Raw genomic sequence first — 211839 nt, 5'->3', positions numbered from 1 at the left:
AGGAAAGAATCCTCATGGTTTGTGACCCAATGAAATCTGGCAAATGGAGGTAACCCATTATAAATCTTTTGGTTGTCTGTCTTTTATCCATGTGGTGGTAGATACCTTTTCAAGATTCACTTTTGTAGTGCCAACAGCAAAAGAGACAGCCCGAGTGGTCACTGAATTCCTTATCCAAGCATTTGCAATTATGGGTGTGCCACAAGAAATAAAAACATAATGGATCTGCATATACGTCTAAACATTTTATGCACTTTTGTGCACAATATAAAATTTTACATACCACGGGCATACCCTTTAATCCTCAAGGGCAGGCTATAGTAGAGAGAAGAAACAAAGACATTAAGACACTCCTCCAAAAACAAAAGAAAGGGGGAGCCACAGGTAACCCTAGAGAACTTCTAAATTTAGTTCTCTATACCATTAATTTTCTAATTTTTAACAAAGATGCACTGGCTCCAGCAGACAGGTTTTATAACCCACCAGAAGGGCAGTGTCCAGTCTGAGCAGCTCCACTGTCCTTAGATAATCACCAGGTGATGTGGAGAGATCCAGAAAGTGGTGAATGGAAGGGATCAGATAGGTTAACTGCCTGGGGGAGAGGGTTTGCTTGTATTTCTTCAGATGGAGAAGGAATCAGATGGTGCCAACGAGTCATATTTGCTTTGTCCATCAGAGAGAGACAGAAAAAGAGAAAGACCTCAAAACAAAGGAGAAAATCTAAGAAACATCGGACACTGAAAGAGCATGGCTAATAAGAAGACTGTTATAGAACTTTAAAACCAGCAGGAATCATTGGATTTCCTAACACAAGATGAGACTAATGGACAATGGACTTAAGGACATTTATAAATTCTCAATTTATGATTATTTGATCATGTTATTTGTACATACTTCTACATTGTATTATGTTACTATGTGTTTATGTAATCTATATAATTATGTGTAATACCTCCCATATTTATGGATTTATGTTTCAAGGTCATGACCCCTATGTTCTAAATCAAAAGAGAGGGGGAGATGTTAGGTTCTTACTAAGTGCTAATGAGATAATGAGATGTTAGGTTCTTACTAAGTGCTAATGAAATAATGAGATGTTAGGTTCTTACTAAGTGCTAAGTCAGTACTTAACAATTCTCTAGTCCACACCTTTTGGTTCCCGCCTTTAAGGGGAGTTTTACCCCTTTGAACTTCTAGGGAGGAGCTTACATGTTTAAGTGGAGCAAGTTCATTGGTTGAAGTATTTTTCCCACAAGCTCCTGAGTTATTCCATGCCCATTCTCTGGGAGGATAAAAGAAGCAATATTGAGCAAGGAAGAGGAGTCTACTCTAGGTCAGAGTTGGGACAGCTCTCTACAGGAAGAATAGTCTGGCCAGGAGATTGAGTTGTGACAGCAGATCTCCTCCCAGAGAACTATAGGCAGTTTCTGGAGACAACAGAATTTGACAATTTGGTGCCCACAACGTGGGGCAAGGACTTTGACTTATTCTGAGCCCTTCAGAGGAGCTAGCCCGGACCTTCGCATTTTGGCACCTGAACAGGGACCGACAGGAAATCACTGCAGTTTAATTAGAGAAGTGACATATGTAGATCTTCACTCAGTCACTGTTGGCTGTGTGAAGAATGACATGGAGGGAAGTGGAGATTTGAGGCAGGTAGACCAACAGAGCCAAAAGCACCTTAGTGATCACTCAATCCAACCTCCTTATTTTACAGATAAAATTACACAATCCAGTAGGTGTCTGAAGCAAGATTTGAAGTCATGTCTCCCTGACTCCTGAGGCCCTGAACAAGGGTGGTGGTTTTGTGAATTGGAATGGGGAGAGATGTGAGAGATGTAGAGATCAAAATGCTATGGTTTGACAGCTAATTGGATATTGGGAAAGGAGGATGAGGGAAAGTGATGAGTCAAAGATATTATCAGGATTGAGATCCTGGACTAAGAATGGTGATATCCTCAACAAAAATAAGGAAGTTCTGAAGAAGGATGGGTTTTAAGGAAAGGTAATGAATTCTGTTTTGGACATGAGTATCCAATACACATGAGTACACAATAAACAATACATATATGCTTGAGTTTACAAGCATATCCAGTATAAAATGTCTAATAGAACCTTCATGATGTAGAACTAAAGTTCCCACATTAGGAAAGGTTAGGGCTAGATGACCTGGGAGTATTCAGCATAGAGAAGATAATGATTAAACTTATTGAAACTGATGAAGTCACCAGATAAGTGTGTAGAGAGAGAGGAAAAGAGGATGCAGGACAGAGTTACTACTCCTTCGAAGAGATGGGAAATCCACCAATGTACACTGCACATATTTTCAGACTTCTTTGATCATTGGTCACATGATGATTTTTTTCCCCTTTTTTTTTAATGTCCTTAAGAATATTATAGGACATCATGGTAATGTAAAAAAAAAAAAAGCCAAAACATCAATAAAAACTTATTTTAAAAAAAGTAACCATTCCCACTTTCAAGGAACTTAGATTTTATTGTAATACAAATGAGTAAATGAGTGGATGAATCATTTATTAGGTGCTGTTTATGTGTGAAGATTGTGCTAAAAGTAAGACTGTCCTTGTTCTCAAGGATCTTCCATTCTAGTGGAGAGACAGAACATGGAACTTTTTCTCCTGCTAAGTCAGATGGAAAAGATTTCCTAGTTCTTGGGATGTAAGAGCAAAGTAGACAGCCACACTTCTTTAATATCATTTCCATTGATGAAAACACCAATTTCTAACATTGAACTATGTGACAGTGACAAGGTCTTTGGTGACAAGAATATTTTCTGAGTCTCCAATAGATAACTGGCAGTATCCAAAGAAGCAATTATCAGCTGCATCTCCACAGGGTGGTTTCTCAGGATGCTTAACTGTCCTGAGCTAATTATTCCCAAGATTCTTGAGTTTGGGGTACTTCTTTGGCCTCTGTGGGGGAGGTATCAAAATAGTGGTGATGGTTTGATTTGTCAGGTAGGTGCTACTTGTCTCATGCAGCTCTCTCACCTGCCTGCTATGGGAAGTAGGTTGGCAATTTGTGGAAATGTCTGGCCCCCTCTCAACAGGAGTTGCTTCCTCAGATGATGGCTTTGAGGACTGGACTGAAGTCAGGCTCTGTGGCCTGTTAGTGCTGCCGCTCCCTGGGTTTCTATATCTATTCACCTATTGGTGGTTGGTCAACAGTTACTGCTGATGATGATGGAGAAGGTGGATCTCTTTCTTTGCAATAATTCCTCCCCTCAACAATAGTTGTAGAGCTGGAATTGGATATGGTGATTAGAATGGCCCTGCTTTTCCCAAGCTTGGGTCTTGGACTCAGGGTCCTACATTGTCTCCATCAAGGTCTGAGAGGAGACTGGTCAAGAAGGTGTTAGTGGTCTAACTTGCTGGGAATATACTGCCTCCTGTAATTTCCCTCAAACTCCATTTTTTGAATTGTATATACATTTATAGTTACATGTGAGTATATGAAGCAGAATCAAATATGTAATACAGACAATGAATACAATGTAAATTGAGGGAAAAAATGAATATTGAAGAATTGGAATAATTCTGACTACAAAGGAAAGATACATGAAGACTCCCAAACTCCACTCCTTTAGAGAAGTGAAAAAAGTCTGTAGATGTGATTCATTGCACATATTTTCAGACATTTTTGGTGATTTTTTTTAAGTGGTCAGTTTTGATGGGATTTTTTTAAACCTCTTTTCTTTTTAATATATGGGATGCCTTCCTGGGAGAGGAAAGGAAAAGTTTACTGGGAGAAATTTTACTGATGTTAAAAAAAAGTCAAAATTTCATTTTGAAAAACAAGAAATACATAACATATCTAAAATCACTTCAAGAGAGATAAGGTCAGGAAATTTTTTTTTCACTTAACAGAATTTTTTTTTTTCCAATTACATGTAAAAATAGTTTTCAACATCCTTTTTTTGGAAGGTGATGAAATTGGGTTTGAGAGAGTTGCCCAAGGTCACACAGCTAATAACTAAGTGTTAAGTGTCTAAGGCCAAAATTAAACTCAGGTCCTTCTGACTTCAGGGCCAGACAACTATCCACTGCGCCATCAAAATGCCCCAATATTATTTTTGTAAGATTTCTTCCCCCTCCCTAAGACAGTAGCAATCCATATACATGTACAACCATGTTAAATATATTAACATATTAGTCACATTGTGAAAGAAGAATTAGAACAAAAGGGAAAAAAACATGAGAAAGAATTTTTTAAGTGAAAATAATATGCTTCAATTGTTATTCAGATTCCATAGTTCTTTCTCTTCATGTGGAATGGGATTTTCTATAAGTCTTTTGGAATCATCTTGGATCATTGTATTGCTAAGAGCTAAGTCTATCATAGTTGATCATCACACAATGTCACTTAAAATGTTCTAGTTTTGCTCACTTCTTTCAGTATCAGCATATGTAAGCAAAAGGTTTTTCTGAAATCTGCTTGCTCATCTTTTCTTATAGCATAATGGTATTCCATTACATTCATATATCACAACTTGTTTAGCCATTTCCCAATTGATGGGCATCCCCTCAATTTCCAGTTCTTTACTGCCACAAAAACAATTACTATACATGTTTTTGTACACATGGGTCCTTTTCCTTTTTTCATGATCTGTTTGAGATACATATTTAGTAGAGGTATTGTTAGATTTGGGGCATTGTCAGGAAAGTTCTCAACTCCTATTGAGAGAGGGCCAGAGCAGTATTTTAAAGGAAATTAGGACTTCTAAGAGGTGGAGATGAGGAAGGAGTACATGTGGAATGTGGAAGACACATAGCCTGCAGAAAGTCACAGAGGCAGAGATGGAGTGATCTATGAAGGGAGGAATTGACACAAGCCAGCCTGACCAGAGAGAAATTAGGAGGTGGTATTTAAATTTCTGTTATCAATTTGACAGCTATGTGAAGTATGAAAGGGGAAGCTAGAAATAGAAAACCTAAATAGGAGATTAATACAATGAGAGGCTAAACTAGAGAAAGGATGATGTGACTACTAAGAAGATAGGCAGGAGAAAAAGAGACATTGTACCAGGAGAATCAACAAGCCCACATCTGATTGGTTAGAGATGCAGCAGGTTAAGAGGAAGGATTGAAAACTATAAGCTTATTGGCCAAAAATGCCAAAAACACTTGAAATTCCTCCAGTCTCAGCAAATTAAGGATAGGGAATATGTACACACACATTTACATACACACGATTTTTTCCCCCTCAGTATTTTATTTTTCCAAATACATTTTAGAGAGAGTTTTCAACAATTGTTTTTGTAAAAGTTTTGTATTCCAAATTTTTCTCCCCCTCTTTGAGTTCCTCCCCAGCAAACAATCTTATATAGGTTAAATATATCAGTATTTCCATATTTTGTGCAAAAAAAAAAAAAAAAACAGATCAAAAGGGAAAAAAAAAGATGAGAAAGAGTCAAAAAGATGAAGACATTATGTTTCAATCTACATTCCATCTCCATAGTTCTGAATGTGATTGGCAAGTTCCATCCCATGTCTTTTGGAATTGCCTTGAAATTACCAAATAATTGAGAAGTCTATCACACTTGATCATCACATAATCTTGTGATTACTGTATAAAATGTTCTTCTGGTTCTGCTCACATCATCAGTAGGTCTTCATCATCATATAAGTCTTCCCAGGCTTTCTTGAAATTAACCTGCTCATAATTTCTTATAGAACAATAATATTCTATTACCTTCATATACCATAACTTATTCAGCCATTCCCCAACAGATGGACATCCACTCAATTTCCAGTTCCTTTATGCACACAATTTTATTAAAAAAAACAACAAACAAACAAACAAACAAAAAAAAACAGATCTGGGATTTCTTTGCAGTAAGGAACTTCCCAGTGTGTAAACTCCCTCTACAGATGGCCTATCAGCAACTCCTCTCTAGAGAATAGTTTGTGTATGATGATCAGATGTCAGATCTTGCTGATTTCAGGAAAACCCCCCATCTATTTCCTTATACTTTTCTCTCTGATGTTTACATACTTAGAAAATGGCTTGCTTTGCAGAAATTTTCAGAAATAATTGTCCATGTTTAGATGGAGCTTTAATGTTTACATTTTCTCACAATAGCCTTGTGAGGTTTCCTGAAGAGGAAACTAATGCCCTAGTAGGTTGGGGTTTACCACTGCTAGAGAGAGAGGAGGCACCATAGACTCTCTGGTCACTACATGACAAGGGTAAAGTTAACTCACCTTGGAGATTAGATGCTCCTAATGGCCTTTGACACCTGACCCACCTACCACCACCATTATATACAGCCCACTATTATCCTCTGTGAAATCAATACATCGCCATCATCACCAGTGGCCATCATTCCATATCAGGTAAAAAGTTCCATTGGGGTCTCCTCTAATCTTTGTACTTCAGATTTTTTATCTTGCTGAGGCAAAAAAATCCTTCTTCCCCAATACTTCTCCCTGCACTCTCCTTTCTAACTCAGTTCCTTCCATACCTCTCCGACCCTCAAACATCTTTGCCACTTATTGACATTTCCAAGCCTTCCCCCTCTTCCATAATTCAGTAAATTCTCCTGAGGTTCATTCAATCTGTCAAGATCATCCTGTCCAAATCTTGTTGCTATGGCGTAGCTTTCTGGTCAGTCCTATTTTTCAAGTTCAGTACTTAGACTTAAGTAATCCTCTGAATTCAGAAATAAGTTGATAAAATGTTTATAATATAAATAAATGATGACTCTCTTGTATGGTGGGAAGAGAAAAGGGGAGGGAGAAGAAGGGTATATACACAACACTTTAAGGTTTAATCTGAGTAGCTAATATTTTCATGACTTTCTTATCTAGACAACAAAACAGTGAATCAAGTGCCAATTTGTAGCCTTTACTGCTTTCTGAGGGGCAGTTCCCATGATTGCCACAATTCTTTATCTTTGAGTTGGAGAAGGAAATGCCAAATTAGTCCAGTATCTTTGCCTAGAAAATCTTAAATGGGTCATAAAGCACTGGGCACAACTGAAAAAAAAACTGAAGTGAAATGAATTCTGAGGCATAAATGCTCACACTGAAAATTAAGAGCAACCAGAGGGGCCCAAAGCGGCTCCAGCACACCCAGGTCTGCATCCCAACTTTTGTCTTTATGCTTTGAGACTTCATTATCATACCAATGCACTTTTGAACTAATGTCTCCGGTTTCATCAGTCTTCTTCATTTCCAAGATGTCCATCTCCATATCAATGGAAATGTCTCACTGCACTTACCATATTCATCTAAGGCAAAGGTTCTAAATAAGAGTTAGTTATCGGGATTCATGAATTTACAGGATAAAAAAAAATGCATCTTTAATTTCAATATAATTGGCTTTCTTTGTTATCCTATGTATTTTATTTTATTCATTTTAAAACATGATTCAGAGCAGGGGTCCATAGATTTCACCAGGCTATAAAATAGGTTCATGATACATAAGAGGTTAAAAATCCCTGACATATCACCCAAAACTTACTGCCTTCACTCTTTGATTATAATTTCTGATTGTATTCTCTTATCTTTCCAATACTCTTTATTGCTTCAGTCCTCCTTAAAACTATTTTTTGTTCTCACTGCAACCTGGAGACCTGCCATCCAGATCCAGTATCACAAGTCTGGATCTGCTTTCATGAGACCACAGCTTTCAGATTAGAAGGAAACATACAAGTCATTGGGCGTAGTCCTCTCAATTTACAAATGAAGAAACTTAGGATCCCCAAAAATGAAGTGATCTGATCAAAGGTTACAAAGTTGGCACAGCCATGCCCCTTGTTCTGTCACTGACAATATCTTGCCAAATTCTAGCCCTGGATTATTCTTGCCAGCTACTTCTTCCTCCTCTCCTCCCCTCCCCCCTACTTAGGTACTTACAGATAGAATGGAAAAAAATCAATGACACCATTCTGACCATTCGAGATTTATACTAACTAGTATCAATTGGACCTTTCCTGCATCATAGTAATCCTACTTAACTTAATCCTTCCTAACCAAATTCCTCTCTCCTTCACTACTGGGAGGGCTCCAAACCTGGTCTCTCACTCCTCCACATCACCTCCCCATATTTTCTCAGCTGAGGACCTTGCCTTATACTTCACTGGGAAAAAAAGCCTTTTTGTAATGTAATCACACTTAGTCTGTGCATAGTTTGCTATTTCCGAGCTGTACTTTCCCAGGCATTCTGGCCTGCTCAGTCTGCTCTCAGTTTGCAGTAATTCAGGTCATTCAGACCTGGCACAAACCCCACGTCAGTCTGCTCGATGGCAGGCAGGGGTCGGGAAGCTTCGGGAGTAGATATCGTTATGGGAATGGATCTGCAGGAATGAGAAGTTACCTGCCCAGATAGGAGGAGAGACAATTTGTCTCAGAATGTTAGTTTCTCCTTGAACCCAACTTTCCCATAGTCCCTTCATACTCTGATTTATCTACTTTTTTCATTTTGTTTCCTTAGCAACATTGTGGTTAGAAAGCATTTAAGGGCACAGTTAATGATAATAAACTCTCTCTCTTCTTTTTACTACTTCACTTTGGAGGAACACCGCTGTCTTTTTTGTCTTTCTCTCTCTCTCCATTTTCATGATCTCTGAGAAAGCCAGAACAGCAGGTTGTGCATTCTCCTCTTTGAAGATAGTTACCTCTTCTCCTTTCCTTTTCATCTCACATCTCTTTGACGATATTCTCACTATATCCTTCTTTGTTCTAATTTCTAAGGTTTGGCTAGACCTTCTACTTGCAGGACAAAGCCTCTACATACATGGATCATTGATTTTATTCCTTCCTGTTTACTCCAGCAGATTTAAGATCATCCCCATTCAAGCTCTTTAATGTTCAGTCTTTCTCTAGCTGCTGTCCCATTCCATATTCCTTTAGAAACACTAACTCTCCAATGCTTTAAAAATCCCTCACTGTAATTCCACTATATCTGTATCTTTATCTTTCCTTTTCTCAGCTAAAGTTTATGGGAAAAGTCTTTTACAGGGTGGCCAGCCTAGACAGCAGAACAGAAGGAAGAAGAGCAGCTTCTTCGGATACTCTTCAGGAAATTACAAGAGAAATTGTAATTGGTCATCTTTTTGTTCAAGATTGCAAATTTGACCTACTGGAAAGTCATTGATCAGGGTAGAGCTGGGGAAGGGGGTGGGGTGAGCTAGGAACAGGGGTGACACTCAGAGCTCCAAGCTACAGCAGTAATCAGTGTGGCAGGTGCCTGGAACTGACGGTAGGCTTCGGCTTTCCAGGGTTCTCAAACAGATGCGGCCGGCCATATACAGCATCGCAGGGGTCTTCCAGGCAGCAGGTGGTGACCTGGAGCCGAGAAGAATGAGTCTCAGCATCTTAATAGTTGTGAGACCTCGGGCAAGTCATTAAACCTCCGCCTTAAGTTTGCTCTTCTGGAAAATGGGGAAGACGACGCCTACGCGGCCGGATTGTTATGGAGATCTGGGGAGTTTGTAAAAAGTGCTCGGCACCTGGCTCTTGGTAAATGTTTATTCCCCAGCCCCCTCCTTTCCTTTTTCCGAAGGCCCGAGCTGTAGGCCCAGCCCCCAGTCCTCCCAGCTAGGCCACAACTGCTAGCTAGTCATGGAAAAACAAAAAACAAAGCCTTCAGGGCTTCTAAAAGTTATTTTTTGATCATATTTAGCCTATTTGAAGCCAAGGAAGCCCAAGATCCAGACCCAAAAAAGGGAAGTAACTCCAGAGCTCCTACAAGTGAATCCTCCAAGTCCGGGTAGTGATGTGGAGCTTTCCCGCGCGCCGGCCTTCAGCTCCGGTCCGCACTAAGTCCCGGAACTCGGGTCCCGGCCCTGCCCGCCCATTGGACGTTTGGAAGCGAGTGACCCCGAAGCGCTTCAGATTCCGTGGAACACGAGCTTTCCAATCGGCCGGGTTAACCCGCCAACCTTGTCCTGGCTAACACTTCATCGATAGGAATGCAGCAGTTTGATGGGAAAGGAAATTCAAACACTAAGACTTTTTTTTTTTTTAATGTGGAATTTCGAAGGTAAATTTAGGAGGAACAAGTGGATGTTGAGATTGTTGGAGGAATGCTAACGAGTTTTTTCATTGTTTGAGATTCGGGCCATCGCTCCGGCGAATGTCTTCTCCGCCTCCTCAGATCCAGTCTGTCCCCCGTACTTAAGGACCATAAACATTCCTTTAAGTCCGAGGCGGTTTTAGCCGCCTCACTCCCAGTCTGAGACTGCAAACGCAGCTGAGCTGTAAGCCTAGTTCACCTATAGAATTTGTCTCACAGAGTTTATTTCCTTAAAGTTAGCTAAGAGGTGTAGGGAAGATGACTACATCTGTTTGGCTTTAATGACGTTGAAAAAAAGTAAGATCACGAATCTGTCTTCTATTTAACTTTTATGACCCGCAAGAAAGCCTTTCCCCCTGAGGGATAGCGAGGAGGGAGGGGGGAGTCGGGGCTAGCGTGAGACTGGAGCTTTCTCCGGAGTTCGAGAGTCGGACGCAGTCTTTGTTGCCAAGGCGTAGGGGCGGGGACAGAAGGCCCGCGAGCGCCCCTGGAATGGATTGCGGTTGCGCGGGCCGGAAGCGTTGATTGCTTCTGTCTGTTATTTAGACATGGCGGCTTGGGCGGCGGAGGCAGGGATCCAGGTGGGAAGGCAAAGGAGGGGCGGCCGGGCCCGGGGGCCCGGCCGGGGCTCTACCTTGTGCTGACTGACAGCGTGGCCGGGATTAGGTCCGGGACCGGGATCGGGCCTGGGTCTGTGCCGGCCTGACCGGCCATGGGGGATCCCGGCGCCGGCGGCGGCAGCGGCAGCGGCGGCGGCGGCGGCGGCCGGGCCTGGTGCCTGCGGCGAGTGGGAATGAGCGCTGAGTGGCTGCTGCTGGAGGATCGCAGCGAGGTGAGGGCAGCGGGCCGGGCCGGGCCGGGGAGGAAACAGGCGGAGGGTGGAGTGGGAAAGGAGGCCGTCCAGAGCCGCGCTTGTGATGAGCCCAGCGTGCCTGCTTCCAGAGTCCAAGGCCGCCTCTGCGGACCCGGGGGGGTGGGGACCCGTGTCTCGCTGAAAGAGCCGAGGAAAAGCGGGTGGGGAAAACGTGCTAGAGGGAAGAAAGGAGTGCCTTCGGGGAGGAGGAAAGCCCACTGGAGTCCTGAGGTGAATCTCTCCGTCCCCCGTTCGCCCCCGGGCCCCGCCCATTTTAGAACCGAGAGTCCTTAAACACTCGCTAAGAGCTCACGGACTCAAGTACTGACAACAAGCTAACAAACATTTGCTGCAGACTGCGGGATGGAACCGAAATTGACCGACGCTAGAATTAAAGCGTTTGGGGAAGGATTGCAACTAGGAGGAGAATTCTAGGCTTGGGGGAGCGCCGGGGAAACAGCCCTGAGCCCGGAGAGTACGGCATCCCTGCGTGGGGGGAGGGGGAGGTAAGGTGATCGGGCCCGTACTTTAGGAAGACCATGTCCGACCACCGAGTGGAAGGTAGAATGGGAAGGAGAGAGATGGTGGGAAAAAGATGAGTGAGCCAGGCGGGAGATGGTGAGAAACCGTGCCCTGACAGGGCCACAGGAAAGAAGGGAGAAATTTGGGGAAATGTTGCAAAAGTGAAATCTCTATCGGCCCAGATACCTCTGACACTCCTGCTCCCTAAAAAACGTTCCTCTGCTGCTGCTCTGGGTCACTGCTTCTCCCGAGCTCGCCCCCAGCGCTTAAGTTCATTCACCGTGCTAGGTAAATCGTCTCATCCGCTGGCACCTTCCTTACCTCACTAACAGCTCAGTACCTCGCGTCTCAAACTCCTCCTCTTTGGTTCCGGAGAAAAGGACATCATTCAAACTGCTTCACAATAATAGCCTGAAGTTAAATCTGATGGCCTTTTCTAGACTTCTTCCGCCTGGAATGTTCTTCACCCCTTGACACAGCCAACCATCTCTTCCTGGACACTCCTTTATTCTCTTTTTTTCCTTGACTCTGCCCCTTTTTCCTTTTTCTGTCTGAATCCTCTTCTGACTACCCGCTACTCTCCTTGGGGATCTCATAAATATATCTGGGTACCTCAGAATTTTGTTCGGGGATTAAACTATCTTATCTGCGGAAGAAACTCTCCACTAGTGCTAGTGACTGGGCACTAAGAGGTGATTCGTCCTGTTCACACAACCTTCTTTTGGGAGACGGAGAAGGAAACTGAAACAAGATCTTAAGAGATTCCCAAGCCCATTAATTTCTTATCCATTGTTCTAATGAATTCAAACTAATTTTTTGGGGGGAAGGGGTAATCCTCTTATCAGAAGGGAACTTTTGAGCACCCCTGTATTTTTATATTTACAAATTACATGCGCACCATAGTACACATATTATTAAAAATAAGACATCAAAATGAGATAGATGAAATAAATTTTATTTAGCAATACATTCTGTTGAACAGATTGTTAAAGAACATAGGTTCAGTGTATTTTTGATACTTCATTTTTTTAATGGCAAGCATAGTTGTAGGTCCACATGTCAGAAATGCTTCGTTGGTGGTGTTTACTAAATCAGGATACACATTTTCCAAACTCAGCCACCTATTCATAGTTTTTAACGTCCCTCTTCCCTGGTGTCAATTCTTATAAATTATTTAATAGATAGTACTTTTTTTTTTTTTTTTTAAACAAATGTACTGGAAACCTATTGGCATTTTTAATTTGTTAGATTTTTTAAAAATGTTAAAAATTCTATATTGGCAACTTCTAAGTGTACAGATAAGTTTCTATGTCTTTCTAACATAATGGCATCACACTATCATTAACTAATGTCTCAAAGCACACTGTACACTTAGGATGAAGTTCCTCATTAATAAAAGAGCATATAAAGCCAAATTTAAAAATTTTTTTAATCATAAGTTAGTAGATTTAGAACTAAAATGGACAGTTAACAAGTCCAACCCCCTCCTTTTACAGATAAGAAAACTGAGGTTCAGAGAAATTAAGTAGATCATACAACTAGTAATGTCTGTGGAGGAATAACTTTTTGGGGCTATGTTTTATCATCTCACATTAGATTATCTTTTTATTTTGTAAAGTGGTTGATGAAATGTTTATAGCAGAAAAAGCACTCTGCTAGTTTAGTTACTTTTATTTACTAGTGCCTCAAAATCATATATAAAGATTAGTTAAAAGTAGATAACAATATGTAATCCACTTAACCGGAGTCATTAAAATATGTTTTACCTTGTAATATTGCAAAACATGAACAAAAAAAAAAGTTGTGGAGTTCTTTCCTCAGGATATCTGGCATAAAAATTTGTTTTTTAGATAGTCAATGGTCAAATATTTTTTCCCATTCCTCAGTCAATCTCTGTGTATCTACTTTGGAGTCTTCATATGAGACATTCAATCTTAATTTCATGAGAATCATAAAACTATAGTGGATACAGCACCAGTCCTGAAGTCAGGAGGACCCAAGTTCAAATGTGACTCCAGACACAACACTTCCTAGCTGTGTGACCCCAACTGCCTCAGCAAAAAAAAACCCAGACCTATAGATTTGGAGCTGGAAAGGATTTTAGATATCATTCCAAACAGCCTCTTTGTTTTAGAAGAAAACTAAGGCCCAGAAGGGTTAAAAAGCCAGTAGAGAGAGTTGATAATCTGAATATTCAGAACTTTGAGTCTCGACCCCTAATCCAATGCTCTATCCACTCCATCTGGATGTACCATAAGTATCTTGAATTTACTATATTTGAAACAATTCGTCTCCAAGCCCCTCTCCTCTAAACTTCCCTATTTATTTTGAGAGCATGGCCATTCCAGTTATTAAAGTTTATAACATCAAAATCACCTTCATACTTCTTCACTTTACCATATTCAGTCATTTCTCTGGTAATCAGTTTTATCTCTCTACCATCTCAGATTTATTGACTTCTCTCCACTCACAATACCACCATCTTGATTTACACCTACATCAGTGCTTAATATTTGTAAAAATCCCTATTAGGTTCTCTTAGTTTTCTCCTCTTAATTCTTCAAGCACAGCTGACAAAATTAATCTTTTAGGTACAGTTTTTACGATATCACCCCCTACTCTAAAACATTTACTGGTTCTGTATTGTATTTAAGATAAAATACAAGTTCTCATCCTGGCAAGTAAGGCCATCTATGACCCTTATTTCATATTATTTCCATTTTTCTACTCTTATGTTGCAACCAAAATGAACTATTACTGGCTGTTCTTCAAACTGAACATTATCTTCTCATGGCCCACAAGTCCAGAATGTAATTGACTCTTATTTTTTCTTTAGGCCTCTTTCAGGAGCCATTCTCATGAAATCTTATTCTCCTTTCCCAAGTACATATTGTCATTGCTCCTTTACATGTACTTATCTGTATACATGTTCACTCTTAATATATTGTGAACTTTTTAGGCAGGGGTTGTTTCTTCTACTGTCTATGAATCTCTGATACCGGATAAGAGTGTTTTTGCTCTTAGTATTTGAATTGAGACTACTCCTGCTGAACTTTACATGCTAGCCAGTTTATGAGATACAAATATGAATAAGATACAAATCTTTCATTATTATGAAGTTGATTAGTTAAATGTATATTGATAACTATAGTTGAGGGTGGAATGGGGATGAGAAATATGGTTATACTAATTGTAGGTGAGTAAACAATGCTTCATAAAGAAAGAAGTGAGATGTGAAAATGGATGAACAGGAGAAAATATCCCAACTTAGAGATGGTTGGTAACTGAGGATGGAACAAGATGAAACTGGGCCGTCAGGTATTGAGCTAAGTGAGAAATATGGTTTGAAAGAAGAAAAGATGGGAGGGAGAGGTAGCTCAGTTAAGGAATAAATGTTAATACTTTGGAGGAAAATACATAAGACAAGATTCCTATTCTCAGGCAGTTTAAAATCTAGCTGGAAATGCTGTGACATATATAAAAAGACCAGGGAAAGGGAAGAAATAGATAATGCCCTGGAAAAAGGTTAAAAGAGTGAAGAGATGGTAAAAAGGGTTAGTTGATGTGAGGCTGTTAGAACATGATAGTTTCATACTTGTATAAAGTTATGAATGGGGAATTTTTTTACAATGTGGAATATCGCTGATAAAAATCTGAGCAAAATTTATAAGACCAAAAGTCAGGCACCCCCTCAGTACATGAGAATTTGAAGCATATACATTTATTTTCAAAAAATGAAATGCAAATGATTAATAATCACAAATGCGCCACTAATAATAGAAATGCAAATTCAAACAACTGAGGTTTTACTTTGAGCCCACCAAATAGGCAAAGATATCAATGTTAGAAAGGCACTATAATATACTGTTGCTGAAGCTTGTGAATTGGACTAAACATTCTTGAAAACAATTCTGAATTATGTTAGGAAAAATGAATATAATGATGCCAATATTAAGCATATACTTGAAAGTGAAAGATATATGTTGATACTTATCTGGTTTATTACATTTCTTAAATTTAATAAAAAGGGAAAGATCCTAGATATAGTAATATGTTCATAGTGAATTTCTTATGATAGCTCACAAGTAGGGAATGTCTGAACAACAAATGTAATATATGAATGTAGGATAATGTTATAATGCAATAAAAGAGACAAATATGAGGAATTTGGGAAGACTTGAATGGATTGATGCAGAGTGGAGAAAGAATCAGAAAAAATGCACATAATAATGTAAATGAAAACAACTCTAAAGATAGCCAACAGCTAATTATTTGCAAGGTTCCTATCTTGGAACAGATAATATTAACACTCCAAGAAGTTATATATTTCCCTCCTCCTGGTAGTAAAGAACTGTGGGCATGGAATGTTGTCATTGTTGTCAGATTCCACATAATTTTTCAGTTGGTTTTGCTTAACTGCTCTTTTTTTTTTTTTTTTTTAAGTAAGCATTAGGGCATAAAGGATATATTACTAATGTGAAAAACAAAAGGCATCAATTAAACTCGTTTTTTTTTAAATCTACTTTTCTTCCACTTCTCTTTTTTCCTTCATAATTGAGTGGTATTTTGGACACTAAACTATATATATTTGTTGGAAAGCTGGTTATTGTGTTACTTTGATATCTGATAATAAGGAAAGGAATATTAGAATTGGGTTCAGTTTTACTGAAACTGAATTTACATTAATAATAAGCATATTAAGCACTTACTGTGTGACAAGTACTGAGCTAAATCACTACTGACCAGAAAAATGCAAATTAAGACAACTGAGGTATCACTACATACCTCTCAAATTGACTAAGATGACAGAAAAAGATAATGATGTATGTTGTGGGAAAACTGGGACACTGATGCATTGTTGGTGGAATTGTGAACTGCTCCAAATATTCGGTAGAGCATTTTGGAACTATGCTCTAAAAGCTATCACACTGTGCATACCCTTTGATCTAGCAGTTTTTCTACTAGATTTATATCCCAATCTTAAATAAGGGAAAGGGACCTGCATGTGCAAAAATATTTGTGGCAGCCTGTTATGGGCCAGAACTCTGAACTTGAAACAAAGGATTCTCATAAGATACTAAGACAGTGGAATTGATAGAGACAATAGTTACTAATTTAGCATGGTTCAGTATGATTGATTTAATCCTACAAGGAGATGTTATTGGCCAGAACTAAGGTACTAAGTGGAATTGAGGAGACAATGGTTAAATTTAGTTTAGCATTGATTTATTCCTACAACAAATAATGATTTCCTAGTGATATAATGATTGGTTTGTACTCAGTGTGGAGCATATAAGTGAGAAGCCTCAGCCAGGGAGATTCAGAAGCCAGAAAAGGCAGGCAGGAGCTCAAGCTCTCCGAACCAAGGAGAGAGAGAGGCCTCCAGAAAAACTAGTCAAGCCCTAAGTGACTAAATGAAGGGGACAATAAAGGATTGGACCTGGCTGCGCTTGTCATTACTGAACTAAAAGGAAGGCTGCTCCCAGAGACCCTAAGAAAACCTCAACAGAGAATATTACATTTTAGAAAGAACTTTACATTTTGGCACCCAAAGGGGACTGACATAATCCTGATTTCAGTGGAAAAGTCTCCTCAACCCAGAAATTAGGGTGAGTACAAAAATAGACAAGGAAACTTTGTTAAAGGGATAAAGTAGTACTTCAGCTAAAATGAGTTTAGAAAACAGCCTTCTTTTCCAATTCTAGGAAAATGTGTAGAGAACATTGTCAGGCTTATGAAAAACCAAGGTTTGATTGTAACTTGGGAGCATATCACTGAACTTTTAGGAACTGTACGGTACACATCTCCTTGGTTCTCTATGGAAAAAGAATTGGATCTAGAGGAGTGGAAATTAGTAGGAGAGCAACTTTGTGAATACTACAATAATGGACCTGATTCAATTTCCAAAGAAAGACTTTATACATATAATTTAATATAATTGGCCTTAGGAAATTATATAAGTTATAGAATAAGGAAAAAGAAGAAAGAACAGGAGAAAGAGGAGCCAGATAAACTAGATGAAAAGGATGAAGAATTAGACAAGAATGGAGTTAAGTACAAGTCTGAGTTGTAGTACTTAACAGGAGGAGAAATTAGGGCATTCCCCATCCCCTGACCTACTTCTCTCAATTAGCCCTTAGAGGGAAGAGGAGGAGGGGGAGAGGCAGTAACATAATCAGAACCACCTATGAAGCAGCCTATGACAAGATTACAAAAGGCACTGGTTAAGGCCAAAAAAGGACAGAATATATATAACTGATTTTAAAATAAATACATAACCTGTGATTGAAGAGCTTGACTCTTTAGGTCAACAAAGGAGAAGATACACTTCTTTTGATCTGGAAAAAATTAAGGATTTGAAAAAGGGTTGCACTCTTTATGGGGCTACATCGTCTTATGTTAAGATGTTACTAGAGAATTTGGCTTATGAAATCTTAACCCCCAATGATTGAAAATCTATAGGAAGGACATGTTTAAAACCTGGACAAAAATTGTTGTAGCTTTCAGAGTATCAGGAATTAGGATTCAAGCCCAACACAGTAAGCAAACTGGAGTTAATGTACAAATCACCTTTGACCAATTAAACTAGCAAGTGAGCTTAGCTCAACAGTCAATGATGTTGTAATAAAATTTTTGCCTTTAAATCTGGAAAAAGCCTACAAATTCTTTTGAGATACCACATGATACAGATCTGAAACCCCAGTATATTTTTGGAGTTTAACTCCCATATCTCAACATTGGACTCAGCCTGACTTAAGACCAGTCCAGTTCTATCAGGCTTCATATTATTAGAATATGAAATGAGATGCTTGTGTTGTTGAAAGTTATATTGACTCAGTATCCCATTTTCCCCTGTTTATAAAGAGATGCTCTCCTACTATCATAGTTGAGAGACGGTGTCTCCCTCCCAACTAATCAGACAAGGAGAGGCAAGTCACATTAAACAAACAATGATGTAGGGGTCTGGGGTAACAATTCTTATAGGCTGGTCCTTTGCCCTGATTAGTCCGATCAAATAACCTCACATTCTAAGTCATAAATAAAGAAAAACTTCTAACTTCTAAAGATGTGGTTACATCTTTAAAATTACTATTTTATATGGGAGTTTTAATACCAAGTTGACCTTAATTTAGTCTCACAAAGAAAAGGACTTTATGTGATTTCTGGAGAAAAAAACTTGGGCCTGGAACACAGCCAGACCTTCACTCAATTTTTAGAACATTCATTCACAAGCAAATGCTATAACTCATTCAGCCATTCCCCACCTGATGGGCATCCCCTTAATTTCCAATCCTTTACCATTACAAAAATAGCTGCTATAAATATTTTTGTACATCTGGATCTTTTCCTTTTTATAATCCTTTGGGATACAGACCTAGTTGTGATGTTGCTTGATCAAAGATTTTATTTTAGCCCTTTGGGCATAGTTTCAAATTGTTCTCCAGAATGTTTAGATCAGTTCACAACTCGGCCAGCAATGCATTAGTTTCTCTAATCAGCTGACTTAGAACATTTTTTCATATGACTCTGAATGGCTTTGATTTCTCCATTTGAAAATTGTCTATTTATAGCCTTTGACACATCAATTGGGGAATTACTTACATAGTTTAAAATTTGATTCAATCTTCTATATATTTGAGGAATTGTGTCTTTATCAGATATACTCGCTGTAAAAATTGTTTCCCAGATTTCTGCTTTCCTTCGAATCTTGGTTGCATTGATTTTATTTGTATAAAATCTTTTAAATTAAATGTAATCAAAGTTATCTGTTACAAAATGTTTTGGTCATAAATTCATCCTTTCTTTAAAGATCTGATATAAAAATTATTCCTTGCTCTCCTAATTTTTTGTGGTTTTTATGTCTAAGTCATGTACCCATTTTGAATCTTCTCTTAGTATAAAGGGTGTGAAATGTTGATCTATGCCTAGTTTCTGAAATACTAAGTTTTTGTCAGGTAGGAAGTTCTTTTCCCAGAAATTGAAGTCTTTGGATTTATTGAACAGTAGACTGCCAGTCATTTACTATTGTGTCTTATGTAGCTGATCTATCACTGTTACTTAGCCAATACCAAATAGTTTTGATGATTGTTTCTAATAGAGCTTTAGATCTGGTATGACTAACTTACCTTCCTTTGCATTTTTGTTTTCATTAATTCCCTTGATATGAATGACCTTTTATTCTTCCAGATGAATTTTGTCATTTTTTTCTAGATATACAAAATAATTTTTGGTAGTTTCATTGGTATGACAATGAATAAGTAAATTAGTTTAGGTAGAATTGTCACTTTTCAACCTAACTATCAGCAATCTATATTTTTCTAGTTGCTTAGATCTAGTTGTTTAGATCTGATTTTACTTATGTGAAATATGTTTTGTAATTTTGGTAATATAGTTCCTGGGTTTGTCTTGGTAAAGTACACTATTAAATATTTTATATTGTCTACAGTTATTAATGGGATTCTCCTTCTATTCCTTGCCATTGGGCTTTGTTGGTAAAGTATAGTAATGTTGATGATTTATATGGACTTACTTTATATAATTCAGTCTTCCTGTAATGATATAGATTACTTTGAATAAAACTTTGCCCCTTCCCTAGGAAGTGGGTTCAAACCTGCAAATTCTTTTGAGACACCTCAGGATGCTGGTCTGGCACTTTTCTTTTTTTTAACCTTAATAATATGATTTCTTTTTTGTTGTTGATATGGTCAATTATGCTGGTAGTTTTCCTAATGTTGAACCATTCTTGTGTTTCTGGTATAAATCTCACTGGTCATAATGTATCATCTTGATGATTAATTGGTATAATCTTTGCTAATTATTAAATTTTTTTTTGCATCAATATGCATTAGGGAAACTGACCCAATTCATTGATCTCCATTTTATTCATATAAGCATTTAGAGATATAAAATTTTTCTTAAGAACCTATTTGTCTGCATCCCATAAGTTTTGCTATAGTCTCACTTTTGTCATTCTTTTTGATAAAAGTATTATTTCTATGATTTGTTGTTTGACTCGCTCATTCTTTAGAATTAGATTATTTAGTTTCCAATTAATTTTTAGTCTTTCTATGATCCTTATTACAATTTTCGTTGCATCATGATTTGAAAAAAATGCAGTTAATATTTCTGCTTTTGGTTATGCATTTTTTTTATTCCAATGGTCAGTTTTTGTGTAGGTGCAATGTACTAATGAGAAAAGGGTATAGTACTTTCTGAATTATTTCAGTTTTCCCAAAAGGTCTATCATATCTTTTCTAACTTTTTAAAAATTCTGTTCACCTCCTTGACTTCGTTCTTGTTTATTTTGTGGTTAGATTTATCTAGTTCTGAGGAGAGTTTGAAGTCTTCCAGTAATGTAGTTTTGCTGTCTATTTAGCTTCTTAAAGAATTTTGGATGCTGTATTACTTGGTGCATATATATTTAATATTAATATTACTCCATTGTCCTTTTAGCAAGATGTAGTTTCCTTCCTGATCTTTTTTAATTCGATCTATTTTTGTTTTTGCTTTGAGATCAGGATTGCTTAACTTGTTTTTTTTTTGTTTTTGTTTTTGTTTTTAACTTCAGCTGGAGCATATATTCTACTCTAATCTTCTACCTTTATTTACTCTGTGTGTATCTCTGCTTCTAATGTGTTTCTTATAAACAATATATTGTAGGATTCTGATTTTTAATGCACTCTTGCTATCTAATTCCATTTTATGGTAGAGTTCTTCCCAACCACGTTCACAGTTATGATTACTAATTGCATTTCCCTCCACTTTATTTTTCCTGTTTATATTTTTTCCTTTCCTTTCACTCTGTCCCTTCTTATTAGTGTTTACTTTTGACCACCACTTCTCTCAATCTGCTTTCTATCAGCTCTCCCTTTTTTTTTCCCCTTTCCCATCCTGTTTCTGAATAAGGTAAGATAAATTTCACTACATATTGATTCCCTCTTGCAGCCAGAATCAAAGGGTATGTGTATAAGATACCTCTATCTCTGTATACTCCTTCTAACTGCCCTAATAAGGATAGTTTTCAAGATTTACAAGTATCATCTTCCTATGTATGGATGTAAATAGGTTAATCTTATTAAATAACATGTATTTTTCTTTCCTTTTATCTTTTAAAAAAGTTTCTCTTGTATTTGAAGATCAAATTTTCCATTTGTCTCTGGTCTTTTCATCAGGAAAGTTTGATGATCCTGCCTGTTGCATTATGTAGACGATCTTGGTTGTAATTCTAGTTCCTTTGCCTTCTAGAATGTCATGTTCCTCTTCTGATCCTTTAATGTAAAAGTTGAATTGTTTCTTTCTGACTGCCTGCAGTATTTTCTCCTTAACTTGATAGTTCTGGAATTTGGCTGCAATATTCCTTGAAGTTTTCGTTTTTGGATCTCTTTCAGGAGGATATCAGTAGATTTTTTTCAGTGATTATTTTACCTTCTGCTTCTAGTATTACTTATCAGGTATTTTTCTTTGATCATTTCTTGAAAGGTGCTGTCTAGATTCTTCTTTTTCAGGTTCTCCAATAATTCTTAAATTATCTCACTTGAATCTGTTTTCCAGGTCAGTTTTTCAAATGAGATGTTTTATATTTTCTACTTTAATTCTTTTGATTTTATTTGATTGATTCTTTATATCATAAAATCATTAGTTTCCATTTGCTTGATTCTAATTTTTAAGGAATTATTATTTTCTCCAGTTAGCTTTTTCCATTTGGCCAATTCTGTTGATAAGAGTTGCTTTTGTCAGTAGATTTTTCCCTCTCAATTTAACCAGTTCTGTTTTTAAGGAGTTGTTTTCTTCTGTCTTTTTTGTGCTTCCTTTTTCAAGCTATTGATCCCTATTTCATAATTCTCATTTCTTTTCCCAATTTTTCTTCCACCTCTCTTACTTGATTTTTGAGCTCTTTTTTGTTCTTGGTCTTACACACATTTAATTGACAAAGACATTAAAAATGGTAATTTCCAAGTTGCAGAAGCTATGGAAAGACAAGTACACACTTATTAGAGCTGTGAGCTAGTCTAGTTCTTTTTAAGACCAATTTGGAATTGTAGCATACAATTCACTGAGCTGGTCGTATCCTTTGACTTAGCTTTTTTCCTCCTAAACCAAGAACGTTAAAAACATAAATAAAAAAGTTCCACATATGCAAAAATATGTGTTCTGCCATTCTTTTTTCTTTTTTTCCTAAGTTGTATTTTATTTTTCCAAATACATGTCAAGATAGTTTTCGATATTCATTTTTCTTTTTTTTTTTTTAATTTAATTTTTTTTAATTATAATTTTTTATAGACAGTACATATGCATGGGTAATTTTTTACAATATTATCCCTTGCACTCAGTTCTGTTCCGATTTTTCCCTTCCCTCCCTCTACCCCCTTCCTTAGGTGGCAGGCAATCTTATACATGTTAAATATGTTATAGGGTGTCCTAGATATAATATATGTGTACAGAACCAAACAGTTCTCTTGTTGCAAAGGAAGAATTGGATTCAGAAGGTAAAAATAGCCTGGGAAGAAAAACAAAAAATGAAAACAGTTCACTCTCATTTCCCAGTGTTCCTTCTCTGGGTTTAGCTGATTCTGTCCATCATTGATCAGTTGGAACTGAATTAGATCTTTTTGTCGAAGATATCCACTTCCATCAGAATATATCCTCATACAATATTGTTGTTGAAATATATAATGATCTCCTGGTTCTGCTCATTTCACTCAACATCAGTTCATGTAAGTGTCTCCAAATCTCTCAGTATTCATCTTGCTGGTCATTTCTTACAGAAGAATAATATTCCATAACAGTCATATACCACAATTTATCCGACTATTTTCCAGTTGATGGGCATCCCATTCATTTTCCAGTTTTCTTCTTTAGTATATTCTTGGGATATAAACCCAGTAGTATCACTACTGGATCAAAGGATATGCACAGTTTGATAACTTTTTGGACATAATTCCAAATCGCTCTCCAGAATGGCCGGATTCTTTCACAACTCCACCAACAATGCATCAGTGTCCCAGTTTTCCCACATCCCCTCTAACATTCATCATTATTTGTTCCTGTCATCTTAGCCAATCTGACAGGTGTGTAGTGGTATCTCAGAGTTGTCTTAATTTGCATTTCTCTGATCAATAGTGATATGGAACACTTTCATATGAGTGGAAATAGTTTCAATTTCATCATCTGAAAATTGTCTGTTAATATCCTTTGACTATTTATCAATTGGAGAATGGCTTGATTTCTTATAAATTAGAGTCAGTTCTCTATATATTTTGAAAATGAGGCCTTTATCAGAACCTTTAACTGTAAAAATATTTTCCCAGTTTGTTACTTCCCTTCTAATCTTGTTTGCATTAGTTTTGTTTGTACAAAAGCTTTTTAATTTGATATAATCAAAATTTTCTATTTTGTGATCAATAATGATCTCTAGTTCTCCTTTGGTCACAAATTCCTCCTCAAGTCTGAGAGGTAAAGTATCCTATGTTCCTCTAATTTATTTATGATCTCGTTCTTTATGTCTAAATCATGGACCAATTTTGATCTTATTTTGGTATATGGAATGTTCATTTTTCTAATACTTTGTATTCCAAATTTTTCTCCCTTATCTTCTCACTCCCCAAGTTGAACTCTTTCAAGAGGATTTTTTGGGATTTGGACTAATTCATATTTCCCTTTGAGGCTTCATATCTAGACATTTTGACACTTGTCCTCTCCTAAGTTTGTATTTGATCTTCCCTGTTGCTGTAATAGCTTACTATTAACTCTTGCCTGTTTCATGACTTAAAGTTGATTTCTGTTTCTGGGTCAGAGGGGGCACTGTCCCAGGTATCTTAAGGGCCTGATCATTGGCTTTCCACACTAGGGCTTCAAGAGTTTGTGGTTTGCCCACTGTGCTGAATTGGCCCAGACTAGTTCTATCTGTTGTTGGCTGGTTCCAGAGCTCATGATTTGCCTTCTGCAGTGGGATTAGAGGTCTCACAGTTGGTCTGTGGAGCTAGGATCAAGGGATCTAGGTTACTGATCTGTGCTGTAGCTAAGCACCTCCCTCTGGCTTGCCTGGACATGGTGTACACTTCCCTTTTACCTAGTTTAATGTATTTAGTTTAAGAAAGAAAGTGGTGAGTGGCCACTAGGGAGAAAAAAAAAATCTGTATTGTGACTGTAAAGAGGGCTGCTATCCAATGTAGACAAACATCTTTCATTTCCCATTAAATAGTGAAAGCATATAAAAAAGCAGTTCTCAAAACACTTGTAAAACATAACTATTATATGGAAGAATGATCTAAATGATTAATAATAAAAGAATCTATCAAACAACTCTGAGATTTTGCTTCATACTTAGTAATATCCTTTCTGTTCCACTTTATTATAAAGACTAATCCATTTGTTGACAGCTATAAATTGGTACAACCATTTTAGAAAGCAGTTTATAATTGTGCAAATGAAGTGGCTAAAGTATATTTTTTTCTCCCAGAAATTCCACTATTAGTCATTGCCTCAGATAAGTGATAAAAAAGAAAGGCCCCACATCTACCAAAATATTTGTGCCGGTACTTTTTGTGGTAGCAAAGAACTAGAAATAAAATAGATTTAAAATTATGTTATAGAATCTTGCTATGTTATAAGAAACAGTGACTATGAAGATTACAAAGAAAGGTGGAAATACATGACTGGATACAAAGTTAAGTGAGTCAAGAATACAATACATACAATGATCTCAGCAATTTTGCAGTAATCATTTTCAATTGTTATATAGTTGAGTTGTGTTCCTCCACTTACATTGTTGAGGTCATTATGTGTATTGTATTCTTGAACAATCTTGAATTCTCTTGAACAATTATGGACTCAGAGAAGGATAAGAAGATAGCCCATTCACTACTTTACAGAGTATATGTTGATGAGAAGGTTGTCTCAAAGATATGAAACATTGTATGTATTGTCAGGTTTTTTTTTAATATGTTGATTAGTTTTGTTGATAGTCTTTCTTTTTAATTATTTGCTATCTGAATGACTCTGTGAGAAGGGGAAAAGGAGACATGGGAAAATTTAGGTGATGTGAAAACTAGTAAAGGTACCCCAGGAGGAAGGCACATCACATTTATGGCTATATGAACATACTTAGTTAGCCTAAAGATAATTCTGGTCTTCTCTGTAAAATGTTTTAAATATTCCTAATTAATATCACTGCAAACATCTTTTCTTTCATTATTTTATTTAATTTTGCCTTTCATTTTCATTGTCTTTGTAGATTACAATTGGTCGAGGATTTGACGTCACATACCAGCTGCTTTCAAAAATTTGTCCATTGATGATTTCTCGAAACCACTGTGTTTTCAAGCAGAATGCCGAGGGCCAGTGGACAATGATGGACAACAAGGTAGAAGAATTCATAGTTCTCCAATGGTCCTCATCCTATGCTCTTCAAAGTGATACCTGATTTGGGACAGATGCTATTTGAGGAGCTTGCTTATTTACCAAATAATTAATCAGTATCTTCCATGTGGAGATAGAAAGTTTTAAATAAAATAGTCCCTGTCTTCATATAGCTTATAGTCTAGGAGGAAGAGAAGATAGGGACTCAGATTACTATAACATACAGAACTGTATAATAAATGCATTAGAGAATTTCAAAGCAAAGTACTATTGAGTTCCATTGAGTGAAGTCACAGTAGAGATGGGCAGAATCAGGGAAGGCCTAGAAAAAGAGATAGCAGAGAATAAGGAGGGCATTCAACTTGTAGATGATTCGCATGAGCAATGATGAAGGCAAGAGAGTTCATTATGTAGTATAGGAGTAGAGAGTAGTTCTGTTTAGTTAGAGAATAAGAGTATGTAGCAAACTGGAAAAATATTGTACAGAAAACTAGCAGAAAAATACTCTGCTAGTTTATAGAGATCCTTGAATGCCAGACAACAGAATTTGAATTTTATTCAGTTAGTAGTGAACAATTCTCTGGAAGTTTTTGAGAAGAGTGATAATAAATCTTTACATAAAAATGATTACTTTGTTGTCCAGAGAAGATTATTGTGATTGTAAGGTTGGATGGTAATAAGGTCTTGTCCTAGAGTAGGAGCAGAAAAAATAGAATAGAAAAATTCAGCTTTTAAAGGTGTTGCCGGGTTGGAATCAAGATAACCTGATAATTGACCAGATATAAAAGATGAAGAAAGAATCAAAGACAATCACAAGGTTATAGATATGTAAGAGTGGGTGATTGATGTTTCCTTGAGTAGAAATGACAAAAGACCAAAGGTGTAACTGGTTTAGGGGGAAATAATATAGGCCATTTACATAAAGTTGAAAATACTTGCAAATGAAATTGTGTCTCATTTAAACTTCACTCTAGTAAGTTACTTTTATCCTGTTTTCATAAATGAGGAAATTAATGCTTAAACAGGCTAAGTGACTTGCCCAGAATCACGTAGCTACTAAGTGTGGGGAAAGGATCAGAATTTGGGTCACTCCAGATAACAAATAATATGATTTTTCCTCTACATAGTCCTGTATTTCCTCTCTACCACACCTGAGATAAGAGGCTTCGTTTGAGGGTGTTAAGTTTCCAATCCCTTTTAGGGCAGGGGTTCTCAAATTATAGTTTATGCTGCCCACCAGGTTATGGCAAATGGGCTGAAGGGTGGAGACAAGAGTGTAAGTTTTTGTTTTTACTATAGTCCAGCCCTCCAACAGTCTGAGGGATAGTGGCCTCCTATTTAAAAAGTTTGAGGACCACTGCTTTAGGGATTTAGGTAAAGATATCTAATAGGGAGTATGCATTGTAAAAAGTAATCTGAATTAGAGAGCTAGGAATTATTTGTATAGAACTAGGTAGTTTAAAATAATAGAATGAATAAAATTATCAATGGAGTATAGAAAAGAGAAAAGAAGGTAAAAGAACTGAATATGAGTTGGAGAGGCAGCATGATACAGTGGAAAAGGCATGGAATTTTGAAGTCAAAGTCTAGGTTCAAATCTTCCCCTCTTACATTCATCGATTGTGTGCCCTTAGGTGAGGTGGGTTTTTTTTGTTTGTTTGTTTGTTTGTTTGTTTGTTTTGTGTTTTGTTTTTTGTTTTTTTAAACTTATCTGGGCTTCCGTTTTCTCATTTGTAAAATGAAGGAATTCAATTAGATTACCCTCTTAGGCAGGGGTTCTTAACTTGGGGTTCCCAGGACCCCCAAGGTGGTACATAGATAGATTTCAAAGGGCCTATAACCTTAAATAGAGGGGGGGGAAATCTCATTTCATTATCATTGGTTTCCACTAACAATACTGAATTGTTAATTTAACCATGTGAACGAGCCTTTGGTTTCATCAGATGATGAGGGTGGGGGGGATGCATGATGTGGAAATGGTTAAGAATTTCTGCTCCAAGCTTTCTTCCATTTCTGAGTCTGTGAGTTTGTGAAGTCCAGATTTGTTTAAGAGAGCCTAAGCCTCAGGAGGAATCTCTTTACTACTATAAAACTTTAAAACCTTTCCAGATTTTTCCCTTTCCCACTCCCAGTTTGTGCTCTTTGTTCTTTCCTCAAATTACTTGTATTTACTTATCTTTCCCCACCCCCACCCTCTGGAAAATATAAACTTTAGGGTCATAACAATTTCAATTTTTTTGTCTTTCTGTCCTTGCTCTCTTAACAAAGTACTACTTTGTGGTAGGTTCTTTTTTTTTTTTTTTTTTTTTTTTTAAATTGAAGCTTTTTATGATTTGTAGGTTCTTAAAGCTCTATCATATCTAAAATGGTGCGACGGATAGAGCACTAGCCCTGAAATCAGGAGCACCTGAGTTCAAATTTAGCCTCAAACACTTAACACTTATTTCCTAGCTGTGTGACCCTGGGCAAGTCAAGTTGCCTCACCCAAAAACAAACCCACCCCCCAAAAAAGAAGGCTCTGTCATTTTCTCTTTGTTGCTCCTACTTCTCATGATGGTAGGGGCAGTTTTGTGAAGCAGAAGAATCTGGTATGCCATTGGTTATTGAGAATTTTGGTTTTTCTGCTCCTCTAGGTTGCATGTAACCAAATTAAATGGGAGAGACAGTGTGGTCTTTGTCGTTCTGGGCAATACTAGGCAATTACAGTTCTTCTAAAACAAGAGTGCTCATATTATATGAACCTGGGAGAGAAGCAGCCAGGGCAAATGCTTGTAACAAAGTGACATCTTGTTTCCTTGGTCTCATCTTTTCCATGTATGTTAGTGTTTTCTGCTGATACAGACTTTTAGGAAGGCAGCTAGGAAAATTGAGCAATAGGGTGTGTCTTATGCGTCCATAGTTAAAGTTCATCAAAGTCCTTTTCTAGTTAACACAGAATCAGAGCCTTCAGGTATGAGGGTTTATTTGTGTAGTTCTGTGAACTGGCCTCTGTGGACCTGGAGTTAGGAAGACTTAAGTTCAAATGTGACTTCAAGACAATATGGGCCTGTGAAAACTAATTAACTCCTTTTTCTCAGTTTCTTCCACTATAAAATGAAGATAATAGCACCTACCTTTCAGAGTTGTTAGGCTCAAATGGGTTAATATTTGTAAAAGCCCTTAATACAGTGCTTGGCAAATAACAAATAGTGCTATTCAAAGGCTTAACTCTCCCTCCACTATAGTTGAGGTTCAGCTTTGGAACAATATGAGATCATTTAGCTATTGTATCTCCCACCATTTACTTGACACATAGTAGGTACTTAATAAATGTTGATCAGTTTAAGTTCAGGATAATCCATGCTGCAGGTTTGCCTCTGAATTATGGTTTCAGTGGATTGAAAGGAGAAAAAATCTATTCATTAGGATGTAAGGTAAAGATATCATTCTCATATCTTTTCTCAAAACGGCTATAGACATGATGAGAAGTTGGCCAGCTGAAATCTATAGGCTAAGTAGATTTTATGTCCATATCCCTTCCTCAGATCATCAAAGACATCAAGGAAATGTCCTTTACATTTATTCAGCCTCTCTCCAATTAAGACACCTGAATACTTTAGGGTCACTGAAGTAGGTAGCTAGCTATATCCCTGCATTTTATTCACTTTAGTCTCTTTGTTCCCTAGATTTTTCCTTCTTCCCTATCTCTCTGCTAAGCATTTGTCCAAAATTTGAATTTTTTTTTTTTGATGGTGGGAAAGATTAGGGTGGTAGAAAAAGAATATAGGTGTATTTTGAAAAATCGTTTGTTTTTTATTCATTCTTTCCTCTGTATTATATTTGACCTAGCACTCTAGTCTAGGCCTTCTTACCAAATACACTTCTATTATTGCAGTAGCTTTCTGGCCATCTTCTTTATTTTTAATCCTTGATTCTCGAGACTCATCTATGTCCTACTGCCAGAATGATCTTCCTGAAACAGTGCTATTACAACCAAAGCTAATGTGATCTTAAGATATCCACATATATACATATTATATATTGCAAATCTATAAACAGAATTTAATACTGACTTAACAAATATCACTCTGAATTATAAATTTTTCTGTTTTCTTCTTCTCTCCTTATCCCTTCTCTCCTTTACCAAAGTACAAGGAGACAGTAAAGGAATAGAGCAAAGAAAAGGAGAATGGTTTCTCTGAAGTATATATAGAAGTATATTTTTTACACACACACACACACGATATGGGAGTAATAAACAGTATCAAATTCTATAACAAAGTCAATTTTATTTTAGTCATCTTTGGATTTGGAAATGAGAGATTATTTGTGATCTTTAAAAGAAAATTTTCTGTAAAGTGGGTAGAGGTAGAAACCCTTTTGCAAGAGTTGAGAAGAAAATAGAAAAACAAACACCTCTTTCTTTTCGTGTGTTTGTGTGCATGTGAAAACTTGGGTGTAAGTAAAATTATATTATTCCTTGGGGAAACCCTCAAAGAGTATAAAAACTGCTCAAGATTAAATACGTATGTCTTTCTACCCAGGTTACTTTTACCTTCTGAATCCAATTCTTACCATGCAATAAGAAACTTGGTTTTACACACATATATTGCATCTAGGATATACTGTAACACATGTAACATGTATTTTTTTGGATCATGAAGAACTTAGCTTAATATTACCTTGGAAGGTTGGAAGGAGTCATCGGATCTAAGTTAAGTGAGAGAAAAAAGAGCTAGAAGTTTTTTGTCCAAATTGCTTTTTTTCAAAAAAATATTTCTGTAGCCTAGAATTGAACCTTCACATTTATGTATTTAATCTTAATTTTATAATTATAATTTTTTGACAATACATATGGATGGGTAATTTTTTTACAGCATTATTATCCCTTGTACTCACTTCTTTTCCGAATTTTCCGCTCCCTCCCTCTACCCCCTCCTCTAGATGACAGGCAATCCCATACATGTTACATGTGTTACTTATATTTTACTTACACCCAAGTTTTCACATGCACACAAACACATGAAAAGAAAGAGGTGTTTGTTTTTAAAGGAAAAGAGTCTTTACTCATGAAAATAACTCAGGCAATAAAACATCAAATAAAGAAAAAAAATTTATTTAACTAGACAGGAAATGCAAAGGATTTATCATATATGAATACCTAACCAGTAAAACAACTCTTCTGCTCAGTCTCTCCAGGCCTCAGGATCATTGAATTTCATAATGAGAAGGAAAAGCCATTTAATACAACTCAGATCTGACCAAGAATCCCCTTCTCTAAAGTAACTGACACATTAACAAAGGACAAAACAACTACAGTCTAGGAGCTACATGAAAAAGGAATGAACTTAGAAAAAATGAAATTGGATATTGTACACATAAAAACAAACTTCTTAAAGTAAAAAGCAAGCTGACCATGAAAGTGTTTCCAAGGTCAAGGTATAGGAATTAAATATCCAGAGACCAATATCAGTCTAGCCATTGCTTCAGTCCCTTTAATAACTAACAGAAAATCCAAGGTGTAGCCAGTTCTACATTTGGATAAGTTTTCTTTAGAAACATTTTCCATTTATCAAACTTAAAATTTATCTTTTCTTTCTTTTTTTTTTTTTTTTTTTTTTTGGCTGAGGCAATTGGGGTTAAGTGACTTGCCCAGGGTCACACAGCTAGGAAGTATTAAGTGTCTGAGAGCAGATTTGAACTTAGGTCCTCCTGACTTCAGGACTAGTGCTCTATCAGCTGCACCACGTAGCTGCCCCTATCTTTTCAATTTTTACTAATTGTTCCTAGGTTGTTGTTTTTGTTTTGTTTTGTTTTTTCCCCTGAGAATTTGAAAGCTAATTCCTCTTCCAGTAGTTGTAGATAGTTACTATGTGCCTTCTAAGTTTTTTCTAGGCTTTAGCCATCCCTAGTTCTTTCAGCTAGTTTTTATATAGTATGAATTCAAGACCATTCACAATCCTAGGTGTTATTCTTCATGGTAACCTCCAGCTTACCAATTGTTATTATTCATTCATTTCAGTCTTATTCGATTCTGTGTGACCTCATTTGGAGTTTTCTTGGTAGAGATACTTCAATGATTTGCTGCTTCCTTCTCTAGCTCATTTTACAGATGAGGAAATTAAGGCAAAAAAGAGGAAATGATTTGTCTAGTGTCACATTCATTGTCTGAAGCCAGATTTAAACTTGGAGTCTTCCTAACTCAGGGCCCAGTACTTTTATCCACTATTTCATCTAACTGCCCCCCCCTTAGCAGTGGCCTTCTCATCCACTATTTCATCTAACTGCCCCCCCTTAGCAGTGGCCTTCTCAAAATGCGAGGCCCAGAATGATATGTACTATCTGTCTACATCAGGATAGAATTCAGTGAGATCGTCATCTTTTATTGGGTATTTTGTCTCTCTTGCTGGAACCTAAGATCACAGAATTATTCTTGGTCAGCTTATCATACTGTTAACTCATGTTGAACTTAAGGTCCAATAAGTACTGCTTTCCCTAGAGATGTGCCTAGTAAACAGCTATCTCTAGAGTCCATGCCTTCTAAATCTGTCCCTTAATCTAACCTACTGGATGGATCCTTATCTGCTGCTCTTATAGTTTCTTTTTAGGGGGTGATGTACTTTTTTTTCCTCCATCTCTCTATATCTTTTTAAAGACCAGGCTTCAGGGCCACCTCTGATGGATGAACACCTTCAAGAAATTGTTAGCTCAGTAATTCTGTGGCTACTAAAACTTTGTGGTAACAATTTTCATCATCTATGCCAGAACCAAGAACTTACGGAAGAGCATGGTAGATGTAGGAAGAAGAGGGCTCAAAACTCCATGAGACCCAGTAGGCCTTCATTTTGTACAAACATGAATGCAGAATTCATGCTGTTTGAGAAAGCACCTTCCTGCTGTTTTTTGCACTGTGTAGCAGAAGGATTTTGATGTATAAATACCACGTCATTTAACTCAGCAGTCTAAGCAAGGCACTGTTTGAATAAATATTTGAATAAAGGGCATCAGGGCAGTTGGTTTTAGGATTTTGGAGGGAAAATGAAGTTATGCACAATTTTAAGACGAGTTTATTTTTTAAATCAAAGGTCTGCCTGGGAGTGTAAATGTTCTTGATTTTTCTTTTCTTGGGAAGAAAGAAAATACAAACATGGTAGCTTAATCATTTTCTTTAAAGAAAAGGCTCAATGCTGAAGTTTGGAGACCTTTCCCAAGACTTCAGTCTGACACATTTTAAAAGTTGTTGAATAACCACAACAAAGGCAACATTTTTGAAAAGCAAGACCTTATATTACATGTATAGATGATGTTTCAGTATTAACTTTATATTCCGTTATTCCAGGGCTGTCTTTTTTCATACAACTTCTGTTATGTCTGGACTAGCTCTCTGGAGGACCTTGGGATTAGCCTGAGTCCTTGGTTTTAGTGGAGGAATGAAGGAGGCAGAAGAGCTACCAAGTGGAAGTGGCTGGTCAAAGATGAAGTCTGGAATCTGGCGGCTTCTTATGTGAGAGGCCTTTTTGTCCCTCCCTAAGCCCTTAAATACTTCAGTACAATTATGTCACTACACTATACTGAGCAAGTTGTAGAACATTACAGGACACTGAGCAGTGTGCAACCATTACATCACCATCCTAAGCATTAAGCATATACTTAATTATATGTACCTTGCTGACCTAGATTTAAGTACACCTTTTCTGAGTTCTGTCCCTCTATAACCTCTCCTAAAAAAGAGGCAACTTACTGATAAAAGAACTCTTTAAGATAATTATGCACATTTAAAGACAATTAGCATTCATTACTGTTTACTCTATTATCAGGTCCCTTTCAAAAAAGTATGCCTGAGATAGAAAAGGGAAGCAGCCACCAGGAAAAAAATTCCATTTTTGCAAACCAGAATTTTTTTGTGTATGGCTCCCTCCGACTGGTATGCTGTGCACCCTGGCTTTCACCCTTAGTTGATAAATGATCCAGTTTCAGCTACTCAATTTCATTGTTCCATTTTTGTCTGAGGATATATGCTAAGAGGCCTTTAGATGATATACTGTTCTAATAAAAAATAAAAAAGATCTCAGATCAGATTACCATAATCTGTCACACAAGGGCCACTCTTGACTATTGGGATAGTTGGAAAATGAGCACTTAAATATAGAGATAGAAACTAGGTTTTTAATTTTTTTAATGAAATTTTGACTGTTCTGTTTGCTTGTTTGTTTGTTTGTTTTTAACACTTGTGAGGGATATAGAAGACCCTTACCCAAAATGACTACTCAGTAGAAGGCAGAAAAGTTGTTTATTGAAAACCTCTGGAGAACGAGCAGTCCCATGGAGAGATGAGAAAGCTCTCAGTAGCAGGGCTAAAGAAGTGGTAAAGACACATAGCTTTTATACAAGAGATTACAATCACAAGTTAAGAGAACATTGAGAAGGGGAGGGGGAGACATCTAATGCTTGTTGCTATTTGGAGAGATTGGAATGGAAGGTTTCTGTTTCCCCCAAATCTCCTGATTTCTAGGAAACAGAAAATCAGGTCATAAGGCTTAATCAAGCAGATAGTGGTCCAGCTAATAGAATAAATATCAATAAATGTCAAATACTGATAAATGTCATCAGCTCAGGTTAAGTAAATATGGGCCTGCACATATTATATAGGTCATAGGGGAAACACAAATTATGAAAAGAATATACATAAAAAGAATTCACATTTTCTTGTAAGTTCTTCACCTTATCTCACTCTATTCCCCACACACTGAAAGACAAATATGCAAAAATTTGTGATAGAGTGTTCATCCAGAATGAATGTTTCACAGATTTTAATAAATGGTTTAGAAGACTTTGTTATGTTCCATCACATAATATTTTTACCATTATTTTTTTCCTTCAAAACCCCCCACAAAATCTAGGTTAGTGACAACATGAAAGATCATTTTGGAGTTATCGTTCTATACCCTTAAGACATTTCAGACTGATTCTCTCCTTTTCCCCTTGCCTTTCTTAATGACGTTACTTCTGCTCATCTCCAGTTGATCTTTTTGTCCTTTTTTCCTTCCTTAATACTTTTGATCATCTTGTTCTCCTCTTAAATTTTGATGACATATATATTGTATCTAGGATATACTATAACATATTTAATATATATGGGAATGCCTGCCATCTAGGGGAGGGGGAAGGAGGAGAAAAATTTGGAACAGAAGGAGTACAAGGGATAATGTTGCAAAAATTTACCTATGCATATGTACTGCCAAAAAATGTTATAATTATAAAATTAATTAAAAAATTAAAAAAAAATTTTTGATGACACTGCTCTCTAATTTGCCTGTCTCTCTGATCCAATTCTCAGTCTCCTTTACTAGATCCTTAACCACATCCTGTCACTAACCATGGAGGAATCCCAAAGATCACATTTTTTCCCCCTTCTATACCATTTTTGTTGGTGATCTCATCACTGTATGGGTTCAGTTAATCATTTTTATGTGGATGATTCTTAGATACCTTGCCCTAACCTTTCTCCTGAGCTTCAATCTTGAATCACTAATTGTTTCTTGTACCTTTCAAACTGTCTGAATGTGACTGAAACATGTCTAAACATATCTGGGGGGAGTGAAGAACCTCTTCTCCAAATCTTCCTATTCTATAGTTTTTATTATTTTCAAGAGCACCATCTTCCTCCTAATTAGTCAAACTCACTACCTTGGTGTTATTTTCTCCACTCTATTCTTGTTCACCTCCCATATCCATCTTGTTGATTTTGCCCTCATAAATCTTTGTATACATTCCCTTCCCTCTGCTTACCTAAGCACCACCCTGGTCATGTCTTTATCTCATGCCTGGTCTGTTACACTAGACTTGTGTGATTGGTCTTCCTGCCTCAAGTTTTTCTTTATTCTATTCCATCTTCTACTCAGCTGCCAAATAGATTTTTTCAATGTCATTTTGAATTACCTTTCATTTACATAGTATATATATCTTATATATTTGTTTGCATGGCATATTTCCCATTAGAATATGAGTTCTTTGAGCACAGGGACTATGTTTTTACCTTTAATCTTCACTACTTAGCACTATTTTATCTCCATATTTCTGCTACCACAAAAAGTACCTCAGAAAATAATTTGTTATATATTGTAGCATTTCTTCTCCCTCTCCTCCCCCATATAACTTCTTGATAAATGACTAGTAATAATAGCATTGCTGGATTAGATAGTATGAACAATTTAGTGACTTCTTAGATAATCATCCTTATTATTTTCCTTAACAATTAGAACAGTTCACAATTCCACCAACATTGTCCTATTATTTCTCTCTTCCCCAAACACACCTAACATTGACTACTATCATCATTTTTGTCTTTAACATTTTGGAATAGGATGTGGTACTTTCTACCTCTGTGACAAGTCACTTATCTGAAACTTATTTCCTTATCTGTAGAATGAGTAAGTTTAGTTATATGGCTTCTGAAGTCCCAACTCTAAATCCTTTGAAATATGAACAGCATATGGGTGCATTCATTTTTTTTTTCCTGACTGAAAAGCAGACATGTGTAGGAAGATTTATAAATCATGCCACTAGGTGGCACCAAGAGTTAAGGGAGAGAGGGAAATACAGTCAATCAAAGGAAAGATTATATAGTAGAATGAACACTTATTTCTCCAATATGGGAAATTTGAGAAGTCATGCAAACAAAATATTTGGGAGTCAGATTATGTGCTCTCATAGTCTTAGGCTGATCTCTTTAAGTTCTATTGTTGCTTCTTTATCTCTTTAGTCCCCTTTACCTCTCAGTTCATTCCTGTTTCTCATAGCTACTTAAATTGTAGCTACTTTGTCCTTTGTTAATGTGTCACGTATTGTTTAAGTCAGAGGCCATAATAATTCTTAACACTTCTTAACATTTGGTCCTTTTTTGTTGTCTTAAGGATCAAATGAAATGACATTCGTACATGTTGTATTTTGCCAATCTCAAAAGTGTTTAGAATTTTTTTATTACTATTATTACCTGAAATTGAAAGTAATTCCTGCCTATTTTGCAGCTAGTTCTTAATGATGGAGACATGAATATAAAATATATTGGAGATAAACTGAAGCTGAACTTTAAAAATGCTATTTCTAATGCCATCAGTGACAACTGGTGTTTTCCATGCTACTTGAAACAATTTGGGAGAATGGGTTGGTCAAATAATCCATGCTAGGGTACAGAAGCCAAGGGTATATGCTGTCTTTAACCTAGCTCTTCAACAAAACAGTTAGAAAAAGAGACACCAGAGATTATAGTAGGGAAAATCTTGAGTGCAGAATTTCCTACATTTGAGAACTTTGGAAAGAAGTGTATATAGGAAGTCCTATCACATGCTACCTACTTGTTGCTCCTGAGTTATTCTACTATCCTTCCTCTGATTTTTGGATTGAATTAAACTGACAGAAAGATAAAGAGTCAGGACTTCTCTCTGATGTGTATATGCTGACAATATTTTAACTTTATTTCGGTCTTCATCTCTGACCTGCCCCCAAAGTTAAACCTGGGATCTCAAATGCATATGAGTCTTCTTAAGATATCTCCCAGTTACTTTTACTGATCTCAATCCCATGCTGTTTTTCAAGCCTAGCTCAAAACCTACTTTTCCTATGAATTAATTTGACCCCTTTATTTTTTTTCATTCTGAAATACTAAAAGATTTATAGTTTATATTTATGGTTCATAACTTCATATTTGTTTATATATTACATTGTTTTGTTCTCTGGTTTCATGTGTTTACATTTTCTCTCCACAACTAGACTATACATTATTCAAGCATAAGACCTATATTATCTCCTCATTTACATTTTTCCCAATTGTCTCCCATAGCACTGAGCACAACAGGTCATAAGTACTTAGTGAGTGAATCAGCTGGAAGAAAAGCCATGTGTTTGGTGTCATTAATTGTTTCACCTGTGGATGCTCAGTATAAGACATTGGTGTTCCTTTCTTGGTTGTTTTTTTCTTGGGGTTTTTTTTGGTACTTTGTATGTTTTATTATAATAATAACTGTCTACATAGCTCTCTAAAGTTGACAAGAGATTATCTACATTGTCATTTTCATCTTCACAACAAATTTGTGAAGGTAGGTACCCAGAGAATTTTAAAGTGTTACATGATTTGCCCCAAATCACAGAACCCAGAAGTATATGAAGTGTCCTTAAAACCAGGTCTTCTCCATTAAACTACACTTCCCCTAGTGTATGTAGAATTATAAGAAACCAGCAGGAAGCTTGGAGAGCATCTGATCCTTTCACTTGATAAATGAGGACACTGGGGCCCAGAGGAACAATGGAATTTGCTCAAGGGACCCCAGCTAGTAAGCTCTGAGGCATGTTTTGGTTTTGTTGTGTGTGCAGGTGTTTCTGAAACACTCTTCGGTGTGTTCCACTTCACTGACATACCATTAGAAGCTGTCTGTAGTCTTAATTGAATTTTATACATTTCATAACAAGGCATGACTTAAATTCACTTTCCCTTCAATGCTGTAGTATTTATTTTAGTGGTTCTTCAGGAGTCTTAGAATTAGGAAGATGTGTCCAAATACTTCCTCAGACAGTAGCTGTATGTGACCCCTGGATAGTCATTCAACTTTGTTCAACCTTAGTTGCCATAATAATAATTCTTAACACTTCTTAACATTTGGTCCTTTTTTGTTGTCTTAAGGATCAAATGAAATGACATTCATACATGTTGTACTTTGTCAATCTCAAAGTGCTTAGAATTTTTTTATTGCTATTATTACCTGAAATCGAAAGTAATTCCTGCCTAGGAACTGCAGCTAGTTCTTAATGATGGAGACATGAATATAAAATATATTGGAGATAAACTGAAGCTGAACTTTAAAAATGTTATTTCTAATAATAGTTATTTGCTTTTTTTTGAAATTTATTTTCAAGAATTTTTTTTCTGAGGATGCAGAAAAAGAGAGACCCCCATTAAGAAAAGTAAACATTGTGAAGCTTATTCATTTCTATCTCTTCCTCATTCCTTAGAGTCTGAATGGTGTTTGGCTGAACAAAGAACGCCTGGAACCTTTAAAGGCTTATCCTATTCGGGAGGGAGACCAAATCCAGCTTGGAGTTCCACTAGAAAATAAGGAGAATGCAGAATATGAATATGAAGTAGTAGAAGAAGACTGGGACAAGATCCACTTATGTCTTGCCTTGAGGAACAATAGGGCAGTAGTTAAGTGCTCAAGAACCAAAAGGAAATGTAGTTTAGAGGAGTTGGATAGCCCTGGAGCAGAGGGCTCTTCAAACCTCAGAACCAAAGTAAATAAAGTGTCCCATTACTATGAGCAGTCAGGGAAGTCCTGTGGAAAAGCCGAAATGTCCAAACAGGCCCCTAAAAACATGGACCAAAAATTGGCTTCTCCTGGACCAAGTAGGGAGAGAGCAGCAGAGGATGACCTTCAGATTGTTTCAGAAAAAGCAACAGTGCTGCAGAGCAAGGAGCACAAAGACCCCAGCTTGTCACAATCTCAGAGCAGCTTGGACATACTTAAGAAGACAATGGCCAAGATCCTTAAGCTGAAGGTGAAGGTTCAGGAGAAGCAAGTGGCTGTTCTGAGTGTGAAGCAGCAGAGCCACAAGGGAACCCAGAAAGAGATTGTGAAGATGGAAGAGGAGCTTCAGGAGTTACAGGATCAGCTGTTTACGGAGCAGGTCCAGCAACAGCAGAGAGTGGAGCAGCTAGAGAAAAATTTTCAGGAGAAGGAGCAGCATTTAGAGGTACAGAATGTGAGAAAATAAATGACGGTTTATTAGAGGTATATTTTTCATGCCTATCTGTCTCTTTCAGAGACTCAATGTCCTGTTCATGTTGTTAGGATAAAAGCTGAGCACTAGATACAGGAGATGGAAGCTTGGGACAGCAATTAGAGAATCTATGGTTGAGGATTAAAGGGAATTATTGTGTAAGGCAAAAATCAGGAGCAAAATTGGAATACCAAGCCAGATGAGTGGCAGACAAAGTCCGAGAACCCAGAGGCAACTAGGTGGTGCAATGGATAGAGTGGTGGGCCAAAAATCAAAAAGATCTGAATTCAAATTCTCAGGCACTGGCTGACCCCAGGCAAGTCATTTAAACTGTTTGCCTTGGTTTCCCCAACCGTAAAATGGAGGTAATAACAGCATTCAAAGGAATGTTATAAGAAGCAAATGAGATAATATTTCTTTGATAAAGTGCTTAGCACAGTGCCTGGCACATAGTAGTTATTGTATAAATGCTTATTCTCTTCTCCCTTCCCTTCCCCTCATCTAGGATCAGAACCAGTAGGTGAAGAGGGAACCAAACAAGGGTGAATCCAGGAAAAGTGAACCAGTATAAATCAAGATGTTGGAATGCCACAGTAAATTACTTGTTAGACCAGTTAATGTTTTTCTGGCTCATTATTTTTGAAAATGTTTATTGACTTTTGTTTTTTACATTATAGTCATTTTTCCAATATGGCACCACTGACTCCTCTTTATAACAAAGAAAAACACTTAAGGAAAACCAGTTTATAACTTGACTAAAATGGAAAAAATATATAATATTCCATACCTTTTATCCCTCACCTTTCTACTATCTATTTTCTGGGATAGATTGCTCATTACATTAAATTAGAATTGGGTACCTTTAATTGTTATTTTCATTTATGTTATTGTAGTCTTCTGATTCTGTTTTCTTTGCTCTTTATCAGTTTATACATATTTATTTGCATTCTTACAATGCAATGACATTTATATACCAGTTTATGCACCATTCTCTATTCATTGGACATATAATTTGATTCCAATTTTCTGCTATTACAAAATATCAATGCTCCATAATATAGGGAACTTTACCTCTTTTTTTTTTTTTTTTTTGTCCTCTTTAGGGTATATATAAACAATAGTAGAATATGAGCAATTTAACAACTTTTTTTTTTTTTTTTCTAATTCCAAATAGTTTTCCAAAGGAGTTGGACAAATTCACACCACCTCAATAGTGTATTACAGCACCTGCCTTTCTATATTCCTTTTAGCAATGACAATTGCCATTTTTATCCCTTTTTCTACTTTGGTGGATGAAAAATAAAACCTCAGTTATTTTAATATGCATTTCTCATAGAAATGATTTGAAATGGAGTAGTTAGGTAGCACAGTATATTGAGCATCAATTCTGAGTCAAGAGGACCTGAGTTCAAATGTGAACTCAGAGACTTATTTACTAGCTGTGTGACCCTGGACAAGTCATTTAACCCCTAATAGCTCCAAAGAGATAGAAAGAAAAAGAAGTTATTTAGAGTATGTGCCATTGGCTGTTGATAATATTCATATTTTTACAAAAAGCTGATTGATGTTTATCTGGAAGCCAAATTTAGGTTAATAGATTATCTTGCCTTATTAAAACAAACCCTCCAAACTAAATTCTATATGCCACATATAGAACACAACTTAGGTTTTTGGTATGCACTAGTTGTGGTGAATCCCTCTTCTGACAATTTTGATCTTGAAAGACATGCTGAAATGTATGTCATGGCTGGGGTCTAGTCAGAACTATATTTATGTCCCTTTCCCTGAACACCTAATTGAGTTGAGTAAGCAAGAATTTATTAAGCATCAGCAGTGTGCCAAGCACTATGCTAAACTCTGGGGATTATAAAGAAAGGCAAAAACAGTTTCTGTTCTCAAGGACCTCCCAGTCCTTGAGTCCACAAACACCTATTTCCAAAGAGCATATGCATATCAGGATGCCAAGATGAAAGGAGAGAATTGTAGATATGTGGTACAGGCATTGAAAAGGTGCAGAGTTTTTTTTTGGGGGGGGATCATTTCCCAGCAACAGACAAGAGATCATTGTGATATAGGACTGTCGTACATAGAGGGAAGTAAGGTGTAAGATGACCCGAAAGGTAAGAAGGGGTAAGTTTAGAGAGGTCTTCAAAAGCCAGAGAATTTGATATATAAGCTTTGTGGGAATAGTGAGCTGAAGTTTGTTGAATGGAGATGTGGTGGGAGAGAGAGGTAGCTATATAACATTGTGACACTATTTTTTAGGAAGATCACTTTGATAGCTTAGTAGAGGGAGGACTTCAGTGAGGACTTAAGACATGGAGACTATCCAGAAGGGTATTGTATTAATATAGGCATGAAATGATAGAACTTGCACTAGTATAGTGCTGTTTGCTATACTGTCAAAAGAGAAAAGGGGATTTATATTGAAGCTCTATCTATAAAGCTGGCATCTGATTGGAAGTGAGTGAGAATTAGAGGAAGACATAATGTTGTGAACGTGGGAGAAGGAGTATGGATATAGTGGTACCCCACAATAGTAGGGAAGTGAGAAATAAGAGAAAGTTTGGGGAGGGTAAAGAGGTAATACGTTCAGTTTTGCACATGTTGAGTTTAAAAGATCTTGAAACATTCAGTTCTAAATATCTAATAAGCCGTTATAAATATGATATTGGGAGAATGAGAGATTAGGGCTAGAAAAGTAGATCTGAGAATCATCAGCATAAAGATGATAATTAAATAATAAAATCAACATGGAAGAAGATGAGATCACTTAAGTTAAATAGCAGAAGGAGAAGAATAGAGACTAGCCCTAGCAAAGGAAACAGAGAAGTGGTCATACAGGTAAGAGGAGAACCAGAAGAGAATAGTGTCACCAAAACCTAACGAGTATGGCAGAAAGGGCAAAAGGATGAAGAAATGGAAAGTGAGCGGAAATACTGTCTTCAGAAAGGAGAAAAGAAATCAATCTAAACGGTCTTATGGGACAAGTAAAGAGACCTTTAAAGCCTAGAAAGAAGAGACTATCAAGAGGATGATTGACAATGTCAAAGGCTACAGAGAGGTCAAAAAAGATGAAGATTGGGGGAGGGGGGGACACCCATTAGATTTCACAATGAAGATGATATTGTTAATTTTGGATAAAATACTTTCAGCTGAATAATGAAGTCAGAAACCACACTGTAGAGAATTCAGAAGAGAGTAGGATGTGAGAAGTGACTTTCTCAATGAGAAACTTGATAGCTAAATTACCAAATCAAGTGAGGAATTTTTAAGAAATAATGTGTTTATAAGCTGAAGGAAAGTATCTAGTAGAGAGGGAGAAAGTGAAGATTACTGGAAGAATGGGGATTAAGGAAAAATCTGCTGGAAAAGATAGAATAGAATGAGATAATTAGATTAAAGATATAAATAAAAAGGTTAACCCTACAAAGGAGAAAGACCTCTGATAGTGATGAAAAGCATTTTGAGTGATTCAAATGAGAAAAGAGCTCTCAGAAATCAGCTCAATTTTTTCAGTAAAATATGAAGCAAGATTCTTAGATGAACAGATGTGAGGGAGAGAAGCATGAGAGGTCTGAGAAGGGATGAAAAGGTTTTTAAATGCCATTGTGGTGAGTGGAATAGTGAACCAATTATATAGATTGCTTTGCTTTGAGTAGGGATCTACGAGGTTATGTAACAAATTTGTAGTGAATCTCTATCTGTATGATTTTCATCAGCTTCATTAAACACACCATGAGCAGGAGCAAAGAGAATGAATGGCGGGAATAATTCAAGATTTCAAGTTTGTGAAGGAAAATTTAACCAAAAGTTAAGTAAGGAACAAGGGACTCAAAAGAGGATAAGATAGAGTTGAATTGAACAAACCTTTCATGGAGAAGTCAGTTACTGAATAATAGCACTTGAGAGAGAATCTGGAAATGACAGTGGTGAAAAAGGAGTATTCCAGTTCTCTCATCATGACTAGTGAAATGGGGGTATGAATGAGTGAAAATGCAACTGTCAATGGAAAGGATGGCTTCTAGCTAAATTAGATGTTCAGGCATGAGATTAGATAAGTGGATTTTATGACCCATGGGCCAGAATTCTTCAAAACATCAAGTTCCTGAGGACAAGAATCATATACCCATATATCCTGCCTACTTAATATCAAACCGGTCAAGAGCTAAGTAAAATTAGCTCTTTAAAAAAAAAAAAAAAAAAGATTCTGCAAAGACTTAGCTTTCACCTCAAGTGACTAAGGACAAGATAATTTAAAATGTTATCATCTGCTTATTCTTTGATAAGCTCATTCCAGGAGCGTAATTTTCTTATTTCAGAGTAATTGTAAGTTCTGTCCTCTTCATGCCCTTATGATAAGTGATTTGGGGAAGGTAACAAATGGAATAACAACATTTGAGCTGACTGCTTGTTTTGTGAATCTTTGCTGCCTTTATCTTGATACAATTCTGGAAATTAACAGGACATTTCCCTCTAGATTATTCACCTTTTGCCTGATCAAATGACCTTTTACAACTTTAAAACAAGTGGTTTTTTTTTTGTTTTTTTGTTTTTTGTTTTTTTGGTTGGTTTTTTCCTAATGGGGGAGAATGGCATCAGGGAGAAAAAATAAATGCTTATTAATTAAAAAAAAATTTTTTTTAAGTTAATGTAGCAACATAATAGCTGGGTTGAAAAATTCTACTGCCCACTTGCCAAGTATGAGAAGGTCAGTTCTAAGATGGATGTTGAAGGAAGTGAAACATCTTTATAAACAGCTACCTTCTGTGCTCTTAGAGTATCTTATTACCCCTCCCTGACAGAAAAAGCAGGTAAATTTTCTGGTAGAGTTATTAACCTTTGTAAGAGATTGGAAACTGCATTTTAATCCTTTATCCCCCACTTATTTCAGTGATATTTATTAAGCTCTTACTGTGTGCATATGCTAGGTCATCTGGGGATACAGTGAAGCTTACCATCAGTCCTCGCCTTCAAAGAAATTATGATCTTGTTGAGGAAATGAGACTTAACACACATGAAAAAACCAGCGAAAAGTTTTTAAGGTGACATTAATAGCTGCATGATTTGATATAGTCTGTATTAAGAGAACTACTGCAGTTCAAAGGGAAAATTCACATAGAAAGTTCTGGACATAAATTGGTAAAAATGAAGTCAGCAGGTACTTGGCCAGAGGAAGAGATGTGACTGTGCCAGAAAGGATAATGAACAGGATTATGTATGCTGGGATGGATGTCTCCCCAGCTCCCAATCCCACCTGAGAGTAGTAAGTGTGGTACTGTGGAGAGAAGGCTGATTTGGGAGTCAAAGGATCTGGGTTCTGTTCTCAGTTTTGTTACTTATTACTTGTATGAGCTTACTCCTCATCTGCAAAAATAAGAGATGATAGACTTTAGAATTTCCTGCAAGGTGCCTTTCAGCTCTAAAACTATGATCCTGTGAGATTGTGTGGCTTAAGGGGAGGAAGGTAATGTCATAGGATAGGCTGAGATCTTTCCATAAGAGATCTGAAACATTCTGTATATTGTAATTCATTGAGTTTCAATGCAGGAGAACTTTGAGACCAGCCAGTCCAATTCCTCATTTGACTGATGAGAAATTTGAGACATGGGGGTATTAAGTAACCTATCCAAAGTCACATAGCTAGCAGCCTGCAGAGCTAAAAATTAGTCCCAAGTCATTTGATCCAAATCCATGACTCCTCTAACATAAAAGCCCATTCCACAGTCCTGTGAGGTGGGTAGGACAAATATCATTAACCACATTTCATAGGGAAGAAACTGCTTAAGCTTAGAAAGGTCAATTGCTTTTTGACTTCAAGGAACCATTATCTTGTAAAAGATGCTTGGAACAATTTCATTGTATTTCCAGGAAGTCAGGCAACTTTGCTTAAATCCCTTTGTAGGTAACAGCTTGAGAGAAAACAGGAGTTGTTCCCACCTGCTTCCCCCGACCCCTGCTGCTCCCAGATGCTCATGCCATCTATCCTGCTCTGCATGTTGCTGGGTTTTATTCCTCCTCTTGCTTCCCCTCAAGGAAACCTTCCATTTGTTTTTGGCTTTGCAGGGTTTGGAGAAACAGCATGGGGAAAAGAACCTGAAGGAGCAGCTGGCACAAGCCCTGCAGGAGGTAACTTATCTCTTGCCACTGGGCTAGTTTGTTCCATCAGCTGTAGAGCAGGGGGTGCAGCCAAGCCTTGAATGACTGATGGCTGCTTCTCCTACTTCTCTTCCACCTCCATTGCACCTCTAGTCTGTCAGATGGAGCAGATGGCAGCTGCAGACACCATCAGTTCCAAGATGTGGAGTCCCACAGACATGGCAGGCCTCGGCATGAAAGCCTACTACTTCATTTGAGCAGTCCTCTTAATGAAATTAACTAAGAACCTCTGGGGAATTGTGAGGCTCATGGGTTGGGGCAAGCTTTGCAATTAGAAAGGTAAGGAGGGGAAAAAACGTAGCTGTGCCAGGGTTGTAGGACCCATTGTTCCCCCTGCTGACCTCAGTCATTCAGAGCTGTAGCCAGATGGGGATCACAGTTATTTAATAGAAAAAAGGCAATTAAACATTTCAGGCCAATTTGAGAATGTACAGTTTAATGATCACTGAAATAGATTAATTTACTGAACGGACGAGAATTGATAGATTCACATGGTTAAAATACTGATAAAAGTTTCTTCTAATTTAGTTCATTTATCTTAGCTACTTACTGTTTTCCATTCTGGTTTGAATCTTTGAAAACTTGCCTTATCCTTCCTTAATTCATCCTGAATATAGGTCAGATGTAAGTTTATTTTGTGGTCAGAGAGTAGAGTAATAAGAAAATAGATTCAGGCATCATCAACAAAGATGAGCATTAGAATAAGAATTTGTTCTGCAAACAGGACTCCCAGTAGGTTTAACTCCATGGTATTCTGGCTTAGACCTGTGGACTAGTTTCCTTAGAGAAAGTATAACATTATTATTATTAGTACCAGAGGGCACTCAGGGTTTCCCAATAGAACATATAAATGCCATTAGGGAAAACAGTGCTGAGGAAATCAGTGCTGACTTAGTTTCCTTTTCAAAAGATTTTGTCTTCAAAAGTTAATAATATATTCCCTACTGCAGGTTTCTCTAGCCTGATCATATTTACCGAAAATCTTATTAAGGTGTTGAGGTTGATTGGAGTTTAAAAAAAAAAAAAAAAAAAAAAGTCAGCTTCTGATATTTGAAGATATTGTAGGAATATTGAAATCTCTTCATATCTTTCTACACCCTCTTGAGAAATAGACAATTCCATTTATTCCCTTACTATGTTGGAACACAAAATTGCTGTGTGCTCAGGTACTTGGCTCACAGATGCTTCTCACCTTTTTTTTTTGACAGTACATATGCATAGGTACTGTTCTCCCTTCTGTTCTGAATTTTTCCCCTCCTTCCCTCCATCCCCTCCCCTAGAGGGCAGGCATTCCCATACATATTAAATATCTTATAGTATATCCTCGGTACAATATATATGTGCAGAACTGAATTTTTTTGTTGTTGCAAAGGAAGAATTGTATTCAGAAGGTAAAAATAATCTGGGAAGAAAAAAAAATGCTCACAGTTTACACTCATTTCCCAGTGTTCCTTTTCTGGATATAATTGATTCTGTCCATCATTAAACAATTGGAATTGGATTAGCTCTTTTCTATGTTGAAGATATCCACTTCCATCAGAATACTTCCTCATACAGTATCATTGTTAAAGTGTATAATGATCTCCTAGTTCTGCTTGTTTCACTCAGCATCAGTTGATATAAGTCTCTCCAAGCCTCTCTGTATTCCTCCTGTTGGTCATTTCTTAAAGAACAATAATATTCCATAACATTCATATACCATAATTTATCCAACCATTCTCCAATTGATGGACATCCATTCATTTTCCAGTTTCTAGCCTCTACAAAAAAGGCTGCCACAAACATTTTGGCACATACAAGTCCCTTTCCCTTCTTTAGTATTTCCTTAGGATATAAGCCCAGTAGTTCTCACCTTATAATTTAACAGATTGCAGCCACTTTCCAGGCATCAGTGGTGAGAAACAGCCTAAATTATTTACCATTCTTGAGATCAAACTTAAAGGGATCATCATAATCTAAATTTATATAGTGTTGGGGTGTTTTTTTTTTTTTTTTTTTTTTTTTTTTTTTTTTTTTTTTTGGAGAGTAAAACACTTGGAGTACTTTTGTAACTGATCTGACTTCATTTTCACATAAGGACTAAGAGATGTGTCAGGCAGGTTTTTCCCTATTTTACAAATAAGGAAACTGAGGTTTATACACAGGTAGAGTGGCAAAGTAAAGACAAAATTTTAAGTCTCCAAATTCTAGCCAGTATTATTCACTGAATAGTTTATATTTTGCCCTCTAGTTGATGGTCATTACTTTGATCTAACTGTGTTGGATTTGTGAGTGACTTTTTTGCTAATTCAGTTTGCAGTTGCAGATTTGTATCTAGTGCAAGCCATAAGTCACTCTCTCTGATGTATAGCATGGCAAGTTTGAGAAATAAATGAAAACTCTTTGTTGCTCCCTTGTCTTCTAGCAGATACCAGTGATGTTCAGCTTGCTTGGCAACACATGGATTGAGGGAGCAACCAGAATGACAATGACTAAAGTAGTTTATTTAGGATGATTTTCTTTTTCAACCAAAATGCTTGTTTGAATATTCTGGATTCTCAGTTCCCTTTAATGTTTCCCAAAAGCCAAACAGTTGATATCTGACTTCTAGTAATATCGGATATTACTAGTGACAGTTCCTCAAAGTCCAGTGAATCCCTTAGCAGGAATTCTTTCAACAAGAGAAGAGAAAAACAAGAATAAATTGTTTTTTACCCTGTTTTAAGATTACTTATAATGGTGGTATCTACTACCTTGCTATTGAGATAATTTATATTGCCAGGAAGTTTTCCCTCTTGCAGATATACAGCCTGCCTCTTTGTAGTTTGCATCATCTAGTTCTACATTGGATTTGGAGTTATGCTGGCCCTGGCTTCTGCCTCTTACCAACCTACATCCAGACCAAATGATATGAACCTGTTGAATCTCAGTTTCCTCATGTATAAAATACAGATAAAACTACCAATCTGGCTAATCATACAGAAGTGTTGTGTAGATTAAATCAGAATATTAGGTGCTTTGGAAACTCTGAAACAGCATACAAACATAAAGTGAAGTTATTTCTTTTCTGGTTTTGGGATCTCTGATTACTTTCTTTTCTACCCTGTTGCTTGTCCAAAAAAAAAAGGGGGGGGGGGGAAGAGAGTTGTTAGAATCCAAGAAAGGATTTTAATAAAATTGGAAATTTTCAGTTAACTGTAGAAAAAAGAATATGGCTGTAGGAGGGAAAGCTGCTAGTATGTAAATATTTTAGAGAGAGAAGGATACAGTAAAGGCCCATGTTAAATGTATATATTTATTTTTGCAGCATCACATTCTAATGGAAGAGTTAAATCGGAGCAAAAAGGACTTTGAAGCAATCATTCAAGCCAAGAATAAAGAGCTGGAACAGACCAAGGTACTCAAAAGGATATTGTGATTTCAGTATCAGTAAATTAGCATTTATTAAGTTTGTACTGTGTGCTAAACACTGATGATACAAAGAAAGGCAGAAAACAGTTCCTTACCTCAAAGGAGCTCACAGTCTAAAGGAGACAATATATGAACAATTATGTACAGACTATAGAATAAATAGGAAATGATCAATTGTGGGAAAGCACTAGAATTAAGAGGAATTAAGTTATCTCCTGTAGAAGGTAGGATTCTTGTTGGGACTTGAGGGAAACTAGTAAGTGATAAGGGGAGAATATTCTAAGCATGGGGGACAGCCAGAGTCAGGAAATAGAGGGAGCCAGTACAACTGGGTCAAAAAGTACATAAAGAGGTGAAAGTTGTAAGAAAATTGATATGGAGCGGGGGGGGGGGGGTTGGGGGGGAGAGAGAGAGAGAGAGTGTGTGTGTGTATGTGTGTGTGTGTGTAAGAGAAAATCAGACCTGTGCTTTAGGAAAATCATCATGGTAGCGATAGTATCAGGAAAGAAGGTATCATTTTCAAGAAATGTTGCAATGGTGAAATCAACAGGCTTTGGTTATGGGAGGCTGAAGCTTAGGTTTTGAGTCTGACAATAAGGAAGATGATCTCCTTGATAGTAGTAGGGAAGTTTGGAAGGGGTGAGAATTTGGGGTATGGGAAAAAATAGTTAATTCATTTTTGGACATAATGAATTTAAGCTGAATAGGACATCCAGTTTGAGATGCTTTATGGTAGAGATGTGAGACAGAGATTAGTAGAGTTGTTAAGGCTAGAAAAGTAGATTGGAGAATGATAATATAGAGATGATAATTGGATCTACAGAAACTGATAAAATCACCAAGTGAAATATTATAAAGGGAAAAGAGAAAAGGATCCAGAACACAACTCTGTAGGACATACCCACAATTACTGGCTGTTACCTGGGTGAAGATTCAAGAAAGGAAACTGAGAGAAGTGGTGGTCAGATAATCAGGAGCACGAGAGAGGGGGATCCTGTAAACTTGCAGAGGAGAGAGAGTATCAAGGGCAAAAAAGGGGTGATGATGTTCAAAATTTCAAAGCTGTCACAAGAAATGAAGATTGAAAAAAGGTTATTGGGACAATTATGAGATCGTTGATAATTTTGCAGGCAGCAGTTTTGGTGAGATGATAAATTTGGAAGCCAGACTTCAGGAAGTTGACAGTGAGAGGAAGGGAAGTGAAAGCACATATTTGGTTTTTAGCAGCATTATAGTACTCTACAGTGGAATGGTTATTAGAGCAAATACTCTGGCTTCTCAGTGCAGGGGAAATGTCACTTGGATGGATCCTAGGAATATCCTGAACATGAGAAAACATTGATTTTTTTTTTTCCACCAAAAGGCACACTGTCAGAGTGTTGAAGCTTGTACTCCATTCAGTAATTTTATCTCTAGAGGTTAGTTATTCAGCTACATCAGTGAAATTAATTCTGGAAATATGTAGAGATGCTAATTGAAACCTTGGGAATCAAGATAACTGAGAAGAGTAGTAGGAAGAGGAAGCCTAGGACTGAGCTTTAGGCAATACCTCCACCTAATGGATGAGAAATGCATGATAAGGATACACCAGTTCTCAGTGAATACCAGAAGGGATGGGATGCAAAGAACTAGAGTGGTTATTCTAGATCAGTTTGATAAGGTTTAGATTTAGGGAACCAAAATGAGAGTAGGGTTTCTGATGGTCAGGGAGTTAAATGATAAGGTCTAGTGGTTTGGCTCTCCTGCAACCCCTTGGGATTCAGCACAAGGTGTAAAGGAATTTACAGACCCAAAAACCTAGATTGATAAAAGAAGTTTATTATGGGGATTGGAAGTAAGGTTAGAAATCCTGATAGAGAGGCATAGTCCCCTTAGGAAGTAGGTGAGGATAGAGAGGATAGCACTGGAAAGAATATTCCAATGGGCAGAGGCTCTTTGGCATCCCAAGCATGGAGTTGGCATGTTTGGAACCTCTGCAAAGAGGATTTTAGTTTGGCTCTTTTTATAATGAGAATTTAGCTGAAGGGAACTTGTGGATGGAGTCCCAAGTTGGCTCCTTGCTGGGTTTCAGCTTGAGCTGGAATTTGAATTGAATTCATCAAGTTTCTGGACTGAGCCAACCCCACCTAGATAACAAGGATGAAATTGTCCTTGGGGTAGAGTCCCTCACTGAGGCAGAGTTGAAGGAGATTTTCTCCTTTAAGGATTTTTAGAGTTACAGGGTCCCCTCTTCCAATTGTCAACCAATTTTTTGTAAAATTTTATTTAGGCTTTGTGAGCCAAGAGGCAAAATTGAGATTATTACATAGCTACTTATATAATGAGAGAAAACAAATTTCTATGAATTTTTTATTGATGAAATTCAAAATATAATGAGTATAATTTTTTGAAACATTTAATGAGAAGAATGGAATTCTTTTGTGGGGGATAATTTTTTATTTTGTTAAGATTCAAAGTTAGTATTTCCCATCATTTGTAAATGCTGATTGCAATGAAATTTTATTTCATCCTTGAAAAATGTATTTTCACACAGATAGTTATTGCCAAATACTTACGACATGTCCATAAACATGATTTCAATTAAACATTTCATTGCTTGAAAGATGTCTACATAATTCTTTTATATTCTTTTGATTTTTGCCTTTAAGCGTATCATTACATTGTGATTACCTCCAGTTGAAGGTTAGATGGAAGAAACTACTCAACTTCACAGTTTTGAAATAAGGAAATGTCTTTTGCATTTGCCTTAGCATCAGAAACATGCTACAGGAACTGTAGTTTGAGCTGGGAAAATAAATTCCCTACAAATCTATGTGGAAATATAGATCTCATTTCTTGTTTTAACTTTTGACAGCATGGAATGTATATAAAAGAGCTTGACATCACCTGTGTTCAAACAATATAACTTGTTAAGTTGGTTTTATTACAGTGTATTTCACAAATAAGCACTGTTTTGCCCTATAAATTTTAGGTTGGATTCGTTAGGAAAAATTATCTAGTCTGCAGCAAAAGCCATTCAATGTTCAATTTCCAAAGTTATTCAGTTTTTGATAATAATGATTTAGGGTAATTCTTCTCATTCAGAAAAATTCAGTTCTAGTCCTGAGCCCTAAAAAATTATAGAATTATTTTTCCTCTTCTTATTTAACATGATATAAAAATGTCATAGTATGGTGATATGTCTGGCACTTGAAAATTACATCATTGATTCAATGTTTAAAACAGCATTTAAAAGCAACAAGAGCACTACATAAGGGCTCTATCACAACTTCTCAAACCTCCCATTGTAGTGTGAAAGCAGCAGTAGATAATATGTAAATCAGTGAGTGTGGCTGTGTTCTAATAAAACTTAATGGACACTGAAATTTGAATTTCATATAATTTTCAACCTATAGTTAAATATTATTTTTCCCCAACCATTTAAAAATGTAAAAATTATTCTTTGGTCATAGATTTTATGAAGACCAACAGTAGCAGGCCAGATATGGCCTGTGAGTCATGGTTTGCTTAACCCTTATCTAGGCAAGAAGGGCTACCTCTTAGGGACCATAACAAAGAAGAGGAGGAAGTGACATAGACTTCTGAGGTGTAGAATAAGAGAGAAGTTCAACATGAAAGTCCTCTATGCTCCAAGGCAAGGAAAGTTAAATTTGTTGAAAAGGATTTTTGTTGTTATCTTAAAGGTATTGTAAAAATTTGAGAATCAAAGAAATGGATATAACCTCTGCTCAGATGAAATGATCGTAATTGACTGCACTTGGTTAGTAAGCATTTACTTAGTGCCTATAGGCTAGGAATTGTGCTTAATTAGAAGGGAAAAGAATTCCAAAAGCCAGAAGACAGACAAATGTCTTGATTTTCAGAATAAAAAGAAGACAATAGAATCTGTATGTCATAGGCCAATGACTTTAACTTCAATTTCTGGCAGTTACAAAATTGAATTTTTTTTGTTATTAAATTGAATCTGTTTTATTGATAGTTTTGGTTTTTGGTTTTTGGTTTTTCTTTGCTGAGGCAAGTGGGGTTAAGAGGGCGAGTTAAGTGTCTGAGATTAGATTTGAACTCAGGTCCTCCTGACTTCAGAGCTGGTGCTCTATCCACTTCACCACCTAGCTGCCCCATAGGTTTTATTTTTAGACCACATTTGTTTCTGAATGTCTTTCCCTCTCTCCTACCCTGTGAGCCATCCCTGAAGGTATTCTTGATCTCTGCAGTGAAGGGAGGAGATGTAGTTTCTGAAATCTGTGAGGTCAAACTTAGCTATTATCCTAAAATAGATTGTTAAAGGGATAGTTATGTTGAAAATACCTATTTTAAAAGTGTTTTTCATTGTGAAGCAGAGGACTGAGACACATGTCACAACGCTGCTGACTATTGAGTTTCTGAGCCTCAGCTTCAGAAGGCCTGTAAAATTGGGAGGGGGGTGGAGAATCAGGATGGAGGGAAGAGGAGCAGGGCTATGTGGCATGTAGGGTTTGTGGTCGTGTAGAAAAGGAAGCCTGGTAACATAATTGGACTACCTGCCATCTAGGGGAGGGGGTTGGGGGAAGGAGAGGAAAAGTTGAAACAGGTTTTTCAAGAGTCAATGTTGAAAAATTACCTATGTATATGTTTTGTCATTAAAAAGTTATAAAAACAAATAACTTTATTGTTGATAGTTTGGAGGAAGGCAGGGATACTTAATTAGATTTCCAAATGACAAGTTAGAAGTATTCGGGAATTGAGTTTTTAAAAGATCTCAGAACTGGCTGGAACATTGGATTGAATCTAATCGCTTTCAAGGAAGGTGATTGATAGTTAAAGCTGTTTGTCTGGGAAAAAAAAACCAAACAAACATGAAAGCTACAAGAAGCTCATAACTTCCACGAATAAAGTGATAGTTTACTGTACTTCTCCCTTCAAGGCATGTCTGTGTTCTCTTCTGGATACCACAATTTAGGATGATGATAAAATGAAGTTTACAGAGAATAGCTACCAGAAAGGCCTTCATTCCTTAGTACATGAGGATTGATGGGAGAAACTGGGAATGTTTACCCTGGAAAAGAGAATATTTGGGGATGTGGGATGTGGTTGGGGGAGGAGGCTATGATATTTGAAAATAGGGTAGAAGGATTACATTTGTTTTGCTTGTCCTTGAAAGGCAGAAGTAAGAAAAATGGAGGGCAATTACAAAGACATCATTTTAGGTTTGATGTCAGAAAAAACTTGCTTAAAATTAGAATATCTTAGGTGGAATGAACTTCAGGAAGTATTGGATTTTTCTGATTGAAGGTTTGTTTTCAAGCAGAACCAAATGATTACTTTTCATATATGTTGTTATATGGATTCATTTTTAGTTATATATTTTTTTAATTTTTGAATATGCTAAAAAGCCCTTCTAAATCCAAAACTTTATTCTCCTATGGCTTTTTTTAAACACATCTTTTCTCCTGTTAACATTGTTAACCCCTAGAAATCAGGCTTTGTGTCCTCTATCTTGATATCCTTAGTGCCTAAAGGAGTATCTATGTATCCTAGGTTGTTAAAAATTCTTTTACACTTTAGGGGAAAAAAAATTTTTTTTAAGTGTCTTATTGAATCTTTTTTTTTTTTTTCCCATATCGGTTACTTCCCAATAAAACTATCCATTGTAACAAATAAAATGCAGCAATCCATTGGCTTTATATATATCTGAAAACATTGTATTTTAAATAAATTTTTATTGATTTTTTTTTTTTTTTTTTATACCAACATAATTTCCCTTAGTATTTTCTTCCTCTTCCTGGAGTCATCCCATAGAACAAATAATATTTTAACATAAAAAAAAGAGAATAAAATCAGCATAATTGATCAATACATTGAGGAATTATAAATATACTATGCATTATAAAACAATTATGACTTTTATCACCTCCTCAAAGTGTTGGATGTTTTCTTCTATATCTTCTTTTTGAACTGTGTATATCCTTTGTTATTTTGAAGCATTAGTTTTTATAGGTCTTTCCTTATTTTTCTGTATTTGTCACATTCAATATTTCTTAAAGCATTTATTATATTCATAATCCCCAATTTGTTTAGCCATCCCCCAACCAATATGCATATATTGTCACTTTATTTGCATAATTCTTAATTATTTTGCAGAATGTTTGTGTTGATTCATAGCTCCATAAACAATTCACTTATAGGAATCTTTTCCCACAATCCCTCCTACATTGATTATCCCCATTTTTTGTCATCTTTGCTAATTTGCAGGATATGAAGTAAAACCATGTTGTTTTAATTTTGCATTTCTCTTGTTATTAATGATAATGGAGCCTTCTTTCATCTGACTGTCAATAGTTAGCATTTTTTCTTTTGAGAACTGTTAATATCCTTTGATTATTTCCTTTGGTCTTATAAATAAATATCTATATACATATTTGTTTCTATATTTTGGATCTAGAGAAATTTGGTGCAAAAAAAAGTCTTTCCCATCCAACTACTTCCCTTCTTATCCTAGACTTATAAGTTTGTGCAAAAGTTTTTCAGTTTCATATAATCAAAGTTATCTGTTTTATTTTCTTTAATTGTTTCTGTTACTTGCTTAATTAAGAATATAATTTCTGCCCATAACTGTAAGAGGAAGTTTTTTATCCACTAGAATGTTCTTTCCTTCCTAACTTGTTTTTCAGTTTATCAAATACTAGTTTGATTTCTACTATTTCTGATTCTCCTTTGTATACTCTGTTCCAGTGTTTCACCTCTCTTTTTAATTTAATTTAATCAAAACCAGATGGTTTTGAGGAGTGCTACTACATATAATATAGTTTGAGCTCTAGAAGAGCAGTGTTCCTCCATATTGATTTTCTTATTTTATCAGTTCTGCAAAGTAGCCCTTTGAAAGCTTCATTGACTTTGCATTAAAATGGTAAATTAATTTGGGTTGTGTTAATCATTTTTATGATATTGGTATGGTCCAGCCTTGAGTGTTAAATATTCTTCAAGTTATTTCTTTCTTTCTTTCTTTGGTTATTTATTTAATATTTTTCCCAGTTACATCAAGACTAATTTTTTTACATTTGTTTTTAAATTTTTTGAGTTCCAGATTTTCATAATTTCATATTTTTTTTTAAAAATCCTTATCCCTTTTTTTTTTCCTGGTTATATATGTGTATATTAACTTTTAAAATATACATTTCTTCATGAATCATATTGGGAGAGAAAAACCATGAGAGGAGAAAAAAAGTGAAATATAGCATGTCTTGGTTTACATTAAATCTCCATAGTTCTGTTTCTGGATGCAGATGGAATTTTCTTCCAAAGTTTATTGGGATTGCCTTGGATCACTGAAGCACTAAGAAGAGCCAAGTGTTTTTGCACAATTCATTGCACAATTTTGCTCTTGCTGTATACAACACATTCTTAGTTCTACTTGTTTAGCTCAGCATCATGATGTTCATCTTTCTAGGCCTTGCTAAAATCAGCTTGTTCATCATTTTTTATAGAACAATAATATTCCATTTCTTTCATATACCTTAACTTATTCAGCCACTTCCAATTGATGGGCATCTATTCATTTTTCAATTCTTTGCCACCAAAAAAAGAGCCGCCACAAACATTTTTGCACATGTGGGTTTTTTCCCCTCCTTTATGATTTCCTTGGGGTATAGATCCGGTAATGGCACTCAAAGAATATGCATAGTTTTATAGTTCCTAACTTATTATTCTTCAGAATTATTTTAATTTGTAATTGAATCTCTGTGAACATTTTGTGTAGTTTGTTAGATTGATCTCCAGGTATCATAAGAATTTTTAATTTTTTGGAATAGAATTTCCTTTTCCATTATTGCTCCTGTGATTTATTAATTATATAGAAATGCTATTGATTGTGAAGGGTTTATATTGTAGCCTGTAAAACCTTTGTTAAAATTATTCTAAGTAAACCATAGTGTCATCAGCAAACTCTTTACCTATCTTTAATGCCTTTAATTTCCATCTCTTGTCTTATTTTTATTGCTAACATTTCCAGAACTATATCAAATGATCATAGAGTGGGTATCCTTGATTTACTTTTACATTTATTGTGAAAGATTCTAGTGTACTCCCATTGTATATGTATGATGCTTGCTTCTTTATGTAGGTACTTTTTATAATATTTTTTAAAAGATCCTTATGTGCTTAAACTTTAAAGGATTTTTAATGTTAAATGAGTTGTACTTTCTCAAAAACTTCCCCCACATCTTTTGAGAAAACCATATGGTTTTGGATGTTTTTTGTGTTAGTAGAACTAATTATGTTGATTATTTTCCTAATGGTGAACCATTCTTGCATTTATCCAATGTGATATGACCACATCATATCACTGTAATCCATTTTAACAGGAATTTATTTAAAATTTTTCAGTTGGTATTCATTAATGATATTGATCTTTAGTTCCATGTTTTTTCTTTCCCTAGTATAGATATTCGTCATATTTTACATTTGTCTTATTAAGGGAATCTAGTAGCTTACTTATTTTTTGAGAATAGTTTTTATATTATTGACACTAATTGTTCTTTTTTAATTTGCTAGAATTTTCCTTTGAATCTATCAGGACTCCCAATAAATTTTTGTTAAATGCAGTTTGCTCAAATCTTTTCTTTTAGATAAATGTGTATAAGCATTATTTTAAGCTAATGGGTGAGACAACTGTTATGTAGGAATGATGACAAACTCCTAAGTGGTAGAAGTTGGAATAGACCCCAGGCCTTCTATGTTCTAGTGCAGTGTTCTTGGCAAAGTGTACTATCTACCCTGTAGATAGTATCTTTTTAATGACTTATTTCTGATACTGTGTTTCAATATTGTTCTGGAACAAATTTCATAATTTTTTCACAAAAAGTTTTATTTTAAAAGGAGGGGGGGGGAATCAAATAATTTTTTTTAAACATAGAACTCAAGGAACTCCTACATTTGGTTTGACTTGTGAGAAGTAGTAACTCTTAGACATGGGTTGTTCCATTTGAATAATTCTGTTTAATTCCTTCTTGTTTAATTGGTAACCAATCAGTAGTGCTTCTGATAATAAATAGGAATGTATATCTTTGCAGGAAGAGAAAGAGAAAGTGAGAGCACAGAAAGAAGAGGTTCTAAACCAAATGAATGATGTGCTAGAAAATGAGCTTCAATGCATCATTTGCTCTGAACACTTTATTGAGGTAATAACAAGATACAGCAACTCTTCACCCTCCCACCCTATCCACTGGCAAAACCTTATCTGGGATACTACACATTTTGTTTTATGTTTATTTTAATTTGTTAATGTAACAAACACCAAAATAAAGTGAGCATTTATTTATGTATGCAAAGTATAATAAAAGAATGAGACTTTATATGAAATTGCAAAAACATTTACATTTTGCTTTTCCTTCCAAGTATGTAATAATTTTGATATTTGATCTTCAAAATTATCCTGATTTCATTTTTTCGGACATTCCTATTGCTATTTTCTCTTTTCTCTCACCTGCCACCCCTTCATATTAAAAAAATTTGTAACAAATATGTATAGCCAGGCAAAACAAAGCATCACATTGGCCATGTCCAAAAATGTTTGCCTTATTTTGCCCCATGAATCTTCTTTGTTAGGAAGTGGGTAGTATACTTCATCACCTGCCCTATGGGAATCATGGTTGATTTTTGCATTTTTCAAACTTCTTAAGTATTTCAAAGTACTTTGTCTTTTTAAGTATTTTCTTATACCTGCTTAGTTCATATAAATCTTCTCAAGTTTCTCCAAACACCCTCCTTTTGTCATTTCTTATGGTGCAATAGTAACTATTTACTTTCATACACAATAATTGTTCAACCATTCTCCAACTGATGGCCATTCTCTTAACTTTTCACTTCTTTGTTGTAACAACAAAAAAAAAAAAACTGCTTTGTGTGCATTTGGATTTTATTTTCTTTTACATTTTGGGGGTATGCTTCTCCAGTGCAGCATAAGATTGCATTAAATTTTTGGCTTTCACATCACACTGTTGATGCATGAGTTTGTAGCACACTAAAACCACCAAAACCCTCTCATTAGAACAGCCACTGCTCAATTTGCCTCTCATTTTCCAATAAGGAAATTGATTTTCTTATACCGAAGAAGTAAAACTTTACACTTATTCCTATTGAATTTCATCTTATTTATATTCAGCCTAATATTCTAGCCTTTTGATTTCTTTTAACATCCTGTTATTAGTCACTCCCTTTAGTTTTTTGTCATCTGAAAATGTGATGAGCATGCTATTTATGCCTTTAATCAAGTCACTGATTAGTTATATCTGATTCTTTGTAACTCCATTTGGAGATTTTCTTAACAGAGATACTGGAGTGTTTGCCATTTCTTTCTCCTGTTCATTTTACAGATGAAGAAGCTGAGGCAAACCGGGTGAAGTGACTTGCCCAGGTTTATACAATTAGTGAGGGTCTGATGCTAATGAGGTCAGAAAAATCAGTCTTCCTGACTCCAGGCCCAGTGCTTCACTTACTGTACTGCCTCCCTGCCCAGTTGGCTTTTCACTGTCCCTCAAATCCTGAATCCAGAATTAGTCAATAGCTCATTTCTGCCATACTTTTTGCAATTTTCCCAGCAGTTTTTGTCAAATAATGAGTTTTTATCCCGAAAGCTGCAGTCTTTGTGTTTATCAAACACTAGATTACCATGGTCATTGACCATGTATTGTGTCTTGTGTACATAACCTTTTCCACTGCTACTGTATTTCTTAGACAGTACCAAATGGTTTTGGTGATTGTTGCTTTACAAAGTCTATCGCACTAATTGTGAATTTATGATTTTAATCATAATAAATGCTCTGACCAGCTACAGAAAAGAAAAAAGAAAATGGTTCAAGATGGTATTTGAACATAACCCTGGGATTTATTATTAGCTTCCTAGAAAGCCCTGACTGAACTGGCTGGACAGTAGCTATTTAATAGATCATTGTGGATCACATTCTGATTTAATTTAAAAGTTTACTCATCTTTTTGCCAATGAAAAAGCATCCAAGGGTGAGATCCCTGATACATTTCTCCTCGTCTTTTTTAGGCTGTCACCTTGAACTGTGCCCACAGTTTTTGTTCCTATTGCATCAATGAATGGATGAAGCGAAAAGTGGAATGTCCCATCTGTCGACAGGATATTGAATCTAAAACTCGCTCCCTAGTGCTGGACAACTGCATCAACAAGATGGTTGAGAAACTAAGCTCTGAAATGAAAGAGCGACGAGAAATTCTCATTAATGAAAGAAAAGGTAAGGAGAAGGCGGGGAGACTTCTGAATGCTTGAGATATGAGGAACCTGATCCCTCAATACAGCACATTCAGTATTTTTATAGCATGCCAAACATGGGGAAAACTTTTACTAAAGTACTTCTCAGTGTAGGTGTACCATAAATATCAAAGATATAGCCCCCACTTCTAAACTGTATGTAATCTGACTTTTCCCCACAAGAGTTAAAGGCTGGAATAGTTCTATTCTTCTATTGTTGACTGGTTAGATTTAGGATTGAACTTTTCTTAAATGCATGCACACACACAAACTCAGGCACAGATATACTATTTCCTGTCCTTTTTTTGTATTTAGTGACATGTTTCATGTCAAGTTTATACATTGTACAAATTTATTACATACAAATAAATTAATTTATTGATTAGTGACAAATAGATGCATTTATATTTGGGATTCTCTCTCAAATGCAAATGATAAGCATTAATGCAATTTTCATCGATTTTATTCATCAAGATATATGTACATATGTCTATGTGTATATATATATATATGTAGAGGAAAAATTGTCTGGTAAAGCACTTAAAATTATAATTAACATATCATTTGGTTCTCATAACCATTCTCTGAAGTATTGGGGTACCATTTTGTTAATGAGGAAATCCAGATCCAATCTGTTATCAGTTATCAAAAGCTCCCCCTCCCTTTTGAGTTAGGTATTTTGAAGAAAGGAGAATAGGGAGCCAGGGATGCCTTTAAGCAATTTGAAATAAGGGAAGCCTGACTTTAACATCTCCTTATGTTTTCTTTACCTCATTTCCCTCATGTTCTCTGCCTTTACACAAACATTTCCCCTACTCCCAACAATATACCTTGATCTAAAGTTATTTCTTTTTTCTTCCTATTTGCCTTCCTTGTGCTTTAGGCTTTCTTCCCCAATAAAAATACATCTTAGAGCCACGGAAAGATATCAACTAGATATTAAGTAGAAAAAAAAAATTGGATTAAACTTATTCGTACTGATATTCACTAGCTCTCCCAGAAACATTTCTATTTTTTAAGTGATGCTTTTCCTAGAATTTAATTATTTGTACTTAAAGATATTGGAGATGAGATTAGAATGCATTATGTTGTAGGCAAGCTGAGTGATGTGTCCTTTTTTCATAACTTATATTATTCAGTGAACTATCTGTACACATAAACATACACAATACATACACAGAGGTAATTTCTGCCCTGCAGAAACAGCTGGGGAAATTCAAGAAAAGTCTCATGTAGGAGCTGAGCTAAGATTTACAGGAAGCTAGTTGTTCCTAAGGAGGCAGTAGACAGGATGTGTACACAAGGAGGAAACCAAAATGTGTCCAAAGACCTGAAGGCAGGATATGGGCTATCATGTGAAGAGCAGAAAAAATCTAGTTAGGGTGTCTCATAGAGTAAAGGTCGAAAGGGTAGATTGAAACCAGATTGTAAAATGCCAACTAAGTGTTTATATTTGATCTTAGAAGTAATGGATTACTATTACAAGAAAATAACTTGGTCAGGATTGTAATGTAAGAATATTGATTTGTCAGCTATGTGGAGATAGGTTGTAGAGGAGATAGATCTTTAGGCAGGGAAGCCAATGAGGCAGGTATTGCAGTAGTCCAGACAAGGGACGATACAATCCCCAACTAGAGTAGGGGCTTTCTGAGTAGAACAAAAGAAGGTGAAGGTAGAATCAGCCAGACTTGTCAGCTGATTGTGTAGGGTGAAGCAATAAAAAATCCAGAGTTATCCTCTGATAACTTGTCTGCTCATTCCCTACTCTGATTTTCCACATTCTTCCTATCTGTGTATATTATTCCCAGCCCAGACCTAGAACCTACACTGTTTCATCTTTTGATGATAGGACAACTATCAATTTAACTTAATTCAGCAAATACTTAGTAAGTACCTAACCCCTCTCTATCTCAGTTTCCTTATTTGAAAAGTAGTGAAGTTGAACTTGATGACCTTTAAAATCTCTGATAGGATTTAACTCTATAATTTGATCTATGTCTTATATTTTTGTATCTCTCCTGTATCCTTGTATACATAGAAAGATTGTATGAGGGGCAGCTAGGTGGCGCAGTGGATAGAGCACCAGCCCTGAATTCTGGAAGACCCGGGTTCAAATTTGATCTCAGACACTTAACACTTCCTAGCTGTGTGACCCTGGGCAAGTCACTTAATCCCAGCCTCAAAAAAAGAAAAGAAAGATTGTATGTATTGAGTAAGAAGATAAAGAACTTTGGCTTGGGTCTCTTTTAATTTCACAGGCTGTTGTCCAAGGTAAGATTCTGTTGACCATTGTAGGATCCAGTCCAGAAAAAGCCAACTGTGTTCCCAACCATATACATGGATGATCACTTTGCCTTTTGGAGTTAGGGAAGGAATCAAAGGAATTAAAATGTTATTATTATTGATCTCTTCTTCAAACCATTTAGTGAATTATGTTGATGTATTACAGGATCGTAGATTTAGAGCTGGAAGGTCACATAGTCCAGTCTTATCATTTTACATATGAGGAAGGTAATGTCCAGAAAAATTAAGTCACTTGACCAAAGTTGTACAAGTTTTAAGTTGCAGAACTGGAACAGAAAACCAGGTCCCCTTAATTAAAAATTTATGGCTTTACCACTCTACCACTAACCCTATCATAGGTTCTGTTACCTGCTGTCTGTTTAAACCACCAATAGATATATCCCTCTACAATATGGTTGTTCATTTCATTAGTCAGTCTCTCAAGTTTTTGGTCTTAATAAAATAATTATTCTAATATCGATTGTTCTGGTTCTATTCACTTCACTCTGCATCAGTTCATTGAAGTCTTCCCAGTATTCCCTCTTGAGGATCCCCCAAAGTTAGTAACTATATACGTTCATTGACCCAGGAAAGCTACACTATAACTGTAATCCAAAATTCTGTTTGGCATTCAAAGCTCTATATAACTTGGCACCTTCATATTCTTCTAATCTACTTATATCTTGCTCCTCCCCATCTCCTTTCCCATGTACTTTCAGTGATACTAGCCTCCTTGAAGTTCTCACACCAGGCATCCATTTCTTTATTCTGTTCATCTTCACTTGGTGTTCCCCATACCTGGAATTTTCTTCCTCCTGATCTCTTAACTACTGGCTTCTCTGGGTTCAAGTTCCAGGTAAAATCCAACTTTTTTGAAAAAAGTGGTCCCCCTAATGCCTAGTGCCTTCTCTCCAGTGATTACCTCTGGTTTGCCTGTATCTGTCTTGTTTGTACATGTTTTTTTGAGATTAGACAGTTTTCTTTTGTATCCCTAGAGCTTGGCATAGTACTTGACACTTAGACACTTAATAAATGCTTGTTGACTTACTGTTCATATCTTTTGATCATTTATCAATTGGCTTATTCTTAACATTTTGAATCAATGCTCTATAAAGCTTACAAATGAGACCTTTATCAGAGAAACTTCTAACAGATTTTTTTCCCCATTTAATTTTCTCTTCTAATTTTAACTCCATTGGTTTTGTTTCTACAAAAACTTTAAAATTTTATATAATAAAAATTGTCCATTTTACTTTTTATGATCCTCTTTATCCATTGATCAAGAACTCTTCCTCTCTATGTAAGATAATTTCATGTAAAATATTTGGAAAAACATTTAATGCAGAGGTGGAGACAAGAAGCTCTATTATAATTACATCATCATAGCTGTGAATCTTGTAAAATTCTATTAAGTACTGAGTACTTGTACTGAAGTAGAGAACTATTAATCATTATGCTAAACTAGATAACAACTGTCTTATCAATTCCAGAGTTTTAAGAATCTTGTTTTAAGAATCCTTGCCTAAGTATATTTCTCCAGAGTTCTGACCCATTACAAAAAAAAAAAAAAAAAATACTGAAGAAAATAATACCTTAAAAAGTAGACCAGATGGCAAAAGAAATATATAGACATCTAGTGAAGAAAAGAATGCCTTGAAAAGCAAAATTGGGGGCAGAGCCAAGATGGTGGTAAGAAGACACATGTTTTATCTGACTCTCCCTGATGTCCTTTAGATAAGTACCAAATCAAGTCTCTGAACTGGTTTTGAAATGACAGAACCCACAAATATTTGGAGTGTAACAAATTTCCAGCAGAAGATATTTTGGAAGAACTTCAAAAAAGATCTATTTCAATCAAGCAAAGCAGGAGGCGGTACAGTGATCCAGGGCAGTGTGGGATCTGTCACAAGGGAATTCACTTGGAAGAATCTATAGCAATGTTGACTACTCTGTCCTGGTTACAAACTAGTGGATCAGCAAGTTAGCTGTAAGACATCCAACACAAACACAAGAAACAAATAGTGAGCTTCTGAACCCCAGAATAACCAGGATTTGACCACGCCTACCCAGCACCAGAAGTCAAAAGCCCCAACCCAGGGCAGCCAATGTCACCTATAGAGGCCCCTTTGCCCTAAAAGCAGACCTCAACCTTTAAAAAAAAAAAAGGCAAAAATAACTCTGATCATAGCCAGTTTTTATGGAGAAAAAGAACAGATCTCAAACCCCGAGGACAATAAAAGCAAATTATCTATAGATGAAGCCCCAAAGGTTGATATGAGTTGAGAAAGGAAATGAACATTGCAAGAGAATTTAGAAAAGGAAACAGAAATTATTTGGAGAAAAAAAAAAGACTACTTACAAAATAGATTTGACAAAATGAAAAAAGAAAACAACTCCTTGAAAAATAGAATTTGTGAAATGGGGAAAAAAAAACACTAGTGAACAAAATAACTCATTTAAAAATTCAGTTGACCAAATACAAATGCAAAAGAAAAGCAAAATTGGCCAAATGGAAAAAGATATATAAAAACTCACTGAAGTGAAGAACTTAAAAAAAAGTAGAATCGGCCAAATGGAAAAGGAGGTAGACAGAAAAAAAGCTCAACGAAGAAAATAATGGGGGGGGGAGTGTTTTTTGCTGAGGCAATTAATTTAAGTGACTTGCCCAGGGTCACATAGCTAGGAAGTGTTTAAGTGTCTAAAGCAAGATTTGAACTTGGGTCCTCCTGACTTCAGGAATACTATGCCAATATCCACTGTGCCACCTAGCTGCCCCAAAAATGATTTCTTAAAAGTTAGAATCGGGCAAATGGAAGCTAATGACTATGAAATATCAAAAGGGTGAAAAAAATGGGAAATGTGAAATATATCACTGGAAAAACAACTTACTAGAAAATAGATCTAGAAGAAATAATTCAAGAATTATTGCACTACCTGAAAGCCATGATTTTTTAAAAAAAAAAAATTTAGATATCATTCTTTCAAGAAAGTATTCAGAGGGCAGCTAAGTAATACAGTGGATAAAGGACTGGCCCTAAAGTCAAGAGGACCTGAGTTCAAATTGAGCATTAGTCATTTAACACTTATTAGCTGTGTGACTTTGGTCAGGTCACTTAATCCCAATTGCGTCAGCAAAAAAGAAAAGAAAAAAAAATTACTCAAAACTGCTGTGATATTCTAGAACTAGAAGATGAAATAGAAATAGAAAGAATCCACTGATAGCCTCTTGAAAGATATCTGAAAATGAAAACTCCCAGGAATATTAAAGCTAAATTCCAGACCTCCCAAATCAAGGAGAAAATTATGTAAGCAGCCAGGAAAAAAACAATTCAAATATCATGATACCACAATTAAGGTAACATAAGATTTTGCAGTTTCTACAGAAGGCTTGAAATAAGACATTCCGGAGGACAAAAGGATTACAACATAGAATCACCTATCCTTCAGGGGGGATAAATGGACATTCACTGAAATAAGAGCACTTTTCACACATTCCTGATTAAAAGACCAGAGCTGATGGAAAACTTAGTTATCAAATACAAGATGCAAAAGAATCATAAAAAGGCAAACAGGAAAGAGAAAGCAGGGATTCCATGAGGTTAAACTGTTTATATTCCTACATGGAAAAATTGATTGATATTTGTATCTCCTAAAAACTTTCTGATCATTTAGGAGGAATATACATAGAAAGCAGAGGCGTGAATTGAATGTGATAATGTGATTATCTAAAAAAAAAAATAAAGGAATGAGAAAGAAGAATGCTTTAGCAGGAAGGGAAAGAAAGGTAGAATGGAATAAATTATCTGATATAAAAAAGTTATAGTGGAGGGGAAAATGGGAGAAGCAGGGAGAGGAGCACATGAAATTTTATTCATTAAAATTGGCTCATAGAAGGAGTAATATGTATATTTAGTTCTGTGTAGAAATCTAGTTTATCATACAGGGAAGTAGTGAGGGGAAATGGATATCCACTCAATTTCCAGTTTCTTAAAGACCTCATTTCTAAAACATATAGAGAATTGACTCAAATTTGTAAGAATTAAAGCCTTCTCCAATTGATTAAATGGTCAAAGGATATGAATAGACAATTTTAAGATAAAGAAATTGGAACCATTTCTAGTCATATGAAAAGGTGATCTAAATCATTATTGAGCAGAGAAATGTGAAGTACCACTACACATCTCTCAGATTGGCTAAGATGACAGCAAAAAATATGATGAATGTCAGAGTAGATGTGAGAAAACCTTGTTGCTGGAGTTGTGAACTGATCCATTCTGGAGAGCAATTTGGAATTGTGCCCAAAGGACTATCAAATTGTGCATACCCTTTGATCCAGCAGTGTCTCTACTGGGCTTATATCCCAAAAAGATCTTAAAGGAGGGAAAGGGACCTACATGTGCAAAAATGTTTGTGGCAGAAACTGAAAACTGAGTGGATGCCCATCAGTTGGAGAATGGCTGAATAAATTATGGTATATGAATACTATGGAATATTATGTTATGTAAGAAAACGACCAGCAGAATGATTTCAGAGAGACTTGGAGAGACACATATGAACTGATGCTGAGTGAAGTAAGTGGACCCAAGAGAACATTGTTGGCAGCAACAGCAAGATTATACGATGATCAATTCTGATGGACGTGGCTCTTCTCAACAATGAGATGATTCAGACCAGTTCCAATGATCTTGTGATGAAGAAAGTCATCTGCACCCAGAGAGAGGATTGTGGGAACTGAGTGTAGATCACAACATAGCATTTTTACTACTTTTGTTGTTTTTTGTTGAATTTCATTTTTCTCATTTTTTTTCCCTTTTTGGTCTGATTTTTCTTGTGCAGCAAGATAATTGTATAAATATGGATGCATATCAATATATTTAACACATGTTTTTACTATGTTTAACATATATTGAATTACTTGCCATTTGGGAGAAGGAGGGGTGGGGATTGGAACACGAGGTTTTGCAAGAGTTGATGTTGAAAAATTGTCCCTGCATATATTTTGAAAATAAAAAGCTTTTGATTAAAAAAAAAAATGGAAAAGAAATTTAGAAGGAGGTTTCTATTTCTCTCTCTTTTTCTTAGAAGTTAGAATTCTACACCAAATCCTAAAGCTGAATATCTTCCTATTGAGCCAAATGATCTTTTTGCTTTTAGAATCTATTGGGGGCTGTTGAGATCTACTTTCATCTACAATGCTGGATTCCTCACTACTTGCCTAGCATTTAGATATCCTTATACTGTCAGTCTTTGTATCTTGGGACAAAACACTAATGGTTGGAAAGGATTGGTAAGATCATAGTGTACCTCTGAGGGATGATAGACCATACAAAAGCAGGGAGGACTGTAGCTCCCCATAATAATCCAATACAGTACTGCCTTGAGGGGAAACCTTAGAGCCAGATTATTATTTGCTGGGGCAAAGTATGGTAGTTCAAAGGAAAAAACAACAGCTAATTTCGCCTCCAGGTGCTGTCCACCATCTGGCTGTTAGTTAAGCAGTGTACATTTGTGTCTGTAGATATGCCAGAGAAGCAGGGGGCCTAACCACAGCTGGTAAGAATATTCTCTTCAACTAGCTGCCTCCTGGTCCCAAGCACTTTTACTCTGGGACTTTGAGGAATATTTTGACTGTGATGATGAGTAGCAAACAACTGCTTAGTGAACCCATCCTGATTGGACTGCTCTGAACCTGTCTGAGCCACCACAGTAGCTCATGCATCTGGACACTTGGAGACAACCAGTGGGTCACAGAGCCAAGTAAGTTATGCTTGTAAAACCCATGGACATTTCTGACATGTGGAAGGGTGGAGTTGTCCTTAATTAGTCAATGGGAACTAACATATTTGCTAGGTTTTTTTTCTATGGTTATATGTATATTATGTATTTCATATAATTGGATTCTTGCTCTCAACATTGTGCATCCAAAATTGTTTTCCTCCTGACATCCTATTCCCCTCCTCAGTAAACTAATGGCTCCTATATCAAAATTCTTCTCTTTGGTATTTAAAGACCCCTGACTGAGCCTAATTGAACTTTTCAGCCTCAATATAAATTATTCCTTTCCATGTATGTTATGGTCTAGTCAGACTGGCCACATTACATTTCAAATGTATATTAATAAATGTTTGTTCATTGCTATCAATGTTCAACTCATAGTCCCTTCTTGATTCTGTGGACCTTGTGCACCACATATATGAGTGATATTTAAATGGTCACCCTAACACAGTTGGCACATGACTCCCAAACCTGGGTAAAAGACATTTAGGAGTGAGATACCAACTACAAGTAAAATGGAAAATTTGCTTTCATGTTGGATCTCACAAAGATGATTGATAGGCTCTACAGCAGAGGGCGCTATTACATAGCAGAGATCCTTTCTTATCCTTCAGTTCTCTGATGAAGTTTGGTGATATGGCTATTTTTACCTTTGATTCTAATAGGACAAAAATGGATCGATCAATGTGTGTAACTCGCCTTCTGTTATCTTCCTGTTGTGGGCAATATTTTAGGGATGCCATACCAGCCTCTGCTCACATATAGACGCGTACCTTCCTTGCTTTTATATGTAGATAGTGAAATCTACTTTTATATACATGATGACCTTTTTTTAAGTCCACTGTAGAACAGTGTTGCTTTTTAATTCTAATAATTTTTTAAAATCACCCTTCTTCATTCAAGAACTAATGGCATGGTAGGCTAAGCATCAACCATCAAAAAGATTTTTTTTTAAATCTTTTTATATAAAAAGCATATATATGGGCAATTTTTCCAACATTGACCCTTGCAAAACCTTTTGTTCCAAAATTTTCCCCTTATTCTCCCCATCCCCTCCCCTCTCTGACAGGTACTCTAATACATGTTAAATATGTTGAAATACATGTTAGATCCAATAGGTGCATACATGTTAATACAGTTATCTGGTTGCACAAGAAAAATCAGATCAAGGAAGAAAGAGAAAAAAAAACAAAATACAAGCAAATAATAACAGACAGGGAGAATACTATGTTATATTCCACCTTCTCTTCCTATGGTTCTCTTCTCTGAGTGTAGATGGCTCTCTTCATCATTGCACAAGTGGAACTGATTTGAATCATCTCAGTGTTGAAGAGAGCCATGTCTGTCAGAATTGATTAAGATGTCTGTTTCTTTCCCAACTCTGATCAGAGTTATATAGGGTAAGGGTAGCCTTGTCTTGTACTCATTTACAAGGAACGGAGAATTTGCAGTCTCTTTAAGTTAAAACTGAAGTCTAGAGGAAGGGCCCCTCTATATTTTACAATAACTAATCTTGTGAGCAATTTTCTTTTGACCCATGTTGGAGGGTAAATAATTTATTCTTTCATGAGTTAGTATAAAGAAAGAAAAGGAGAAAACTTGTCCATACTTTTCTGCTGTCCTCTGTTAAATAGATTTTATTTAATATAATGGACTGCTTTTTACCCTTTACTTTTTTTTTTTTTTTTTTTTGTAAGTGTATTCTCACTTGATACATTTTTTTTCTTTTTTCTTTAATTAAAGCTTTTTATTTACAAAGCACATGCATGGGTAATTTTTTTTTTTTTTTTTTTTTTTTTTTTTTTTTTGAGGCTGGGGTTAAGTGACTTACCCAGGGTCACACAGCTAGGAAGTGTTAAGTGTCTGAGACCATATTTGAACTCAAGTCCTCCTGAATTAAGGCTGGTGCTCTATCCACTGCGCCACCTAGCTGCCCCTGCATGTGTAATTTTTCAAAATTGACCCTTTCTGTTCCAACTTTTCCCCTCCTTCCCCCCACCTCCTCCCCTATATGGTAGGTAGTCCTATACATGTTAAATATGTTAAAATATATGTTAAATCCAATATATATATACATATTTATATAATAATCTTGCTGCACTAGAAAAATCAGATCAAGAAGAAAAAATACTTAAGAAAACAAAATGCAAGCAAACATCAACAGAAGGAGTGGCAATACTATGTTGTGTTCCACACTCAGTTCCCATGGTTCTCCCTCTGGGTGTAACTGACTCTCTTCATCACTGAACATTTAGAACTGGTTTGAACCATCTCATTATTGAAGAGAGCCACATCCATCAGAATTGATTGTCGTATAATCTTCTTGTTGCTATGTATAATGATCTCCTGGTTCTGTTTATTTCACTTAGCATCAGTTCATGGCTCTCCAGGCCTCTCTGAAATCATCCTGCTGGTCGTTTCATATACCACAACTTATTCAGGCATTCTCCAACTGATAGGCATCCATTCAGTTTCTAGTTTCTAGCCCTATGAAAAGGGCTGCCGCAAACATTTTTGCACATTTTCCCTCCTTTAAGATCTCTTTAAAATATAAGCCCAGTAGAAACACTGCTGGATCAAAGGATATGCACAGTTTGATAACTTTTTGAGCATAGCTCCAAACTGCTCTCCAGAATGGTTGGCTCCATTCACAGTTCCACCAACAATGTATCAGTGTCTATGGTGCATTTCTTTGAGAGGAGCTGAACTTAGACACAACTAGAAGCCTACTCTTATTCTTTTCTTTTTTAAAAGCTGCCCATTTGGCAGCATTAGAACCAACATATTAAACAAAACCAAAAAAAAAAAATCTCTGCTGCACACAAATGGTTGAGAATCAATCTGGCATATTTCTTTGTTTTTATAGTTATTGAAGCAAGTGTAGCATCTGAGAATTTCTCCAGAGCCTGACAAAAGACTGCTGAGCCCTCATTCAGGAGTGATGTATTAGAGAGCCATTACCAGTCTTACTGTTTTACAGTATTGGAGTTAGAGAGCTATCTTTGGTTATGATAACTCTCTTTTGCAAAGAGAAAGCATTGGTTTCACTGCTAGTTGGAAGCTTATATTAACCAAATCCCTAATGCAAAGTAGCTTAAATGACTTGATTTTAGGTCCAGGAATTAGGATTGGCATGGCTATAGTTGTCAACTGTCTAAAGTGCACCAGTGCCATCTCTTTCCTAGTTGATCGTTCCCAGAAGATTGGCTCTCCAAAATCAAGGTTTAACTGAAGACTTAGATCAGGGAGGGAAATCAAATGTATACCTATGGGTAGCACTGAGTTGGGATAATTTCCAAATTATCCTTTAATGTCCAATTTGAATGACACTTCCTTCATGAAGTCTAATCTAGTTCCTTTTTTTTTTTCCCTGAGGCAGTTGGGGACACTCACAGCTAGGAAGTGTTAAGTGTCTGAGGCCATATTAAACTCAGGTCCTCCTGACTCACAAGGCTGGTGCTCTATCCACTGCGCCACCTAGCTGCCTCTCTAGTTCCTCTTAAAGTAAAATGTCTTTCCTTTTTGGGGTTATAGATTTTACTTTTTTAGGCACTTACCTAACCAACTTCTCATGTGTTTTTATTAGAGGTATTTGAGTATCTTATGCCCCTATTAATATCGTAAACTCCTTGAGGGCCGGGAAAGTATCTTAGAGAAGTCTGGATCTTCCCATTCTAAATACAAGCACCTAATTTTTTTCCTTTTAAATAGTATTTTATTTTTTTTAATTGCATGTAAAGACAGTTTTTAACATTCATTTTGAAATAAATTTTTGAGTTCCAGATTTTCCTCCTCTCAATTGTAATATAGGTTATAAGTATGCGATCATGTAAGACATTTTCATATTAGTCATGCTGTGAAAGAAGAAACAGGATAAATGGAAAAAATTAAGTAAAAATAGTATCCTTCAATCTTTATTCAGGCTTGATTATTTCTTTCTCTGGATAGAGCATTTTGCCTCATTAGTCTTTTGGAATTGTCTTAAAAGATTGGTTTACTGAAAAGAGCTAAGGCAATCAGAGTTGATCATCATACAATTGCTGATACTGTGTACAGTGTTTTGGTTTTCCTTACTTCACTCAGCATCCATTCATGTAAATTTTTTCAATTTTTTTTCAAATCTACCAGCTCATCATTTCTTATTGCATAATTATCACTTCATTACATTTATATACTATAATTTGTTATAACTATTTTCTTGATGGACATTCCCTCAATTTCCAATTTTTGCCACCACAAAATGAACTGCTATAGATATTTTTGTACATGTAGGTCCTTTTCCCTTTTTTATGACTTCTTTTGAATACAGCTGAAGGAATGGCAGTGTTCGATAGCCTTTCGGGCATAGTTCTAAGTTGACCTCCAGAATGATTGGATCAGTTCACAACTCCACCTATAGTGTATTAGTGCCCCAATTTTCCCACACCTTCTACATTATTTTTCTTTTCTGTTAAATTCACCAATCTGATAGATCTAAGGTGGTGCATCAGTGGTTTTTTATTTGCATTTCTCTAATCAATGGTGATTTACACCATTTCTCTAAATGACTCTTAAAATAGCTTTGCTTTCTTCATCTGAAAACTGCCTGTTCATATCCATTTATCATTTGGGGAACAGTTTATATTCTTATAAATTTGACTTAGTTCTTTATTTATTTGAGAAATTAGGCCTTTATCTGAGATCTTTGCTGAGATCATTTCCAACTTTCTGCTTTCCTTCTGATAGTGGCTGCCTTGGTTTTGTTTGTGAATATGAGCATTTATTAAATGTTTGATGGAATTAATTTCAGGAGTTTAAAAAGACCTTAGTGCTATAAAATTTGACTTCTTCATTAATTACCATCACGCATACACAATGACTGGTTAGCCTTTCCACAGCTAGTTCTTGCTTCATTTAATTTAATGCCCTGGAAGATAATTTTTAAACTTTATTTGCCATTTACCTCTTAATATTTCTAAGCTTATTTGAGCTCCTTTCCTGATGACAGGTTTGGAAAAAGCCTTATAGCACTGAGTGTCAGAAAAATAAGTGAGGTTGGAAGGAACTCTGGTGCTAAGTAAGTACACATTAGGTGCTCATTAAATGCTTATTGAAGATTGGTTGTGAATATTTGAAATACCGTTCTAAGGCTTTGCTGAAAGAGAATCTTTTGCTAGAGATGTTGTGAGGAGAGGAAAGGACAGAACCATTTGCCCTCTGTTAGTAGGATTAGAGACCAGAATATATTAAATCAAATATGTAATTTTTCTTTGTCTTTCTAAAGTTCACTTTAAATTAGTAGGCTCTCTGTAAACATCATTTGCTTGATCTCTTTGCTTTCTGTAGAAGTCTCTTTGAATCACATTCAAGAAGAAATAAAGCAATTGAAAAACACTGTTATAATGTGTGCTTTGAGGGAATTTGTGAGAGACAGGCCCCTGTTGAAAAACTGGGAAACTGATAAGCCAGTGTTTAAGTGATCCTGAGAGTAGTTACTAGGGTAACTTTAAATACTTGTTATGAAGGTGATTAATGAGAGAATATTCCTAAAGGTAGATGAGCCTATCCATAAGACTCAAAAATATAAGCAGAGTGATTCTTCTTTCCTTACCTCTGAGAATAGGATCTTTGGTTCGATTAAACAAATATTGTGCTTATTTTTTGTAGGGTATACTGTGCTTGGCATGGGGATAAAAAGATGACTAATAGTGCTATTTCTCAAGATGTTTAACAGTGTGATCAGTTAAATGGCAAATACAAAATAAGATTAAATGAAGAATAAAATAGAGTATAATAAAGTATGAGGAGGAAAAATAAGAGTAAAATCACTTTAAGCCAAAGTAGAGTATCAGGGAAGGCTTTATGGAAGAGCTGATATCTTTTTTGGACCTTGAACCGAGAGAGGAAAAAAACAGAGCTGTGGAGTATGTTTTAAGCTTTAGATACAACATAAAAAGAATAGGGGTAGAAAATACTCTAGATTGATGGGAATATGTAGTGCATGAAAAGAACTACTGATTTGATAAATATGTTGGAATCAGATTGTGTAAAGACCTTAAATATGAGATTCAAGACTTATTTATAATTTTTTTGTTTTGGCAATGGAGAACCCCCTCCAGGCTGAGAAGAAATGTGACATAGAGCACTGCATGTGCCCAGGCAGTGGTATGTATTATTGGCTTGAAGGATAGATGGAGGAGACTGGTTAGATTGTTAATACAATTGAAGTGACAAGATGAGTACTTGAATCTGGATGGTTGCAGAGCATGTAAAAAGTAATGACTAGGTACCAGAGAGATTGTAAAGGTTTTAAAAAAAAAAAAAAAAAGTGATCAAACTGGTTGGCAGTGTGGAGTAAGGAAAAGAGAAAGATCAAAGATGAGCTTAAGCTTAAAGGCTAGGGGGCTGGGGTTGTCATTAGCAGAATGAAATAGGAGTTTTTAGAGATGAATCAGATGGTGACAGTTTTAGATGTATTGAAGTTTAAGATGCAGTTGAGACTCCAGGTGGAGATAGGAAAGTATGAACTCCTAGGATAGAGTGCAAAGGACCTTGGGAAATACCTATATGGAACGAGCTAGAGGAAGATGAAAAACCAGACAAAAATCTCAAAAGAGTGTAGTATCTAGTATGTACAAAGTGCCATGTGCCTGGAAAGATAAGGACAGAAAGGGCCATGTTAGGTTTGATGGTAAGGATATCATTAGTGGCCTTGGGAACAAGCTGTTTCAGTGAAATGGTTGAAATGGAAATCTTACTGCAAGAATTGAGTAGTAGTGAATAAGTAGTGAAGGATGCAAAGACATTAAATGTGGACTATTCTACATGTGCGTGTTGGACAGTGAAAGAGAGAAAGGAACACGTCTTCAGAAAATGGCCAAATCTGTGTGCCTTTTCAACAAAGGGCTCGTTGATTTAGGGATGAGGATCTTTAGAAGCCATCTGGCTCAACTTACTCATTTTATAAATTTTACATTCTTACTCATTTGTAAGTGAGGAAAAAATTACACAAGTAACAAATGACAGAGCCAGAATTTGAACTCAGACCATATAACTAATAATAACCGAATGAAACAATTCCTACTCATAAGGAGCTTACATTCTAATGAATACAATGAGGTATATGTAGAATAAACATAGAGAAGATAATTCAACTAAATACAAGGTAGCTAAATTCAAAGTAGTTTGGAAAGGAAGATATTAGCCATATCTTAAAGAAACCCTGGGAATAGTGAGTATTTTTATTTCTCTTTATATGGGTGTTCGGTAGTAATGGGAGAAAAGAGATAATAGCTTAGAAAGATAACAGATTCAGGGAAAAGGTTTTTGGTTGGTTGAGTGCCCTGTGTGATACACAGAAAGATAGGTAACTTGTCTAAATTGTAGATTATGAGAAAAAAGTGGAGGGAAGTAATTTATAATAAGATAGGTTGAAGCCAGTTTATAGTTTTGTTGCTATTTTGTGTTCAATTTTGGTGATTCCTTTAGGGATTTGCTTGGCAGAGATACTGGAGAGGTTCCATTTCCTTTCTAGCTCCAGATGAAGGAGGAACTTAGGTAAATTAAGGAGTTAATTACTTAACTCAGGTTCATACAATTAGCATGACCAGTTCTGAGGCCAGATTTGAACTCAGTAGTAAGAGTCTTACTGATCCCATGTGCAGCATTCAAACCACTGCACCACCTAGCTGCCCCCAAGTTTGTAAAGGGCTTTAAAAACTTTTGAAAGTTTATATTTTAGTTTAGGAACAATAGGAAGCCACTGGACTTTATTGAGGAAGAGAGTGGCATCACATTTGTTCTTCAAGAAAATCACTTTGATTGCTATTTGGAGTAGACTGAAATGGTGAAAAATTTAAGGAGGGACACTGTTTCATTAATATAGGCAAGAAGTGATAAGACCCTGAATAAGAGTGGAGACTATTTTAGTAGAGAAGAGTTATGTTATGGACTCATGTCATGAGATATGATATGGAGGTAGAAATAGCAAAGTTTGATAACTGATTATATATTTGGGGGAGAAAGAGTGAAGAAGTAGGGATGATTCCCAAGGCTATGAATCTGAGAAACTGATGTAATGACAACATCTTTGACAGAAATGGGGAAGTTTGGAGTAAACTAAAGTAAAGCAGTCAAAGTTCACAACACAGCCTCGTTTTTGATCGTAGTCATTGCCTTAGAGCCCTGAACACATCCTTCACTGTCTTCAGAGTAAGGGGAAAGTTGTCAATTCTCCTATACTGTGTGCATGCGCACATACACACACACACACACACACACACTTTACTATCATTGAAAAATGTAAATTCATCTTTAATTTTTGTCTCTTATCCTTCCAAAGCAAAGAGTCTACCCTGAAGACCAGAGCTCCCTGCAATATATGTGACTGAGACACAAGGAGATTTCAATGTGGATCTGGAGAGACATTGTTCAGAAGTAGCTCATTCCTGCTTTTGGGACAGAGACCTGGGCATGATACTCTGAACTCCTGCCTCCATCACTATCTGCATTATCATCTTGTTTACCAGAGCAGCTCTCCAATTTTGGATGTTGTTTTCATTGTTACTTTGTGAGGATGCTCATCACACATCAAAATGGGGTTTTGGGGGGGTGGGGTTTTTTTTCCCCTTTTATCATAAAGCCTCCACATTGACTTTTTGAGGAAGCTGTGAATTGCCCAACTGCCCTGGGATGGCTAAGGTGTCTTGCTGCAGGAGGAAGACAAGTATCACTCTCCTAGGTGGACTTAAATGTCTCTTCACAAACAAGATGTCATTTTCTAGTAATAAAATGTATCAGCTGTTCAGCTAGGCTTTGGTGTGTTTACCTTCCTTCCCTTTTAGCTCCAAGATAGCTTCACAAGCAAACACTGGCAGTTCATTGACTACAACAAAGCGGCTGTATCCAGGAACAGATGATACTGCACTAGTGAACATCAATCAGGGAGGCCAAGTCAGATCTCATTGCCTCAGAGCAGATGTGCTCTGTTAAAGCCTCACACAATCATGTTTTCCTTTCTGCTCCAATATGTGATGACTGGACCAATTGTTCGTTCTGTTGAGGGGTAGTTTTCCTTCAAGCTGTACAGCTGGAGTTGCCAGTACAATATGATCTGTCTTCTTAAGAACTGTGTTTATATGTAAATGTATTTAATTAAAACTTAGTTTTTTATGTGACTCCCTCTTTTTCTATAAAATAAAAAAGTTTTTCTTGATCTAGTGAGAGGTAGCAGCCTCTTTTGACTACTACTGGAATTCTGGTGACAAGATGAGGAAAGACAGATACAAAAATCAGGAAGAGAAATTCTTACTACTGGATGGTCAAGACTCTTTGTTCAATTGTTGTCATTCATGTGATTTATATCTTGATCTGCTCTTGACACATTTAGATGCATTTGGAACTGGCTGAACAACCATATCCAAAAAATATCAATTGAGTTGATGTTAAACTGAATGGAGATTGCTCATAGCATGCCACAATGCCAGTGACTTGGAAAAAGATATTGATGGCAGGTAGCCATAAAAATGGTAATGATAATTATTCTACCTCAGAGGATTGTTGTAAAAAAAAAAAAATGCTTTGTAAACAAGATGCTTTGAAGATGTAAGTTATTATGTCATAGTAACCAAATTCACAAATGCCAGAAACCCGGAAGAGATGGCTGAATGAGAATCAAAAGGAGTGAATGTGATGATAAACCACATTAATAAAAGCCACATTGATAAAAAAAAAATTCCTCGAGCCAGAGCAGTTAACATTCTCTGTGTTGCACTGTTTCATATCTATATTGGGTTCAATGGATTATCTCATATATATGAATACTCCTCCATTGATATAGATCACAGTCTCTTTGTGACCTCATACTGCTTCTTATCCATATCCTCCTATAAATTCTCCAGGTACTACTCAAGATGCCAAAAACTTCAAAGTCTCTGTTTCATTTTCGAAGACATGACAGCAGGGAGGTGATACCATGCCATGCAAATGAGTTGAGTTTAAGTGAAAATGGGCTGTGCAAAATCACCAGCCTTACTTTCTCCTCCAGAGCCATCTGGGTCCAGTGGCAAGATATTATATGGCTACCAGTGCAGTTTGCAGACAATCTGTTTTTCCTTGCTCTTTCCTGACTGATATATTATACATAATTCAGAATTGATAATATACTGTAACCTGTTTCTGTCCACCATATACCCTCCTCGCATTGCCTTTTGGATGACATCTTGAGTCTCTGGAGATTCCATTTCTAAAAGAACAGTATTTTTTTTTTAATTCAAAGGTTGCAGTCATGGAAAGCACTGTCTCACTTCCCAAATTCCCACTGTCTTCTATTTTACTTCACTCAGTAAACATTAGGGGTCTTATATTCCAAGCATTGTAATAAGAATTAGGGATGCAAAAAAAGGCAAAAGATAGTCAATGCTCTAGGACCTCACAGTCTAAAGGACGTGCAAACAAATACACTAAAAATTCAGGATAAGTTTGAGATAATAAAGGCACTAAAATTAAGGAGAATTGGGAGGACCTACCTCTTCAGTGCTTAATATCTAAAATACTGCTTCTGGAGGGGCCTGCTTAATGGCTTTTCATCTGACTGCATATCATAATCTAGACACTTTCTTCCACCTATTTTTTTCCTTGGATTGTTGATTTCTTCTGTGTGACTATGAGGTATCTCATTTAGGTTATACTCCAGTGCTTAAAACAATGCATTCAGTTCATCCACACATCAGAATTCATCATTTATAGGAAAACCCTTTTGTAATTGGGACTCCCATGATGGTAACAAATGACTGCTGAATACACCTATTTATTATCTGCATGGTAATAATCAAAGGGTCAACAAACTTATTGTGATCATTTCTATCAGGGAATTATATATTGATCATAACAAATTCGTGGGAGTTACTTTGTTGGGAGATCCTTTTAAGAATAGGCATTTTGCTCTACTGAATCAAAAGCTATTTTTATAAGCAAAAGTATTTTCAGAATATTGTTTGCAAAAGATTCCCTATTCCATTCCCATTTCAAGGATGAAAATAAAGATAAGAAGTTAGAAGGCTTATTGCTGTTGAATTGATCTTAAACTTAACCTCATTTTTTGAATGGCCGTAGCCTCATGCAAATTGAGACCTGGGAAAGAATTTGTTTTAGAAAGACCAGAGTCATATTTTGACTTTTTGTCTTACCACTGGACTTTGATGCGTGGAAGATACAGTAAGGCTGACAACTTTTTCATTGCTCCTCTTTAAGAACTAAGGACAATCTCCCACCTATTGTCTGCAGAACCTTGAATTTCCAACTAAAATCCCATCTCTTTATGAAGCTATTCCCAGTTCCTTAATTCTAGCACTTTCCTTCTTAGTTCCTATTTATCTTGGCTTTTTTGTACATATTTGTCTCCCTTATAGAGAGTGAGCTCCTTGTGGGTAAGAATTGTCTTTTGCCTCTCTTTGTAGCCGTAGTGTTTGGCACATAATAAATTTACTGTTTACTGATGAATAAAAATAAAGACCTGAATTTGTGTTCAAAGTTTTTTCACAAATACAGAACAGAAGAAATATGACTATACAGTAATTCATGGGAAAACAAATTTGGCTACGGAGTGGGTGAATGTGTGAATGGGATGATAAGAGTATATAGTTACTTAGAAGCTCAGTAACAGATTGGGCCAAAAGTCCTAGCAGAAGTAGATTATTTAAAAGACAAGAATTTGCTTATTTTCTTAACTATAAAATAGGAATAATATCTAACACAAAGGAGGTGCTATATATAACTGCTTTTTCCTTTCTTCCCCCCAAAAAAATCCATCTTTTTTTCAGGGAAACCTCCATTTTGAAGCCAAGTATATTTTCCTCTTGTTAAATTTTTTCTTAAATTTGAGCCAATGCTCTAGTCCATCCATTTTGGAAGCCTGACTTCCTAACAGATTTGTTAACCTCTCACTCCAACTTTGTGCCATTTGCAAAACAGAGCAACTCGGTCTTTATCCAGGATATCCAGGATAAATGTCCAAGACTTAAGATATTCAAATTGGGTTGGGGTTTTTTTTATTTTATTTTTTTAAGAGACATTTGAAATTAAGTGGCTTTGCCCAACCTCACTACACAGCTAGGAAATGTGTCTGAGGGCAGATTTGAACTCTGATCTTCCTAACTCGAGAGATGGTGCTCTATCCACTGTACCATCTAACGGCCTATATCCAAATCATTTTTTTAAAAAAATATATTAAATCACAGATCCCTTTGGGATTCCACTGAAGCTTTCAAAGATGACAGTGAATTATCAGTGAATACTTTTTGTTCTTAGCCACTAAATCATGTCAAAGTTACTTAATTATACTATTTTCTAGTTCCTGTCCCCCATTTTAGTTCTCAAAAAGTTGCATGAAAGAGATGCTTTGCTAAAATCCAGATGAACCATTACATTTATCTGAAATAGCAGTTTAGTAATCTTGTCACAAAAAAAAGTCTAGCAGAACCAGTATTTTTGATGAAGCCATCATTACAATCAGTCTCACAAGACATTCTAAAAGTTTGTATCAAGAGTCAAAAGTTGAGTTCAATGGCCTATGGTTTATAGATTCCATTGTCTTCTCTGTGCTGCACCCTGTGCCCTCCCCCAATCCCCCCCCTTTTTTTTTTTTTTAACAATCTGGACATTGATTTTTCTCAGATCCTATAGTACTTTTCCCATCCTCTATTATCTTTTTTTTTTAAATAATTATAACTTTTTTGACAGTACATATACATGGGTAATTCTTTTACAATATTATCTCTTGTACTCCCTTCTGTTCCAAATTTTCCCCTCCTTCCCTCCATCCCCGCCCCTAGATGGCAGGCAGTGGAATACATCCTCATACAGTATCATTGTTGAAGTGTATAGTGATCTTCTGGTTCTGTTCATTTCACTCAGCATCAGTTGATGTAAGTCTCTCCAAGCCTCTCTGTATTCGTCCTGCTGGTCATTTCTTACAGAACAATAATATTCCATAACATTCATATACCATAATTTACCCAACCATTCTCCAATTAATGGGCATCTATTCATTTTCCCATCCTCTATTTTTTTTTTCAACTAGGATGCACACTAGGCTCTCTTTGAATTTTCTCTCGTTTGTTCTAACATGGAGTGGTCACATTCTCCTCTCCCCAAATTCCCATTGCTTCCACCCCAACAATCATCCTACTTGTCAGCAAGGTAATTATACTCCTACTATGTGTCAGGCACTATAGGGATATTATGATCCAGAACAAAATTTCCTTTTGTTGATTCTTCTACCTATTTTGAAAACTAATTTTTTTCCTGAGGCAATTGGAGTTAATTAAGTGAGTTGCCCAGGGTCACATGGAAGGATTAAATTATTAAGGTAAATCAGGAAATTAACTTGTCCTGATTTTGGCTTTAGGATACCTGCAGATGTCCAGATAATTGAAATCCTTCTTCACTGATAAGTCATGTCAGGCTTGTGACTCTTTCCAGAATTACTTATCTTTGTTATTCTCAGTTGATGGTATCACTTCTGTTTCTGCATCCTTTAATCTTTACTAAAATGTTCCCAATTCCTAACACCTCCTTCATATATTGTGCTACTGACCTACACCCTATTTACCTATCATGTTTCTTTTGACTAGTATGCTCATCAGTGGTATATTCAAGTCAAGTCTCAAGTCTTAGTGATACATATGAGATCAAACTTGTTATCCAATACCTTGTATTTGACCTTTTGCTTCTCATAGCAGTGTCTAATGGGGAAAATGTAGATGCTTCCATCTTTGTTCTAGTAGCTAGAGTATCACCATGAAAGTAAGATTTGATTGATCTCTGCTTGGGAACACTATAATGACTTGGATTTTCCCACATTCAATTTCTGTCTTGGTTTTCTTTTTAAACTGATTGAGCTTCTAGCTCTGAACCTTTGATTTGTGAATCTTTGGTAAGAGTTAAAAATAAAACATTTCTTGACCCTTCCCAACTGTTAGAAGATAATCCCTAAACATCAATCAATGAGACCATCATGCGCAGTATACCCTTTCACTCTTCTTAGGGGTGCTAGGATAGGCATGGAAATCTTGCTTCACCCCCAAAGGCAGCACCATCGTCTTAGAGTATTTAGCCTCAGGTGACTTGGAATCCTATTCAAAATCATCTCCCTCTTTTTCCTGTAGCCCAAATGTGACTGCATTGTTCATGAACAAGAACCTGTATGTCACATTATAAAAATGGAAACAAACAAAACCCCAAACCCCTCATCTCATTCTGTGAGCTGCTGAGTGACTGTTCCCTGGAGGGACATCTGACATTAAACAAATCATCTACATTTTGCTTGCCTTGGAAAATAAAACTTTTTCTGCCTTCAGGCACTGAACTACCCTGGCAGAACCCTACCGATGTGCTGTGCTGTCTGGCCTTAATTAGGAGTATATTCTCTCTGCATTGATGCTTTGAGAGACTGAGCAGGGGAAGTTTGTTTGAGGTTTGGGGTTTATTATTAAAGCAAATGAATTCAACCAGGTCTGGTCTGCTTTGCAGTGACTGGCAGGTATTCTATATTCATCTAATTATGTTAACCCAGAAAGAGATTGCTTTCTATCACTCCTGGCAGTTCATCCCAGCAATCAGATGGAATGAAGACCAGTGTGTGGCTAAATACTCCAATTCTTTGGTATGTGAACATTAAAGTTTCCTCCTTTTAAGATAGGATTGTTTTTGTTCCTTTCCCTAGGTGCTTATGCTCTTACTGGAAGAAGAAAGCCATTGGGTACTGATTTTCCTTCATGTTGTCACCCTAGTATCTGGAGCCAGTGGTCCTCAAACTTTTTAAATAGGGGGCCAGTTCACTGTCCCTCAGACTGTGGGAGGGCTGGACTATAGTAAAAACAAAAACTCACACTCTGTCTCCGCCCCTCAGCCCATTTGCTGAGCCAGCTGCATGTGGCCCACGGGCTGTAGTTTGAGAACCCCTGACCAGGGCAAACCTCACCAAAGGTGCTAAAGATTTTCACATACTGGCTCTATGGGTATATTTCTCCAAGTCAATCTAAAATAGCCAAAAAAGAACTAAAGTTTGAGAGAAGTATCCAATAATAATCTTCCTCCCAAATTGCTGCTGAGCTATGATTGACTCCATTTTGCAAAGAAATTTATATGAGGTAAGGATTTACAAAAACATCCATCCAAGGTTTATCCTGGTTTATGTAGCCAAACTACAGTCTAATTTTGATATTGGTTAGATTCCTGGTTGGGTTAACTTATCTGAAGCTAACGTATTAAGTATTAATGCAATCATGGGCTTCCTGAAATCTTTAACTCCACAAAGTGAAAAGTTTTCACAGCCAAAGACCATATTCTCTCTTTTTTTTCTTTTAAATAGTATTTTCCAGTTACATGCAAAGATAATTTTTAATATTTTTAAATAACATTTTGAGTTCCAAAGATGGAAAGCAATTTGATAAAGATTATATATGTGCAATCATATAAAACATTTCCATATTAATCATGTGTTGAAAAAAGAAACCACAAAAGGGAAAATATATAAGATGGTATGCTTTGATTTGCATTCAGAGTCCATCAGTTCTTTTTCTGTATATAGGTAGCATTTTCTGTCAGTTTTTTGGAATTGTCTTGGATCATTTCTATATCTAAGAAGAGCTAAGTCATCATAACTGATCATTGCACAATGTTGCTGTTACCATGTATGTTCTCCTGGTTCTGCTCACTTTACTTTGCATCAGTCTTTCCAGGTTTTCACAGATCCATATTTTTAATCCAGATAAGTTTTTCTCATGACAAGGGCACCAAAGAGTAGGGATAACAGAATATTGTAACAGAAAAGAATCCAACATGAATTATGGAAGCTGCTACTCTGCCCTTTGATCAGATTAAAGACATGTCTGTCCTAAATTATTTCAAATTTAGGACAGACACGTCTTTAATCTGATCTTGACTATAGCCCTGTTCTAAAGTATTTCACTTTCACTAAGGCACCTTAATAAAATGTGTATTACCAGGTCTTCAGTGATGTCATATTTTTTCTTTGCCCAGTCACACATTCCCTGCTTCCTACTTTCATCTTCCTATATTGACAGAAGCACCTGGCTCTTTCTAAGATTCTGCAGTATACACACATTTACGAAGAAGGATTAGTTCAATATCTGTTACATCAGCAGCCTAATAATCCTTTCAAGCTCTGCATATTTAAATCAGGTTCATATAGGCCACAAGTGTCAGTCAATAAACACCATCTTTTATGGGAATACTAAGAAAAAAAGGCAAAACACAGTCCCTATTCTCCAGGAGCTAGTGGGGGTTCCTGGGTCAAAGAAGCTCAGCAAGTTGCAGAGAGGCTGGTTTCTGTTCTTAATCCTTGGCCCCAAGGCCAATGAATGCCACCAAAAGTGATAGGAGTGGGCCAAAGTTCCAAATTCTGAGGTTTGCACTTAAGTAACCTAGTGTCTCAGTCCAGTTTTACCCATGCCCTGAGATGTTGGACATGTGCAATTTTTATATTTTTACACATTTATTATGTTGCATAAGAAAAATCAGATCAAAAAGGAAAGAAAATTTAAAAAAAAAAAAAAGCAAACAACAAAAAAAGATGGAAATACTGTGTTTTGATCCTCAATCAGTCCCCATGATTCTCTTTCTGGATGCAGATGGTTTTCTCCATCACAAGTCTATTGGAATTGGTCTGAATCATTTCATTATTGAAAAGAGCCGCATCCATCAGAGTTGATCATCATATAATCTTGCTATTGCCATGTACAATGAATTGGTTCTGCTCACTTAATTTAGCATCAGTTTTATGTCTCTCCAGTCCTCTCTGAAATCATCCTTGCTGATAGTTTCTTATAGAATAACATTCATATCCTATAATTTATTCAGCCATTCCCCAATTGATGGGCATCCACTCAGTTTCCACTTGCTTGCCACTGCAAAAAGGGCTGCCACAAACATTTTGGCACATGTGGATCTTTCTCTTTTTTTTTATGATCATTTTGCAATATAATAGAGACGCTGGTGCATCAAAAGATATACACAGTTTGATAGCCTTTTGGGCATAGTTCCAAATTGATCTCTAGAATAGTTAGCCAGACCAGAATGGTCCACCAACAATGTATTGGTGTCCCAGTTTTCCCACATCCCCTCCAATATTTTTCATCTTTCCCTGTCATCTTAGTTAATCTCAAAAGATTTTAATGAGAAGTTACTGAAATATAAAATATTTATAATCCTAGGAGCTCGGGTAATACAATGGTACCTCTAAGATCTTTTTTTTTGGGGGGGGAGAAGATTGTAATTTCATCAGTATTATGGAACTCTTTGGCACCTGCTATGCAACTTGTAGTCTTAAAGTTGTGACTTATAGGTACATATATGTGTCAAAGGTGTGACTTGAATACAGGACTTCCTAAGATTGTCTCTTTTTCCATGAACATTGGCCATGTAAGAAAGATGGAAGGAACAGGGAAAGCTCTTCTTATTGGATTAGGGATGTAAAGGAATATAGTAGAAAGCAATAAATATGGGCAAGCAAGCAAACATCTGGGTGGTATATTCTAATAATGTCCCAATGGAATTGTATCCGAATAATTTGACCACTTCCAAGAGAAACAGCCCTGAGGCAATGCTCTTTGATAAAAAGACAATAAATAAGATTACTCCAGCAATTTAAGGCTTTTCATAGATAAATTTTCTAGCAAGCAATGCAAATTCATTCATAAAGGATATTTGCACCTGCAAAAATCCTAACATTCTTTATATACGATATAAAAAGCAAATGTTATAGAATATATTGATTTGCATAATTTAGTCAATTTAACTGGCCTAATAGAAGATAGGAAGCCAAGGGAAGACTAGTGTAAGATAGTAATGATCCCTGTTCACAAGCCAGTTTTGTGTTTTCATGTAGGCTTGCATTTGAGACCTTTATTTTGATTGTCTCTATTCACCCACCTATGCCAAGCTTGCCTTCAGGCTCTGAAGATCAGACTGAGGATTAAGAGAAGACTTCAGAACTTCTTATCTTTCCACATTTCCAGGAGGCTAGGCTCTGTGACTGAAGCCAAATAAAGCAGGTTAGAGACAGAAGAGTCAAGAATCAAACAGAAGTTTAATTATTTGAAAGTGAGGAAACTTCTTGTGAGCAGAAGTCCTCCTGAAAAAGAAGGCTTAACATGCTAACATAAAGGCAGTGTTTTATATATATACATATATATATATATATATATATATTTAAATCACAAATGGGCTGGGGCTTGACATAATCATTCTTGGGTCATGAGTACCAGTTCTCGTAATAGGTTCATATGTGGACAGTGCAAGTGTTCCTGGTCCTGTGGGAACTGACTGCAAGCTAATTGTTTCACAGCAGAGTTCAGGACCAGAATTAGTTTGGCAGAAACAGGAATGTAATACTTGGTTCAATTCATTTAACTGTTACAAGAAATAAGGATAATGAAGGTGTCAAAAGGTGTGATTAATGGCTCTCAGTTCCTTGGGGAGCACGTAGTGCTGGTCAAAGTAATACTCTTTGCCAGAGGTTGGGATCATCCAGAGTATAAAGGATTGTTGTCAAATTCAGGGTACAGCCTGTTTGCTAGGCCTTAGCTCTAGAAAACAGGGTGCCTTCAAAATATCTGGATACCCTTTTGGAGAAACCAAAACTGAAGGAAGTTCTCAAAGTGAATTCTCTGAATACAAATAACTCATATAAAAGGAAAGAGTGAAATTTGTTCCTGTATAATGGAAAGGTTCAGGCAAAGTATTGAGAGAAATTTGAGAAGCAATAAGAGTTTTATGGAGAAGGTAGCACTTGAATTTTCCTAAAGTAGGGGGAAAGCCTTTAAAATATGGTGATTGGAGCTGGGGATTTCTAGGCATGAAAATACAAATAAAAGCCATAGGGATGTGAGAAGACAGTGTTGAGGGAAAGGGCCAGGAGGTAAGACTCTATTTTAGGTTTTGAGTCTTAACAGTAACTTGGCTCACCAAAATTCCCTTATTGAAACAGAGACTGCTTGTCAATATAATCTAGTGACTGAAGCAAAATGCAAACAGTACTCTTTGGATTAAAAGCTAAACCTTTGAATTTAGGACCGGAAAGAATGTCCACAAGGAGATTAAAGAAAGTTATTTGGGAGAAAGATACCTAAGATAATGGTATAATAAACTTTACTCTGATGTGTATCTCAACTATTTACCTTTCTGTCTAAGTAACCAAGATCCAGAGCTTAAGAGGTTTGATCATTTACATTTTGTTAAACTATAGGAATTTTAAAAGAGTATATTTTGTATCAAACCTTGTATTTGAGGTATATATGTCTCTCTGATCAATAAACTTTGAAGAGTTCATAATCAGGATGACTTCGCCTGGCCCTGCGGGGTATGTTGTTGCATCCTTCACCTCACTGCAGGAGCTGGACTCCAACAAGACAGAATCAGAAGATGAAAATAAGGTTTAGTTATATCTTCAATGTTTTTGAAGAAAACTAGTATAAAATAAGATAGTCTTGAACAAGAGTTTGGAAACCAGGATTAAGAGTTCATTTAGTAGACAATTCGAAGCCACTGAAATGTGTAGGGGATTGAGCTGAAGCTCATTTATAAAGGAGGAACCAGAGAATAGAAATAACTTACATGTTTATAATATAAACACACACACACATATATATAAGGTCAGGACCTTACTGACAATACCAAACCTCCCTAACATCCTCAATTCTCTTTGACCTCCATTTCTAGTCTACCTCAACATGCACAGATGTAATCATACTTAAGGCACTACTCCTTTAGTTGAATTTTTCCTAATTCCAAAATTACTAGTTACAACCCTAAATATGTCTACCAATCATCAGTTTTTAAATTTCATTTTTATTTTTTCAGTTCCAGATTCTTGCTCTCCTGCTTCCCTTCCCCTACCCATTGAGAAAGGAAAATAATAACTCATTGAAAATATATAAAGTCAAGCAAAACAAATTTCTAAATTAGCTGTATATCAAAATAAATATGCTTCAGTCTATACTCTTAGTCCACCACTTCTCTATCTTGAAGCAGGGGAAGGGAGAGTGGGGGAATAAGCATTTATATAGCATCTACTATTTGTCAGTAGCTTTACAAATATCTCATTTGATCCTCAGAATCATCCTGAGAGGTAAATGCTTTTATTATCACAGTTGAGAAAACTGAAGCAAATAGAGGTTAAGTGAGGTTAAGTGACTTGGCTTTGTAAGATACACAGGTAGTGTCTGAAGCCAGATTTGAACTCAAATCTTCCCAACTTCCAGAGCCTAAAGTCCTTCTAAATAGATAACATGTTTCATCATGAGCCTATTTAAGTTTATTTACATATTTATTAAATTCTTGTATATATTTTCCAATTACACATAAAAATAATTTTCACACTTTTAAAATAATTTTGATTTTCAAATTCTCCCTTTTCCTCACTCCCCTTTCATCTCCTTGAGAAAGCAAGCAATTTTATATAGAGTATACAGTAATGCAAAACTTATTTCCATATTAGTCTTGTTCCAAAGGAGAACGCACACCAAAAATGTTTTAAAATGAGAATAACATTTTTAAGAGTATGTTGGCACTTTCATTTAGGATCCTTTGTGTGTATGTGTGTGTGTGTGTGTGTGTGTGTGTGTGTGTGTAAGTGGATAGCATTTTTTCATAAGTCTTTTGGAATTGTCTTGACTTCTGGGCATGGAGCCAAAATGGCAGAGAAAATCCAGGACACTATTTGAGCTTTCCCAGTTTCCCTCAAATACCACATGAAACCAAGTCTCTGAATGCAATCTGATGGAATGAAACCACTCTCCAGTTAAAGATAGATTAGAAAAACTTCAAGAAAGGTCAGTCTCACTGGGGTGAAAGAAGTGTATAGCCCAATTCAGACTCTGGGAAAGCCAGTGAAAGGGTCTTAACCACAGAAAATCAGCAACTGAGACCCTCAGTCCTGGTTCAGTAGTGAAGCAAACCAGTAGGGCTATCTCCAGTCCTAGCTCAAAAGGTGAATTCTGGGAAACCATGGTGTTTCCTGGAAAGAACAGATAAATTTACCCTCTGTAAATACAAGGGTCCCCTGTGTTCAATGCCAAGAGCTATACAGGAAGCTTTGGGACAGTGTCCCCTTTACCCCAGGAGCAAAATTCTACCATAAAAGTTAAAAAAAAAAAAAAGGGGGGGGGAGTGGGCAGAGAACAGCAAAAGAAAAGGAAAAAAATTGAACAAGAAACAAAAGAACCTTGACCATAAACTACTGTGGTGGCAGGAAAGACCAAAATACCAACTCAGAGGACAACAAAATGTCCACAGAGGAAACCTCAAAGAGTGTTATGAATTGGTTTCAAGCCCAAAGAGGCTTTTTGGAAGATCTCATAAAAGACTTTGAAAGGCAAATAGGAAATATAGAAGAAAAAATGGGAAAAGAAATAAAAGGTATGTAAAAGAGAGTCAAGAGCTTGGAAAAGCAAGACAATTCTTTACAAAATACATTTGGCCAAGTGTAAAAAATATCCATTGAAGAAAACACCTTCAAAATTAGAATTAACCAAAAGATTAACCAACAATAGAATTAATTAGCCAAAAAGATGCAAAAGCTAACTGAAGAAAATCACACATTAAAAATTAGAATTGGGCAAATGGAAGCAATGACTATGAGACATCAAGAAACAGTCAAACTAAAAAGAATGAAATAATGGAAGAAAATGTAAAATACCTTATTGGAACAACAGCCAATCTTGGAAAATAGATCCAGAAGACAATTTAAAAATTGTTGGTCTAGCTGAAGGTTATGACCAAATAAAGAGCCTAGATAGCATTCTTCAAGAGATCATCAAAGAAAACTGCCCCAAATTCTATAGATAAGAAGAGGAAATAGTCATTGAAACAATTGGAAAGAGATCCTGCAAGGAACATTATTGTAAAAGTCCGGCACTACAATTTCTTTCTTTCTTTTTCTTTTTTTTTTTTTTTTAATTTTAATAGTTTTTATTTACCAGATATATGCATGGGTAATTTTACAACGTTGACAATTGCCAAACCTTTTGCAGAACTACAATTTCAAGGAAAAATGCTGCAAGTGCCAGACAAAAGCAATTCAAATATCGAGGAGCAGCAGTCATGATTATCTAGGATCTGGCAGCTTCTACAATAAAGGATAAGAAGCCTGGAACACCATATTCAAGAAGGCAAAGAACCTGGGCTTACAACCAAAAATTAACTATCCTGCAAGACTGAGCATCATCTTTCAGGAGAGGCAATTTAATCTTCAATAAAGTAAGAGATTTTCAATGATTTTTATTGAAAAAATCAGAACTAAACAGAAAATTTAATCTATAAACACACAACTCAAGAAAATCATAGAAAAATCCACTTTATTTGATCTTAATACCTGGGAGGCAGGTATTATTATCCCCATTTTACAGTTGTGGAAACTAAGGCAAACAGAAATTAAGTGACTTTCCCAGGATCACATAAATAGTATCTAACTCCAGGTCCAGTATCCTATTGCTATACCAATTAGCTACAGAAAATTTAGTATCATTCTTGTCTATATTCTTCCATATCTCTAGGAGACTGATCCAACTTTCCTGAGTATTTCTTATTGTTCTTTTAACATCTTTGACATTACTAACATACCTAATTACTATATTATAATACTTTATATCTTTTGTATATGAAAAGCTGAGATTGGTCAAAGTTAAATGGGTTGTCCAAAATCACACAATGAACTGTTAGAGCTACAACTCTAGTTCTAGGGATCTAGACCAATTAAGACCAATTCTACTACTTCCAACTGTATCACAGTTTTCCAAATAGAAGACACCATCCCTGCCCTTAAAGAGAAATGAGACAATAATAGATAACAGGAAATTTTGGATGAGTGAGTTACAGATTATATGGTTCAAATAAATTATGTAGGAATCCAGAGAAAGAAGAGCCCAGGGGAGACTGAGATAGCTAGGCAAAAGGACTTAAGAGAATCTGGGACTTGAGTGGAGTTTTGAAGAATGGATAGGATTTAGGTAATATAGGGATTGGGGTGGAGACAAGAAAGGCATGCTAGACTGAGATAGGAAAAGCAGAGGTCAAGGGCCTCGGGATTTGCACTAGGACAAAACCTTAAGCCAGTTTTTGATATTCCCAGAACTCTCTTCCTGAAAGCTCATTTCCCAACAATTAATATCTTTTGTTCTTTGTCAAGCATGATTCAAGCCAGTCTAGTGAAATAGGTTCAGGACTAGAGTGAAATGAGACACTTGCAGAACATCTAACATTTTACAAAAGGAGATTTATTTAATGATTTCATTGATTCCATAGGGTACATCTCTCCTGTTTCTACATTATCTGTAATGGAATGCATGGTTGACAGGATATAGAAAATGAGGAAGTTATGTCAGTGTTTCAAGCTTTAGTTACCAGGACCAAATGAATCTTGAAGATGATTTTCCTTCACTTTTTAGGGAGAGAGTTCTTTACTTAAAGTAGATGCTGCTTTTGCCACAAATTCATTTATTTTTACTAAATGACGTTTAGTCCTTACAGTTAGGAGTTGAGATCATTTAAGAATGAGACTCAATCTATATTATAAAGCAGTAATCATAAAAACAATCTGGTATAGACTAAGAAATAGACCAGTAGATCAGTGGAATAGATTAGGAACATAATACATGGCAGTATATAATTATAGTAATCTAATATTTGATAAACCCCAAAATCTAAGCTTTTGGGACAAAAATTGATTATTTGACAAAAACTGCTGGAAAAAACTGGAAAACAACATGGCAGAAACTAGGGATAGACAACAACTTACACCTTATTCCAAGATAAAAGTCAATATAGGAACATGGTTTAGACATAACAAGTGATACCATAAGTAAATTAGGAAAGCATAGAATAATTTTCCTATTGGTTCTGTGAATAAGGGAAGAATTTAAGACCAAACAAGATATAGAGAACATTATAAAATGTAAAATGGATAATTTTGTTTATATAAAATTTTTTTAAAATTTAGTGTAAACAAAACCAATGTAAGTAAAATTAGAAGGAAAGCAGAAACCTGAGGGAAAAATTTTATATCAAGTATCTCTGATAAAGCTTTCATTTCTCAAATTCACAGAAAACTGAGTTAAAATTCATAAGAACACAAGTCATTCTACAAATGATATGAATAAGCAGTTTTTAGACAAGGAAATCAAAGCTATTTATACTCATATGAAAAAAATGCTCTAAATTACTATTGGAGAAATGAAAATTAAAACAACTCTGAAGTACCACCTCAGACCTATCAGGTTGACTAATATAACAAAAAAAGGAAAATTGTAAATGTCAGAGAGAATTTGGAAAACTGGGACTTTGTAACGTGATCTCCTGGCAGTTACAATTACTAGTCTGTCTTAGACCCACCAGAGCACCTTTGACCACTGTCCTTTGCAGCGTGAGCTCTACCCGGCTCGCCTCCTCTGAGGCCACAATCTCTTGAATCTATAGCTTAGTAACCGGTAGCGCACTCAAGAACAACCACATGTAATCTTAAAAGCCTTTATTATACCTACTCACATAATGCCCTAACTGATGCCCTGACTTGTTGGTTCCCTGGTGAACACCTGGTCAGAAGACCCACGTGTTCACTACCAAAACCCTTACCTCTTTCGGCTACCCATCTTGGCTTGGCCACCCAGGCTAGGAGCCAGGGTGAACAGCAGGAGGTTAAAGAGGGCGGTTGCTGCCTGCAGTGGGCTTATATAGGGCCTGTGAGGTCACACACACAGCCAATCAGCGAGAGAGTCACCCATTACAAAACTATCTCAATATGGCCAGGATCCCGCCCAAGGGCAGTCCTAATATCCACAGAAAGTACTTCTGGGCCTCAATCCCGATGCACTGTGTCCGCCCATTTAAAGGGCCCTTACAATTCCCTTTCTCTTGTTTTGCGGGAACCGCACATCTCACCAAGCTAAACTTTTAGCACCAGCTGTAGTTCACTTGGTCCATGAGATGACAGAGTGTTATGCCCAAGGAGGTACAAAGCAGCAGATCAGTAAACAGAAGTATGACAATGAGAACCAGGCTCAACAGTGGCCCAAGTGTTCAACCCATTCATCAAGGTCATACTCGAGATAATATGCCAAAGAGGTTGGATGCCAATGAGGTAGGATGTCAACACTGAGGTGGGAAGTCAACAAGGTAAAACATCACAATTCTAGTTAACAAATATCAGTGAGGTAGGTTGTCACAATTCTAGTTACATTTATCACAGTTCTAGACCAATTCTAGTTTCTTACAATTTTCTGTTGCACTTTTCACACTCCTAGAACAATTCTAGCTTATCACAATTCTCAATTGCACTTTTCACAATCCTAGAACAATTCTAGTTTCACAGGTGCACATAAGCAGTCATGTCCAGTAACATTGTCTCAATAACAATGGCAGGTGGGTGTGTTGGTTTTTCACCCACTAATTTAAAAGCATAGTCCTTCAATAGAAAGCATAGGGCAAAGCCTCTTCCCAGGCCACCATATGGCAAGTGGCCACGGGAGAAGCAAGCAGGCCCATTGTCCATTTACAGTCTTTATATTGCGTATCACCCATAACAGTCCATTTCAGCTGCAACACTGGAACTGTGTCTGGTGTCTCTGGTGTCATGGTCAGGAGGGACATTGCTGCCATCAGCGTCTGAAGGGCTGCGGACATCTGGCTGGTCTCTCTGGACTGTTGTCTGGTCCTTCTCTTGGATCCCCAGGTTACAAATGTCTCTGGTGGGGATGAACTCTGCTGCTGGATCTGCACCTAGGAAGGAATGTCCCCGGGGCCCAACTTGGGCCTTTCCAAATGCCATCCAGGCCTTTCCACATCACAGTGGAAACAAAGTTGTTGTCAAAAAGATCAAAAGTCAGACAAAAGTTAGTCTGTCACTTAGCTGCACTTTCTCTGTATGCCCGAAGTGCATTGCTAAGGTAAAAGGCAAAGAATTTAAAAATGTAAAACCAAAATAATTTAAAAGTGTAAAACCGAAATAGATTAAAAATATAAAACCAAAATAACTTTAAAATGTAAAATCAAAATACTTTGAAGATGCAAAATCAAAAATGTTTTAAAATGTAAAATCAAAATTTAAAAATTGTAAGCAATCACATATCCCAAAATTCCCTTCTCTTGTTTAGAAGAGAAGATCTTGGGGATAGTCTGTGCAGTAATGACTTTACTAGAACACTCGGCTATATCCCTGAATTCTTTTGCCTAAAAATCAAAGTTTGAATTTCTGATACCGAATTGTACTCCAGGAGTGTGAATCAATAAATCTGATATTTTCCTCCTGGGTCAAAGATCACACACTGTCTATTTATTCTAGTGATTAAAACAGCAATTTTCCAACCCATTCTAAACATAAACACTGTTTTATAAGTACCCGTAGGGGATTGGGAAATCAAGCTCACCTGTGGAAGTGGAAAATCCACGAGGTAAGAAAAGAGGAGTTCCAACTCTCCAAAGACGATCCTAGCAGTTTTACAAGTATAAAACTCCACTCTCTCTAACTGCAAGGTCTTGTCCCTGTAAGGTTTCTTAGAAATTAACTGAACTGTATTTTTAAAACTTTTCTGATTATACTCAATACCCCACAATTCCTTTTTGCCTTGGGGCACAAAGCCTACTCCGGTCCTTTGAAAAGACACAGGAGTTTTGAATGGATTAATGAGCAGTGCTGATGGTATTATAGCCCTTCCTTTTCCTCCTCCCCCTTCTCCCTTGGCCCAAGAAGGTGAGGCAGAGGGAAGAAGAATTGGAAAATCCCCCAAAGACTGATTCAAAATCAAACCTGAGCTTTGCACATAAAAAGAACTAAACTTCTTCTCAATGGAAGAGTAATCAATAAATTCCTTAAAACAACAATGCAGGAGGTAAACCAACAAAATGCTAAGAAGAATTTCTACAACTGAAATCCATGTGGTTCGTTTATTTCCTTCCTTAGTTTCAGCCACTGGTTTGAACTCTTCCTGTTCTATCTGTAGTAACCTAGCTTTTTCTTCTTTCTCTATCTCCATCTGTAGTTTAACCTGCAATTCCAGCAACTCTTGCTGTGGCATTTTATACTCTATACTGTCATACATACACACTAGCTCTAGGTTGCTCCCTCTCCTAGCTCTATTTACTGGGTGTGGGGATAGCCTTCTCGGAGCTTGATTACAAGCTTCCTGCTGTTCTTCAGTGGTGATCTTTGTTAAAAGATCTTCCATCTGGCTCTTTAACCTCTTTATATAATAAGCATTATGTTCAGCTGTGTCCTTGAGTCTGATCCCAGATTTACCTGGGTCCATATTGCTTCTCTGTCTTCCCTCTTAAGTGGCGTTTCTACCGGATCTTTCAGAATCTTAATTCTGAATATTAAATATTTTCAAAACCTGATAATTTCTGATGCGTCCACATTGAGCGCCATTTGTAACGTGATCTCCTGGCAGTTACAATTACTAGTCTGTCTTAGACCCACCAGAGCACCTTTGACCACTGTCCTTTGCAGCGTGAGCTCTACCCGGCTCGCCTCCTCTGAGGCCACAATCTCTTGAATCTATAGCTTAGTAACCGGTAGCGCACTCAAGAACAACCACATGTAATCTTAAAAGCCTTTATTATACCTACTCACATAATGCCCTAACTGATGCCCTGACTTGTTGGTTCCCTGGTGAACACCTGGTCAGAAGACCCACGTGTTCACTACCAAAACCCTTACCTCTTTCGGCTACCCATCTTGGCTTGGCCACCCAGGCTAGGAGCCAGGGTGAACAGCAGGAGGTTAAAGAGGGCGGTTGCTGCCTGCAGTGGGCTTATATAGGGCCTGTGAGGTCACACACACAGCCAATCAGCGAGAGAGTCACCCATTACAAAACTATCTCAATATGGCCAGGATCCCGCCCAAGGGCAGTCCTAATATCCACAGAAAGTACTTCTGGGCCTCAATCCCGATGCACTGTGTCCGCCCATTTAAAGGGCCCTTACAATTCCCTTTCTCTTGTTTTGCGGGAACCGCACAGGACTTGATGCCCTTTTTTTTTTTTTTTTTTTTTTAAGAATTTTTTTTCCACAGTATATATGCATGAGCAATTTTTTTTTATAATATTATCCCTTGTATTCATTTTTCCAAATTATCCCCCCTCTCCCTCCACTCCCTCCCCCCGATGACAGGCAATCCCATACATTTTACATGTGTTACAATATAACCTAGATACAATATATGTGTGTAAATACCATTTTCTTGTTGCACATTAAGTATTAGATTCCGAAGGTATAAGTAACCTGGGTAGATAGACAGTAATGCTAACAATTTACATTCATTTCCCAGTGTTCCTTCTCTGGGTGTAGTTGTTTCTGTCCATCATTGATCAACTGGAAGTGAGTTGGATCTTCTTTATGTTGAAGATTTCCACTTCCATCAGAATACATCCTCATACAGCATTGAAGTATATAGTGATCTCCTGGTTCTGCTCATTTCACTCAGCATCAGTTGATGTAAGTCTCTCCAAGCCTCTCTGTATTCATCCTGCTGGTCATTTCTTACAGAGCAATAATATTCCATAACCTTCATATACCATAATTTACCCAACCATTCTCCAATTGATGGACATCCATTCATCTTCCAGTTTCTAGCTACAACAAAAAGAGCTGCCACAAACATTTTGGCACATACAGGTCCCTTTCCCCTCCTCAGTATTTCTTTGGGATATAAGCCCAATAACAGCAATGCTGGGTCAAAGGGTATGCACAGTTTGACAACTTTTTGGGCATATTTCCAAATTGCTCTCCAGAATGGCTGGATTCTTTCACAACTCCACCAGCAATGTACTTGATGCACTCTTTAGAGCAATTTGGAATGATGCCCAATAAAACTGTATATATCCCTTGATTAAACCGAATATACTCCTTGATTCAACAATACCACTCTTAGGTCTGTATTCCAAAGAGATCATAAAAAAGGAAAAAGAACCTACATGTACAACAATATGCATAGCAGGTCTTTTTGAGGTAGCTAAGAATTGGAAATTGAAGAAATACTTATCAATTGGGGAGTTACTAAATAAGTTGTATAGTTGTATAGGATTGTAATGGAATATTATTGCACTATAAGAAATGACAAGCAGGATGATTTTAGAAAAACTTGGAAACACATGAACTGATGCAGTGTAAGGTGAGCAGAACCAGGAGAATATTGGACATGACAACAGCAATATTATACAATAAAGAATTGTGAATGATTTGGCTATTCTCAGCAACACAATGATCCAAGACAATTATGAAAGATGTAGAATGAAACATGCTATCTGCCTCCGAAGAAAAAACTGATATTGTCTGAATGAGGACTAAAAAATTATTCTTCTTCAAGAAGTCTTGAAAATAACTAATATAGAAATGTTTTATATGATTGCACATGTATAACCTATATCATATTGCTTGCCATTTTAGGGAAGGGCAAGAGGGGAGAAGGAAGAATAGAATTTAAAATTCAAAATGTAATAAAATCCCAAATCAAATGTTAGAAAAAATTTTCCCACTTAAGAGCATTTTATTTTTTCCTCTACATGTATAGTTTTCAATATTCACTTTTGTAAGATTTTTAGTTCCAAATACTTTTTCCTACCTCCCTTCTTTCTGCTCCTTAAGACTTGTGAACAATCTGAGATAGGATTTTTTTTTTCCCCTCTGAGGCTGGGGTTAAGTGACTTGCCCAGGGTCACACAGCTGGGAAGTGTTAAGTGTCTGAGACCATATTTGAACTCGGGTCCTCCTGAATTCAAGGCTGGTGCTCTACCCACTGCGCAACCTAGCTGCCCTGGATATTAGCATTTCGATTCATATTGCTTGCCATTTCAGGGAAGGGCAAGAGGGGAGAAGGAAGAATAGAATTTAGAATTCAAAACGTAATAAAATCCCAAATCAAATGTTAGAAAAATTTTCCCACTTAAGAACATTTTATTTTTTCCTCTACATGTATAGTTTTCAATATTCACTTTTGTAAGATTTTTAGTTCCAAATACTTTTTCCTATCTCCCTTCTTTCTGCTCCTTAAGACTTGTGAACAATCTGAGATAGGATATATATAAAAACAATCATATTAGTCTAGAAATTGTTTTTTTTTTTTTTTTAACATGTAATTGGGGAAAAAATAAAAGATTTTTTTAAAAAATGAGATTAAGAGCACAGAAATTTTCATTTATACTCTGAAATCCTTCCTCTGAACTAGCTTTCAGATCAGCCACATAGTGGCTATGGCCCTACCTAGCCCAAAATAATAAATTTTAGAGTTGGAAGAGATCTTAGTGGCCATTTCTTTTATCCTATGTACAAAAAAGAACTCCAACTATGAATTCAGGGCTGGTGCTCTATCCACTGCGCCACCTAGCTGCCCCCAGAATGCAGGGGTTCTTAACCTTTTTTATGTGTGCCATAGATTCCTGTCTATTGACAGGACATTGACAGTGTGGCAAAACCTATGCACCTCTTGTCAAAGATGTTTTAAAATGTATAAAACAGGCAGAGGACATAATATACCAAGGAACTTCTCTCTTCCTGGCATAGCAGCATCCTCTGCTTGCTGAAATGATATTCTCTTTCAGCATTACTCTCTCTTAACTCTTTCACCTATTTTCCTAACAAGACTTTATACCTCTCTGTTGGGATTTCTCTGCTAGAAACTCTCTATCACTCTGCCAGGACTTCTCCACTAGAATCTTTACTTCTCTGTCAGAACCAATGCCACCAAGGAATTCAGTCTTTCTATTTATGCATAGCAAAGGCTGATTCCCAATGCCAATAATAAACTTCTTTTACCAGTCTAAAAAATGTATAAAATAAAATACATAGGATTATAAAGAAAATCAATTATACAGAAATAGTTATTAAAATATGAAAACAATGAACACATGGATCTCAGGCTAGGAGTCCTGATATTAGAACAAAATTTTTTATTCTTTACTACCTGGGCAGCTAGGTGGCGCAGTAGATAGAGCACCAGCCCTGAAGTCAGGAGGACCTAAGTTCAAATCTTGTCTCAGACACTTAATACTTCCTAGCTGTGTGACCCTGGACAAGTTACTTAACCCCAGCCTCAGGGGGAAAAAATGTAAAAGTATTCTTTACTACCAAATATGTTAAAATTATCAGAAGTGGACATTATGCTATACTACCACCTTTTAACTCTATAGCATAGGTGTGATCTCCAAGCTTTCAGTAACTTATGATTATCTCTACTTATTTCAAAAGCTATTCTGTATATTCTGAAACTGCAAAAGAATACACTATAAATGATGAAAAACTGCACCAGTTTTCCTAAGTTGCTGTTAGAATTCTCCTGGGGGGAAATATTTTAATATTTTTGTGATCCAACTTTATATAAGTAGAAAATTGTCTAACCTGAATCAAAGGGCATACTGATTTTTAAAAATATTTTTTAAATTTTACCTTTTTATTTACAAACATGCATAGATAGTTTTTCAACACTGACCTTTGCAAAACCTATTCCAAATTTTCCCTTTCTTCCCCCTCCACCTCCCCTAGATAGCAGGTTTGTTAGGACTTACAAGGTGCTAAGTCACTGGAATGGATATAATTATCTAATTTAGCATGGTACTTAACAATTCTCTAGTTCAGAGTTCACACCTTTCACACCTTTAAGAGAGCATACTTTTAAGGACCTCCCACAAGCCCAGAAAATACAAACAAGCCCATTCTCAGGGAGGATATAATGAGCCAGGATTCAGGGAGGAGGAGTCAAGATTTCATTCCCACTTTGATGTTCGTGCTGGCTGGTGACATTTGGACAAGAGCTCTCCAGAGCCAAGAAGAGAGTTAGGCCTCTAATAAAGCTAAGCAGGCCCCAGGAAAAATTCAGGATTTTGAAGGACGATAAATCTCCTGGCTGCATCTTGGGATTATTGAACTGAACTGAAGCCAAGGTTGCCTCCAGAAGCTCCCCAAGAAATCTGCTCCAAGAGAAACAGAACATCACACAGGTAGAACAATACATGCTAAATATTTTAAAATATATGCTAAAATATATACATATTTATACAGTTATCTTGCTGCATAAAAAAAAATGGGATCTAGAAAGAAAAAAACCTGAAAAGGAAAATAAAAATGCAAGCAAACAACCATAGAGAGAGTGAGAATGCAATGCTGTGGTTCACACTCTGTTCCCATGGTTTTCTCTCTGGATGTAGATGGCTCTCTTCATCACTGAAGAATTGGAACTGATTTGAATCCTCTTGTTGTTAAAGAGAGCCATGTCCATCAGAATTGATCATCGTATGGTCATCTTGTTGAGATATTAATCTCCTGGTTCTGTTCATTTTGATGAGGTCTAGAATTGGGGTATCTAGATGAAATTAGGGTTTAATTGAGGTCTAGTGGCAGGTTCGGGGTACAGGAAGTCAAACGGAGCTCCCCTGCAACCTCTCTGGATTCAGCGCAAGGATATAGAGTGAAATGAGTTCTAGTGGTGGCGTAAGAGTGCCCTGTAAAGGAATTTACAGGTCCGAAAACTTAGATTGATAAATGTAGCGTGCTGTTGTCTCCAGAAGCTGCCGGATCGCTCTCTGGGAAGAGATCTGCTGTGTCTACTCAAATCTCTCCGACAGATTCTTCTTCCTGTAGTGAACCGTTGTCTCCAGGCAGTTGCTGTTAACTCTTGTCCTTAGAAGTGACTTCCCTTCCTGCAGAGAGCCCCGTCAAGCCTGATGCAATGCAGAGTCCTCTCCTTGAATCTCCTCCAGCTCTTGACCTTCTCCATGTAGACTCACTTTCCAGGCCCACTGTTGCTTTTTATCCTCCCAGAGAATGGGCGTGGGATAATGCAAGGGCTTCTGGGAAGAACCACTTCAGCCAATGGGCTTGCTCCTTCTATCAAGTCAACCTGAGTTCTCACCTTGTAATTGTCCAACCTGAATTCTCACCTTGTCACTATCCAGACAACCTGAGTTCTCACTTAGTAATCCTAACAATAAAAGAGGTTTATTTTGGGGTTTGGAAGTAAAGTTAAAGTCTAGTTAGTAAAAGATGAAGGTACAGACTAGAGGGCACCAGAAATATTATTCCAGTGGGCGGAGAGTCTTTGGTGCCAGCCATGGTGCTAGCATGTTTAGACTCTCTGCCAATAGAGGGCTCCAGCTTGGCTCTTTTGTAATGAGAGATTTAGCTAAAGGGGTCTGTGGGTGGTGTCCCAAATTGGTTCCACGATGATGAGTTTCATCGAGGGCTAGAATTTGCTAGGTGGGGGTTGGAAAACCTGAGCAGATCATTAGAATGGGGGCTGGGACAGCCCAAGTTGACTCAGATCCCATGGGGGCTAGGAGAGCCCTGATATCTTTCATTGGAATTCAAAGGGTGCTTTTGACAGGATTTGTGATTCAAAGATCCTAGCTTCTTTAATTGATCAGCTAGAAGGGACTGATCCCAGTCTGAAAGGACTAGTCTTAAAGGGACCACTGCCTGCATCATTCCCCCCTCAAACAGTTAAAACTTAAATTCATTTAAGAAAAAAAGACTTGGGCCAGAGTCTCCTATTGAGGCAGAATTGAAGATTTTCTCCAAGGATCTTCAGAGTTCCAGGGTCCCCTCTTCATTCCCCCCTCAAGCAGTCACCTCCAAATGTATATGAGAAAAGGGGCAAAGATCTGCTCTTAACTGCTTCGAGCTGACAAGGGTCATAGAGATTTGGGGTTTCGTGCCAGGAGGTGAGGTGTGAGGTGTGGGGAGTGGCAGCAAGGCATGTAAGGGCTGTTTGTCAGTCATCCCATGTTCTCCAGGCTGACGGGCATTGAGAATCCAAAGTTTGAAGCCTAGAGAAAACAGATCTCGGGAGCAGATTAAAACTGGGGTGTCATCCAGGGTGGAGATGGTGACATTTGGGAATGGGGAAATGCATTAGGTCCCCTCTGTGGGCTGCTTGTAGAATGCAGATGGCCCATCTAACTATTAAAGAGAAGTAGGAGAAATGCTGAGAGAAAAGATTATTTGTCTATAGTAAAAGGTGACAAGTAGCCTAGAGTTTAGCCCTTTCACTCTTAATTTCTCCTGGGGTTGGGATTAAAGGGTGTGGACTCGGTAGTCGGGGTAGGGTGGAGGCCTTGATATCTAATCAAGATAATCAAGATAAGAGTGCAGTTTAAGCTCTTGGAAATCTTTGAACTGTGCTGCTTTTCTTTAAAAGAAGAGAATTGGTTCCTCAATAAGCAAAAATCCTGAATCTTCCCTCCTACTTTCCTCACTCTTATGGGGGAGAGGTAGAAGGGGTCAGAGGGAGTGCCAAGCATCAGCATTGCCTACCCAGTTTACCGGTCCCTGAGATGTTCGGACTGTCCTGGGATAAAAGGGGAAACAGGGCCAGACCCCAAATTCCTACCAGGGAGCAGGATGACAGGGGGGCAGTTCAGCCCCTGTGGTGTTTGCTGACGTTGTTTCTCCTGTCAAAGTCAGGATAGAGCCTGGGGTCTCCTCGGACAGTTTCCTACAGGCCTAAGTCTGGGAGAGATTTGTATTAAAAGAAAAGCACATCCGCTCTGAGTGTTTCTTTCAGGAGGCAGAAGTTGCCCTGAGAAGAGAGCTGAGAGTCTCAGGTTAGAGAGTTAAAGGGAAACCAGCAACAGTTAGCAGCAGAATGGAAGAAACATTGAGTTTTTTTAGCTTTGAAAGAGACAAGTGTACTGAGTGTGTTTGACTTGCTGCTTTTTGCCTGAGGGCAGAGGCAAAGTATCAATCCCTGGGTTTGAAAGAGAAAACTGCTTTTAAGAATGGACTAGTCCAGAGTTGGTGGGTGGAGATGGATTGCAATTCAGCTAATCTATTCAGAGTTCAGGTGCTCAAACCCAGTGTGCTTTAAGAGACGGCTTAAAGGAGAATCTCTAGGCATGGAGGAGGGAACTCATCTTTGCCACAAGCCCGAAAACTCCTTTTCTATAGTAACCTTTCTAGACGTCTCTAGGAAGGTGAAACAAACAGGAATTTGTCTGCCCAGGCGTCCCCAGTGCCCAGACAAATCCTAACCCGAGCCTTGCTTCGTGGAAGGGCCAGCAATGATGACCCATGACGAGGGCAAGGGTCTCTGGCACAGTTCCACCACTGTCCCCGGGGAATTTGAACTGTCCTCCACTATAGAAAGGTGATGTGGTGGGCTTGCCTCAGTGAAAAGCTCGGGAGAGACCACTGATGAGGGCAGAATTCAATAGTTCCTCCACTAACTCTAGACAGTATTCCTATTCTATAGCCCCTGGGCTCCTTGAGCTGTAGTGCCCGAGAAACTGAGGTAGAACTGTTGATGAGGGTTGGGTCCCTTTCTAATTGCCCAACCCATGACTGACCTTGACTCACAAATCCTGGTCAAAGGCACCCTTTGAATATCCGGGCCCAGCCCCCCACTCTCAGTTCAGCTTCCCTCGGCCCTCACCTGATCTGAGCTAACTGAAAAGCCCGCTGAGAACTTAGGGGTACCGCCCATCATCTTTTGGGTATAAAAGAGGTGAGCCAGAACGCCCTCATTGCAGGAGCCCTCCCACCAACACATGGTATCCTTCCAGCCATGTAAAGGTTCCTGCCCGCTCAGCGGCCACCTCTGGCCCTGGAGTCTTTCTAACTGAGCTTTACTTCCAAATTCCTACAATAAACCTTTTATTTATCAATCTAGGTTTTCGGGCCTGTAAATTCATTTTACAGGGGACACTGCGCCTCATGGGATTATCTATGCGCCGAGAAATGGGGTTCTCCCTTTCCCTCATTGCTGTGACACGACAGAGCAAGGAGAGTTTGTCAGGGACCAGGTATAGAATGGACAAATCTAGAGAGAGTTTGAGAAAAAGACAACAGGAAAGACAGACTTCTTTCCTAAAGCTGTTCACCGAATTGAAGTTAAGGAGTTTTGAAAATAGGTTCCATCTTTCCCAATTCATTTCCTACTGCAGTCAAGGAATAAGAGAAAAGAAAGAAGCCATCTTTACTCTCTTAACAATTAATTTAATTTGCCTTGATTCGGAATTTTATTCCCCAGCCATCATTCCAAAGGTCTTTCCTGAAGTTGCAACCTAGCTAGGGTTGGAGCCTAGAAAAGAAACCTTTAATTGTTGACCAGTCCAGAGTAATAGGAGAGAATGTGCTAAGAGCAAAAGGCCTTGGGACTGAGAAAATTAGGAGTTAGGAGTAAGGTTAGGTAGAAAAGTGAGAGAGACATAGCCAGGTTTCAGGATACAGCTAGGCTATGTATCTTTCCACCAGCAGGTGAGGAAAACTTAAGTAAGTGCCCTGAGGCCAGGAAAAAAAACAAACCCAAGAGCAGTTTGAAATCTTCGTCTTTGCCGACAGTCTCGTGAGCTTTTAAAAGCATAATTTTGAGGCTTCTACAGTTAAAAGGCTGTGATGGGAGGCATTGCTCTAAGGCAGGATGACCAAATCAGGGATACCAGTCCCGTTTTAAAAAGTGTGGGACAAGCTTGCTTGCTGAGGGCTGGAAGCTGTGCCTCCTTTCTAAGAGTCAGATAAAAGGTGTGGGAGGGGCGTGGCCCGCTTGTCCAGATAGCCCGAAAAGCTTTTCTGGAGATTTGAGAAGATTAAGATTGAGTCCCCAATCTCCCCACTGTATTGTACCCCCGAGGAGGGGACAGGATAGGAGCATTTAAATGGCAGGTTGCCAAGCCATATGGGAGAAGTCTGAAAAAGGCTGAGTTCCCCTGTGTTCCCCACTCCATGGGACAGGGGGAGGAAAGGCCAGAGCGAGGATGGAGGAGAAAGAGATGCCATTTTACCCTGTGCATCCCGAATGTTGAGGGCTCCTCTGTAGATTCACACTGGAACTTGAGGGTGAGGTAGCTCATCCAGCCCCCAAACCTTGCTGGGAGAACAAGACCTTAAGGAGATGGCCCCACCCCTGTCCAGGGAGTAGCAGCCCTGGGTAGAGACTCACTCCAATTCAGTGACCTTTCTCCTCGTGGCTACAGACTGACCATTAGAGACTCCATTGTATTTAACAGTGAAGTGGGAGAAGGGCTCAAACACAGATTCTCTTAAGTTTCGGCGGTTATCTCCCCAGAACAGATCCTTTTTTTTTTTTTTAAATTTTTATTTTATTTTATAATTATAACATTTTTTGACAGTACATATGCATGGGTAATTTTTTACAACATTATCCCTTGCACTTCTATTCAGATTTTTTCCCTTCCTCCCCCAACCCCCTCCCCCAGATGGCAAGCAGTCTTATATATGTTAAATATATTACAGTATATTCTAGATACAATATATGTGTGTAGAACCGAATTTTTTGTTGCACAGGAAGAATTGGATTCAGAAGGTAAAAATAACAGTTTACATTCATTTCCCAGTGTTCCCCAGAACAGATCAAAGAGAGTGCTGGCCTGGGACCCCTGAGACGGGTGGGATCCCCAGAATGGCCAAGTGTCTCCTTGGTCTTGGGGGGTGGTGTTAAAGAGACACTTCCTCTGGTGTCTCAGTTCCTGCCTTAGGGCAGGGCTTTCTAGTGGAACACACACAAAAAAAAAAAAATTAGAAATGCCTTGAGATGCAAAAGAAGGTCCTTTGTCTCTGGAAGGGCTGGTCATCATCTGATTGAAGAAGGATTTTAGAGGCAGAGGTGTGTTTAGATTGTGGACTGGTAAAAACTTTTAGTTTTCCAAATTCTTGCAGCCTCTCTCATATCTCTAGAGACGGAGAGTGAGACAAAAGAAGGCCTTTTGTCAGTCCGCAGCAATTTGTAAAGAATTGTGCCCGAGCATAGAGCTCTAACAATGGATTGGAGATTCAGATTAAATGCTCCTATCCTGTCCCCTTCTTGGGGTACTATACAATGGGGAGACTGGGGAATCAGTCTTAATATTCTCAAATCTCCAGAAAAGCTTTCACCAACTTTTAAAACGGATGTCTGACTGAGAAGAGTGGGTGTCCACTGGAGGATAGGGAAAGAAAAGATCTTTTACCTCATCCAGAGTTCTGGATTTCCTGGTCCTGCTATCCCTAAAAATAGAGTGTGACAAAAAGAGGCCTTTTTGCCTGAAATGCAAGTACTCTCCATGGGAGAATACTGCCTGCAGCCCAGACCTGGTCTGGGTGCCCACTACCTTTAGAGATAGGGTGAGATGAAAGAAGGAACGAAGATATTCTTCCTGGAAGAATACTGCACCAACACCTCAAAACCCAGATTGGTTCTGAGTGCTTTGAAAAGGTTAAGGTTCGGTAGCCAAATTATGTCTAGTTTTTGGGGATTTTTGTCAGGGAACCAAATGATAAGGTCTAGAATTGGGGTATCTAAATGAAATTAGAGTTTAATTGAGGTCTAGTGGCAGTTCGGGGTACAGGAAGTCAAATAGTGCTCCCCTGCAACCTCTCTGGATTCTGCACAAGGATACAAAATTAAATGAGGTCTTGTGGCGGCGCAAGAGTCCCCTGTAAAGGAATTTACAGACCTAAAAACCTAGATTGATAAAAAGAGGTTTATTATGGGGTTTGGAAGTAAGGTTAAAGTCTAGTTAGTAAAAGGTGAAGTACAGACTAGAGGGCACCAGAAACAGTGTTCCAGTGGGCAGAAAGTCCTTGGTGCCTGCCATGGTGCTAGCATATTTAGACCCTCTGCCAAGAGAGAGCTCCAGCTTGGGTCTTTTATAATGAGAGATTTAGCTAAAGGGGCCTGTGGATGGAATCCCAAGTTGGGTCTTCTAAGGGTTTCAGTGTGGATGGGAATTTGCTAGGTGGGGATTGGGAAACCTGAGCAGATCATTAGAATGGGGGCTGGGACAGCCCAAGTTGGTTCAGATCCGATGGGGGCTAGGAGAGCTCTGATATCTTCCATTGGAATTCAAAGGGTGCTTTTGACAGGATTTATGAATCAAAGGTCCTAGCTTCTTAAATTGATCAGCTAGGAGGGGCTGGGAATCAGAAAGGAATAAATCAATCTGAAAGGACTAGTTTCTTAAAGGGACCAACCTGCATCAATTTCACTCAGCATCAGTTGATGTAAGTCTCTCCAGCCTCTCCAAAATCATCCTGTTGGTCATTTCTTAGAGAACAATAGTATTCCATAACATTCATATACTATATTCAGCCATTCTCCAACTGATGGGCATCCATTCAGTTTCCAGTTTCTTGCCACTACAAAAAAGGGCTGCCACAAACATTTTTGCACATGTGGGTCCCTTTCCCTCCTTTAAGATCTCTTTGGGATATAAGCCCAGTAGTAACACTGCTGGGTCAAAGGGGGCATACTGATCTTAAAGACTTTTTAGAGAACCCAAGTCTTTGCTTCTAAATACCTTGTATTTTGGCTTCACCTACATTATATTGCTTACTAGCTGTGTGACTCCAGGCAAGTCACTCTCCCCCCCTCCCCCGGCTGCGGTTAAGTGACTTGCTCAGGGTCACACAGCTAGGAAGTATTAAGTGTCTGAGATCAGATTTGAACTCAGGTCCTCCTGACTTCAAGGCTGGTGCTCTATCCACTGCGCCACCTAGCTGCCCCTAGGCAAGTCAGTTAACTCTGCTTCAGTTTCTTCATCTATAAAATGAACTAGAGGAGAAAATGGCAAACTAATCTTTCCAAAAAGCAAAACAAAACAAAAAACCCAAAAAAGCCAAAAAGGGGTCTTAAAGAGTTAAAAGAATACAAAGACTAAAAATTACTAACCCACCACAAAATTATATTGAATGTCTGTATTTCCTTACTGATATGTATCTCAAGCAACCTTACCCTTCTCTGGAAAATGCTTGTTACCCATCTACTTCTCTTTTCACCCTGGTTTGAACCCTCTGTGTTTAAGTCTTTCTGCAGTGATCCAGGCAATTCCAAGGGACTTTGTGATAGAAAGTGCTGACCACATCCAAAGAAAGAAGTGCTGACCACATCCAAAGAGTCTGAATGTAGATTGAAGCTTACTAGTTTAACTTTTTTGGTTTGTCTTTTCATGGTTTTTCCCTTTTGTCCTGAGTCTGCTTCCACAACATGATTAATGTAGCAATATATTTAACATGATTCTACATGTATCACCTACATTAGATTGCTTGCTGTCTTGGAGAGGGAAGAAAGAAAAGAGGGAAGGGGAAAAATTTGGAGCTTAAAAATCTTACAAGGGTGAAAATTTAAAGTTTGTGAAAGAAAAATCCAGTACTCTTTTGTTTTTGGCACTCTCAGAAAACAAAAGGACTTATTTAAATTCTAAGTTCTTTTGCTTAGTGAATGGGGAATCCATAGGGACAGAGATCCATCATACTTTTGAAAATCTGACCCAACTTTTCTGCTTTCAATTTCTTGTGTTCAAGAATAAAGACAGAATTCTTTTGTCATGAATTAACAAAAGTATAAAGTTTAAGGTAACAAGTTTTTAATTCATGGAACAAAAAAATAATTACTTTTGCTTAAATCGTTTAACTTGGTCAAGAGTTGAGAGCAAAGAGGCACTGTTCATAGTTGAACTAATCATTATTATTCTAATTCCATTACTCCTTGAATACAGAGATTACCTTTTACCCTTTTGTAGCACCAACACTTGGCACAGTGCCAGTATAGTAGGTATTTAGTAAAGAATGTTTAATTGTGTCTAACTCTTCTTGACCTTATTTGTGGTTTTATTAACAAAGAAACTAAGCAGTTTGCCATTTCCTTTTTCAGCTTGTTTTCCAAAGGGTCAGTTAGTGTCTGAGTCCAGATTTAAACTCAGGAACGTGGTTCTAAACTGTGAATAGTTGGAGAGACACAAAGCAGGCTTAGGGAGAGGTTTTTAGAGGTCAAGTAGTGAGTTTTTTAATTAGTTTCAGAGTGAAGGAGGTGGTTTGCAAACTGGAAGCTCTCCTGGGAAGGAGACTTTACCTGTTGCAGTAAAGATAGAGATTTCATACATAAATCATGTGGGAAGGGAGAACATGGATTACAAATACAGTCATTTTCAGGGCCTAAGTATGCTTCAATCTATATTCAGATACCATTACTTCTTTCTTTGGAATGGATAGCATTTTTCATCATAAGTCATTCGGAGTTGTCTCATATTATGTTGCAGAGAATAGCTGTCATTCACAGCTTACGATATTGTTACTACAATATTGTTATCTTACAATATTGTTATTACTTTGTACATGCACATTCCACTTTGCAGCAGCTCGTGGAAGCCTTTCCAGGCTTTTCTGAGAGTATTCATTCCATCATAATCACAGAAGATAATTTGTTCAGCCATCCTTCAATTTCCATTTCTTTTCCCTCAGATAAAACTTGCTAAAAATAGTTTGTTCATATAGGTGCTGTTCCATTTTAGTTGTTTTTTTAAATCACTATGGGGATACATAGTAGCATTGCTAAGTCAAAGGGTATACATCGTTTTATAGTCCCTTAGGCATACACCAAATTGTTCCACAGCATGGTTGAATCAGTTCAAAACATCAACAGTATATTCGTGAATCATTTCCCCCCCACATTCCCTCCGACATTTGTCATTTTCCTCCTCTGTCCTATTAGCCAATCCAATAGGTATAAGCTTGTTTTAATTTACATGTCTCCAATCAATAGTGAATTAGAACATTTTTTATATGGCTATAGAACAGCTTTGATTATTTGAGAGTTGTCAGGGCAGCTAGGTGGCGCAGTGGATAGAGCACCAGTCTTGAATTCAGGAGGACCTAAGTTCAAATCTGGTCTCAGACACTTAACACTTCCTAGCTGTGTGACCCTGGGCAAGTCACTTAACCCCAGCCTGGGGTGGGGGGAAAGTTGTTATATCATTTATCGATTAGGGAATGGCTCTTGTTTTTATAACTTTGGGTTCCCTATAAGTTTGGGAAATGAGACCTTTATCAGAAATTTGTTTGACTGTTTTTCATAATTACTATCACTGACTGCATCTCCCACCCATTTATTCCATTCTGTGGGTACTGTCCGTCTTTTCCTCTTTCTATTCTGTCCTTCTTCAAGAGCGTTTTGCTTTTGCAACAGTTTGGTAAGAGAGACACACACACTACTGAAGAAAATAAAACCATTAAAAAAAGGGCTAAGCCAAGAGGTAAAACGGGTATAAAAAGCTAATAAGGACAAATGCCTTAAAAAAGCTAATTGGCCTCTGTCTGTCTGCCTTTTCCTCCTAATCCAAGCTCGGGTTGGGACCTCATCAATCTGGTCCTTAGAAACAACTCCGGGAGACAGCTTATGATGACGCCATTTAACAACTGAGGAAACTGCGGCAGACAGCTGAGGGACTGGCCCGGCCGCAAGAAGAATATGAGACTGGATCTGAATTCAGATTTTCCTGACTGCAGATTTAGCGGTCCCTCCTAGCTGCTTTGCTGAGGAGGTGAGTGAGGTCTCGGGTTAGGAGCCTGATTCGATGGAACCCATGGAGACTAGCATCATTTATGGAAAAGGAGGGGGCCCCCCCAAAGATTTCCAGTGACGTCATCATGCGGCGCCGTTGCCGCAGCAAGACCGGGTGCGTGACGTCACTCCGCGACGGGGGCGGCTTTTGTGAGGAAACGAAACTGGGGCCGAGCGGCGGCGACGGCGACAGCTACGGCTACGGCTGCAGCGGCAGTGGCGCGATCTGGCGGCCTGACGCCCCTTCCCCCTCTCCCCGCCCCGGCAGCTCGCCCCCACCCCGCAGCGTGAGTGCCGGAGCGCGGGTGCGGCCAGGGCGGGAGGGAGTCGGGGAGGGCTTGGCTTCTCCTTCTGGCTCACAACGGCCCGCCTGAGAGGCCCGGCTCTCCTGACCCGCCTCCGCCGCCCGGGCACGGCGCCCGCCTTCTGCCTTCCTTTCTGGTTCCCGTGCTCCTCCTCCCCCGGCCCTTCCCTCTCTCGGGGGTCTCTCTTTCGGCTCTCCTCCTGGCCCTCCTCCTCTCCTTGCTCCCTCTCTCCTCCCGGCCCTCCTCCTCTCCTTGCTCCCTCTCTCCTCCCGGCCCTCCTCCTCTCCTTGCTCCCTCCTTCCCCTGGCCTCCATCCCCTCTTGCCCCACTCTTCCCTTTCTCTCATGGTCCCCTTTCTCCTCTCTTTACTTCCTTCCATCTCCTCCTGGCCTCCATTCCCCTATCAGTTTCCTTGCCTCCCCTTCCCTCTGTCTGTCTCCTTGCTCCCTCCCTCCCTCCTCCAGGCCCCTTCCTCCCGACCCCCTTCCATTCTCCTCCTCCTTGTCCTTCTTCCGCCGCCCCCCTCTCTCATCTCTCTCCCATCACCTCCGTTTCTCTTCCCCAATGTTTCTCATTTAACTCTGCTTTCCCTTCATGCAGAGGCCCTCCTCTGCTCCTGGAAGCACGCTTCCCCCTCGCTGGCCTTCCCACACCCCTTGCCCTCACTTTGGATGCTCTACTCACACTTTATGTGGACGTGGCAGAGCATCTTTTTTTCCCCCTTACATTATTTTGGGAATAGGAGGTGAGTGGCAAAGGGACTGAGAAATACCGTCCAAATGGAAGCTCGAGATTTTCCAGAGGAGTTGATTGTGAGCATTCCCATAGCTAGCTAGAATTAAAAGCTCCTTTTTTCCACTCACATAGACTGTAACAGAGCCAGCCCCTTCGGGCCTTTTCTGGCTGGGCCTCAGGCGCCTCTTTGTAAGGTGAGAAGATTGGATAAAATCTGCTCCAGAAGTCCCTTCCAGCCCCAACATTCTAGAATTTTAAGATCATTTCTATTGTTCAAACATCCCTCATGCCGCCGAAGCAGTTCTGGTCTGCTTTTCTTCCTCACACCTGGAGCCCTTCAAGGTGCTTGAGGGGAGTTTGGCCCAGTTAACCTTTAACACCTGACATTCTTGGGGGAGGTGGGGAGGGACAGTGCTGCAGGTACCACTGCCAGAATTATTCCCAATTGCCACATTCCTCCCACGTTCCATCCTTTAGAATTTAGGGTGATGTTTGGGTTTCCAGTATTGACCCTTCTTACTACTCACTTCAGGCTTTATTCCTACTTGCTCTCTTTCTCTCCCCTTCCCCAAATCCCCATGGAAGTGGAAAAATAGAACTGTCTTCTATCCAGGAGAGAATGAAATTGTAACTGGCTAATCTCAGGGTAAGAGACAGTAAAGTAACTGATCCTGGGCTCTGGAAGATGGCGTCAGTGAAAGTGACAGCTGATCTGTGGCCTACTCATCTACTAGTTTCCTGCCACTTCTCCCAAACATAATACATTGTGACCAAGACCTGCAGCTCCCAATTGGTCCCTGCCCTTTGCTGTTGCCAAGTCTAGAGCTTTCTTGGCCTTCAATTTCCTTTTTTCCATAGTCTGACTGGGCTATATGGAAGGCTTTCTAGAATACTAGGACTTGTGGACCACATTTTGTTAGATTCAGTGTTCTCTTTAATAAAGATCATTCTGTTAATATATTTAGATGTTATTGCCCCCTTTTCCTCTCTGATGTTTTTTTCCTTAGTACCTGTGTAAATAAATGCTAGTGACTTGATGTGTGCTTATTTCCATTTTCTTAGCCATTTGTGTAGTTGGCCATGTGCCAGCCTCATCTCCAAAGAACTTGCTTTCTATATCATTGGCATTAAACCAGGCAGCCATTGGAGAGAATGCTGCTGTTACTGTCAGAAAAGTTTCCTAACTCCTCTGTGTGCTTAAGCTCATTGAAAGAAGCCAGCAATCAGTTGTCAGTAAAAATAACAGTGATTATTCCTATTAGTAGATATAAGTTTCTTTATCATCCATCTTAACCGATTAAATCCTAATGTACCCTTGCCATATTCAATAGCATGAAAACATGAACTCTTCATGTGAATAGTGACCCCTAGGAGATAGGGAGTTAATGTAATTGCTTGTCTCAAGAACCCAGATTTGATAAATCTTGCATTTAAAAATTTTTTTAAACTAATAGTTTAAAATAAATAATAAAATAAATAAAACTAATAGTTATGAAAACCAGGTCCTGACTGGCATCTTCTCTGAGGCTCATTCTAAAGAAAGTTCACTGAAGTGTTGTCTCTGGAAGATCAGAAATGTCAGATTTTATCCTTTATATGGTTTATGTGTTTGTGCCCCCAGACTATCAAAATCTATCTGGTTTTGGATCAGAAGAAACTAACTGCCATTTGTGGTTGCAGTGACAATGAAGAGAAGAGGTGAAGGGGAGTTTAGCAGTCCCCAGAAGAAGCAGAAGAAAAGAGCCGCTGAGCTGGGCTTGACCCTCAGTTCTACATCTGATGAGGAAGCCCCTCCTTTTGGCAATCATGGCCCACAAGGTAAGGCTGCCATGATATGAAGTCTGACCGTTGGGAACACTAATGAGGGAGTACTAGAAAATCTACAACCTATTATCTCTTGTGGGAAAACTGGGCTAGTTGTTTAGAAAGAGAAGAAATTAAGCAGTATTAGTTCTCTTAAGCCTGAAGGTAGACTTCTTTTTCCTGCTGCTAGTCTCCTGATTAAAGCATGGTACTACCTGTATAGGTCTAAGTTGAAAGTTCTTTCAAGAATTATGTTTTCATTTCTGTTAGTTTCTAATGGGGATGTTCTCGCTCTCTTGGACCTTCTCAAGGTGGTGATGAGCATTGAATATTACGTATAAAATCCGCATTAGTAGTCATTGATGATCCTGGGGAGAGCAAGAGATCTGATTAGCTTCAGGGATCTGACTTCATTTCTTTCAGCTTTTAACATTTATTTACCAATTTCCCCAAAGCTACAGCAGCAATCCATTCATTGTTTGCATTTAGTACAAAGTGTCTCACTGATCTGGTTGCAACTACTCTTTTGCTTTGTCCATTTTTAAGATTGCAAATTTTACAGCTTCCATTTTCTTTGTGAATTTTATAGTATCTGGACATATCTCAAATATCAAATAAATTAGGAAATCCATTTGTATTTGGTTTCACTTGCCAATAAATTCATGTTTTGGATCCTCTTCTGAATCACTGGTAAATTGGAATGAAATTTGGTAACAGATTGGTGACCAAAAGGGTGTGACGAACCAGTTGAGAGTAGTAGAAAATACAGTTTACTAACAAGTGGGTAGGCCAAATGAGGGGCACTTTCTCTCAGATGTTACTGAAAAGTTAGTCCAGAGAGGAGAAACTTGACAGGCGGTAAAAAATAATAAAGCAGTTGGTATGGCCATGGTCCAGACTAAAAACATTTTTCTTTTTTCTCTGTAATGTCTATAGCTAGATATGTATGCCATTTGTGCTATCAAGATAATTTCAGGATGAGTGAGAACAGGCTCTATGTGTTGCAGCTGGCAGTGATAAATGAGGAAAGAAAAAGTCTTTGTGTTTCTTTGGTTTGTCCTATGGATAGTTTAGGAGAAGGAAATTTTGCCTCTTTCCCAGAAGTCAGTGATATTCAGACTTACTGAATTTGGGGGGAAGAGAGAAGCCATTATCCAGGTTGGCAAGGTGCTGAAGTGTGGTTCTGAAGAGAGTACTGATGCTTGATAAAGAGGTGGTACTGGGGCAGCTAGGTGGCACAGTGGATAGAGCACCAGTCTTGAATTTAGGAGGACCTGAGTTCAAATCTGGTCTCAGACACTTAACACTTCCTAGCTGTGTGACCCTGGGCAAGTCACTTAACCCCAGCCTCAGGGGGGGAAAAAAAAGATGTGGTAGTTCCCATTCTTATGCAAAGGACATGATTTTTCTGTTTGTAATAAAGTCAAGGAGCCTCTGTTAGATTACAGGTTCCTGAAAATGTAGTTAAGACTTTTTTTTTCTTAATTTTTTTTTTTTTTTTTTTTTTTTTTTGGTTATTGTTTAGTTGTTTTAATTGTATTTGACTCTTCATGACTTCCTTTGAGGTCTTTTTGGGAATAGTTTGCTATTTCCTTCTCTAGCTAATTTTATAGATGAGGAACTGAGGCAACAGGGTCAGGTGACTTTACTTGCTAGGGGTTAGGTTACATAGCTAATAAGGCTGGATTTGAATGTAGGAAGATGACTTCAGGTCTGGCAATCTATCCACTATGCTATCTAGCTGCCCCTTCTCAGTTTTACTCAGTAAATTTAAGACTTCTAGGAATTAATGTCTTTTCTGCAGACATGAATTGAGTCTTCCTTCTGTGTGTATATAATGGTCCAAAGGTGAATTAGTGGGGTCCTTTTCAACAGGCTTAGAGCCACCAGTTGGCTTGTTCATTTGCAGAAAACAGGACAAGTGCCAAAATCCTCTTTGTACAGAGATGAAAATTAAAGAAAAGGTGTGTCCCAGAATGCCAAGCACCCTTTCCATTTCTTGAGCAAGTCTTAGTATCCTGGTATTGCACTTGGACAAATGAAAAGCACATGAGTGATAGTCCACCTTTCCTAGAAGAAGAAATAGCAGCAATCTCTTTTTACAGAAAGTTTCACCTTTTCCCACAAATAATTTTTAATGTGTGCTTAAGATTTGTATTGCATAATGATTTTGAAACTCCTCTTTCATATTCTTTTGTATTCTTTGCCTTCACAGTGCTTTTCAGAAAGCTGTTCTCTCATCTGTGTGTTTGTGAGTTATGCAGGTTTGCATGTAGGACATTTATACAAGTTTATGTATCAAACCCATACCTTTGATTATTTCTAGCTGGACATGCTATATGGCATATGTGTTTCCTCATTTATATTCTGAGAGGAGGAAAAATGCAGGTTTTTGTCACTTTTTTTCCTATATAGAATCATTGTTATTTCCCCAAATCAGTATAATTTATAATTACTTTATATTGAGATCATTTTTTTTTAATCAACTTTTTTACATAATGATAATGAAGCAGCTACCAGCTTAGAATTTCCTCTATGGAACAAAATAATGATAGAAAGGGAGAGCTCAGGGGAAAGCTAGTTGGTACAGTGGATAGAGCACCAGCTCTGAAGTCAGGAGGAGCTGAGTTCAAATGCGGCCTCAGACAGTTTGTAGCACTTCCTAGATATGTGACCTGGGCAAGTCACTTAACCCTAAATGTCTCAGGGGAAAAAAAAAGGGAGAGTTCTATCAATTCCTAGGATCCTTGAGGATATGACTTCTTGTAAATTTGCTCTGAAATAAAGTCCCTCAGGGGTAAAGATAAGACAAATATATTTCTCCCATGTGAGTAAATTATTACCAAGAACTCTGAAATTCTTGCTCCTTTTTTATTAGTGTCTTTTCACTTGCACACTTTGATTATGTCCCTCATGAATATGGGCTTCTGTCTGTTATCAACTTTAGATTATGATGGCATTTGCCTGTTGTACTTGAAAACCCCTTTCATTTCCCCCTCCCCCTTAACGAAATTTAGTTCCTTCCTAAGTGGGTTATTTGCCCTGAAACTATTGCTTTTCTGTCAGCCCCAAATTCATGACCTTAATCAAAAACTTCCTTTATCGGGTATCTTTTTAAATTGCTTTAATGAGATGCTATTTGTCTAGTATACAGGAGAGATGGAGTCTTTGAACAGGAATGACTATGTTCTATGGCGATTGTAAGCTAGAATGTAACATTTATTAAAATCCATAATTTGCTACGTGCTGTTCACCTTGGTGATTATTATCGTAGGAGGAGTTGCCCTTTCCTTTGAGTTGTCGGTGTAATTTTTATTCCTGGGATTTCTGCCATCTTGCTCTGTTGCTCTGTGAAAGTACTTGCTTGGAAATCTGTCTCTGCTTTAAAGTGAGCTTGTCTCTTTCTCCATAGAGCCCTAAGAGTTATGGTTTCTTCCAAATAGAGGAGAAATGATTTTAAATGAAAATTTTAAATAATTTTTAAAACTCTCCGATAAGTTATAACAGCTTCTAGAGAGATAGATGAGTTTGCCAACCAGCTCTGGCAAGTTTTTTACAAAATTAATGATTTTAATAGAGTAACTTTACTTATCATTCCTGTTAATTTATATCCTAATTGCAGAACTGGCTTTTCATAGGGTTTGCTTAATTCTTTTCAAGTCTGTGTAAACTAAACCCGGTCTTAGGTTTTGGCTACAGTCATGACATTTGTCTTCTTTTCCTTCTGCAAGGAAATCATCTTGTCATCTGCAAATACTTATTTTGTCACTTGTGCTAATTCCTGCCTATCCCTAAGAAACTTTGGAACATCTATTTGTGTTGCTTGGCTTGGCGCAGTATTCCGCTGAGTTAGTTTTTCTTACTTATTGAAGCACTTTGATCAGATCATTTTCCCAAAGCATTCGGTATTCAGGTACTATAACTTTTGGTGTCTGGTTGGCTCTATTGGTCATTATGTTCTTCTTGCCTGGTGGTGGGGTGGTGCTGTTTCAGGTCACTAAAGGGTCAGTGATGCTTCTCTTAACAAGTAAGCTCCATTCTCCACACTCAAGTTGTCAGGGATTTTTCTAGAGGTGGAAGTTCGTCTTTGATTCTCTACATTCCTGTTCTCTAGATCGCACTACGAAAGCTAGTAAAGATGGAGCCTGCTTCTGAGAAGGGGGAGAAGGGAGAGAAGCATCCCTTGTCAGAAAAGGTTCTGCAGTATTGGCATGTTCAGCATCACCAAAGGAAACCTTCAAGTGAGTGGGTAAAGGCAGCAAGCAATGTATGTTAGTGTTTACTAGATGGTATTGAATGAAGCAGTGAAATTTGAAGTGGTGGTCCTTGGGTACTGTCTATGCTCGAGTTGTCTGCCACCCAAGAATGGTTGTTGCAGTGCCAAGATCTCATTGAGTGAAGACCACAAGTATTTATTAAACTACTCTTATGTCTGGTATTCTTGAAGATACAAACTAAAAAGAAAATAGAGCTTGTCCTTAGAATGTGCATTTTATTTGAGCAATTGAGGTCTACATGAAATACATGATGTATACATGGAAAGAACATTGTATTTAGAGTCAGAGAACCTAGGTGTAACTGAGTGACCTTAGTCTAATCACTTCATCATTCTGGGTTTTAGTTTTCTTATTTATAAAATGATGGGGATGATGCCAACTATTTTTGTGATAATGGTCCATTTGGCAGGCTGATGAAACCTATAGACCCTTTCTTAAAATAATGTTTTTTATTGCGCATAAAATGGGGTTATAAAGGATACCGTTATGTTGAAATAAAGGCATCAAAATATTAGAAACAAAAGTTCATAGATTCCAGATTAAAAAGCCTTAGGCTATTAAAAAACAGAGTACAGAAATAAATGAAGTTTTCTTTAAAATGATTGATAGCATCTATTTAAAGCCATTAACAAGCATTTTATGTAATGGGGATAAACTGGAACCATTCTCAATAAGATTGGGGAAACTAAGTTGTCTACTATCACCATTACTATACTATTATATTAGAAGTGTTAGCTTTGGCAATCAGAAGAAAAAGAGATTAAAGACATTTAGAGTAGGTAATGAGGATTTTTATAGGACTCTTTGCAGATGATATAATAATATACTTAGAGAATCCTAGAGAATGAACTAAAAAATTACTAGAAACAATTCACAACTTTAGCAATTAACAACTTTTAGCAAAGTTGCAGGATACAAAATAAATCCACATAAATCATCAGCATTTTTATACATTACCAACAAAGTCCAACAGCAAGAGATACAAAGAGAAATTCCATTTAAAATAATTGTGGATAACATAAAATATTTGGGAGTCTACATGCCAAGACAAAGCCAGGAACACAATTATAAAACACTTTCCACACAAATAAAGTCAGATTTAATCAATTAGAAAAATATCAAGTGCTCGTGGATAGGCTGAGCAAATGTAATAAAAATGACAATACTACCTAAATTAATCTACTTATTTAATGCCATACCAATCAGACTCCCAAGAAATTATTTTATAGATCTAGGAAAAGTAATAACAAAGTTCATCTGGAAGAACAACAGGTCAGTAATTTCAAGGGAATTAATGAACAGAAATGCCAATGAAGGTAGCCTAGCTGTCCTAGACAGCAGCAGTCATCAAAACCATTTGGTACTGGCTAAGAAATAGTTCATCAGTGGAACAGGTTAGGTTCACAAGACAAAATAATCATGACTGTAATAATCTAGTGTTTGACAAACTCAAAGATCCCAACTTTTTGTGTAAGAACTCATTCTTTGACAAAAACTGCTGGGAAATTTGGAAATTAGAATGGAAGAAACTAGACATTGACCCACACTTAACACCATATATCAAGATAAGGTTGAAATGGGTTTATGATTTAGATGTAACAAAGAGTGATATTATAAATAAATTAGAAGAACAAAGGATAATTTACCTTTCAGATTTGTGGAGAAGGAAGGAATTTGTGGCCAAAGAAGAACTGGATACTGAATACAAAACAGATAATTTTAATTATATTAAGTTAAAAAGTTTTTATACAAATAAAAGCAATGCAGACAAGATTAGAAGGGAAGCAATAAACTGAGAAAACTTTTATATTCAAGGGTTCTGATAAAGGCCTCATTTCTAAAATATATAGAGAATTGACTCTAATTTATAAGATTTCAAGCCATTCTTAAAAAATGGTCAAAGGATATGGACAGTTTTCAGATGAAGGAATTGAAACCATTTCTAATCATATGAAAAGGTGCTCTAAATCACTATTGATCAGAGAAATGCAAATTAAGAAATATCTGAGGTATCTATATACCTCTTAGACTAGAAAAGATAATGATGAACGTTGGAGGGATGTGGGAAAACTGGGACACAAATTGTTGGTAGACCTGTGAAGTTATCCAATCATTCTGGAGAGTGATTTAGAACTATGCTCAAAAAGTTATCAAACTGTGCATACCCTTTGACCCAGCAATGTTTCTACTGGGCTTATTTCTCAAAGAGATTATAAAGGATGTAAAGGGACCTGTATGTGCAAAAATGTTTGTGGCAGCCCTCTTTGTAGTGGCGAAAAACTGGAAACTGAATGAATGACCATCAGTTGAATAATGGCTGAATAAGTTGTGGTATATGAATGTTATGCAATATTACTGTTCTATAAGAAATAATCAACAGATTGATTTCAGCTATGCCTGGAGTGACGAACTGATGCTAAGTGAAATGAGCAGAACCAGGAGATCACTGTACATGGCAACAACAATACAATGGTCAATTTTGATGGATGTGGCTCTTTTCAACAATGAAATGATTCAGGCCAGTTCCAACAGTCTTGTGATGAATAGAGCCATTTACATCCAGAGAGAGGATTATAGGAACTGAGTGTGGATCATGACATTATTTTCACCATTTTTTGTTATTTGCTTGCATTTCATTTTCTTTCTCATTTTTTTCCTTTTTTGACCAGATTTTTCTTGTGCAGCATGATAATTGTGGAAATATGTATAGAAGAATTGCACATATTTAACATATATTGGATTACTTGCCATCTAGGGGAGAGAATGGAACACATGGTTTTGCAAGGGTGAATGTTGAAAATTATCCATGCATATGTTTTGAAAATGAAAAGCTTTAATAAAAACAAATAAAATATTTTTAAAAATCCCTTAGACTAGATAAGGCCTTGTTCCATTTCTAAACTTATAGGCTAATCTTCTGTGTTCTTAAATAATGAGATAACACTATAAGACAGCATATTCTAAAGTGACTTATTTCTCTGTCTTCATCTTTTCTTTGCTTCTGAATTAAAATCAGAAGTCCCTACTACCTTTTGGTGTTCTCATCATTTGATTAATGACTTTTAAGTCATTTGTGAGGTACTAATTTGAAAGTGAGAAGAAAAAAAGCATTATGAAAGATGGGAAATTTCTGTATACCATTTAGCTTAAAGATTGTCGGGCAAAGTAGTTGTCAATGTTTGTATAGATTTCAAAACTGATCTGAGAATCAGATTTTCTTTGTTTTAGGTCGTATCAGGCTGAACATTGTGCTTTTGAGTTTACTGTCAGATGTTGTAAAAAACAGGAAAGAATCTTATCCATAGATCAAAGAACTCCCAAAGACTTAGGGATAGCATTGGTAGAAGAAGGTGGTATTTTAAGTGTATCAGAGTGAATATGACTCATTTTTGATCTGGTGTCTTGCTCTTCTGTACCAGTACTTTGCTTACAACCTGTTAATCCTTTGGACTTTAGTTTCTTCATTTTCTCTGACTCAAGAATATCATAAAAGCAAGGCAAAATTTGTTAAATCATTTGTGTAAAGATACTCTGAGTTATAAGGGGCAGTTAGGTGGTAAAATGGATAGAGTGCTAGACTTGAGACTAGGAAGATTTATGTTCCTGAGTTCAAATTTGACTGTGTGATCCTAGAGAAGTCACTTAGCCTTATTTGTGTCAGTTCCTCATCTATAAAGTAAATTAAAAAAGGAAATGGCAAGCCACTCCAGTTTCTCTCTACCAAATGGAATCATGAAAGGTCATACATGACTGAAAAAAATGATTGAACACTGAGCTCTCAAAATGATTTGATTCCGGGATGAATTCTTTGTCATGTTATATAAGAAAAATCAGACCAAAAAGGGGCCCTGAGAAAGGAAAAAAACAAACAAAAAGGTGAAAATACTATGCTTCAATCCCACATTCAGTCTTTATTGTTGAGAGGAGTCAGGTTCATCACAGTTAATTATCACATAATCTTCTTGTTATTGTGTATAGTGTTCTCCTGGTTCTACTTATTTTACTCAGCATCAGCATCAGTTCATATAGGTCTTTCCAGAAATCATTCTGCTCATCATTTCTTATGGAACAATAATATTCTATTGTCTTCATATACTATAACTTATTCAGCTATTCCTGAACAAATGGACATCCACTCAATTTCCAGTTCCTTGCCACTACAAAAAGAGTTGCTACAAACATCTGCCTCCTTTTTTCAACTTGAGTTTAGAAAGAAGTTAGGTTTTCCCTATTTAGGTTTTCCTTATCTTTACAGAACAGCCACACAGATAACTAGGTAGCTGAAAGAAATAAGAATTTTGGAACTTATTAACTTTTACAAAATAGTTTCTTCTCATCTAAGATTCCACTCAGTGTCTTCCTTTTGAAAAATATTGATGGTGTTATTTAAGGACTCAATCATATCTCCTGGTCCATCAGAAGTAGAGGACTACTGATAGTGAAGGATCAAAGGGGCCTGTTTTGCATTCTAGGTCCTTACAATATGAGAGTTTAATTGAGGTCGTTTGTCATCTCTGGGTACATTGATATTCCAGGGGATTGCATTCTTTGAATAGTATTGGGTTATGGTGGTGTAACTGATGATGATGGCTGAGTGACAGCTTTCTAGCTTACTCATTTACCTTCAAGAATTTTTGCTTTTGAAGATTTCTTTAGAAAAGAACCAGATTATTTCCCCTAAGTCACTGAGTAGCAATTTATGACTTGTATGTCCTTTTAGCCAGTTAAGTTAATAAATTAAAGTTTTATTATGGGTCCTACTATATGTAAATCATTGCAGATAAGTATGTTCTCTAAGAGGGGATATTGGTGGCTATTGAGAGGAACTTCTTCCTTGAGAGTTGGAATAAGTCAGATTGAGGCTTCTCATTCTGAAATTTCAATCTGAATTTTACTTAGGACTTTTTTGGGGGGGAGGGATAAAGCAATTGGGATTTAAGTGTCTTGGCCAAGAGACACATAGGTAGGAAATATCAAGTGTCTGAGAGGCTGGCTTTGAACTGAGGTCCTTTGGACTTCAGGGCTGGTGCTATATCATCTAGCTATTCCTTTACTTAGGATTTTAAAATTTACTTACCTACCTTTTTTTTTTTTTTTTTTTTTTTTTTTTTTTAATAGATTCCCTTTTTGAAAGAATGTTTTTGTCCAATCTTCTCCTGTGGTAATGATCTTCTCTCCTCTCTTCCCTTCCCCTTCCCATTTGAAACTTACCCATTTAAACTATGGATAGAAAATTCAGTCAGTGCAACACACGTTAAGTGCTTTCTATATGCACACACTGAGCATATATATATATATATATATATATATATATATATATATATATAAACAATGAATCAATCCTTATCCTTAAGGAGATTACACTTTTTTTTTGGTTGGGTATTTGAGACAGAAGTAACATGTACATGTATAATTGAGTACAAAATTTATATATAGTAACTCTATACTTATCTGGATTGGATTGATGTCTCCTATCGATAGAAGAATTAAGAAAGGCCTTATGTAGGAGGTGGTACTTGAACTGAGCAGTGAAGGAAGCTTGAATTCTTCTACTTAGGAGGGGAGTATATTCTAGACATAGGGGCTAGCCTCTGCAAAAGCACAGAATCAGATGAAATGTGTTTGGGCAAGAACAAGGAAATCAATTTGACTCCATTGTAGAGTTGATCAAGGTGTAATAAGTCTGGAAAACTTGGCTAGAGTCATAAAGGGCTTAAAATAACAGAATAATTTGTATTTGTTCATTGTCTATGATCAAATATAGACAGAGAGCCACTGGGCTTTTTCGAGAAGTGGAATGACATGATCTTGAGGATCAAAAGACTTGTGCTTTAGAAATAGCACTTTGGCAACTGTAGAGAAGATAGATTGGAAAGGAGGAAAGGGAAAGGGATGGTGTCTGTGTTAGTAGAATGAAAAGGATGAATTTAGATGTTGTAACGGTAGAAGCAACAAGATGTAGCTGTTAAGTACCGACTTAGCACTTAGTAAGAACCTAACATTTCCCCCTTTCTTTTGATTTAGAACATAAATGTCAAAGGTCCGGGCTAGCTCCTCTGAAGGGTTCAGAATAAGTCCTTGCCCCACATTTGGGCACCAAAATGTAATGTTCTGATTGTCTCTCAATTGTAATCCTTCTCTGGGAGGAGGTTTCTTTTCTGTATAATCTTTTCCTCTGTGAGCAGGTTTCTTGGGAGGTTTCTAGAGCCTCCAGCCAGCCTCTTCTTCCTGAATCCTGGCTCTGAATCTCCTCCAGCTCTTGTCCTTCCCAATTCCAGACTGCTTGTCCAGGTGTAACTCAATGTCCCAGTCTAAACTGCTCTTCCAACTCAACGTTGCCTTCTTTATCCTCAAAGAGAATGGGCTTGTGAGAACTCTTACAGCCAATGAACTTGCTCCTTTTAAAGGTGTAAACTCCTTTAAATGTGTAAACTCCTTTTAAAGGTTTGAACTAAAGGTGTGAATTCTGAGCTAGAGAATTGTTTAGACAACCTGTATTAGTACCTTGTAATCCTAACATGTGGCAACTGATAGAGAGTGAATGAATGAAAATGAAAAATTGAGGATAGCTCTGATGTGTTCTTAACAGAAATAGATAAGTTCAGAAGAGAGGTGGTTTGGGGAGAAAAGATAATGAGTTCCGTTCTGGAAATGTTGCATTTGTGATGTCTATGGATTTCAATGTCTAATGGGAAATCTCCAAAAGGCAGTTGATATTTTATGATAATCTCTAGACAGTCTAGGATTGGATATATCAGTCTTTGATTCATTGGATTAGATAATGGAACCCATAGGAGCGATGAGATCTCTGAGAGAGAAGACTTATAGCAGAGTTTTGGGATCACCATCTATGTTCTTTTCCACAGGAAGGGAGAAGAACATAGATGGTGATCCATCATAGGAAATTGAGGGATGATCAGATAGGCAAATCAGATAGATAATTGATCAGATAGGAGAACCAGAAAACAGCTATGTCACAACAACTCAAGAGAGGATACATACAAGGAGAGAGGCTCAATCAACTAACATTTGTTGATTCATCTTCTTTGTACAAAACATTGTGCTGAATGTTGAAGACTCTAAGAAAAGCAAAAGACTCCCTGCTATCAAACTCACAGTTTAATGGAGGAAACAATACACAGATAACTATGTAAAACAAGATCTGTGCAGGATAAACTGGATAAAGATAAAGTAGTTTAAGAGGGAATACATTGAGATGAAGAGGACCTGATTTGAAAGAAGTTGGAGAAGCTAGGAAATAGAAAGGAAGAGAGAGAGTGTGTGAGGTGTGGGACATAGCTGGTGAAAAGGTGTAGAGTCAGGAAATGGAGTTATGTTTGAAGAATAACCAGAAGCCAGTTTTGCTGGGTTTTAGAGTACATAAGGAAGGGGCTAAGTTATGAAAGGCTTTATAAGACAAACAGAATATTATGAAATATTTGATCCTGGAGATAGTAGGGATTCCCAGGAGTTTATGAAATTAAAGGAAATAAGATAATCATACCTGTGTTTTAGGAAGATCAAAGTTGACAATTTGATGGAAGAATTGGACTGAAGAGAGACTTTGAGGCAGGGAGACCAACCAGTGTGCTATTGGAATAGTCCAGGTCTCAGGTGAAGGAGGCCTGTAACCAGAATGGTAGCAGTATCAGAAGAGGAGTAAGAAAAGAAGGAGGATATGAGAGTTGTTATGAAGGTAGAAACAAGAAGACTTGACCACCTAATTGGACATGGGGAGTGAGAGTGAAGAGTTGAGGATGACACCTAGATTCAGTGATAATAGAAAAGTTAGGAAGAGAGGAGTTTTTTTAAGAGAAAAACAGCAAATTAAGTTTTGATATGTTAGGTTTAAGATATGTATGGAACATGTAATTCTAGATGTCTAAATCAGTTAAAGATATAAATCTGGAGAAGGCCAGAACTAAAGAAGTAGATCTGAGAGTCATTTGCATAGACACAATTGAAACCTAGGAGCTGATGTGATTACCAAGTGAAATAGTATATATAGAGAGAGTCCAGAACAGAACTGTAGAGTATTGCTGCTGTTACTGGGTATGATATGGATGAAATTACAACAGAGGAGCCAGAGGAACCATCAGATAGGAGAACCAGGAGAGAGCAGCGTCACACAAACCTGGAGAGAAGGGTATATATATATCAAGAAGAGGGTGATGGAAGAAGCTGCAAAGAGAGAGAGGTCAAGAAGGATGAGGATTCAGAATAGGCCATTGGATTGGGCAATTAAGAGATCATTAGTAACTTTGGAGAGAGTAGGTCCAATTGGATGATACATTAGAAGTTAGACTGTAGGGAGTTGATAGAAAGGAAGGTAAAGGCACCTATTGTGGATGGTCAAATAAAGAGGTCTAAAAGGATGAACACTAAGACCTTTTTATCATTGAGATGACAATGAAATCCAACATTTGTATGTAGTTTAATGCTGCAAAGTGCTTTTCATATATATTTGGTAATTTTGGAGAAGACAATTACAGTTGAGTGTTTGGGGTCAGATAACTTGAGTTTGAATACTAATACTGCTACTTTAATAACTGTGACCTCAGACAAGTCACTTTACCTACCTGTTTTCTCTCTCTCTTTTTTTTTTATTATTTTTTAAATTTTATAATTATAAAAATTTTTTGACAGTATATATGCATGAATAATTTTTTTTATAACATTATCCCTTGTATTCATTTTTCCAAATTTTCCCCTCCCTCCTTTTACTCCCTCCCCTAGATGACAGACAATCCCATACATTTTACATGTGTTACAGTATAACCTAGATACAATATATGTGTATAAGTCCAATTTTCTTGTTGCATGTTAAGTATTAGATTCCGAAGGTATAAGTCACCTGGGTAGATAGACAGTAGTGCTAACAGTTTACATTCAATTCCCAGTGTTCCTTCTCTGGGTGTAATTGTTTCTGTCCATCATTGATCAACTGGAAGTGAGTTGGATCTTCTTTATGTTGAAGATATCCACTTCCATCAGAATACATCTTCATACAGCATTGAAGTATATAGTGATCTCCTGGTTCTGCTCATTTCACTCAGCATCAGTTGATGTAAGTCTCTCCAAACCTCTCTGTATTCATCCTGCTGGTCATTTCTTACAGAGCAATAATATTCCATAACCTTCATATACCATAATTTACCCAACCATTCTCCAATTGATGGACATCCATTCATCTTCCAGTTTCTAGCCACTATGAAAAGAGCTGCCACAAACATTTTGGCACATACAGGTCCCTTTCCCCTCCTCAGTATTTCTTTGGGATATAAGCCCAGTAGTAACACTTCTGGGTCAAAGGGTATGCACAGTTTGATAACTTTTTGGGCATAATTCCAGATTGCTCTCCAGAATGGCTGGATTCTTTCACAACTCCACCAACAATGTATTAGTGTCCCAGTTTTCCCACATCCCCTCCAACATTCATCTTAGCCAATCTGACAGGTGTCTACTGGTATCTCAGTTGTCTTAATTTGCATTTCTCTGATCAATAGTGATTTGGAACACTCTTTCATATGAGTGGAAATAGTTTCAATTTCATCATCTGAAAATTGTCTGTTCATATCCTTTGACCATTTATCAATTGGAGAATGGGTTTGATTTCTTATAAGTTAGGGTCAGTTCTCTATATATTTTGGAAATGAGACCTTTATCAGAACCTTTAACTGTAAAAATATTTTCCCAATTTGTTACTTCCCTTCTAATTTTGTTTGCATTAGTATTGTTTGTACAGGAACTTTTTAGTTTGATGTAATCAAAATGTTCTATTTTGTGATCAATAATGATCTCTAGTTCTCCTCTGGTCATAAATTCCTTCCTCCTCCACAAGTCTGAGAGGTAGACTATTCTCTGTTCCTCTAATCTATTTATGATCTCATTCTTTATGCCTAAATCATGGACCCATTTTGATCTTATCTTGGTATATGGTGTTAAGTGTGGATCCATATCTAATTTCTCCCATCCTACCTGTTTTCTCATCACTAAAATAAGGGGTTTGGGCTTTCGATGATCTAAAATCTCTTCCAATTTTACAATTCTTTGAGGATGGGAAACTGAATTACAAAGGTTCAAAGAGGAAGAAGTGGAGATAAAAAGAATATATTAAAGTTTTCTTTTAGGAGTTTGACTAAAAAATGAATAGAGAATGTAGGATGAAAGCTTGAGGAGCTGATCAGGTCAAATGAAGGGTTTTTTTGTTTTTGTTTTTGTTTTTGTTTTTGTTTTTGTTTTTTAAAGTTAAGGGACACTGAACATTTTCTAGGTAGCAGAAGAGTCATTAGAGTGAGAGAAATTGACTGGTGGAGAAAGATTGGGAGAGGATTGGCCCAAGGGTAAAAGTAGAGGATTTGGGCTTGGATCAGAAAAGGGCCACTTCTTCATCAAAGATTGAATTTAAAAAGTTGAGAAAATAGGGGATGAAAGTTGTTTACTGAGTCATCTTGGTTTTCATCATCATCATTGCCATTGTTGGTGTCATCTTTCTGGGCTACTTTTCTGATCTGTCTCTACAGATACTACATGTATAATTAAGATTGATGCCATTTGTTACTAGCATTCAAGCCTTCAATCTTTGTCCTCCAGCCTCTTGAGTTTCAAGACCCTAGATATTATGAAGGAAATATCTCAAAGAGACAGTTTAAGTTAAATGACAGTTCCCTGTGGATGCTTAGTAAAAGCTGTCCAGTTCTGACAGCACTTTCTGCAGTGCTTCCAGCTGAGATTGTCATAGCACTTTCTAAGTGAAAGAAAACAAACCATATATGTGGACATTCATGTATTGCCTTGTTACAAAAGTTTCATGTATGTGTGCTTGTAAGAATAGTGGTTACACTGTCTCTTCCTTTCCTTCTTTACCCCTTAGGTCACATAAATAAATTCTTATTGATTGATTTTTCCCTATTTCACCCCCAAGCTAATTTAGTTTGCAGTGCCACCTGGTGGTCAATATAAGAAATTTGTTGACCAAACATTTTTCCTTAGCTGTTTGAAAAGGGAATCACGCATACACACATTATCTTGTTTCCCACTCTTTCTCTCTATACACAATTTTATGGTTTAAACTACTTATTTCATTTTAAGCAATTAAATTTTTTAAGCCATTTGTTTTTTGTTTTTATTGCATAACTTTTAAAATTAATAAATCTATTTTTGTCCCCATCTCATTTTCTATTTTATTCAAAAAGAAATACAAAGAAATTCTTTCATTGGCCATATTAAAGAAAGTATTTGTCTAATTCTGCACCCTGAATTTATCACTTCTCTGCTAATAGATGATCCTCTGAAATTATGATACTTGTGTTGATCATAGTTTTTATAGCTTTTAAAGTTTGTATTTATAATGTTATTGTAGAAATTGTTCTTAGTTGATCTTTATTAGTTTATAAAAATCTTTGAAAATGTTTTTATAGTATTGTTTTAGCATAAATTTTTATTCTGATTTTGCTCATTTAACTGTTTTCATTTATACAAGTCTTTCTACATATCTTTGAAATAATCAATTTCCTCGTTTCTTAGAGCAAAATAATATCCCATCTTGTTTATGTGTCATAGTTTGTTCAGCCATTCCAAAATGGGTGGCCATATCGTCATTTCTAATTTTTGACCACAGAGCTGTTGTAAATATTTTTGAGTAGTTTGGACTTTCTCTTGGGTATACGTATAGTTGAGTTAAAAGGCTTGCACTATTTTATAACTTTGTATATAATTCCAGATTGCTTTCCAGAATCGATGTAACTATTTACAGGTTCACCAGTTTCTTTTTCATACATACATACATCCATCCCCTTTAATTCCTTTTTCCCCCCTTTCCCACCCTCCTTTCTTTCATTTATGTACCAACAAAAATCCATAATTAAGACTTAAAAGTTATAAAAGCTATTTCAATTATAGCCAGTTAGGGAAAAAGGAAAGTGTTATGTTTTAAAGTGAAATTGGACATAATAAACAGCATTATCATTCTCTAAAATCTTTAGTAATTTCAAGAAGTCCCTTAAGGTCTTAATCTCTAACACCTATTCTAATTAAGTCTATTTTTTCTTAAGTATATTTGACATATAAAAAACTATTTCTTTTTAAAATTGCATTGCTTTCTGTTTTAATTACTTTATAGGGTTAGGAGTATTGTGCACCTGCACATTTTCTAAGAGTGATAGGAGTAGCACTGCAATGATGGGTAAGAGAGGATAACTAGGGAGAAGCAGTGTGTGTGTACTTAGGCTCCAGGTCTTTCCTTTGCTTCATTCTGGTAGGCATTGAGGGGAAGCAACAAGTTTTTTAAAAAAGGACCACATTTTGTTGTGCTAGTTGGTGTAGTGGATATTGCACCAGCCCTGAAGTCAGGAGGACCTGAGTTTAATTCTGGTCTCAGACACTTAACACTTCTTAGCTGTGTGACCCTGGGCAAGTCACTTAACCCCAATTGCCTCACCCCCCCCCCCCAAAAAAAAAAAAGAAAGAAAAAAAAAGACCATATTTGTCCTTTCCTGTTAGCTGTAGACTTAGTGGGAAATGCAAGGGGTGAGAAATCTAAAATATTTCTGTGCTTTTACTATTCCTCACTGGATTATTGTAACTTATTACAACTCATTTAGCTCCCTTTCCTCCCTTCCCCAGGGGAAAATAAAACTCTTGGGAAAAATATGTATAGTTAAACAAAACAGATTTTCATATTAACCATGTCCATAAATGTATCTCATTGTGTATACCTAGTTCCTTACTTCTCTGTCAGGAAATGGTTAACAATTCTATATCATTGGTCCTCTGGAATTGTAATTGATCATTGTATTGATAAGATTTCTTAAGTCTTTCAAAACTTTCATTTAAAAAAATATTATAAATTGTTCTCCTTATTCTGCTCCTCACATTGTATCATTTCATGACAGTCTTCCTAGGTTTTCTCTTTTACCATTTCTTAAAGCACAATGTTGTTCCATTATATTCATCTGTTATAATTTGTTCTGCTGTTTTCTAGGCATTGACTATCCCCTTAGTTTCCAGTTCTTTGACAGCTTAGTAAAATTTGCTATAAATATTTTTGTATATGTAGGACCTTTTCCTCTTAATTTTTTATCTTTGGGATATATGCCTGATAGTACTATTAAAGAGGATGCTCATTGTAAAGACTTTTTGGGTGTTGTTTTACATTGCTTTTTAGAGTAGTCAAACCACTTCACTTTTCTACCAGCAGCACATCAATGTGCCTATTTTCCTGAAACTCTTGAAATTTTCCCCTTTTTTGGACAACTTTGCTATTCTGATGGGTATGAGGTGGAACCTCAGAGTTCCTTTAATTCTCATTGCTCTAATTATTAGTGATTAGGATAATTTTTTCCATTTTTCCATTTCTGTAGCTCTAGAAAGCATGGGTTTCTTCTCTTGAGAACTTCTTGTTCATATCATTTGACCTTTTATCAATTGGGAAATGCCCTTTAGTCATATAAATTTGAATCATTTCCTTATAAGTCTTGGAAATGAAACATTGATGAGAGAATGTTGTAAAGATTTTTTTCCCCAGTTAACTTTCTCTCCTAATATTAGCTGAGTTGCCTTTTAAATTTTACATAAAATTGTCTGCTTTGTCTTCTGTGATTCTTTCTATCTTTTGTTTGTCATGTAGTCTTCCACACTATAGCTTTGAAAAGAAATTTCTTCCTTGTTTCTCTAATTTGTTTATGACATAAATTTTATGTATCTTTTTGGGTTGCTTTCTGTTTTTCCAAGAAGTTTTTCTCAAATGATGAGTCCTCACCTTAGTAACTGGGGTTTTAAAAACCCCTCAAAAGATCTTAAGAAACATCATGTTTGTAGTAGGAGAAAAGAATACAGTAGGATAGATGAACTTAGTTCTTTCTCTTCTTTCCATTACTTTTACTTCTTAATATTTGTGTGACCTTGGAGTAGTAGTTTAGTCTTTCTGATTTTCTGTTCCTTGGGCAAGGGTCTAGACCAAATACTCTTGATAGTCCCTTCCAGATCTCTGATTCAGTATTTACATAGTTCAATAGGTGAATGAAATCCTGATTTGTCATAATTTTTCTAATAACCTTTTTTTTTTTTCTTTTTCAGAGTCTTCCACAAGTCTAAGTGGATCTGACAGTGAGAATGAGGAGAAAAGACCTGTGTCTAGCTCCTTCAGCAATGACTTCAAAGCTGACTCCCTTGTGGAGGGCACCTCCTCCCGTTATTCCATGTACAACAGTGTTTCCCAAAAGATGATGGTATGTTAAGAGTCCCTGTTTTGAAAGGTATGCCATGTAATGAGAGAAGAAAAATCTATATTGGAGCTGTGGAGAATTTTTCATTTTTCTAGTTCCTTTCTAAATAGAGATTCTGGGGAAGATATGGCTCCTTAATGAAACATCACACCAGTACATGTTAGAGATTAGTGCTTGGGACAATTCAAGCAATCATTTCTCTTGTTTGGGTGGGGAAAGAATCTTTTCTGATCTCAGGAGACTTTGTATTTCAGTTATATTAGATTCTCTTTTCATTTATAATCAAATTTATAGTCAAAATTTGTAGTCAAAATTTGTAGTCAAACACAGATATCCTGATCTTATTAAAGTGCATTCTTAGATGTATATTTATAAATGAATAGAAATTGTAGTCAGATTCCCTCACTAAAGTTTGATTTTATAAGATGACTGCTTTTCCAGAGGTTCTCAGCAACTTCTGGAGTCTGTGATGAATGGAGAATATCATTCTTTCTCTTTTCTAGTCAGAGTTGATAAGGATCTCCTCAATGAAAAGACTTTCTTTTTCTTAGAAGGACTCTTTACTTTTATCATTACACAAAATTGATGTTATGACAAGAAGGAGCTTAAGCAGGAAAATCTAGATTTTTGTAAATTTTAATCTATTTGACTCTGCATGACTCTTATTTGCCAGAACCAGATGGAAGTAGCAAGCTACTTTTAAAAACCTTATTTCTCAGGTCTCAATTGTGCTTGTACAGTGATGGGAATAGCTGCTTCTGAAGTCACAGGCAGAGTACAAATGTTAGGTCATAAATACCAGATGTGGGAAAATGGGAAGTTTTGGGTTTGTGGCTCACTGAGACACAGGAAAAGATAACTCCTTTTAACTTAGAGAATGAGTTTGTGGTTATAATGGGAACTTGATCAAGAGATCACATTACTTTTTTCATGTGTGTCAATGATATTATGTCTTCTAGATGGAGGACCATGTAGAAGGATGAGTCCCTGGTAGAGATTATAACTTCCAGAAAGCTTCCTTATGTCTCATTAAGTGATACATGCAACATTTGAGAATTAGTTCCTTTTTCTTCAGGGTGTATATCTGATGAGTCCTTCCAGGATTTAGTTTAATCTTTGTGAGCAATTGTTCCTTTATTATGGTTTCACTATACTAGGACCCTATTGTATTTTTCAGACTTCAGTTTTACAGGATGAAAGATTTAAGTTAATTATATGATTAAGCAACTCACAGAACTCCTTGTTACCCTTGCCTCACAGGGTTGTTCTTCTGAACCAGAGTAATGTAGAGGTTACTCTTTGAAGCAGTTTCGTTTTAAATTATACTCCCTTTATCACCTCTATGCTCTAGATCTACTTTTCACTTAATCAGGGGAATTTGCTAGAAGGGCAGTCCTATGAACTTCCAGTGAGATTCATTAAATGTTTCTGGTACTTTAATTACAGCTTTCTGGTCCTCTCTCATTTATTCAACTACTAGTTGGTTAACTGAATGCAGGTACCATCACTAATTATCACTAATGATATTCTATCATTTCTTTCTCTATTTCAGGCAAAGATGGGCTTCCGAGAAGGTGAAGGTCTGGGCAAACACAGCCAGGGTCGAAAAGACATTGTTGAAGCCTCTAATCAGAAAGGCCGAAGAGGCTTAGGGCTGACACTAAAGGGTTTTGACCAAGAACTCGATGTAGACTGGAGGGATGAGCCAGAGGTAACCAAAGGCAAATTTTATCTAGTATTGGGTACACATTTTATTTCATTTTATTTCATTATTTATTTATTTATCTATCTATTTATTTATTTATTTATATTCATTTTTCCAAATTATCCCCTCCCTTCCTCCACTCCCTCCCCCCGATGGCAGGCAATCCCATACATTTTACATGTGTCACAATATAACCTAGATACAACACATGTGTGCAAATACCATTTTCTTGTTGCACATTAATTATTAGCTTCAGAAGGTATAAGTAACCTGGGTACATAGACAGTAGTGCTAACAATTTACATTCGCTTCCCAGTGTTCCTTCTCTGGGTATAGTTATTTCTGTCCATCATTGATCAACTGGAAGTGAGTTGGATCTTCTTTATGTTGAAGATTTCCACTTCCATCAGAATACATCCTCATACAGTATTGTTGTTGAAGTGTATAGTGATCTTCTGGTTCTGCTCATTTCACTCAGCAACAGTTGATTTAAGTCTCTCCAAGCCTCTCTGTATTCCTCCTACTGGTCATTTCTTACAGAGCAATAATATTTCATAACCTTCATATACCACAGTTTTGGGTACCACATTTTAGTTGGGATGTCAATAAAGTGGTGTATATCCTGAATAAGAGAACTAAGGGATTATAAGAGTTCTAAAAATCATGTCATCTATGAAATGTTTGAAAGAGCTGGGGATATTTGGTTTGGAAAAGAGAAGACTTAAGGGAATGCATGAAAATTGTCTTAAAATATTAAGAATTCTCATGTGGAAGGGGAAGAGATTTATTTTCTGTTTCTTGAAAGGGAAAAACTAGAATCATTCTTGGTGGATAATGTGGCTAAGCAGCTTTTAGTTCTATGTAAGAAAAAGTCTTATGGATACAAGTTTTAGGAATGTGGAATGAGCTGTCCCATGAGACAAATGAGCTTTCTGTCATTGAAAGTCTTAAAGCAGGGTTTGAATAACCTTAGGAAGGATTCTATATTGATACTGAGGTTGTCTAGGTGACCTCTGAGGTGCCTTTTTAACTTTGACGATTTTATGGTATCTTGATTCCAAACTACATTTGTTTATCAATTAGTTCCATGTAATATTTACAGTATGTTTATTCTTTTGTGTCACAATTTAGATTCCACTTAAAGACCAAAAAAAATACCTCTCTGATGTTAGTTTATATTTTGTTTTTTCCTGATGCTCCAATGCAAGAAAGGGAGAGACCAGTCATCCTAGAACATGATAAAAGCTTAATAAGGTTTTATTTTAAGACACTGAAAAGCTGAGAGCTAATGAATTCTGGTGGTGGTCCTGCTGAGTTGCCTTGTGGCTGTTGAGGGAAAGACCAGCATGTGACAGTGAGGGTTTGGGTAAATATTTGCAATTGGTTGTTGCACATAGCCTTTCTCCTTAGAAGTGCAGAATCCTTTTCTTAGCCTCGTTTGTATGGAAATATACAAAGAATCTGGGTTTTCTCAGTAAAACAGGGTTAGAACTGACTATTTAATCTCAAGTCTGCTTTAAGCCTCCTATAATTGTGTTCTTAATGATTGGAAGGAAAAGAACATTTGGTTGTATCTATTCTAAACTCTTAAGTTGCCATTGTATACATTAGTTTTTCTCCTTCAAAAAATTGCCTAAAATTGCCTTGCCTTACAGTTGAATATCTACATAGTATCCCCTAGAATCAGAGGCAGCAGTAGCTGGTTTTCTTTATCTTAAGTCACACTGGGGAACCTGGAGTAGGTTCCTGAAACCTGTCATTTGTGCCTGGTAGCCTTCAGTGATTCTCAGTGCACCCTGCAGCCAGCCTTAGTTAAGCAATTATGTCTGCCTTGTGATATCATTTTAGAAGTTTCATAAAGAGTGATGGTTTTAATTTAAACATTTAATTTTTATTAATGTCTTTTGTTTTTATATTATATAAATTTCCAAATATATTCCTTTTTTCTTCTTTGGGAAGCTGCATTTGAGAAGAAAGATTTTTGAAAGCTAGAGGAGGGAAAAAGCAATTAGCTAAACCAGTCAACATAAGATATATTATTTTTAACATGACTTTTAAGGACAGTTGCAGAACTGTGTATGATCCCATTGCTGGTCATGTTTGGCTTCATTTTTTTTAATGAATCATTAAAAAATATTTTTTAGGATATACATTTTCATTCATTTGTTAAATATTTGCATATGAATCATGAGAGAAAAATCAGACTAAAAGGAAAAAAAAAATCATGAGAAAAAAAAAACAAGGAAAAAAGTGGTGAAGATAGTGTGGATTGATCCACATTCAAAATTCATAATTTTTTTTTTTTCTGGATGTGGATGGTGTTTTCCATCCAAAATTTATTGGCATTCTGGCCTTGTTTTGTTCATTGGAATTTGCTATCTTTCTGGTAAGAGGAGAGAATTAGGTTTTGTCATCTGATTTTTAACTAGATGACTGGAATGTAGAACTTCATTTAGTTGCCTTCAAGTCACATTGTAAATAATGCTTTAGAAAGAACTATTTTATATCTGTGACTTTCTGATTTCTGTTGGAGGAACTCTTAGGATTTAGAAGGCAATATCAAGGCCCAAAAAGTTAGCATAGAGCTAGAAATTTTCTTCAGAGTTTGAAACTTAAACAACATACTGGTTCCTAGCTTTGCTCTATGTTCATTCATTCTTTACTTGCTTAATGGCATGGTAGAGTTGAAAATTAGAAGACCTCAGTTTGAATCCTGATCCTTACATTATCTTAGACAAATCACTTTATTTTTCTTGACTTAAGGTTCGTCATCTATAAAATGAGAGTTTTAAATTGAGAAGTACTTAAAATTCTATCATTTGTTAACTCTGTTCCCCATTCCCTTCTTCCCTCCCTAAAATCTTTTTCTTTTGGTTTGATTTAGAATTGCAGAGCCTGGATTTCACCAAGAATTCCTTTGCAAGACTACCAGTCTAACCACCTGTTTTTGTTCTTTTTGTAGCCAAGTATCTGTGAACAAGTGTCATGGTTCCCAGAATGCACCACTGAAATTCCTGATACCCAGGAGATGTGTGAGTGGATGACTGTGGGAAAGGTAAGATTGTACACAAAGAACACCCATCATTTTTGACACTACTCTTCTAAATTTTCTCCTGTATTTTATACAACAGCACAGTTTACAAGGGTTTATGAGAAGAATTATTTGACTATACTTGCAGGAACCTAGTGTCCTCAGGTTAGGTCTTAAGAATATTTGCCTGGGAAATCTGACATAGTTTTTCTTATATCATTTAATTTATTGGTTAGCACAGAATGTCTAGTTTCTCTGTTTAATGCTGCTTTTCTTACCTGCCATCTGTTGAAATTTATCAAACATTCATATATGTTTTAGACTGTGCTGAATATTCTTTCTTGCCTGGTAAATGAAAAGTTAATAGTTCTTACCTTTGTACAGCATGTGAGAGAATGAGGAGCTAACTAGGAAGGTTGTAGAATTTCTCCCTGAAGAATTTTAGGTGTAAAGTAACCAAGTACTTCCTTAGTATAATAACCCTGAGGGGATCTTTTAAACGTACTGGGAGTTGGACCTTTATAGTTTCTTGAGCTCTTTTATTGTCATATAAGGCTGGTTTCTCTGGATTATCTCTGGAAGGAACCTTAGAGATCCTCTAACCCTCTCATTTTTCACCAGTGAAAAAGCTAAGTTTCAGAGGATTTAAGAAACTTAAATACTTCTCTTCTGTTTGCCTTGAGTTTAACAAAATCTAGGCACATAGTAAATAATACCTAATAAATTCTTATTGACTGACAGGCTGATTTTGGTATCTTGGAAAATACCAAAGATGCCTGTCTTTACCTTTCAGAATTCATATTCAGTGTGGTAGCCCAAGTGACACCTCTTCTAAGAAGCTTTTCCTGATTTCTCCATCCATCTACCCCATCTTTCCCTTCTCAAAGTATCTTAGAATACTTGGTTTGCTCTCTTTCTTGATTTCTTCAGGCCTATCCTACATTATATTATATTTAGCTATATTCAGTTTTTTTTTAAAAACCATCTTTCTGCCTCCACACTCCTTGAACCAAAAGACACCCTTTTTTCTTTCCCCCTTACTCCTTGAACTGTAATTAATGAATATTTGTTGACTTGAATTGCTCAAGATCAAAATCAGGACTCAAATTCAGATCTTCTGACTTCTTAATCTGTGTTTTTTCTTGCTTTACTTTTTTAGGATATTATAAATTCCTGAAAAGCAAACAAGGTTCTTTATTATTTCCTCTATATCTGAAGAAGATAAAAACTTTTAAAATATACTCGATCAGACTTGCTCTTTTCCCTTATACAAATACAGTGTGTGCTCTGATTGTTTTTTTCCCCCAACAGTTAGGAGGCATTACATATAGAAAACATTCTTTTAACATTTAGTCTTTAAGAAAATGTTCTTAGAAATTTATTTTTTAAGTAAGAATATTCATGAGGAACTTACATTGAGATATGAAATCATTTTGGGATAACTGCACATCTTAAGATGTGTTAAATATTTAACTTATGTTATATATGAAGTAAAAATGTTGATTATCATTTGGGCTTATCTATCTTTTAAATATGTATCTTTTAAATATCTTGAAACTAAAAGTTATGCAGATAAGCTGACTGCTGCACATATTTTATTCTGATGTCAAATTATACATAAAGTATCCCTTTTTTTTAATCAAAGGAGGAATTGAAGCAAAGAAGAAGAGAAGTAACTTTGAAGTTAGGAAACACAAACATGCAAACCTACATAGATTGAGCACTACTTTTCCGCTTCTATTTTATTCACCTTCTTAGGTACTTTAGTACAGTATTAGAAGAGACTTAAGAACCTTTTAACAAAATCAAGCCACAGGAGATAAAAAGCAGTTATCCAAGTTCTAATTTGGCTACATATTAACCATTCTTGTTCTTGCAAGATACACCACAAGGTTTTTCATAATAAATGAATAGGATGAGGTTTAACCTAGCCCTCTAACTAACCCTGGGTCTTTCCCATTCTTTACCTTTCTTGAGCTCTAGGGAAAGGCAGTGTGAATGTATTTTTATTTGCTTTTTCCAATAACAAGTGTCCAATAACTATGTAGTACTTTAGCTGCTTGACAAATTGTTATCTATAGGTAGAAGTTAAGAGTTTTTCTCTTTCTCCTCAGGGAATGAAGTACCTAGTTACTACCAACTTTATATTAGTGACTTGAATCTTGACTCTCAACTCATTTGGAAGCATGTCAAAGGAACATAGGACTTTGTCAACTTCAGATCTCTAGGGGAATTGATTAACTTCTAGACCTGCCCAAAATTGTGTCTCAGAATGATGAATCTTGGTTGTGAAAACTTCCTGTTCTCTCTCTTTATTTCACATGGTTGCTACCACCCCACTTGCCTTCTCATTTGATCTTTACTGCCCCTCCACATCAGTCAACAAACCTTTACTAATACACATGATGCCTGTGTATTAATATAATATATTAAAAAATATGTAAATATATAAATATTATATATTATATATAATTGTATATACATATTATGAACATATAATACATAATATCCACAAAATATTTGGATGGGGAGACACATTAATTTTCTGAAGGATCAGGAAAGGACGTATGTAAACCTCAACCATAGTTAAGGGTTAATTGCACTTAATCTCCTAAAGACAGGATAACATTATCAAATATATAAAAGAAAGGTCTACAGAGAAAAGGAAGGCGTTATTGAATGTGTTTGTCCACATTCCAGAGTTCTGTCCAGCTTCTATAATTAAACTAAATTAAGATTCATCTTCTGTCTGAACCTCTTGTCAGACTCCTGTCTATTTCTCGGTGATCTGTACTCAGTCTTCTGTTCTTCCCCCCATCCCATGTACTTCTCATGTTACTAAGTCATAGTACCACCTTTAGCATCCCAAGATATAGCTTGTCCTTCAAAAGTGTATCTCTTACAAGGCTTAAAGGTTGAAACTATATACTGTAGTTATAATTCCTTCAATATAGTTTCTTTAACAAGTTAGTTCTCCTTATTCGATTATCCCCTGGTTCTAATTAAATGTGATAATTATTTTACTCTTTTCTTATGTTTTTGTATTAGAGGAAGATGATAATTGAAGATGAAACTGAGTTTTGTGGGGAAGAACTTCTACACAATGTCCTGAAGTGCAAGGTATAGTGTTTGGCACATAGTAGGTACTTAAATGCTTGTTGAATTGGAAGGTAAGGCCTTTCTACTGGAGATAGATTCAAGAACTTCAATTTAGCAAGCTGCTTCACTGAGCTTTTTACTTGATAGGCTGAAGAGAAATTATTCATATGTAGACATTCCTCAGACTTTTTCTTACATTAAATAGACTTTCTTCAGAGAAGAACTCTAAATTGGTATTAATGAACCCTTTCTATTTTTCTAAGGTATCCTTCAACCTGTTCTTTCTAGTAGTTCTCCTGTCCTATGTCAAGGGTGATCTAGTAGCTATCCTTAGAGGCAGAAGGAATGAGGTTTGAATAATTGGAAGAGGGAAAAGTTTGAAATAGAGAAAAATCTAGGGAAAAGTTTGAAATAGAGAAAAATCTCTTGGCATAGTCTAGCCTCTACATAAATTTTTTTTGGGGGAGTGAGAGAGTGGGTACTGGTGAACTGCCTTCCCTGGGATTTGACTGGCAAAAGGTTCAGCATATTAGGGCTGTTTATCTCTGGAATGGGACTCAGATGAAGGTGGAACTTTTCTCTTTTAAAAATTGCTAAAAAATCAATCTCATTTTTTTCCCTCTATATAATTAAAGTTTCTGGATTTGTGTAATTCTTAAGAGTATTAACTCTTTCTTTTTAAGAAGAAGAAACAGCCAAGTCTGATGTGTGGGAATTTGCAACAAGAAGAAGGTTCTGAAGAGTAAAGAGTCAGGATCCTTAGCTCTTTGAGGCTTTCTGTGGCTGAGACATTGGTGTGATGCTCTTTTTTATTTTTATTTTTCCTGCTTTTTTTATTGGCAGACTGTGTTTGATGACTTGGATGGAGAAGAGATGCGTCGAGCCCGGACCAGGTCCAATCCCTATGAAATGATCCGGGGAGTCTTCTTCTTAAACAGGTTTTGTGGGAACTTTTCTTGCTGTTATCTTTTCTTCTTTTTTTTTTACCTGACTCTTAGCTTCATTTGACTTGAAAAGTTACATTTTTCCTCTTTTGTTATGTTGCAGAGCAGCAATGAAAATGGCCAATATTGACTTTGTATTTGATCGTATGTTTACGAATCCTAAAGACTCTTCAGGGGTAAGATTGTCTTTATTTATGATTCTATGGCACCAATTGGCTCTAAACTGAAATTGGACACTTGTAAAAATCTGGTAGGATGTTGCAGTTGAACTCTGCTTTGGAGTTCTCTGTGGTTTTCAAAGCTAGATAAACTAAAAAGTGCCCAAGACAGCAGCAACATCCAGGCATACAAGTGTAGGCCTATGTCCTCCTAATTGTGTAGAATCTGTTACTTATTCTGAGCCTAGTAGCTATGGATCAAGAGGATTCCCAAGTTGAAGCTGTCTGGAAGGCCCCGGAAAGTGAGAGAGTTGATCTGTAGAATAGTATTTCCTTAGAATAAGTCATAAGGGAAAAAGGAAAACTCATGTCCTTTCTTGTTATGAATGGTGATGGAATTAGACATTCAGAGGGTGAGAAATCTAAAGTCATTCCATGTTATTTTTTGCCTGGATTTTTGTGTGAGGCAACTAATTTATTTTATTTTATTTTATTTATTATAGCTTTTTATTGACAGAACATATGCATGGGTAATTTTTCAGCATTGGCCCTTGCAATTACTTCTGTTCCAACTCTTCCATTCCCTCCCTCCATCCCCTCTCCTAGATGGCAAGCAGTCTTATACATGTTAATTATGTTATAGTATATCCTAGATATAATATATGTGTGAAGAACCGAACGGTTTTCTTGTTGCATAAGGTAAAAATAACCTGGGAAGAAAAACAAAAATGCAAGTAGTCCACACTCATTTCCCAGTGTTGAACCAGCACTGGTGATGAACAGGAACATTTCCATCATCCTTTTAAAGGAGCATTATCAACAGAAGCTAATCCAGGGCTTAACCCTGCCTCACCTGCAGGATGAAGCATTGCTTTTAGGAGCTATTGGCAATTGGCATGACATAAATATAAGGGAGAAGGAAAAAGAACGGCATATAGAAAATGATGGAGGGAATGGAAGTAAGAGGATAGAAGGAGAAAGGAAGATGCATGTTGTAATGAGAAAAGAGAGAACTGCTTTAGTGCTCATTATTATTTTAATGGAGAGGTTAAAATTAAAGTCTAGATTTTAAATATCTCTAGTTAACTATCTGACTGACCTTAAATAAGTCATTTAATCTCTCTGTGCCTCATTTTCTCCAGGAATAAATGTTAATGCTTTCTCCTGTGTTGTTCATGGAGTACTTGTGAAAATACAGTGAAAATAACATGGGAGAAAACTTTGAAAAGAAAAAAGGCCAAATTCTAGGAATGGTTATTTATATTATAATTTTAATTAGGGAGTTTGATCTAGCAGTTATAGAAAAGGCTTGAAAAGCTGTTCTGGAGATTTAGCATCTCCTGCCTGTGGCTGGAAAACCCATAGTATTAGTGGGAGAGGACCTTGCAGAGATTATGTGTGTGGTGCAGTGGTCCTAGAACCAAATGTTGCTAGTTTATTTATTGAAAAAACAATTTTTCCCTTCTTTCCCTTTAAATAATCCCTGCTGAACTTCTTTCCTGCGTTGTCATCTTCTCCCCTCTCTTCCCCTTTTCTCCCCTTCCCTCTTAAATCTCTTCCCCTCCCCTCACCTTTCCTCTGCTTTCTTCCTTCTCCTCTCTCCTTTCTTCTATCCTCCTTTTATAGAACTCCCTGTTGAAGGACCGGAGTCCAGAGCTTCTGTACTTTGCTGATGTGTGTGCAGGCCCTGGAGGCTTCTCTGAGTATGTGCTTTGGAGGAAAAAGTGGCACGCAAAGGGCTTTGGAATGACCTTGAAAGGGCCCAATGACTTCAAACTGGAGGATTTCTATGCAGCTTCCAGTGAACTCTTTGAACCCTACTATGGTATGCATTGTGGAAGGAGGAATTATCTTCTCGAATGAGAGAGAGTCCTGAAACCCATGTCAAAAGTGTAACACTATCCTTGTAGTTGTGTCAGTCTTGTGTTTGGCTATCTTTGCCATGGAGTTGAAACAATTAACTAATTAAGATAATAGTAATAATAACAATATTTATGTAATGCTTTAAGTTTTTCAAAGCACATTACAAATATTATCCCATTTGATTCCCACAACAACCCTGGGAGGTAGATGCTATTATTTATCCCAATTACAGATAAGGAAACTAAGGCAGTTAGAAGTTAAGTGACTTCCCCATGGTCACACAACTAAGGCAGTTAGAAGTTAAGTGACTTCCCTAGGGTCACACAACTATTACATATTTAAGATTAGAATAAAATTTAGCAGCTCCTTGTACTTACAGGTGCTTGTTTCTTTCTCTGTTTTGTTCCTCTACTTCAGTCCAGTTGTATATAGTTTAAACACTGTGGCAAACACTTGTCAGTTATTCATTCTCCCCTTTCAAAGGGAAGTCTTTTCTTATAATGATAGAAAGTAATGAAATCATATAATCCTTTGCTGAATGATGGCAACGTTATTAAGAAATATAGATCCTATTCCTTTCACCAACTCTGAGTGTGGAATGTATTTGGTGATGAATAGCCTACTTCCTGTACCCATCTATCCTAATTGTTCTGGGCTTGCCACCATATCTGTCCAACCCTCTTTGTGCCTAATGTTCAGTAAGAATAAGGGTAGAGAAACCTCATAAGCCAGCAAATAAATCTAGGGGGGAAAAAAAACATCAAGGGCGGCTACTTAGTGCAGTGAATACAGCATCAGCTCTTGGAGGACCTGAGTTCAAATCTTGCCTTAGACACTTAACACTTCCTAGCTATGTGACCCTGGGCAAGTCACTTAACCCCAATTGCCTTGCCAAAAAAAAGAAACAAACATCATTTTTTAGATTTCACTGATACCTTTATTTTTTGTCATTCTCATTTCCCTCAACTAATAAGTCTGTCTTTATAACAAGAACAACAATGAATTAAGCAAAACCAACATTGCTCCCCACAGTATATGCAAAATTCTATAGCACATATTTCCTGTCTCCTCCCTCCTTTGCTTTACAACAAAAGGAAGTAAAATAGCATAAATTTAGGGAAAAGAGATTTAAATTTAAATGTTACAGTTTTGAAAATGAGGTTAAGATCATAAAAGAAAGCACTCTGTTATCTTTAAGAAGTATCCTCTGTTTCATAGATAATGATAATTATATGAAGATTCCTCTCAGTGATGAAGTTTTTATTACATGAAGATCTGAACTTTAGTCTATCTTTGTGTTGAACTTTGTGATGAGGACAGTGCAGTTAAGGGCCTCATGTAAGAATTCTCTCCAAAGAATTAGAAGAAGCCTACTATTTCAGGACACTGGCCAAAAGAGCTGTGTTTACTAGTGCCTAGGAAAGCACTTGGTAGATGGACTAATCACATAATGTTTTCCTAGGTGAGGGTGGAATTGATGGAGATGGAGATATTACTCGACCAGAGAACATCACAGCTTTTCGAAATTTTGTTTTGGATAACACCGATCGCAAGGGTGTACACTTTCTGATGGCTGATGGGGTAAGTGATATCTTATTCTGTGAGAAGTTGACCTTTTGCCTATTAAGCTTCTCAAAGGTTGCATTCCCAATAAAGGGTTAAGATTGGATTATGTCACCTTCTGAGAAACTCTAGTTCAGGATGGGAATTGGTTTCTTAGTTGTAACTCAAATTTGGGTGGGGGTTAAGGGTGGGGGAGAGGGAGTAGGAAGGTAGTGTATTGTGCTGTGTGTATATGATTTTATGAAGGCCATAGTCTTCCCTTGGAGCAAATTGGTATACTAGACTTTCTTATATGGTTCTGAGACATGGCAAGTTAAGGAATAAATATAGCTAAAATGAACCAGCCAGAAACCATATAGGGAAAAGTCATAAATCATTTGTCAATCTCAGTTTTTCTGACAGCCCTTTTTGGATATATGCTGTCCAGATTTAGCTGGTCCCAGAATTGTTTGACAGGTTGACAAGCTGAGATCCCCTTAACACCCCCTCTCCAGCACTACTGCTTTATTGTTGGGGGAGAAAAACATTAATGGCATGGAAGGTAATCTGAGGAATCTACAACTCTTTGGACTATGGTGAATTGTTCAGGGTAACTTTTTAAGGAAGAAAAAGAAATCTGTTCTAATTTTCTTAGGAGAAAAGATTCCATCATTGCTAATTCAGCCATTCAAAGAATCTTTGCTTGGGGTGAATCACCATTTATACTGGGCCAGGACCAAAGAATTTTGGCTCAGTTTCTTTATAGGAGGAAAGGGTAAGTGGAAGAGGGGGAAGCCTTTAAAGGGCCAGTTTTAAATAAATGGCAGCAGATACTCTATACATCTCTTGCACAATGTTAAGGCATAATTAGGAGCCTTAGAAGAGTGAGGACAGCATGTCAGGGATAACCTAATTTGAAAGATGCAGCCTACCTGTGACTGGCAGATATGACCAATCTGAAGAAGAATGAACAGCTTGAAAACTAGCTTTGGACTGACTGGATGTAGGATTGATAATACCCATGGTGGTAGGATCCACAAATGGAAGGCCTGTCTTTCTGTGAATATAATATAAAAAGTTTGCTGGGTATTCATCAGTCTTTTTAGTCATACTTTCATCCACATCTTCTAATTGAGAAGGTCCCACTTCTTTTTTGGTTCTGTCTTTCCTTGCTGTTAGCCTAGATGACCTAAGCCAGTCTTGCCGGGAACAACCCTCTCTTCTCTTTCATGAGGCTAGATCTGTGCTCCCTTCATGGAGACTCTTTGAGATACCAAGGACATTTAGTAACCAAGGACTCAGATCAGCAAGTGAGCCAGTTAAAGTAGGAAATGGATCCCTGTGAAAGGCACTGTGGCATTGAGAAGCTATTGTTTATTAGTATATTAGCACTTTCTTTTTCAAAACTGTACTTAGAACTCTTTTGAGTCACTTTCATTGAGATTGTTGAGTGATCCTGAGTGGAGGAGCAAGGACATTTGTTCCCTGGGTCTTAGGTGAGATGGTGCTAGAGAACCTAGAGTAGTGTACCTCGTTTTGCCATGGTTGCTTCACTTCTGACTAGGTCAGCAATGTACTCCTGTTCTTCCTGATCTCCCTCCTTGGATGCTAGTTTCCTAGCTGCTGACTGATAAAGGATGCTCTTTGAATCATCTGAATTGAAAAGAACATTGCATTAGAAATTGGTGACCTCCTAGATTAGAGTCTAGTTTGGGCAAAGTTGCTTATTCTTGGGCGTCTCAATTTCCTTTTTGCAGAAGGGTTAAGAATTTCTGTGAAGGAGGCAAGGTACATATTTTGTGTCCATGAAACTAAGCAATTGTGATATAAGGATTTTGGAGAAACACAAAGTGCCGTAGTCTAAATTTTCATTGTCCATTCACGGTACCTAATTTTATATTTTCCTTTCAGGGCTTCTCTGTAGAGAAGCAAGAAAATCTGCAGGAAATCCTCAGTAAGCAGCTGTTGCTATGCCAGTTTCTTACAGGGCTGTCTGTTATCCGTACAGGTAACACATTCTACTTCAGTTGTTTCATCACCTTAGATCTCTTCAGAGTTACTCTCATGTTGGGACTGAATGAGGAGTTGTTGGTGTAAGGGTGTGGGGGTGGAAGGAGCACTTTATATCAGTCAAAAGTACAAACTTTTGTTTGTACAAAATAAAGTATAAAATAATTGTTTATTCAGATGATGATAAGTAGTTGAATTCAGGGAAGAAAGGGACCTTCAGAAATCCCCTTCATAAACTCATGCCCTGATCCATCCATATCCTCTTAAGCAGGAGGGCTTAGTTTTCTCTGGTTGCATCCCTGCCCTCCATTTACAATGACTCCCTATGACATCCTTTCTCTCTCTTGCTTCTTTTCTTGAGAACTCACTGATTATAACTGGTTCTGTCTCTCTAATCTAGGAGGCCATTTTGTCTGCAAAACCTTTGATTTGTTCACGCCATTCAGTGTGGGACTCATATATCTGCTGTACACCTGCTTTGAACGTGTGTCTCTTTTTAAACCTGTCACCAGCCGACCTGCCAACTCAGAGAGGTGAGATCCCCCTCTCGCTTACATAGGCCAGTCTCTCTAATAATATTGCCCAAAGAGCACCTCTAGGTGCTTTTCCCTAACATGACAGTGAAAGATGGTGAGGTGTTTTCCAATGAGACATTAAGATCTTTACAACACCATTGCCTAAACTAATTTAGCTGTGGAATAGCTTTGGGCCATGATTGGCTGTTTTCAAGTATTTGCAGGTCTGTCATGTAGAAGAGGCATTAGGCTGAATCTTCTTGGTCCCAGATGACAGAATTAGGAACAGTTGATAAAAGTTAAAACAGAGAAAGATAAATGCTTTATATAAGGAAAAATTTCCAAAGTGAGTGATGCAAAAATGAAATGGCCTGTCCCACAGTAGTGGTACCTCCCATACTGGATGTTTGTCCAGTTCTGAGATGTCTGTTTTATGCAGCATAGTTCAACAGAAATCTTGGTTCCAAGATTTATCAGTCATATGACCATAGGCAAGTACCTTAAGTTTTGAATCTCAGATTCTTTATCTATAAAATGGGCATAATAATATTTATACTACTTTGCAAATTTTTTGTGAGAAAAGTTTTTTTCTTATAGTACTAAAAATTAGAACTAATGTGCATTTCTCGAGGAACTACATCTTATTCTTTTTGTGTGTGTGTGAGTATGTGAGGCAGTTAGGGTTAAGTGACATGGCTAGGGTCACACAACTAGAAAGTGTTAAGTGTCTGAAGCTGGATTTGAACTCAGGGTCTCTTGGCTCCAGGGCTGGTGCTCTATCCACTGTGATATCTAGCTCCCCCTACTGTGTTTTATTCTTAACATTTCCTCTCGGGGCAGCTAGGTGGCGCAGTGGGTAGAGCACCAGCTTTGAATTCAGGAGGACCTGAGTTCAAATGTGGTCTCAGACACTTAACACTTCCTAGCTGTGTAATCCTGGGCAAATCACTTAACCCCAGCCTGGGGGGGGGGGGGATTTCCTCAAAGTTTTATATGTTATAGATACTTAAAAAGTATTTACTTGATGGAGGAAAAAGATTGCCAAAGTATGAGTCTTCTGAACTATTGGGAATAAAGACTTGACATTGGGATGGTCTTGGGAAAAGATCAGTGGCTCAGGAAAGAAGCTATACTGTCTGTGGTAGAAAAGTTCTTGCTCACTGTGAGGAATGAATGTCTCCTGGCAGGTATGTGGTGTGTAAGAGCTTGAAATCTGGGATTGATGACGTGCGGGAATACCTCTTCAAGGTAAACAACAGGCTCAATCAGCTTCAGAAGAGTGAATTGGATGTCAACCTTGTTGTCCCCCTGGATGTGATCAAAGGAGACCCTGAATTTACTGACTACATGATCCGATCCAATGAGAGGTGAGGAGACAACCAGGAGCTGAGATGTTCAGAGCGTTCTGATTGTGAATCCTTCCCTCTGTCGTTTGGTTTCTGTACATCCCCATGCTGCCTAAATTCTTGTTTCAGCCCTTCATCCTGCCCCCAGTGCTGTTCCTTCTGCCATTCTTGTCATCATTGTGGTTAATATCCCAACTTAGGAAATCTCTATGTGGAAGCATATATGGTGTACAGGAAAGTAGAACTATGACAAAGGTTTCATTTTCTCTTTCAAATCCCAAGAGACAGAATTTCCTTTTCATTGTTTTTGAGTATGAGTGGCCATTGCATTGTTTCAGCTGAAATTTATCTTGTCTGGATCATTGAACTGCTTTAGTTCTGTCTTAGCCTGCTTTGGAAGGTCTTAGCATCAGAGTTTTTCCCAGTTGACCATTTTTAAAAAATTCTTTTTAACTGGTATGAGTCTTCTACTCTACATAGTCTCCTAAGCAGGAATACTACAGAACAAATTTAATTGATTTATCTGCTAACTTGAAACAACATATTGCAGGATTCTGGTTTTTGATCTACTCTGCTCACTTCCATTTTATGGGAGAGTTCATCCCATTCACATTAACAATTATGGTTACTACCTGTGTATTTCCCTCCATTCTATTCTTCCTCTTGCATGTCTTCTATTTTTCACCTTTTCTCTCCTCACCAATGTCTTGCTTCTGTTTACCATCTCCCCTGATCTCTTCTCCTTTCTGTCAGTATCCCTTGTCCCCTACCCCTTGCCTTTTACTTAATCTCCTCTCCTCTTATTTCCTTTCCAGGTAAGATAGATTTCTAAATTCAACTGATTGTGTATATTAATCCCGCTTTGAGCCAATATTGATGAGAGTAAGGTTCATGCGATGATCATTGCCCGCCCTCCCATCTTCCCCTCCACTGTAATAGATCTTTAGTACCTTTTTGTGTAAATAGGTTATACCAGTCTACATCTTCCTTCTTTCTGTACTCAGGTACTTCTCTTTCTCATCCCTTAATTTTTTTATGTTATTTCCTTATATTCACCTTATATGCATACCGTCTATCTATGTATATATTCCTTCTAGCTGTACTATTAGTGATAACATTTTAAAGAATTACAAGTATCATCTTCCCATATATGAATGTAAAAAAGTTTAACTTAATTGAATCTTTTGTTTAATTTTACCCATTTAATCTGTTTTTTTCTTGGGTTTTGATGTTGGAGGTCAAATTTTTGGTTTCGTTCTGATCTTCTCTTTATGAAAATTTGAAATCCTTCTATTTCCTTGAATGACCATTTTTTCCCTTGGTGTATTATGCTTAATTTTGCCAGGTAAGCGATTCTTGGTTGTGGTCCCATTTCCTTTGCCTTCTGGAATGTCATATTCTATGACCTCTGATCCTTTAATGTTGCCCTTGCCAAGTCCTGTATGCATAATCTTGATTGTGACTCCCTGATATTTGAATTGTTTCTTTCTGGTTACTTGTAGTTTTATTTCTTTATCTGATAGTTCTGTAATTTGGCTATAATGCTCCTTGGAGTTTTTATTTTATGATCTCTTTTCTGAAGTGATGAGTGGATTCTTTCAATGCCTATTTTGCCCTCTGGTTCCAGGACATCAGGACAGTTTTCCTTGATAATTTCTTGAAAGATGCTGTCCAAGTCCTCCTTTTGATTATGGCTTTCAGGTAATCCAGTGATTCTGATATTGTCTCTCCTGGATCTACCAGGTCAGTTGTTTTTCCCATGAGATATTTTACATTTTCTTCGATTTTTTTTTTTTTTTTTTTCATTCTTTGGAATTTATTTGATTATTTCTTGATATCTTATAGAGTCATTAGCTTCCACTTGTCCAATTCTAACTTTTATTTAAGGTGTTGTAATCTGATAACTTGAGAGGTACCATAGTATAATAACTAGAGAACTGACCCTGGGTATCAGGAAGAGGAAAACTTGTGTTCAGAGTCCTGTCTAACACTTTCTGTATGTATTCTCAGCTATTCAAGGCAGCTTTTTAAGACAAGGGTTCTTAACCTGGCCATTGAGTTGAGTTTCATCTGAAGCTTCACTTGTCTAAAGTCCGTGAGCTAAAATTTTTTTGATAATTGTATTTCAGCATAATTCATTTCCTTTGCAATATTTTGTATTTTAAACTTAGCATGAAATGTGCCAAAAGTTTTTGAAAGGCTTTTGCTAAAAGTTAGACTCTTAGGTGACCTAGAGAAGTTTAAAATAATTAGGGAATGTTTGGAAACACTCATACTCAGGGGTTGAGAGGGGAAAATCCCTTTCCCTAATCCACTGTTAAGTCTTCCACTTGTTCCATCCAATAAAAAAGAATCTCTTTTATTTGTATGCTTCTTTTGGCTTTTTTCAAAGTACTTTCATATGAATTATTTCATTGATACCATGGGAGGTTAGATAGGACAGAGGTTAGCTCCCCTCATGACATGAGGAATAAAGCCCCGAGAAGTTGAATAATTTTGTTGAGGTAATTTAGCTACTTAGTTGGCAAGCCTAAAATAAAATGTTTTTTCCTGTCTAACTTGGTACATTTTTCTCTTGGCTATACCACCTCCCATCTAGAATGCACATGAGATAGTTATGCTATAAATGGCCTAGCATTTTCCTTTATTTTAATAGTACTTTATTTTTCCAAATACATACAAAGACAGTTTCCAACATTCACCATGGCAAAACTTGTGTTCTAAACTTTTCTCCCTCTCTCCCCAAGGCAACAAGCAGTATGATACAGGTTAAATATGTGTAGTTCTTCTAAACATTTTCCATATCTGTCATGCTGCACACGTGCGCGCGCACACACACACACATATCAAAAGGGGAAAAAGGAAATGGAAAAAAACACATACAACCCCCCCCCAAAAAAAAAAAAAAAAAGATGAAAATACTATGTTTTGATCCACATTCAGTCTCCATAGTTCTCTCTCTGGATATGGATGGCACTTCCACTACAAGTGTAATGAATTATGGCCTACTAATCTTTAGTCACATTGTAATAATTGGCATTTAAGCCCAATCAAAATCAAATGATATGGTAAGATGATTGATGGTAAAGATCCTTTTGTCTCTATTTGATTCCAGTTCCTTAAGCCACTGATTTATTAGCTTTGTTTTTATAAATTCTCCTAAAACCAAGTTGTTTTCTCTTTCAGCCACTGCAGCTCACAGATCAAAGCCCTGGCCAAAATTTATGCCTTTGTCCAAGACTCGTGAGTATTTTTCTCCTGGATGGGAGGGCATTATCTACACCAGGGGCAGCAGATTAGCAAGATTTCTGGGACTGTATCACCCCGAACATCTTTTAATTCAAGTCAACATCTGTTAAGCACTTTGTTGAGTTTGTACAACACTATGCTAATATGAGAGAAATCAAAGAAATATATGACGTGGTTCCTACCCTCAAAGAGTGAAATTACAATCTATTTAAGGAATAAAGTTAACACATGAGAAATACCACGAGGACAATTATAAGGCAGTGTGCTAACAAGTGCAGCACAGTTTTCATTTGTTTTTTCAGTGCACATCAATTGCTGTGAGGTTCATAACCCTATGTTAGGTACTGAGGGAGATACAAAGTAAATAAGATATGAAACCTTGCCTCAGTGATGTGATAGAAATTAAATATGTGAATGCCAAAGGAGCATAGGGAATGAAAAGTGATCAGTGAAGTAAAATTAGTCAAACATTTCCTGGAGGAGGTGAGTTTTGATCCACTTTCATAGCCTTTTTTATTTAGAGAAGCCTGATGATTCCAGTTTGGTTAGAATAGAGAGAACTTAATATGCTGATGGGGACAGGGAAAGGTGGTTTTTGGTAAACTCTTAGCCGAACAGGAAGGTAAGCAATTCCGTAGCTTCCTTCCTCTTTTCAGCCTCGGCACAGGTCTCCAATTTTAACCTCCAGTTTTGTGAGAACCCCAAAGAAGTGTCATGAATATCCTAGGCTAATGGTGGAAGAGTATGTAGTGCATGCCTGGGCCTGTTATATACATTAGTATAAAGCTTCTGAGCATCACTGGTATGCTAATCAGTTGTTGGCTTTTCCTACAGGACTCTTAGTGAACCACGCCAGGCAGAAATCCGGAAAGGTTGCCTTCAACTTTGGGGGGTGAGTATATCTATCCAGGTCAGAGCCCAGCAGGCTGCTTCATGGACTGCCCTAAAGGAGGGTATTAAGTATTTTTAGCCTTAATGCTTCCCTGAGTGCTTCCCCATCCTTCAAGGAACCAGACTGATGGCTGAAAGGAACTGGTTTGCCCTTAGTGAGCCTTATCATCCATTTACTTGAGCACTCTATTTTGAATTTCCTCTTTCAGTTCCCTCCCTCACTTCATTGTTTCCTTGTGGCCAGATCTGGAAGTTGAGAAGTAGTATGGGCAGGTGAGGCAAAGTTTGCTATTGATTTTTCTGTGTAGCCACATTGGTCTCAATGATTACCAGAGCAAACAAGGTGATATCGAGGGTATACTAACCCCAAGGAGCAATATATCTAGATTCCTGTTCAATTTCTTCACCCTGGTTCCAAATGGTATTCTCCTTAGCTTCTCCCTGCCATTCTGGTCACACAGATATACACAGGAGGAGATAGGACAGCCAGTGAGTCTCCAAACACTAAAATTATGTATCTTTCTTTAGATTCCAGATCAAGCCAGAGTTGCTCTCTCTTCTTCAGATCCAAAGTCTAAATTTTTTGAATTAATAAAGGTGAGTGGGGTGGCTAGTATCTAGGAGAAGGTTGGAGATTAGAAGTGGGAGAAATCCTGGAGACAGTCTAGCATGACTACTGTCCCTCATCCCCATCCTATTCCCAGGGGCTTGATTGTGTCACTCCCTTCTGTAAAAGCCTTAGCACTGGCACCTCCCCCACATCCCCAGAGAAGCTGTCACAAAGGCTGATGGCTCTCATCTCAAGATGCAACCATGTTAATTATCTCCATTCTCCTGAGCACAGTGATCATTACTGCTTCCAGCTTACTTGATTCCTGTGGGATTCATCATTACAGGCTCCTTCAAACATCTCTGTGAAAAGTGGATTCTGTTTTGTAGGTAGAGAACTGAGGCAAAGGAACAGAGACAATTCCCTATCCCTCAAGTGCTTGCAAAAATTAAAATTTAGGTTCAGGCTTACTGACCTAGCTCTGGTTTTTACCAGACCACTCTCCCAGCAGTTCTCAGGCTTTTAGTCTCATTCTTATTCAACTGGTAGTTCTTTGTTCCTTACCCTTCCCAATCCAGTGTTTTCTCTGAGTTTTGTTTGATTTGCTGAGTGTAGTAGCCCTTGTTCTATGGGAATGTGTGACAAGAAGAACTCATTATAACCCTAAAAGACTCTATATATGAACTGAGAGGAAAGGAGAGAGGCCTTCACTCCTCTGAAGAAACAAACAACTAAAAAAATCCTCCTCTTTGGTTTTATTGAGGGGGTAGCTTTTATATTCTAGTGACATTTCCTTATAGCTGCTGGTGAATCGATCTGCATGCACTTGGGGACTCTGTGTTCTTTTCTTTCTCAGACTCTTATAATAGGCCCTAAAGGAATACTCCAGACACTGAATTATATCCCTTTCAGTGTGTGCTTTGGGCAGGGAGGAGGTGCAGGGCTAATAGTATTCAGACCTTTTGACTGGGGTATCCTATTTTAACTGTTTTTTCTCTCAATCCTATTTTAGGGCACCGATATTGATATCTTTAGCTATAAGTCTACTCCACTCAACAACAAAACCCTGGACAAGATTCGCTGTGTTCTGGACTACCGCTGCATGGTGTCAGGGAGTGAGCCGAAGTTTCTCATTGGCTTAGGGGTAAGTGGGTGGGTATAGTTTCCTAGGTTGGATTTCTCCCAACCTGGCTTGGTTCCTTTGCACCCAGTTTAGGGTATCACACAGCCTCTAAAGGTTATTATTTTGCTCCCTGATAGTGTTTAATGTTTGTTCTCTGTAGGAGCACACACTGTACTTACATGAAATGGGAGATACCATGATCAGGAAGGTAGTTTTCCCAGAACAGGGCCTAATTAGCATTACATTTTGACTTTACTGATACATTGGACTTCTCCATGTGTCTTTACCATAATGCATTTTAAAAGAGGGAGAAGAAACAAATGTTCCTTTAGAATATTAATGTCTTCAAGAGTCATAGAGTTAAGACAAAGGAAGGGGCTGGGGCTCATTTTGTGTAATGTAAGAAGAGGAGAAAAAATTGGAACATACTAGAGAAGAAGGGGAAGGAACTTAATATTTCATATAATAGGAGTATATTTCACAATATGGAGAGTGGGCATTACATGAATATCACTTTGATCTGAACCAAAAAAGGTTGCTAATACTCAAAAAACACATACATACACAAAGAGTTTAATTTAGAAGGATATTAAGCTCAGAAGGAAACTAGGTAGAGAGAGACAGAGAAATGAAGAGAAGAAAAGAGAATGATGTTTAAGAGGGAATTTAGGATTGATGAAGGAGTAGTCATAAGAAAAATAAATAGTAATGTCAGAGCAAGAAGGAAAGATTAAAAGGAGCATAAAGTTAAAAACTTGTGATCATGAGCAAGAGAAAGGGGTAGCAGAGCAGAAACATAAATGCTTCAGTTATTATAGATTATAATTTAATAAATCATTAAAAAGAACACACTTTTTATTGAACCATTTTTGCAGAAAGGGTTGGAGGAGGGTAGGGAAAAAAGGAGAAAGTCCAAGAGGATAGGATGGAAAGAAATTTTTAAATGACAGTCATGTATGTGAAGATGATTAAGTTGAACTTAACCATACTGTGAGGATAGCTAAATAAATTAGAAAACAGAATTTAGTAGAAATATACTGGAAGCAGATTTCCATGAGGTTAAAATAAATGGGTGGAGCAAAATCTGTTATGTCTCAAGTGAATAAAAAAAAAGCAAAGGTAGCATTCTTGATCTCAGACAAGGCAACACTCAAAATGTACCGAATTAAAAGAGATAAAACACAGAAGCTCTATTTGGCTTTTGTAGGAGCACACTAGTTAACAAGTATCCATATTTAACCTATCTACACTGAGTAATATAGCATCTAAATGCTTAAAAGGAAAAGTTAATCACAATGCAGGTAGTAATATTACTACCCTATTACACATAGGAGACTACCTTAGTGTGGTTTTTTTAAGACCTAGAGAAAAATGGCAAAATGAGAAGCAAGAAGGAAGTTAAAGATCTGAATGGAATTTAAGAAAAGTTTTAAGATAGTTTTTTTTTTTTAATTATTCAAAGGAAACAGAAAAGAGTATGTGTTTCTCAGCTATGTGCAGTACTTTGTAAAAACTGACCTTGTAATTAGGCATAAAAACCTCACAAATACAGAAAAACAGGTTATATACGTATTTTTGCTGATCATAGTGCAACAAAAATTATGTTCCAAAAAAAAGACCTTTGAAGAAAAGATTAAAAATTAATGGAAGACCAAATTATTTAATCCTTATGCATTGGTGGATTAAAGAACAGATTAAAAAGCAATAGAGTATTTCATCAAAGCAAATGACAAAAATGAAAATCATAACAGAATTTTGGGATGCAACTAAAGCAGTCCTTAGGGAGTTTATCTCTCTGAAAACTTTCATCAGTGAAAGAGAGAAGGAAGAAATGAATGAATTGAGCATGTAACTAAAAAAAAAAAAAGCAAAATATTTAAAAAACCCAACATTAAAAATTTTGAAAATGGGGAGCAGCTAGGTGGTGCAGTGGATAGAGCACCAGCCCTGAATTCAGGAGGACCCGTGTCTCAGACACTTAACACTTCCTAGGTGTGTGGCCCTGGGCAAGTCACTTAACCCCAGCCTCAGGGGGGAAAAGAAAATTTGAAAATGGAAGATATTATCAAAATTGAAATTAAAAAAAACTCCATTTAATAAATGCAGCCAGGACTTGGTATTTTTGAAAGAAAAGAAACAAATAAAATAAAAATAGTCTGTTTTAAAAAAAAAAAGAAAAGAAAAGAAAAGAAAACCAAATTGATAAAAAAGGACAGTTCACAATAATTGAAAATTAAAGGGAAATTATAATGTGATCAGTTATGTACTAATAAAACTGTAGGCAAAACTGTAGGCACACACAATGCAGATGAACTGTGTTTTGGCCTGCTTTGGCTGTCATGCCGTGAGTCTTTAAGTAAAATAGCCTGACCTTTTCTTCTTTGAACATGCTCACAATTGTCCTCATCTCTGTTGAAGTTGCTGCTCTGACTTGTGGAAAGCTTTTTCATGCTTTTGAGTTTTCCTAAGGTGTTTAGATGTTGTGGTCACCAGGCCAGTCCAATGCAGCTTCATTACCTATTTCCTTCTTTTGCCATGTAAGCCTCATCCTTCTCACTTTGAGCTGAGGAAAAGAGCAGCTTTGTAGATTGGCATTTTGCCTACTTGGTTAACATCTTTCCTATATGTCTCCATTTTCTTGTATTTTTTCTCTTAACCATCTGGATTTCTTGCCTTTTGGGTCCTTTTTCATGAGTTTATTCATGCTCTCATTCTTTTTTGAATGCTCCATCTTTTACGTTCCTTTTTTTCCCCCTCTCTCTGTTTTGGGCCTCACTTCCCTTTCTTTTCATGTGAACTTTTCCTCTCCCCAGAGCTATTAATCAGACTGCTGTTGATTGATTGGGATGGACACCTGCCAAAAGAACAGTCAAAAATCTGTATTTCTCTTCTGTTCCTGAGACTGTCAAGGGAGGAGCTATCATGCCATTTAAATATACTTCTGCAAAAAAATTTTTCTTCCACATTCCCCCTCTTCCACACATAACATTTTTTTGAAAAGCTTTTTATTTTCAAAATGTATTCATGGATAATTTTTCCTCTTCTATTAACTTGGGTAGTCTATATTTTTGTAAATATTCCTCCATTTCATTTTGATGATCAAATTTATTGGCATATAGTTGGACAAAATAATTCCTAATTATTGCTCTAATTTTCTCTTTGTTGGTGGAAGGTTCTCCCTTTTCATTTTTGAGACTAACAATTTGATTTTCTTCTTTCCTTTTTCCTACTCAAATTAAGTAAAGGTTTATCTATTTTTTTTTTTTTTCTTCATAAAACCATCTCTTAGTTGAATTTATTTATTATGGGCCAGAACTCTGAACTTGAAACAAAGGATTCTTACAAGGTACTTACTAAGTCAGTGGAATTGATAGAGACAATAGTTATCTAATTTAGCATAGTTCAGTATGATTGATTTAATCCTACAAGGAGATGTTATGGGCCAGAACTTGAAACTAGGTACTGAGTGGAATTGAGGAGACAGTGGTTAAATGTATTTTAGCATTGATTTAATCCTACAATAAATAATGGTTTCCTAGTGATAATAATGATTGGTGTGTGCTCAGTGTGGAGCATATAAGGAGGAGCTCTCAGGGCCAGAGGACAAGTGCAACTAGAAGCTGAGACAGATTCATTCCATCGTCCACCTTTGTTGTGGCTGCAAGCTGAAGCCTGGATTTGGAGAGATTCAGATGTCATAGAAGGAGGCAGGAGCTCAAGCTCTTGGAACCAAGGAGAGAGACAGGCCTCTAAGAAAGCTAACCGGGCCCCAGGAAAGAAGACAAGAACTATGAAGGAGACAATAAAGGATTTGGACTTTAATGCCTGGCTGCACTTGTGGTGATTACTGAACTGAAATGAAGGCTGCTCCCAGAGATCCCAAGAAAACCTCAATAGAGAACATTACATTTTAGAGAGAATACTACATTTATTAATTCAATAATTTTCTTATTTTCAATTTTATTACTCTCCCCTTTTATTTTCAGAATTTCAAATTTGGTATTTAGTTGAAGGTTTTTGTCCTTTTTATAAATGTAAAAACAATTCATTGAGCTTCTCTTTATTATATGCAAATAAGCATCTAGAGATATAAAATTTCCCTTTATAACTGCTTTGACTGCATCCCACAAATTTTGTTATGATTTCTCATTATTGCCATTGTCTTGGATGAAGTTGTTGATTGTGTCTATGATTTGTTGTTTCACCCATTCATTCTTTAGGATTAGATTATTTAATTTCCAATTAATTTTTTATGTGTTTTCTCCTGGCCTCATATTACATGTGATTTTTATTGTATCATGATCTGAAAAAAATGCATTTATTATTTCTGCCTTTCTGCATTTGATTTTGAAGTTTTTATGCGCTAATACATGGTCAATTTTTGTATGAACTCAGCATGAACTGCTAAGAAAAAAGCAAACTCCTTTCTGTCTCCTTTCAATTTTCTCCAAAGATGTATCATACCTAACTTTTCTAACATTTTGTTTACCTCCTTAACTTCTTTATTTTGTGGTTCGATTTACCTAATTCTGAGAGAGCAAGGTTGAGATCCCCCACTAGTAAGTTTTGCTATCTTATTTCTTCTTGCATCTCTCTTTAACTTTTCCTCTAGGAATTGGATGCTATACTGCTTGGTGCATATATCTTTAGTATTGATATTGCTTCAATATCTATAGTACCCTTTAGTAAAATATAGTTTCCTTTCTTATCTCTTTTAATTAGATTTTTTGCTTTTATTTGATCTGAAATCAGGATGGCTACCCTTGCTTTTTTTACTTCACCTGAAACATAATAGATTCTGCTCCAACCCTTTATCTTCACTCTGTGTATATTACTATGCTTTAAATGTGTTTCTTGTAAACAACTTATTGTAGGATTCCAGCTTTTAATCCAGTCTGTTAACCGCTTCCACTTTATAGGAAAGTTCATCCCATTCACATTCACATTTAAAATAATTCTGTATTTCCTGCCATCTTTTTTACCTTAAATTATGCTTTTTTCTTTCCTTTCCCCCTTCCTTCCTCCCCAGTTTTCGCTTTTGATGACCACTTCCCTCAAACAGCTCTCCCACTTTAGAGCCCCTCTCCCCTTTTTTACACCTTTCTCCTAATACTTCTGTTTTCCCTTCTATTAGTCTTTCCCTTTCTTTTCTGCTTTCCCCTCTCACTCCCCTATAAGATAAGTTTTTCTATGAAACCAAATTATATCTGATATTCTCTCTTTGAGCCAAATCTGATGTGAGATTCATACAATGTCTTGTTCCCCTTCCTTCTTTCCCTCATTTATAATAGGTTGTCTTTGCTTTTTCATGAAATATAATTTCCCTTATTTTACCTCCTTTTCCCTCTTTTTCCAGTATCCCCTTTCCACCACTAGTTTATTTTTCATATTATCATAATAAAATCAAATTATACCCACACTCTCTAAGTATATCCATAATAGAAATATAGTTCTCAAGCATTCTTTCCTTTTTACCTTTCTATGTTTCTCTTGAGTTCTGTGTTTGAAAATCAAATTTTTTTGTTCAGTTTTGGGCTTTGCATTGGAAATAGGTGAAATTCACCTATATCTTGAATGTCCATCTTCTTCCCTGAAAGTTAATGCTCATTTTAGCTGGATAGTTTATGCACTTGAGTGCATAAATAATTTTTCAATATTAACCCTTGCAAATCCTTGGTAACACATACCATCACCTGTCAGGAAGAAAATAAACACTTAAACACATGGAATACAACATTAACTCAGTCTTGATTGAGGATTAATCTTCACTAGGCCCTGCTTTTCTCTTGTGCCCTCCTGACACAGTCCTCCCTCTTTGCAGAAATCCCAGATCTACACGTGGGATGGCCGCCAGTCAGACCGCTGGACAAAACTGGACCTCAAGACAGAGCTGCCCCGGGACACACTGCTCTCAGTGGAAATTGTTCATGAACTGAAAGGCGAGGTTAGTGCTGGTTTTAGGTTCATTGATGTCAACTGGCTTGGGCTAGCTTTGTCCTTCCCTCTTCCCCTTCATTTTCATCTAGTAATACGTATGGGCATGTTAGAAAGGACCCCAGTTCCTTTATTACTGCCTTGAGTTATATCTGCCCAGCCTTCAAATTGAATAGTCATTATCAGTAAGCACATCTTTGAATAAGAAAGACATATAACTTTATACAATCAGTTCCTGTGCTCATGCAGTGTTTCCCTCTGCCTTTTATCCAACCTCCTGCCATTGTATGAATTAATGCAAAATAAAAAAAAAGACAGAAATCCCCTCTTTTTGAAACCTTATGTTTTGTGAAGGGCAAGGCTCAGCGGAAGATCAGCGCAATCCACATCCTAGATGCACTGGTGCTGAATGGCCACGATATTCGGGAGCAGCATTTTAACCAACGGTATGGTCAAGGGCCTTGGGAGGAGGAGATTGTTGGTGGTATGGGCTTGGAAAGCCAGATTCCAGCTTGATCCCTTTGGAAGCTTTGCCATGGCATCAGTGATCTTTTCCTCAGTCTTTCACCTCTGGTCTCCACTATTTAAATGGTGCTAAGGAGCCTTTTCCCCATTGGTAGTAGGTAGGCTCTAGATATGGTTCCAGCTTCCTCCTCAGCTAGTCTACTGAGGCTTGGGACCTGGTTACTATAGAGACCAACTCATTCCATGTGTTGCCACAGTCACTCAAATTAGTGGATACATTGATTCTAGGATTGAGAGGACTCTTATAGGTTAAACAGTATTCACCTGAAGAGGATGTATTATATAGGTAGTCAGATGGCATAGTGGATAGAGTACTGGACCTGGATTCAGGAAGACTCATCCTCTGGAATTCAAATCTGGCCTCAGACACTTACTGACTGTGACACTGGCCAAGTCACTTCAATTCTGCCTCAGTTTCTTCATCTATAAAATGAATGGGAGAAGGAAATGGCAGACCACTTTGCCAAGAAAACCCCAAATGGGGTCACAGAAAATCAGACATGACTCTTAGAAACAGAGGATTTATCTAAAGAGGATGTATTATACAGATATAGTACAATATAACCCAGTTAGTTAATACAATAGAACAGGTATGTTTTATGTCATAGGGCTAGGGAGTACAGTAGAGATTAAAGGATCATTTAGCCTCAGACAGCTTCATGTTCTGATTGGACAGTGAGAAATTGTTTTCTAAGGAGGGGAGAATGATAGAGAAGGGAGAGACAGTGATATCAAAAAAAACTTAAAAAAAAAATCCTCATGAAAAAACAAAAAAATATGCAAATAGAGTTTAAGCCTAGGGTTAAGATAGTAGTCAGATGGGATAAGCTGATTGAAAACCTAGAGGATATGTGTTTGAGCTTGGCTATGTTCTAGGGCATAATAGCCTTGCTGGTGATTCAGAACTAAAGCCCCACATTGGTGGCTCAGTATATTCCTGACTCTTGCTAAGTGATTCCTAAATGCTTGTTGGCTGAACAACTAGTAGCAATAAAGATTTCCTAGATTTAGAGTTTGAAGAGACTTTATAGATTATCTAGCAATTTTCTTTTCACAGATAAGAAAACTAAAAACCCAGAGAGGTCACAGGTAATAGGTGGCAGGACTGGAATTTGAGGCTAGATCTTCTGACTTCCAACTGATTGTTGCTTCTTGAGGCCTGACTTTTGCCTGTCTTTTTTTGTTGCAGGATTCAGCTTGCTGAGAAGTTTGTAAAAGCTGTTTCTAAACCCAGTAGGCCTGACATGAACCCCATCAGGTGAGTGTGTGACTGCCAGTACTGCTGTCTAGGCAAAGGTAGCCCTCCTACGGACTCTGCTCCTTTGAACAATGCAAATACCTCTGGCATGAATAATAGAATAATACACAAAACATCAGTTATAATTTATATTAGTGAGTTTTTTCCCCAATCATGGAGACTATTGGATAGGAGGCTACTGAGGGATGACAACTTTTATGGAAAATTGAGGAATAATTTTGGGGCATAGGGTGTACATACCCAGGTTCAGAAATGGATACTTTAGAGCTAAGGAATTCTTGGAGTAGTGTAAGGGAGGGAAGGAAAGAACAAATTTTAACTTCAAAGAATGAATCACTAAAAGTGGGATTTTGACATTATACAAGGATGTCAAGTAGTCCAATTATGAGGGAAATTTTCTAGCATCCCAGACATTTTCTTGGGGGCCCATGGGAAAATAAAGTAGACTACATTGGAATTGATTGGGCTGCGTTTACATTTTGTTCATCTAAGGTAATTGGGCATATATAAGTGTAGACCAGACTAAACTGACAATCTTGGGATTATTTAGTCTCTTTTTTGTTTGATCTCTTCATGGCATCATTTTGCTAACTTCCATTGTTCAGGTTTAGGATTGACCAGCTCTTATGCCTGGAGGACCTATGAAGGGAAAGGGTCCATAGAGGAGCTGTGAGGTAGATTGGGAAGTTTCCTTTTCAAAGGAAAAAAAAAAAAGGGAAGAAAAGAGAGTTGGAGGTAGAAGGATAAGACTCAGATGTCAAACCTGCTCTCTGCTGCTCAGTCATATGGGCAGAATGATACCCATCAAAGTTGGGAACTTCAGTTCTCAGGGCCCTTGTCTCTTTCCTTTTTTATTTTTCTATAGAGTAAAGGAAGTGTACAGACTGGAAGACATGGAGAAAATTTTTGTCAGGTGAGTAAATGAGAAACAACCAAAGGTAAACAACAACTTTTTGCATCTCAGTAATCCAGGATACTCATTGCTTGGGAGAATCCAGGGTGGTTCTTGGGATTAATCTCAGGTAACTTTGGTGATTCCTAGGGTAGGAGATATACCAGGCCAGACTTGCAAGGGGAACAGAGTGGGCAAGGAATTAGGAAGGTGTAGAGTATTTCTACATAGTATAGAGGCTTCTATTACATTTATTTATGTCTTTCACACTATGGCTGAGGACTGATTTGGTCTATTGTCAGATGGTGAAGGAGCTATTGGGCCTCAGGCAGCCTCAGGGACTTATTGTAATTTTCCCTGTGAAAAGCAGAACGATAAATCAGATAAAACACAAAATTCCAGCCCTTAATGGCTCAGCAGAAATTGAGTTGCTTCTTTTTTTCCCCCCTGTAGAGGTGCAATCCATGTGAATGCATCTGTGTGGGTCTGCACATGTCCATATGTCTGGACGTATAAATGTGTGAGCTGGAGGCCATGGTGGGTTGCAGATCTGAGGAGCATTTCTTTCACCTAAACTGTCATTTGGCTATTAACTGTTTAACAATAACATTACCTTACTATATGTTAAGTAGAAGGGAAGCCTGTGAGTGCCTGGTGTCATTCATGTTAGTTAATGCCTTCAAACTCAGAGAGCAGCAGCACTCATACATGTAAAAATGTTGGGTCATATAGCCAGAACGGGGCTCTTCACCTGTCCCAGCAGGATACAAATTTGTGCTGTGTGCGCAAGTGTCAGGCTCAATGATTTTAGAAAAACAAAGACTTGCATAAAATAATGAAGAATGAAATAAGCAGAACCAAGAAAACATTATATACAGAAACAGCAATATTTTAAATACTATATTTTAAGTTTTAAATATGACTGAGCAAATAAGTCATTTTGTCTATTATAAGTACCCAAATTAACCTTTATAGTTGTCAGCATCCAAGAAAGAAATGATAAATAGATGTGTAGAACAATTTTACATACACATAATGCATGTATATGTGTTATACATGTATGAATGTATATGCACATACATGTACATACAAACATATGCAGTACTATAATATTGAAATATAATTATATAAAGTATATGGGGTATTCAAGAAGAACTAGGGGAGAGAATTTTGGGAAGATGGCAAAACAGGTTAGAAAATTCCAAGTTCTCCAGATTTCTTTCACAAACAAATAAAATTGTGCCTCAGACAAATATAAGTTGCTCAAAAACAAGACTGGGTGCAGAACAAAGGTCTTCCTGGAATAACCAGAGAAGAGGTGAAGAAAGACTTTAGGATGTAGGATTACCTGGTGTGAAGTGGAAACATCTTCAGGCTAGATTAGTTTAAACAGTGCTGGGATACCTGGGATTGTCAGAAATCCGAGAGAGCCACATCCCCAACTATAGGAATTTTCACCTGCCAAACAGTCAGGAATCTGAGTTAGCAAAGACTGAGAGAATTTCTATCAATAAGGAGCACTGGGTCCCACTGTGATGATAAGATGTAATCCTGGACAAAAAGTTATCAGAACATCTAGTGATTACAGAAGCAATGGGATAGGAAAGCTGCTGGCTTCAGGCACTTACAGGAGGGTGAAGTCTTGCTTTGGGGAATCAAGGCCAAAGGGAAGAACCAAAGAAAGACTTGTACCCAGAAGCACCATTCCCCTTCCTGGGAATACAGTGATTACAATACCAAGATTTTTTTATGGTTTGTTTTATAAATGAGCAGGCAAAGGAGAAAGAATTCAATCACAGAAACTTATTATGAATAGGGACTACTTGAGTTCATCTTGAGAGGAAGATACCAAAGTAAAAACAATTCTCTCTTACCCAAATAGTTAATTAAATGGTTACTTACCCAGAAAAAATTTAGTAGAACTCAAAAAAGACTTTAAAAATAAAATCAGAGATATTTTTTTAAAAAGCTAAAAAATAAAAAATAATAGCCATCCAAGAAAAACAAAATGATTATGAAAAGACTGTCAACCAACTAGAAAAAGACATCTGGAGTCTTAAAGAAAAAAATTACTATGAAAATTATAATTGAGCAAGGGGTAGCCAGTGACCAAGAAATAACAAAACAAAATATAAAGAATGAAAAAACAAGTTAATGTGATATGCTTTATAAGAAAAACAACAGATCAAAAAAAACATGAAAATAATTGGACTTCCTGGAAGATAAAGCCCCCAAAAAAAGAACCTTGGTGCAATAATACAAGAAATAATCTAAGAAAATTTCCCTGAAGTGTTAGAACAAGAGGGGAAAGTAGAAATAGAAACAAGTCCATCTATCACCAACTAAAAGAGATCCTATAAGGAAAGGATATAGAAACATTATTGCAGTTTCAAAACTTCCAGTTCAAAGAGAAAATTTTATAAGAATCAAAAAAAAAAAAAAAAACAAAACCAACCCAAACCCAAAGAAACAAAAAGCCAATTAAAATATGCTGGAGCTACTGTTAGAATTGTATACAATTTATTAGCAGCTTTAATAAAAGAGTTGTGGATCCTGTAATGCTATATATGGTTAATCAAAAGAATTAGGTTGGGGTTTGAAAGTATTAGAGTTGGCAAAATTAATTATTTTGTATTTTAAAAATAGGCATTTAGTGAACTCTCAGGTTTTCAGATTTTTGTCGCAAACAATCCTGAACTCAGTAGGAAATTTTTTTCTTCCACTTAATTTATTTATTTTTTTAATACATTGCTTTATGAATCATGTTGGGAGAGAAAAATCAGAGCAAAATTGAAATACCATGAGAGAGAAAAAAAACAAAAAATAATGAACATTGCATGTTTTATTTACATTCAAACTCCATAATTCTTTTTCTGGATGCAGATGGTATTTTCTATCCAATCTATAGGGATTGCTTTGAATCACTGAACCCCTGAGAAGAACTAAGTCTTTTATAATTGATCGTCACTCAATCTTGCAGTTATTGTGTACAATGTATTCCTGGTTCTTCTTGTTTTGTTCAGCATCAGTTCATGCAAATCTTTCCAGGCCTTTCTAAAATCAGTTTGTTCATCATTTTTAAATAAAATATTATTTTATTATCTTCATATAACACTCCTTATTCAGTTATTCCCCAATTGTGCCAGGCTAGGATTGAGGAGTCCTACATCATCAAAAGTGGAAGAGGCCAAGACAGATTATGGCGTCCCTTACCGCTCTGTGCTTAAGCTTCCTTGTTTGTCAGATGGGGGTAACGATATATGCTAACCAGCTCACAAGAATGCATAACGAAATGAAAGCATTTTGAGAACCATAAAGCTAGGGATACTATTGATATGGGTTGTAATGGCCTCATGACTCAAGGCATACATATATGCAAGATGACTGGAGAATCTAAAGGTATGATTTATGGGAAGTGAACCACCCTGGATAGATGTTAAAGCCATGGCCTTCCTAGTCCTGAGTTCATTAGCTCAGACTTTATTTTTCACTCTATAAATGTTACTGCTTATAGCACAACAGTCGTATTAATAATGTCTGCTTGAAAATGGGTGTGGTCTCTAGTGACCTTAAGCTTAGGGTTAAGAATAGGTCTTCTTGTTCCATGGCAGTTCATGGTTCTGGTTGTGGTTGAAGTGATTGCTCTGATAGTTTTGGCCGTAATAGCCAAGATTTAGGCACATAACAGGAAATATTTGTTTTTCTTATCATGTACTTCCTTCCCTATATCTCTGCCTTCTGTGGGAATTCAGGCTAGAAATGAAGGTCATCAAGGGATCACATAATATGCTGCGACTCAGCTACACCGGACGGGATGATAGACATTTTGTGCCCACTGGCCTTTACATTGTCAGGACTACGAATGGTAGGTTTTCCCTCTGTCTTTCCTCCTCCCATATTACCCCCCAACTCCTTGGAAAACTTTATTCTCACTGTTGCTTCTCAAGTTCTGGGTACAGATTGATGTGCTTTCTGTGATCCATAAGTAGATGAAGCTGTAATGACCACCCAGACTGTCATTAGCTAAAATATCTGTTAATGATACATTGCCCTGACCTTGTCCTGTTCCTTGGCTGGATCATTTCCTTCATTATTCCCTCTGAGCTATGGGAGAAAATGTTGGGAGGCAGCTTCAGTCCCAACTTCTAGGCCCCTCCCCACCCCTGTCCCATTTGAATTCATTTATTGTTTCCCTTTTTCTTCTGGGATCCTGCAACATAGTGTCATTGCCTGAGAATCCACAAAAATAGAAATGGTCCTGACATAATTGTCATCACTATTATTATTAGCTTGGTTTTTTTATTGTTAATAACAAGGAAATGTCTTAGTATTTTTTCTGGTACCACTTAAAGATGGTGGTGAGGTTGAGCTATTAGCTATTATCCTTTGGGCTCTTCCCTGGGAGAGAAAGAGAAGTGAATGAGAACTGAGGGTGGGGGATACTGCCTGACTGTCAGGAGGCTGCTCACCAGCGTGCTCATGAAACCTTAACAAACGTCTGGGCACACATGAATACTAAACTGGCACAAGTTAAGCTATGGAATGGTGGGAAGATTTGGAGAAAGTTTAAAAAAAAAAAAAGTTGTACAGAATTGAAAACCTTGTGATTTTTCTACTTTGAAAGGGAGCAGTCTAATCCTGATTGCTAGACCCCAGGCCTGATTATCTTGGTTAGCATGAAGACATTGCTCAAATTAACATTTCTGAGACCAAACTATAACCAGGGTCAAAATAGAATTAAGATAAATTAGGCCTCACAAAATTATGAAAGGTCAATCTGTAATTCTCTGACAGAATCTGGCAAACAATCCAAGGAATAGACTTTGTTATCTACATTGACACCTAGGTTTACCTTGTCCTCCTTCTGTTTAGAACCCTGGACCATGGCATTCAGCAAAAGCTGTAAGAGGAAGTTTTTCTTCAACAAGACAACAGGATTTTCTACCTATAAAATGCCTCTGGATGCCATCGCTCCATTTCAGTAAGTAATGATCTCCATCTTCCTTACATTCTTTGTCTCTTTCCTTGATTTCTCTTCCTTTCCATGTGTGTCACTTCTACCTCTGCCAGGCATTCTGCCCTGTGTTCACTTGATGCCATGGCTCAAGCAACTACTGAGGAGAGCTTGCCACACCCATGTTTCTTTCTTTCCTTTCCTCATTAGATTCTAGAATGTATATAGGGAGGTCCTTTCCCCTGAGGCTTTTAGAAGGAAGGGAATGGGATTAAACTAGTCTTTTGACCTCAGTTAATCAGGAAGCATTTAGTTAAGTGCCAGGCACTGTCTAACCATAGGTTTTACAAAGAAAAGCCAAAAAAAAGTCTAGTTCTTGCTCTCAAGGAGCTCACTATGTAAAGAAGGCAAGAGAGAGAGGGGATGGGATAGACTCTAGAGGAAAACAGAGGGACTTTCTCCTCCAGGTCTCCTGCCCTCTAGGCCTAGCCTGGTAACTAGACATATCCATGGACCAATCTCTTGGTACAAGGTCTATTCCTTTAGCTCCCAAAGCTGTCATTTGAACAAATCTTGAGAGATTTGTTCAGTCCCGGTCCCACCCTTTCTTGAAGGGGGTTCTCTTCCCTCTGCCTTCAATCTAGCCATCTATCATTGCTCTCTGGTGTCTGGTTCCTAGTCCCATTTTTCTCTCCCAAGATATTAATGCGGGGCAGCTAGGTGGCGCAGTGGATAGAGCACCAGCCTTGAATTTAGGAGGGCCCGAGTTCAAATCTGGTCTCACACACTTAACACGTCCTAGCTGTGTGACCCTGGGCAAGTCACTTAACCCCAGCCTAAAAAAAAAAAAAAATATTAATGGGCCACATGGCTTTCTTTACAGTGAGGTCTCCTTTTTGATTACATGCCAAACCAGGGTGGCTCTTCCTTCCTCCCTACCTCATTAATCCTATCCTATTCCCCATCCCAGCCTAATGATCTCTTTTCTCATCTCTCTTCTCTCACCCCAGCATCTGCTACTATGGACGCCTCTTCTGGAAGTGGGGCGATGGTGTCCGAGTACATGACTCTCAGAAGTGCCAGAATCCTGAGGAATTGTCTAAGGACGACATCCTCTCCTTCATTCGGGTACACAGTGTCTGAGGATCCAGCCCAGGAGATCATGGCCACCCCTGAGGACCCTTGGCTACTGTCTGAGGAAGGAGGGAGGGGGCTGATTGTCCTATTTGGAGCAAGATAACAGTCAGCAGATAAGACAGGTCTCTTCCTCCTTAGAGGAGAAAGAGTGGCATGCAGTGCACATCAAGGACAGGGTCTATGACCCTTTCACCCCTGCTCATCCTGGGTTATATCCTTCCCTTCCCCTAGAACACTTGTGAGTATTAGGGAGGAGCTAAGGAAATTGGTATTGGTTTTGCTCCTGGTGTAGCCCTTTCAATTCCCATCTCCAGGAGGACATGATGGGAACTTTCTCATTTAGGGGGTAAGGTCTAGAATGAAGAGGCTTCCCTTGTTTGGATCATTAAAGGGTCAGTTCCTGGGTATGTTGGCTGGCTTGGGGGCAGAGGCAGATTTTTAAGGAGCCTGATGAGAGATTGCTGAAGCATCAGAGCTCCTAGAGTTTATTGCATGTCTCTTGCTCTGATCATGGCCTCCTGTTTGGGCTTTTCTGGGGTCCTTCACTTTCTACCAAGTAGCTGAGCTACTCAGGCAGGGTGATGGGCAGAGGAAGAAAGACTATGACTGTTAGACATGAAAGTCCTTATATTTATCCCTTGCCCCCAGAACCTGATCGCTGACATTTTTTTCCTTCCCCCCCCCCCTCAATGTGAATATCCATTAGTGTATCCAGAGCCTTCTTTCTAGATCTGCCTCCTACTCCTTCCTCACTTCCAGTCCAAATCTGGGTAAGACAGCTCTTAAAAATTGAAGTAGCTGCCAAATGTTGCCCAGCCATCTTGTCCAAGAAACAGTGGTTCTGCCTATACTTTGGAAGAATACCTTTTAATGTGGATGAAGGGATCAGGCCCATAGAAGTCTCTATGGAATACTCTCCTGCCATAGTTTGATGCCCAGCATGGGGGCTTGGCCTAGGTCTCTATGTGTTGCCAAAGATAAGATGCTGGAGGGTTTGAGTGGAGTTTCTCAGGCCTGAGATCATCCCCTTCCCCTGTTTTTCCTCCCAAGAAAAGACACAACTTGCTTCCATGTTTTCTCCTGGGGTCTTTGACTCTTACCTCTCCCATGCACACAGAGGGGTTAGGGACCCTAGGTCCTCAGTGGAAGAAGGAAGCATGTCTATTTGATGATAAAAACATCATTGCTCAGAACTGATCATATAATTCCCTCTGCCTTCCCTGGGTCCAGGCTGGAGGGCCAGAAGTCAAGATTCCCTTTGTTGGGGCTTGTTTCCATGGTGATAGGCAGAAAGTTGCAGGGGGGGGGTGGGGGGAAATGTCTCCACTGTGTCCATGGGGTAGACCAACAGTCTTCCTCTAGCTTGCATTTTTAGTAATAGCCCTGTCCACAAAGGTCGTTTATTTTCACCCAGTACAGGGTTAGGGGTGTGTGTATGTGTCTCATGGCGCCTCGGATCATTAAAGGAAAAAGATATTTTTAAAACCTGTGTAATTTTGTACTGAAGATTGACAATTTGTACTTTTGGAACATGGGAATTGTAGTTTTATGGCATGGGGATTGACTGACTTGGTTGAAGACTGTCTTTGAGGTGATACCAAAGGAGCTGTCTAAAAAAAAAAAAAAAAAAAAAAGGGAGGTGAGGGAGCTTTAAAATCAAGCGGCTCTAATATGCTGGAGAATAGGACTCCTAAAGGCAAGTCCCATCTGGGACTGTCATGTTGCTCTCTGTAAAAGTAGAGCTGGTGGGGAGAATTTGATTCTCTTCCTGACAAGGCCGCGGCGGTGGAAGGACCTGCCTTGCTCAGTTACATAAATTACACGGCTGGCCAGTTGGTGGCATATCTACAATCCAAGATGTCTGTGAGACTAAAATAGCAGAAGTGGCAGACTAATTAATGTCACTTTAGACTCTGGAAGAAGGGCAGGGAAGAATAGTTCACCAACCCCTTCCCCCAGCCTCCCACTCTGCCTCTAGCCCCTGGACTGCTCTGTAACATGGCTCTTCCCTATCCCTTTAGGACCAAGCCAGACATGATGGCTAGCCAAATTATTTAGTGGTTTTTCCTCTTAGAGTACTTCTCCCCACTTTCCCCAGGCTCCATCCTGCTGCCTCCCCCTCTTTCGTAACCCCAGGATCCCTCCTTAATGTTTCACAGCCTTCAGTTCCTTTGAGCTTCACTTTTCCTCATTGTTTTACATATTTAATTGATTTAATCTTGCCTCCTTGCTGCTTAAGCCCCTTCATCATTTTAGTTGCTTTGCTGTGGTCTCCCTCCAGCCTCCCAACTTCCTCCCCTGTTTCTGTCCTATGTCTTCATACTGAGGCAGTGGAGGAAGGCAGAGCAAATGGGATCTGGACATAGTGATGTCTATGTTAGTTGTGCCTGAACTGCCAAAACCATGAGTGACTTCCCTGACCTGCAGCCGTCCCTCACTGCAAGGCCATGGTTATATCCATATGTCTGTCTGGTCATTACCATGGCTGCTGCTGCTGCTCACTCACTGCAGCTTCCCCTCCACGATGCATGGAACTTCCCAGTCCCTTGGGTTTTGTGGCTTATTTTGGCCCCCTAGTTTCCCTTTGCTATACAGTTCTGATGGGCTCATTTTTCTGTAAGGATTGAAGACCCTGTTGATTGGCTTCAGAGTGCCTGAGGGGGCTGTGAGCTGACAGAAGGCACTGTTGAAAAGAGAATCTGGAAGCTTATCACTTTTTTCCCTCAGGCCTCTGCCAGAAGCTTACCTATGACTAGATACCTACCCAGTGACTTCTTGTAGCTAGTTCCTGAATCCTTCCCCCAACATTTCCTCCCTCTTCCCAGTCATCCCTTCAGGTTCAGTAAGACTGGCATTTATTTGACAAGTAGCAATCTGAACATTCTTTATTGGCCATTCTCTGTGGAAGGAGCCCAGCACCATTTTCTGCTGATGTACAAGATATGGTACCTTCAAGCTCTTGATAATGTCTCGGCCTCGACAGGAGGGCAGGCATCTTTGGGAGGCAGCAGAAACAGTCCAGAAAGAGGGACCAACTTTCATTATTCTAGTCCACTTCCTCCAAAAGCATCATGTGGTTTGCAGTGGGACCCAGCAGGGTCACATAGTCCAGTAGGCATAGGCGAGAAGAAGGAGCACGAAGATTGCCACAGACAGCAGCGTGTTCTTACGGTTCTCTCTCCGAAGGGACTTCAACTCCCTTTCTGTAAAGAAAATCCCCCCCACCCCGTACGATGGAAGGTTTGCTTCCTTCATGATTCACCTCCAGCAGTGACTACCTATGTATCTACCCTAGCATTTGGGAATACTTAACAGGCTCCTTACTTTCTTGGTCAATACCAACCTCAGTGTTCTTGTTCAACTTGGCTCACTACCCTTGAGAGCCCCAGAATTTAGCTCAAGTATAATCTTGACATGCTTTCTCCCAAGCCCACTGTTATGTTATCATTATCTCTTAAATGCTATTGAGCCTGAAGAGGACGGCCAAAATAACATAGAGGGAGAGAAACCAGGAGTAGAGAACAGGTATTGGTAAGAGGGAAGCTAGAGAAGGGGGGGGGTGTCTCAATCATAATTAAAAGCTATCATTGGAATCATAATGCTAAATTGTTGGAGCTGAAAAAGCCCGAAGAAAATCTCAAGACTAAAGTGACATACTAAAAAAAAAAAAAAACCACCCCAAAGAGGTCATTAAAAATGTTTATAATAAAAGGGGTAGGAAGAAATATCAGTATAGACCAAAGGGAAGGGAAATGATTTTGCCCAAGTTCACATGGTTAATTGCAGAGCTAAGATGAACCTAGGACTCTTAACTTCTCTGAGGCACATCACTCATCTCCGGTAAGTGTTATAGACTCTCAAAGAAGGGGACCCATCTGAACAATGTCCTTACATTCAAGTCAGGCCTTGTAGTCTCCTGGCAGGGGCTTCGTCAGTATGTCCTGGGGAAACTTGACTAATGTTGCTGTCCTGATTCTGTATAGAGGCCAGCTCTGGGAATCAGAGGTGAGGGCAGTGAAGATGGAGAAGAATCCTGTCTGCACTTGTAGGTTCCAAACTTAGCATTACTTACCCCTCCCCTTCCCAAGCAAAGGATATCAGGGTTGGCTGAGCTTTTAGAGGGGGTAAGGAGGCACATGGTAGAACCTTTTAAAATTATTCACCTGCCTTGAGACTACCTAGCCCACCTCCTGTCTAGGGGGAGCTCTTCCAGCTAACAAAATTAACAAGTCTAGTGGAAAGAGTCCTGGACTTGGAGTCAAAAGACTTGTGTTGAGATCCTGTTTCATACTCACTGGCTATGTGACAGCATGAGTAAACTACAATCTCAGAGCCTAGGTTTTCTTATCTGTAAAACAGGAATATTACTAGGCATAGAGCTAAAAGGGATTGCAGGCCATCTAGTCTGATCTACTTTAAAAATGAGGAAACAAGACCTAAGTAGGATTTGAATCTGGTTATTCTGACCCTTGATTCTGATCTTTGGGCTAGTTTTAATCCAATTTCCATAGTCACTTTTTGAATGTCTGTCTACTTTGAGCAATGCACTAGAAAGACAGGCAAAAGTAGCTCCTCTTCCCCCAAGAGTTCTGTTCTATTGGGAGTAAGGGTAGGGCGGAGTGGGTGTGTGTGTATATACATACATACATACATACATATATATGTGCATAGTAAACAGGTAATTATGTTTATAATCATCTGAGAGGAGAGAACAATTAGAGGAGTATATAGGCAGCCTATGTAAAGACACACAAATCCGGGGAACAGCAAGTTTAACAATTTTGGGTATAAAATGTATTGAGGGGATAATGCAAAATAATTCTGAAACCAGATTGTGAAAGGCTATAAATACCAAGCAGAATTTTGTACTTTATCTTTGAGGCAAGAGAGAGCTACTGAGGATTCTTGAGTAGGGGAATGACATTTTAAAGATGATTATTTTGGCAGCTGTGAGGAGGTTGTATTGGAGAAGGGAGATCCTGGAAACTGATACTCCAATACAGGAAAGAAGTAATAAGACCCTAACCTAGGGGAGGACCACGTAAGGTGAAAGACAGAAGGAGGGAAGGTTCCAAGGATGTAGACAAGGATGTAGACTTGGGTGACTGAAGGAAAGTGATAGCCACAAAAGAATAAATGGAGTTTAGAAGAGATTGATGGGGATGAGTATCTCAATATGGTGGCTTTAAGGAAAATGCTCTAAACCTTAAAAGTGCCATGTAACATTTCAGATATTTTATAAATAAATGTGAACTATTAGGCCCCTTGACAAATCAATTCCCACATCCCACACCATTCCTTGTTCATATTTTATTTCTGGTCCCTCTGGGCTGGGGGGAGGGAGGATGTCTTTTCCAGGTTGACTCCCACCCTGGCCTTGGAGATGAGGGCAGAATGAATGGGTTTGTCAGAGTCCAACTCAGTCTCCCATATTTCCCTGCTTCTCAGTTCAAGTTCTGGCTGGGCCCTGTTATTGCAACCCAGCAGGTGGCAGTGTGAGCCTACTCTGGGTTCTGTGTGCAAGAAAGGGCTTGGGAGATGCCAACCCTTGACCCACAGAGAGTACTGCATGAAGAAAGGCATAAGAGGAGGTTCAGGGAGCGTAACCAAAGGAGGCGCATTTGCCACAACAGAGTAGGAGGAGCAGAAGGGCTTGGGGACCACTTCCTCTGTGACAGGCCCAGAGGTCTCTGGGGGAGGGCACGGAGGGAATGCCCTCTTCCTGGCAGACTGCTGCCAAGATCTTTCCCTGAGGCCCCCAGCAGCTGCTGGGGCTGCCTGGGACGGGAGAAGTGTGCCTCACCAAAATTCACCCCCTCCCCAATCTCCCCCCCCAAGATAAGTTCAATGAAGCCAAATAAGTTCATTGTTTTCCAGTCTTGTTGGCAAAATCTCCTGCCCCTCATTCCCCCCCCATGGCTGTAGAGCAGCCTCTCCTCCCAGAGAAAGGTCTTCTGCTCTAAGGGAGCCTGCCCGTCCACAGACAGCCGGAGCTATTGTCTCTGAATGCCATTCCCGTCTGAGGTGGTTCTCGCCCGCGTGAGAAATGCTGCGGTTGGACTGAATGAGCGGAGCTTCCTTCTAGTTCCCCTCCCACCTCTGCCCCAGTGTTTTTCAGAACCAACCTAGTCCCTGCTAGCTCACTTCTCCCTCTCCCTGGCCATGTGACTGGCAGTGGTGGACTTTGTGCCTGGCAAATCTTGGGCTTCCGGAGAAGAGTCCCCGTGCCTCAGTGCCCTTCTCTGCAAGATGAGCATCAGATGACTTCTAAAGTCTGACACGCTACAAGAAAGCTTTGTTCCTTCTCCCCCCTCCCCCCAGCTGCTGGGACTTTGGGTGCTTCAGGTCTGTGGCCTCTAACCCCACCCCACCCACTTTGACCAGCAGGGGGCAGCCTCACCCCACCACCAAAGTCAGGGCTGAGCTCCCAAGGTGCCAGGTGCGTTTCCTTGCAATCCTGAGGAAAGTCTGAGGAAAATCTTACCGTAGCTGGAGGCTTTACTTGTCAGGCTGTTTTTCTCTTTCTCCAAAGCTCTCCTAGAAGGGTTTTTTTTTGGGGGGAGGGGGGACAGTTAGGGTTAAAAGGCAGAGATGCATCTTTGCCCCTTCCTTTCCCTCCCAGACCCCTCTCTGTTGGGCACAAGAAGGAGCCGCCCCCTCCCCGAGCCCCCTGGAAGATGAAATTGCCTGGATCCAGAAAAGGGGCCTTACGGAGGCTTATCTGCCTGGAGAGCTATGGATCAGAGAAAGAAGGCAGCAAAGAACAAGGGCATAATCGTTTCTTTGATATATACACACTTCTGGTCCAGTGAGAGCCAAGAAGAGGACGGGAGGGGGCCCTCCCGCAAGCCCCCGGCAGTGGGAAGAAACACCGGGGGAGACTGGATGCAGACTCGGGGTGGGGAGAAGAGGGAAGAGAGAACAGGCGCGAGCTGGCGCCTCCCTCTCCCACTACCCTGCATCGCGGCCTGAAAGTCGTGAGAGAGGGAGGGGGAAGGGGAACTAGCACTCAGGGGCGGGTGGGTCCCGCTCTGGCCCAGCTGTAAGGGCAGCAGTTACCTGGCCTCTGGGCTCAGCTCCTCCCTGCGAAGGCGGCTGTTCAGTTCCTCCAGGTTTCTCCTACACTGGGACAGCTTCTCTTCGAGCCCATCTATCTGAAAAAGACAACTCCAGATAACCCCCCTGTAGATGGAGAGGAGGGGAGAACAGGGCAACAGATGGTTGTTGGAAGAAAAGTGATTTGTAAAAAAAAAACAAACCCCAACAACAAAATCCAACAAACCATAAAGGGCTGCAGAAATATGAGCTATTATTATTATAATCCAACACAATGGTGGCTAATCCCTTAACACAAATGCATTTCTATTTTCATTGGGCAGGCATTTATCGAACACACATAGCTTCACACAGGTATGTCTCACTTAATGAAAGAAATATGTTCTTACTAGGTTACTTTGTAAGCAGTGGAACACATTTTCTCATTGGCTTCTATTATATTTTCAGGGATGCAGTCCTAGGGGAATAATTCTGGTTGCAGGGTAATATTTTTGTCAAAAGCTACCAAAAGGAAATGCTAGAATCACCTACAAATGGAGGATCTTCAATTCCAGACCCCTTGTGGGTCTCTAGAGGTTGTAAAATTGAGGGATCTGTCTTGTTAAATGAAATAGACCCAATCTCTTTAATTCTTAAGTATGGATTTTTATAGACTGGGGTTTAGTATAGTGTATTTGGCTTTGGAATGCAGTCTCCCTCTCTCTCCCCTCCCACCCTCCTCTATACCAGAAGTTAACCATCTCCTGTAAAGGGCTACAACTGAGCAATGCACTTGGAGAATGGAGCACGTGAGACTAACTGCCAATTGGACAATTCTCTATTAACTGTTTGAAGGTTGACCCTCCCCAGCCGGTCTGTGCTGACTTGATTGGTGGGACAAAGACGGGGGAGTGATGTGTGTGGGAGGAGTAGGAGGAGGAAGAGGAATTGAGACTCAGATGCTGGGTCAGTCTCTCCGGCGTTTGAGGGAGGAAGGTGTGTGTGAGGTTGCTAGGCCCAACCCCTGACCTTGACCGTAAAAGATCAAGAATAAAGATGTTTAGTGATCCTGACTCTGGCTGATTTCTGGGAAGACAGTTCCAGCAATCTCCCACCTCAGTCCTAATACAAACAACATGGGACTATAAAGGTAGAGAAAAGGCACAGGATAATTTACCATTTCCTTCTCCAGATCATCTTACAAGGAAGTAAAGCAAATAGGTTTAAGTTATTTTCCCAGGGCCATACAGCTAGTAAGTCTCTGAGATCATATTTGAACTCTTCCTGACTCCAGGGCCAGTGTCTAACCATTGTGCTACCTGGGTGCTCCAGGATAATTTAGACCACAGATAATCAAGATTTGACTGATAATAATTGCTTGAGTTCCTATAATGCTTTAGATTGTCCATCTCTGAGCTCACTGATTCTCACAATATTTTTATAATGAGGGGACTGGGGTAGGAGGAATAATGAAGAAACACTTCTGGCCATCTCCAAACCACACTTTCTACATTCTGGCCCTCTACAGAGCCTCCTTTCTTCCTTTTCCCAATCCCAACTCTCCGACATGTGCTGTCTTCCCCATTAGAATGTAATCTCTCTGAGACAGCAAGGGCTGTCTCACTTCTGAGATTTGACACAAAATACAATACTTTACATTCATTCTGCCCATTTCATAGATGGGGTACCAGAAGTCCAGAGAAGTTGTACTTTTCTCAAGGAAGGGACAGAAAACTATTCCTTTTCTCATTTAGTCTTCTACTTCCTCCATTTGGGGGCTTTTCCTTCTGTGGGGGAGGGAGAGGAAGAAAATTAACTTAAAAATATATTTTGCAATCTGTGCTTCCGAGGTCTAGGACACCAGATCCCAGATTTCAGAAGCTAGTAAAGATAGTCCAGAACTGCCAGTAAAGAGACTTAGATCTTAATGTCTTCTCTTCTGTGGCCTGCTGTCCTTATTATATCTCTTTACTTCCCATCCATTTTAGGTGACAGCTGCTTCCCTATACAGGCCCATGCCCAGTCCAGGTGATAGCCTTCCAGGTAACCTGTCTGTCTCTTCCACCAATCTTAAAGCTCTGCCAACTCAAAATTCCTTACACTAGGGCCCTGCAGGAGGGAGCAATGGCAGAAACTTGAGTTAATTGCCTGGTTAATTGTTTCATTAATCTGCTAATGGGCACCAAGGGGAAGATTGTCAGGAGGGAACCAGCCACCACAGGGAAATGGTGAATATGCCTGAAGAGGGAGGATTCCTGGTGCCCATGTGTAGAAGCCAGATAGGTGGCTTTGGGGTCAGATTATGGGCAAATGTTGAAGAAAGTGACTCTAGAAATTTAGGGTTTGAAGAAGCTTTGGAATGGTATACAGTGTACCTATAAAATTCTACAATACACCAATTGGACTACTATATATTGGATCCTGTACTCCAATCACATCTGCAAGAGTTGTCTTCTACTTTGTACTAATGTAGCCTCATCTTATATCATCATCAATTTAGCCCTGTATGTTGATCAAAAAAGGAAGAGCATTGAAGAAAGAAGGGCAGGGAGAAAAAGAGAAAACAATAGAAGGGGGAGTAGGAGGAAAGGAGAGGAGGAAGAAGAGCAGAAGAAGGGGAATGGAAAAGAAAAAAGAGGAAAAGAAGGAAGGAGGGAAAAAGGAAGGAAAGGATGAAAAAGAAAAGGAGGAAGAAAAGAGGATATTAGGGAAAAAGAGCCTTCAGTTTCCAGCAAAGAGTTTACCCCGGTGGATTTCCAGAGACTAGTCCTAAAAGCTGGCATTTGGAAGCTCCTCATGGAGTGTTGAAGACTGCATTCAAGTGGAAGCACAAGATACAGTTCCTATTCAGAAGAAGCCTGATATTTGACTATTTGTTTTCTGCCCTTTGGGATTTGGGATTTGTGGGGATGCTAAAAAGAACCTCAGATTGCAAGTCAGAATGTTTATCTCTAGGTCTTGGCTCTGTGTGACCTTATTAGACTTTTCTGGGCCTCAGTTTCTCTTGGAGGATTTTTCAAGGTTCTTTCCAAACCAAATGTTTCATCATTCTAGTCTAGGATGCTGCAACTCTGGAATTTCACATAAACTTGTAGGTGGATTGTCTATATCTGGAGCTGGCAGTTTTGGTCTTATCATTGGTCCCTACTGATAATGAAATAATCCTTAGAGATAGAGAAAAGTGAGGGAAGGAGACTCTTGCATTCTGAGGAAAAATTAGACATTCTGTAGTTGATTCTAGAACCTCCAAATTGTTCTACTTTGACTCCAGGCAATATCTGGAAGATTGTCCTTTACATTACAGAAGTATTATACTTCTTGTAGAGAAGAACATTGCATTTGGAGAACTTGGGTTTAAGTCTCTTTCAACTCTTACAGGTTGTAGGACCTTGGACAGTTCTATTTTCTTTTAAGTTTTCTCACTTGTAAGTTTCAATCTGCCCTCAAGAAGCTTATCTTCTATTGTGGGGATGGGAGTGAGATACAACAAGGCACACCTAAGTAGATACAGGATTCATACAGAATGAATACATAGTGATGGGGTGGGATTAGAAGGGGGCAGAGGCGGGTCACACTAACAACTGGCAGAATTAGCCAAGTCCTCTTGAAGGATGTAGCAACTGAGCTGAGCCTTGACAGGAGCCAGCCTGTGTAATGTGGGAGATGGAATGCTCTGTACAGGGAACAGTAAGTTAGTCAGTTTGGCTGGAATGAGGTATGTATGTGGGAGTATCATGTAATCAGCCTGGAAAAAAATAGGCTACAGCTAGGTTGTAAAATTCCTTCAATACTAAACAGAGGAGTTTGTATTTTATCCTAAAACCAATGGGAAACCTTCTTGAGCAGAGAAATGATATGCTCCACCTCCATTTTTCACTTCAGGTCCAGTCTCACATCATCACCCGTTTAGTGGACAAACAGGATGTCCTCAAAAACTTAAAATTAACACATTCCAAATGATATCAGTTACATTTTCCTTAAAGTTCACCCCTTTTCAGAATTTCAATATTTTTTTTGAAGGCACCATCCTTCAGTCATCTGAATTCAAAACCTGAGTGTCATCCTCAACCTACATTCCCTCTCCCCACATATCCAATCCAAAATTTCTGAAATCAGTTCCCTTCAAACGACTCAACCAGCCAGCATCTCAATTTATTGTATCACTTTTCAATTGAATTATTGCAATGGTCTTCCTACTTTGTCTTTAGGTAGTTAGGTGGTGCAGTGGATAGAGCACCAAGTCTGGAGTCAGAAGATCTGGATTCAAATATCGACAGACACTTAATAACTGTGTGCTTCTGGGCAAAATACTTAACCTCTATTTACCTAAATTTCTTCATCAATAAAATGGAGACATATAGAGAAGGAAAAGGCAAACCATCCCAGTATCTTTGCCAAGAAAACCCCATGGATGGGGTCACAAAGAGTCTGACTTGACTGAACAACAATTCTGTCTCTGCCCACTCCAGTGCATCCTTCACACAGTGGACAAAGTGTTTTTCTTCAAGCTCTGGTCTGACCGTGTCATTTTCCTATTCAGTAAACTCCATGGCTCTCTGTTGCTTCTAGGTTGGAAATATAAACTTCTCTGGTTTGTTTTTAAAGGCCTTTACAATTTGGCCCCAATCTGCGTTTCTAGCCTCATAATTGTACTTCCTACCCTACTGGTCAGATCACATGATACCCTATTTCCATACCTTTGCACTGGCCACCCCCAGCCCAATACCTTATTACACTCCCTTAAGTATGTGAGAATCTTTGCCTCAGAGTCTTATATTTTTTCAATACTCAGATCAAGTACTAGCTTGGCAGCTATGTGGTACAGTGGATAGAGTGCCTGCCCTGGAGAGCAAGACCCGAATTGAACTCATTTGAACCTGAATTTGAAACAAATGACTTGCCACATACTTTCTAGTTGTATGGCAAGTCATTTGTTTGCTTCTGTTTCTTCCTTCGCAAAATGGGGATTATGACAGTACTCAGTGGTTGTTGTTCAGTCTTGGCTGATGCTTTATGACTGCATTTGGGGTTTTCTTGTCAAAGATAATGGAGTGATTTGCCATTTTCTTCTCCAGCTCATTTTACAGATGAGGAAACTGAGACAAAGAGGCTTAAGTGACTTGCCCAGAGTAACCTAGTTAGTAAGTATTTGAGGCTGGATTTTAACTCAGGTTTTCTTGACTCCAGGCTTCATGTTCCATTCACTACCCTAGCAGCTGCTACCTCCCTATAAAAAACCTTTCTAGACTGTTTCTAATCTATATCTGTCCAGATTGATAGTATGTACTCTGTTTTCTGACCCAGATGGTCAATTTGCTGGTTTTCCACACACAATCATTCCACTGGCTGACTTTAAAGGTTCTTGTGAAAATCAAATGAGATAATATTTGTGAAGTGCTTAGCACCCAGTAAGTGCTATATAGATGAAAGCCATATTACCAAAAGAAACTTTCCCTGACTCCCCAATGAGGATCCCTTACTCCAATCCCAGCTCCCTTGTATTGTGTATATAATTCATATGTATTTTCCCAATAATATCCAATTTTCTTGAAACCAGGCACTGTTTCATGCTGTTCTTTTTTGTCTATTTATTCTTAGTACCTAGTTTACTACTTGACATAGAAGTGCTTAATGGATGTTTGATGATTTAAATATGTCAGTTTGGTCAATGTATAAAAGTTGGCTTGGAGAAGAGAGAGAGTGGAAGCAGGGAAACAAATCCAGTGACTAAAGCTAGGGAAGAAGTAATGAAATTCTGAAGAAGAGGGGAAGGATGTTATGGTGACAGTAGAAAGAAGGGAACGGATACAAGAGACCATAAGGAGATCGGATGTATAAATAAGCTTGGCAATGGACCGGATATGGAGACTGGGATAGAGAAGCAGACAGAAGAGGCTGGTGTGACTCCTATATTTCAAACCTCTTAATTGGAAGAATGGTGATGATCTCCTCAAAAGAAATAAGTTAAGAAAGTTGGGTTTGGGGGAAAGATATTTGGACTCAAGATTTCTAATGCTTCCAAAGGGGGTAGCTAGAGATGCTGGATTGGTGCTCAGCTCTAAACCTCTCATCTTTTGATCTGAACTTCGGGAACCACCAAACACCATCAGTTTGCCTTTGATTCCCACCCTAAGCCAAAGTCATGTAGCAGTAACCATCGAGTTGAGGGTCAGGTCCATGGAGCAGAAGTATATTTTACTTGGCAACTGAGGCTAAAAGGCTGCCAGTCAAGCCACCAAGAGCTATTTCTGAAAACCTTCGATCCTCCTAAGATAGGACAAGGAGTCTTCCATCCTGAACCTGGTCCCCTAGATCCCAGGAGTCACAAGGAAGGCCTACTGGGGAAAGGTAGTCCTTATGTCTTAGTTGCTTATGAAGAATAAGCCTCCTGATCTCTGGGAATGGGTTATGTTTCCATTCTGACCCAGCTCTGGGAAATCACCAGGTGCCCAAACAATAAAAAGTCTCTAGAGAGCAAGAAGCTGGGCTCGTGCTAAGCAAAATCCTAAAATTGAGGTTGGCAAATGATTAGTTGCCAAGCCAAGCTGCCACCATGCTCTGGGCACTGCCCGCAGAGCTGGCAGCTTGAGGCCTTTATCTGCATGGAGCCCAATTCATCTGTCACTCCCCTGGATATTCCCACTTTCATTCACCACTTTTTAATGAGGCTTAAATAGGTGAACACAAATCAAGGTTTTAGGGACTGAAGTTCTAACTTCTTTCCATGAATATTTATTTTCCACCAAGGGCCCTCTCCTCTTAGTTTCTAAATAGCAATTTCTCTTTCTTTAAAATCCAGCTGCTGTAGATGTGGGACTGGGATTGGGTGGGGGTTGGAAGTGGAGAGTAGTTCAGAGAGAAAGTCTCAGAGAGAAGAGAAGGCTCAAGGATTTCTATTCAGCCATGAATTTATCCTCAGGAGATGTCCCAGCATGACTGCATGGTTCCCAGGGCTGGGAAATGCAAGAAATTGGCAAACGAGCCATACTCCCCTTCAGCACTCACTGAAGCAAAAGCAGCTCTTGAATATCTGTGCTAATGGGCCAGGAGAAGAAAAGACCGGTGAAATCCTTGGATGACTGACCCCCTGGATAACAAGAACTACAAAATAGGAAGGAGGCTCCTTTAACAATATTAGCAATAGCCATTGTGGGGAAATCACCCCGAGTCACAGCAGCTGTTGCTTCTATTAAGTACAGGAGATAGAAAGCTGGATGGGAGTGTTTCCTAGGGAGAATGAACCACCAATAAGTACTCAAGGGTGGGGGGGTCCTTGTGAACTACAAGTAGTGTACCTTCAGTTCTTTCCTGTCCCCCTTCATTTCAGGAGGGTCACTGACTGCCTGGTCCCCATTCAAAGGACAGTAAGCTGCACTGGTGGGGAGGCAGAAACATGCAGGGGAGTTGGAGATCAAGAATGAGTTTGCACATCCTGGGGCAGCAGTCAGGAGAACTGAGGCAGACCAACATGCCAGAGACAAGACTTTGAAACCTGAAGCCAGGCCTGCCACAGAAAGGAAACCTTTTAGTTTCTTTCAACCACCACAGGGAGGGTCCAATGACTAACTTCTCAGGGGGTGGCCAGCCAGGATCAAGAAGGTACGGCTCCCTGTAGTGTCCAGGATAAACCTCTATGTCTGACTGGAGCAAAGTGGGCATCAAAGGGAATAATATAAAAAGCAAACCAAAAACCTTCCCAGCCTGGCTCTAATCTACATCTGTTCCGACTGATCTCATATCACTACTCCATTGTACACTTTGCTTTCATTCCACTGACTGCCCCCAACTTTTTGGAATGTTCTTTTTCCCTATCTCTGTCTCTTGGATCCCCAGCTCCCTTTAAGGAGTCATTCTTGATTTCTCCAGTGAGCACGGTCTCTCCACCCCTGGAATTAGTTTATTCAGTTTTCATATTGTCTTCATTTCTTTAATACCTTGCTCATAGTTAGTACTTAATAAAGGCTTGTTGAACATATCAGTCCAATCAACTAACAAGTATTTTTATTAAACACTACTATGAGCTCCATACCTGTCAGATGGTGGAGATACAAGTACAAAGAATGAATCTCTGTCTCTCTCTGTCTGTCTCTGTCTCTTTCTCTCTCTCTCTTTCTTTCTCTCTCTCTGTCTCTGTCTCTCTCTGTCTGTCTCTGTCTCTCTGTCTCTCTCTCTGTGTCTCTCTTTCTCTCTCTCTCTCTGTCTCTCCTTTCTCTCTCTCTCTCTCTCTCTCTCTCTCTCTCTCTCTCTCTCTCTCTCTCTCTCTCCTTTCTCTCTCTCTCTGTCTCTGTCTCTCTGTCTCTCTTCTCTCTCTTGGCAATTGTGGTTTAGTGACTTGCTCAGAGTCAACTCCACTAATGTCAAGTGTCTGTCTGAGGCTAAATTTGAACTCAGATACTCCTAACTCCAGGGCTGGTGCTCTATCCACAGCACCTACCTAGCTTGTCCTGAAACTATGTCTTAATTTGCAAGAAGCTTACATTCAAGTGAGGGGGGGTCAGCATAGTATGCATAACATAAAAACAATAAAAACATTGACATGTAAAACATAATTAAGAAAGGTAAATTTGATACCATAAAATCTTATCACTCATTTTTAAATAAAATGGTTTTTGGTACCAGGCTCTTATTTGGTTCCATCTGTACCAAAGATTTTCTTAGTACACAAAACTGGTGTAAACACACACAGAAACTGTAGAATCCATGAGAATGAATGGACTTTAGGAGTCATGTAGTCCAACCTCTGCATTCTACAGATGAAGAAACTGAGTCCCACAGAGGTTAAATAACTCATGTGGGGCCACACAAGTGCTATATAGTATAACTGGAGTTCAACCCAAGCTGCACATTTGACATCAAATCTAGGGCTCTTTCCACCATACTTAGTCCCTAACATTGATACAATGTGGTTTCCATTCAACTTTCTAGTCCTTTTTCATAGTGTATCCTACTACATATTCTTTGTTCCAATCAAACTTGTCTGTTTCTCCCAGTACGTGATATTCCATCTTCTCCTCTGACTTTATTTAAGTGATCCCCATGTCTTGTTTCTCCCTCAGAGACTGCTCTGGAAAGCATGGCTGAGATGTCTCCTATCAGTCAACAACACTAATTACTAGCCCTCTCTCCTTGAAATTATGTGATAATTTGTATACTTTTACTTATTTGCATAACTGCCATATCTCCTATTAGAATATAAACTCCTGAAGGGCAGGCACTATCTCATTTTTGTTTTGTATGCTCAGCATCTCACATAAAAGCTTCCTGAATTGAGTTAATAGAAAACTACAAAAATGCTGGGCTGGACAGGTTCCTATCCAAGCCAGCTCAGTGAAATGAACTATTGGGTACAAGAATTATGGTTGAAGTCCATAGGGGGCAAAGCAGAGACATCATGCAGTCATCTGGGGGGCAAAGACCACACTTGGTATTCTTTCCTGTCTCTCAAAACATCAAGCTCAGGGCTAAAACAGTTTCTTCTTCGCATTAGGTTCTCTTGTTCATCTTACTTGTTAGCCATACTTTGTACTTTGTTATAGAAATGTTAAGACCATGGTTTTATTGCTAGTTCCTTTCTTGAATTTTGTCTCCTGGGAATTTCTAGTGCTTTTCTTTTTGCTATGTGGTAGCTGATACTCTCTATGGTATCTAGCTTGGTAAAGAAAGGTAAGCAGTTTTCTCCTCCTGTCCTGCTTCCCAGTTCCAATTTAAAGCCTGTTTTATCAGATAAATACTAGGGGAATAAAAGCTGAGAGACAGAAAAGAATAGGAAGTAACTCCATTCCCTTGTGAGTGCTTCTCTTACTACCTGCAAGATTTCAGCTCTAATTTATGTGTCATATCTTTCATCTAACTGTGCTGGATGGAGGCAACAAGAGGAGGTGGAAGAATGGGAGAGGTTAAAGGCTTGTATGTCCCAGTGGGACTGTCTATTTTAGGAGTTTGGGAGCAGTCTTAAGATCAACAGGATGAACAGGTAGGGAAGAGTGTGTAAAATAATCTGGAGAGGAACAAAGGGAAAAAAAAAAAAAGATGCCTAGTAGGTAAGATATAGTAGAGAAAGAACTTCACAACACCCACTCAAGAAGTTTAAATTCTAAAGATTGTCTAGCCTATCCATAGCGGTACATAAAGGAGGTAGTCATTGGAGAAAACACGGGAACTACAGAGAACATATTCTGAGGCAAAATAAGGGTTTGGTGTATGGGCTAGCAGAAGTGGGAAGAGGCAGCAATTCTTTGGGATTTGGAAGGAAAATAGCAACAACTCAGCAGTCCCCCTCCCCTTAATTGGGTCTTTAGGTCCCCTACAACTTTTGATATTCAAGCTTACTTCAAATGAATTCATAATAAGCATGTCCAATAGAAAGTATATTGCATTTTCAGGACACTTGGGTTCCAATCTACTATTTGCTGTCTTGTGCTCTTGGGCAAGGCACAATGGGGTGGAAAGGGCACTAGATTTGACACCAAAGGACCTAGGTTCAAATTTTGGCTGTGCTCTTTACTACTGGTGTGATCTTGAACAAGTTACTCTACTTCTCAGAGGCTGTTTCCTAATTTGTACAGTGAGGGAGTTGGATGGGATGACCTCTCTAAACTCCACCTGGTGATGTTATGATGAGATGATCTTTAAAATCTCCTCTAGCTCTATTACCTTATGATCCTAAGTCAGTTAACCTTGTTGAGTCCTTGATTTCCTCATTTATAAAAGAAAGGGGTTGGTGAGATGATTTCTGAGGTCCCTTCCAGATTGAAACTTCATGCATTGGGTGAACATGAGGGGCATGGGAGGAGAAGACAGAAAGACAGAATAGAGAGAACATTGGAATGGAGTTAGTGGGCCTACTCTGGCTTTCTTCAAGTCCAGCTAAAATCCCACTTTCTACAGGAAGCCTTTCTCAATATTTAATTCTAGTGCCTTCCTTCTGTTGTTTTTTTTTTTCCCCTAATTTATTCTGTCTATAGTTGTCTATTTGTTGTCTCTACCATTAAGCTGTGAACCCACCCGACGTTGGGAATTATCTTTTGCTTTTCTTTGTATTCCCCAATATTTCCTGACATATAGCACATAATGTGTTTGCTGATTGGATCAAATGTTTATCTGAAGTGGGTTCAAATCCCTTTTCTGATAATTACAAAATGGGTAACCTTGGACAAGTCATAACCTTCTGCCTTAGTTTCCTCATTTGTAAAATGAAGGAGGAGTTGTACTAGATAATGTCTGAGGTTCTTTCTAGCTGGCTCCATATCGATCATGTAGCAGATCTTGTTTTTTTCAGATCTACTAAGTACAGTGAATGTCAGCCAGCTGCCAAGGTTGAGGATGAAACAAAGAGGCTGCCTCACCTCTTCAAGGTGTGGGTGATGGTTTTAGATTCAGCACATGTAGCATGGCTGGCAGGTGCCATGAGAGTTAAATATCTCACTGCCACTCTCTGAGGGACCTTCTGAATCAGGGTACTATGCACCAGACATAGCCCTAGCATTCCACATGCTTGGAGCAGGGTGAATGCCTTAGTGGCTCACATTTCCACCATGCTTCATCAGAGGCAAAACAGCATCAAAGGAGTGAAGCAAAATCGTCTCGCCTGACTTAGGGAATAACACCTTATTCTCAGAGCTTTCGAGAAGTCTCCCCTGGGTCCTATGGAGCATAAAAATGCCGAGTTAAGAGAAACTGTAAAATTCTCCTGAAATCCCCTCCGGGGCATCTTTCAGCAGTTCTCTGGTGGAAATCAAGTCATGAGTCAGATCTCTTCAGAGGAAGGAGGCCTGTGCTGGTCTGATTCTGCTCTTCGACAAGTAGACTGTCAAGGGTCAGGGTCCTGTCTCTGCTTGTGTTCCTTGAGGCAAGATACAATCTCCACAGTTTGCTAACATGGGGATTTCAATTGTAGCTTTGATTATTCTGCTGACACTAGAAATACAGGGAGCTGGGGCTGTAGATGATGGCTCAGTTCTCCCTAGTGGGGCCAGGATGGAACTGAAGCGAGTTGCTGATTGGAGATTTTCTTGTAGCCCAAACAAATAGATGGAAATTGTGCCCTATTAACCCCAACTCAGGTAGGGTGGAGTGAAGTAAGGGGCGTTTTATGCTTTCTGGGCATGAGAAAAAGTAAGCTTGCATTGGTTCTGGGTCCCACAGAGTGGGCTGCCTTGTGTAGCAATCTCAGGGCAGTCATTGATGGAGTTGCTATGGTGTTCAGTCCCACTGGTATCAGAGTACAGAGAATGTGTACTGAGTAGCCTTTATCTCCTTGGAAAGTACCTGCCTGTGAGAAGCTCTAGGGAAAGAAACCAGCTATTTCACTTTGGATAGTTCTCAGCGCAGTCTTATTGTCCCATATAGTGGGAAAGCCGTGTGTAAATAAGACAAAGAACAAATGACAAAAACTGACTGAGAGACACTAATTATGGTTGGGAGACATCTGCTTAGAGGTCCCAAGAGTCTGACCACATCCTTCCGGTATGAAAAAAGCCTCCCACCTATCAAAGCTGTTTCTGTCCCATATGAAGGTCAAAAAGACATTGGTTCATTGGGCAAGTGTTTATTAGATATCTAGTATGGGCTATTGGTGACAATCCTTAACGTCAAGCACTTCCATCTTCCTGATACAGTGATATGTTGCTCTGATCTTAAAAGATTCTCCATAATGAATAATTCTATACAATAAGTGCTTTGTCTGATTCAAGTACCTACTTATAGCATACCATATATAATGTGAAAGCTCTTCATCATCATAGTTTCATAAACCTTGATAAGCATAGTTTGCTCTGTGTACATGGAGAGGAAGGAGAGGTAGAATCCAGGCCTCATCACTTTTGCAAAAGCCCCTTACTACAAACATCTCAACCCTAACCTTAGCACAATATTGGTACTTAATAAATGCTCACTGACTGACTAATTTCTTTAAGCATCCCAACGAAGTAGCACCAAAAAGATTAAAGAATTAAGACAATCGAGTTAGAAAGGGTGGGAAATTAAACAACAACTCTCTCCTTTTCCCACTACTTTTTCATCTAAGGAAAGGAAAGATGCAGGAGAAGCAGCCTGGATAAACGTTGGACTTAGATCCAAGACATCTGGGTTTGAATCTTGCCTCAGACACTTCACAGCTGTGTGATTATAAGCAAGATACCTAATTCAGAGCCTGTTTGCTGCATCTATAAAATGGGGATAATAATGTTTGCACAACCTCTGGGTTTTCTTATCTGTAAAATAATTTCTAGTTTCTTTGAGCTCAAAATTTATGATCCAAATTCCCAGAGTTATGGGAGTTAGTTATTATTGCCACCATTCTACTGCAAATAGAAATGGATTTTCTAGCAATATATATGTACTCAATAACACTGGCTTATGACCAGAGTTGGGAGTTTTGCCATAATAGGATATTGTCCATAGTAAAGGCTGTGCCATATTATCACTGACTTGTACCATGGAATTCTATAATCTAGGGCTGGAAGGGACTCCAGAAGCCATCTAGTCCAACCTCTTCATAAGTGAGGAATTGAGACAAGAAAGTTGGGTGACTTGTTCAAGATTACATAGCTCCTCAGTGTGAAGGAACTAGATTTGAAACCAGGTCCTCTAACTTCAAAACCCATGTTCTTTCTATTGTACCACCGTGATAAAAGAACGTGGGCCATTGTCAGGGGCTGATACACACAGTGGCAGCAAGAAAGTTCAAAGATGAAATCATTGATCCGTAGAAATATCTCAGCCAGTTAGCCAGAGCTCCAGTCCATATGGCTCCCCATAAATGGAATAAGTAGGTTCCTATAGCAGGCACATCATGCTATTGGCAATATCACTGATCATGCTAATAATCACTTCATATGGGTCCCTCTAAGCAGGAACCATGGGGATTCACTGGCATGGAAGAAGCATCTATCAATGAAACCCAAAACCAATCATCCTCCCAGGATTTTTCTAACATTTACTTGGAATTTCTCCCCTAATGAAAAGGGTGGGAAGCTCTCAAATTTTCTTTATATAGTCTCATAATCCAGAGCAGTCAGCTTGCTTAAATCATTTAGGAAAAACCTCTGAGAACTAAGAGCAATGGTGTCCTATCTTTATATGGACACATACAAATAAGCAAGGCACAGAATTTTCACAGGGGACATATTAACTGCATACTATGCCTGGGACCTCCTAGTACATTGAGATCAAAGCTGAAGCAGGCACATAAGTCAGTCTCTGCCTCCTCAAGTCTTTAGCTGTCCTGGGGCCAGAAGGTTGTTTGGTGTTTGTGGGTTTTTTTTTTTTTTTCCTTCTCCTTCAATATATATTTTGTGATGAATTAGTAAAAGCTTCTTCATCACAGAAAGGCTCAAAGCACTTTTCAAGAACTGGCATCCACTCTGTGCCTTATGAATTCATTAATTAAGATGCTGGCAAACAGCCACTTCACACACGCTGACATCCAGCAGTGTTAGGTAATGAGGTTTTAGTCTCCTGACCCCAGTCAAGTGGATCAGAGCCAAACAGAGGCAGCAGAGAGAAATCACCTGCCCAAATCAGACCTGTAGCTTCTGCCTGGCAGAAGGGGAGGCTCATTTACTGGTCAGTGGTCCCTGAACCATCTCTTGGTATCAGGCTAGAGGAGGAAACAGGGCCAAAAAAAAAAAAGCAAAAGCAAAAGCATGTCTCTTTCGCCTCCTGACTGGCCATCTCCATTCCAGTTACCTCTTGGGTTTGGCATAGCCTTTAAGGAAAAGGATAAAAGTGTTGTCTCTCAAGTTTTGGAAATAAGATGACTGCTCATCCTCAAACAGAGAGTTGGCCATCCCCTTTAGGAGACTATTCCAGAACTGAGATATCTGTATTTTCCTTCATGGCTCAGCTAGTTTGATCTCTTAATCTGCTGCAGGGTGATTCTGGAATAAGAACCTCAGTTTCCTTTTCTGTAAAATAAATAGATTGGACTACATCAGAGCTTCTTAAACTGTGGGCCACAATTGCCTGTGGGGTTGCATATGAATGTGGGGGTTGAGAAAATGTGATTTATCAGTAAATGTTTGATATACATACCTATGTTATATACCTATAAACCTGAGATTGTGTAAAAATTTCTCAGGTGAAAAGGGATTGTAAATGTAAAAAGTTTAAGAAGCCCTGAACTAGATAGTCTCTAAGTTTTCTTCTAGACCTAAATAAATCTGTTGACCCTAAGTGGTAAAATACTTCCTTAAGCATCATCTCATTTTCAGAACTACTGCTCACTTGGATTGTCCTCTCATATCTAGGCTGATGGCACAGAGCAGCACCTAACCAGAGTCTGCAGAATCATAGACAGAATCTATTTGTTTCATTCACACTCAAATCTTTGAATTTTGTCTTTGTTTCAACTCCTTGCACATGGCCATGATCTCTTAATTGCAAAATCTAATGACCTCTTCTCAATCTTCATCTTTGCTGACTTTTCTGCAGCACTTTCTCTTCTAGGATATGCTTTCCTTTCTGAGATTATTGTTCTTCCTTGCTTCTCTTCCTATCTTCCTATCTTGTCTCCTATGCAGGATCTTCATCCACACTACAGGTTAGGTACACAAGACTCTGTCCTGGTCTCCCTTCTCTTTTCTCTCTCTACTTTGGTGATCTTATTAACTATGGAATCATGTATTATCCCTATGACTTTCAGAGATCTATATCCAGCCCCCATCTTTCTCCTGAGTGCAACCTTACACTTGAACTACTGGACATCATATTAGAATGTTCCATAGGCATTTCAAAGTCAACATATGTCCAAAACAAAGTTCACAATTTTTCTTCCCCAAATCCACCCCTTCCTTATGACCATTAAAGGCACTACCAATGTATTTCATTCCACATAACCAGTTGTCAAATTTTGTCATTTCTATCTTCATCTATATATCTCATAAACATTTTCTCTCCACTCATACAACTATCAACCTGACTCAGGCCTTTGTCATCTCTTGCCTTAATAACTGTAATGATCCCTACCTGATTTCCATAACTCAAGTCTTTCCCTGATTTAATCTATCCTCTACTACTTTTAAAGCACAGATCTGACAAATCATCCTCTCCCTACTCGATAAACTCTAGCAGCTCCCTATTACCTCTAAAATCAAATATAAATCCTGTTTGGCTCCTTGCTTCCTTACTCATTGTTCCTCTCCATCTAGTTTTTGGTCTAGCCATATTGGCCTACTTGACAATTCATCATACATGATACTGTTTCTTAATGACTTGTATAGGCTGCCTCCTAAGTTTAGAATGCTCTCCCTCCTCACCTTTACTTCTTAAAATCACTGGTTTCTGGGGCAGCTAGCTGATGTAGTGAATACAGCACCATCTCTGGAGTCAGGAGATCCTGAGTTCAAATCTGACCTCAGACATTTAACACTTTCTGGCTGTGTGACCCTGGATAAGTCATTTAACTCCAATTGCCTCAGGGGAAAAAATCCCTGGTTTCTTTCAAGATTTAGTTCAAACTTCACCTTTGCAGATGGCTTCCTCTTTAAGGTCATCTTGTACTCTATGTATCTTGTACATACTTATTTATGTACATATTGTCACCACTATTAGAATGTAATTTCCTTGAGGGATAGACATTGTTTTTCCTTTGTGTCCTTAGCACATATCCAGTATATGATGAACATTTAATGAATGCTCAATGATTAATTGACAGCAAAGAGCCCTCTAGCCATTGCACCAACTGCCTATCCCTGATGTTGGAATCTTTATCTAATACATAAGTTGGAATACACTGATCCAACAAATACACCTACATTTATTAAACTCTTTGAAAAACTCATCTTTCTGAGGTCAAATTAGATCTCAGATAGTGTATGATCCTGGGCAAGTCATTTAACCCTGTTTGCCTCAGTTTCCTCATCTGTAAAATGAGCAAGAGAAGGAAATATCAAACCACTCCAGTATCTCTGCCAAGAAAACCCCAAATGGGGTCACAGAAGTTGGACATGACTGAACAACAATACAATATTCTAGATGGGGCTTGACCAGTGTGTTCTTGTAGCACTATCTAAAGATGCCAAGTTGAACCATCTGCCTCCAAAAGATGGAATGTAATTATTAAATATTGAAGCACAGTTTATTATTGTGGATAAAAAGCTTAAGCAGATTTTGCCTGTGCCAGGATTCTACAATTAATATTGGAGAAAAAAAATCATCCCCTTCTTCCATGAAACATTAAATTTAGCAGCAGGGCAGGATTTTCTTCATCATCTTAAATATAATTTTCTTGTTATTCAGAATAACCTCTCAGAATCTAGATCCTAAAACCCCACTGCCTATTATTCAATCTTGGGATCTCAAGAGATGAGAAAATAAGTAAAGTCAAAGAGAGAGGAGCTATAAGGAAACAGAGGGAAGGAGCTGTCCCAGGTACCCAGGGAAGCTACTGGCCGGTACAGATGAATTGAGACAGCCCTGGGGGAGTGACTGTAGCCTGCTTGCTAATTGCTTCTTTACAACAAGTGGAGGCTGTTTGCAGGTGCTGAGATTATTCACTTGTGTGGTTTTTATTGCGCTCATCAGATTAAAAAAAGGTCTTTGATTAAATCACTACTTCATTGGTTCTGAGTATAGGACTTTTAATAAAAGCACAATATCTATGTTACTGAGCATTAGCCCAATATTCAAGCCTTGGGTTGGCATGGGGAGGGATGAAGAGGAGTTGCTAGTAGTGAGGAATTGAGGCAGAAGGCCTATGGGTTTCAAATTCCTTTGTTAATAGGCAGTTCTGCTGCCTCAGTGGATGGAGTGCTGGACCTGGAGTTAGGAGGACTTGAGTTCAAATTTGGCCTTAGACATTTACTAGCTGTGTAATCCTGTGTGACAACTCACTTAACCCTGAATGCCTCAGTTTATTCATCTGTAAAATGAGCTGGAGAAGGAAAAGGCAAACCACTCCAGTATTTTTGCCAAGAAAATCCCAAATGGGGTTCTGGACTGAAAATGACTTAACAAGCTCTGTTTGAGGAAGGCTATTTTTTTTCAAGTTGGTTCACAAATATTTTCTCCCCCAGAATTACAATAGAAATATCCTGAGGACAGAAATGATGCCTCTTACTTCCCAGAAGATCCATATTTAGCAAGGAGTAAATGGGGCTTTTCCCTACCACTCTGACAGGGAAGGAGGGGAAGAGCTTCTTGCTTGTAGCAACCACAGTCCCAGTATCTGACCTAATCTGTCAGCACATATTCACTCCCAGGATCCATGGGAGAAGGAAGTGCTGGACCACCTCTTTTCCTAGCAAGAGTTCCCTCTCCATTCCCAGCTCCCCATTTTAACTCTTTTTGCCCCAGAAGAAAAAGGTTCTTACCCCTGCTCCATTGTTGAGTCATTTTTTCAGTTTTGTCTGACTTTTCCTGACCCCATTTAGGGTTGTCTTGACTAAAATACTTTAGTGGTTTGCCATTTCCTTCTCATTTTACAGATAAGGAAATTGAGGCAAACTGGAGTGAGTGACTTGTTCCAGGTAACCCAGCTAGTAAATGTCTGAGGGCAGATTTGAACTCAAGGTCTTCCTGTGCACTCTACCCACAGCACCACCTAGCTGCTGTCAGGATGATGAATTGTAAGAGACTACCCACACCCAACAGATAAGAGGGGGATCCAGCTGCCCAAGACCACACAGCTACTTAACAGCAGAACTTTGTGTAAGGTCCATAATCTCCTTGTTAAACCATGTTTCTATTACAATTCTCTTTATTCCATGGATTCGGTGACAGCTTAAAACAAAAGTAACAACAAAAAACTCTGTGACACTACCAGAAGATTCTAAAGCAATTCTGAAATCACAAAGCTTCTCATCTTATGTGGTCATAGATCACAGATCTTAGAATGTTAGCGTTGGAGAAAGGACCTCTGGAGACCATACTGCTCAATCTGCTCATGTTACAGATGAAGAAACCGAGGCTTCATGGCCTTCTAGAGAGTTAATGGCAGAGCTGGGACCAGAACCCCAGTCTCCTGACTCCCACCACTATGCCACAAGGTATTAAAGTCAAAATTAAGACTATAAGCAAAGAGCAGGCAGAATTCCAAAACTTAGGCAAAAGATGCAATTAACAGAGTCAATTACTGGCCTCTCGGGGAGAGGATCCTGACATGTTTAATGACCTTCAGTGCACAGGCTACGGATTCAGCATCTCATTAGAAAGACAAGTACCAGAGAAAAGAGACTCCATTTGCCAGTGCAGAGAACAGTACGGATAAAAATCTATCTCCCCCATCACCTTTTCTGGTTTAAGCTTCTTAATTCTATTCTACATTTCAACTCCACTGTTCTTTCAAATTCCTCATAGGATTAACAGACAATGCTGGAAGGAACCTTTGAGGTCACCGCATCCAACCTTGTCCTTTTCTGGAAGAGGAAACTGATAAACACCGTAGGGACTCCAAGTCCACTGTCCCATCTACTACAATATTCTGCTGCTTTTCTTTCACTTCAGACTCATAATTGTATCATTCTGCCCTCTTCAGCTTTCTACCAATGGGCTAAATCATTCCCATTGCCAACATCTCCAGTCTGAGACATCCATCCATCTCATTAAATATCTATTTTTTGGTCCCACTTGGGATCCTCATTTTATCATTTTTTTTCATATTTCAAATTATAATTGTCTGTAGTTAGTCAGTTCAACTATACGGTACCTTCTACCTTTGAAAATCTTGGCCCCTTCTCAATAATAGGGGGAAAGAAAGGGAGATGGAGAGAATTTGGAACTCAAAAAATTTTTTTTGTATTTGTATTTTTTATTTCTTAATAATTTTTTTTACTTTTTCCAACTACATGTAAAGACAATTTTTGATGAAATTGCAACTATTTCCACTCATATGAAAAAGTGTTCCAAATCACTACTGATCAGAGAAATGCAAATTAAGACAACTCTGAGATACCACTACACACCTGTCAGATTGGCTAAGATGACAGGAACAAATAATGATGAATGTTGGAGGGGATGTGGGAAAACTGGGACACTGATACATTGTTGGTGGAGTTGTGAAAGAATCCAGCCATTCTGGAGAGCAATTTGGAACTATGCCCAAAAAGTTATCAAACTGGGCATACCCTTTGATCCAGCATTGCTGCTATTGGGCTTATATCCCAAAGAAATACTAAAGAGCGGAAAGGGACCTGTATGTGCCAAAATGTTTGTGGCAGCTCTTTTTGTAGTGCCTAGAAACTGGAAGTTGAATGGATGTCCATCAATTGGAGAATGGTTGGGTAAATTGTGGTATATGAAGGTTATGGAATATTATTGCTCTGTAAGAAATGACCAGCAGGAGGAATACAGAGAGGCTTGGAGAGACTTACATCAACTGATGCTGAGTGAAATGAGCAGAACCAGAAGATCACTGTACACTTCAACAACAATACTGTATGAAGATGTATTCTGATGGAAGTGGAAATCTTCAACATAAAGAAGATCCAACTCACTTCCAGTTGATCAGTGATGGACAGAAACAACTATACCCAGAGAAGGAACACTGGGAAGTGAATGTAAATTGTTAGCACTACTGTCTATCTACCCAGGTTACTTATACCTTCGGAAGCTAATAATTAATGTGCAATAAGAAAAAGGTATTTACACACATATATTGTATCTAGGTTATATTGTAACACATGTAAAATGTATGGGATTACCTGCCATCGGGGGGAGGGAGTGGGGGGGAAAGGGGCTAATTTGGAAAAATGAATAAAATAAAAATAAAAAAAAATTTAAAAAAAGACAATTTTTAACATTCATTTGTTATAAAATTTTGAGTTCCAAATTTTTTTTACTTTCTCCGTAAGATGCTAAGTAACTTGATATAGGTTATATATGTGTAAATCATGTAAAATATATTAGTCATTTATGAAAGAAGAGACAGTTTGCAAAAAAAAAAAAAAATGAGTTTACAAAAAAAAATAAAATGAAAATGCTTTTCTTCAATCTGCACTTGGACTCCATCTCTTTTTTCTCTGTATGTAGATAGCATTTTCCATCATGAGTTCTTTGGAACTGTCTTGGATCATTGTATTGATGACAAATGCTAAATCATTCACAGGGGACTACAGCATAATGGAACTCAAAAATTAAAAAAAAAAAAGACAAAAGAGGTCTATGTGTAATTGGGGGAAAATAAAGTATTGTTTGTTTTTTTTTTTTTTTTTTTTTAAGAAAGAAAACCTTGGCTCAATATCTTCCTGCTATTCATCTCACCTTTGGTTTCCATGCCTTTTGGTCTGATGACCACTTTAGTTTCCTTTGGCTTTCTGCTAGGGTCCCCTTTAACCTGTCCTCAGTTTCATGTATCTTCTGTCCCTCAAAACTGTTCTACATTTTCTCTTTTGGTGAACTCATCTGCTCTTATGGGTTTAATTATCATCTTTATGCAGATGACTCCTACTTCTACATATAGAGCCCTAATCTCCCTCTTGAATTCTTGAAATTATCCTACATAATAATATAATATATTAATATATTACTAATGTTATAATAATATAATAGCTAGCAATTACATAGCACTTTAAAATTTGCAAAGCAATTGACTCAGATATTATCTCATTTGATACTCAACCCTGATGATTGGTGTGATATAAATGCTATTAGCTCAATTTTGTAGGTGAGGAAATTGAAGCAAACAGAGGTTAAGTGATTTGCCCATTGTTATATAGCTAGTGTCTCAATCTGGATTTGAACTCAGGTCTTCTTAACTCTTAGTGTTCTATCACCACATCACCTGGAAGCCTCAGGGTCTGCTCCAAACTTCCCTATTTTCATTCAGGACAATATATATTATTTAAATATATAAATAAAATTTGGGATCATTCTTGATTTTTCCTTTTCTTCTGTCTTCCCTCTTCCTCCAATCAATCAATAGCAAGGTCCTGAGGATTCTATTTCTACAAAATTGTTCTATTACTCTTCTCTCTACTCCCAGGGACCATCATCCTGGTTCAGGCCCTTACCCTTCACCTGGATTATTCCAACGTCCGACTGCTATCCTTGCTTTCCACTTCTTTCCCCCTCCATTTTCCATGCAGCTGCCAAACCGACCAAAGCACAACTTTGATTGTTACACTGCTCCCTCAGGTGACAACCTCTCGATTTTGGTCTGATCACAGTATTTGGAAGGAACCTTAGACCTCCCATCTTGTCCCATCCTCATTTTTACAAATGAGGAAATTCACCTGTGAAATGAAGGACTTGCCTCACGTCCATTACCAGGCAGAATGAAAATAACTATATCGATAACTCTGCTGACCTAATGACGAGAATAGCCAGGTCTTGCTCAGGAAGGCCTAGTTCACGTCCCACCTCTCGGACGAAGCTTTGTGTTCAAAGGCAGCTCACTCATCTCCAAGGTTGTAAATTACTTACTGTAACTTACAGACATGACGGGAGTACACTTAGTCCCCCACCTCAGGGGTTAGTCCAGGGCTTGCACATAGGGAGTTAACTTCCAGATGTTATGATTTCTGCTACCCAAAGTAGCATCTTCCCCTTCCCCGCTGCTTCTCCCCCCTTCTATTCTCTTGCAGCCCCTTCCCTTTTTTCCTCTTTGCTGGCAGCTTTCTCTCCTTTTCTGCTCCCTCGCCACTACTCTCTTCCCTAGCAGTCCTTCCCCCTTTCTCATCTTTCAGTTCCTTTCCCTCCTTCTTTCCCTGGAAGCTCCTTCCCCTTCTCTCTTCCTTTGCCACCCCCTCCCCTTTTCTCTCGTCAGCAGCCCTCTCCCAGCTCTCTCTTCCCGCAGACTCCGCCCCTTTTATCCTTCCACTGCAGCCCACTTCCCTTCCCGACGGCCCCTCCCCCTTTTCTCTCCCTCAGTAGCCGTCCCTCAGATCTCTCTTCCCGCAGCCCCCTCCACTTCTCCTCTTCCAATGCAGTCCCTTTCTCCTGCAGCCCCTCCCCTTTTTCTCTAGCCGAAGCACCCCCTCCCCTTTTCTCTTCCCTCCTTGAGCCCCCTCCTCTTTTTCTTTCCTCTTCCTCAAACCCCTCTCCACCCGAGGCTCCCCCCACCTCCCGCCCGCAAGCACTGCGGGAGCCGGGCAGGCCCAATGCTCGGTGCCGCAGGGTGGTGCGAGAATCAAGACCGTACCACCCGGGCGCACCTCCCCCCCTCCCCTCACCTCCTGAGCCACGCTCAGATTCTCCCGCTTCTTTTTAGGCATCTTCCCGGCAGCACTCCCCCGAGTCACCGCCCGTGGGGGCCCCTGCAGTCCCTACAGCGCAGGCGCACGTCCTCGTGCTCCATTCTCATTGGTCGCCAGCACGGAGGAAGGCGGGGCGCCGCTGGCCGTCTTTCTGAAGTGCACTGTATTCCGGGCGCCGCCATGTTTGTGTGGGGCAAGCCCTTGCCGATGAGCTGGAGGGGGCGGGGCGAAAATTGGGCTGGAGCTGTGGGTCCCTAGGTTTGAAAGCCGAAAGGCCGCGCAGGGACCATCTAATTGTCTGAAGACAAAAGTGAGAAATCGAGGAAATGACTGACGATAGCTAGCTAGTTTCAGTGTCAAAATTCGAGCCCAGTGTCCCAGACTCCTAGTCTGTATAATAATATAAAACATTATTACTGTGTATGTTGCTGTAAAATAAAGCGCGGTGTAGTTAGAGGGGGGAAGTTCATTTAAAAAGCAATAATAATTTTTTTATTTTTCAATATACATGCAAAGATAGTTTGCAACATTCACCCTAACAAAACCTTGTGTTCCGAATTTTTCTCCCTCCCTTCCTCTGCGCCCTCCCCTAGCCAACGAGTAATCCAATGTAGGTTAAACGTGCAATTTTTCTACACATATTTCCACAATTATCATGCTGCACAAGGAAAATCGGATCATAAAGGAAAAAATGAGAAAGAAAAAAAAGCAAATAAAAATTAAAAAGTGAAAATCCCATGCTGTGATCCGCACTCAGTCCCTACGCTCTCTCTGGGTACAAACGGCCCTCTCCATCACAAGTCTGTTGGAACTGGCCTGAACCCCCTCACTTGTTGAAAAGAGCCACTTCCATCAGAATACATCCTCATACAGTATCATTGTTGCCGTGTATAATGATCTCCTGGTTCTGCTCATTTCACTTAGCATCAGTTCATGTAAGTTTCTCCAAGCCTCTCTGTATTCCTCCTGCTGGTCATTTCTTACAGAACAATAATATTCCGTAACCTTCATATACCACAATTTACCCAACCATTCTCCAATTGATGGACATCACTTAGTTTCCAGTTTCTGGCCACTACAAAGAGGACTGCCACAAACATTGTTGCACATGTGGCTCCTTTCCCTCTTTTATGATCTCTTTGGGATATAAGCCCAATAGAGACACCAGCGATCAGTGGATATAATCTTTTGGGCATAGTTCCAGAATGTGCTCCAGAATGACTGGATTAGTTCACAATTCCATCAACCACATATCAGTGTCCCAGTTTCCCACATCCCCTCCAACATTTATCATCATCTTTTCCCGTCATCTTAGCCAATCTGAGAGGTGTGAAGTGGTACCTAGAAATTGTCTTAATTTGCATTTCTCTGATCAATGGTGATTTAGAACATTTTTTCATATGACTAGAAATAACTAATTTTTATATCTGAACATTGTCTGCTCATATGATTTGACCATTTATCAATTGGAGAATGATTTGTATTCTTATAAATTTGAGTCAATTCTCTATGTTTTTTAGAAATGAGGTCTTTATCAGAAATCTTGGATATAAATTCTTTTCTCAGTCTTCTGCTTCCCTTTTAATCTTGGATGCATTGGTTTTGTTTGCACAAATTTTTTTTAATTTAACATGATCGGAATTATAGCTTTTGCAATTCATAAGGCTCTCTAGTTCTTCTTTAGCCACAAATTCTTTTCTTCTCCACAGATCTGACAGGAAGGCTATGCCTTATTCTCCCTTTTGCTTATAGTATCACCTTTTATGTCTAAATCATGAACCCATTTCAACCCTATCTTGGCTGTTAGGTGTTGGTCAATGCCTAGTTTCTGCCATACTGTTTTCCAATTTTCCCAGCTATTTTTGTCAAATAGTGAGTTTTTATCCCAGAAATTGAAGTCTTTGGGTTTTTCCAACACTAGATTTCTATAGTCATTGACTATTGTATCTTATGTACCTAACTGATTCCGTTGATCTACTACTCTATTTTTTAACAAGTACCAGATTGTTTTGATGAGTGCTGCTTTATAAAATAGTTTTAGGTCTACTATAGCTAAGCCACTTTTGTTTTCTTTCTTTCTTTCTTTTTTTCCATTAATTCTCTTGAAATTCTTAACCTTTTGCTTTTCCAGATGAATTTTGTTATTATTTTTTTCTAGCTCTACAAAGTAATTTCTTGGCAGTTTGATTGGTATGACACTGAATAAATAGATTAATTTAGTTAGAATTGTCATTTTTATTATATTAGTTCAGCCTAACCATGAGCACTTGATATTCTTTCAATTGTTTAGATCTAACTTTATTTCTGTAAAGTGTTTAGTAATTGTGTTCATAGTTCATACAGGTCCTGCCTTTGTGTTGGCAGATAGACTCCCAAATACTTTATATTATCTTCAGCTATTTTAAATGGAATTTCTCTAACTCTTGCTATACTTTAATGGTAACATATAGAAATTGGTTTATTTTATATTCTGCAACTTTGCTAAAGTTGTTGTTTCTACTAGTTTTGAAACGCTAGGATTCTCTAAGTATACCATCATAGCATCTGCAAAGAGTGATAATTTTGTTTTAAGGGGGATAGTTCTTATTGACTTGGAGATTAGGAAAAGCTTTGTGGAGGAGGTGGCATTTGAACTGGTCTTCAAATGCAGGCTAAGAATTCTAGGGCAGAGTTGAAGTCTTAACTTAAAAACACACACACACACACACACACACAACAGGTATAGAACAATGATGATTGAATACCTCAGATCTGTCAAATCAGTTCATCTAAGCTGTTAGGAATTTAAAACTATCTTAATGCTCTTTTTGGCATTCAAAGCCTTTGAAGCCTGGCCCCCTCCTATATTTCCAGTCTTCTTGCATTTTATTCCCCAGGGAAAACTGACCTCCTTGGCTTTTTGAGGGGTAGGGGGGCAATTGGAGTTAAGTGACTTGCCTGGGGTCATACCATAATACTAATAAGTGTTCGAAGCTGGATTTGAACTGAGATTCTTCCGATTCCGGGGCTGGTGCTCTATCCTAGGTGCCACTGCCACCAAGCTTCCCCCTCCCTGGCTTAAAGTCCCAACTAAATCCCACTTTGCACAGGAAGTTTTCTCTAATCCTCTTAATACCAGTGCCTTCCCCCCATTAACCATCTCCTATTTATCCTGTATGTACAGTAGGTTGCTTTGTATATATTTATTTGCATATTATTTCCTTAACTTTGCCTCAGTTTCTTCATCTGTAAAAATTAACTGGAGAAGGAAATGGCAAATCACTCTAGTATCTCTTGGGTTCCAGAGAAGAATGGAACAGAATGATTCCAAGATCCTTTTGTAGCCTTAAGTCTATGATCATTGTAACAGAGAGGATATGAAAATCCTTAATATGGAATGTTGGCAGTGAGCAGTCAGCTGTCAGTTCCCACTCAGCATTCAGTGTCAGCTGTCAACAGAATCCCTCACAACAGCAGGTTATTCAGATTCACATCCCAGAATAACCAGATTCTGGTCCTTTTCTCCCCTGACTATAGGCATCAGCCCAAAAGAAGTGAGAAACAAGGAGGTACACCATCTTCCTCCAAATGTGGTTGATTTGGGGTTTGCCTAGTGAAGAGCTGGGCAAATGGTTTTTCCATCCCTTGCTATTTTCCATTTTTTCCAAGTACAGTATTCAGGTGAGTTATTGATTATGGAGTGACAACACAAATTGTCCGGACAACTAAGTGGCAAAGTGAATAGAGTGCTTGGCCTGGAGTCAGGAAGACTTAATTTAAGTTCAAATAAGGCCTGAGACACTTATTATTTGGGGGATCCTGGGCAGGTTATTTCATCCCATTTTTGCCTCATTTTCCTTATCTGTAAAATGAGCTGGAGAAGGAAATGGCAAATCATTTCATTATCTTTGCCAAGAAAATCCCGGAAGGGGTCATAAAGTGTCTGAAATATAATAACAAAAACTAACTAGCACATGAATGTGTTGGGATAGTATTGTACTAAATACCTGTGATAGTAATAGTAATACCTCCTTCCAAGACTGTGAGAATCAAATGATATACTATTTAGACGAGGCTGTGTGAGAATTTAATGGAAGGAACTGATAATGCTTAGTCTGGAAAAGTCTTGAGAGGAGAGGGGAAGTTTTCAAATATTCGAAAGGCTAGCTCTCTTATGGAAGATGGATGAGACTTATTCTGTCTAGCCCCAGAGGGGAAAATGGGAAGAATGAGAAATCACAGAGATGCTGATTTTAGCTCAACATAAAGAAAGAATTCCTAATACATTAGAAATGCGCAATGTTGAAATGAGCTGCTCTTGAAAGTGATAAGTTCCAATTTTTTTTTGGGGGGGACCTCTCCAAGAAGAGGTAAAATGACAACATGTAGGGGATGCTTAGAGGGGATTTATTCTCATGGATGGGTTGGACTAGATCACTACAGAGATCTGTTACAGTTCTGAGAGATTCTCTGATTTAAAATTTCATCTGAAAGACCCTTTGTTCTGTTGTTATTCTGTTGATTTAATCATATCCTATTCTTCATGTTCCCTTTTGGGGTCTTCTTGCAAATACACTGGAGTCTTTTGCCATTTCCTTCTTCAGTTCATTTTACAGATTAGGAAGCTGAGGCAAGCAGGGCGAGGTGACTTACCCAGAGTCACACAGCTAGTAAGTGTCTGAGGCCAGATTTGAACTTCTGTCCTCCTGACTCCAAGGCTGGAGGTCTAATCTACTCCACCACCTACCTGCCTAGTCCTTTGTCCAAATTTTTCTGGATTCTCATGAGAGACGCTGGCATAGGACCACCTACCATGGTGTGCCCTTGTCACAGAGGGTGCTGTGCTCTCTGAGCAAAGCAGAATTGAATTAGCTCAGAAGAAACACAAGATGCACAAAGTTAGAGAAATACCCCAAATGTTCACAGAGATATTTGTGTCCAACTTGTGGCAAAGTATGCTGAGCTCGTATTAATCTGATCAGTCATAGTCAGACATACTGCAGTTTTATTCTGATATAATAATGTCATTTTTATCCTCTTAAAAAACAACCAAATCATTTAGTATGTTGACTATTCCTCCTATCTTTGAAGAATTTGCAGATTTTTTTATAAGCATGTAATTTAAACCCAGCCTCAGTTAATACTGAGCAAGTGTAATCCTGGGCAAATCACAGAATATCCTTTCAGTCTCAGTTTCTTCATCTGTAAGATGGGGGTGATGATAAATAACACCTCCTCATAGAGTTGTTATAAGGATTAAATCTGATAATAGATGTACAGTACTGGGTAAAATTTAAAGTGCTATATAGATATTAGCTATTTCTGCCTTTTTATTGTTTGTTAAAAATATTGAACATGACATTGTTTAGGACAGAGTTTTGTGCAGTGCTACTTTCTAGCTTGATAATAATTCATCAATTATTCCTTGGGTCTAGTTATTCAGCTGGTTCCACAAGTACCTAATTTGGTCCTTATCTAATCCCTATTTTTTTCCTCTTGATCACAAGAATATTACAAGAGAACTTGCCAAATTTTAAAGATTAATATGGCTATTATTCTTTCCAAAAATGTAGCATACAGCCTAGTTATCCTTTCCCATATTCAAAGACTCTCAGCCATATTCTCCCATAATTTCAATCCTTTCTCGAGTCCTATTGAGAATACCTGCAGAGTAAGCAGTGTGTTTAATTATTTTAATTATATTGTTAATTATAAGCAATATACAATTGCATATTTAATTCTATATTGTTAATATAGTATAATTTAAAAACTCTTTGAATTGGACATTGTGGTATTCCAGTTGGCTAAAATGTAAGCTCATTGATCATAGGGATTACTTCTTTCTATATATTTGTATCTACAGTGCCTGGTACATAGTGGGTGCTTAATAAATACTTATTGATTGATTATCCCTCCCTATCAATCTGTGACCTGCCCTTCTCCACTTTTTAATCATAGATTTTTTTTTTTTTTTGGAGGCAATTGGAATTAAATGACTTATGCAGGGTCACACAGTTAATAAAAGTTAGGTGTCTGTGGGCTACATTTGAATTCAGGTCCTCCTGAGTCTAGAGCCAGTGCTCTATCCACTGCACCATCTAACTGCTCACAGAGATTTCTTTGATGATCTTTTAACCCCCTTTCTTATGTAATTCCTGGTTTATCTTGCTTGCTCTAACCAAGTGCCTTTCTGTTGCCTTTTGGGTGACCTTCACCTTCAATTCTTTGTTCACTGTTCCATCTCCATGCACAATCTTGCAGGAACATCAGAAAAATAGTGGCCTTTCCCCCACCTTTTCCCACCAAGTTTAGAGTCATGAAGTGAACTTTTAAATTTCCCACAGGCAATCCAATATATTCCTAATCTACCAGTCCATTTCTTCTTGGTGGCTGCCCCACCTTAGCTTCTCATCCTTATCTCATCACTGATCTTATGAGCCTCCATGTCATCTGTCTCTTGTGTTAAAAAGTTAAGCTGGCCCACAGCTGAAGAATTTCTGGCAGAAAATGGGCAGGACTTTAGTATCTGGTTGAAAAAACATAGCAAGGGTTGATTTATGTTTGAATTTCATTTCAGGACAATGGATTATATAGCACACCTCCTGGGGAAAAGGCACTGAGGGCTTTATGACCATGCTTGGACCATTTTTATGTCCTTGTGGTTAAAAAAAAAATGTTTTAGCTAAGCTAGTGCTTTCTCAAACTTTTCTAGTCCATACTCTACTTTAAAGGGATAGAGACCTTTTGAACCCATTTACCCTACTCTTTCTGATCATTGTTAAAAAAAAGAACAAACAAATAAACATAAAAGTCATGATCAGCATCACCGGGAAGAATACCCATCCCTGTCAAGGAGATTCCTCTTTGGAGAGAGATTGGATAAAATGACCCTCTAAAGCTCTTTGCAGCTAGTGACAGAGTGGATAGAACACAGGTCCTGAAGACCTGAGTTCAAATCCAGGCTCAAATTCACTAGCTATGTGATTCTGAGCAAGTCACTTAACCTCTGCCTACTTCAGTTTCCTTACCTTGTAAAATAAAGACGGTAATAACTTCCACCTCCCAGGATTATTGTGAGGATCAAATAAGAATAATAATTGTAAAATACTTGGCACAGTGCCTGGCACATAGTAGGTGCTTGGAAACAGTTTGTTCTCTCTCCTACTTCCTTGTTCACCTCCCAAACTTTTGGTCCTTGGGGCAGTTAGATAGAGGACCAGCCCTGGAGTCAGAAGGTCCTGAGTCCAAATTTTTGGTCCTATGATTCCTTCTAATATGGCTTTGTAGTCAGTAGACCTGGATTCAAATCCTGGTTCTGTTGGTTGCCCTCTGTGTCGTCTTGAGCAAGTCACTTCATTTCCTTAATCCAGGAATCAGATGACTAAGGTTCATTTCAGCTCTAAAACTCTGATTCCTAAGATTCTAGGAGATGAGTAATTAGTGAAACCTCATAGTTTGGAAATGTCTTTAGCATCCAGTGGTGATATTACTGCATGGTTTTTCAAAAAGAACCATTTTTTGAGCTTTTGATGTATATTTTATGATGTGTGACATAAACGTGGGTTATGCATTGTTGAAAACACTAGGTGAGGAAGGAAGGAAACGTGCATTTATTAAGTACTTACTATATGCCAGGTTCTGTGCTTTAGTTCTTTCTTTCCTCTCCCTGGGAAATGGGTGCTATTATTATCTCTATTTTACATTATCTCCATTTACTCAGTTGAGGAAACTGAGGCAGGCAAAGGTTAAGTGATGTGTCCACAGTCACACAGCTAGTAAACATCTCAGCCTGGATTCAAATTCAGGTCTTCTAGATTCTAGGCGCAGTGTTCTATTCACTAAAGGGGAAAGAACAGTAGGCTGATGGAGTCAGGAAAGTTAGGCTCTCCTCCTAACTCTACCTCACAATGTGTGATCTTAGGCAAGTCAAACTCCTCTCTGGGCCTCAGTTTCCCTATTTGTAAAATGAAGGAGTCAGACTAATGTTTAAGGCAACGAAGGCACGATTTCAGTGATGTATAATTTTCATTAAATATCAAAAGATAAATATCAATTAATTCTTGCAAAAAGCAAATATTTTTATAATTCATAAGATCACAATTTAGAGCTTTCTGTAGGAGACAAACCTGAGTAGGGATTGTTTCATTCTATATTCTAATGTTTCATTCTTTGGACTTATATCCCCAGTGCCTAGAATAGTACCTGGCATATAACAGGTGATTAATAAGTACTCGTTGGTTGAAAATTACCTTAAAACCAATTAGTTTCCTCCCCTCCCTTTTTTAGAGGAAAAAACTGAGACTAGAGAAGTTAAATGACTTGTCATACAGATAAGCTGTAACAAGGTCAGAATTTGAATCCAAGACTTCTGACTCAAAAATTAGCTCTCTTTCCATTGTGCCCAAATTTATTAGTTTAACTCTTTATGTTTTCACATTCATGATGTCATTTGTTCTTATACCAATCCTGAGAGTTAGGGTAGACATTATTTCCTATTTTAGGGGGCAGATATAGAGATAAAGGGGGTCTGGATCTATCATTTTATTGGAATAGGGAGCTACCCAGGAAGGAAATACCTCTACCATCTTAGATCCATACTCAGTCTAAAATTTTTACTCTGAGATTATTGCCTGAGATACTAATGGTTAAATGATTTTGCTCAGGGCCAAACAGCTGCTATGAATCAGTGACAAAATGTACTATGGTCTTTCTAACTTTAAGACTGATCCTCTACTGCAATCAAATTACCTGAAACTAAGGTCAGGACATATGAGATTGTTGGGGTTCAGGAGAACCCCAGAATATTGGTTCTGGACTGGTAATACAGGGGTCCAAAAAGAATTTGGAGGCTTATATAATCTCCAAGGCAAGAGGCAGATTTTTATTATAATTGCAATGCCAATTAAAGCAGACTAAATCTCAAGAGAGGAAGGTAGCAAGAGCAAGAAGCAAGCAGGTAAATTTATACAGATTTGGGGAGTATAGAACAAAGAGCAGAGCAGGGTAAATGACTTCATAAGTTAGATGTCAGCATGATTGGTGGGAAGTTTGCTAATGGAGACTAACAATGACCCCCCTTTTTTTAATAACAGTTTTTATTTACCAGATATATGCATGGATAATTTTACATTGACAATTGCCAAACCTCTTGTTCTAATTTTTCCCTCTCCTTCCTCCCCCTACCCTTATGGCAGGTTGACTAATACATGTTAAATATGTTATAGTATAAATTAAATACAATATATGTATACATGTCCAAACAGTTGTTTTGCTGTACAAAAAGAATCAGACTTTGAGATAGTGTACAATTGTCCTGTGAAGGAAATCCAAAATGCAGGCGGACAAAAATATAGGGATTGAGAATTCCATGTAGTGGTTCATAGTCATCTCCCAGATTCTTTCAGTGGGTGTAGCTGGTTCAGTTCATTATTGGAACTGATTTGGTTCATCTCATTGTTGGAGAGGGCCTCGTCCATCAGAATCGATCATCATACAGTATCGTTGTTGAGATATACAACGATCTCCTGGTCCTGCTCATTTCACTCAGCATCAGTTCATGTAAGTCTCTCCAGGCCTTTCTAATATCATCTTGTTGGACAATGACTCTCTTTCTTAAACTAAGAAGTGCTCATTGTTTGAGTCCAAGTGCTAAATAACCGCCCAAACTTTGGGATGACAAACCAGACATCCTTCAAGGATAGCTAAATGGAAAAAAGATTCTTTTCTTTCACACACATTCTCCAAGTGAGTGCCACATCACTCCTAATAGCTGCATTCCAAAGGTGAATACATCATTCCTAAGGTCCAGCAGCCTGGAGGTTTCTTTAAAAATATGGGGAGGGAGGTGTTCCACTATATCATTCCTAAAGCTGTGACATTTCAAGATGTCTTTATAAGTTCTCCTGGATTTAGAGCAAGAAGGAACTTTAAAGATGGCTTAGCCCAACTTCTCAGGGCAATTAGGAAGCACCACAGTGCAGGGTGCTGAGTCTGGAGTCACTAAGACTTCTCTCCCTGAGTTCAAATCTGACCTCAGACAAGGCCCAGCTATATGATCTTGGGCAAGTCACTTAACAACTCAGTTTGCCTCATTTCCCCATTTGTAAAATGAGCTGAAGAAGGTAATGGCAAAACTACTCCAGTATCTTTGGCAAGAAAACCCCAAATAGGGTCCTGAAGAGTGGGGCAAATTGAAAAGGACTGAATGTTGATAAGTCCAACTTCTCATTTTACAGAGTTGGAAATCGAGACCAAGAGATAGGAAAATACAAGTTCAAAGACATGAGCATTTGATGCAAGATGACCAATTGTCTTTATCTTTATGTACCTTGTACTCAAAGACCAGCATGGAGAAGCTATTGATCTAATCCTCACAGAGAAGCACTGAAAAAAATTGTTAATCCCCAAACATTTTTTTTTCCATGAAGCCCCTCCTTTGCTGAAGGGAGTACCCAGGCAGTCAGGAATGAAAAATTAATATTCTATTTATGTCACTCCATATTCATAGTTGTAGAAATGAATAATAATAGCAGCTTACATTTATATAACATTTTAATGCTTATGAAATGATTGACACAGAGGATGGCATTAGACCCTTCCAAAAACCCTATGATTATTCTCCCATTAAGCCTAGGAATTGGGGTCATGAGTGTTGTCCTTTAGGGTGAATTTTCAAAGGAAAAAAAGAAATTCTCAAAGTCACTTTGCTGGACACTGGAATGTGGACTAAGTCCACTGTCAGGGAAAGAACCCTGATTCTGATGTCCAAAGCTTAAATTTCATTCCCAAGTAAGTTGGAGATTTATAAGTTATTTAACAAATCTCTTACCTTCTTTTAGTTTTTGTTGTCATCTATAAAAATGGGGTTAAACCTATTTTTCATCTCAAATTGACATGTCCTTGAAAGTGTTATATGTTTACAGGGGCTAAAATTTGATCTTTCAGCTTTGGCGTGTCCAGAATATCCATGTTTGGTTTAGTGGGAAGAGATCAGGCCTTATAGAAAAGCCTATGATCCCAAACTGCACGGGATAGAATGCCAACAACCAGAAAGCCAATTTAATAGTTTACAAAGAGAAATATCTCTTTCCAGTAGGAGAGCTCATTTGGGAAACCACGCTGAGATCAGAAGGTTGTTCAATGAGCACAGGGGATCAGAGTCAGGAAGATGCCTACAGCAGAGCTCAGCAAATTTGCTTCCGATCTAAGACCACCTAAACTTAAGAGCTGGACTCATTTTTCTCTACTTGGCAAAGAAAGAAAAACAAAAAGGGGAAAGACGGGGTAAAAAGCTGGATGGTGCTACAAAGTATTGCATCTCAGCTTCAGGTTGAGACCCATTTAAGGTTGCTGATAGTTGTAAAGAGAATGCACAGATCCCTGGGGTCTGTGTTTAGATTTCAGGGGTTTGTGCACTTGGATAAGGAAAAAATGGTATCTTAATTTTCACTAATCTCTAGCTGAAAATCAGCTATTGCTTCAATTATTTTAAAATATTATCTGATCCATAAGCTCAATCTGCCACAAGGGTCCATGATACAAAAATGGTTAAGAACCTAGGGTGTAAAGTCCTTTGAAAAGGAACATTTGTGAGATGTTATGGGGGCTCAGAGGAAGAAGGGCACTGAGAGAAATGATTATTAAATAACTAATTGTTAATATTGGGGAGACAGAATTTTTTCCTTTCTGAAAACTTATTAGGACAAACCTGAAAGACTTTGTTGATAATGAGATTAGATTCACTTTCTTCTCAATCTTGTTCACATTCCATCCAGGTTGGGAAGCCTACTGTGCTCTACTCAGGCTTGGGTGAGGCTAAATTCTTTGATTAGATTATCCAAGGCTGCAGATAATTTGGCCGCTGATTAGAGATTTAGAGAGGAAGAGATGAAAAGATGTAAAGTATGAGGGAATTTAGGGCAACATGGATGTGGCAGGTTTATCTTTGCTGGGGCCACACATTCGGTTCTGAAAAAATAGAGTAGCCAAGTAGCTAACTAGGAAATAGAAATTCTTGCCTATGATGTTATTTCCCAGAATGAGAAAAATACAAAATATGAGAATTTCTCTCTTTTCCCAAACTCATGTTCCCATTCTCTAGAGGAGGAATGAAAAAATCTGGAATTTCTATAGAGTCCCCGAGTCACTGAGTCACCAAATAACTGACCTTGCTGGATTCACAAGTCAAATATTAAATTTTGAACTCCACGAAAGTGCTCACACTTTTTTGCTTGGTTGAAGAAATTGTAACAACTATCTGAATTCTGAATTTCTGGGTATAAAATAGTTTCTATATTGCCTGGGAAGTCATGGGGAATAAGGAAATGGCAGGCATGAAGCCACTCAGAGACTTTATTTTTATTAGGAACTGCTTATTAGTTTATAGATTAAGAGTAAAAGGATAAAAGTATTGTATGCAATTAAGCATATTTAGTTGCTTCTGTGGGAACTTGATATCCATATGAAAGCATATGGGTGTCAAGTTGTCACAGAAATAGTGAATTCAAGGAGGAAACAGGATTTTCCCAACAGAAATACTCAGGAACCCAATTCTGATAGGTAAATCCATAATAATTTATGCCCCTTAGATAAGGAGTCCATGGTATCTAGCCTCAGAGAGAAAGGGAGCTGAGGGACAAAAAGTTGTTGACTCTGAAAACCTGATAAAGCACCACACTTACACAGCACTTCTGTTAGGCTGGGTGGAATACAATAAAAAAGAAAGAAAGAAAGAAAGAAAACAAAGGATAAACACTGGAAATTTTCAGGTCCCTGGCTTTCTCAATAAATAGGATCAGGATAGTGGCTAACAATGTCACCTAGTGGTCAAATATTAATTTCTTTGTATTCTGAATTTATTTATCTGAATGTTGTATTCTATTATTAGAATTCCTTGAGAACAAGGATTACTTCTTTTATGTATTTGTATCCCTAG

General features: G+C 38.0%; 3 protein-coding genes and 1 long non-coding RNA gene across 11 annotated transcripts; 2 read left to right on the top strand and 2 right to left on the bottom strand.

Moving 5' to 3' along the window:
- The first annotated feature begins 10578 nt into the window (after nucleotides 1-10578).
- RNF8 (ring finger protein 8) lies at nucleotides 10579-83427 on the top strand. 3 transcript variants are annotated; one of them, XM_074311045.1, is made up of 8 exons: nucleotides 10580-10873; nucleotides 25650-25778; nucleotides 38759-39496; nucleotides 45590-45652; nucleotides 48969-49058; nucleotides 58120-58227; nucleotides 60102-60306; nucleotides 83083-83284. In XM_074311045.1, the coding sequence occupies exons 1-8, from the start codon at nucleotides 10754-10756 to the stop codon at nucleotides 83229-83231; spliced, it is 1602 nt and encodes a 533-aa protein (XP_074167146.1). In that variant the 5' UTR covers nucleotides 10580-10753; the 3' UTR covers nucleotides 83232-83284. The 3 variants fall into 3 exon arrangements, with proteins under 3 accessions (XP_074167147.1, XP_074167146.1, XP_074167148.1); XM_074311047.1 differs by lacking the exon at nucleotides 83083-83284 and adding an exon at nucleotides 76702-77574 and having other exon boundaries at nucleotides 10582-10873; XM_074311046.1 differs by lacking the exon at nucleotides 45590-45652 and having other exon boundaries at nucleotides 10579-10873; nucleotides 83083-83427.
- A 2880-nt stretch (nucleotides 83428-86307) lies between these two features.
- LOC141566473 (uncharacterized) lies at nucleotides 86308-111942 on the bottom strand. Its single transcript, XR_012489323.1, has 3 exons — nucleotides 111857-111942; nucleotides 87659-87775; nucleotides 86308-86415 (listed from the first exon to the last, which is right to left on the bottom strand). It is a non-coding gene; the product is annotated as an uncharacterized LOC141566473 (long non-coding RNA).
- On the top strand, nucleotides 110650-170253 carry CMTR1 (cap methyltransferase 1). 6 transcript variants are annotated; one of them, XM_074311039.1, is made up of 25 exons: nucleotides 110830-110975; nucleotides 113409-113546; nucleotides 117646-117772; nucleotides 131885-132036; nucleotides 133586-133744; nucleotides 136701-136793; nucleotides 139818-139889; nucleotides 140712-140806; nucleotides 140916-140988; nucleotides 142597-142795; nucleotides 144296-144414; nucleotides 146287-146383; nucleotides 146786-146918; nucleotides 148088-148267; nucleotides 151433-151489; nucleotides 152330-152387; nucleotides 152915-152983; nucleotides 153949-154080; nucleotides 159881-160003; nucleotides 160348-160439; nucleotides 161708-161776; nucleotides 162642-162689; nucleotides 166421-166533; nucleotides 167541-167649; nucleotides 168633-170253. In XM_074311039.1, the coding sequence occupies exons 2-25, from the start codon at nucleotides 113508-113510 to the stop codon at nucleotides 168763-168765; spliced, it is 2541 nt and encodes an 846-aa protein (XP_074167140.1). In that variant the 5' UTR covers nucleotides 110830-110975; nucleotides 113409-113507; the 3' UTR covers nucleotides 168766-170253. The 6 variants fall into 6 exon arrangements, with proteins under 6 accessions (XP_074167144.1, XP_074167142.1, XP_074167140.1 ...); XM_074311043.1 differs by lacking the exons at nucleotides 110830-110975; nucleotides 117646-117772 and adding an exon at nucleotides 110650-110668; XM_074311041.1 differs by lacking the exon at nucleotides 117646-117772 and having other exon boundaries at nucleotides 110820-110975.
- Nucleotides 170254-171613: 1360 nt separating this feature from the next.
- On the bottom strand, nucleotides 171614-199000 carry CCDC167 (coiled-coil domain containing 167). Its single transcript, XM_074311049.1, has 4 exons — nucleotides 198903-199000; nucleotides 175819-175913; nucleotides 175244-175296; nucleotides 171614-171962 (listed from the first exon to the last, which is right to left on the bottom strand). Exons 1-4 carry the CDS (start codon nucleotides 198942-198944, stop codon nucleotides 171859-171861), a joined length of 294 nt encoding a protein of 97 aa, XP_074167150.1. The 5' UTR covers nucleotides 198945-199000; the 3' UTR covers nucleotides 171614-171858.
- Nucleotides 199001-211839: the final 12839 nt, after the last annotated feature.

The sequence above is a fragment of the Sminthopsis crassicaudata genome, chromosome 4 (assembly GCF_048593235.1).
Source record: "Sminthopsis crassicaudata isolate SCR6 chromosome 4, ASM4859323v1, whole genome shotgun sequence".
In the NCBI taxonomy this organism is placed as follows: Eukaryota; Metazoa; Chordata; class Mammalia; order Dasyuromorphia; family Dasyuridae; genus Sminthopsis; species Sminthopsis crassicaudata.
Note: the sequence above shows the minus strand (reverse complement) of the source record. Positions and strands in the feature narration are given on the sequence as shown.

What these genes read in the sequence shown, in the direction of transcription:
- RNF8 (XM_074311045.1), top strand. Translation starts at nt 10,754, where the DNA reads ATGGGGGATCCCGGCGCCGGCGGCGGCAGCGGCAGCGGCGGCGGCGGC. An exon ending in AAGAGCTGGAACAGACCAAG is followed by an intron (nt 49,059 to 58,119) that starts GTACTCAAAAGG and finishes ATATCTTTGCAG; the next exon opens with GAAGAGAAAGAGAAAGTGAG. An exon ending in GCTCTGAACACTTTATTGAG is followed by an intron (nt 58,228 to 60,101) that starts GTAATAACAAGA and finishes CGTCTTTTTTAG; the next exon opens with GCTGTCACCTTGAACTGTGC.
- CMTR1 (XM_074311039.1), top strand. Translation starts at nt 113,508, where the DNA reads ATGAGGAAGCCCCTCCTTTTGGCAATCATGGCCCACAAG. An exon ending in ACTTTCTGATGGCTGATGGG is followed by an intron (nt 144,415 to 146,286) that starts GTAAGTGATATC and finishes TTTTCCTTTCAG; the next exon opens with GGCTTCTCTGTAGAGAAGCA. An exon ending in TATGCCTTTGTCCAAGACTC is followed by an intron (nt 151,490 to 152,329) that starts GTGAGTATTTTT and finishes CTTTTCCTACAG; the next exon opens with GACTCTTAGTGAACCACGCC.
- CCDC167 (XM_074311049.1), bottom strand. Translation starts at nt 198,944, where the DNA reads ATGCCTAAAAAGAAGCGGGAGAATCTGAGCGTGGCTCAGGAG. An exon ending in ATCTGAGCGTGGCTCAGGAG is followed by an intron (nt 175,914 to 198,902) that starts GTGAGGGGAGGG and finishes TGTCTTTTTCAG; the next exon opens with ATAGATGGGCTCGAAGAGAA. An exon ending in AAGTAAAGCCTCCAGCTACG is followed by an intron (nt 171,963 to 175,243) that starts GTAAGATTTTCC and finishes TTTTCTTTACAG; the next exon opens with AAAGGGAGTTGAAGTCCCTT.